Here is a 286,325-nt window from a genome sequence, read left to right as displayed (position 1 = left end):
TTTTTTGTTCATTTTATTAGTTCTAATTATAACTAACTTATTATTAAATGAAATAAACCATTAAATGTATTTATTGTTTTAATTTAGAAAAATACATTAACCACTTAACTCACTCACTCCCAGCCATTTTCACTGAAGCAACTCCCTTCACTCCCAGCTGTTTTACTGGATTTTGACTGATTTTGCAAGGTCCACAAAATATTGTGTTATATTGCTATAAAAACATGGAACCTACCAATAGAAAGATTAGAGTCTCTTATTTATCAGGTAAAAAAATAAATATTTCTATCTGTTTCCGTTTTGCAGCAATTAGCATTAAAATATAGCCAAGTTTCATCATTATTCACAAATCTGTTTAAAACAGTGGGGAAAAGAGCTTGTTTTCAACATGGCCCTGGTTGATCTCTTATATTCTGCTGCCACCTGCTGACCGTTTTTGTGATAACTACCATTGCTTCAAGCATTCTCTTTAGTTCAGAGGCTGCATCAAAGCCTTCAGTATGCTCTAGCATAAAATAACATAAACAAACGTATAAATACCATGAAAATATTTAAAATATAACTTATTTATACGTTTTGGGGAGTAAAAGAGTTAATGAGATAAACTGCACCCAAGAATGCACAAAAGCAATTAATAAATTTTAATAAAAAAAAAAAGATTTAAATACAGCAAAATTAATCCTCGTTTTGACTAGAGCTGGCACATAAAATATATTTTCAAAATAAACTATTTGGCTTCAGTTCCCTGTTAAGCATTGGACGCATATGCTTCTCAAGTAGACGTTTTTTTTATAAGAAGCAGACGTACTATTTGGTGGAGTCCGAGAGCTGGTACTCTCTCCTGCGGTCATAGGCCTCCTGGATGCCAGGATCAGCCCACAGCATCTTGATGGCGCCGATGTACGGCTGATCAAACGTCGTTACCATCTCCACGTCTACCTCGCGCACCAGCTGCGCATTGTTCTGAGAGGTAAAAATGGACAAATCTATTCATGCAGGTATTTCTAATAGAACACTCAGATAGATTGGACGACCTTTGGTGTTGGTCCACCATCAACATCACATTAAATAACAAAGGTTGGTTTAAACTAAGTAACCGTAGACTCAATGCAAACTAAATTAAAATGTAAATATTTGATTTGACACTTTTTTTTAACATAGTGTTAACAAAATGGTAAGTATATACATAGAATTTAGAGTATTCTTGTACACCTATTTTCACTTGGGGAAAAAAAAATTTGCCCCTAAAAAAATAAGACAGAAAACAAACCTCGTGAGATTCTGACTTAAATCTCATAATGTAGTTCTATTTATCTAAGGTTGTAATTGGCCAGCACCAATTTCAAACGAGTAAACGTGAGAATTTTCAGCAGTACGTACTTTGTTCTGGTCGAACTTGTATGGAATCTTGAGGGTTTCGGTGGCACGGATCATGGACTGCATGGACGTGAAGATGTTCTGGTAGACGAGTTTGGTGAAGCCCTTCTTGTCCTCATCGGTGTAGCCTGACCCGTGGATGATTCGCATTTGCTTGATAAACGTGCTCTTGCCGCTCTCGCCAGTACCTGATGAAGACGAAAACCAGTGAAACAAGACCCATGAGGGAGGCTACGTATGTGAAACATTTTGACAAGACTGTTCCTGCTGTGAAGCATGAGTGAAAATAACACACCAACACATGAAAATCTATGATGATATTTCTGTCGAGAAGCAAACTGAAGTATGTATGTATATATATATATATATATATTTTATATTTTATTTTATTTCTTAAAAGGGAGTCAAAAAAGATCTGTGAGAAGTAAGCCGACCCTGCGAGTCAGACAGCTGCTCTCTTTTTGATGCCATGTGAATTTGTGCGGTTAAAACGCCGCCATACTTGGCGACAGGCTGACCTCGGCGGCCCACCTCCATCCTGGCGCGGGTACACACACCACTGTGAAGGAATTTGCACCATCACGCCCTCAGGCAGTGGTCCAAGCCCTCTATGCCAAACCGTCTGTGTAACACAGTCTTAAAAAAATAAAACTGGAGTTTACACTGCTAGTTTGTGGGTGGAGAGCTGCTGAAGCAACGTATCTATAAAACATTACAGCTGTTTTAGATACCGTATCCAGCAAAGTAAAACGACATGCTTCCTTAAAGGACTGTATTGACATTTAAATAGTGAAACCTACTGGAATGGGTCATTTAGACACCACAGACATTGGCTCAAAAGCACACAAAAATAAAAAATAAAACAGTAGTCTAAGTCTTGCTTCATTAAAACTAGGGCTGCTGCTATGAAATATTTTTAGAATCACCCTACGCCTACGTAATAAACCAATGAATAATTGGATAACAATTGATTTTGTAATATTTAGCACAATAGCATGTGATATAATGTGTAGGTATTATTTTTGTCTACTTGGGGTCTCTCTCATGTTCATGTGTGTGCGCGTGTAAAAGACCTCCAAACAAAGGCTCCATACATACATAGTGCATTAATAATCAGGCTTCAGTCCAATTTACCACAGAAAAGTGCAGATAAGTAGGCCAGCCAAAGTGGTGATGCCTGTAAGAGCATGTGTGCAGATAATAACGATGACAGTAACAATCAATATTTGTTTGGCCTCTCACATGGTCTTCAACGAAAGTGAGATCACCTATGTTTGCAGCTTTGCGTACATGTGTGCTACTATTTTGAGACTACTTTTGATGACCCCGTTGAACCAAACCAGTAGGCGGGAGACGAATAACACACATAATCATCTATCCACAGAAGAGCCTTTAGGTATATGCTGACAATCTACAGTACAGTCGTTGTGCGGTAAGGGGCCACAGGGGCGCATGAAATTGCAGGGAAAAAAAGAAAAAGACTCAAGCGTGGCTTTTGTTGAATGGGGTGCACAAATGACTGCACATTGACATAATGGTCCGAGCCGTGGCAATTTTGCAGGTGACAAATCATCCATTTATTTGTAAAAAAAAACCTACCAATTAATATGATTGCTGGAATAGTGTTATAACCATTGTTTTACTGCGATTATTTATTATGAAGCACTTACAGGAAAGACAAGAAAATATATTCATAGTAGTACAGTGGAACCTGAAGGGTCAAACACAACGTTGTCCCATAATGTAAATATAAAACAACATCCAACTACAAAACATATAACTGAACTTTTTCCTTTCGTCCCAGTAGGGGTCGCTTTAGCGCGCCATCCTTTTCCATCTTCTGCTTCCTCCTCTCTAAAAGCCAACCACCCTCATGTCTTCCCTCACAACATCTATCAACCTTCTCTTAGTTGCTCTTCTCGCTTGCTTGCCTGGCAGCTCCATCCCCAAATGCGTAAAAGCAGAATCTCTTGCAGGCATGACGAGCTCGGCTCAACAGATCCCATTGTTCCTGTGCGCGAGTGGAAAAGCCAGCAAAATCATTTCTCGCGGTCAAGCTACTGTACAGTCGCTGGAGCTACTCCTTAGGGTTCATGCTAGTTCCCATGGCAACCCCAGCTCCGGACTCATAAATACAACACTGGATGATGGGCTTCGTCATGTCTCCATGGAGTCAAGGCAAACATGCAAGGCTTTTTTTCTTTCTCTCCATACTTTACTTACACAGAGGTCAAAAAGTGTAATGCACATGACAACAGAGTACAGACTCATTCATGAATTCATTATGTCACCAAGTGTACAATGTACTGTACTGCATGCATGCCTTTCATTGATCTTGGTGGGCTGCCATTTTGACATTATACCGCCCTCTGGTGTCGACTGGAATTTATGTCAAAGTGCCCTCGGGCTCGCATTGCCAACATCATGTGACCAAACCCAGAAAACAGGTGAGCCGTAATGTTCGCAATGCGCGCCCGAGGGCACTTTGACATCAATTTCAGTCAACACCAGAGAGCGGTATAATGTCAAAATGGCAGCCCACTGAGAATGATGAAATTTGTAGATTAATCTGCTTAATTCTTATTCTGCCAACACAATAGTAATGAGAATATCGTGTTTTTAGACTACTTATTCTACAGCGCCTGTGAACAGTGTTAGTAAATGTAAAGGTTATATGATTGTGACAGTTTTAGTACAAACAAGCAAGCCAATTGTGTTTGAGCCTAAAAGGTTACACTGTACAAAAACACAACCTGATTGCCATGCAATTAAATAAGATCAAAAGGCAAAAATGTGGCTCTGTCTCTATGTCACTGTGAAAATCAAGCACAAAACTACTGTAGATAACATGAATAAGGTGCAACACAATTACATTTGAAATATCCAGCAGAGTAAATCCCCATTGGCATCTTAAAATTCCCACCAACTGTTATATTATTCATTCAGCCAAGGAAATAAGCATTAGCTCGCAGGAAACGAAAACCTTGAAACGGATCCCATTCATTGGGCAGGGCTTGCTGGAGGGCAAAACCGACATTTTAGTTACAATTTACATAAAGACCAATAACCAGGAGCACCGCGTGAGGGATCCATGTTGAAAAGTAAAGAGAGTGGTGAGGGAGGAGGTGCAAAATGTGACAAAAATGCTGCCCTGAGTAAATGATTCCCTAACACTCCCCCCCGTCAAGCGCATCTAACAGGAAGTGATATCCACTCCAGCGCAGCGCTAGCAAGCCTGGCTGGGGGCTTTTCTCACTATACAGGAACTAAATGGCTGTCAAGTGGCCCTTTCTGCCCGCGGGAACTTTTCCAGAGACACTTTTAGGAAGTGAACCTGCTTTCTGCCTGAAGGAATCCAGGACTAGTCACCATAAAAAAAAATAAAAAAAAGAACATTCAGGATTAGAAAGTGCTTTTCAGGCAGGTTTGTGTGCAGCCTGTAGGCCAGGCACAAGTATGCAAGGATCATCCAGAAACTCATTAACTTTGTTGTAACAAAAATTGCCTTTGGTTATTCAATGTTTACATGAAGCATGGCCATTTGCCCCAGTCCCTGTTGACAAGAATGAAAACAAATCCTACTTTTGGGGCACTTCAGCAAATAAAGTCATACATTATGACCGGTCGTGACATAATCCTTTCAACTTTGAATTAAAGTCTGCAGTATGGAGTCCATCGTGTTACTACATCTACAATGAAAGATGTTATCTACAAAAAAACGTTTGAAAGAAACAATGTCCAGAGCAAAAAGCACTTCAACTTTTGACTATAGAATATAACACCAAAAAAAAAAAGACTATAAAACTATGTAAATTTACTGATTCACACTTGCTTAGGAAGGGGGCGTGAGTGAACAAATTCATTTTCCAAGTTACCGTGACCAAGAACAAGAGAGAAGCTTTTCCACCCCCAAAATCTCTTCCCACCATGCAGGGCGGTAAGACAGCAGAGACAAAACCTTAAGGGACAGATGCAATAAGAGGAAATAAAGAACTGTGGCCATCATTAATTAAGAGTGGAAAAAGAATGATTAAGGATGACACAATATACAGAAAAAAAAGAAAGGAATTACTTGCCTGTATTAGAGGTGAAAGGATTAATTGCTGAATTGACAACTAATCAATCATCAAATAAATTGATAATTCTTTCTGATAATTGATTGCTTGTTTAGAGACCATGTTCAACTTCAAATAGTCCAAATCCATTGGATTTCTGCCTCTCAACAGTAAATATTCTCAAATTTCGGTAGCCCTCATTAAAGAAGAGTGATCTAATTACGTCAGTTTTTCCTAAAAAAAGAAGACACTTGCAACATTACTTTTAGAAAACAATCAACATTTGCCACGCTTGGAACGGAATCATGACTAAATGTTTTCTGACACGCACGCCGCACGAGATTCTGACTTTGTCATCTGTCTAATTATCAGATTGCAGGATTCTGAATTTCTGTGTCAACGTGCCACTTCGCAGGCTTCTGTGTGAAAGGCAAATTTGGTGAAAAGCCCTCCGCTGCGACTGACGTGGCAATTTTGTGCGATCTCTGTGTAAAAGAGGCTACAGAGCGTGTGAATTGCGAGAGCACAGCACAGGATGCAGTTTTCACAAAAAATTCCTTGCATACTTTTCCTTCTTGAGAACTTACAATTAAATTACTTATCCCATTTTGGTTGCAGTTTAATCCAAATGCCACTCGAGTTTCCCTATGGACATTTCCAACATCTCTCAAACAAGCAACCACTTCAATGAAGTGCAAGTTTGAAGGTGCAAAAAGGTACACTTGCAAGGTATCCTAACATGTCATCAGCCATGCCCACAGTGATAAACTGAGGTTTGGATGAACCACAGTGGACATAAAAAATAAAAAAAAATCTACACACCCCTGTTCAAATGCCAGTTTTTTTGTGATACAACAAAATAAACCAATATAAATGTATTTCCCCCACAATTAGTGTGATCTATAACCTGTCACAAAATAAAGAAGTTAATGTGGTTGCAAAAGTGTGTGCCCCTCTTGTAACTGGGATGTGAATGAGTTCAGCATGAATTTATCACCTTCAAACCCATGTTAAATGAGTCAGCAAAGTGCCCCTGATTGTTGCCATATAAATCTTAGATGCTGTAGTATGATTTTTCTTGATTTTTTTAAAAAGCTGGAATGAACAATTATTTTCATAATTGATTAATCTGTCGACTATTTTGTCAATTATTTAATGAATAATTTGAATTTCCATCCATTAAAAAAATAAATAAATAAAAAACAGGAGTGCAGTGCAGAAATGTGAATTCATTATGATTATGAGTTTTCCAACGTAGAAGCAGGTGTTGCAAAAATGCCTTGCTGCTGCTGCTGCTGCTGCTCACCGCTCCATCAGGGGATGGGTCAAATGCGGAGAACGAATTTCACCCCACTTAGGTGGGTGTGACAATCAGTGATACTTTAACTTTAACATGATCAGCCTGCTTTAATGGGAGACTACAGAAATCTGAGAATCTTTATTGTTGAGAGGCTGATGTTACGGGGATTCAGACAATTTTAAATTTATCAAGGGCTCTAAAAAAATCACTCAATTATCAAAAATAATTAGCAATTAATTTGATAATCGATTAGCTGTCGATTTATAGTTTTGGTCTTGTTTGTTTTAATCACAAAGTGGCATTTGAAGAGAGGTTTGTAAAGTTGTTGTTTTTTTTATATCCACTGTACATAAACAATTAAAAGCAATAGCCAGCGAGGCTAGCGGTCTCTCAGTCTGACACATATCTGCCGAAAGTCAGGGTGTGTCAATAAGAGTTTGCTCAACCAACAGAGCTGCCAGACAAACAGTGCACGACTACAAACGTACCCTATTACCATGCTGTGAAAACAACATTTTTGACCGACTGGCTCAGCAGACTTTTGGGAATGCAAATAGAGCACGTGGCACCAAATAGCCCAAACATGAAACCTAACGTTTACAAATTTTGGGATGTTCGTTAGATCCACTAAACAAATGCTCTGCGCCTCAGAGGTTTGTGTTGATTTCGGCAGCTGCTAATATTACACGCCATCAAGTAAATATGGCATACGTCCTCTCCTGGGTTGACTGGAAGACTTAAGACCATAATGGGCACAGGTTGGCTCCATTCATGCAACATGCTTGGGTGTTGCCTAAAAACAAACACTCATTAACCTACTTCTACCAACCTGTTTGAGCGACACGATGTGCATGAAAGATGAATGATACATGTGCTCAGACTTAGCCTCAGAGCGCATGTGAGCATACTGTGTGAAATGCCTTTTAGTTGCTGACGACACTTAATAAGGTATTTTATGCCAGTTCGCTGTTGGTCTGATCTACAGTGACATCACCATTTTGGCTGCAACAGGTAGACAATTTTAGCCCAAGTCTAAAACGGTAACAGAAAAGATTATTCATTCATGGGCTACAATTATAAAACACTAGAATGATCGAGACACCCTCAAACCTCATTTATTTTGGACCCATTCACTTTAGAGATCAGGATCTGAATAATTCCTTATGGACCAATCTGTAAATCAGAGCTTTGTCCAGGTAACATTAACAATTGGAATTTAACTTCTTTCGAAATTATGCCAAGTCTACCATAACACCTTGAAGCAGTACAGGGGCTTTTCCATTAATGACAAGAGCTCCGTTGCCATGGCGGCGACGAAACTCGAATTTGTGCGCAAGTCGGAAGGTGCCCTAGTCTATTACTAACCTATGCTAAAGTCATAATTACAGAAAATATTTGTACGAAAAAAACTTTTAGGCCATGAATGTAAAACAACCATATGAAAATCAGTAACTGACTACGTCTTGATCGAATAAAGTAAAATGTCAGCGCTTCTTAAATTTTGACACCGATGCAGAAATGTCGCTGCGTGCGAGAGGCCTGTTGCATCCTCTGCGTGACCACATGTTCGCAACAAAGCCCGTCTTTAGTCCTCCAACTTTAACGAGACAAAGTGACAGCTAATTGAAGGCTATGATGCGTGTCTTGTTTCATTAGCGTCTGCACATATTGATGCATTTACAGTTCAAAGAAGACAGAAGGACACTGGACGAATAGTTTTATCATTTTTTTCCATCCAGCCAATTTGTGCAGATTTTACAACTAAGATGGACTTTATATTCAGTGTTGAATATAATTAAATACCAAGGAGAGTACAGGAAGGTTGTTAAACTGGTTAGTGTTACTGTCTTATTATCATTAGGACACTCAAGTGTTTCTTTTTAATCTTAAAATGGTTTACCTGAACCAGAAACCAATAACAAAAGTCACAAATGATCACAAATGAAAATCTGTGGTAGTTATTCCACAATAACCGAACCGTGAAGTAGCAAGGGACCACTGTAGTCTTTTGCGGGCAGTCAGTTCAGTCAAGTCACCTTCTGGTTAAAAAAAAAAAAAAAAAAGTCACCTTCTACAACGGTTGTTCATAAACTACTATGTGATGGGCCGCGAGGGTCAATGTCAAAATAAAATCTGAACCACCCCTGCACCCCTGTTTATTTATTTGCCTTTATTTAAGCATAACCTATAAGACCATACAATTAATGTATAATAATGTTGTCATTGTAATAGTACAGATCAATGTATTGCTTGTGTTGGGAAAAAAAACACACACGTGGGAAGAGAATGTTGAAAAATATTAATCTCATATTGAGGGGTGAAAAAAGCTATTTAATTTTTTTCCCAAATTCATTCAACTTCAGCCCTAGTATTTTTGAAATGTGACAACCAAAGGCTTTGCTAGTAAAATCTGTATATATGTCTATTATGACAGGACTACTTTTTTTTTGGCACAGAACCTATGCTGCGAAATCTACAGGTAATCATTTTCCCATTTTGATTATGCCATTTTTCCAGAACACAGCCCATTTCCAGGTATTAAACCTGAAAAAGGAGTTGTTTCAGAGTAACAGATCATACTCAGCTAGGTCTGAACGATCCTGGCCTGAATGTTCCTTTATTGCATATGTCTGATTATAAGCAACTATGGTACTTATTCAAACTGTCAATTTTCTAGCAATCATGATTGTACACAACACACTCTGGAGACCAACCATAAAATGTCCGATCAAACTGTATGAACTAGTAGACCATAATGTGGGGTCAAGCAGCTGTAATATCTCCTGTTGTGAGTGTCACCACAGCATTCCACAACTTTGCATATTTAACAAGCCAGTCAAAAGCATGTAAATTTGACAAGCGGGTACAATGTTTTGCATACCACAAGGTGCACTGACACAACATGATGAAACCTCACCATTTTGGATCTGTCTGTTACTCGGTGTGAAGATGATTATGCTTACCCAGCAGAAGCAGCTTGAGCTCCCTCCTGGCGTCCCGTTTGTCCCGCCGCAGTTGCTTCTCGATTTCAGAGTTGATCCGTTTGGACTCCTTCGCCTCTTCACTCAGGCAACAAGCCATCATGGAGTCAAGAGTCATCACCGCATGAGCCAGAAAAGCCCTGCCTGACGGACGAAGGGGGGGGGGGGGGGGGGTCGCGCCGGCCAACCGCAAGTCAATGGAATCTCGTTCAGTCGCTACTTTCTCTGCTCGTTGCCAGTGACAAATATTTGACAGCTTAAGACTTAAGTCGTATGCAAATTCGCAGTTTGCAAGAAGAAGAAAAAAAAAGACTTGCCAGAAAATTACACGGGGGGGAAACGACGTGTTAGAAGGTGTAAAAGAACATTGTCTTAGTAGCAAAAAAAAAAAAATAGAAGCATCTAGCTAACGCGGAGGTGTTAAAAAAAATGAGATTCCCAGTGTGCCAACACCTTTTTAATCATTCCGCGCGCCGCTGCTCAGTCGTGAAAGCTTAACCACACACACGCTAATTAAAGCCAATTTTTATTAAACACTCGTGTCCCGGAGACAGCGGGACACTGCTGGCCCCCCCTGCCACATTTGTCGGAGCCCTCCCGCAAGCTTAGCCGCCCCGACGCCGACACTTTACGCCCGCGCAGTGGTAGCAAACGCCGCCCGTCAACCCGTCCATCTACCGCACGTACACGTCGACGAGCTCCCTACGGCAAACACTCGACTTGCACATAAAAAATAAAAAATAAAACACTTAAATGATAACGGGTTAAGTTATGGAGGAGTAGGGATGGCTAAATTGATGAGCTAACCAGTTAGCGAGCTACGTTAGCTTGAGCTAGCCATCCCTGGAATTGCAGCGGAAAAGAAGCCCAGACTGCCGAGAGGAACTTCATCACTCGGAAGCGCGCTATGTCCAAACGCTTTCTCCTGGGGCCAAAAAGCCCTCAAAGTGTTGAATACTGACAGTCAAATTGGGAAATTCATCGTTCCTGGTGGTGTTTTTTTTTTCCTGGTTGGAATAGCGCCCCTCCTCGTCATCCACTCCTCTCCCCGTGACGTCACAAGTCATTTAAATGATTGACAGACCCTTGCGCCAATGGAGAAAAGAGCATACGGGAGTGAGAAGGCCGGACTTTATTAAAGGTTGAAGGTCACTTTGCAAGGTTGTGTGAGAAGACGCCTTTTCCTCTCCTTCCTTATTGGAGGTGTGTGCCACACTGCACTCACTTGCTTCTTCTTCTGGATGATTACACTTAAGCCTGACAACATCGCCTTAATTGAAAAAAAGTTTTTAATACATTGTAAGCACGTTTGTCTGAGGTTGCGCGTTCGAAACTCGCCTGTGGAGTTTGCATGTTATTCCCGTGCTTGTGTGTGTGTGTGTGTGTGTGTGTGTTTTTTTTTAAACTAGGATACGTCCTCCAATTTCCAATATCCTAAAAACAAAACATGCATCTCAGGTTAATTGAAAACTCTAAATTTAACGGATTGTGCTTTAGGCCATGTTGTTGATAGTTTGATCCTTAGATGAGTTTAATTTACTGTACATGATTACAGTATATACTTTGGGGGGGGGGGGCGGATAAACTGACATTAGAACAACTTGCAATGATTGTGTTCAACTTTGAAATGCTCCACTGAAAACTGCACACTTGGTAACATGACAGCTAGTGTCAATATTTGAAGAAGCTTTTCTTTATTTTAGTGACAAATGACAAGACTGGGGCAAGGTGTCTCACCTTTCCAGTAAAGGTGACGTTGCAATAAATAAATACAAAAAAAGGTGCTATGTTTACTATTCTAATGTAGCAGGTGAGAATCCAGATGACACAATACTGAGTAAACTGACATTCGTGCAACTTCAGTTCAGTTGAACTGGTTTTGGGTTAAGCTTTAAAAATGCGCTGAGGCATGACAGTGAATAAGTTTAAAAATCGATGTAAAGTAAGTAAAAGTCCTTTCTGACACTTGTTCGGGACACGCAAATATTTACATGTTACTCTGTTATGTTAATATGTTAAAATAGGAATGCTTCAAAAAGACATAATTGCAAAAAAAGAGCAGAATATATTTGGTGCTTGTGAAAAAATATGTATACCGGTATATAAAAAGGCCATTTATCTCCACATCGAGAGGAGATAAATGCTCAATTGTGCAAAGAAAGCTTTGATCTCAGACTGTCCCTGAAGGCAACACCTGAATTCCAGCCATCAATTTTTTAAAACAGAACAGATAGACCGACAGCGATTCTTTTGTTGAGCCCAAGTGACACCTTGTGGACATTTGTTAAAAATACAATTAGGACACACACTCTCCATGACGTCACACACTCAAACGATCGCCTTCAAGTCATTTTTCAGACTCCTACGCACTGTCTGCAGCAAGTTGCAATACGTCGTCATGAATCAAGATACTATCATGACGCATTACTACAATGGTATCATGATGATACATACCACTTAGCTTCACAGTTATAAACGTGTTGAAGATGATATAAAGGCAGAAATACACAATCAATTTAAATGGTTGTGTTTCCCAACTTTGATTGAGCACATATTTTTCGATAGAAAAATATCATGCTACACCACCAAACAAAAATGACCCAAAAATAACAAACCCTGAAATAATGAACATCTCTCGATTTACTGTACTAAAAATGCACTTACTCCTGCATCCTGGGTTTGTTTAGTTGAACACAAAATTATTATTCTGTAGTGTGAATGGCAACAGGTGGATACACAGGTTAGGGGTGTGGCTCTTGTCCTACTTAATGTATTACGTGGCTTGAGATAAATAAATACAATCGTAAATTGGCAAAACATAAGTAACATTTACTTGACTTGATAAAAAAAATGACATTAAAGGTAGCGGTGTGGGATTGGGGGGGATACAAATTTGGTACAGATTTTCTACAAAAATGAAAGGAACAATTCCATTTAGCAAGAAACATGAAGTGGACTTTATATGACAGTTTCCGGATCTGGCCCCAGACCTTGAGTGTGGCACCTGTGGTGTAATTCCTACCAAATTTTAACATGTATTCCAGATGATGGTTGGTCTCACTTTGTAACAATGTGTCCCCAAAATATCCTTACAATAGCCTTTTTTGACCATTTATGACTGAATTTTTTTTTAATTAGTAGATTAAAACTAGCCGTTCATAATGCGAATGCGGTCAATAGATTTCAGACATAATTCGGGTTCAAATTTCCCGCCCTCTGTCTGAGGATGTGACGACATGTGCATGCATTGTGTATGTGATGTGAAGAAGAAAAAAAATGCAGTTTCATTTTTTGGCCACAGGTGGCAGTAGTGATTCAAAATTCTATTTTCTTCGCTGAGTAGCTTTAAATCAAAATATGCTAGCTAGCCAAACAAGTAAAATGATGATGATGATGATGATGATTATTATTATTATTATTATTATTATTATATTTGCTGGGGCGGGAAATCATATTTAAAAAAAAAATTCAGGTCATAATGTCCAAATGTGGCCACTACAATCAATTGCTAAAAAGGGTAACTTTTATACATAGTTGTGAGACTGTAATGTGTTCTTGACTGTCTTGTGGATGATACAAACTCAAACTAAAAGTCCTAAATTGGTTATTTGTTTTTGGTTGCACCACGTGGTATTTATTATTTATATTTATTTGTTTTTGGTTGCACCACGTGGTATTTATTATTTATATTTATTTATTTTTAAAGGCCATCATCGGACAAACGTATCCGTCAATGACTCCTGTAAAGTATTGGTATGCAAGGTAATGTATCGGTCTCAATATAGCTTGAACCCAATGGAAAAAGTTATAAATTGCAATAAATCAGTTCGACGTTGATATCAATTTGTTTGAATTGAATTCATTTAATTGAACGGAATTGAACCAATGCAGCAGTATTCGTCTCTTATGTATTGTATTGACATATGTATCGAATCATTTTTTATTGGAGCGATGCGAACTGTCTGAGTCGTCACAACTTCAACTGAGTCATGTCAAAAAGATGTGATTTTAAAAATAATTAGATCTGAGCGGTCCATTCAGTTTAATCATTGATCGTTGCCTGTTTCCCACAGCAGCCAGCCCACAGGGGACAAAGTCTCCTCTCTTATTACTGCCGGCCACTGTGGCACGGCTGTAAATATTCATCAGGGAACGATAAGGGCGGAGAGCCTCCTGAATCAAAGTCAGCTCATTCACATCGCAGGTGGAACTCGAGACACCTTCCACCCCGATGCATGCTGGGAGAATGAGCCGGATCATTTCCTCCTATAGTGGAGCTCACACCCTCTCTCACTATGTTGTAATCCCCCATTGCATTTTTCCTTCCCTTTTTACTCTTTACTTTCTTTTCTCGGTGCCATGAAAGCCGCACCCTCGTATTCCGGGATGTGTACTTCATTTCAAGCATCAATTGTCTTCATATTAAGGAATATAGCCATCTGATTTAATACTGGAAAGATGAGTTGTGTGCCAGAATGGATCCCTTAGCCCTTGGTGAGTCTGTCACAGTTTTGTGAAGAAATTCAATCTGTTGTGTGTTGCAGCCGTATGCACTTGACCCCCCTTTTACTAACTTTTCTCGCACGGTTACCTCACCTCGTATCCATGGCAACCGAGAGCTCAGGTGTTCTCCGTATACGTGCGTCTACGAAGGCCCGGACAGACTGGTCTTGCAGGCACAAAGACGACAAAAGATTGACATCTAAACAAGGAGACCGGCATTGTGAGGAGGGAGGAGTTACAAAATGCCTGCTCTGCTCTCAAAACATTGTGCCAGATGACTCACGAAATGAACACAGATTTCATCATGATTTCTGCATGGGCGCTTGAGTTTAGAGGGTTTCCTCACATTTTTTTTTTTTAACTCAAATGAGACATTTGAAATAACGGACTAAAAATAAGTAACGGGCTAACATTACGGCGAATGACCCAACTTTCAATTTGTTTGCAAAAATCTGCCGGGTTTTCGACTTAGCTCACTTCACAATATGCAGCACTTTGGCAAATTGTGAACGATTCTCCCAAAAAGTGGCTTCAAACTGTTAACTGATATCCCAAATTAAATATAAAACAAAAGACAATAACAACAAAAAACAACAACTCATATCTTAGCATTTTAGTCTGCTAGCTTACTACTACTACTACTATGTTGCAATGCTATAACCGTTCGTCCTCACAAATTAACATACAAGTATCCAGTCCAATGCTTTTCAATGAGCGTAGAGCGTCATTTCACCGAGTTAGACCGCCATTTTGACATGTGATGTAAGCTCAGACTTGTTAACACTCGTATATTTCTACTTTTGTGAAGAACGACTAAATCTGGTGACCCATTCAGGCCCTGACTGACTGCGTTTTTCCTCATACTTTATTTTGAAGCTGGAGCCAAAGAAGATTCTAGACTTCCCGGCAGGTAGTGAAACCTTATCCAAAAGACAGATTATGAAAATATTGATGACAAAAGACACGTGATAGATTTCTGCTCTGTGACATTGAAAATAATACTTGGCTGCCTATGTTCTTCCTATCAAGTACGGCCATGCTTGATAGTTAAATTGATAGTTTAAATTATTTATCTTTGTTTATCTATCTAATAATAATTTGTATTCAACTAAACAGGCTCCGACTTCCCACTGAGTAAATACATTGGTGAGTAAACTAAAATCATAATTATTTCAGTATAAACACGTTTTGTAATTTTTTTGTTTGGTGGTGTTTAGGAAACATGCACTGTTCTAGGCCATCCATGGAAACTATCAAAAATGTAATTACTGGCAACCATCTCGTAGGTCAACAGGAAAACGTTGATGCAGAACAAATGGGGTCCCTTAAATCACTTTTGTTTACATCCTGTCAACCAGTGCTGAGAGTAGATATTTCAGGCATTTGTAATCAAGTATTTTTTTCTGTTCATTTTTTATGCCAAAAACCACAAGCTTCTGAGTTCTGACAAAACTTGTTTTTCAGTCTAATCTGAAAAAAGGACCTACCAGTAAAGTGTATTTCTTCCGTTGTTATATTGTTATCGTTAGCCAAAGAACACATTTTGTAAGAATTTTTATATTTTGTATATTTATTTAGTTCTGCCAAGTTATCAAAAACAAATATTGTGTATATAAGGGTCACAAAAAAATAGTTTTGATTTACTTGCAGTAAGTAGGCATTTAATCTGTATCTATTAAAATTTAATTAAGGATGTTTTTTTTCCTCAGGAATCCCACGCATTGCCACACTTGACCTTTAATCACGGAATTGGGACGGGACAGGAGAAAAAGTTCATAAGAGCAGTCTCATTTCTGTAGCGTTTGAACAAGACTATTATTTTGAAGTCTTCCCCTCTCCCTCTCGTGTCTTCCGGTGCCGCTGCGGTCGCCTTGCCGCGTTCCTGTCGCGTCCTTGCCGCGCCGTCGCCTGGAGCGCATTCCGGTCGCGTCGCGGAGCGTGGACGCGGAACATTCCTGCGTAGGCGAGGTGCAAGGTGGACTTATTATCCGAGCAGCAGGTTATAGTGCGTGACAAAATAAATGACACCGTTCGGAAGGCTTCAGCTGCACTTTGTCCGCAGGTGCATCGCACCGGGCATCTGCCGGGAAATGGACCGAGTGAAGGAGGCGTCAGAACTCGAACAGTGCACGGACTGAGCTCACTTTAAGGTATCGGATTGGTTCTCGTTTCGTTCGTTCTGGTGACGATTGCGCTGTAACTTTTACCGATAACAAACGTACTCGTTTATCCTAATAACAGATATGTTACACACACTGGTGGCAAAAAAGTACTCACATAAGCTAGATTGCGTTAAAATAAAAGAAAGTCTCTGGTGAAAGTAGGCCTTCAAGTACTGATTCAATAATAAGTACATTTCATTTATTTCAGAGTCTTAGTATAACTAGCTGGCAACCAGTTCGGGGTCTACCCCGCCGAACAGCCCGAAGCCAGCTGGGATAGGCTCCAGCACCCGCCGCGACCCGAGTGAGGAAGCGGTTAAGAAAATGAATGGATGGAGTACGAAAGTAAAAACTTTTTGGGGTTTTATACACAATACCAGAGGCGGCAAAAAATGCTCACTGTCTTGAAGTGATATATTTGTTTAAAAAAGAAAAAAAGCGAGAGCCTCAGATAAAGGTATAGACTGAGTTAAAAGTAGATGTATTGGTTTAACTCCTATGTAGTTTAGTACGAAATTAAAATGATATATAACTGTCATTTATACACAACACCAGGGGTGGCAAAAGTAGGCTACTCGTACTCTGTACTGTACTTATGTAGAGTTGCTACAGCTACTTAAACAATTACAATTTCCGTTTTGATAACTTGGCACAATAGGAAAAAAAAAACCTATACATAATAGTTTAATTTCCCTCTATAGTTCTCATACTGGAAATAAGGTGCATGTTGTATATTTAACAACATTTTAAATAAAGAGTTAGCTGTCATTGGCTCGGTTTTGAAGCTATCAAAACGACATATTTTTGTGCTCATTGTGAACAACAGAGTAAGAAAAAAATGCTAAATTGGCTAATGAAAACAACTGAATTCAATGCATACATGCAGGCCTACAGATTTTTTCTTTTCAGATTAGCCGGAGACTAATTAAACACCACACCTTCACCACAAATCATTATTGTAACATTGCTTCAGTGTTTTATGTCTGCTGTATGTTGTGTTATTGATTTACTGATATTTATTTTATTTACTATAAACTTCTTATGCTATTCTGTCTTTATTGCATGACTGGTTTTTACTCCACGCTCAGCACTTTGCTTGCAGTAATGCTTGTTTTAAGTGCTTTACAAATAAAATGGAGTTGAGTTGAGTAGCTGGCGTATCAAACTATTCTCTGGATGAAAAATAATTAGCTTCTCCAAATCAGTATGCTAGCGCTCCCTGGTTAGCGTTCCTCCATGTTAATGCTGTCCCCAGGGACGGACTGGGAACAAAATCTGGCCCGGGAAAATTTCGTCGAGGTGGGGGTGGGTTGGGGTGGGGTTTCAGGACCAGTCCGCCCCAGTCGGTCCTTTGAATAAATAGCTTATAGGTGATTATAATTTCATGTGCAGTACATGCGGCAAAGGCTTTTGATCATTTCAACACAGGCTAAGTATAGCTCTACAAATATCGAAAGCCGAGATGTGCAGTATCACTTCAACATACTTCCTTGACACCAATTTTTACGCCTTTAATTAAAATATGAGGGGGATTACAGTCAATAAAGGTTTTATAGAATTTGCTTTCAATCCTATGGAAAAATAAAAATAGAAAATATATATATAATGAGTGTGTGCGAATAATTCTGCGATGTGGTTGGTTTGATATCAGGTGTGTTGGGGCCATGGCGGGCGACGGGGGGTTTTGGCGGCGCACCTGCATGTGCTGCCTCTCAGACGAGGAGCAGAGGGACGCCAACATAAACAAAGAGATCATGCGTCAACTCAAGAAGCAGAAGCACATGGAGCGGCGGCAGGTCAAAATCCTCCTGTTGGGTGAGTGATGCCAACTCTTTCTGTCACAGGTGTCAAATGATGACTTTGCACGTTATTTTATGCACGCAGGTTGTTTTCCTATACGCTAATTGCTGGTTGAAGTAAGATGAAGTAAATTGAATTTAACATGAGGACATGTTGTCGGTCAAAATGGCCGCCAAGTGAGAGGAGAGGGATAAAAACCCTGATGGATTTTGCTGCTTAATTTATGAATCAGAATGCCGTGTTTAGACAAGCGGAGGCGCATTGAACATGTTGGCAAGAAAAAAATGTGACTTAAAGCACAACTTTCCCACTCAACTTCTTCAGCAGGCCACGAAGCGACAGCTTGCAATTATAACGCCTCGCAGATAGCATTACTCACTTAATAGCCAAAGTGATGCAGCCATTCAACACTGGTGAGAAACCCACGTTGGCCGACTTCCCATCGACAGTACAGCCATTCCGGTGATTGTGTGACTGTTTATTTAGGTGTAATTTTTATTCTATTTATTTATTGTTCTACATTTATATGGCTGTGTTCTTGTGAGTTAATAGTTGATTGCGAGTGAAAGTTATTTAATAGACTTCGTATGAACATGGACATGGATCTTCAAATTGTTACGTAATGATACGCTTTGTGATTAAAACCCTTAGCAATGATCCATTTATGCGGTTGCCCCCGTTTTCTTACCGGCATCCATGTTGCCTGTGATGAAAACGAGTTTTATCACCCAATGCGTCATGTCGTGTAGCCTGGCCTGTTTGGCGGCCCAGCAGGAGAAGGAAGTATGCCAAGCATGTCGTCCACGTGCGAGTATGTCAGGAATGGTGCAGATTGCGATCGCTTTTTGGAGCAAAAGTCACCAGACTGGAGAGGAGAGTCCTACAAACCTACAGGCCTCCTTTCCAGATTGATTGCCGGCTTTATAGCGGCAGATAAGGCACAAATTAACAGCCGCATCTTTGCCCGTATTGGCCATAAATGTCCCTCTTTACGACAGTCCAGGTCACCTTCTGTGCATTCGACGCGTCTGCCCTTGAACATTATTATAGAATCAACTGTATAGTTGATTAGATCCTTGCATGATTAATGAGTTTTATTGTTATAATCGCACAAAACAAGTGGGCACTTCCGTGGATGATTAACAGCTTCAGACGAGCTAATTAATCTGTTCACCATCATAAAACATATGATTTGTACAGGCATTGTTTTTAAGTAAGGCTCGAGCAATGCAGGATTTTTTATTTTTTTTATTTATTTGTAACAATTTTTCGATTTTCAATTTTAACAGATTTTTTCAATTTTGCTCATAGAAAAAAGACATGCCCTTTAAAAAAATATATATTTTTAAAATCTTTAACTCATTCACTGGACGTTTATGAAGGTGAACTGAAAGGCAACCATTTACTTCCGCCAACAAATATTTTTGCTCAACTACGTTTTTACGCATACGTGGAGGACGATCTCGCCCAACTTGTCTGTGAAATTTAGTCCTGTTAATGAAGTCAATGACAAGCAGATTCCTGCAGATGGCGCTCGTGAGGGAGAGAAATTTCCACATGTTGAAAATAGGACACGTTTGAACACTAGCCTTTGATAAAGGTTAACTTTGAATGATGTCATACCGACTTGTACAACTTGTTCATCCGCAAAAATGTTTTACACTGAAGAGATTTAAGTTGATCCACAACTTAGTTATGCTTGTAATGTGTGCACAACAAAGATAGTGATGTCGTGTTTGGAGAGATGTGTTGTTAAATAGTGACACATCACACTAACATGGTGTTTTTGGGAAATTTGACACACCCTGGCACAAGTGCGACAACATATTCCAGGGTTGGTCGGCTGGCGGCAACCTGAAGTTACTTTTGGTTATTTTATCTTTACAGTATCTGTTCAGATATATTAAAGGGGAACATTTTCTTTACAATAATAACTGTTTTTATCCATTTTATGGGTTGGCCCTTTTGCCACTTGCTGTCTACTAAAAATGACATCACATTGCCTAACATCACATGACCAAAGCCAGAAAACAGGTGAACCGTGACTATCATTACCTGAGCCCTTAGGCAATTGATGTCATTTTCAGGCGATGAAAAAGGTAAAAATTTAAATTTTATGAGAATACAGTTGTGTTTTTGATCTTTCTTTGTTTTGTTTTTTGCAAATTTTTTTAAAATATTTTTTATATTTATATATATTTTTTGAAGCAACTAGCCACAATATCATGCAAATAATCTTTTTTTATTATCATGAAAATAATCTTTTGTTTATGCTAAAACAAAAATTTAATTTTGAGAAAATTTGGCAAAATATAACAACAATAAAAATGTATTGTTGCTCAAAAACTAATATATATATATATTTTTTTTTAAATAAAATTGTTTATTACTGGAATAGTCATACTAGAACGCTCATACTTTTATAACAAAATATATATGCTATAAAGTAATTTTTTTAAGTTATATGACAATAAAGTTGTATTTTTTTAGTTAAAAAAGTTGTAATTTTAGAATAATCTAAAAAGTAGTATTTTCTTGAAAAATAGTACTAATATGATAAAAATATTTTCAGATTTTTGTTGTAAAAAACAGTCTCACAGGAATGTTTTTTTTTAATGATCATTAATTCATGTCGTTTAATTTTGTTTTATGTCAAGTCAACCCCCCCCAAAAACTGCTTTACAATAATATGTTCTATGTAACCCCACAAATCTAAACACGTTATTCAAATTAATATTGTGTTTGTGGAATAGTGGAATACATTCAAGGTGGCGGCCATTTTGCTTGCTGACATCACTATTGCTCAGGGCACAGGCAACGACCAATTATGGCTCAGCTTGCCAAAGTCACATTGAGCAAACTCAGAAAACAAGTGAGCTCTCATTGGTTGTTACCTGAGCAACTGTGATGTCATCATCAGTCGGCAACAAGTGAAAAAATGGCCGGGTAAAAACGGTTGGATTTTGCTCATGATTTAACCAGAATGCTGTGTTTAGACTCGTGGGTTGACTTCCCCTTTAAATCTAAGAGTTTTAATCAAAGATTGAATCTGAGATGAGGCACAATGTACATTAGTACACATTTGTTGCTTCCTCAGGAACTGGCGAGAGTGGCAAAACCACTTTCATCCGCCAGATGAGGATCATCCACGGACGGGGCTTCTCAGAGGAGGACAGGAAAGAATTTGCTCAATGCATCTTCCAGAACATCTTCACGGCCATCAAGGCCATGACAGCAGCCATGACCACGCTCAGAATTCCCTACTCCAACCCAGATAACGAGGTACGCTCGTGTTTTTGAGTTACGAGCATGACCATGGAACAAATTGAGCTCATATCTCAAGGGCATCAATCTGCTGCTTTGCCGCTATCTGTTTTGGCGGGGATTTTCACTGTTTGCCGCATTTGTGCTCGCTTCTCAATGACACTATCCCGCAGTTCTACGCCAATAAGATCCAGAATGTCGACACGGTGCAAATCACCAAGCTGGATCGAGACTACGTGGACGCCATCCGCCGCCTCTGGGCCGACTCCGGCATGCGGGTCTGCTACAGCCGACGCTGCGAGTACCAGCTCCTGGATTCCACAGAGTAGTGAGTGCAATGTTTGCTTATAATTGTCTTTTCTTTTTTTTTTTTTTTTTTTATAGTCACTAAGGCATTGCAAAAGTCACTATCAGATATATTGTAACTGTGGGTTGTGGTTGTCACGTCGATTATGAGGAAGAAATTCCAACACTGCAATTTGGATACGTTTAGTCACTTCTCAGTCAAACAGAATGTTACATATGCACACACACACACACACACACACACACACACACACACACACACACACACACACACACACACACACACACACACACACACACACACACACACACACACACACACATACACACACATATATATATATATATATAAAAGACTGATTTAGTTGTGTTGAATGAAAATAAAACATTTGCAAACATTTCTAAAAGTTGTATTTTCTCAAAAAATTGTCCTAGTATAATAATAAATAAATACAATTGTTGTAAAAAACAGTCTCACAGGAATGTTTTTTTTAATAGTTATTATTTATGGAGTTTAATTTTATTTTTTATGTTATATAGCTTCTTCTTCTTCTTTTTAAAGAGTTTAGAGAGATTAGTGTAACATTCTTGAAAATGTAATCCAATATTTTTTATTTTATTTTATTTCATGTCTTTTATTAAATGTAACTTTTGTTTTTTTCCTTTCCTGACAGTGTATTTTTTCACCGTCAATGTGAAATAATGTCCTGTTTTTAAAGGGTTTAATTATAAGTTTTTTTAATCTGATTATAAATTAATTGGCAGAATAATCAATTATTAAAATAATTGTTAGCTGCAGCCCTAATAATAATCATCATCATCACGATGGTCATCATCATCATCATTATCGTCACAACAAAAAGCAATAATCAAAGTAATTTTTAACACAGAAATTAAATTGGAATTGCGCTTCTGAAGAGTATTTTAAAGAGTCGATACAAATTTCACTATTTCAGCACTAAAATAAACTTACTGTACCTATTCTAAATGACTGGAATGCAACTGTGTATCCTCTGCTTACACAATTTTTTTAATTGAAAGGAAATTCCAGTATGTCTCATTTTATTATCTTATCGAAACATTTTGTTGACTCATCACATGATAAAATAAATATACACACACTGGAGCAGTTTTCTGTTTGTCCATATTTTGGAATCCGGCCAGTAGAGGGAAGTAGTTTCCTTTCAGACTCATTTCACCGCCTACATTCAGTCTCTAATGAAAATAAAAAATATAAATATGAAAAGATGACGTAACTTTGGGGGTTTTCCAATGGAAATTTTGATCAAACACGAAGTCACAACGAGCCTCCCGTGTCCCTCTGTTTGCCGAGCACTGTGTGTGTGTGTATATATGTGTGTGTGCCACAACAGTGGTCATAAAAAGGCACCGTCTGTACACAGTGGCTCGGCTCGTTTTTTTAATCACGGCTGATTCATCACACATCCTCCGTCACTTGTGTTTGTTTTGCACACACAGGAAATAGGCCATATCGTAGCCGCAGTTTCCTGGTTTTACTGACATGTTGGTTTTTTTTCATCTGTGTGCTTTCAGCTACATGAGCCAACTGGACCGCATCGCAGAACCAGACTACATCCCCACAGAACAGGACGTGCTCAGGGTCCGATTCCCCACCACGGGCATCCACGACTATTCCTTCACCATCAACAAGATCACACTCAGGTGGTTTGCAGTCGCAGTTCTCCCACTGACTATTACAGGGTTGCCTTGAGATACGAGTTTAATTCGTTCCCTGACAGCGCTCGTAATGCAAAACGTTCATATCTAAAACCGTGTTTCTCTTTTGAAATGAATGGGAATGTCATTAATACGTTCAAGCCACCTATTTAAAAAGTGTCATGTGTTTTTTATATTAACAAACACTAATTAGATCAAATGTAAAGATCCATCTGGTATGCGAGCCTTGGCCACCTGGGGGCAGTATAATAAATAGAGACATTCACATAGAGACATACAAGAAGAAGAGTTTCACAACTAACTCAATAAGCCGCAGTTATATTAGTCTATATTTATCGCAAAGGATTTTTTAATGAATTAATCCCAACTACAACGTAGACATTGTCATAATGGTTTAAAAAAAAAAAAAAAAAAAAAAACAGTGCCCTGAACATTGATTTTTTGTGTGTGTGTCGTCTAAGGAACTATGTTTAAGTGAGTTGAGGAGAAATTTGTAGTGTTTTACCACCATGGGGGAAGGCACTTACCTGTGGATTTTCACTATTCAAATAGCAATTCAGTCGGGATAATCAGTTGTCATCTCGTAAGCTTTTCCTAATTTTTTTGTCTCTTCCTCTTGTGCCTCACCCGCAGGATCGTGGACGTGGGCGGTCAGAAGTCGGAGCGTCGGAAATGGATCCACTGCTTCGAGAACGTCACCTCGCTCATCTTCCTGGCCTCCCTCAGCGAGTACGACCAGGTCCTGGAGGAGAGGGACACCATTGTAAGTGCGGGCGACGAATAAAGTAGCAGAACAAGCAGACAAATTTTTAACAGCCTCACCAATTTTGCACTGGAGATGACCAAAACAGCCGAGCAGCAGATTTAGCATTAGCATAGTTATACTGTAATAGTTAGCATTTGTATTGTATTTGTGTGTGTTTTTTAATTCTGTTTTTTGTAATCTGTAATTTTTTTGGAGCAGATTTGTTGTTTTTATTTAAAAGATAATTTGCATAATGCTCAGTTTTTGTTTTTTATTAGTTTTAGTTTATGTATATAAGTATACTTATATGCTGGCTGTTGAGTGCAAAAATAAATATAAAAAAATAAATAAATAAGTAAAAGTCACAATTAAAATAAACCCTGCAAGTTCATGTATGAAATTAGTTGACAAACAAGACATTTTCGCTTTGATTATAGTTTTGGTTAGTTTTATGATCCTAAAATTTCAATTAGTTTATGTTTTGTTAAAAACACTCGTTTTTATTTGATTCCATTACAATTTTAATTGGAGTTATTTTGTTTCTATTACTATACGAATCTTGCAATATCTCCAACCACTAAAGTAATTCTACTCTCCAAATCAGTTCCCCGTCCAATACGCAGCCCGCTCATCACTTTTTTTCTCTCCACTAAGTACTCTTCTGAGCATCACTTCTCTTATCTGCCAGCAGGTGTCACTGTTTCATTGACAAACTTACTACATACTTACATATCTTTTTATTTTATTTTCACCCTAACCCTAACACTTTCCCTGTCGCAAACTACCCCATGTACACTGTTGGCATTTAAAAAAATAGGGTCATCTACTGTAGATTATAATTATTTTTGTCAAAACTGATCAAATTTGAAGTGGCTTATTAATCCACGTGCCATATTCCCTCCATAAACTCCCTCTCATCTGCGTATGTGTGTGTGTGTGCGTGTGTGTGTGCCTCAGAACCGCATGGAGGAGAGCCTGGCTTTGTTCAAAACCACCATCCATTCGCCCTGGTTCCACAGCACCTCCATCATACTCTTCCTCAATAAAACTGACATCCTGGCTGACAAAATATTAACCTCTGACCTGAAGAAATACTTCCCCGGTTTCATGGGTAAGCACCTCAGGTCGACAATTTAATGCCAATTTGCTTAATAGACCAAATGTTTTGCTACATTGAGATTCACTTTTGGAAGATTTTTTAAATGTAACATATTTAGGTGTAACGGTCATTTGGTGTACTTTCAATGGCTTCATTGAATAAACGGTAACAGTATACACACATAAAAAGTAGGCCAGGCCCTGCCGCTTAAAGCAGCACACATTCAAAGTCACAGATACTACAGTGTCCAGCGTGACGATAGCAACGGCAAGGGGACAAAAGTCATATCTGCACATCACTTGGATATTTCGTATTGATACCATGCATAGGTAATACAATTTAAAAATAAGAAATTATTATATTTATTATAATTAGGGATTGAGATGTGGCCTTATTTCAAGGTATACTCAGGACTCAGCCGCCCTCTTGTGGCTCTTTTACAAACAGCTATAAATGAGAAATTATAAGAATAGAAAATTGCTACTAATTTCATGGGGGGGGGTTATGTATCAAAAGTGGTATTGGTGCTGGTACTCGCACTGGTATTGGTCTGAAAAAGGTGATATTGAAAATCACTAATGAACTATTTTTACTTTACATATTTTATCTATGAATAAGTTGGCCCATGTGGCCATTTTTAAAAACTACATGAGGCCCGTTGAGTAAAAGTGTCCCTACGAGGACATTTTGTTGAGCAGAACTTCACTTTTTAATGGCGAGCCCCCGATCTTACGTCCTTCCATTTCAGTTTGTGTTCATGACAAATGCCGCCATATTACAGGTTGTCATGTTGATTTCCTCTCATCCATTTTTTTCTCTCTCTCTCCTCATTGTGTGACTCATACATCCAGTCACAAAAGTCATTTTCAAAGTGCCACGCTCCAATTCCCTTTTCTTCAACACCAAAGTGAACCATAATTAGGAGATCTTTTGTCCATTCTATAATTTGCCTTCAAATGACTCACTTCCTGCAGGTGTTTTTTTTTTTTTGGGGGGGGGGGGGGGGCATACGTATATGTCACATGTGGCCTCTGTTGCTGGTGCCAACGTCTGCATGCAGAGCACTGCCTTGACACTTTCCACGTTCAGCACCAAACCCTCTTCCTCCTGTAGCCCATGGCAACCGCTGACAGATACCCCCCCCCCCCCCCCCCAAATCCCCTAATGTGTGTTCTGTGTGCAGGGAGGGGTTACGACAGTTGTACTATATGTCCAACACGCACACAAAAGGATCGATTCATTGTTTGTTTGTTTTTTAAAGATAGTACGAGAGAACCTCTGCTTCATATGATCAGATGATAATGTCTTTGTTTTGACTCAGTGAAGCAGCATGGGGCTCATTATCCACGCGATGGAGCCAAAGCAGTAATAATTGTCATTATTCAGTTTTGTTTTTAGAACATAGGTCACTGTTGAACTGTTACTGTCGCACTTCACCTCCAAAAGGGGAAAAGAGAATGAAAGTGAAAAAGAAAGGAAGAGAAAAAGACGAGTAGAAAGAGAAAAAACTTGCAACAACGTCACAAGTTAGACCTTCTTTTACCGAGTCTGAGGCGTAGTGTGTGTGCCATGTTCACAAACAGGCAGACATGCCCCGGCGCAACAATTACAATGTGCGTAGTTTCATTTTGCTTTAGATTTTTTGATTCATCTGGAAATGTCACTTGAAAGTCCAGTTTTAATACAAATTCTAGGGGTGTACCAAAAAAAATCGATTCTCATTTAGTACGATTCAAAATAAATTTTAAATGTCCCAAAATCCATTTTATTTAAATTATTTTATATTGTCTTGCCTTTGTCTGTGTGTGCCTTTATTTGGAGCGCTGTTCATGTTGTACCCGGTTTGGCCACTGAGGGGCGGTGTGGTTCCACGCGTTCTAATACACTGTTAAGTTGTAGCCACATTAGAGAGTAGAAGGAAAAAGTCACAATCAAGTTATTCCAATCAAAGTTTTTTTTTTAATCGTTCTTTTGAGTGATAAAAGTGCAGCGAGTAGCGCGCTAATTAGCATTAGCGAGTCAGACTGGAGTAGATCATTACGATTCCTTGCACATCTATCGATTGCAGCAAAAATCATTGTCAATCAAATCATTTTGAATCAAAAATGGTTCCTAATCGAAAATCTATTCTGAATCGAATCGCAGGCCCCAAAATCGGAGTCGAATCGTGAAACATTCAAAGATTCGCACCCCTAAAAAATACCCTTTTTCTGAGTATGCTGTATTCAATTCTCAGTCTCTTCCATCCAGGTAGGAGACAAGATCCGGAGGATGCCAAAAAATACATCCAGAAGCTGTACCAGCAGCAGAACAGCAAACCGGAAAACAAGGAGGACGTGAAAAGCTTGTACCCGCACCACACCTGCGCCACAGACACGGACAACATCCGCAGGGTGTTCAGCGACGTGAAGGACACGGTGCTGCTCAGGTCTCTGCGGGAGTACGGCATCTTTTGAACTTTTCCACAGCCTCGTGGACGACGGTTCGCAAGACTATCTGAAGAAGGACGGTGAGAATGAAGGCCAGTTTTTTTTTTGTATTCCACACGTCTCCAGTATGTGTCCTCGTTAGGGTTGAGGGTGAGCTGGAGCCATTCCCAGCTGACACCTCGGATTGGCCCGCAGCCAATCAGAGGGCACGTATAGACGAACAACCATCTGTATCCTCATTTGTCTGTGTTGCGGTCAGGGTTGGGTCACACGGATTTCATTGGAAAGTTCCATCAGGTAGCTCAAATTGTCATTTTTGTACAAAAGCCTAAAGTCAATTGAGGATTATTCAACGCTTCAACGGTGTTTAAGTACTCTAACCGCTCCACTGTATGTCGTGATGTCGTCCTGTTCATCTCCAGCACATTCAGCGTGAAAATTAACACTCAGGTATCAGCGCTTTTTGATGTTAAAAAGGACTTCCAAGCATTCCAGAGTTTTTAACGTTACGGGACATTTTTGTTATTGTGTGTGAAAAGATGTTCAAGTGATAAAATACTATCTTAACTTGGATGGCAACATTTTTTTTTAGAAATGTAAATTGCCCTGTTCTAAATATTTGTAAACAATTGTTGGTTTGTGATTACAAGGCGGCTAAGTGTTATCAGTGAGTTGCCTGAAGATTGGGGATATGGAAACAGATTGATTTTAAGGACAGGCAATTGGTTGACTCTTTTTTTTTTTTTTGCAAACCCTTAAAATATGCGAAAACCTACTGATAAGGATTCAGCATATGTTTTCCACAAAGAACGTGAAATATAAAATATAATATTTATTTAAATTAATTAAATAAGAAATATCCTAGGAAATCGGGAAGAAAAAAATTGGGAAAAGGGGCAAAATATCAGAATTTTGCGAAACGGCAGGTGACGAATCACAAATGTACAGGGGTCGACTGAAGTTTTCAGTTGTAATATCACCATACACCACTAGATGGCAGAAATGGCTTAGTTGCAATTACATCAGGTCTTATAGTATCCTATACAACAACATGCGTAGGCTTGGACTTGGAATGATATGCAGGACAAACATAGTACCTCACGCAATAATATTCCAATTTGGAGTGAGTTGATTTTTGTGTGGGGGGGGGGGGGAAGTAAAGTCCTTGCACTTAACTTTTTTATTGCTTGTTTGAGACGAATAAAAAAAAAAAGTCAAAATGTTGGTTTGCTGTTCAGCCTTGAATGGTAAATTTTATGCATGAGATTTCTTTGCACTGTGGGGTGGAAAAAATATCACAGTACGTGGTTATTTTGTGGTTTGCTTCAAACCCTTTGTTGTTGGGTTAGGAACTTAGGATGGTGGATCTTTTTTTTTTTTTATTACATGCATTGAGAAATGTATTATAAGCAATTAAATATATTAAAAGCAGACATTTTGCACTTAAGCACCTATTTTGTCCGTATCTAAAAAATGTTAGACCGTTTTTGTTTAACATCTGGTTAGGAAGTGCATACTTCGGTGACACAAATTACTACTTTCCTATTAGCCAAGACTTTGAGCTTTCAGTAATGCTCTAAGATGCCACAAGATGGCGATCTTGTGGCATCTTAGAGCATAACTGAGAGAACACCAAATGCAGGAATAGGTGAGATTCTCAGCAAATAGCGGAGGATAGGTTCACTAAGCAAACGTGCAACTGTTTACAATTACTGGAAAACGGGCATACACATCTAACAATTGGCACTGAGCCACATGCTTCTTCACCTAGACATTCTTGGACGACATGTCAGCCTGCTCTGGCAAACTTCTGTTAACTTCTACAAAAGGGGAAGAAGAAAAAAAGAAGTTGACCACTGTTATTAGTAAAAGCTAAAAGGAAGTGATGACACATTCAGGGTGAGTAATGTTAAAATAATATCGGAGTGCTCTTAAGTATGTCCTATTTATGATATTATGTGTGAGAAGGGGAATATTTAATGAGTGTGAGCGCCTCATAAGCTTCACAAATGTCTGTTTTGTTTATTGATTTAATGTTTGTAAGTGTTTTACTCTCCTTATCACTGCATTTTGCTTTTTAGATGTCGAATGATGTTGATGATGAAATTTAACCACATGTGCATCGATTATGACGCAGGACTCATTTGTGGGCAGACTTTCGGTGAAAGGAAGGGGGGGACTAATATAAAAAAAATAATAATAATCATGAACACATGAAGTTTGCTGTTATTGGTCTATTTGGAAGTTTTGCCTTGTCATTGTGACGTCATGTTACAAAGCATACAAGTGGATTTATAGCAGCGGTGAGACTTGATTACAAATAAATCTCCCTCAAGGCTTTGTAAGTTATGTTTATGAATTCAAATATCTTTAGACTAGAGGAAGTCTAGAGCCTTTGGAATTTCCTGGATTTCCGCAGAAATTGGTCATAAAATGTGATCTGATCTTATCTAAAGCCAATTGCACCAAGGAACATATTTTACATTGGGAAAATCTCACAGCACGCCACCCATCAAAACCGCATCCCAATTGCGAAGTATGATAAGGTGACATCGTGGACCGCCCGGACTGACAAATAAGGTTTCGTCACGGCCCAAGACAATAAGAGCAGACAGCGGGTGAGAGTCTGCCCCTTTGCTGATAATGAGGTGCTTGGTTTGAGGGAATCTGACGACTTCCCCGACGAATGCTCATGCTGCAGCTGCTCTGATAAACGCCGTGCCTCTGTTAAAGGCCAGCTTGTGTGATCCCTGGCACGGAAGCCGAGTTGACGTGTGGGAAGAAAGTGAGCCGGCCCACAAAAAAACAAACAACTGGGCTGCCAGTTTTATTGCCTTGTCTGTCGATGGTAAGAGCTTTTCAGTCCCTTTAATGTTCCTCCAGAGCAGATAGTGGCCATTTTGGACTGTGGCAAATCAACTTATGCTGGATTCAAGTGTGTATTTGTTTGGTGTGTGTTTTTTCTCCAACGTAACGTTCTTCAGTGTTCATAGCAAGAGCAATTGACCCCCCCCCCAAAAAAAGACAATATTCTCAAAAGGTTTTGCTCTTTTTTTCCCCCTACTTGGATTTGATTTATTTTTCTCTCTCTCTCTCTCTCTCTCTCTCTCTCTCTCTCTCTCTCTCTCTCTCTCTCTCTCTCTCTCTCTCTCTATATATATATATATATATATATATATATATATATATATATTAGGTGTGTGCCCAAAAATTTATTCTCTTAAGAATCGCGAGCCTTTGTCTGTGTGTGCCTTTATTTGGAGCGCTGTTCATGTTGTACCCGGTTTGGCCACTGAGGGGCGGTGTGGTTCCACGCGTTCTAATACACTGTTAAGTTGTAGCCACATTAGAGAGTAGAAGGAAAAAGTCACGATCAAGTTATTCCAATCAAAGTTTTTTTTTTTATCGTTCTTTTGAGTGATAAAAGTGCAGCGAGTAGCGCGTTAATTAGCATTAGCGTGTCAGACTGGAGTAGATCATCACAATTCCTTGCACATCTATAGATTGGAGCAAAAACCTTTGTCAATCAAATCATTTTGAAGCAAAAACTGATTCAGAATCGAATCGCAGGCCCAAAAATCGGAATCGAATCGAATCGTGAGACATTCAAAGATTTCCACCCCTAATATTATATATATATATATCATTATTTTCAGAGGGTAATTTTGTCATAATTAAAACCAAAGATATATTATATTGATATTAATAAGACAACTGATATCAGATACAAAAAGCCAAGACCCTATAGATGATGGATAAAAAGAGGAAGTAATTCATCTCCACTATACTATGATGTGGTATTGTTCCTGCTGGCTTTACACCTGCAAGCCTCATACTGCATTAATGAGTTTCTGAAAAATGGCTCCTGGGCCTTTGATATATTAACGTAGGGGGGGGGGGGGGTAGAGAGAGAGAGAGAGAGAGGGAGAAAGAGCAACACAAAATACTTCCAATTAAAATGAAGATGAATTGCGGGAGCCGGGTTCCCCCGTCGCGGCAGCGGAGCTTTCTCATGTTTCTAAAAAATTGCCGCTTCGTCAGAGACTGGTCATTAAGCGGCGACGGCGGCTCTCTGAGAGAGCTTATTTCGCCAAGCCGTGTTTACCAGAAGCGCAAAGCAAGCCAAGAGGGAGCAGAACATTTGCAACAAAGCACACTTACGAGGCACCGCTGGACATGCATAATGCCAGTCATCATATTTAAAGCTGTGTTTCTCAAACTGAAGTCTATGAGCTGCAACTTGGGGGTCTTTTCTTAATTTGTCATATCATTTTTGAAAGTGCATGATACAAACATGCTAAACCAACCCGATAATGCAATTTCCGTTAAAATTTATGTAAATGCTAAAGAGCTAACGCTAAACCGAAACGCTGTGGAATCAACTGTGAACTTGAAGTTGACAGCCAGTGTATGGACCATGACCTCCAGTAGGCGTGGCTTCTTTAGAGTGCCTCGTTGTTCACCGTGAGTGTGTGCATGTCACAGAGAGGAGGAAGATCGAGGTAAAAAAAAAGTCCAATTTGACAGCCAGCATGTGGACTTTGAGCTGACGTGGCCACTTTAGAGTGCCTCGTTGCACAGCATGGAAAAGCTCTGCGGCAGCCTGATGGGATATGTTCCGGCCATTGAGGATTTCATTTTTTGCAGCTCAAAAATGTAATTATGTCTAGAAATAAGAAATAAAAAAGATAAAAAGAAAAAGAAAATAATAAGAAATAAGAAAGTTGCTAGTTAGAAACCTCATTTGCAATTTTATTTTATTCATGTTTTTAAAAATTCACATTTGGCTTCACTAGAGTTTAGAAATGTTACAAGACATTCGGCGAACTCCGCGCTGTTTACGCAATTATCGCCCCCCCTGACCACTGAAGTCCAAATCAAACAGCAAAGTAAGAGTGTTGACTGCGTTTGTGAGATACAAACCTCACATTGGACCAACAACTGCCCCCCCCCCCCTATTCATCTTAGCAGCTCACTTAAAAGAGAAAAAAGATAAGAGAGAATCTGACTTTCTTCATCCGCTGCTGCGTTGTCTGCATGAGTGCGCGGCTTGTGACGGAACAAAACTAAAGCGTTATCCTCTTGCGACGCCAAATCAACACTTGAACAAGTGTCGACCTGCTGTGCTTAGTAATGGTTGCTATGCAGTTTTTAATCGGGCCATTTTGGTTGGGTTTGCGGAAACGCAATCAATGAGGCGATCGCACACAATTTCCACCATTACGTGAGCTGTAACAAATATTTTCCTTTTACTCTCTAAATTTGAAAACAGATCTTTGTTCCATGGTTTTTGCGGTGTATGCGGGGTTTTTTTTTTGGGTGGTTTTATGCTCTATGTCATCATGACAGGTGGTTTTGCCTTCTGTTATTTCTAATGTTACATTTAAAAAATAAATTACACTTCAATAAAACCAATACAGTAATCTGAAACACACAAAGAAGCCACAAGATGCCTAAGCTCTATCTAAATAGGTAGGAAAGTAGTACAATAACTGGTGCCAAGGAAGTACGGTATGTTGAAATGATGAGAGATGAGAGAAGGAGTTCATTTTAGTCTGGATATATATATATATATATATATATATATATATGTGAAAGCTAAATGCTAACATATAATTGAAAACGCCATAGGATCTATGTGACCTACTTTTTGGACAAACATTTAAAGGGATACTTGAGTCATTTAGCCATTTTCAGCAGGAAGGAGTTCATTAACTTTGACAGCACTAATTTATTTATATTTTTTGAATCTCGTTATTTATTTATGTATTTATTTATTGTATTTATTTATTTATTTTAATTTGGGCAGTTTTGGTCCTCCATACATTTTTAGTTGGCAGCAAAATGCGATTTTAAAGGTATTATTTGTACAAAATTAATTCTATAATTTTATTTTTTTAAACTTTTTCTTGCTGAAAATGGCTAAATGAGTCAAGTATCCTTTGAAAGTTGAAAATAGCCCACGAACAGCGAAAAAATTAAAATATTCAAAAAATGCTGATAAACATTAAATATAACATGTGATGTCTGATTCCGTGGAGCAATGACGTCATTGATCGATCGGGCTGATTAAGACTTTTGATTTTGCATAAAATGCTCATTATCGTCCGGTCCCGATCCAGCCAATCAGATCTGCGTAAAGTCTAGTATTTAGAGTGATGTTTTCTGAGTGCTAAAACATCACAAAAAGTTATTTGATGTTAGCCGGACATATATATGCACATACATTGCGCCTGACTTCAGAGCTTCCACTGTACACTCAATTCTCCTTTGACATTTGCGTGTGTCTTGTGTGTAAGTGACTGAAAAGGAAAATCCGTGGAGAAGTGAAAGCTCTCCATGTCTGAGTGGCGCACAGGCTTGTGATAAAAGTAATTACAGCATTCAGCCGAGCATGTAGGAAACGCAGATAGCGCTGCCTCTCTGACACAATTATCCTTCGGCAACGACTTTGTCCCCGCGTCGCCAAGTGAGCTCCTCCAATGTAAATACGCCACTTGTGCTACTGTAGGATGTCGGGCCCATTTTGGACCAAATGACGTTCAGGCCGCGAGTGAGTGACATTTCCTCTCGTTAAATAGCCGGGTAATGTTCATATCTTGCTATTACTCATCCTTTCATTCAGACACACTGTGTGCCATCATATTCATTAGAGGTAATTAGCCCAATTAAGCCATTGTCACTTAGCTTCTAGCTGATGAAGCTGGAAATTGCTTGATTTTCACCATCAGAAGCACTTCAACTCCTAAGAGACAGGCTGCTGCTTTTTTTTGTGCTGTAAAAGACACACGTTTGCACTAGTTTTATTACTGCTTCTGCACTGAATAGCGGGGGGGGGGGGGGGGGGGCAAGTATATGACACTCACCAAAAAAAAGGCGGTAATGTATTTTTTACGTTGACTTTTTTCATATATTCAATATGTGAGGGTCTGTTGTATTGTGAAATACTCCAGTATGCTTCACGACTTGAGGTGATTAATCGTAATTGACTTAAATGACTTCAATAACTCACGATTAATCGCAAATTTTATATTTGTTCTAAATGTACAATAAAATGCCCAATATATATATATATATATATATATATATATATATATATATATATATATATATATATTTCAAATTTTTCATATTCTTAACATAAAAGTGGAAAAAAATGTAAACTAATAAAAAATGGCTGCATCTTTTAGTCATTGATACAGTAATTTCATAATAATTCATGAAATTGAGTTAAAATGTAAAAATTTGATTTGTGTTGCCACTAGATGGCATCATTGCATTTGCAAGACATTGGTGACAGTTTAGTGCGTTTTTCTTGTCATATTAAGAGCTATCTAATCTTTAACGTGAAGTAACTTGTGAAATTGTGCACATTTTCAAAAGTTGCTTTTAATGATTTGGGATAAAAGCAAATTACTCATTAACTGTTTTAAATTCTGGGGGGGGCATGTAATATGTCTCCTTCAAGCCATCTAAAGATGTCTTCTTGGGAACAAGGTTATGTTGACATTTTCTCTCCAGTACACGACGCTGATCCATTGACATGTTTGCTCCAATAAAAATCAAACTATTATATTGTACCTACAAAAAAATATCCCCCCCGGTTTTCTGCAAAGCTTTTGATAAGAACAAATAAAAGAAGGGCAGTTGCAAAAGAACTCATCTATTATTTTGTCCATTATTGAAGCCAGCCCCCAGTGAGTGAATGCTCATTCAGCCTCAGTGCTTGCTGGGAGGATTCCGAATGAATGTTTCCTTCCAGAAGGACATAATGACAATGATAGCCGACCCAGATGGCGTCTGCGCGCTTGCTTATGTTTTCCAGCACAAAACATTTCACCACCTGCGAGCCGCAGAGGGACACGTGCAAACTTAATTATTCTTATTATTACACTGTGCTGAGTTCAAGTACTGACTGGAAATAAAAGACCGTTCAAGTTAGCGAAACATGTTGCGACAACCTCAAACACCCAATTTAACTTTGCACATTGTTTTGTCGTTTTTAGCATTAGCAGGATTTGTTTTTTTTTTCATTCGTTTTGACAGTCAGTAACAGTCTGAGCAACACTACCAATTAAAAGACAGCTTATCATTTAATTGCATTCATAGAGTCCCACCACTACTTTTAGTCGAATGATATTGGTGATTATGGGTTTAACTCATTATTGTGAGGACTAACAGTTTACATGAGTTGAGAAGAAGGAACTTGTTTGTATACATATAAAGTGAACTCTTGCAATTATTGAGAGTTAGGGACAGAGTCCTGACGCAAATAGCCAAATTTAGCAAAAAAGTAGACATTTTTTTTACAACTGCATATAATAATTCTTTAAAGCCCCAAAGCAGTGATTCCCAAACACTGCTGTGCTGTATAAAATTGTGTCATTTTATTGCCGCTACTAACAAATAATATATCTTTGTTCCTCTATCTATACCAGCAATAAATATTGAGTGGCAGAACAAATAATTGCATTTCCAGTAGATGACAGAAGGTACAATTACCCCGTGTTTCCAATCACATAACAGAATAATAGCTTTGCGTTCAACTAAACAGGCCCAGATTTCACACTGGGTTTGTACATTTCCAGTAAATTGAGCTAACCCATATTCCGGTGTATGTACTTTTTGTGACATTTTTGATTAGTGGTGTGCCGTCTAAATTGTATGCGGCCTTGCTTAATAAGGGAAACACTGGCCCAAAACAAGATCCCTAAACAGTTTAGCATACTTTGATTAAAACTCGCCTTAAAATAAATTGCTTACCATTTTTTTCATTTTTAAGTATATTATATTATTACTATTTTCCTCTTAGCAATTTTTGACTCAGTATAGATAATGCCTTCTTAAATAATACATATACATGTCACAACAAATGACTTTTTATCTTTAGATGGGCACTTAACTGTACCCTTACGTTGAGCTACTAGCCGTTAGCAACCGATAACCGCTGTCTGCAAATAGTGAACTTTTCCTCCGTATTATCTTGAAAAGTTTACCTTCCAGCATTCCCTGGCATCAACTCCACAAGTTGCCTCACCTGCCTGTAGAAAGTCTACTGGAATCTTTCATCACGCTTGCTGTCAGTCGATCGCTGTTGCTAGCTACTCCTCCGCTAACATGGACCTGGGTGCTTGCGTGACATCTCGGGGCTTTAGAGAAAGAGCACAAAATATAGGCAGATACGCGTCACTGTGAATAGTTTTAGTTATGTTAGATATGAGTGACCCGCCTTAGTGAAGTCAGTGAACTTAAATGAACTCACTTTTAAGCAGCATTTATTTAAAAAAAAAAAAAAAAGTGACTTCAAGCTGTTAAATGCGATATTAGAAGTTTACTGTCAAGCTAAACATAAAGCTAGTAGAAATACAAGTTGTGTATTTAGAACAAACATATAGCTTTGTTCGCTTTTGTCCCATAGCTTAATGATAACGCTAACACACTGTGGGAAACGCATTGGGTTTACTGCATCTTTCTTTTCTCTGAATAGATTGCATAAGTCACACGGGCAGGAAGATCAGAAAGCGTTCATGAGATAAAGTATACTTATCAGTGTCTGTGTTTTTTTTCCCCACTCTTTCCGGTATTCCTCACCTCCACCTCCGCCTCCAGCGAAATAAGTTTTACCGACGCGGTCTTTGTTCTTTTTCCCTTTTGTCTGACGGTACAGTGAAGCGGGAAAGGCGTTATGGATTAATGGCATGGCGGCTGTGTACAAAATCACCAACGTGAGCCGCGGTACAGCATGTTAAATGATGAGCCATTATGGCAATTTTATAATGGAGCTCTAATTGGGCCTCAGCGGTACAGCTGCACCATTTTTGCAGCAATTATTTGTCTTTCTGGCAGGCCGCTTTTATCTGGACTTCTTTTATTCTGGTTTTGTTTCTTCTTGCTTGTCCATCTTCTCAAAGCATCTTCGTCTTCTTACTGTCATGGATGTGTTGGGTCCAATAAATTATCAATAAAAATCAAAAGGCTGACCATTAACATATTGTGAAATAAAAACTAGTTGAAGGACCATAGTTGGCAGGCCTACTTAAGTTTACAACGCATTCAACTCTTTATTATAAGTTTTCTGATAATAATAATAATAATAATAATAATAATAATAAAAAAACATAAATTTGCAAATTCTTGGTTAATAATGAACGTAACAACGTGTGATTAGCTAATCAGTGGTTGTCCACTCGGTGGTACGTCACAGGCCGGATGCTGAGTGTATAATCACACAACTAGATGACTATCAGGTGTGTGTGGCTGTGGCTGTAACCCGAGTGCAAAGGTGGCCTATATTGGCGCAAGGTGACTGAATAATGGATGTTTGATTGCACTGAGGTGGATTAGTGTGACCTTTTCTATGTATGTATGAGGGTATATGTAAGGCAACAAACTCAAAACATATTTATGACCTTTTTGTGGCAAAATACAAACTGGTTTCACCTTACGCATGAAAACATGTAAAAACAATTCAATTAAAGTACTAGCTTAAATTTGAACAGACACTTCACTTTATAATGTGGAGGCTAGCATGTTTAGCATGTAGCACTAGCACTAGCCTCAGTTTAACAAATAGCTAACAATTGTACTGTAGTAAAAGAGTTGAATCAGTACTTCTACTTTTAGACAAGTGTCAGTTAGTGACTACTTTGCAAGAGAAACATGTGGGGATGATGCTGTGAAATTTCCGGATAAGTCGTGAGCAGACCTTTTAAAATGTTACGGAGCACTTACTTGTACCAAACTACCGCACTCATCGCATTGTGTGGGCTCTGGCTGGAATATCCACGTGAGCTTCTGGCAGAAGCGTTGTCGATATTCACTTAGGCAGTATAATAACATTACTGCGTATAAAAACACCGGCAGAAGTGTCCTGCGCTACGGCATAACACAATTTCCATAAACCATGTTGTGTGTTTACTTGTGAGCTCGGAGACATATTTAATTGCTCATTTCAATATCACGATAATAACAAACTAATGCCACCTCGGCCTTGGTGGCCCAAGCTGCCAACTGTATAATTTAATTGACGAGAGAGGGTAGGTAAGGTCCCGAGGTGATAAATAATGACACAGCCCAACCTTTCTGAGTTTGCAAATGTTAAATAACGAGCTCCGGGGTCATGCTTTGGCTGCATATAGAGAGAAACAAAACAAAACGGTATTTGTACGCGGATAGGGAAGGAGTCCTGCCTGCCGCGAAGAAAAGAAAAGTACCTTTTAAATATATATATATATATATATATATAGAAGTCAACCTATTGAAGAAGAAGTACTACTAGTAGTAGTAGAAGAAGAAGAAGAAGAAGAAGAAAAGGAGGAAGGAGAAGGGGAAAATTTAGATTTTGAAAAATGACATTTATTTACAGCTCTTATTTACATTATTTTCATAACACAAAGCTCGGCAAGAGCAATTAAATAAATAGATAAAAAAAAATAATGCTTTTACATCAGAACATCACTAAATCTAAATCTCCTGCTCTCTTGTAAGAACTAAAATCAATAAAGAGTCTGGACTTTATCAACTTTTTGCATAGAACCGTGGGATCGACTTCTGCCCCATCGTCAACTTTCCTTTTACGGGACAACCACACACCCATCTTGGCCTGGCTCAAAACAAAGTTTAAAACCCGTCTTTCTCTCTTGATCTGGCCCTTGTGGTTAAAACCACAAGAAGAAGAAGAAGAGGAAGAAGAAAAAAGTAGTAGAAGTAGAAGGCCATTTTATACTAAAAACAAAAACTTTGGCACAGTTAGAAGCAGAAGTTTTAGATATATTTCTTGACAGCATTTACTACTTTCCTATTAGCCAGAGTTTTGTTGCCATCTACTTACATCTTAGAGGTGTTTGGAAAGTCTTTCAGCTGAAAAGCCGAGGATGAGAAATAAAATAAAATAGGTGTGGGTTCACTGTATTGTATTTTCGGAGGTCGTTCCAGATAAATGGAAAGCTCCAGCCTGAGGCGGTGTGTGAAAAATCCAGCCAAGGAGACAGAAAAACTCAAGCCTGAAGAGAGTTTAGAGCGGTCCAACCATTAAATATCGATGTGACCCCCCCCCCCCCCCCCCCCTCCACTGTAACCCCTCCAACAGTGACGCTGGCTAAAAGCATGCTGGGTCTGCTTTGCCTGTAAGATCATCACATATTCCGCTGTGTGTGATGTCTAACCATCACAATCGCAGCTATAACTTCTAAGGGCCAATTACGCCACATGTAACGTCTGATGTCCAACGATCGGTATCGTGGAACTGAAGCATGTTGTGGTTCTGTGGTTTTACAATAAAGGATATGGCATACAAACATAGTTGTGATATCTTACTGCGGCATGCCTTAACTGCTTTTGTTTCATGTTCATTTTCTGTCCTGACAGTCTCTTTTTTCACAATATTGAGGGGATTTAGAAGCAGTTTATCATAATGAAAAAGGCCTTTACAGCAGCAGTAAAAAAATAATAAAAAAATAATCCATGGACAAAACGAGAAAGTAAGGCTTTTGCTTTTCATCAAAACAACTTCGACCTCAGATTATTGGGCTTTGTGAGTCAGTCAGTTAAAGCAGACTTGCTCGGTGAGACAGAATTTGTGACTTTCTGTGACTCTCAATCAGGAGGAAGACAGAAACACGATGCTACTGTTTTTGTCCATTTCCGTCAGACAGCCTCGAAGTCGTTTTTAGGGACGTAACAAGAAAATGATGTATAGATGTCGGTGTGCCGATAGTGTACATCTGTAAGACTCGTAAAAATGCTATGACAGGATAGGAGGCATGTCTGCCTTGTAGAATGGGGAAAAAAGCGGTATCAGTATGACTTTTTTAGGTGCCAGGAAAATAATCAATTTGATTGACTAATTTCAGTTTGCCAGGACAGGGTTTTGAAAATTATTTTTATTTTTTTTTACTATTTTTGTAGTTCAAAGCATGCCTGCAAATTTGCACTGCTTTCACTAACAATATGGCTGCAAACAGAAGAGTTAGTTTAGTGGTGCCATTTTAGCAATTTGGCTTGACTTTCAGCGCCGATTTAAAAAAAAAAAAAAAAAAGCGACTAGCAGCTATAAATTTCCAAAAAGAAACATGAGTTGAATGTTTGTTTGTTTTTACATTGTTTTCCATATGACAAGAAAAGAGCCCACTGGAAGACAAACACAGTCAGTCATGCTTAACATTGCCAAAAACAAGCAAATTTACATGTTGCTGAAGTAATTTTTTATCCATATCCAATGCAAAACGAAAAAATGGCCCACAATGGCTTGTAACTTCAAAAACTTGTAAGCTGAGTCACTCATATCTCAAGGCAACAATATAATGTCCTGGGGGCTACTAGTACGAAATACTTCTTGTATGTAGGGCCCAACTGATTAATCGGCCGGTCTATTTAATTGGTCAAAAATTAACTACTTTAAAGTCAGCAAAAATCGTTTTAATAATGTTCAAACATGGTTAAAAAAAAAGAAAAAAATCCATATCGGTCGACTCCTACTTGAAAGACATGTCAGTTCTCGTGCGCCCTTAGCATATTGTGCTGAATTTGTCTTACAAGCGAGGACAAAAAGCATACTAGACCTTAAGATGGATCCGTCTATGCTCTAGGTATAGCAAACAAATGCTAAAATTGGCAATGAGGGACTTCTAAACCTCTCTGAATGCCGCCTCTCAGGCTGAGCCATTTTTTTCATTTGCCTCCATCTACCCCTTCCTGCAGTCTAGCCACCCCCACCACCCCCACCCCTCTCTCTCTCTCTCTCTCTCTCTCTCTCTCTCTCTCTCTCTCTCTCTGTCTCTTATCAGACGGCCAGTGAAGCATAAAGAAGATGTCTGCGCTGAAGACAAGAGCGAGGGAGCAAAGGCTGTGAAATGCAGGGAGAGCAGTGAAGTGACGCCATGGGGCTCAATTTAATGCTGTAAAAAAAAAAAAAAAAAGATTATTTGGTGCCTTGGGCCTGATATTAGACATTAGGAAAAACTGAGCACCTCCTCGGGCGCATTGCAGTTGTAATGGCGGTAAAACTATTCTCTCTCGCAATGTCATAATGGAAGCTGTAATGGAGCTATATGATGTCATTTTGCAACATATTAAAACTGTTTCCATTTTTAAAGCGTCTGTGATATGCTCGGGGGCGTGCCAAAGTGGGGGGGGGGGGGGGGGGGGGGGCATCTAAACCACCAACCCACGAGACCCCGTCGACCAAAACAATTTAGCCCAAACGCTTTTGGCCGTGCTGGACACGAGACGGGTGTATCAACTAGCAACAAGCAAAATCTCTAGTCAACAGAAGCCAACGCCATTAACGCTAATAGCTAACCCAAATTTCCCACATTTGGCTAGAAGTATGCACACAGCGGACATGTAAAGTTGCTCCAATCTGGTTAGTCAAAATAAACAAACTACGCTGTCCCAAAAGAAAAGAATCGCAAGTATAACATAAAAAAGATGAATTACTTCAGTGAACCTCCCATGCCCGGAGCTTCATATTTTATTAAAATAGACTCCGCGCTTGCAAATATTCATTTTGTGCCATATGCTCAGCAATAAGTTTAGCCTATCGTCGGCATGGCAACAGCCGACAATGAGCAAATGAAAGCAATGATGTCGTTTTCAACACCATGAGATACCATCCAGATGTGACCAGTGGAGAAATTGGAGATAAGGTATATAGAGTGGATACAAAAGTCTACACACCCCTGTTCAAATGCCACATTTGACTGATCTAGAAAATATGTGGCCAAGATGAATTTTTAAAAAACTTTTTTAAACATTAATCAAGTGAACACATTTTTTTTTGAGAGAGGACAATTGCAATCATGTGGTTGCACAAGTGCAAACACCCTCTAATAACTGGAAATGTTTAGATTGAACCAACCAACTCATTCACTGCCATAAATTCATTTGAACTATTTCTATTAGTTTAACGTTTTTTTCTACTTTTGTTAACAAGAGTAAGAGAGCCTAGATTTTTTTTATTGTTCATTTAAAACAGATAAAAAATTTGTGATTAATCGAGAGTTAACTAGTGAAGTCATGTGATTAATTACAATAACAAACATGTAATCACCTGACGCCCCTAATTTTTAATAAACTTTTATTCTTAAAAAAAAAGATTAAAAAATTAAGGGCGTCAGGCAATTAATATTAGTAATCGTAATTAATCGCATGACTTCACTAGTTAACTCACGATTAATCACAAATTTTACATCTGTTCAAAATGTACAATCTTTTTTTTTCTAGGTTTTCATACTCTTGTTAACAAAAGTAAAAAAAAAAAAAAAGTTAAACTAATAGAAATAGTTACAATTATTTTTTGACGTCTATGGCCGTCAATGGCAGTGAATGAGTTAATATATTATTTGTAGTGGTGCAACGGATCATCATTGATCCCTGATCGGTTCGGACCAAACCCTACGTTTCGGATCACGCCCAGTCCGCGGATTGATTGGTGGAGAAAAAAAAACAAAAAACAAAGTGCGCATTCACAGCCGATACCATTCTGACATGTCAAGGAAGCGGAAACATATTCAACGTAACACACTAAGCCTAACTTCAAAATAAAGTTGACCAAATACAGTAATACATTGACGGCAATGCAAATAGCCTTAGTACACTTTTACTTTGAAATTTGATGGCTTGCTTGACTTCCCTTTTAGACGTTACTTAGGACGTAGTTGATTGACATTGTAGTGACCAACATCAACACAACGCTATCCCGAACCCATGGAACCACCACCGTGCTTCACTGCCGGTATCGTGCTCGAGTCCTGACTAGAATCAGGAAATACGACCATTTTAGAACTGAGCTCGGGTCATCTTCTTTAGAAGTAATAAATGATAATAATGAAATAATTTCAAAATGGTTACCAGTGGTTGAAAGAAAACAAAGCTAGCTGATTAGCCAAATGTGATCTTAAAGACTGACAGAAGTGTTTGTCCCTGATTACTTCTTTAATCTCACTCAATTGCTTTTCTCTGTCACCAAAATTGTTTGTTAGAGGTCCGGTTAGCGGGTGAGACGCCTCTTGATTGCAGAGCTAAAGTAAGTGGGCGCACTTATTCTCATTAAGTCCTCGCTTTGCTTTCTGTGTCATTGAGGATACGAGCCCCCATGCCGACTCACTGGAGCGCTCTCGAATGCGGTGACAAGGACGAGCTGGATTCTTTCACGAGGTCAGGACATATTCGCCAAAAAACGAGCTGGCTCAGCGAAGGAATTGAACAACAGAGCCTGTGGCTTTTTCTTGCGCGAGCGAGCTAGAGGTCAAAGTCGGGAGTCATCCAATTATCTAACAGAGCGGAAACTTTATTAGAAAATAACCTGAGTAACTTTTGACGTTTCCTGGGAGAAGCTGTCAAGGGGTGCTAGTTGGCAAAACTAAAACTACAGTACTTAAGACGCAAACTTTAGTGCCGTTTTTAGTGCTATTATAGGACTTCCAGTACTTCTTCTATCTCTGCTCACTGTATTGGAGCAAACAATCGACTCATTGTTGCCTCTGGAGGAAAACAATGGAACTACTACCATCGCATAAGTCAAGTTCAAGAGTTCTCAAATTGTCCCCCATTTCTCATTTAAAATGTCGCCGCTCGTCAAATGAATATTAATTAAATGACTGCACTAAAGGCTCGTTTATCCAAGGGGGCATTGATCTCAAACTCGCAGACATTTTGCCACTTCATTTCGGATGACTTTAATTAGCTTCCAAGGGCGTCCACGAAAGGTGACCTTTCGCAGATGATATTGTGAGCACCTGATAATGAGCTTCTTTGTTTCATTTGTTTGCCGTTTGGTAAGAAGCAGCTCTGTTGTCATTTTATAAGTAGCTAGCTTTGTTGTCTTTTGGGAAATAGCAGCTTTGTTGTCATGTATTGCCCAGCTCGGTAGCTGAGGCAGACTTAAACCGGCAGATTTATTAAGCCCTCAAGCCAACGGAGTGTATATGCTAGCTTGTTTGTCTGCTCGATGGAGCCGCACGGCTCTCAGGCACTGCTGACAAAAACCAAAACAAAAAAAAACTAATCTGAAGCTAATCCTCCTGTCACTCTGCTAAATCTTCCGCGGGATACCATCTGATCCCAACAGGCTTGAGGCTGAAGCTAAAAAAAACAACGATACAACTGAAAATCAGTGTGTAAATGTGACGTTTGGCACACTTTAACCCCCCCCCCCCCCACCCCCGAGGTACCCAATCAGGTTCGAACGTGTATTGCCACATTCCCTAACCAGCTTTCAACAAGTTTCGTTGTTGTTGTTACTACTCTTTGCGCTAACTTTTCTTGTTGTTTATCCCCAGATTTCCCTAGCAGGCGTTGTCATTGTCGCTGTCACTTTTATTTTCTCTTTTCTCATTGCTTTCCCCAGTTTCATCAAATAGGTAGCAACAGGTGTTGTTGTTGTTGTTGCCGCCGCCTGCCGCTCTTTCTTTCTCCTCGTTTAAAATTGTCGCAAGATTCCCCAAACAAGTTCAAGGTCAAGCGTTGTCGTTGTGACATTCTGTTTTGTGGCGTTAGTTTAACTCGGGCATTTGCAATAAGAAATAAGTTTGTCTGGATAATAGGGAGTTGTGGTCCAGACAACAGGAAGTAAAATAAGATGAAAAGAAAAGAAAAAAGCAGGAGCGCTAATGATATTTTCCTTACTCCATGGCCAAAATTGTTTGTCTGTGAATGTCATTTTATGTCCAAGTACACTGTGTATTACACAATGCTTGTTACAGAAAAGATTACAATTATATATATATATATATATATATATATATATATATATACATATTGCTAAGCTAACATTCTAGCTAGCATTCTCATTCAAGTTAACATGCTTAGATGTTAGCATTATATATATATTTTTTTATTTTTTTATTTATTTATTTATTTTTGCTACGCTAACATTCTAGCTAGCATTCTCACTCAAGTTAACAGGCTTAGATATTAACATTAAGCTAGTGGAGCTTTTAAATCATTTTGAATAGGCTAAATTTAGGAACGCATGTGTTTAGTTGTTAAGTTATAGCATACATTTCTATGTTGTAGTTTTACAGCGAGGAAAACTTCAGCTTCTTCTTTGGAACTTAGTTACTGTTAGCGGTGCAGCATTTACACATGCAGGTACCAATCTGTGATTCTTTTTTTTCCCATGAGCAAAATATATACATATATAATGTTGTACATTGTAAAAAATATATTGTATGACATACCTGAATAAAATTATAAATAATTCAACCTTTTTGTTCACTTCAATGCACATTGTTCTGCTCATATAGTGTTGACCTTAACCACCTGGGCCAAGACAGACATGCTGTACTGGATGCTCAGCTCCTCTCTTGGATTCTTATTACAGCAGTGATATTAGTCGTTCATTGTAGAGGATAAAGTATATATGCCTGTGAGTAATGTTATATGTGTTGCTTCACTGTGTTCAAATATCCAATTAGCCGTTCGATGTATCTCGAAAAAGGCCCACTGTAATTTGTCAGTCTCCTAGAAAAACGAGCATATATCTATGATACGTGTTAAGCAATTTTCAAGCTGCTGCTCATCAAACTACCAAAATAAATGATGAGTTAAATGTTTCAAAGCAGAAAATTTGAAATATAAGAAGGCTTTTTCAACGCTACTTGAAGTTTCTGGATTATTTTCTTATTGCAGCGAGTGTATGAGGCCCGTTCCCAATAACAAACCAAAAGACGCTCTCACACATTCCGAGCCCGATTTCTCATTTCTCGCTGCAAATGCGAATTTAAAATGAGGGAGCGCTTTGGGGATTTCAAATGACGAGATAAGCGTTTTTCCGAGCGTGCACTGCACCGCCTTCTAAACATATCTCAGAGGAATCCATTACCGTCCAAGACACGCATCGCATCAACTTTGATGAATGTCTTGATAGGGGGCTTATAATTGAGTGTAAAGTGCGCAAGTGAATTAGGAGGAGGCGATATCGGCACCTTGTTTACTCTCCGTCTCATCACGGCCCGGCTGAAACCCCGAGCGAGAGTGAGGGACCTCTGATTCGTTACTTTGCAACCGCGGATCAATAAGGAGCCGTCCACCGCGAGCTCGTCTCCGACGAAACTAATTGTCTCTCACCGCGTGCCGCTCGCACCCGCTGAAAGCACAATGAGTAGACGGAGGGCCTTCTCACCGTTTTTTGACGGCAACCTGTTGTGCGACTGTAAAAAGCAGCTTAACATTCCTCGGGGAGTTGAACGATTCTAATCGCGGTCACGTTTTCTCCCGCAGCATGACCTGCGTGTGTAACCCTCATTTTGAAAGCTAACCCTACCGTCTTGAAAAGCCTCATTTCAAGTGATGCGTTGCTTTAGCTATTGTACCCAATCTCTCACTGATTTCACAGGTAGCTCTGTAAGTCTAACTAATATTTGTCTCACAGTTTTGCACAATCATCGCTCAAGGAGCTTGGCTTGCGGGTCCATGCGGAAATGTCCCTGTAGTCTTTATTTCGAGGCAATCAAAAAAACCAAAACAATGCACTGGCTTTATGACTCAATGTGCGTGTGTGTTTTCTTTATTCACCGTTTCCGTCGCTCGTCTTTGTTGTGGTAATCACTCCACTCAGGTCCAGGCCCGCTATTATCATCATCATCACCGGCCCACATTTGGTCGGTTCATCAGGTGTTGTTCTTTTCAGCCCCGGCCCCCGACAATAGAGGGTCTTTCTGTATAAATATTGATGTCTACACTAGGGCCCGAGCAATATGGAGTTTTTGAGGCAGGTGCCGATTACGATATTTGGCAGAATAAAATTCCGATAACTGATTAAACAGATCTTTTTTTTTGTCCCTTAACACTTAGAACAGTAAAAATATCAAATATAGGCAGAACAAAAATACTTTGTGCTTTAGTATTTAGTATAATTATTATTTTTTTGCCTATTGTGAACCTTTAGTCTTCAGCTAGAAAAAAAAAAAGAAGCCTACTAAAACATCTGAAATGTATTCTGGATTAGTCATAGGTACTTTGGAATTGAGTGAATTATGAACAGTTTCATATTGCTGTCAGTGTTTGCACAAAAACCTCAGGGTTCTGCTCAAAGGAGAGAGAAAAAGTAAATAAAAAAAAGCCTACTAAAACATCAGAGATTTATTTGGGTTTAATCAGAGCCATTTTGGAGTGGTGTGAATTATGAACTGTTCCATGTAGCACTCACAAAACCTTCAGGTTTCTGCTCAATGGCAAAAATAAATAAATAAATAGAGTCAGAAAAAGCCTACTAGAACTTCTTGGGGCACTTTAAATGGCGGCAGTTGTGTGGTGACTCCCATTTAACATGAGCAGTGGGTTGGAGGTTAATTCTGAGCACAGCTGCATCCCCAATTAGAAGAGGGTGTGCACATTTGTGCAACCTCAATACCTTAAGTTTTGGAGTTTTTACTACCAATCTAAATGTCTTTTTTTCATTTGATGTGTCCAAATTATTGGTTACGTTTATGGTGGAAATAGTTTTGAAACCGTTTATCTTGCCGTCATTCTGCTCGACTTGAAAAGGGGTGTGCTGACTTTTCATAAGCGCTGTATTATTTCCGGCGTTATTTTTGGACCCTCACTTTTGAAAATACTGATTTTCTCCGCATAAAGTGTTACAGGTGAGTGTGTTCTTTTCACAAATGATTCGAACCCTTTTAGCGGAGCATAAAGGAAATCCATTTAAGTGGCTGGGATCAATCAAGGCATTCAGCAGGACTGCCAGCTGAAAGAAAACGCGACCCACAATACAGCAGGCGTTCATTTTGAACAGAAAGGGAGAAGAAGAAAAAAAAGATAGAAAATAGCGCGGTCTTGTTTCATCCTGAGGCGAAGAATCTAAATGAGGCTTTTTTTTTTTCAACAACTTTACTTTCTGAAATAATCTCGAAATAGAAAATGACGATAAAAGGAAAGCAGGTTGAGATGATGTCATATCAGTTTAATCTAAGGCAAGCGCAGCTCACTTGAGACGCATGAATGAACAAATATGATTGGAAAGGAATGAGGAAAGATCACTTTTGGGATCTCGGAGATATTCGCACGCTGTGTCTGAATTTCAAATCGTATCTGGATTAGCGGCAGGTGCTAAAAAAAAATATCAAATATCAATTCGAGTATCAGTGTCACTGAACAGTGGATTGAATTTAGGAAAATTTACAAGCTCCTGCGCCTCTCCAACTCGGAGCGCGTCAGACAGACGGTCAGCTGTCCTTTTGAACGCCAACTCTTTGATTTCATGCCTTGAATGGCCGCCCGTTCCCGCGCTCTTCTAATTAAGACCCCCGTTGCCGCGGAGCTGATGTTAATTCACAGGTGTCTGCGCCCCTGCCAGTCACCATGGCAACCTGAAGGTATGGCGTTTAATCCATAACACACACACACACACACAAATACACACATTTCGGCCCCCATTTTATCGGGACTGGTTAATCTGAGCAAACATTGCTCGCTGTGCCGTGGGCTACGTGAAGGGGGGGGGGGGGGGTAGTTCCTCATACACTGACTGTAAATGCTTTTTAATGAAAGGTGGCCTCAAAATGGCTCAATCAATTCTCAGTATTGTAAGAAATAAAGCCAACAACAAGAAATAATGCACAGATACGTCATACAATTATTGTAGTGCGATATTTCAAATTAGACCTAGCTTGCATACCAGAAATAAACAATGAATATAAATTTATTAAAGACACTTCATTTAGTATACCAGAGTTTAATCCAATCTTTTTGAATGGTTTTCAAAATTTTATTTAGGGGCACTTATTATTATTAGTAGTAGTAGTATTATTATACTCAAGTTAGCATCCAAAGGGGCGTGAAATTATGCTAACTATACAAGTTAGCACAAAAAAAAGGGGGCAGAGTAACATGAACTGACGGACTAATAAACAAATTAGGAAAGAAATGACAGAGTGAAATGAAAAGAAAAATTACACAAGTTAGCAAATGTTAAGTTATTAACATTGTTTTTCAGTTTCAATTTATATTTTAGCCGTTTTGGATTTAGTTAACTCAGTATGGCTCAAGGGAGCATTCTTATGTGTCTCACACTCTTTAGATAATAAGGGAGTATATGTGTCTGGTATCTGTCTCTTTCGAAAGAGACAGGCTGATGTATGATTGTTTTTCTCTAATCTGATTTATAGCTATGGGAACTTGCTGAACTTGCTGATGGGAGGAGAAGGGGGATTCTCTTGTTTATATTGAGTTGTGGCCGGGTGTGTTGTGGGCTGATGGGAGGAGACTTCTAGTCTCCCACTTTTCTGAATAAGTATTGATGCACCACGTTGGAGAGACAGACAACCTGATAGAACACGGCTTCAGTGTCATCAGCCTTTTGTCCTCAGAAGCTTCTGATAATTAATAAATACCTTTGCAAAGGGACTTCTTCACCAGAATCTCACCATTCAGTTAATTGAACACGCAAAGAGTACAATACTTAATATTGTCTACTCTAACACAAACAGACATGAGAAGTCGCTAAGTTAGCAAACAAATAGAGTGAAATGTAAAGACGCTAACTACTCAAGTTAGCATATAAATAGAGTGAACAAAAAAGACGCTAATTAGACAAGTTAGAGAAAAAAGAACAGAGAGAAATGTAAAGACGCTAACTACACAAGTTAGCAAACAAACAGAGTGACATGAGAAGTTGCTAAGTTAGCAAACAAATAGAGTGAAATGTAAAGACGCTAACTACACACGTTATCATATAAATAGAGTGAACAAAAAAGACGCTAATTAGACAAGTTAGTGAAAAAAGAACAGAGAAATGGAAAGATGCTCATTACACGTGTTAGCAAACAAGACAAAAAATACAGTAATACACACAACTGACACGATAGAAAAGGAAGACTGGTAATACTCGCATGGCGAGATACAAACACAAGGCTTGCTTTGTGTTCGTATCTGTGTCGAGTAATATCCCAGCGTCTGTCCCGTTTCTCCTTCTTTACTCTGTGAATACTTTTCTATTGCACTGTACACAAAGAGCCTCCACACGATCATCCCAGCTTGTGGAAGTGAAAAAAAAAGAAGTTATGTTTCTGATGTAAAAGAAAACATATTTAGACGGGTTTGTCAGGATGTTTTTGTTCCCCTCGCTAGACGTGAATAATTTGACAACAACCTAGCACTCTAATAAGTTGAGAGGCCACGGAAGGTAAAACAGTCCGCATGATGTTGATCAACCTGCTTTCATTTCCCGGTAGCCACTTCATTGTTTGTTTGTTTTTGAGTAAAAAAAAAAAAACATTAAAAAAATCTGCAATATAAAGGATGTTGCAGAGATGGGCAAATAAAAATCGGAGATAAAGCCACACAGTCTGGTAGAAAAACCCGGCTTGGAAATTGCAAACAATTAGCATCTCATTAGTTTCATGTTCCATCAATCACTTTTTCAGTCTGTATTTAAGGCTTCCCCTTCCTTTTGCCTGAGTTAAAGGTTCACCACCCCTGTGTTGCCACGGCAACCCACGCAGAATACTTACCTGCGGCCGTCACAGCGAGCTCTCACTCCGCGCTCCTTTATCAGGCTTGCTTGTCAAGCTTACTTTTTCAGGCTTTTTTTGTGCAGCACTTTTGTCAAAGTTGGTCACGCGCTCACGCTGCGCTTAACTAACCTGACCAGGGAGGTTGCAAAGTAGAGAAAAGTAACATTAAATTAGCTGCAGAAACTGCTGGCAAGTAATGCCTGTGCCAACAATCTCCCCTATACATGCCATGTAATTGACAGGTGACCGGTCCAGGGTGAATTTTAAAGGGATTCCTGAATCGTGTTATAACTGGAAGCAGTCACAGTAAAGTGTCGCAGGCTAAATGCTCGGAAGGAGAAAATGAAACACTTTTGTGCAATTATACTGGCTGGCAATTTAATATAATAATATAATACGAAACCCCCCCCTCCAACACATACGCACACACTTATTTCATTCCTTCACTCAGATGACACTCTGCTCCCCGGTTGCCATAGCGATCCCAAAGCCAATAACAGCCATGAACCTTTCCTCCTCGTTGCCAAGAAAATATCCGGGGATATAAATTGCCCCAATCAAATTTGCCCTCCGGTGTATAGCTTTTCATTCCGCCACATCTCAGATGGCCGCTCTGCCGACTCGCCAGATGACAAAATTACAAATCAATTTGCAAGCTAGAGAAGGGAGGACGGAAATGAACAATGGTGCCTGTTGGGGAAACCCGTCTTTGTTTTCGGTAACTCCGTGTCAAGTAACTTTTTTTCCAGTATATGTGGCCCGGGCGAGCAGGACTTGTGTGATGTACGTGCCTTTGCTTGAGCTCGCTGGTTTGATGACTCACGATGAATCACATTCAGTCATTGAACTGAAACTTAAATATTTTTCGCGCACGCTTCTTGATCTGCCACACCTGCGAGGTGCACGGAGTATCTCGGCAAAGGAGAAGACGGATTGGTAAAACAATATTTAAGGGAAACAGAGCTTCGTGTACGAGTTTAACGCATGCAAAATGACATTTTTGTTTAGTGTATGTAAAGGAGAAATACGACAAAAGTTTACAAGCATAACAATGAGAAGAAAGTTGGAATATTAGCTTGCGAGCGTCACATGACCAAACCCAGAAAACAGGTAAACTGTGATTGGTCGTCGGCACTGTGATGTCATTCTTAGTTGACAGCAAGTGGCAAAATGGCCGCCCCTTGAGCTCACAGACTTTACATATGAATGGACTGTCAACGCTGCTTACTCGCCATTGGGAGAAGTGAAGCCACTGGCGGCCATCTTACGTTGCCATTCACTCAGGCCACCTAACTTGAATACGATGACTTCTTTGTGGTGTTTTCCCGTTATTTTCTGCCTCTATGGTGAAAATTCCACCGTGCATGACACGTGGTTGTATTTATAAGTCTGGGAGAAGCAATACATGTATATTTCATTGCTAAGAAACAGAGTTAATTGTTTTCTTATCTCTGGTTGCTACTCAAAGATTCATCTGCATTGTGTTGTCAGAGCCAACAACCAAGTGACAGTAAAGCCCATCAGGAAAAAAATTGCTGAGAAATGTAAACTCAGTGTGTCACAATTCACAATATTGAGATAATATTATTAGGATCCTAGCATAAAACAAGCACCGATAAGTGTTTTCAGCCCAAAAAAATAACGGTAGTTGTCAAAAGTGGCAACGTAAGATGGCTGCCCTCTGGCTTCAGCTGTGACAGTCTTTTCATGTCTGTGCCTGAAATGCATAAATGAAAAAAAAAAAGGTGAATTTTGCTACTTAATTCACATTCCACAAATGCAATATTAATCAGAATACCATGTTTAGAGAAGTCGGGGCACACAGAAGTAACATATTGTAAATACGTTTTTTTTTGACTTGACTTATTGTGGCTTTCAGAGAACCTCCCCACAATACAGTAGACAACTAGTCCACTTCAGGTTGGTCAAGTGTTTTTTTTTATTCATCAAATTGCTCATTTCTTTTGCTACATGACAACAATACACCAATCACTTGTCAAACAGAAGTCCACTTAAAAATCACACAAGTGGCGTGAACCCGAGATTGGCGGCAAACCTACACATCAGAGTGAGCGGCAGCCGACACCTACGCCGCCATAAACTACCGGACTGGCATTCTGTCTGGCCGACACGTCTGATTTTGAAGCCTTTGTACGCAAGACATCATCATATACATCAGCTGTTTATAATGTATACAGAGCAGATGAGTTCTATTGAATTTCTTCTTCTTTTTTGTTGCTGTTTGTAGTCCAAAAACACTCGACGGACGTCGCCATGCCGGTGCATCACTAGCACAATTTGATAAAAACAGTACGCACATGATTATTTTTTAAAAAACATGCATACATTAGCCTACACATAGAAAATGAACAACTTTTGACTGAATATCATGCTCATCTCACGCACGCACTCAGTGGCCAAAACATTAGGCACACCCGCAGTAGCAACTTTAGCACGTCTGTATCTCATTTCTGAGGTTCCGGGTTCGCCAAAGTCATCTGAGACTAAAATCACAAACACAAGAAGTAGCTAACTGTTGCTACAGGCGTACCTAATGTAGTGTCCGCTACACAGTCAGTAAGGCTTTAGAGCTTTGCGCAATTTTATGAGCACGCGTTCACGCCATGCAACACGCTGCACTTGCATTGTCGTTCTATTTTTATTTTTATTTGATTTATTTTTTTGCTCGTTTGTTCCTCTACCCCGGGATCAAAGCATCATTTGCACATCAGGACGTGAAGTTGCATCAAAGCAGGGGGGGGAGGGGCGGGGACTGGGATGGGGAGGGCTTCACAAAAGCGTCTTTGTGCGCGGACGCATGCGGCTTGTGGCCAAGGCGTCACCTTACAATCATAACCACAGCATGCGACACATGTGGTGATGTGCATGGGGGGGGGGGGGGGGGGTTGAGTGGTGGGGGTAAGCCCAAACCTGGCAAACTCGTGGTTGGTAAAATTGGCTACAGGGGTTTTAAGAAGGAGATTTTAGGAGCTGCTACTGATAAGGATGGGGGTACAATTTCTCCCTTTTATGGCGTGTCTGGACCAGGCTTGGAGAATCCAGGTCCGGAAAGCAAAAACCCTGCCCCTGATTGGCTTCAGCCACAGGTGCTTCTACTCAACTGGCAGGCAAACGAGCTCGTCTCCACGCAGAATTTACTGTGCACCTGTTGAGTAGAAACACCTTTCGTTTTTCAGGGTTTTTACATTCTGGACCTGGATTCTTTCAGAAACCCTGGTCTAGACGCAAAAAGATTGAGAACTGCGGCATTGCAAAGCTGAGGTTTTAACCGTTCCAAAGCATCTTGGGATGAAGCGTAGGGCCCAGTGGAAACGAGTCCTAATACGGCGAGAAGTTGCGTAACAGTGCAAAGACCAGAGGTGGCTGATCCAGGTTCAGAAAGTAAAAACCATTAAGCAGTTTGGCTTTTGCCACTGTGGCTAAATCCAAACTGTGGCAGGGTTCTTACTTTCTGGACCTGGATTAGCCACCTCTGGCAAAGAACTCGCACAGGTCCACGAGTGGCCTTGGTTTCTCTGCTTCCTCTTCGGTAGTCTAGACCCCCGAGAGCAGCTTGCTCAGCAGGACCTCCCGCTCCCCCAGCAGAGTGTTCCTTTTGAGGCTCGTTCCCTTGTTGACCACCTTAAGCTTCAGCGACAGGTTCTTGACCTGGGGCGGTCCGACGGCATCGAAGAAGAAGTCCTCGTTGAAGACGGGGTTGCGGCTGTTCTTGATGATGTTGCTGCGTTGCTTCTGCATCTTGCCGGGGTTCAGGTAGACGGACACGCAGCAGTTGATGCTCTTGATGTCAAAGTGTTTGTCGTAGAGACTCTCGGCCGCCAGGACGCGGACCCGCAGGCGGGAGGTGCCGGCGTCGTAGTGGGCGCTGATGCGGACGCTGCCGCCCTTGTGCAGGTTGACCGTGTGCTCCCGCTGGGAGCCCTGGTCCGGGGCCGGCGGCGCGCTTCCGCAGTGGAAGGACGGGATGTGCAGCCGGCGCTGGAGGCTGGGACTGGGCTCGGCCGAGCTGCACTCGTCGGTGGAGAGCGAGCTGTGGCGGGCGAAGGAGCGCTTGGCTTTCACCACCTTGGCCTGCGTCTCGTGCGTGAAGATCTTGAGCAGCGAGGCGGAGCGAGACAGGAGCGGCGAGCTGAAGGGGGACGACTCGGCCGAGGAGCAGGTGTCGCTCTCGCCGCCGCTGAAGTAGCGGTACGGGTTCATGTGAGAGGTGTTTAAGTCGGCCGGGTTCAGGTGGTTGCCGCCTCCGCCTCCCTCGCCCTTGCCCGGGGTCTTCCTCTGGCTGTTGGGGGAGGTCATGGGACTGGTGATGTCACAGTGGAAGAGCGACTCCTTGCGACGAGTGTGGGGGCTTTCCTTCAAGGTGGTGAAGCCGTAAGAGGTTTGAGTCTTGGGGACGTAGGGGAGAGACATGGCGGTCTGCGACTGGGGGTCAGCGTTGGTGTCCCCGGCGATGACGTCGTCGGCGCTCTCGATCTGAATGATGTGACGGTTGGCGGCCTTGAGAAGGTTCTTGGTGTCTCCCGCCAGCTTGGCCACCAGACGGGGGCTTTTAGGGCCGCTGATCTTCCTCCCGCCGATGGTTTGCTCCGACGTCGAAGGCTGCAAACCCTCGCTGGGCTTCACCGACTCGGGTTCAGGAGGGCAGCTGACTAACTTGGGTGGGATGAAGAAGTCCGGGATCTTGTCTGGCGTGAGGACGTTGGAGTAGGGCGTCGTCGCTCCTTTCTTGTCGCCGTTCTCGCCGTGCCGCAGCACGCCCGTCTCCACCGAGCCGCGGATCTTATCCAAAACCCACATGGTGCCCCGCCCCCAGACGGCGAGCCGCGTGGGCGTGAGGGCGGCGGTGCAGTCAGGTGGAGCTGCAGCTAATAACACACAAGGGGGGCCGAGGGGGTGTAAATCGTGAGTCCACTGGGAGCATAGACAGAAATAACACCCGTTTGGGTTTTAGCTTTAGCAGCACTTTAAAAGGAACCCCGACTGTAATGTTACGTTTGCTCCATATGATTTATTTGGTTACTAACATAACTTTCCAGTTTAACTCATTCACTGCCATTGACGGCTATAGACGTCAAAAATTCATTTGAACTATTTCTATTAGTTTCACAATGTTTTCCACTTTTGTTAACAAGAGTATGAAAACCGAGAAAAAAATGTATTGTACATTTAGAACAGATATAAAATGTGTGATTACTCTTGAGTTAACTAGTGAAATCATGTGATTAATTACAATTAAAAAATTTAAATCGCCTGATGCCCCTAATTAAAAAGAAAAAGAAAACAAATATTAAAAAATTAGGGGCGTCAGACGATTAATTTTCTTAATTATAATTAATCGCATGACTTCAATAGATAACTGACGATTAATCACAAATTTTATATCTGTTCTAAACGTACAATATTTTTTTCTAGGTTTTCATACTCTTGTTAACAAAAGTGGAAAACATTGTGAAACTAATAGTAATAGTTAAAATTAATTTTTGACATCTATAGCCGTCAATGCCAGTTAATGAGTTAACTTAACTGCCATTGAATTTTGTGAAAACTTTATTTATGCATACACTGCCATTGTTGTTGACATCGCAACTCATTCATACATACAAATAAAGTTTCTACAAAATGTATTAAACTGGAAATGATTTTTTTGAAAAATGAATCTCATAGTTATGTTAGTAACAGCCAAATAAATAACATAGAGCAAACATCTCATTACAGTTGGGGTTCCTTTTGGCAACAGATCACTTTTAGAGGTGTTAGCTTAGCAGTGACGGAAAGTAGCAAAGGACTTGATGTCAAAATAGGCGACTTGCTTTCTTGAGGACTTGTCATAAAAATATACATTGTGAACCGCGGTTGATATCGTGATTGATTCCGATTTTGGAGATTTGGAAAGTGGATTGTGAACCACCAACCCCTTAAGAGAATTAGCTAATTTAACATTTTTGGCTAGTCAAGCTATGGGAACACGGGGGTGGGTCCTCCCAGTTCAAGGCAAGCACTGTAAATTTGAAAATAAATAAATAAATACAATAGTTATATTTCATTCACTTTTATACATTTCTGAGTCTTTACTCTTTTATTTATACTAAAGTAGTTTAATCAGTATTTATCTTTTTTTTCTTTTCATTTTTTTACACAGCTATACTTCCAAATACACGTCACATTTTTGTCATAACTGGTATTGTATAATTGACAGTAAAATAAAAATAAATAATTAAAATAAAGTGTTAAAGTGCATTCTTAGAATGTGTACTTTTATACTTCGGGTTTAGGATTAGGCTCATGCAACACCCTCTTCACATCGGTAGCCTCGGAAACTAGCTTCTCTTAGCAACACGACAGGCGGATGGTAACTGTTCCCATTAGCTGTTGATTCGCTGTGGACAGAATTTTATTATTTTTTTCCTGTTGGCACACGTGTCTGCTCTATTGACTGCCGAAGTAATTTTGCTGTCCATCAAAATTATTGGTTGGGGGGGTGGGAGGGTGGTGTGGCAACAAAGGCTCTCTCTACTGGTATAAAATGTACATGCAAGAAGTCTACTTCTAGTCCTCAATTCTGCGCGTTGGGACTTGGTTGCACGTACTTTCACATTGGGTGAAAGTATGCTAAATAAAGTCAAGCGACACAATATTAGGTACACTTGCACAGTCAATACAAGGCCTGGGTAAATTTTTTTTTAAAAGTCTGCCTTTACAAACTGATAATGCTGTTTTGATCTGCATCCTACTAAATACTTTTAATCATTTTAAAACGTGTTAAAATATTGTATCTAATTAAAATAAGTTTAAAAAAGTGATAAAAAAAAAATTATTAACCACGACGAATAATTTTTTTCTATATAAATCATTTTGATTTTTTTTTCTAATACAGTCCAACTGTATTTCAGTTCTTAGCATATTCGTTTAACAAATACAAAAACAACTATGAAAATGTACACCTGTATAGCATTTTCTGGTCTCTAAATCTTAAGAGAACGATCTCCATAGAAAATCCAAGCGTCCACTCGTCTTGTTCGTGACATAAGTAAACAACAATGAAGCGTGAGCTATTGCGTCACACTTTTGTGAAATAATTCAGAGGGTAAAGGACATTTTTTTGCGCACTGAAGTGAAAAGTGAAGTTTGGCATAAATTAAAGTCAGGTGTGCAAAGACAATGAAAGGCTAAGTAAAACTGTCTGAAGGGAGCTTTTTCTGCAGAAAAAAAAAAAAAAAGCTGATATACTCACAGTATTGGGGTGGAAAAAATAGAAGAGCTGCTTGCCGCTCCGGTATGTCTCGCTTCTCGCAGCCACAGGTGTTTCCTCGTAGCGTGAATGAGCGTTTCTCATGTTGCGGTGCGGCGCTCGGGGTGCGAGCTTTATATATGCAACACGACAGTCGGAGTGACCAATCAGCTTGAGCCATGTCTGTTTGTGGCACACGCACGCATTACAATCACTATTGTTAAGAGCATGGCAACTATTTGCTTTCTGCACATAACAATGACAGCACTGATGATTGTAATAAAAATAAGAATGATAAAAAAAACCATCCCTTTGAATTCATACAGTAATAAAAAAAATAACAAAGAAATATTTTCCTATCCATCTCATCATATTCCTACTTTTCTAAGTAGCCAAGGGACGCTTATGACTGCCGGGGACATCATTTAGGATTACCTCTCACACATACATTACACTAAATTATTTCAGTATGTGTACATGCAAATGACTTTGTTGATCCCTATAAAGTACAAATCCCCCAGTCACAATTCATCAATGAAAACAACAATGCAACCTCTGCCCCTTTAAAAAGGGGGGCACAGTATGAACCTGGGAAAAAAACTCATCACATAAATCTATACAATTAGTAAATAAATTCCAGAATAGCATATCAACACATAAGAGCAGTTGAGCAGTGTGCACGAGAGCATTTTAGTAGTGTGTACAAGTAGGCCTATTTCTGTAGTGTCAGGGTGAGAGAGCATTTTATGTGCAAACGTTTCAGTGGTGGGTACGAGCGTGTGAGAGAACATCCCCGAAAGTTGTGTTTCATTTGTGTGTGCAAGAGTGTTTAAGTAGTATACAGTATATACATGATTGTTTCAGTGGTGTGTGTGTGTGTGAGAGCATTCCAGTATGTGTGAGATCATTTCAGTAGTGTTGTCAGTGTTTCAGTATTTGTGTAAGTGGATTCCGGTAATGTGTGAGAACGATTCCAGTGTGTGTGTGTGAGAAAGAGATTTTCAGTAGTGTGTGAGATAGAAAACTAGTATGGGAATATTTCAGTATATTATGAGTGCATTTCAGTAACTGTTTGACAGCATTTCAGTCGGGAGGGAATACAAGTGTTTCAGTAGTGTGTGTGTGTGTGCATTTCAGTAGTCAGCGTAAACTCCAAGCAGAATAATAAACGTATTGTGAAATGAATACCTCGCTGACAAGGTCACTGAAAACAATTGCAGCGCTTGCATGGAATCTTGTTAGATCATATGAAGCGCCTTTGAGAGCGTATCATTGGAATAAGCGCACATGCACCTGCTGTCTAATTTCAATTTGACCAACTTTCCCCCCCACCCCCTCCTCCCTTGCCTCCTTTCTCCCGCTTCTCTTATTTGGCGTGTCCATACTCGGATTTAAAGTGCTGTTTCCCTGGAGACTTTGCTATGGCAACACGTACATCTGTGGTGGCTAAAAAAGAAAAAAAAGAAAAAAGGGGGGTGGGGAAACTTCCCGACTTCAATGCCGGGCCAGCAGGAAACGTTTTGTTCGGGATCACCTGTGGAATTACAAAAGGCCAGTTAATCAATTGTGTAGCAACTGACATGTGAAAAGGTCTCGGGCCTCTACGAGCTAGCTCTGTTGTTGAAGCAGACACAGTACGGGATTTTAAACTTTTTTTTTTTTTCTTTTCATAGCACGGATAAAACTTGTTAAGGTACCAAAGTGTGGCTGAAAGCCAGATGCTGCGCGACTGGAAGCTGCTGGTCGAGAGCGAACCAGGTCATCTGGGTCAGAGCGCAGCGACACAAGAAAGAATAGAAGAGGTCGGACACGGATGTCTGGAAAGGAGACGTCGCCACGGCAACACAAGCGCAAGCGGCAGGCTGGGTGGAAGCCGGGTCGACGACGACGCGGAAATGAACGAGAGCGAGCGCAATATGATGTAGCCGGGCTATAAATGGCTTCTGAGAGATGTCAATCATTCCACAAGAAACCACTTTACCTCCTACTGCGTGTACTTTCTCTACAGAAATTGACTTTAATCTGTGGCCACAACCACTTCCTTTCTGCCACCCGACAGGTTTACCGTCAAGTAGTACAGCGAAAATGCTTTTTCTTTACTTTTAACCTACTGGCTTGTTTTGTGCTCAGGCAAAAATCATGTCTAATATGAAAATATTGCTTTGGCGCCCTCTTGTGGCATTTTGGTGCCAAGCAACCACGTTGAAGCGAGGGAAGGAGTGCCAATAAAAGGGAGGAGCTTCATTTAGTCAGGCCAGACCCTTGCTTTTTTTTGGCATATACATTTACACTTTAAAAATCACTAATGATATATTTCATGATAAATGCATGTTTAAGAATGTGCGTCCATGTGTGTGAAGATCTGAGTAAAAGTCCCAAACAAATTGTGTGGAAAAAAAACAAAACAAAACTCAAGTCACCCTCATATTTGTTGTTTTTGCAATGCTGTAATGAGTATAACTAGAACAAAACTGCTTGTGGTTCAATAAAAATGTATAGTGCATAAAATTCGAATTGTACCAAAAGAGAAATTAGAAAACAAACAGCTCTTTGAGATTAAATACATGTTTCATACTAAAAAAGTTAAATACAATTTAGTTAGTAGTAGTACTTGACATGTGATTCTTTAACAGAGGGTGAAAACATGAAAATAATAAAATAAAACTAGTTCAATCTAGATATGCAAACTAGCTTTTATGTAGCAGTTAACTGCTACTCAAACATTGCCTGTGGTCATACTAGGTTAAAAATGTGACCCTCGCCCTCCCAAAAACAAGTAATGTGCATTACCAACAAGTATAAAAAGACAAAAGGAAAATATCTACCACCTGCCAGTCCAGTTGACTGAAGAGCACTCGACCTGTGACATTCCAAGGTGAATAAAGACAAGAAATAACATTTCCAAATTCTAGAATCCCAAAAACAAGTTGATGCTGCCCCCTGGCGGCAATATGAGGTCATACACTTTACGTATGTGTTCAGGGAGAAACACTGTCTACCATTAGTAGACCCACATAAAGTCTTGAGAACCCATTCAAGCATCCGTTTGGCTATTCTCAGGTGTTCTTCAAAAACAAACTTGGCCTCCAGATTTGGTCAATTTTTAGGACTCCTTACACGGGCACCCACAAATTGACATGGATAGTCCCACTGAAGTCTCAAGGCAGCCATTTTAGAATCATTTTCAAGGTTCCTTCAAAGACAACGGGTCCCGGAGATTTGTTTTGCTACCAAATTGGAACCATGTACACAAGACCGATACGCAGCAGCTAAGTTTGAAGGCAAAACTGTCATTCTATAATTTCACCAAAAAGCCCAATATCTTTATCAACTTACATTTTTAAGGTCTTCTTGGCTGACAATGCGGTTACTGTCTCCATGAAGTCGACAATGTGCAGCAGGAAGAACTCAAACCTGGACAATCACATAGGCAGCATGTAAGAGAATGAACAACCAAAACAAAGTGGATCACTTTATTGCTTATGGATTCGACCCAATACCGGAAAAACATGAATCTTACCTTCCTGCAACTTCTCACAGCAACTCCTTCAAACAATGAACTGAAATCTAATAAAGATCTTTATTTCACTTTTTAAAATATACAAACTATAAGAAAAAACTGAAATCAAGTGATCATCAAAAATATCCATGTGCATATTATCAAGGTAGATTGTAAACAGTCCACTAAGTCAGAAAGTGAGCCAGAGGGACTGTTTTGTGTGTTTTTTTTCTTCTCCTGAGGTGTTCTATGCAAAAATTGCAGCTAGTTTAGGTTAAGAGTTAATCAAATGACTTTTGTTCAAACTCTTGTAGTGGATCGCTGGTGTCCGTTTTAAAACAGTGGGCTCAACGTGACATGGAAAAGGAAAACAGTCCAAATACCAAACCGGAAAGGAAAATATTGAACACTGAAACATGACCGCCCCCAAAGTAGTAAGCTTGGGAAACCCTGGCAAGTTTAGAAAAACAACACTATAGAATAACAAGTCACGGGAAGAACATGCCAGAAAAGCTTGTGACGTTTACTACAACTACGACTTCTAAGGAGGACGGGGACGGCGTCCTCCATCTTGTGGAAGGAACGAGGGAGGGCTTTTGCACTTCTGACACACAATTGCACATTTGGCTCAACCTCATCAGACTTCATATTCCCCCCCCCCCGATGACGATGTGCAGATTTAAGAAAACAAAAAAAATGGGGAAACGACTGGAACTCCATTGACGCGTTGCCAAGAAGCCAAGACGCAAGGCGGAGAATGCAACGTTGGCGAGCGCCACCTTAAATGAGATCAATCGTAGTAGTCGTTGTCTGAGAAGTTGTCGTGCGAGTCGAAGCAATTGTCCTGATAGTAGTCGCTCTTGTACTCCATGCCGTTTTCGTCATAGCCAAAGTCGTCGTCGTCGTCGTCGTCGTCGTAAAGCAGGTTGGAGCCGTCGTCCGTGGGCGGCACTTTGGTGCGGATGCAGTACTCCTCCAGCGTGGTGGGAACCTTGACGCCGTCGAGGTCCGCTTCGCTTTTGGTGGCTAGCACCTGCTTCCTGTGAAGAAAAGATGGCGGTAGGGCTGAACCATTTTAGGAAAAGATGAAATTTTCTGACAGAAATTGCAATGGGTGGATACACAGGTTAATTGGAACTTCTGCCATCTAGTGGAAGAACGTTTCTATGACGGCGTAGTAGGGCCGCGTATAAATATATCTTTTTAGAGGGCATTATTCAGAGAAAAAACTTGCAAATATGCCACTTTATAAAGTTTATGAGGTCAGTTTACTGATCAAACCCAGAAAACACTTCTTCAGCACAGGCGATGTCATCTTCAGTCGACACTAAGTGGAAAATTCGTTTTTAAAGATATTAATTGTCCATGTTATCAAATAATTTTTTCACATTTCACTGCTGAAAATGGCCCAATGAGTGAAGTATCCCTTTAAGTTTATTTGTTAAAATGTATATTTACTTGTACATTTATGTTTCCAAAATTATTATTTACACATTCATACATTTTGGTTGTTTTTTTTTTACAAGTTGATGTGTCGAATCTGCTGCTCTACGTCATTCACTTGCATTTACCTGAAGTATGCTAGCTTCTGATTGGTTAGTGTTAGTCAGCTGATAGGGGACCAGGAAGTTTTGTCGCTCTAGCTGCCGTGTATGACGAGTAAAGTAAAAATACGTATTAATACGTTCTATTTTAAATGTTTTAAGTGTCTCAGAGACGCATTTTATATGTGTTTTGCGTTTTGTTTATGCTAGAGCATACAGAAGGCTTTGATGCAACTTCTCAACTGCACTAAACATGTTGAAGCAATGGTAGTTATTACAAAAAACGGCCAGCAGGTGGCAGCAGACTACAAGAGATCAACCAGGGCCTTTTTTAAAACAAGCTGATTTACTCACAGTTCTAAGCAGATTTGTGAATAATGATGAAACTTAGCTATATTCTGATGCTAATTGCTGCAAAGAAATATGCTTTTTTTTTTCCTGATGAAAGAAGATACTCTAATCTTCCTTTTAGTAGGTGACATGTTTTTATAGCAATAGAACACAAATCAGTCAAAAAGAGTAAATGAGCTAAGAATTAATCCGTCTCCATCCTGCCTTTTCATTTTATAAAGTGTCGTACTGACCACCAACGAATCCTCACATTCGACTATAGCTATGCTACGTGTATTTGTCGTGACTTTCTGAGTTTTTTTATCTAGCAAATTTGACACTTTATTAAGTTTTCTTTGGAATATTACCCCCTCCTGGGAAAAAAATTTATATACACGTAACATCGCCCTAATACACCGTCGTACGTTTAATTGTTCTTCCTGTCACCCCAAAAAATTAAAAATCTGAGGTGGACCAAATGTGTAAAACTTTTCAACTATAATACCTGATTATTTCAATGTACTCCTGGTCTTCACCCTTGCTCTCCCTCCACCTGCGGTACATGACGGAGGCATCCACGTTGGCTGGGGAGAAGGTGTTGGGCTCGTTGAGCAGGGAGATGACGCTGAGCAGGATGGTCCTGCATGTGTGACGAGAGAGAAATCAGAAAAGGATGAGCGGGAAAGGTCATACTCACTTTAAATGGAATCAAATGACTATAAAGAAATGGAATTTGGGTTGAAAATGTCAGTACGGAGTCGCCTAGGTTTCATTTATTGGCTAATTACATACTGTCTATGATGTCATTCCATTACTCATCATCTGGCCCTCGAAATGCAAGCACGATTAGCTCATTCGCTGCCAATGACGGCTATAGACGTCAAAAATTCATTTGAACTCTTTCTATTAGTTAAACTTTTTTTCCCCGCAGGTATTAACAAGTGTGAAAACCTCAATTTTTTTTATTGTACATTTATTACAGATATACAATTTGTGATTAATCGTGAGTTAACTAGTGAAGTCATGCGATTAATTAAAATTAAAAAAATTAATCGCCTTTTTTTATTAATCACATGACTTCAATAATTAACTCACGATTAATCGCAAATTTTATATCTGTTCTGAATGTACAATATATATATATATTAAAAAAAAAATAGGTTTTCATACTCTTAATAAAAGTGGAAAACTAAGAGAAATTGTTCAAATTAATATTTTACGTCTATAGCCGTCAATGGCAGTGAATGAGTTAGGGTGTGCCAAACTCATCTTACCTGACATTCTGCGTGGGGTTCCACCGCTCTGACGGCAGCTCGCCACTATGGGGGTCGTCCACCGGCGGGTGCAAGATTGAAATGCACACTTCTCCATTCTAGCCAAAGGAACAAAGACGACAAATATTTATTTACGATACAGATTCGTTGGCATAACCCGGATCAATAGCTACCTCATAAATGTTAGGGTGCCACATTTTGGTGAGGAAGCGGAAAGAAGGCGGTGAGTATGGGTAGTCCACCGGGAACTTGAGCAGGGCCTGCGATAAATCAAATTGGGCATTTAAGACATGCAATGCAAGTACACACTTGGACAAATGAATACATCAACATACTAGCATCAGTTTTATCCATCCAAATGATCTTACTCATCACAATGGTTCTTTTAGCGACTTTTCCTACCCCTCGAGTGACTTGAAGTAAAAAAAAAAAAGAAAAGAAGCTGCTCTGTTGTATGGATTCCATAAGGCACGCAAGATAAACATGCAACTCGTTCACAAGATGAAACCAAGCTGTGCTGAGCTCCCACAGATTCAGCGAGGTCAGCTGGCCGTCGCCACAGCTCGCAGGTAGGAGTGGGTGGGAGCTACAAAAGAGGTGGCAGTGGGAGCCTTGGTGGGGGGGGCGAATAAAGCTGGTCGTTATATTAAGACTCGTGCATAAAGCTCTTAAGCTTTTCATTCTGGACTGCGGTGACCACAACCAAGTTGCTGTGTCTGAGATAAAGTGAGTGTGAGAATTCCCGCACACAACTTTTTCCGCAATCTACACAGGGGCTCTTTTAAAAAAAAAATTTTTTTTTTAAGGGTACAAATTCTTTCAGACCAACCATCCAAGCTGACTTTTTACCGGGTGGTGTCAAGTGTGGGGGTTAATGTCGACCCGGGAATTTTCCAGCGTCACATAGGCAGAACACTGTCATCTGCAACCAGAATATAAAGTTTTATCTCACAGTCATACCCAATGGCTTATTAACAGGGTAAGAAAATTGGCAAGGGAAAACTTCTGATTGGAATTTTGTGTTTCTTACACTTGTGGCTTGCGCAAAGATGAGGCAATGAGCCCGCATCCTTTATTCAGAGCTATCAATGAAACCGGAGCACGAATCTGCTACACAGCTGCAGCCCCACAAGGCATCCGGCAAGCAGCTTTTTCGAAAAACTGATCCAAGGATGAGGTGACCTGATGCCGTTCACCACATGCTCAAGTTGGATGTGATGTGCGCGAAAAATGCAAGAAAAATTAAAATGTTCTTGTTAAGCAAAACCCGGTTACGGCAAACTCCATCTCACTTGTGGTCACTTCTGCCTTGAAAGTCAAGTCTATCTAAATGATCCCCCATTAGTCTAATCCCGGCTTTCCTTGAGTCATCGATAGGATAATCGATGGTGAGGATTAATCTTGTGACAGCCCATGGTGAAGATGAACAAAACAAAGACAAACATGTGGAAGAGGAAGACGACAAACAAAAATAGACAACGGCAAACGAAATTAAGACAATGAACAAAAAGCGGACGATGACGACCAAGATGAAGAAAATTATCACAGCTAAGAAAAAGGAAAAACCCTAACAAGGCAGAAACGGATAAAACAAACAGCAAGACAACAAAACCAAAAGACTATAAGGTTAAGACGAAGAAGTTGAACAAGACGGTGATAACGACAAAGAAAGGCAAAAATGACGACCAACAAGGACTAAGACAACAAAGAAACTTTTTTTTGAAACATGTTCATCAGAAGGCTACAATTTAACAGGATCATTTCGACAATTAAGATAAACAATCGCTGTAAACAAAAGTATTTGTCGACTGGTCGATTATTGACAACTGTAAACCTAAAACAAACTAACCAAAAAAAGCAGAGTTTTGGTGCTATTATTAAAGAAGGCCAACAGTCAGTCTCAGGGGATCCAAAAGAGAGCCATTTCTTCACAAAAAGGTCAGTTGAACCTTATTAAGCCTGAGGGAACAAAATCAGCGGGACGAACCAGCAAGACAAAAAGTCTGACAACGCTGACCCTCCCGTTTGAGAAGTAGGACAACTTTTGACTTTTACAAGTAACATGAGACAAAGTTGAGAAAGCAGAAGCATAATTATTATTTTTTTTAATTTGAGTGACGTCACTCAAAACAAAACAGCTGAGTCAGACGGGAAGGTTTCACTTGTTCAATTAAGGGCGTTATGTTCTGTTCAACTCAGCTTCCCCTCAACAGAAGAATTGGACAAACAGGTTGGATGGAAACCCGGAGCAATTGAGTCACCACAACTACAAGGTGGATTTCACAGCCAGGCTAACAAACAGGAGGGGGAAAAATACAAGTTTTTCCAAACTAACAAAACTTATCTCACAATATAAATCAGCAATGTACGGTTTCTGTAGGCATAAAACGCAGGATGGGAGAGGATTGAGACATTCAATAATCTCTTAACTCAAAATATGCAAAAATGAGGTCGAGCTTGAAATTCGTCCCGTTTTCTTTTTTCTTCTTTCCAGTGCTCAACATAATAGTGTGCCTCCATTTAGTAGCCAATAGTAGAATTACATAGAAAATAAGCAACAGAATTTGAGTTTTAACTGGACATGGGACAAACTAAAAACCTGTGGAAGAGCAGGACCATAAACCCGCGATTGAGGGGATTTACTGTAACGCGGAACCCCAAAAAGGTGAACCACAACATGGTGAGGAACGGACAACTGTATTCTTTATCCTCTTCAAAAAACAATCAGTAATATTGGAGTTTCCAACAATTCCACATTTTCCCATACACACATAAAATAACCAGCCATTCCCAATGACACATTAGCCATCACTGATCATTCCCATTCAAAATTCACAATGCTCATCTTATTCAATTCACATTGGGAACGCTTTTCAACAGTTCAAAAATTCTCACTTAACAAAATGCAACTTTTTTTCAAACCAACATGCTGTACATTTTTTCATCAATATCATTTCATGTTTCCACTTTCCACATTATAAATTTTCAGTCAACATTTAAGCATTCACACGCAATTTCGAATTTCATTGTTATTAATTAAGTACAATATTACAGCGTGCTATTTTCCTCGCAAAAAAAATACATTTTGTTGAGAGGTTAGAACGGATTAATGACACGTACATTCCCTTCAATTAGTAAAGATGATTTGGGATATGCGGCCACAGGACGAAGTCAACTGGTCTCTCAATGAACCGTTTAAGACGTTAACGACTTCAACAGTCTTGAAAACAAGCACAGAAAAAGTCAAGTTCCTTTAAACGCCGGTAAAGGAACAATAGTAGCCGTAATGCTAGGTACAGTTAGCCACTCACCTTAAAATAACCACCCTCGTAGTGCGTGTTCGGCGGACCGAATATCGCCACTTCCCAGTTGTACATGTCCGACTCGTTGACCAGAGTGATTCTGAAGCCCTCCACCGGCTCGTCCTGGAGACTTTTCATCTCCAGCATGAGTGCTTTCTGGGAACTGGTTACAGGATTTCCATGCTGAGCCATATTCCAAACAAACAAGACAAAACGACTTGGACAAGTCGCGTGAAGCCGCCGCAGCGCAACGACAAAAACTAGCAGAGAACCAACCCAAAAAGTAGAAAAAGCACTCGCGGGCAAGAGAATGGTTTCACTTCTGTGGTGTTGTGAGGAGTGGCGGACTTGAAGCGGCTTTATTGGAGAAAAGCCGTCTTGAGTTTTGTCAAACAAGAGTCAGGTCAAGCTCCACGCTCCAAACTACCTCCACGAGCTTTTATATCTTCGCACACTTCCGCTAGGGAGTTTTCGAATTAAAACCTATATCAGAGGATAGTGTTGGAAAACTTATTAAATATGAAACCAGTTTACACACGTGACTATTGTGAGCTGTAAAGTGCGCAAGAGAGCTTCGTTTGGCGTGACGCCTTTGTTCAAAGCACGCGTCACGGCCTTATGCCCAAACGAAGGGCAACTCGTATCGCGATGTAAAATGCGTGCTAAGTGCTAAATTTGAATTTCTGTTCTCTTCCGAGTCCATGCGATGTGATGTATTTATCCGTCAAATACAATCCGAAATGGGTAGGTTGAACGACCCCCCTCACGCAACGATACTAATAGCCTCTTATTTTGGAAGTCTGTAAAATATGTTATGTTTGCGCACTTTACATGCACTGAACATGTTAGCAATCACACAACAGTAACAAGAAAATGCAAACCTGTATAAAAAAGTGAAATTACTTTCTTTTTTTTTAACAGTCATTCAGATTAAGTTTATGTCACTTCTACTCGGGCAAGGTATCATGAGAACTGGATTTTGTGTAGCTAAATTTGGAAACATTTATCTTTAATTTTTTGTTTTTTTTAAGAGAATGTGCAGTTTTGATCCTTGAATGACTTAAAATCTCATGCAAGGCTTCACATTTTTGCGTAGCTAAAGGAAGCCACAGTAGGTTGCAAACAAAAATGAACACTCACTGCTAAGTGCTTAGACAAATGAAAGGCATACACAGAGCATCTTATAGCTTTTATTTTCACTTTTAAGTAGGGTAAACTTTACAGGGAATGAAGATCATTCACATCCCCCTTTTGAAACATATGACATTGTACAGCTGGAGAGTATGGGGCAAACAAGAAGACGGTACCTCTGGAAATCTGTGGTGTGGCGAGTATACTCTAAATGTCACAAGCCAAAAAACGTTATAAAAAGAACACTACGGCTGAACCGAAAGCGATTTAAGACTGGTAGTCCCTCAGTGACCGGTTCTCAACTGGGAGCATCCTGATTTCTATTACACACACACCCGTCCTCCCTACCTGCATTTTAATAATTTAAATCAGTCAACTAGATCGGCTTTTCCCCAACAAAAACTTTAAAAACCATAATGGTCCAAGAATACTTCATTAAAAAAACTCTTATAAAGAAAACAGGACACAAAATGGAATGATAATTCATGTGAAAATGTCCATGGAAGAAAGGTTAATTAAAAAAGTGTACATTCCTAAATCATGCAATATACAAATTGTAATGCAATAATGATCAGAAAGAGGTGACAATCAATAAGGGAGAAATTCCACTGATAAGTCATTGTCAGGAACAGGTAAACATTTACTTCCTATGGACATACCTGCAATTTACAGCTGACCGCACGTAGTCAGACTCGTCGTGAGGGAGCGTTTTCACGTAATGGCGGACAAACAAACAAACGAACGTCAGAACAGACGGTTAACAGTTAGTCTTGAGCTTGCTACTTCATAGATTTAGGCCGACAGCGGTTTGCCGTGATGCAAATGAAATGCTGTGGTGCCTAATACTGCCAAGTGTGTTGTGATACATTTGCAAAATAGTATTTGTAATAATGAATCATCTTTTCGGACACAAAGGCCACCATAGGGACCTCAAACGCGTCTACGACATTCCCTTGCCTATTTGCGGGTTTCTACTCGCAAATTTGACTTTGAACCAGTTCTTTGCCGAAAAGCAATAAAAATACGTTTTTTTGAATAGTCAAGGAACGATGGTGAAGTAAAATTTCGACAAGGGCCAAGTTCTTATGTCTTATGGGTTGTTAATGGTGGAAGATTGTGCACTTCTTGTGCTAATTAATGTAAGATGCGTTTGAAAACTACTATACATAGACCACGCTAAAGAAATCAGGGGCACATCAGTTACTCACATTTGCGGCAGGGTTTGGGTCCTGATTAGTGTGCCTAAAATATATGTGGTACAAAAAGTCCGGAAAACTTTAATTGGTCTCAATTGAAACTGGACTTCCAAACTCAATTATGGAGACGCAAGTGGGATGGCACGCAGCTTTTAGAGCAACCCGTGCCAAGAATGCAGTTTGATCCATACAGGACAGTTGACGTGCTTCTGTTTTGGTTAGCAATGGCTCTTCAATGGCTCAATTTCCTAAATCCAAGCCGTGATTTTCCCGACCTTGGTATGGTTATCGAATGGTCGACAAGTGAATTTGTTGGCTTCTGACGTCAGAGGCAGAACAGCCAGAATCAAATCTGAAGTCTCACCATTCACCCTACTTTTGTGTAAATTGTCGCTTTTTCCTTGCCACGTATCTAATTATCTGAATCCGTGAATCCGCAGCGGCTGCAAGAAACATCCCACTTATGTGAGTTCTGTCTAAAAGGCACAGGAGAATAAATGCCTACTGTGATGCTAAAAACGTAATCTCCACAAAAATTCCAGCTAAGAGCTCATGTGTTGCTATTTTGGTTAGCAAAAGAGTTCAAATAGTGTGTCAACAATAGCGTCTATAAAGTGAGACAATTCCAGTGACTGCCCGTTTTTTTTTTTTTTCCCTTAACTGGACGACACACGGTGACTATTTGAGGGAGTAGGGTAATCCATTGTAACAGTGATGCAACTGAACAATTTTGTGGGTCTGATCGGTGTTGAATGTTGGTGCTCGTGTTCAAGTGTTTCCATTTTGGTCCATTGGGGAAAAGCAGGCAGGGTGGGAGGGATTGGACATTCCAAGCCTGGTAGCTTGTGCCTTATGCACCACTCAAAGAGTTTAGTTTAGTCAAATTAAGTTCACGAGTAGTGTGTTTTAGGTTCATCCAGAAACGTAAAGCCGAACATCTTGAATTTTTTGTGAGTATTACAAGTTGCTTTGGTGTCTGATCTACTGCAGGCCTCAGGATCAGAAGAGACCAGATAGGGAGTACGAGCCCCTCTTTTTTCATTTTGAGAAAAGAGACAATCACTTGGTTCCAAAGCTGAAACAGCAGTCGGATGTTTAGACACACACACACACAAACACATAGAAGGCGCAAACAGGCGTTCCAAAAAACAAAAACAAAAAAACACCAATGACAAAACAGTTCATAAACAGTAAAAACGCGATTTAACCATCAACAGCAAAAGTCCAGTTGTCAACAGTACGCCACATGACTGTAGGGGAAGCCGAGGAAGAAGGGACATCCAAGCTCAGTAGAGCGGAAATTGAAAAGTGCGTTGCAGGAGAAGACGGAGCGAGTACATGGCGCGTCTGTAAAACATCACGTGAGTGTGCTCAAGACTGTAGCGGACAGAAAAGCAAAGGCGAGGAAGAGGAGGAGGGCGGATAAATAAATAGGGCGACGGCGGAAGTGCCGGCCGCAGTGTTTTTAACGTGATCGTGTTGTGTTTTAGTGATGAGGGAGGAGGTCGGGCTACCCTGGACACAATCAGCACTGAGAGAAGGTCTGTTTGATCTCATCCAGCAGGTTCCCAAGCAGCGCGGGTTCGTCACATTTAGCGTCGATGGACACCGTCAGGTCGGACTGTGAGAAAAGGAGGGTCAAAGTGTCACTACCTGATTGTGTTAACTCGGAAAATATCAAATCCTTGGGTGGGACTTTCTTTCATTTAGTTTTTTATTTTTAAGCCATTTTAAGTTGTGTTGAAATACACGAAATCTGCCGTTGGATATTAATCTATGTTCCTTAAATTGGCAATAAAATGGCAAAACTCGACAAAAATTTGTTCCTGTGGATGACAAATGTGCCATTGATCGCACTTTTACCTTCAATATTAAAAACCCATTCAAACCCAAAATAGTGTAAATACGTTTAATACTTTGTCCTTCACTCCCAAAAACGTATTTATTTGCTTTGATGCAGCTTTTGACATGAAGAGGTGGCTTAAAGCAATGGCCGTTATTACAAAAAACGGCCAGGAGGTGGCAGCAGAGTATAAGAGCTCAACCAGGGCCACGTTCCCCACAGCTTTAAACAGACTTGTGAGTAATGATGAAACTTAGCTATATTCTAATGCTAATTGCTGCAAAACGTAATCAGATACAAATATACTTTTTTCCCCCTGATAAAAGAAGAGACTAGTCTTGCTTTGGGTAGGTTCCATGTTTTTATAGCAATAGAGCACAATATTCTGTTGGCCTTGTAAAATCAGTCAAAATCCAGTAAAACAGCCGGGAGCAAAGGGGGTTGCTTCAGTGATAATAGCTGGGAGTGAATGAGTTAAAGAACATTTTTGTTAAAATTGAATATTTTTTTTTTTTTACACTTGATGGTTTTAAGCAGGAAAATGTTTGATTCACTCACGGTTTTGACTAGCAGACAGACATGGTGACCCTGGATAGACCTGCTATACATGGAGGCACAGGAGTCGACCCTCTCCACAACTAGTTGAAAACAACAACAAAACATTACTACGGTGAAAAGTAATCATCGCGTATTAGTATATGATAATCATGAATGCTTACAATTAAGCACAAGATTCCAAGTTCACAAATTCCAACAATTGTACTCAAGTTTGTGACACAGAAATAGTGTATTCATATTTTTTTTTTACTGTAACCATATGAAATGTATAAAGTTGAGTCTGTATGTACCGGAGAAGTGGTGATGGAAGCAGATCCTGGCCAGGAGGTGGTGGAAAGGCATGTTGATGTCTTCCAGTTTGACAGAGCTGCCCTTCAGGTCCCCAGATTCCAACAGCTTTGCAAATGCGTCGCTAGTCAAATAAACCACACACACACACAAATAAATTCAAACTATAACACAATGTTAAAGACAACTGAGATACAAATATTTGTATTTTTTTTAGCCACTTCATTTTAAAAAGTCACAATGATCGGCTACACAGACAGCAGCATGTCCTTACCTGTAGCATGGAGTGGTGATTAGGTATGAGGTACAAGTAAAGTGCAGTTTGAAGTCCAGTTTCTCATGAGTTGAGGAGTCTTCGTTCTGATCCAGGGAAACAAAAACTTACTGTATGATGAATGTCCCGTTCAGGGTGCTTAAATGAGTTGGGTCATGTTTTGTTATCTAACCTTAACAATGAAAGTGAGCGTTCCCTTCAGTTTCTGTGGCATCACGATGCTCTGCACGGTGAACACAAAGCGCGCTTCATTGGACACCCCTGCAATACGGGAGATCAGTTTGTTAGTTTCAGTAAAATATACCAGAAATTCAAACCTTTGCATGATTACAACAGGGCTGGGGATTTGTGCTTGGGACTGTTTGATTTTTTAAACGCGTGCCGGGGCATTTAGAGGTGGTTAAAAAAAAAGAGCAACCAAATACTGTTAAAATGTGTACGTAAAATAATAGTTGTTTTAATAAGGGGGAAAAAAAGTCACTCTATAAATCAAAAGTGTTACTTTGTGAAAATTGCGACCCTGGGATGGAATCATTACATTTCCAAAACTTTCACTTTTCAGAGAGCGACTGACCAGGCGGGAGCTGAAAGGGGACGATGAGGCTGTCGTGTGCACCAGCCCCCTCCGGCCTCTGCAGCTTGGAGTTGAGGGAGTCCAGCACGTTGAACTCCATGGATTTCAGGAAGCTATCGCATTTGTTCTCGAAGATGACCGACACCACCACCTGGCTGCCATCTTGCAGGTTCCCCTGGATGTCATACACCTGCGTACAATGGGAAATTGAACATGCGAAAGTCTGGTTGACTTATTGGTGAAAAAAAAAACAGTTACACAGTTTAACCTCCAAAATCAAACCACCAAAGGCGAACAAGTTAGAGTCAAACCTGGACATGTCTCAGAATCTTATCACCATTTTCGTGGAAAATAAATCTCCTATTTGTGATTTTTTTTTGGTGGCAAAAAAAATCTGAAAATATTTGTTTTTATTTTTGTGGCAAAATACAGTCCATGCTGCCACGTGCAGGATTAGGATCATTGTTGTTAGTCTTTTAAAAAATATATATTTTGTTTTTATTTTTAGAAAAATTGTTGCTTGAGGGGTCAGAAAAGTTACTAGATATTGCGAAATGTCTACGTTGGTAACACTGCAGACAAGCCACAGCTCTTACTTGCTACCTAGCCTATACTGTACTAGCATCAACTTGTGTGCACATAAAATAAGATTACAACTTTTAAAATAAAAGCATCGCATAGCTATTAATAAACTACGGGCAAGTTGAATGTGGCTCCCGGGCCTTACTTTGTCCAGATCTGGTCTACGGTATATTTATTGTAGTGTAGCATTGTCTTTAATTGAGACTGTGAAACTAGTTTTTGGCTCAACCAACCTTGGAATGATCTGATATCATATATATGATATATATAAAAAATAAAAATAAATCGCAGCGACATTATTTTCCAAAATCATCCAGCCCTACCTAAAATGGAGGTTAACCATAACAGACTGTGATCAACCTTGGAGGTTCCACTGTTTGATTTGTCACACACACAACATCAACCACAAACGACTCTTTCCGTGAAAGAAATATGAGAAGAAGGCAGCAAGCACAGAAATAATTTGAGAAATGTAAGCAGCTCTGTGGCACGAGGAGGCCAAATGATGCAGGTACAAAACACAAAAACACAGCAGTTAGTAATAAGGTTCTGCCTGTCACACAAATTTAACCAGTACCTGATCGGCATCTTCCATCATCTTAAAAGAGAGGGAGATTTAACAATGAGACTTCTTTAAAGAGCTGCAGCTGCTCATATGATTTGGACATTGATCACTCATTGAATCCTACATGACAACATTTAACCCCCCCTTTCAGAAGTACCCCGATTACTGATTACTCACCATCTTGATGTAAGCGTTCTCTGCGAGGAGGCAGTAATTCGACATGGGCTGGAAGTAAAAAGACAAATTCAGGTTAGGATTAGACATTCTCTCTTCATCACTGTAAAATAACCCGAACCGCAGTTGATCCATAAGTTTTGAAGGTTGCAGTTAATAATATTCCACTGTGGCTTTAAGATCAGACAATAGTTAATATTATTACACCAGAACAGTTTATCGCAAGAGGATAACGTTTCAGATCAACCTGCATTAGATAAAAATAAGTGGTAGAGACCACATGAACACTTTTGTACACCTAAACCGATCAGAAGCTGTGTGTGTTTTGATCTTGAGCCCAAAAAGCAGTGACTGTGAATACGTTGGTAATGATGTGAATTTCTTACCGTAATGCCATTACACGTATGAACCAACAAAAGGCCATAATCCAACCCGTCAAGGTGTAAACAAAACATCTGTTGCTAGGCTAATGCTGAAAGGCCACTTCTGATTGGTCAGAATTACTTCTCGCATGTCCAGTTTACGATTGATGCAGCACATTATCATCCGGGGGCAAAACATATTCAGAAATAATATTTATACAGCAATACTAATTATATAAAAATCAGTTTTAGGGCAAGTGAGGATCTCACTTACCGGTAGAGGTTCTTCCTCCTCCACTGTACCGTTCTGCACAGTCCCTTCACTACCTCCATCACTGTGATGGTGATGATGATGGTGCTTCTTTTTCTTTTTTTTGTCCTTCTCTTCCTTCTCCTTTTTCTGCTTCTTTTTCTTGTGTTTGGATGACTTCTTAACATTGGAAGGACACGAGCCAGTGAAAGAGTAATTAATCTCTCTTTTTTTCTCTCCAAGAAACAATGTCATCATAGATGGTGACTCACAGACTCCTCCGTCTCAACGTCCTTGGGCTCGTCGGGATCAGAGTTGGGCGTTGTGCCAGAAGCCGCCTCGGGCACGGGGGCTGCTTCTGCTGCTACCGTTACTGCTTCCTGTAAACACACACATAAATTAATTAGCAAGAGGCACACAACATACTCCGTTGCTTGCCGATACTGTGTCAACAGAAGTAAACTTAGTGAGTTAATTCATGGCAAAGAAAGCGATCAGCCACAATGAGTTCTGAGACAAAACTACAACAAGAAAAGCCAAAATGAGTCAACAAGAAAGAGCAGAAGTCAAGTGTGTAATTGTGCAAACGTGCGCTGGTTGGGAATTCTTCATCAGGAAAGACCGATTGGAAGGAGTTTAGTTGTCATTGTCGCGAGATGAAGACAAAGAAAAATCTGAAAGCAAACACTGCTCTCATGACTAAAGGTACTTATAATAAAATGCATATTTGCTTCTGATAGTCTATTGGTGTGGCTGCTCTAGAGGGCCTCGCTGTCTGCCCTGAGTGTGTGCACATAACAAATATAAAGGTAGAAAAGCGAGGGGAGAAGTCTGACGTGACAGCCAGCGGGTGGGCCAGGGGCTTCATGCGGGCGTGGCCATTTTAAAAGGGAGTGATCGTCGCAGAAGAGAAAAGCCCTCGACGACCCGGTCAGATACATTCAAGCTACAGAAGGCTTTAAAGCGGACATTTCCTCCTCAATTCAATTACAGTAGTGGCCCAGCAAAGAGTTGAAAAATAACACAGTGGCGTCAGGAAGCAAAGGAACTGACTCCAGATTCCTGTTGAACTTTAAAAGACGACATCCGCGCTTTTACCGACGTCACTAAGCAACAATGACAACATCCACAAACGTGTGAAGAACCACTTTCGCGGAGCATAAGGAAAAAGAGGAAGAGGAACACTACAACATACTGTACAGTCACTCATGCTCACAAACAGGAAGGCTGCTGAATGAGAGGAGAATGTGTTGTGCGACCTGTGAGAGGAAGCCGACGTATAGATGATGAGAGAAAAAAGACAAATAAGGTGGCGTTATGAGAAGGGTGGATGAGTACAACAAAGCGTCAAGGGGGAGGGCAGAAGGACAGGGGTGCGACTCAACCTGGGCGTGAGAGGGCACTGGAGCATTTGAGAGCCAGAAATCCAGATCTGAAACCTAGAAGAGCAAGGGAGGGAAAGGAAGGGGGAGGAGGTGAGAGGGGGAGGGCCAAACGCACCCTGTTGCTTACAATGACTGATAAACACAAGGGATACATAAAAGATAAATTATTCTATTTCTTTTATCAAACAATGATTTGTCTAAGCTAACTAAAATTTGCTTAGATTGATAGTAAAAAAAACCACCCAATTTCTACATTGAAAGTAACCTCTTGTTTCCCAAAATGGCATACCTCAGCAGTCGTGGAAGTGGGAGGAGCCACCACCTCACTTGGTCCTTCCGATTGGACAACAGGCTCATCTGACTGATTCCCAAGAAGATCCACCCCCTTTTCCTCATGCTTGTGTTTTTTCTTCTTCTTCTCTTCTTTGCTCTTCTGCCAAATGGAAACGAAAGATATGGATCATTGACCAAATTTAATACGTGATGTCATTATCATGCTTGAGGAGTAGTGTGAGCTTATCTTGTTAGAAAGAATGTGACATTTGATTAAAGTGAACCTCACCTTCCTATCCCTGTCTTTATCTTTCTTCTTCTCTTTCTTCTCTTTGCTGCTCCTCTTTTTGGCTTCCTGCGAGGTGCTTTCGACATCTACGTCTGGACTTTTCAGAACTTCTGTCAGACGGTGAGACCTGACTGGTAGCTTCTCGCTGTCAGCAAGAGGCCTGGAAATATTAATCGTCCGTTAGTAGACCTAACGTGAATGATTTTTCTGGCCTGAGCCTGAAGGTGACTTTAGTTTATACAGCCCCCTGGTGACTATTGGGGGAAAAAAAGATAAAGCATTACAAGGGGTCCTCGGCTTATGACGGTCCAGCGCTGGATTTGTACATAAATTGGAACAAGCTATAGTCTATGGCTAACCTCCACTAAAAGAGTAGCGAGGTCATAATTACATTAACTCCTGCATATTTGTGGTTCACTATTACTGATTTACTGTACAGTATTTTTTTTTCTTCTGTGGAACCAATCTTCAGCTGTCATTTTTTGCTTTTCATGGCAGGACTCAGTTCCTATGGGGAAAAAAAACCTAGACCATAGATATAAAACAATCAAATGCAAATCACATACAACAGACAGTGTATACTATGAGTTTGTATCCTCAAAAAAACATGTTGGGACCGTCATAAAGAGAGAACCCTCTGTACTTTTAATGTAAGACTTTGTTTAAATAATTTCATATGTATCAAAATGAGATTTTTCTTTAACCTCAAATACCAAATAAGAAGGTCCAGTTAAAACTTGAGCTATCACTATTGAAAATGTGCATGCTCTTTTTATCTCCACCAAAGCAAAGCTCACTCATGGCCAGATGAGTGAGAGTTTGGTGGAGTTCACAATTTATTGAGAGGCATCTGAGAAACTAAAACTAGGGCATTTTCCTATAGGCACAATCAGGCAGATTATTTTAGATGCCATTAAACCAGAACCAAAGCCTGAGAACTTCAGCAGCATCCAGTTAGTGAGTTTATGTGCAGTTATCCACTATTAAAAGGGGAGATTTCTTGGAAATCTCTAAGGCGAGAAGGTCACACAAGTCATTCAGGGAATAATGCTGATTTTAACAGGCTTGAGAAGGGCACTCTGAATAGCATACCAGGTCAAATGTTACATTGAAAAAAAAAATGCTGAGCACTACAAATTAGTAAGAAAAGCTATGCTAGCAAGCCAGCTAATTGCCAAGTCAGAGAAATTGAGAAAGGATGCATTCGGAGCGGCAGGTCACATGGCTGAGGTGCTACTCACCTGCGCCCAGCCATTTCCACCAAACTGCCCGCACAAAGTGGGCAGTAATGGGGTGTGTGTATGCATAGAAGAGAGGAAGCAAAAAGCCGTGAGAGTCAGTGAGAGGAGGGGACGAAAAGGCCACGTCACATCAGCCGTGACGCTGTGGCCAGGTAGCCCCAAGACACGCTCAAATTGATTTATTCAAAGACATTCATATTCAATTGAATAAATCAATTAAGTTACGCTATCTTTGGCCGGAGCAAGGCCGCAGATAGTGTTGACTCACTTGTCCAAGTCGATATCCAGGGCTTTGTGAGGATCATTAGGATCTTTGTCATCCTCATCACTGGGTAAGGCATTCTGGAGGCAGATCAATCAATACAAGGATGATTAACTTGATTGATAATTTTCTACTCTTTGTCCTATAATGATGAATGTTGTAGACAACATAAGAAAAGACAATAACAGCATTTTAATGACGTTAAATTGTTGAACAGCCAAAATCTTGACTGTTCAATGATTTAATACGTGTTAAAATATAGTCAAATTTCATTTTTCCCAAGAGGAAACTTAAAAAACCAAACTATTATTACAATATCAATAAAGAATGCTCAATTACTCGCTGTACTTTGTGCATTTATGTTTATGTCCTAAATGAAGATTTTCTTACAGTGGCTTTTTTGTTGTGGTACTAGAAATGCTCAAGTACAGGAGACAAATTCCTTGTATTTTAACATACTTAACCAATAAAGATAGTTCTGATAGGGGGGGAAAAAAATTAAAATGAGAAAATCTGATTTTTGTGAAAAAGCCCCACATCGCCACCCTGGGACCGAATCCAGCGCAAGATCAAATCTCGGCGTCCTCACCTCTGGCATCTCTTCGGTCACAATGTCAACCATGTGAGCCGGCGTAATGTCCTCCTCGCTCTCCGGACCAGAGTCGTGTCTCTTCCCCCGTCCACTGCGCTTCTCTTTCTTTTTCTTTTTCTCCTTCTTTTTCTTGTCAGCTCTCTCCTTCTGCCGACGCTCTTCCTCCAGCTTCACGTACTGGTCGGACATAGGCAGGCCTAAGGGAGAGGAAAAGGATGTAAAATACATGATTTAATTCACAAATACAAGCGCGTGTGCGTGTTGGGGGGAAATTCATATTCATATTTAGCTTCTGATTATCAGCGGAAACTAGTGCTGGGCTATCAATCATTTATCGATAACCAGTTTCCCCCCCCCCCCGCCAATTCAAAACATGTCCCCACTGACATGCCCTACGGACACGAAAAACATGGCTGCAACCTAGGATAATCAGTTGAAAAATCTATTCAATCTATTATCATTATCCCATCGATTAATCGAGCAATTGGATAAAAATTGATTGTCATTACGATGTGAGGTAAGTGTGGCTTTAAAAGGTGGGGCCTGGCCTGGCCTGGTGAGTGATGTGGGAGTCAGCAAATCAGAGTGTAGCAAAGTCCACTGAGCTTAATGCTAAGCTTGTATTTCAAGGTATTTAAGTGTTTATTTTGATGAAGCAGTGGATACACTACCTGGTACTTTAAGAGGCACACTCAGATCAATCTGAACGACTGGGATGTGCTCTACTCCCAAGGTGTCCTGGTACACCTGTAAGGAAAAAAGATAATTTTGTGACACCTACCAATCTGTCTATCTACTTGTAGACATACAGATATCTAATAAGTCAAATGGCACAACGAGCTATTGAAGCAACAATGTGATAAAAACATATATTTTTTAAAAACCTTCTGAGAAGATGGCGACGCCTTGATGTAAAAGGGGTTGTTGGCTTGCTCTTGTTTTCTGGCTTCTCTTCTCTAGTTAAAAAAAAACACATGTACTTTGGTTACTTTACAAGCAAGATGTGAAACCCACTTAAGTGGAAAACACATTTTACACAATGCTGGTAAAAGGTCTATAAAATGGAGGGGCTTATTGAATAGTCAATAGTCATACCCTCGCCAACTCCTTTTCATCCACCTCTGTGTGTCTGGGTCGGGAATGTTTGGGCTCCTCTTTTGTAAAAATAGCCTTGGGCTGCTCATCCTCAGACTCACTCTCAGATGGAGGCTCGTTGATCCAGGCATCCAAGTCCAGACTAAACACACCCACATTAAAACAAAAAGAAAGAACGCTATTGTAACAGTCAAATAAATATATGGTTGTACGTATAAGCCCTTTATGTTGTTGATATCTTTTGTTGTCAACCACTGCAGTACTATAATTACATTTGGAATACACAACCAGGCACTCACATGTACTGGATATTAGGTGTTGGCTTAAGCACGGTTCGAATGGCAGTCATTGTACGAATATGCCCTGATACTCACCCCTCAGGGACAGGCACTTTCTTCTGTGCCTTGGGGGCTACAGGGTTGAGTTCTCCGGCAAAAAGTGCAATCACTTCCTCCGCTACCTCAATTTCCTTCTGCTGCAGTTTCTGAATGTATTTCACCAGCTGCAGGATGCAAGACGCCTGTCGAGTATAGTTGGCATGAGAGAATCATTTTTTAATCAAAATTGTCATCAACAGCATTTGTGATTTGAGAGACGTTTCTAGCAACATCTTACCCTCTCCTGCACTTCCAGGTTGGCGCTCTGGACAAAAAGCGGCAGGCGGTCTATCATTAGCTGACTGGTGTCTTGCGTAGTTGTGCCGTCTGTCTTGTCCTTTTGGCTCTGGAGCACAGTGGCGAACAGCTTGGCAGCATTCTGCACGTACACGGCCTGGATGTGGCCCGGCAAGGTGGCCACCTTTGGCCGCAGCATAGCTTCCAGCGTCTGCAACGGGTTCTCCAGATGTCTAAAGATGACAACTCATGTTATTGTTTGCATAATGAATTTGAATGTTTAGGTTGGAAAGCAAAATCGTTAATTTATGACAAAAGGGTAAGTGACATACTCTGAGAACTCGCCGCAGATCCAGGCTGCCGCGTACAAAACTTCACAGATGCCATTTCTCTGCATGTTCCCAGTCAAAAAGTGAGCGTTGTCTAGCAGGGTGGCCATCTGGGCCACGGCAAATACCCGAATGGCCTTAACCCGGATGGCAACATCCAGCATCTGCGAGGCGATGAGGTGACCGTGCCTCGTGCCCTCTAATCGCGTCAGCTCTACAAGGATACTGATGTACCTGTAAAGCGCACATGGAAAAAAAAATACAGCTGAAAATCATGCCAAAAATAGAAAGTGTAGGCGACTGCGTGGAGGCAAACTGACCACTCAAAGTTGGTGATGTACTGATAGTTGCTCTGGCTGCAGATGTCAATGATCTTGGTGAGTAGTTCATCCCTGTAGGTGGTTCCCTCCGCTTTGTCCACATGTAGCATCAGTTTCTTCACAATTTCCATCAAGTTCTTTTTGGAGACCTGCATAGGAATACAGCTTAGTGTTAGAGGAGGGCGAAAAAAATCCATCTATCCATTTGACAATGAAAATTAAAAGTCTCCAATAGCCTAAAATGTATTGTACTTCAGCAGATTTAAACGTCTTCAGGTACATCCCTAGGACACACAAGAGGGAGCGAAACACGGGGCTGGAACGGATAACTTGCATTGTCATTTGTTTCAATGGTTGAAGATGATTTTTGGCGTTTTGAGTTACAGGCGTGGTCACGGAAAGTAAGTGTACATTTGTTTGGTGCTGTGCCATGACATTTTCTAACGTAAACAGTATGCACCTGATCTTAATAAAGGCTGGGAAACCCTGCACAGGAACGGGAACAACGCAAGACTGAAAAGGAGCACATACCATGCCGTAGAGTAGGTCCAAAGCTCTGAGACGGATGGACTCATCCTTGTCATCCAGACACTGCAGGATGAGGTCCTTGTGGCTCTGCACTGACTTAGGATGGGTCTTCAGGATTTTGGACATGGCCAAAAGGCCCAGATACTTCACTGAAGGAACATATTCACACACATACTTGCTGAGTATACATATAGACAAAATACTATCATGCCATGTTCAGAAATGTACCACCATCAATGCCTGACTTATTAAAATGCTCATATTGCATTCATATAAACTACTGTTAATACAATTAGCTGTAGCTACGTTCACCCATTTGATAGGTCTACGAAAATATCACAAAGGAAAAGCTCATTAAAACACAAAGTACAATGGAAAAGACGCACAAACACGTATACACAGGACAAAACACACATTGGTCATGTGAAACCTGCTGAGTCACAAAATTGGGGTGCTCTCGCTATCAGAGATAAAAGCCTCTCACATTCTAATCAATAAGTGTGGTGGCGACATTGGCTGCAGTGAATACATTACAGCCATGATGGGCGGGGCCTCCATGCGGCCCCATGACAACCTCAAAAGTACGGCCAGAGACGACGACAGAAAGCCCCGTGTTCAGCCCATATCTCACTGAGGGGCGAGCATTTACCAAGCTAGGAAATGTTGATTTCTCGTTAGGGTTTGTTCAAGGTCGCAATGTCCTCTAAATGTTTGCGTTCCGTGTATTTTGTCGCAAGGACATTTTGAACATGAGTCTACTTTGCCAACATATATCGTTGTGTTTAAATGCTAGAAGGCGAGTTTAATTAAATACTAACACAATTTGGTGATAGGGCACATACTTGTTTGCTCGCGTGTTATGTCACGTCTGTTTGCTAGCGTGTTGTTTAGGCTAGCATGCTAGCTTATACTATTGATGAGTCTCAGTGGTTTGTGTTCAATAATTGCACTATTGGATACGCTCGTTTATACAACATGGGTTCATTATCGTGTACATGCTAAATTCAAGCTGTTGATGCCTTGCTAATTATTCTTTTTAAATACTTTAATCTAGACAGAAGACCAGTCTCCATTTGTAGTGCTCTGTCACTAGGCAAGTGTTACTTATTCACAGATTTTCATATGTGGCAGTTCTCTGGCCACTTTAAACATTTTCTGACAATTTCGTTGTTAGTATGCGGTAAGATGTTTCAAATACAATTATTGGGAAACTACATGACACTGTATTTCCATCTCAAAGACTGATCACTAGAGCCTTTTTAGGGATTATTATCATTCACCGCATTCTCTAATAATAAAAATAGGTCAGTCATCATCTAGTTTTTAGCTTTGATTTTTCAGCTGTAATTGAGAGGCAACACCTTCAAGCTCAGGTTCACAATCTGCTCTTTTCACACCACCGGTTTCAGGCTGGACTGATTGGATATTTGGGCCCAGTAGTTACACCCTCTTAGATGAGATTTCTTAAATACCGTATTGCGCAAATAATGGACACGGTAGACCAATGTTAAGACTGGTGGGTGCCGCAAATGACACAACTGAGTGGTTATAAACAACCGGTGCAGCCCAAATCATCAATTTACAATCTACTCTAGACACAACTATCTATTAGTGGGGGTCAGTCCAGATAACTCGAATAGTCAATGTGAGGAAAGGAGCACATATAATCCTATGACAAATGTCAACAACCCCATTTTCTCTGGGGTTTATGTGATCCAATTCAATAAAGGCCTACAGGTACAAAGGTTATGCAGTTCGAGTTATCAAGATTCTGTTGGGGGGGTTTCTGGAATCCTCTAAAGAGGGAGCTGGACTTGTCGTCCAGAGTGAGAAACACGCAGACAATGAGAAAATGACACACTGCAGGCATTGACAGAGGGCTCACAGTTCTGGTCAGAGTCTTCAATCAGGATTCTCAGTTTCTGGACACAGAGCTGGAAGACAGAGAGACAAAGTATGATGCCAAAATAGAGACGCAATGATATGCTTACACCTTCCAAGTAAATATTAACGGGTAAAACTGAAGAGTGAAGAGATGAATGTGAAGAAACTTGACTTGTGATTGAGGAAGAAGAAAAGGGCGGAAAAAAACACTGAAAGCATGCACTGTGAGTGGAAAGCGACCAGATGACCAGTGCGCAGGCAGGCATGGACCGAAGAAGCATACCTGGATACTAGCACTGTGGTTGGGCATTCCAGATGACAAGGAAATTAACACTGCAAAACAGGACAAAGTGGCAATTGGATTTTTACATTAGACTGTTAAAATAAAACAATATTTGTGCTGTGTTTTATTTTATTTAAAAACAACTGCATTTAGGAGAGGTAATATGTAAATGTTATTTTATAAACAGTACCGATCGATTTATAGTATTTAGTCACAGTACACGGGTTCCTCTGTTTAGAGCGGACTATTTGTAACCATGACAACAGCGTAACCCAAATTTGTATGTGGGTAAACTATCACTAACGCAGTGGTAAAATCATAATTTGTTTAAATTTTTATTTTTTTATTTTTAAAGCACTCAAATACTATTGTAAAGCAATCAAATGAAAAACTTGAGACATGTATTACACCACTGCGCAAACTAATTCATTGTGCACCGTTCATAACCTTGAAACCTCATATGTCACAACCGTCATAAAACTGACGCTATGTATTATAAATACTGACCTGCTATAACCGTGTTCACACACTCGTACAGCAAGGACATGGCAGATGTACTGCAAATTGGAAAGAGAGCAGATTATAAATGTGTTGATTGACCATCTTGGGCTACCTTACAATAGATAGATTTTTGCCCATCTCACCTGTGAATTAGGTTTGTGAGAGGTTCTATCAGCTTTTTCCCCAAACGGGGCTCCAGTGGAGTAAGTGCACCAAACTGTAAAAGCAGAGCCAAAGTCACATTATACAGGCATTGTTCACGCGACAAGCTCTTAAGAGCAACAGCAGTCGGTTATACTCGTCAAAAAAATGTGTTGGCCCTTGTGTTATGTAGCTGAGGTTTCAGGGCAGTGAGTGGGTTAAGTGTGTGCGAATGTCTATGTCGTGTTGACTCACCAATTTAATAATCTTAATAAGAACCCAGTTGTTAGTGGAGGAAGTCATAAGCTTGAAGAAGAGTGGTGCCAAAGACAGGTAGTTTTTGGGATTCCTGCGGGCTAGCTCACAGATGACATTGACCGCGGCTGACTGCACGCCTACAGGGAGAGAAGCGCACATTAGGCTTAAAGCAATCACTGATAGACTCTCCTTTAAGCAGCATTATGGATGTCACACACAAAAAAAACATTAACACCATGTAATGACTTCCCCCCCCCCTCTACGTTCTTCACGACAACAGGGGAACCTAGAACAAGGTGGTACCTGGATCTGGGTCTTCAAGCTTCTCCTTAAGCCTGGGGAAAGCAGGACGGAGGGACTCTGGGTACTTGAGAAACACCTTGTACATGATCAACACTGCTTTCTTCCTGATGTAGGGTTTAGTGTGAGACATCTAGAGCAGAGGAAAGGATGTCAAAACGGGAAAAAAATAAGTCACACTTGCACTGTGGGTGTGTTGGCGGATGGTGGTAAGACACGTCAACGATGGAAATGGTATATCAAGATATGACATTTACACAAGCAAGACACAGAAAAAAGAACATACAGCATGATTGGTCCCTGCCAGTTACTTATGATAACTGGCACCTTCATAATAAAAACAAACAACTATGAGTAATGGCGCGGTAATTTGCAACAATACTGTAAAGCATCAATCGCAACATGCAAGTGAATATTCTGCTGACCACGAAATGAAAGAGTGCAACATTACAGGATGGAAAAAAATGGTGGCTTTGTGGCTCACCAGTGTCATGATGTCGTTGGCCAGGTCCCGAGCCAGGTCGGGGGTGACGAAGCAAGACAGGCCTGTGAGGGCAACGCCTGTGTCGTACTGGTTAGGACTGCTGAGATCCTGCATGGGCGAGAACCAGGACCCAAAAAGTTCAACAACCCCTGCTGCAGATCCATGCCAATGAGCAGTAACGAGGACCAGGAGTCAATCACGGAAGCAGCACAGCTGCTTACCTTTCGGATCTGATTAGTGGTCAGCATGATGACATCAGTGCTCTCGTGAAAGCACTGCGAGGCTGCCAAGTAGCCGATCCTCTGTGAGGGAGCAGAAGCGCAATTAGAAATGTTCTAGAGTGCGATCATCGCAACAAACATGCTGCACGCTTTACCTTGTAAGTGAACTTAGAGGAGCTCATGACTTCAACGATGTTGAATGCGGCCCAGCTGACGTCATAGCCCAGCATCTGAAGCTGTTTCACAAAGAAAGGTCGGTTCACTGGTCATTTATAATATTGCAGGTGAACAACCCGCCTTGCTGTAATATAACAGAATCAATACAGCAAAGGTGAGCTATTGATAAGCATACAAGTTATTAACAACACGCCATCCACAGTCATGGTTTATGAAATAGAACTCAAACATACCAACCTTGCCCAACATACTTGTTATAAAAATAGGAACACAAATTTAGGTAAATAAATATTTAGCTGAGCTTGATTTACGAGATAATGCCTGTTTCTTTGATGTTTGTGTTTGTCACTTCCCAGTTCCCACCACTGGTCGTGTTCATCCAGGTGTACTTACATAGGTGAGCTTGCACACGGCATTGGCTTTGACGGCGATGTTGTCCTGCTTGAGCTCTTGTTTGATCTCGTCGATGCAAGTGGAGATGTACTTGGCCTGAGGGCAGACATAAAGGGCAGGCAGACATCAGATCAGATTAGAGGCAATGATACAGTATATGCCACAGGGCAACAAGAGCAAAGCAGCCCACAAATGCAAAAGCCGCATTTAACATTTAAAATCAGGTATATTTTTTCAGGCATTTGAGCTACATTTTGAGCATTTTTTGCACCTGATCAACATATGGCTCGATTATCCTGAGCGATTATCTCACGATGTGGCGTGTGTTAACAGTGATTCTTCCTTCCCGATCTGCTCGTGAAATGGTCAGGGCCGACAATTGGAAATGTTAACCCTATACAATATTTGCAATAGTAAATGCAACTGCAGAGTACCGAATGTTTTTTTAAGATAGGGCATTTTTTTTAAGAGATGGCTTTATTTCTATGTTTGTTTGGTCCATTTACCAGTGCCACCTATCAAAGCTTGAAATTCAGCTAACGTCTTGAAATAAAGGTTGACAACCAGCTATGATAGTTAGCATGGCCACGAGTGCTGACATAAATACTGACTCATTAACGCGTCACTAGCTAACTAGCTTACGAGTATCAGTTTGTTACTTGGCACGTTACTAATGCTCTGACGTTGCCTCACAAAGTGGAGAAGAGCAAATAAGAAGTAGCTACCATTTGTATTTCATTTTATGTTTATTGCCGTTACATGCCTACGGAGCATGTTGAATGACGACAGAAGATAATTAGCTCAACATTTACAATTTTTAGATACAATTAGGTGAAACCACAATATTTTTTCCAAACCGTCAGAAACAAATCAATGCCCAATATAAACCATGAATTTCCATAACAGCATTGTTTTTTCTCTCTAATAAGAACAAAACCAAGTAAAAAAAAATGTTTTATTCAAACAAGGAGCTGAATGGCTAAATTGCTTGAGATCCATGAATCGACCAATAAATTCCCAAGGATATCCATCTCTATGCCTTTCTGTGACTCTTCTGGTCTCTCTGTGACGCTCTAAGCTTAAGTGGTTACTTCCATCTGACAGCATCTTTGAACCTTCGCAGGAGCTACTATTTTAAATCCTAAAATCCCAAAGTTCTTGTGAGTGTGGTTTGGAGTGTCACTTAGACAACATTAAATCAGAAATACAGTCAAAGGCATTGTTGTTAATTGCAGCTAATTGGCTATTCCGGGCCCGTGAAGCCTCACAACTAAAAAGTGACACCAAAAGGCCCAACATTTCATGTCCGGTTGGAGGGAGAAACCCAAGCGAGAGAGAGCAACCAATAACAAAACACTTAACGCTCCGAAGAGAGCGAGTGTGGGTGCTGGTCATGTGTGTGCAGTCATGAGACAGCACGGTGACAGGGGGAGGTGTGTATGTGGGTGGGTGTGGTTTCAGCACACAGACACACACACACACACACACACACAAAATCATCAGCAGACCCACACCATGCTTCCACACAACCATAATGGTCGATTCAGGACCAATTAAAATAAGTGAAATAGCTGACGTGGAAATTGTGGTTGTCCAAGTCACACTGGAATGACTTTTTCCCACGTTCTTCAAATTGTTAGAGGGGCATGAATGAACAAAGCAAAAAGTTGAAGAAATGCATTCCTTACATTCATTTTAAATGTCGTGACTACTTGTGATTTTTTTTTATACATCACATGTACTCATTTTTTCTCCTTTACTGCATCCCACTATTTCTATCTCTTTGTTTATTGGTCCCAGAGGTGTTGTCAGCAAGTGTCAAGCCTGTCCAACTTTTTTCCGTGCTTAAAATGCTTTACCGCAGTACCGAGTATCTAGCAGATATGGAGCAGGACAAGACATGGCGCTAAAGTGACGTCAAATAAAGTGAAAGAGGTGCCAAAGTCAGATAAGACATATGAGCTTTTATTTCCATTTATCATTATGAACAAAAAATTGGGCCAATTAACAAACTAACAATTGTTAGAAGAACTGCAGTTGTTCGTTTACATTCAACCTTCAGTTTCTGCAGCCAACATTAGTCAGGCTGGCTGTGATTGTGAGATTATAAATTAAGCATCGTGTGCATTCATACTTGTCAGTGGAGATTTCAATCATGTTCTTCACTCATCTAACTAGAGGAAATGAAACTCGCAAATGTAAAAGGGAGCATAAGGCTCTGACCATCACGTCACAGGCCGTCGCTGGTTTTATGTTTTTCTTCAGAGATTTATTGACATGTTGCAAACTTTTGACCGGAGGTATGTGCTTCCTTGGCAGTAAAATATTTTTCACAAGTGGCCTTGACTCACCTCTACAACTATCTGAGAAGAGAGAGAGAGAGAACTGGAGAGGGTGGAGCTGTTTGACAACTGACATATGAACCATCCCAGCCATGAAGGCCCATTTTACGATGATAAATTGTTGAACATATTAAGGATTGCGTTTATATCATATTGTGTTTTGATTAGAGGGCCATTTTCCTCAGAGGAAACCCTTATGTTTGTAAAGATATTTTTGTTTAATTTCTATCGTGTATGTGATAGTTGAGGCAAGTTAATGCTAGTAAAAAACAGTTTCAAAGCTTGTTTGGTATCAAGATAAATCAAGCAAAAACAAACAAAAAACAGAGCTAATCTATTGGTTTTTTTAAATATAAATGATTTTTGGTTAAAAAAAAAAAAGAAAGAAAAAATGAGCTTTCTGTCCAAGGCCATATAGCCAAGCAGTGCATCAAATATGTTTTTTGTTTTTACATGTAGAATAGTTTGTCAGACTGCTACATTTGATTTTTTTCCCACAGAAAAGGGTTGGACAAGTGAGTTTCAGGTATTAAAGAACCCTGTCCCCCTATCCTGCTTTTTATTCCTCAAAATGTGGAATATCGCCACATTGTGTGCATGCAGCCCCTTTGTCGCTGTTCCAGACACTGACGTTGTGTAATTATAAGTGTGAGACGCCGCAAGAACTGCGCGAACGTGCACTACGGACACGGGAACGTCCCATGTTTTCGCAACATCCGTAGACAAAACTGTTCCAAGGAAATGTATTTAAATGCAATTCAAAGTATAAACAGAGTTTATATCTTAATGTTAACGGTTTCCATGAGAATTGACAATAACAAATATACAAAACAAGTGTCCTCGCATGGACTATGTTGACTTTGGAGGTTCCCCTACTATATGAGGAACTGCGAACTGCCTTCACACGTACACAAACATTAATAATTTAACAATCTGTTCCATGTTGACTGGGCAACCATCACTTTATCTGGGCTTGCAAGATTGGGTTACCATTGACAAAAAAAACTGAAGACGAGCACCTGCCGGATCACAACGTCAAGCGCCGGTGAGCAGACACAACACAGCAGCGATACTTGCTATTTTCAATCTGCTTGTGCAAAAAAAAAAAGAAAAAAAAGTGAGATTCTGAAAACATTCAGAATTTCACACAGCTGGATGAGTGTGTACACAGCCTTGGATGCCAGCTTCTCGGGAATTGAAGTTGACAAGGTCAAACGCAGCATGAATGGCGGGCAAACATGAGATAGTCTTTTTAAAGCCACTCCAGCATTAGCTTCTGATAAGAGTGTTCATATTATTGTTCAGCTAGGTTGTCGAGATATTCGTGCTTGGCGGCATCATTCGCCGCACCACTACATTCATTGAAATGTGTAAGTAACCATAGTAAGGATGAAAACGACAAGAAATTTTGCGATTCCCATATCGATACTCCGATTGATTTTTATTGGGTGAAGAAATAAAATAACACTGCTTCAGTCATTTTTTTATTTGCTTTCATAATATTAATATATCAATGTGCTAACTAAAAATTTGTTTCATACACTAAAACAAGGAACCAAATACACAATATAATATATTACTTAACAATTAATATTAATGCTTTTGGAACTAAGGATGTAGGGAATTTTAGCAGAGCTGGCCAACATTCCGAGAAAAGGCAAAACAAAAATAATTTAAGTTAAAAATAAAAAATAAAAACATTACTGTAGCAACTTAAAAAAAATACATATATTTTATTGGGTGATGTGCTCCTTAATGTAAACTATGTGCCTTGACACAAAGATTGTAAAATACTGACTTTGTGTCCTTTTCGTCCACGGACCCATACATTTAAACGACCCTTGTGCTACATACACATACTGCAAATTACGTACAGCCAGAGGCAAAATTACGCAGTGTTAGTCCAAAACAAAACAGTATCCGAATGCAAAATCAAGAGTAGTTCAGAGTCAGACCCATTGATTCACCATAATCATCCTTCCTCGAGCTAGCTGTCAATTAGCGAGCTAACTTTACAGCTAGCTATATACATTAAGCCTTTTAATGAATTTAAAATAAACGCCCTGGTGGTAAAAGTTAGCTAAAGATTAATACAATTCATATTCTTATGCGGCAATTATTTAGCCAGAAGTAGAAATTGTCTGGAGGACGGAGGCGAGCTAAGCGGCTAATATGACAGTTAGCGGTGCCGCTAGCATTTTTAGCCAGGCTAACTTAATGTTAATTCACGAGTCGCCAAACATAACGGTTATTTACGTAGGGGAGGAGGAATGACGTATGCGATGTAACACTGGAAAACGTTTTTGTTGTATTTTGGTTACCTCATCTTCCTTGTGGTTCCTGATGCCACGTACTAAATCCTGAAGGTTTTTATCGAACATCCGATCGATGCTCCCTTTGACAATCTTCAAAGCCATGCTCGGTGGTTGGCGGCGGTGTCACTGGTACCGGTGGGTGTCGACCGAGCCCTGAGACGCTGTCTCATCCACCCGAGGGTTGCTGCTCCTGCTACCGGGGTTGTTGCCGTGAGGAGCCCCGGGGTGGAGAGGGGCCGAGGAAGTTGCTTGAAGGCCGGAGAGAGACGGAGCGTCCTGGGCTTCTGTGTGCGCACAGACGCCTGGCTGGCAGTGGCTCAATGGAGGAAATGGCTGACAAAATGGCGTCCACAAGTCAGCTGACTGGAGCATTATGCGAGATGTGGGAATTAAAGGTCCACGCGCACACACACACACACACACCTATCTATCTATTTATCTATCTATCTATCTATCTATCTATCTATCTATCTATCTATCTATCTATCTATCTATCTATCTATCTATCTATCTATCTATCTATCTATCTATCTATCTATCTATTAATTATTATTATTATTATTATTATTATTATTATATCTATCTATCTATCTATCTATTAATTATTATTATTATTATTATTATTATTATTATTATTATTATTATTATTATTATTATTATTAATTTGGTACAGGGGGTGGCAAACTTGTGTTCAAGGGGTCCACGTTAACATGACAGATGGGACAGGCCATTTGTAAGGAAAACTAAAAGAAAAAAAAAGTTGGTCATCATTATTTTATTTAATAAATTATTCCCATTCTAAAAATAATTCTAAATTATGCCATTAATTATCCAATTATTTCATGAAATGTAAAATGTGTTTTTTTCATATTTTGTGTTTAAACAATTAAAAAATGATTGTAGTTTATTAGTCATTTGTTTTTACAGTATATGTATGTTATTGTTTATGTATTAATAATTGTTTTCCAGTATTCAAATCAATTTGCAAATTATTAACGAAAATAAAAATATACTAATTTGACTAATGAATTTGTATTTTATGTGAAAAGCCTAATTATAACAGAAATCATGCTCATTTGATGTATTTTATGGTTAAATAATTGTATTAACCAATCCAGTAGTTTTAATGATAACATGTTTTATTTGTAAAGCATTTAACTATTAATTATTTAACCAATTATTTCTAACTTTCTAAAATTATTTCACTAATACACATTTTCTTTCTATTTAACATACTTTTTAAAATAATTTAATTAGAACCAATTCAAAAAAATTTTTTATTGCATTTATAATACCCTTGTGAGGACAAGCGGTTAAGAAAATGGATGGATGGATGCATTTATAATTTTACAGTTTTATTTTATTTTTTAATTATTCATACATTTAGAATTAACCAATTAGAAAATGATGAATGTACATGTAGTCATCTTTTATTATTATATTATGAAACAGAACATCCTCGCATCCCTGTCGTGAACACAGGTGAGATGCAAATTCACACAAATGATGATAGTTCGTAAGATCAAAACCATGCATAGGCTTTTTTTTATTAGTCTCAATTAAGGGAAGGGTAGAAATGCTAACATACAGCACCTGCCGTTTGTACTGTTTATTATTGAGGGATTTCATTTAAGTCTGTAGCTACATGAAATCTCCACATTTTGGAGGGCAATTATGACAACACACAGGCTTATTATAAGCAAAAATTACAGCGAGACAATGCGTGTGCAAGTGTGTAATGCCATTGATGTTTTTTTTGTTTCTTGTTTTTTAATTTTTTTTTAGCAAATATGTGAAAACAAAGCTATAAAAAGTCAGTGGACCTGTTAACTCATTTAATTGCCTTACACATAAAAAAACCACACAAACTTAAGACAAATTCACCACTCTCAAAATGTCAAATACAAACAAGAGGTGCTCTTTGTGATGTTTTGTAGCATTTATATATATTATTAAAAAAATAACAATAATACGGAAGGAAGCTGATAGATATCCGGGATCTAAGTGAAAAATTTACCAATATTCAAATTTTTTAAAGCATACCTTCATCAGGCCAAATTGAGTTCTCAAGTGCACGTATGAAACCTATGTGTGTACAGTATGACAGAGGTAAAAAAAACAAAAAACAAAAACCAAGTCATGTAAGAAGACATTTGTGCAACTTAAGATGTGACATCCAGCAAAAACTATCACAATTGTAATAATTCATTTCTGCGCTGACAAAATGGCCAAAAAACAACAACAAATCTACTCATAGTGTGAACAGTTGAAAATGTCCGTAGCATGGACAATGACGGCATAGCAGGTGGTGGTGATTGTGGCGCAGTGTTGATGGCTCCTTCCTGTCAGTCTTCCATCTTAAGCACTTGGTCCACTGCAGTGGTTGTTTGGAGGGCGTCTTTTGTTTAACTTTCAGCAGGGGATGATGCCTCCATCTCTGCAGAAATGTTATTGTTGTTTGCTCGGGTGCATTCATCGGTATCCTCCGGGCTGTCTGGGCAATGCCTGTCCCGAGAGTATAAATAATCATTATGGCAATTTTTCTGTTTTGTTTCAGTGATTAAGCCACATTTTCCCCTCCAAATTTGATCTCCCATAATTTCTCGGCTGCATGAGTGCAACTTTACTTAACGTTAAAGTAGGAATCATATTTTTTTTGTATATTATTTACATGAAAAGGTAGTAATCATGCGAAAATATTCATATTTTTCCAAGATGAAAAAATTCATAATCTTGGAAGAACAAAGTAGTGTTTTTTAGTAGTAGTCATATTTGTTGCATTTTTTTTCTTAGAATTTTTTTTTACCAAAAAGTAGCACTTTTGCAGGAAAAACCAATTTGAGGTGAAAATAAAGTGCTATTTTCCTCAATTAATAATAAAAAAATAGTAATCCTAAACGTTATGTCGTATTTTGTCAGAAAAGTGTAATCTTACAAGAATAGTTGCATTTTTCAAAGAAAAAAGTAGTAATCTTATGACAATGAAGTTGTATTCTTACCCAAAAAGTATTTTACAAGAATAACATCAATTTTTCCAAGTAAAAAAAAGTAACAATCTTACAAGTATAATCATGTTGTTTTGTGTGTGAGAAAAATGTACTGTAGTAATCTTATAACAGTAAATGTAATTTTTCTAAGTAAATAAGTACTAATCGAACAAGAAAGTAGTATTTCTACAAGAGAAAAAAAAAATATTATTTTACAAAAATTAAGTAGTATTTTCCAATAAATTAGTAGTACTCCTACGGGTGTAAAAACCTTTTTAACTCATTCACTGCCATTGACGGATATAGACGTAAAATATTTATTTAAACTAATTCTATTAGTTTAACATTTTTTTCCACTTTTGTTAACAAGAGTATGAAAACCAATTTTTTTAATTGTACATTTAGAACAGATATCAAATGTGTGATTAATCGTGAGTTAACTCGTTAAGTCATGCAATTAATTATGATTTTAATTGCCCGATGCTCCAAATTTTTAATTGTAATTAATCGCATGACTTCAATAGTTAACTCACGATTAATCATACATTTGATATTTGTTCTAAATGTATAATAAAAAAAATTCTAGGTTTTCACGCTCTTGTTAACAAAAGTGGGAAAAAAATGTTAAACTAAAAGAAATAGTTCAAATTAATTTTTGACGTCTATAGCCGTCACTGGCAGTGAATGAGTTAAAAAATGAAAAGAAAACAGTCATCATTCAGGATTAGAGTTGTATTATTGTATTAATATATATATTATATAAGGTAAGCTAAAGTAAAAAAAGTCCTATTTATTTCCAAGGAACATTTATATTTCCACTAAAATATATATAACATATGACATTTTTGCCTTTTTGACTCAAGCCTTTCCAAGAATTCCTAACACCTGCTGCTTCCTACGCCCTCATCTGGATTACAAGAGAATTTACCGTCATAGTAATGAATCACTGTCAAATAAAAAAAGAAGCAAGCAAGCACATGACATTCACCTAATTGGACTTGAATTATCGTGGTCGTTGCTCTGAGCTTCGGCCGTTTTTTCTTCTCCGTCTTCGTCTTTTTTCTCTTGCGATTCTCCGTTCACAGCGGTGGCGTCTGGCGATACACATTTAAAGCTTTTTTGATCACGTACTCCCGCCGTCATGCTCTAAAATGTAATGTATTTATTTTGTACCCATGTCTTGTGTCTCCTTCGCAATGTCCTCTCCTCCTTCCTTGTCCGTTTTCGGTTTAGCTGCCGTTTCTGCTTTGCCCACAAAGCGAAGTTTTAACTTGTTGTACACCTCACTGGCCTTCTCCATGACGGCAGAGCTGGCCTTATACCGCCGAATCTGCACGGGCGGCATGAAGACAGCGGAGAACACTTGAGCCCCTGCCGCTGAATTTCTGAATTATGAGGGTCAAGTTGGAGGAGGGGGGGGGGGGGGCACCTTTTTAAGCGTGGCGATGACGTCGGCGTTCTTGTGGAGGATCTGGCTGGTGACGGGCACCGCTTCCAGCTCTTCCAAGGCTTGTAGACACCGCTCGATGTCCTGCGTGGTTACACAATGACACGCTCATTCGCGTTGGGCTCGGCTACATGAATAGGAATCAATAAATGAATACTGCAATAACGGATCGGGATGCGTTACCGCGAGGCCACTTACGGGGTTGTCCACTTTGAGCGCAAACTTAATGTCTGTGTGGAGTTTCTGAAGTTTTTCCTCTGGTGATGGTTCTGAAACGGGATGCACAGAACAAACATTTACAGTATATTCCTTTCCAATTCCGATGTGAAACTAAAGCTTCCGGAAACGTCCTCAACCATGTTCTGCCTCATTGTAACTCGGTGAGAAACTTCCTAACCCTTTTTCTTTTCTATTTTCTTCTGTGGATGCCTCTCTGGTTTGTGTCGAGGTTTTTCCGGCTTGGATCTATAAAAGAGAAAACGCATTCATTCATTCATTCTTGTTACCAGAGTGCATGCGAGTTGTCATGTCAAATGTGGGCTCGCCTGGCTCTGGACTTCTCCTCAGACCGTTTGGCTTTCTTCTCTTTCAGCTCCTTCTCTTTTCTCTCCTTTGCCTTCTTTAGTCGGCCTTTGTTTTGGTTGTCCGACTTCTTGGCTGTTTTTTTCACCTTTTGACACATACAATTTTTTCTAAACAATTTTTGAAAATTCATGATTTTTTATTTTTTTTTTAAGGGTGACTGTGGATTATTTCTAGCATTTCTGAAATATTTATTTAGGTAAGGGAATTTAGAACAGATTCTGAGAAGAGTAAATAAAGGCAAATAGAAAAATAAAAGGTTCATTGCACGGCAAAAAAAAAAAGTCTCCCAGACTAACTTTTTTAAACAATTTGATTAGTGGACGGGACAAGTGCGCTCTAAGAATCACGCGCATGTTACCTCAGCAGACGGTGAAGAGTCTGAATCAGATGGCGCCGGGATCGGGGGCGGAGGGGGTTTCTTGGACCTCTTGAGCGGGTGATCGTCGACGCCTTCGTCTGAGCTGCTGCTGCTGTCGCTGTCCTTTTTCACCTCCTTCTCTCTTTTCCGCTTCTCATCCTCCTCCTTTTCGCGCTCCCGAAGCCGCCGTAGCTCCTCCGCCTCCTCCTTTTTCCGCCGCTCCTCCAGCTCCCGCCGCCGCTCCTCGTCTCGTTTCTTCCACTCGCTGATACGGTCCGGCTCGCTGTCGCTGTCGACACAGGGCCCGACGTTGGTTAGAACGAGGTCAGGTGTATAAAGGCTAGGGGTGTGCCCCAAAAAAAATCGATTCTCACAAGAATCGCGATTCTCATTTAGTACGATTCAGAATCGATTTTAAATGTGCCAAAATCAATTTCATTTAAATTATTTTATACTGTCTTCCCTTTGTTTGTGTGTGCCTTTAGTGGGAGCGCTGTTCATGTTGTACCCAATTTGGCCACTTAGTGGCAGTGTGGTTCCACGCGGTCTGATACACTGTTAAGTTGTAGCCACATTAGAGAGTAGAAGGAAATAGTCCCGATCAAGTTATTCCAATAAAAGTTGTTTTTTTGCAGCGTGGAGCCGTTCTTTTGAGTGTTAAAAGTGCCGCGAGTAGAGCACTAATTAGCATTAGCGAGTCAGACTAGAGTAGATCATTACGATTCCTTGAACATGTTTAAATTGAAGCAAAAATCTTTGTCAATCAAATCATTTTTAATCAAAAATCGTCCCTAATCGAAAATCGATTCTAAATCGAATCGCACACTCAAAAATCGGAATCGAATCGTGAGACAGTCAAAGATTCCCACCCCTAATAAAGACGCTATCCTATTTACGGACATCGAAGTTCTGAATGTTCAGGCATATGAACGGACTGCCGTGTTTCAGGGTTTTTCCTGCATATCCAATTTGGAATCGGCAAAAAAATAATAATAATTTAAGAGGTTTGCAATCAAGCAAGATGCCAATCAAGATACAAACAACCTTCTGGAATGTAACTTGTTTGTGTACATTCGGGGAAGCAGTCTGACCTGTCGCTGTCTGATGACGACGATGCTGCTCGCTTTGGAGGCGGAGCTTTGGGTTTCCGTGCACGAGGCTTTGGCGCAGGTTTATCTGAAGATGAGAACACAGGAAATAAGCATTGAACACATAAAAAAATTTTTTTTAATTAATCTTTCAAACTTGCCCGCAGCTTTTTTGCGTGCCGGTGGAGCCTTCCGTGGAGGCGGGTCTGATTCCGAGTCTGACTTGGAGCCGGACTGAGACTCGGAACCGGACACAGCCGGTCGAGGCTTCTCATCCTCCGAGTCGCTGTCTGCCGCTTTCTTCTCGGATGCGGATTCTGAGTCTGAATCCGAGTTGGATGAATCTTTCTGCACGGGCCCAGAGAAAGGTATTTAATTTGGCTCTGGGTTTATAATTATAGAAAAAAAGTGACTGGTTAAAAAACCAAACAAAAACATTCTAGATGGTTTATATCTATGATTGATAAATGAAAAGTGCTGTCGAAAAAAAAACGGAAGTAGAAAAAAAGTCATGTACCTTTTTCTTCCCTCTACCTGCTGTTGCTGCTGCTTTCTTTCCACCTCGCCCAACTGCTTTCTTCTCTGGAGTAAAATCCTATCAAACATGAAACATGACATGACGCCATGTTGTTGTTTTTTTTTTTTGGGGGGTGTGTTTTTTTTCTACTGACCTGGTCGCTGTTCTTGCCAGACTCCGACTCGGAAGGGGTGGCTTCTGACTCTGATGGGGATCCGCTTTCCACATCTCTATCACTGGATGAGCGGCGAGTCTTTTTCGGGGGAGGCGGACGCTAAGAGAGGACGCCAACACAATGGATAATCGCAAATCAATGGATTGAATGTATTTAAAGTAGGGAAAACACAGAAATCTTGAAAAACAAGTGTACCTTAGATGCCGGCGGCTTCCTCTTCACACCGCCTCCTCGTCCCTTTCCTCGGTCTTCACTGGCGGAATCAGAATCCGCCTCGCTTGCCGACTCCGCCTTCCTGGGCGCGGGTGCTTCTTCATCGTCGTCCTCGTCTTCATTGCTTCCTCCGCCGGCATTGTTGCCCTCGCTGTCGGACGAGCTGGCGGGCTAAGGTCAAAAACACAAGTCAGCAATGCTATAAAACCTCAAATTCAATCCTAATAAACCCGGCCGTATTTCAGCGCTCACCACTTCGCATTTTTCTTGTGGAACCTATCCTCAGAATATTTAAATGATAAATCTCGATTGCCTAACTGAATTGAATTGCACTTTCAGATCAATGAAGTATCTGTCAGCTAACATGTTGTTTGCCATTCACTGCAGGGTGTACCCTCTGCAGAGAGGGTAGTAGGGGCAACTTACCACAGGTGGAGCACTGTAGGAGGCATGTGGATTGTTCTGGATCTCCCATAAGCCTTCATTGAAGCCTTTCCTTTTGTTGGGCTTTCCATAACGATCGCTGTACTTTTCATAGGCAAAAAGGTCCTTGGCGGCCAGAAACGCACTGCAAAACAAGAATGTAGAACAATACAAAAACTAATTAAAAGCAATTCACTAATATAAAAATTAAGAGGATTTCTTGTTCCTCAGCGTGTAAGCATTAATTAACTCATTCACTGCCATTAGACGTCAAAAATTAATTTGAACTATTTCTATTAGTTTAACATTTGTTTTCACTTTTGTTAACAAGAGTATGAAAACCTAGAATTTGTAATCGCCTGACGGCCCTAATTTTTAGTAATCTTTTTTTTTTAAATCACGTCAGGCGATTAAAAGTTTTAATTTTAGTTAATCGCATGACTTCAATAGTTAACTCACGATTAATCACAAATTTTATATTTGCAATAAATGTAAAAAAAAAAAAATCCCTAGGTTTTCATACTCTTGTTAGCAAAAGTGATAATTTTTTTTAAACTAATTTCAATAGTTAAAATGCATTTTTGACATAGATAGCCGTCAATGGCAGTGAATGAGTTAATTGCAATTATACGAATACAGTAAACCCAAGTGGCATTGCAGGTCACCGACTTTTCCTTATTTTTTTCTCATTATTTTATTGTTAATGTTACTTAAAAACATGCATCCATTCATTCATATATTTATTTATTTAAGGCGCACAGTAATGAAGGATATTTGAATAATATCAATACAATACACCACAAAAGGAATGTATCATATCGGACAGTGACAATTTCGGTACTTTATCTACTACTATGAGTATTTTCTGCAAAACAGTGGTGTACTTACGTTTCATGAGTCCCAAAGAAGAAAATTGGAATTTTATTAGGTGGAGGCTTCACTGCACCATCAGCCACATCTTCAATCTTAAGGAATACAATAAAAATGTCAGCATCAATCATCCCAATATCGACACCGTGTGACTGTGGAGATGTTCGTCTCGTTCACTGCAGCCGATGTCAATCATTTTGACGTTGAGGTGACGAGGAGTTTAATAGAAAAGTTGTGTCGTTTGTGCAAGATACGTCGCAAGCCAGTCCGAAAGAAAATAACGTTAGCTTCGCTCGTAATGTATGAAGATGAGGCCGACATCAACGCATGCAAAACGGGCTTCTTCCATCAGCCGTGCATGCCCAACAAAGAAGCCAAATGCAAAACGTAAAGCCACATAATGGTGATATTTTATGTGTCCATGTCGCACGGTTGCAAGGATGTCTTCGCTTGCTTCCCCTCCTCCTCCGTCTCCTCCTCCTGCAGCCGCTGTTAGCTTGCTTACCCTGGCTGGCCAATGGGGGTAGCCCTTCATTTTAGCGAAGACCAGGTCTCCGGGCTGGAAGTTGTGCGGCATGGTCCCACTCCCTTCGGCGGCCTGGTAACAAAAGTAGGAATACAAGCCGCTCGGCCCTCGGCGTGTCTCTCACGGTTCGCGGTGGCCAGGTCGACACGTAAAGCTGAAACAACAGCGTTAGCTAAAGGGAAGCTAATGGTGAACGAAGCTAAACGTTACCGCGAGAACATACAAGCCCAGACAACCGCCGCGACTTCCGTTCGAGATTCTGCTCCCGCCTCCAGAATAAAAAAAATTCTTGTTAGGAAAGTAAATGTATATTTTTCATTTCAAAAATGTATTTTTGAGGAAAAAGCTTTGAGAAAGACACATGTGAAAACGAAGTATATATTTATTCAAGTAAAAAAAAAAAAAGGATGCTTGAAGTTGTGAAGGACAAAAGTTTAACATTTTCCAGAAAAAAAAGTTATTTGTGAAAAAGAGCACTGTACATTTTACTAGTTGTGATAGAAAGGGATACGGATATACTGCTTTATCATAGATAGCTAAAAAACGATCTCATCATGCTTGTGGCTTGACTTAAACTTATTTAATTATGTTTTATTGTAATAAAAATTTGTGCGTAGAATTATTATGGACAAATTATTGTGTAGCGTGGGGGGGACAGGGAGGCAGGGCTGGACTGACCATCTGGCAGGATGCCCGGTAGGCCGGTCTCTTTTTGGGGCCGATGCAGTGCTTTTAGATGATTATTTTCCCACATTTTACCCTAAGAGACTGGCCCACAATTTAGAGGGACCAGTCCATTCATCTATTATGAATATAGATAGCAAACTGAAACATCATCAGCAGAACTACATGTTAGGCAAGAGTTGGGCTGGGACCGGCCCGGTCCGGGTTGAGCCGGCGGGCCTAAGTCAAATTGCCAGGGCCGATTTTTTGTGCCAGTCCAGCCCTGCAGGGAGGCAAGCATCAAGGCCAAGGGCAGGCTGTTTTGAACTTGATGTACTAAAGGCTCATTGATAAACAATGAAGCACTTGTGCAGAAATGGCAAGCGAACAGAGGAAGCGTCTGACATTATCAACTGGAATTCACCCACCTGCATGGTAACGGACCAATTATTAGAAAAAGACAACGCCTCACTTCTGCTTTGAAAAAGTGCATAAGAGGGGTCCAGGAATAGATAACCTGTCAATCTACATCGTATTGGCTAGAGACTAGATAGGCGTAGCTATTGACCCAGAGTTCTGAAATGTATAGACTCATCTGTCTGGAAATAAATTGACTTGCTTTTAATTTGTTGTTGTAATAGGAGTTCTTTCACAAAAACGTCCTTCAATTGATGGATGGATGGATGGATGGATGGATGGATAGATCGATAGATAGATAGATAGAATATCTAAATATCTTTTTTTTTAACTGTTTATTTGAACGAAGTAGTACAATATACAAAAGGCGTTTAAAATGTCCGAACAATGGTGACGTTTATTGTTTAAATGATGTTTCGCTTTCGCGTTGAACCGGACATAATCGTTCCGTATCACAAACAGCTTCACGGCGTTTTTCCGATCTCATCATCTGATTGGCCACCAATGCCGGAAACGGCGACCTCGCTGATTCCCGATTGGCTGTCGCTGTCTCGGCGTTCCCATTTGCCCAATGACAGTGCCCCATGCAAAAGACAGGGTCGCGAGCGTGACCTCCTCCGTGTTCACCTCTAATGTGCAGCCATGTTTCGCTCTTTTCGACGTGTCCAGCAGCTAAAGTGCAACTTGCGGACGTTGCCGAGTGTCCGCACCGACTGTAACCTCCTCATAAACCCGTGCAGGATGGCCAGCTCGGACTTCAGGATCGAGCGGGACACGTTCGGTGAGCTCAAGGTCCCGGCGGACAAGTACTACGGCGCCCAGACTGTCAGATCCACCATGAACTTCAAGATCGGGGGACCATCCGAGCGAATGCCGCTGCAGCTCATCCACGCCTTCGGAATCTTGAAGAAAGCGGCGGCGCAGGTCAATAAGGACTACGGTTTAGACCCTAAAATCGCAGACGCCATTTGCCAGGCGGCGGACGAGGTGGCGGCTGGGAAGCTGGACGATCATTTCCCTCTGGTGGTGTGGCAGACCGGCTCCGGAACCCAAACCAACATGAACGTCAACGAGGTGATCAGCAACCGAGCCATCGAGATCATGGGAGGGCAACTGGGCTCCAAGGATCCGGTCCACCCCAACGATCACGTCAACAAGAGCCAAAGCTCCAACGATACCTTCCCCACGGCCATGCACATCGCCGCAGCCACGGAGGTCCACCAGGTTCTTATCCCGGGCCTGCAGACTTTGCACGACGCACTGGCAGCCAAGGCACGTATTTAAACACATATATTATTTTGACATTAAAAAAAGTAAGTTGTATATACTGTTGCCTTGACTTTCGGGGACCAGGCAGGTGAACAAAGCAAAAAAAAATATTGAAAATCAGAGAGCAGTTGACATAAACTACCAATGCCATACAAACAAACAGTGTGATCCTCTGTAAATTGTATAACAAAAAGAGCGCTGCTTAAGTCTACATTTGAGTCACTTTACAAACAAAACTGGTGATGGCGACCTAGAAATGCAAAACAAAAAAAGAGTAAACACTCAAACCAATCCCGTTTGACAACACGTACGACACAGACAATAAGAATACTGTACTGTATATTTATCTAGTCCGAAGTTGGATAACGATGCCAGCAGCAGAATAGAACTGTGTAAAACCAGAAAAAGTTCAGTATCCTGTTATAATGTGATACATTTCACATTTTAACTATCAATTACATTGTTTGCATTCGTTTCAGGTCATTGGCGGAGCCCTATGTAGTACATGTAGTACATGTCTCTTCTTTTTAAATCTTAAATGATTGACCTTATTATTTTTACAGTATTAGTGTTACGTAGGCTAGTAACTTGGATTTAGAAGATACAAAAATAAGATACACACACCCAAATAGGGCTCTGCCATTGACCTGAACCAGAAGGTTTTTTTTGTGTGCGGAAGTAAAAATGATCACATAACTTTTCAAAATAAAAACTCCAATATATATATTTTCAGAAAAATGTAGTGCATTTTGAGAGATAAAAAAACTGGTATTTTTGAGGGAGTGAGTCAGTATTTTTCAGAAAAAGTCATGGGGGAAAATAATTCTAAAAATATGTCAGGACTTCTTCTTTATTTTATATAAATGAAAAAATCATAATTTTTTTGCCATTTGAATATAGTCTCTCAAAAGACATTTTGTCTGTTTTTTCACAAAAAAAAAAAAAATATATATATATATATATATACATAAATAAAAGTATTTTCCTCCCAACTATGCCCCAAACAACTTTATCTTTGTAAAACTCTTCCATGTTTTTTTTTGTTCCCCTTCCAAAGGTGGAGGAGTTCAAGGACATCATCAAGATCGGCCGTACGCACACGCAGGACGCGGTTCCGCTGTCGCTGGGCCAGGAGTTCAGCGCGTACGTGCAGCAGGTCAAGTACAGCTTGGTGCGGGTAAAGGCGGCCATGCCGCGCGTGTACGAGCTGGCGGTCGGCGGCACGGCCGTGGGCACGGGCCTCAACACGCGCGTGGGCTTCGCCGAGAAGGTGGCGTCCACGGTGTCATCCCTCACCGGGCTGCCCTTCGTGACGGCGCCCAACAAGTTTGAAGCGCTGGCGGCGCACGACGCTCTGGTGGAGCTGAGCGGCGCCCTCAACACGATAGCGGTGAGCATGATGAAGATCGCCAACGACATTCGCTTCCTGGGCTCGGGCCCGCGCTCGGGCCTGGGCGAACTCATCCTGCCCGAGAACGAGCCGGGCAGCAGCATCATGCCCGGCAAGGTCAACCCCACGCAGTGCGAGGCCATGACCATGGTGGCCGCCCAGGTGATGGGCAACCACGTGGCGGTGACGGTGGGCGGCAGCAACGGCCACTTTGAGCTCAACGTCTTCAAGCCCATGATGGTCAAGAACGTGCTCAACTCGGCGCGCCTGCTGGGCGACGCGGCGGTCTCCTTCAGCGCCAACTGCGTGTCGGGCATCCAGGCCAACACGGAGAGGATCGAAAAGCTGATGAACGAGTCGCTCATGCTGGTGACGGCGCTCAACCCGCACATCGGCTACGACAAGGCGGCTACCATCGCCAAGACGGCGCACAAGAAGGGCTCCACGCTCAAAGCGGTGGCCGTTGAGCTGGGATACCTCACCGAAGAGGAGTTCGACCGCTGGGTCAAGCCCAGTGAAATGCTGGGACCCAAGTGAAACAGGTCAAAGTTCATCGCGGACGCTTCATTTAATACGGAATCACGGGAGCACCATCGTGGCTGTTGCTGAAGGGGAATTGAATGTTGCGGCACAGCGTATTGGTTGTGTCGGTCCAGTTGGATTGGATTTTTACATCATGTGCGATGCTAATAGTTTCCAAATGGGCTGTGGTTGACACTATGTATGATATGAATGAATTAAAAAGCAACACCGAAGCACACGTTTCGCATTTTTATTTAACACACCAGAAATGACTGAAACAGTTGTTTCAGAGTAAAAAAAAAAAAAATCCACAGTTTTATTTTGAGAAATGTGTTCTTCTCGAAAAAGTTATGTTATTAAAAAGCTTTATTTTTCCCACAAATTTTTTTTAAAAGTGGGGTTTTACGGTTAGATTTTGGGAATTTTTTTTTTTAATAGTAGAGTGTTTTTTCTTAATCAATTTTATATTTTTGTGAGGAAAATAATTTCTCAAGAAAGCTTTATTTATGCGAAATGTGTTTTTGGAGAAAAATATGCGAGGAGAAAACAGTTTTTTTTTCAAAGAATGATTTATATTTGGAGAGGTTAAATCACATTTGGGGGGAAAAAAATCTGTTGTCTCCGAGGTCAGACTTTTAAAGAAAATAGTGTATTTTACACACAAAAAAACCCTTTCTTTGTTAAATACATGGAAGGAAAATATGTTATCCTAATTAGTTTCCACTAAGACGTGTATGAAATTCCAGACCAATCAAGACCATCACATGTTTCTCACTACGCTTTAAGCACGAGTGGCTTGTACAGGAAATAAGATCATGTGATCAGAGTAAGCAACTTTAATTGTAAATACACAAAACTGCCATAACATAACCTTCCAAAAAACAAATATGGAAAATGTCTGTCCATTTATTTGGTCCAGCTGACTTTAGGAATATCGTAATGTTCTGTCAGGTTGTCCAGGTGGCGATTGAAGTCCTGGAAATAAATAAAATAAAAATATTTTTTTCTACTCTGATGGATTATCATCAAAATAAATGCAATCCAAAAATGTGTGTGTGTGTGCTGAAGAACGTACCTCCACTCGATGTTTGTGTGTCTTGGAGGCTTTGTTCAAAATTCTTTCCATTTGCTATTGGAAAATAATTCAAATCAGTTGAGAGGGACAATTTTAATATTTTACAGGTAAAGCTTTTTTTCAAACAAAACGTTTTAGAAAAAGTAATTTTAAATTATTTTGTATTCTAAAAAGAAGGCATTCTTTCTAAAAAGTAATTTTAAAATAATAATTTTTTTCCCCAAGGACAAACAAAGTAGATTAAAAAAAAATTCTTATTATTAATTTGTAATGTTTTTTCCAAGAAAAAAGAGAGACTATGAATCCCACCAGAACAAATAAATTTTGGGGGAAAAAAAAGGCATAATTGTATGAAAATAAGGTTGTAATTAGACATCAGAAGACTAGTTGCCCACATAAAAATCAGCAATGCTACTGTACAAAAAAGAAAAAAAGATGCAACTCATCCGTCTAGCTCATGAGGGTCTTGCTTGAAAAAAGCAAGACATTTAATCTTGAAATATACAATTTGATGCCACTTTGAGAGTGAGACTTTTTTCCTACCTCACCTAAACAGAAAAAAACGTCTCTCTCAAAACGCCACAAAATACACATACCCTCTTTTCTTGCATCTTGTCAAAGGCGATTTGCGCCGGCGTCCTTTTTTCTATGTACGCCCGTTTGGCTTCCACCTCCTCCTCGTTCTGGCTGGTGGCCATCTGCTCCATGAGACGCTTGCTCTCCTTGTCCTTCTTCTTCTTCCTGGAACAAATGACATCAGTGCTTGGTTCTGATTGAGACTGTACAAGATGGTATTTATTTAGCACAGGATGCATCACGGTAAAAACTCCTTTATTGTGGGAATACGTTCCGTTGGGGGAAATGTGCGATAAGGACACAGGTTTAGAATAATTATCTCTCTCACGTGTTAATTTGATACACACCCTAAAGGTAATCAAATACTGTATAGAACTGCACTATATAAGGTATAATAAATATTGTACAAACTGTAGTGACCTCTACAGACAGTTCTTCGTAGGAATCAGCGCAGTTCTTCACTACTGATTCACATTACATTAAACCTTAGTGATAATCACTGTGTTGTGTAATATGCTAATAGGCTAAAACTGGCGTTGTTATGGTGCAGCGAAGACATTGTTAAAGGTCCCCATGTTTTTTCGTTCAAATAGTATCCCAAGCCAAGTTGTGGTGTTATTAATGTGCAGTTTTGAGTGAACACACAACAAGCAAAATATGCCAACAAATGGAATTATTGTTAGCACGAAAGCTAACGTTCGAACGACAGCGACGTGAACTAAAAGCCAGTAAATTCACAAGCTCTACCAGGAATACGTTAAAATGCTGGTTAAGTAAATAATCTGTGTGCTTTACTTACTTTTTCCCAGAAGAAAAGCTTCCAGCACCCTTAATTTTTAGGGCACTTTTCTGGACCTGTTCATACTCCGACATGTTCTCCTTAAACAAAAATGTTTATGCTTCTTCTTCTTTTGTATTAATGGATGGTGGTAAAGCAGTGTTATAGCTCTGTAGCGCCACCAACACACGGAGGATAGAACGTGCAGTCTGTCGTATCTGATTTTGCATTTAATTAAACCAACAATTTAAAAACACACATGCTTGGACGCACTTCTGTTAATACATTATTGCTTTGATACAGATATAACGAAGACGCGTAATCTTGAAATGAAGGCAGTTAGTTTTATGAAACACAGAAGTTAAAAACGCATGTACTGCGCCTTTTCATCCACAGGCGGCAGTGTAGTTTTAGAAGTGCCATAACTGCATAACTGGGTGGCCGGAAGGAAGTAGAAGACTGAATGTCAAATTGTAGCATGGTTCGCTAATGTCGCCTGTCGTAAGCAACTTATTGTAAAAATGTCAGGCCACAGTTTATTTAGCATCGCATTGTTAACGAAACACATCACAAACAATGCGTCATTTATAATTCTCCGCAGGAATAACCCGCTAAACAAGTTACAAGCGTGTGGTTATGCAAAAAAAGTGGGTGAGTAAAGTAGCTTTTCTGTAAAGGTGTATTTTCGTTCCTTCAATGGCGATGCATTTTCATTAACATTGACGCTCCTCCAGTCGCTAAAGCTAAAGGAAAGGGGATGGTTAAAGAGCAGTTCAAAGGACCAGAGGTGTGTAAAGATCCAGTCAGACTGACTACTTATGCAGTGGGGGCAAACATCTACAAAGAAGGCGATGACCCCCAACTCAAACCAGTGGCGGAATATCCAGAATGGTGAGAACGTTTTTATATCCCATCCATTTTGGTGCTAATTAGTATTATCGTTATATTTGGGCAATGATAAAAAATAAAGATGCAAATAACGGACATGCGTTGTTAGATTTTTGTTTCCATCCATCAAAATTGCACTGGCTCGTTGTTTTTACAATTAAAGTAATTTTGTCAGATGCATCTGGCCACAACGAACATATTTTGGTGAAGCAGCATGTGTCTCATTGCTTTTCAGGCTCTTTGAGTTAAATTTGGGGGCGCCGTACAAACTTCACGAGGTGGAAGAGGAAAGCTGGGAGTACTGGAGGCGTCTCCGAAAGGAAAATATTTGGCGTCACAACAGATTGCAGAAAGGGAACAAGTTTTAGACCAGAACAACTGGACAGGACCGGGTTGTTTCAATTATGGCCTCTGCATTGAATGACTGTAGTGTACATGTGTTCATATTTCTTTTTTAAATCTCCATCCCTCATTAAAAATATACTTTCACTGTTTGTTGTTATTCTGTTTTGTGGCACAGTCTAAATTTAGTAGCATTGTTATATTTTCCAGTCCATTGTCTTGCTTTCTCAAGAGTAAATCTGAAAGACAACACTCTTGTCTCATTTCTAGTTTACCCTTGTTGGAATGACCCTTGTTGAAAAAACTGAAATGGACACATTTTTAGATTTTTTTTTGTGTGTTAATATTTTTAATTTTACGATAGTGGCAGACAAAACAACAAATCATCAAACAAAATGAGTGTGTGTCTTTTTAATGGGAACAATCGAGTGACATGGGAGGGGGTGAAAAAAAAAAGGCGTCCATCGCCCAGCAGAGACCAGCTCTGACTGAGAGACTGGACAGTTCATTAGGTACACACAGCCAGACCAATGGCATCCAATGCAACAGGTAAAGGTAATAATTAGTTTTGATGAGATTATTAATTTAACTATCAAACTGCGTTAAAAGCCAAAAAGAACCCCTCCCGTTTCAATTGTATTCATTTGAAATTTTCCAAATAATTTCTTATATTTTTTGTCCCTTCAATTAGTAATAAAGACCCACTTCTACTGTTTAAAGTGAGTAATTCTTTTTCATTATGTTCTCTTCACTTGTATTTTAGTAATCAATTTTATTTATAATTATTTTCTTTATTTTACAACGTAACGTAATAAAAAAAACGTAATAAATATTTCCATGTCAAAAGTATCACTTGTTTTTATTTCTATTCCTTTGTTAATTATAGTCCTTTTCAATTATTATTGACCAATTATGTAATCATTTTGTAGTTAATTTTTGTTTACTATAGTAAGATTTGTTTTTCAAATGTTATTTTTTCCACTTTTAATATTTTATATATATATATATATATATTTTTTTTTTTTAACTGAAATAATTTTTAATTTGTGTTATTCAAGAGTATTTAGTTACATTTATTTTGTTTTGTTGCTTAAATTGTTACCTTTTCAATTGGATTTATTGATTCACTGATTTGTAAATATTTGTAATTTCCAATTGTTCATTTTAGTAACTTATTTTTCAATTAGATTTATTTTTTAGGTTTTTGTAATTATTTTATTTTTTGCTATGCTTTTTTTACCAGGATCTTTGATTCAATTACTTTTAATGTATTTGTTAATTATTATATATAGCTTGTTAAAATACCCCTTTTCAGTTGTATTCATCAGTGTAGTTGTAATCAAATGTTCTTGTTCAATCCGTTTTAATTATTTATAATTATTAGTTTTTCATATCATTCTTTTGTTGGATGCTATTAACTTGTGCATGTGTACCTAATAAAGTGTCCACTAAGTGCATAGCTATCTCTGCCATCCCTCACACACGTGCGACTGCCTCGACATCCCTCCATCTTCTCGGTTGTGCAAGTACGTCTCGGCCTCCGGTTCTGGGGGGCTATGGCGGGCTGAGCCGGGCCTGCTCGCGGGCGATTGGTCTCGTCCGAGGCCATGTAGTGGCGAGGAGGCGGGAGATGCCACGTGTTGCTCAGGAGAGCTGCGCTCAGATTTGATGTGCACGCCGAGGAAGGGAGGATGTGCCAAGGTGGAAGAGAAAGACGGAGATTGGAAAGAGCAGACCCCGGTGGACATCCTGGGAACAACAATAAGTGTTACCAGGTTATTGTCATAACAGTCAACTCGCATTTACATAAAAGTACAAAAAACAACTAAATTAGCTTCCTGTATTATAAATAAAAATTAAAAAGTTTAACAATATTACACACTCATAATTACCCACCACAATAATAATAAACATTACTTTTGTATTTACTAGTGATGGGGAAATGAAGCTTCATGAAGCACTTGTGATATTTTTTGACTCCCCTAGATGGTGCTCTTGGTTTAAATAGTGCAAAGGAAATTGATTACATTTCCACTGCATCTTTCAACCAAGAGTGGCATCTAGGAGTAAAAAAATATTACAAGTGCTTTATGAAGCGTCATTTTCCCATCACTAGTATTTACTAGAGTGTGTAGGTGTACCTAATGTTGTGGCCAGTGAACGTACCTCCACTCTAATGTATTAAAATGCATCCTTACCCTTGACTTATATGAGGCCCATGAAGTTGGTGCGAAGGCTGCGTTGTTTGCCAGGAGTTCGCTGCTCCTCGCTGCAGACTCACAGAGTGATACAAACTTGGTTGGCCGAACTCTTGACAAAGAAAAATATAATAATATGTAAGTTATAAATGCCGAAATAACAAGTGGAGGAACCAAAGTGTAAGCTACCAGAAGCTCCAGCGGAGGCCAGGCCGTAACCAGTCAGAGTGTGGCCCAGCAGCCCGGCTTTGCCCATGGCGCCGTGCAAGCCAGACTGGTACAGGACCGCCCGGCTGACGGCGGGGTTCGAGCAGGCGCGGGAGCCCTGATTGGCCGCATCTCCCGGCAGGGTCAGAGGGGATGGGGGAGGGGGGGTCTTCGGGTCGAGTCCTCTGCTCACGTGGGAGAAAACGGAGTAGTTGATACCTGCGGAGGGAAGTGAAAAAGATGTGAGCAAATGTGATACCTTCATACTTCTTCTTTCTCTGCCACATTTTTGTGTGGAAATGAACATTGCATGATCAGTTAAAACCGAAATTTGACTTAAACTGATTTTTTTTTAGGAGGGCTGGGCAATTAATCTAAATTTAATTGTGATTTTGTTTTGGGCTTTTCATAATCATAAAAACATAAATAAAAAATACAATCAAAAGAATTATAAAAACAAATTAAAAACAAAAAAATAAATAAATAAGAAGATTTAATGTGCCGTTGTGTGTTTGCAAGATCCAACGTTTTGAACGCACCCTGCTATATATTTTAATAACAATTGATTTATGTAGCATTTTTTTCAACACTCAAAGGCGCTTTAAACACACATATCAGTAATCTGTTCTAGCCAGGACAAAATTATTATTTTTTGTCAGGTTGGTAATAAAGTACAATAGCACTGTATTTTATAAAATAAACAAAACAAATTAAAAGTAAATAATTAAATTGGTTTCATAAAGTCTACTGTATGTACTGTAATATTTGTGTGTTGGACATTTGTCTTAAAGGGGGTGTGGCCTAATATTTGAAAAAACTAATGCTAAAACAAAAAAATTAAAAAGGCTTTTTTAAAAAATGAAAACTAACAAAACGGCTCTAAAAACAATCACCTAAATTTGAAAAACAAGTCAAAACAAAATAAAAACTAACTACAGAAAAATCCCTTACTATTATAACCCCATTCCTTTACTGTAAACTGTGTCACAGTGGAATCACTTGTGATGACATCATCACAAAGACAGGTGCGACAGCAACGAGAAAGAAACCAAAGATGGCTACCGTGGGTGAAAAAGTCAAGTTTCATAAAATACACACATGCACCGCAAACTTCCTGTGAGCTGCACACTCATATTTCAAGACCATGTGGGAACAACGTCTATGTGTGGATGTTTTCCTTTATACCCGAGTGTGGCGGCATGAAGGTGGCGTGAGCTGCTGGTGGAGCCGGGCTGGCGCATTTAAAGGCTGGGGGTCTGTGGGGGGCCCCGCCATGTCCAGATGAGACGGGGAAGCTGCTCTCCGACACCAGGAACTGCGCTTCCGGGGGGCGCAGGGACGGAGCCTGGAGAGTGACATGATCATATACTGTACACTCACCAGTCACTTACTAAATATAATCAAAGTCCAGGCACTTGAAAATAAAGAATTCATACTTTGTTACTTCGCACCTGTGACTTAGTGTGTGTGTGTGTGTGTACTGACATAGAGCCGCTGACGGCCCGTAGACACATCCACCCCGTCGCCATAGTGATATTTATGGCCGGTCACCTGCATGCTCTCCTCACCGTCAAGCTCCGAGGGGTCCAGATCAAGGCCTTTCCTCCTCAAAGTCTGACGGCAAATACAAAATAAGAACCGAGAGCGGAAAACCCCCCAAAACCGACAAAATTCATCTAAAGTCGGTGAAATGTCTGCACCTCCAGTATGTCGGTGTTGGTGCGACTCTCGTGCGGTTCGCTGTACTCTGTGTACTTGAGCAGAACCTTGTCCATGTCGGTGCTGGCATACTGGAAGAGTCGGTTGGTGCTGTTGAAGATGATGAGGGCGATCTCGCAGTCGCACAGCACGCTCAGCTCGTACGCCTTCTTCATCAGGCCGAACTTGCGCTTGGTGAATGTCACCTGCAATGTATTTTTTTATTATTATTATTTTTAATCTGACAGCACATCACCACCAGACAAAAAAAATTAATAATTATTCTGCCTCTCACTATATTGGCTATCATTGTCATAGATCAGGGGTCAGCAACCTTTAGTGTGAAAAGAGCCATTTTAGGCCAAATAAATAACAAAAAATCTGTACATTTGAACATTGTGATGAGCGAAACAGTATTTTAGTGTTAGCCACCATAACAAAAAATAAATAAATGCAGCATCCAATACTTTGAGATCCATTTTCGTCTATCTCCCGCCATTTTTTCAATTAATTTTCTGATTTTTTGTGTGTGGCATTTTTATGGACATTTTATGGTAATTTTTATGATTTCTTCTTTTATTTTTGGACATTTTATAGTTACACTATAAACATTTTCTTTTCTGCCTTTTTAAAAAATTAAATTCTCTGATATTTTAGGCAATTTTGTGGAATTTTATGGTTATTTTCTGCTTTTGCTCTTATTTTTTGGTCACTTTTTGGACATTTTAGGTCATTTTTAAAACCTTTTTCATCAATCTATCTTTTTATAACAAAAAAATGGACTCTCGTAATAGTTTATTATTATTATTATTATTACCCATTAATTTATTTAAATAATATTTATTTAAAAAATACAAATAAATATGTAAGAAAATATTAATTTCTACTATTTTTTTTAAAGATCCACAGGGAGCCACAGGAGCAGGACTAAAGAGCCACATGTGGCTCCAGAGCCGCAGGTTGCAGACCTCTGGCATAGATAGACATAATAACAATTTTTTGCATTTAATTTGTAATCAATTTTAAGGCCAATTCAGTGAAATTAGAAAATTTCCCGTGGACAACTTAGTGACCGTTCTGTCACACTAAAGTGACATTAAATCATTTGTGGTCGGCTCACCTGCCGGTTTCTCTGGTCCAGAATGCGAGAAATTTGTATTTTCTTTCGTCCCATATTTCCTGTGATCAGAAGCCAAAGTGAAAACAACAAAGTGAAAACAGGTTAGCATGTGAGAGAAGAATAAAATGACCCAAGTGTAATAATAAAAAATAAAAAGTTTCATTCATGTTTTTATTTGGTGTTGGTGGTGTGCCCCCCTCTTTTTACGAACACATTTTTTATTTAATACAGAGCAATATTTCAGTTGCAAAACTTGTGTAAATAAATTTCTCAGAATCTTCACAGTTCTATCTGGTCTATGGGGTAAACATTGACCCTACGAACACTGCCCGGCAACAAGTGACTCAGCCAAAAAATGATAAGAAATGTATAAATGTAGGAATTTATTACAATCAGAAATTTAAGGCCATATTAATATGCATGGTGTCAAGTTGTATGCGTCTTCTGAGATTTTCTAGCCACAAAAAAAATAATTAATTAATAAAAGAAAACACATCTGCGACTTCTACTAATGGACGTCATCATGCCACCACATATGCTGCCCCTCTTCAGTTCTCATCAGGGCTTCTCAAGACCACGCATGAGAGAAGAGTGGGCGGCTCATACAGGTTTCACAACATGCTGACCAAACACGCTGTTTTCCTTCAATTGCTAGCCTCTCGCTATTTACCAAACAACCCTTAAAAAAAAAAAGAAGTCATCAGTTATATATTTTTAACCGGGTCTCTTGGGGACGAGCAGCGCGGTGGGGCACTGCTGCCGGCCCGACCCGACCCGACCCGGCCCGGTAAGCCAGACGGCGTGGGTGTCAGACTGTGTGGACTTCAGGGGCCACGCTAACTTTAGACTGCATCGCCTCATGGGGGTAAAAATATACAATGCTCTTAACTGAGGGGACTTGAGACGCTTTCAATGAATTAACATTGTTTTCCCATCAAAAATCCATTTACTATAAAGTATATAATGCATGTAGATGTGCTACAGAACTCTGTCAATAAAGCACATATGAATTAGCTGATATGAGCTATTTCCCAACTTATTATTAATTAATTTATTTTTACACATTACAGCATAAAATAATGATCTTATAACATCCCTTGGGGAAAAAAATGCTATTTTTCTCTCTTTTGTAAAACAAAGTCATATATTTATTGTTGTAAGTGTTACAGGACCCCCAAAAAATTATCAATTTATTAGTTATTATAAATTAATCGGCCATTTGATCAGTTATCGGAATTGTATTGTGCCAAATATCAGAATCTGCAATTGGTCTAAATAATTGGTCTGGCCTTAATAGACTGGAATTGATTGTCAATTAATTGAATAAATTGAAGCAAAACTAGTTTGCCGTCTAACGAAAATGCTAACTTTTCTAAGTTGAGCTACATTCGCAAAGAACTGAGACAGCAGAAATTTAATTAAACACACATTATGAGTTTTGTTTTATTGTTTTTTTGTTTGTTTATGTGTTTGTTTTGAAGGTTTCTTTTTACCCTTGTGTGACAAAAAAAAGTAAAATGCCCATCCATCATTTTAAGTCACAGGTAAGCTGGAACTTATCCCAGCTGACTTTTGGCAAGAGGTGGGGTCACCCATCAATTGTAGGACGATTATGTCTTCAATTAAGATAATGCATGTTTTTTTAAATGTGGGAGGAGCTCCAAGTGCCTGGAGAAAACCCACACAGGAATGCCAAAGCCAAGATTCGAACCCAGAACCTCAGAACTGTGCAGAGCCTTGCACGTCATCGAGTTCCACGCGCCTGAACCCTTGACCTGTCTAGTCTGGAGGAGTTTCCACTGGTTTTCCCCCCTCAAATAATGCACATGTATTTCTATATTTAGTAACATGTCCCCACTACTGATGATGTCTTGGCGGATATGGCGGTAGCGTTTTCCCACGACCCCTGACGTGTGCTGTGTACACAGGCATCTTGGGCATTTAGGGAGGAAATACCCACCGCATTACCTTATTAAGTGCTGAGATAATCATATTCGTATCAAGTCTTATCGATGGCCAGGGTAGATGTTACTCATTTAACTAACGTGATTGCGACTAATTGGAATAATATAGCCCTTATTAAAAAGAGGGATCATTTGATTCGTTTTGGAAAAAATGTGGCTTAAAAGTCAAACTTGTAGTTGAAATCATAATTATCAGCAGCAGCTGTGATGCCAGAAATTCTCATCAGACTGTATTGGAGCATTTAAAAAAGTCGTTCTGAAATGTTTTACACCAAGTACCACCCAAAAAAACAATTGCTCGCCAATACGACCATCATGATAATTAATACTTTATTTATTTTCCGGGAAATTGTTTTGTATTCCACTTTGTAGGTTCCTTGCGTATTATTGCTGAGGCCGTAAGTTGTATGCATGAATGGGAGAGGGAACAAATGAAGGCATGGATGTTGGGTCCGCGTCAGTGCGGCTAAATAAGAAATGATGAGTCTTTTGTTTTTTTGTAGGTCACATAGCAGCAGAATATTTCTGGCAAATTCAATGAAGTTTGAGGAGTTTTGGAAATAGCTGGATATGGGAATAAATGAATGAAGACAGATATAGTACGCCGTTTTGTATTTTAGATTTTTGCTTTTATTAATGTATCAAGTTTTTATATGATTAAATGTTCTATATATGTACATAATATCTATATACATGCGCCGTATAAAATGTAAATAGGGTTTGCCACAATTAATGACTCACTTGTTACCGTAGTCACATTTTTATTGATTTGATTTATGTTTGCTATTCATATGCGCAGAAGCTCATTTAATTCAACTTAAATGTATATTTTGAAACAGAATTTGATGACCACTGGCACATGTTTTACTGAGCTTGTTTTTTGGGCGTAAGAGAAGTTTGCAGAGTAATTGGTGCATTTCTGTGCTTAGAGTATTTGATGAATTTAGGCCTACTTATTGTATAAGACTCATATATTGTTGTATTAGATTTTTGTTTTTATGAGATTGGGATTTAATAAATGTGTAGACAATATTCAGTGGATTAAAAAAAAAAAAGTCTACACACCCCGGTCCAAATGTTTATTGTGATATAAGAATTACAAAAATATTTGCACAACATTTCAGTTACCTCCAAATTGCTTTTGTATTTAGTTTATTTCTGTTCATTCCTGTAAATTCCCATCTATTGCTCTATATGTTTAGAATCCTTGCATCCCTTGTTGAAAGGCACTGTTATAAGGTGACTTTGAAACTTCCTGCAGTTCGAAAAGAAAACGCTGCCAAATTGACCGGCAAACATTATGACAAGACAATCAACACGCTTATCTTAAACATTAGAATAGATGACCCACTCGAATAGATGAACAACTCTTAAATAAATACTGATGAATATGTTTGTTATTGTGGTTTTATTTTTGCCGTAGGACAAGCCTAATAATAAGCACGCTGAATGATGAATCCCTTTCTTAGACTGAGCATTATTCGGGCAGATGTAAAGATAGAAACATATGCTGGATTACTTCATCGTTGCACATGGGAGTGGGGTCAAGCAGTTCAACAACGCCGCCTTTGCCAAGTGCGGTAACGCGCAGGAAATATTTGTCTAATTTTAACAGGAGATAATTGAATTGCCTTTGATATTTTCGATGGAGTCAGCGTGGCAACAGAACTGAAACCACCTAATTTGCACAGCCACCCTCCCGAACACGTTTTAAAAAAAGATTTCCGCGCACAATTTAACCTGTTGAAACTGCTGACGTCGATTTAAGAATAGCCTGGAGTTGCCGAGCATCTCTTTTTTATTAATAAAGATTCTGCCTCTTGCACAGCAACAAGTTATTTGGACACAGAAATGAACTATGCCGAAATCTCACCTCTCTCTGCTCACACTCGTTGAAGGCGCTTGCACATCAGTGAAGGCGCGGGAGACGTCCGATCCAGAGGATGAAGTGTGTGTGACGGCGCGAGTGCGACAACGGAGAAGATAACCTGATGTAGAAGGAGAGCACTGCCCTCACACAGCTGGCCGACTCAACCCGCCCTCCTCTTCTTGTCACCATGCATGCAAGCCAATCCAATAGAGACTTCTTTTTCGACATTTTTGCATCAAGAGACCACCTGGAAGACACACAGTGAAGACAAGCTACAGTTAATATATATATATATATTTTTTTTTTAAGTGCGGTTTCGGTCCGGGGTCGGAAAACTTTTGTGCTCAAATAATAACAACAATAATAATAATTAATACTAGGGCCACATTGGATTTTTTTTTTTTTAACTGACATATAGGTCAAGTCGCAAAAAAAAAAGAAGAGTAAAATGTGGATATAAAATAGTGTATTTGAAACTAATAATAATAATAATAATTACAGTCATACAAGGGCCACGTTTGATTTTTTTAAACTGACATATAGGCCAAGTTGATATAAAAAACTAAAATGTGGATGTAAAATTGTTTATTTGAAACAAATAATAATGAATACATATGATAGAAATGAATAATTAGAGTAATTGACACTTCCACTGTATTTGCAGGCAATGTGGTACTGTAGCTTCAACATCACTTCACTTTAATTATTAAATTATGATTTATTTAATTAATTTTATTATTGTCTTATTCCGTAAATGAAATTTAAGGACCATGTTTTGACTAGGGATGGCACATTACTTTAAAGATTTGTTCTCCTTGAAAGGAGAAGTGAACCTTAAACATTTCTTGACAATAATATATTATATGTGACCTCACTAGTCTAAACATGACATTCGGATTCATATTACATTTGTGGAATATGAGTTATGAAACAAAATCTAGCCGTTTTTATCCATCTCAGGGGGCGGCCACTTTGCCACTTGGTGTCGACTGAAGATGACATCACAGTTGCTTAGCTGTGATTGGTTGCCACCTGAGATCTGAGCAACTATGATGTCATTTTCACTCAGCAAGTTGCAAAATGGCCGCCTTCTGATATTGATATTGGATATTGGATTTTACTGCTTAACTAATTTTCCACTAACACAATATTAACCAGAATACCGTATTTAGACTAGTGGTGCTGCATAGAACATATTATTGTCAATATATTTTTTTTGGGGGGGGGGGGGTGACTTCCCTTTTAAAAATAATCATCTGCTAAGCATATGCTGACATATAGCAGAAACAATACCATACATCTGTAGTGAACCAGAACTTATTAACTGGCAGGATGTCGCCATGAAAGATCTGCGCCATTAATTCGATTTTGAGGTCTGTCATGTATTCCGGGTCAATTTGACCCATTGTCAGTGACAGCCTTTACGAAGAAAATACACAACAAAAGCTCCGGATAGAAAGTCAACAAAATACATATTCACGGAGTCACTGTCGGAGCCGGATGATTGACTATTTTCAGGACGTGACAATACAACGCACTAAAAATAAGAAGCGTATGCAGTCGGAGTCAGACAACACACATTCTTACGTTAGAAGCCACTCACACTCATCATCCCCGGAGGTATAAAAAAAAAAAAGAAAAAAAAAAGAAGTCTACGCTGATGCAATAGTTAGCAACAAATAACCTCCAGGAGATGATGCACTTGATTGGCAGAGAGCTAGGGGACGTTGTTGTTCCTCACTGGTGTGTCTGCCATGAGTGCTTCAGTTGAGCATATTCACTTGATTAGACTCGTGGAAAAATACTCGCAAGGTCTTTCTGCCACTTTCCTGAAACCTCTCACTTCTGCTTTCTGCAAGTTACATACAGCATGTGCCCGAGCCAAGCTGCATCATTCAGAAATTCCGCCTTTCTGTGACTCTTCCAGTCCCCTTGTTGCAACCTGCTGATGACACTCGTAATTTATAGTTAGGTGGCCACTACCACTTCTAGTTGAACTAGAAAAATGAGAAAATGTATTTGTCCAGTTGCATATCAATCGCCTGTTGTGAATCTTGTTTTTTTTTTCAAAGTTTATCTTATTGTTAGAACAAGTCGTGCAAAAAGTAGGTACATTTGGTAAACTGCAGTGCATTTTAGATTCATTTTGAACTTTCACCATTCCATTTCACATCACTAAGTTTTTGTCAGCTGTTGTCCCCTTTAAATAGTATTCATAAAAGTTTTTGTATCCAGATTTGTCATCAAGATTTAATTGCAGGTATGCGTGTGCTGTGTTTGGTGTTCCTAAAGAAGACAAAAATCCATTGTGACTGGGAAATTTGTAATCTGCGGATTGGACGAACATCACATGGGCAGACGGATTTTGAGAGAAGGAGGGGGGACGTTCACGCACCCTCGGAAACGCCACACTTGTCATTTAGGCGCACTTTTTTATGGACTACTTCAACATAAAACAACTTTTTGAGCTTTTAAATCCGATCAGGAGAAGATGACACACTCTTACAGTCAACGGTCCGTCGTTGTCTTGTCTCTACTGGGGATTCTATCGGCCGTTATGTCCGTTTTGTCGGTCATTCTGATCTTCCAGCTGCAGCCACAACACACGGCCGTGAAGGAGTACACCCCCTCTGTCGTACCCGCTCACGTTCGGGCCTTCCTGCCGCCGGTGTCCACGGTGCTCTCGGCTCTATCGCTTACCCTTAATTTGAGCTCGGTGGTGGTCTGTCTCCTTCATGGCTACTTTTCCACAGAGTTGTGTCGAGGAGAACTGGACACCGAAAGGTAATGGTTCTAGAAAACCACCTGTTAATAAAATCAAAATCCTGCCATTTTGGATGGACCTCGCGGCCGTTTACAATTGTTACAAAAAGTAGTTCCGGTCAGTTTTAAGTTTTTAACAAGTGGCGTCACGTTTGATTGACCGCATGATAGTCAATTACTATACTGTATTCGTACGCGCGTTTATTTATTTGGGGGCCCATGCAAATATGTTTTTATTGTTTATCAACCAAAAAGTGTGAAATGGAGAAAAAGTTTTTATTTCCTTCTTGAGATTATCTAGCGCAACTAGGGATGAACAATTCAAATGCTAGAGGGTGCTAAAAATTTTCATTAGTGCTACTCAGGGGCCACATCTAGGGCCACACACTTCCTAACCAGATGAAAGGCAAAAATGACATTTTAGATATGGACATAATACGAGCATATGTTAAAAAAATGTCTGTATGTACTGGGGCCAATTTAACCTAAATGTCTGGATGGTTTTGCACAACACCTTTAAAAAAACAAAATAACAAAAACTAAATAACCTAAAGTTAGGCAAAATAGAAACAAGTACCTTTGCGTTTGTTTGTTTTTGACATAGCAGTTTTAAATGGAGGACAGTGCATGTATAAAAGATCTACTCTCCGAAACCAACAGCGAAATGACCACATAGTGACCCCCCCCCAAAACTGCTGAACAGTAAACCAACATTAAGTCCAATAACAAATTTTGTGCACATTTTATCCCCACAAACATCACTCAAAACTGCCATATTATTTAACTACCGTTTGTCTTGCTCATCACTCCAAATCCACCCAAAAAGTAGGCCTACTCATGTAGTCCAGGGTAGTATACCCGGTGTAAATGCAACCAAATTATGTCTGCCATCTATTGGTAAATGGTGATAATACAACTTAAAACTACAATCTATATTTGCCATTCAGCACCTGCCACTTTTTTTTCCCAGGGACAACCCCCCCTCCCCTATTTAATTTTAACCCCGATTTAATTTTGACATCCTCCTGATGAAAAGTGTTGTTGCTTTACATCAGTCTTTTTTTGGTGTGTGTAGCTATATGTACAAATGGCAACAGGTGGCATTAAAGGTTAGGGTTCATATTTCTAGTTCAAACCCGGGACAGCCTTTTAAACAAGGTCAACATTCATAAATTGAAGTATTGTAGTGGAGTCAAATTTGAATAAAAGTATACCATGAATAAATATTGACAGTATCCCACACGGGATACTTTACTTTACTTACTTGTCTCCTATGTTCCTGCCTCTCAATTCCAATAAGCCCGTCGAAACAATAACCTTTTCATTCCATAGTCGGCGCACGGCCTCGAGCTCGCCCTTTCCCACGTCGGCTTACAAATCCAGCGAGCCCCCCTCCCTCTGGAACGCGTGAAACAGTCTGAATAGTAATGGGCCTCTAAATTTGTTGACAAATACTGTACGCGCGCAATGATGAAGAAGCTGGTTTGTAAGCACAGGAAAAAAGTAAGTCACTATATTACATCTCCACAGAGCAGACTGGTTCCTATTGGACAGCAGGGCCGTTCGACATGTGGCCATCGGATTGTTCTGCCTGGGAGTTTCAGTCTATTTGGCAGGTATAAACAAAGGGTGGGACACACGCACACACAATAGTGTCACCATTTGGTTCCATTCAATTGCTGTAATGTGATTCATGACTCACTGATTTATGTAGATGCCACACTTGTTTGATAGAATTTTGTGAAGTTGTCAGTGAACTCTTAAAGGACCCCCAAGTCAAAGTGTTTCGTAAGTTAATTCAAATTGAAGTAGATGAATAAGCCGTCTTTCATATTGATTCATGTTTTATTTGCCTTTATTTTAGCATAAGCCTAACCGATAAAAACAAAATATGTATGTATAATAAACCTATTGTTTATTGTAATAGATTAATGTATTGCTGGTGTTTAAAAAAAGAAAAGACAGAGTGAAAGGACTTTGAACAAATAATCACAATAAATCACAATATTGGCGGATTTCTAATGATATTTTTCAAAATTATTCAGCCCTAGTATTGATAAATTGCATTGTGTCAATGCTGTACCTTATGACACATTGCTGTAATTGATATTTGATGCGGTTTTGACCAATAACGACAAGTCACAATATCGATATTTCTTCCCACCGCCACTGCCGTGTGCAACAAGTTCTGATTAAAACCAAAACAACACCATGGGATGTCCTTTACAGCTAATGTCCAAAATGTCTGCAGGGAAGTCTTCAGCAGAGAGGAAAGAAAAGAGCAGCGCTGTTCTTGTCCAGCGAACTGAAGAGAACAATGCGCCCTTTGAGCGGCGTCCATGACTTAAGTGGGGGTTTTCTTTTTTTAAGCCGAACCTGGCAGCGCTGGGCCGCTCTGTTCCATTGAGCAGGGAAGCTGGGCTAAAGGGGTGTAGGGGATTTAGGACCTTTACCAGCGCATTTCAATCAAGGAGCACAAAATGACTGAAGCCCAGGAAGACTTGTCACATTCCAGAGTTGTGCTTCTCTCCAGCTTCCCTTGGCATACTCGGATCCATTGTCCTTTTTCTGCGCACAAAAAAAATAAGAAGAAACAGCTTTTTTTGGGGGGGTCATATATATGAAATTTGACCTCACAGAAAACACTCCAGGTGGCAGGTGACAATCTTAATCAGAGCTGACACTTCAATTTTGCCCTTTTTGTGTCGCGTGCAACCGTCCAACCAAAATAAACATATGAACATTTTGTGTCACATAAGACAATCATATTAAGTTGTTTTTGGATCTTAGTTTGGAGTATATTCACGGTTTCAACTATTAATATAGGAAATTACTAACATTTTTGTGGGGGGCTTGAATTACTCATGTTTTATCGCTATTAACCACATAAAGTGATTTCAAGGGGAAGTCAACCCCCCTAAATATGATCTATGCAGCCCCACTAATCTAAATACATTATTGCGTTAGTGGAATTCGAGTTAAGCAGCAAAATCAAGCCATTTTGATCAATATCAGAAGGCGGCCATTTTGTCACTTGCTGTCGAGTGAAAATGACATCACAGTCACTCAGGTAAGAGACAATCACAGCTCAGCTTCGGAAAACTGGTGAGCTATGATTGGTTGTTGCCTGAGCAACTGCGATGTCATCTTCAGTTGACAGCAAGTGGCAAAATGGCCGCCCTCTGAGATGGATCAAAACGGCTAGATTTGACTGCATAACTCAAATTCCATAAATGTAATATTAATCAGAATGTCATGTTTAGACTAGAAACGTCATATATAACATATTATTGCCAATACATGTTTATGGTTGACTTCCCTTTTAAGTACTTTCCCTCATCTCTTTCAGCCATGTCCATTTTTATGCTGCTCATATTTGAGGCGGAGACGGGAATTGCCAGCGCTTGCGTCCTGGCCTCCGGCATCTTGATCCTGCTCGTGGTGCTGATCCACTCTCTTGTCAAGGTTTCCCAAGTGGCTAAACGCAGCCAAGCAGACCACCTCGAAACTCTCTTTCGCAACGAGCACAGAAGCAGCAACAACAGCCCCGTGTCTTGGCCCTGCGAGCTAAAAATCGGCGTGGACAAACTGCGAGTGCCCCACAGACAGTCGCATCTCCAAGATCACATGTCGCTCACACCTTCCAGCAGCCCCAGACACCAGCAGCAGCACCACCACCCGCAGGAGGAGTACTTCCCTGTCGGAGAAGAGCCGCAAGGCCACTTGAGCAACATGGACGACGGCTACAGGGGAGGCGGCAGCGGTCCTCGCTCACACAGGAGCTTGTCTTCGGATTCGGTTTTACTAAAGGCTAAACCCTGGAATGGCGTCAACAACGAGATGAGGAGCGTCCTGGCGCGCAAGTCCGGGTTTTCGGCAAAAGACTCGACCCTTGTGTGACAATATGCTGATAAAGAAAAGGATATAAATAAGTGACCATGGATATACCGTACAACTGACAAGTCATAGCTTTAGTGATTCCCGAGCACCTGGAAATTGAGCTAAAAATCCACAATTATGAATAAATAAAACATTTTTAATCAATAGATTAATTCAATTGTGAGATTGACTATATTATTTGGATTATACTCTAATGCAATGATTGCCAACCTAGTGTGCTGTGAGAAATTGTGAATGTGTGAGCGCACGAATAATGCAACCACTGTGGAGCGCTATATAAATCCAATGCAAGAAGAAGAAGAAATGATCAGATGTGCTACAGGAAATTATTCAATTTCATTTCATTTGTCTGAAAATTATTTATTTACTATAAATAAGGTATTTTTGATGTCTACACCAGCAACATATAGTGACAGACAATTAAATCCTCTTTCACTAAATGGCATAAGGCACAATTGTCCCGTGTGCCCCCCGTTGCCATTTCATACAACAGAAAAAAAGCTTTGTGTTCAACTAAACAGGCCAATATTTTACATTGAGAAGTACGTTTATGAGTAAATTGAGATGAGATCATCGTTATTTCAGTAGGTCGCTGGTCTCGGACGGAAGGGTTGTACCTCCAAAATAACAATGTGTAAAAATAACACCCACAAGTGTAGAATGACCAATACTATAAATTAACGAACCAACCAGCGATATATACTTGTTGTGACATTTTGGTTTAGTGATGTGCTGTGAGATTTATGTAAAGTAAAATATGTGCCTTGACTCAATAAATATTGGGAAATATACCAAGTTTTAAGCCCATGGTTCGGTTCATATTTGCCATATTAAGGGAAAAAAATACAAAGCATAAAACTTGTGTAAACATGAGTCAGGAACACAATTTTAATGCCTTTTTGACACACTTTTTCTCATTAGTGTTTTGGGTGAGCTGGACTTTATCCCAGGGGGGGGGGAAGGACAAAACAGAAAATAGGAAGGCCAGAGTCAAGATTGGAACTGTAAGGTAGTGTGCTGACCCATAGTCAGCCATGCTAACCACTGGTCCACTGTTCTGCTGACATTTAAAATCATTTTTGTTTATCATACTGGCGAGGATAGAGGAAGGAGCAAGATAGTTTGACGTACTGTACTGTGAAAAGCAAATGGCGTCCCATGACGTCCACTAGCTAGAGGCTGAGCTACACTGAACTTGTTTACAGAGTAGATGTGCTTGGAGCACAAGGCACTTAGAGACCTCATGTCCATTTCAAAACTCTTAACTTTTTCATGTTCCACTCGCGTATCATAGCAATAATTCCAGGATTTCCTACTGGATTTTATTGACCATCAAGATGGCACATTTTGTTTTTTGGGATAAATCTTTCTTTGAACCATGTTTGTTGTAATACATGTATATCGTCTGTGTTCTTTACTGTTTATGTACAATGTATTTTACAGCTAAAGATGATTTATTTTGGATCCCGGGGAGGAACCACAGTTTTGTGTATTTTGGAAATCTCTGCTTTATTCCGTGGATATATTTGCTACATATTTTTTTTTGTTCTTGATGTTGTCCCAAATGATTTAACATCAATGTGAATTAAATGAATCAATGAAAAAAATACACTTCTGTTGTGCTTGTGCGCCATTCAGAGCAACTACTGACCTTGGACATAGCTCTGTCATGATGAGGACAAAGTGGATGAAGCACCAACAGCAACAAGTGGACTGGGAGATGGGTTGGCATCATGCAAACTTAATGAAGGCGGATGGGGGGGAAATAAAAACAAACCAAAAAAACTCATAAAAATTTAGTAAAAACAACAACAAATGATTGGGTGATAATAAAAAATGCTCTGAATACATCACTGCTGCTTTCTTACCTGCGTCCTTGAGAGCTGCTGATCTGCTCCTTCATGCTGATGGCTTGTCGTAGGAGGCTGTCAATGTTTTTGAAATACACGCTGCTGTTGGCCATGCTTCTTACAGCACTGCAGAAACAACAAAAAATCAATAGAGGGATTAAAAAAAACATGGAGTTGAGCCAGTAAAATTCAGAAATGTCTATGCGTCATCATGGCAAACCTGCATGCATATTCGACTGAGTAGATGGCTCCTTGACTCTGTTCTTCCCAGCTTTGCATGTCTGTCTATGGGAGAAATGATGGCAAGTAAGACAAATATGGATCAATGGCACTAGCCAAGACGCGGGGCCCCATCTTGTCACCAGGTGCATCATCCATTTACGATAACAGACATCTCCGACAATAAGTGGAGTGGACATTGGACAGTGGAAAATTAAAACCTGTAATACAGATAATGCTAACAAATAAATACAGCTTTTGTATGGGACCTTGTGGGTTTGCGGTCTAAGGTGCGTTTGTCATTAAGTATGTGTCGTGTGGCTTTATACCTTATGCTGCACCAGCTCTGGCAGGGACCTCCTGACATGCTCCTGTAGTCTGTACAGAGCCACGGATGGCTCATTAGCCAGGACGTACATGCTCTCCGTGAACTTGTCACTCACTGTTGATTTGAAAAAGAAAGCATAAAGTATTATGACTAGTAACTACAAAATGATGGCGCGTCACAAAAATATCAAATCAGACTGACTTACTGGCTAACTCAAGCTAGCTAGCTAAGTTAACTTCCATGAAAACCGAGTAAATTAGTACAGTCAAATGTGTGACACTTGCCTCGTCTGACTTTAAGCTGCATCTCTTGGTCTTCCATGATGAAAGACGAAATTTACATCCACAAATTAACAAATAATCACTGCTAAAGCACGACTCTTAGCACTTCGTTTGGCACTACTTCCGCGTTTTGAATGGTGGTGTGCAACGTCAAACCCTCCGGAAAGAAAATTGCTACAAGTACAAGACCACACAGGTTCCGCCTTCCCCAAAAGCAGTCGAACACTGGATTTATTCACCCTAACGTGGTTTAGTGTTTTGCTTGATAACATATTTTGCTTCTCGCTGACTGTCGTGACAGATAAAATAACCTACTTTCACGTTTGCCACAAGGATGTAGGTGCAAATTAGGCAGCAAAAGCTGGATGTGGTGAGTCGACGACGTCGTGACTGAATTTCTACTTTTGACACTTTTATGCACTTCACTTATTTACTTTTTCCTCACAGCTGGGATAATGGATGCAGAAGGAGAGGGGGGCCAAAATAATCACACATCAAGTGTAAAATCGTTTGAGGACATAGGTGAGAGGAACAGAGCATGGTCCTCACTATAGGATATGAGTAAAACAAACTCTTTAGTTTCACTTTCAGATTACATACAGTACTTGTTTGCAATTAATTGGGCACACCTGCAGAAGTACAAATAATGCTTTACAAAGTAAATTTTTAGAGTTCATTATCTAAGAAAATGTTAATATTGTGATTGTAGTTAATAATGAATGGTGTTACTGACAGCTCTCAAAAGAAAGATCTTTGGTTGAGATATACCATGGACTGGTCGCCGTTCGGTTGCAGGGCAAATGTATAGTATGCAGCCATTCACACACACATTCTAACCACGTCAAGCACAGGAAAAACAGACAGCGTCACTGGCATGGAAACAGAAATTCAGAACATTTAAATGAATACTCACATCACCTTAAAAACATTTCGATTGTTAATTTTCAATGTCAGCATAGTCATTAACATTTAAGTCAAATCTCCATCCTTAATAGTAGGATTGTCATTTTTTTTTTTTTTTTTTTAAAGCTTCATGTATGTGTTTCACATGAATGGCCTTGTATCTTAGAGATTGCTGAAGGGGACGACGAGGGTCTCTTCAATCATTCGGACACGCTCACAAACAGGCAGCGTGGCAATGAAGTTAATGTGCGCCCGGCGAAGTTAGATTGTGAGTTTACATGATCATTTAATTAATTTCTTTTGCAGTGCTTGACTGTATTAATGTATTTATTTATTTATCTTTGCCATTATAAGCTCTGTCCATACATCAGCTGGCTGCCCAAGGTGAGGTTTTACAAGTGGCGGTGCAACTAAGTAAAGGTGAGGCATCAATATCTTGCAGTATCATGCTTTGTGGCTGTTTTTCTTCGGCTGGAACTGGGGCCTTAGCCAAGGTGGATATGAGAAATTATAATTAATAATAATAACAATAATAATAATAATAATACATTTAATTTGTAATGCACTTTACATTTCAAAATAAAATCTCAAAGTGCTAGAATAGAGTCAAATATCAGTTAGTGTTAGCTCAAAACTTTCATTCTTCTCCTAAAAAACAACCAAAATAAATAAGTAATAATCAGTGAAAAGCCTTATTTAAAACAGCTGAACTTTATTTGGCGTTAATCAGAGGCACTCTAAAGGGGGGCTCCATTTAACAAGAGTTTGAATAGGATTGATTTATTATTTATTTTTACTTTCTATCTTGAAAAAATACGCCCCCCCCAATTAAGTTGGACCAAGTTATAGATCACATTAATGGTGGAAAACGTTTTGAAATGATTTATCTTGATCTCATTTATTATATCATGAAAAACTGGTCATTGATCAGGGGTGTGTAGACTTTTTTAGAAAGCCATTATCACATAAATTTGACATCCGTGCATGAATCGTGTTTTTTTTAATTTATTGATTTTAATTTATTTTTTAACAAAATGCTTGCTATTACAGAAATGGTCATAGTTTTTTCATGTACAAAATCATTTTTTTGGGGATCATGCATCCAGACGGCCTAACATTATGAAAATAAGTATTTTTGAAATGTATTTGTTAAAATATGGCTTTAATATCATATAACAACTTTACCTTTTAAAATATATATATTTTTTAATTTCTGTAAGATTATGCCTTTTTCAAATATAAATGCTATCACAACATTTCAATTTTTAATTGGAATGGTATGTGTATATGGGAATTATTTTTAATTGGCATTATGATTATAAAGGACTTCTTACAAAACATGTCTGCCACGTAAGGAGCCCCTGGAGTCGCCAAGTTTAAGTTTGTTACCCCTAGATTCTAACATAGGCCTGTTTTGCAGACATGTCACTGCTGAGCAAACAGGATGAACGAGGCTTCACTCCTCTTATGTGGGCGGCGGCGTTTGGAGAGAAAACAGTGGTGGACTTGCTCTTGGAAAAGGTTAGAGGGCAAGATCAAGTAGTCTTATCGGGACAATCACTCACTGATTCTGCTATGATTCATGTGCCAGGGCGCAGACCCTAAAATACTGGCAAGTGACCGTGAAAGTGCGCTGACCCTGGCCAGTTCCGGAGGCTACGAGGACATCATCGAGGCTCTCCTCAGACGTGGCGTTGATGTCAACGCCTATGACTGGGTACAGTTGTTTAGGAGCTGCAATTTTTTTGCTGTTGGTCAGAAACCTCTTATGTCCAAATATGGTCATATTTTTTTCACAAATCAATACAATTGGCCTATCTTTTGAATGCTTGAACTGTCTGAGAAGTGTAAAACTCCGCTTCTTCCTTCACTCTGCGGGAGCCATGCAAGCATTATGTCGCCTCAAGATTGAAATTATGAACATTTTATAGATGATGTTTGCTTCGGTGCAGAGGAAAGCGATTATACGTATACGCGCTGAGTTTGGGAAGATGATGTAACCACCGTTTTGTTAAATTAGCAACAGGTGTACAAATGATAGCCATATAAGGTATGATACGAACTTGGAACAATGCGGTATTTGTCACTTAAGCAAAATTTCAGTTAAATACTGAGGAAAAAAAAATTGTGATTGCTTGTGGATTGAAAACTGATGTTTTGATTGCAGAATGGAGGCACTCCGCTTTTGTATGCTGTTCGAGGAAACCACGTTAAATGTGTTGAGACGCTCTTGGGTACATTAATTTACGTCTTATTCATATGTGACAGGTATTGGATTGCTATATAGTACTAATTGTTTATTGTGTTCTTTTGTAGACAAAGGGGCTGACATGACCAGAGAGTCCGATTCTGGGTACTGCGCAATGGCCTTGGCTGTTGCCCTTGGATACAAAAAAAGTCATTGTAACCTTTCAACTAAACAACTTAACACTATTACTTTATTATTTCAATACAATAATTCTCTTTTTTCCCCCTGTGTTTTGTAGTTCAGAAGGTGTTGGAGGACCATATTCTAAGATTCTACAAGCCAGCATGCTGATGAATTTTTTGTACTTTTTGTTTTATTAATTTTTGATAGGCATTATAACAAAAAAATTACCAATATTTGCCAAATGTACAGCAGTTGTTTAGTTTGGCGACCAGCAACATTGAATGTAAACAAGTTGTAATTAAAGTATTTTTTAATGGTGTTTTCTGCCAGAATAATGATCATTTGTTCATATCGGGGGGCATTTCACTAAAATTCCACTGATGTAACTCAGGAGCAGCTAAGTTTTGGGGTTTTAGGTGAGTCTTGATCACATGTATATATTTTTCCCCAAATCAAATGATCTGTAACCATTTATTTTTTAGGACAGGGCTCCAGAGTAAGTTTTACTTTTTTAGATTATGAGCACAGTGGCATACATTGTAAATCGACTTGCAAAGTAAATATTCACATTTCTACTCCTTTTCACTACATTACTTATAAATGGACAAAAGTGTGCAGCAGACGTTTGTCAGCAACAAAATATACAGTATAATAATCAGGGCTTCAACTAAGAATTATTTTATTGTTTACTCTGTTTAATAATCAGATTCAAAATCATGTTTTAATGTCCAACCTTTATTCAAAAACAGGACATTATTTCAAATTGACGCTGTAGAACTTAATCATGATTCAGTTACTGATTTGTTCCGTAATCTGTATATAAAAAAAAAAAAGTAAAAATGTTCATGCTTTCCAAAGCACAAGCAAAAGTTTGATTTTGGATTCAACATGTTTGCAAGTGTTGTTCATGGCTGTACACCTCAACTGTTATCATGGCCTTCTGAGAGTGAATCATCAGCACCTTTGCTGTTTGCAATCCATTCTCCGTACGAAAAAAAAAAGCAGCATTCCAATCCATTCACGTGGTGGCAGCACATACATCCAGTATCGTAGATGTCCTGCATATTTTCCTCATATTCAGAGAATGGGTCATGTTTCTTTCTCCCCCAGGAGGTCCAAAGTATAAACAATAATTCTCCCGAAAAAGTCGGCGCTGTTCTCAAATGTTATTTTTACTCTGTCCACGGCGGTCACCTCCTGTATGGGAAAGCAGTGGGTGTGCAGTTAAGGCAAGATAATCTGTGAATCATCAGTCACAATGACAAACACACTCAGTAACAATATTATTGAGAGCTTATAATAACCCTGCGTGATTGGCTGGCAACCGGTTCACCGGTGTGTGTGACAAGTTACTCCCAGTATGTAAAAATAAATAAAATAAAATTCCCAAAAAGGCTAAGTTGATGCTGACATAAATAATGAAGGATATCTGAAGAGAGTTGTTGTCCTCAGGGTAAAAATGACTGATCACTGTGAAATCTCCATCTACTGAACAACCTGCAGAGAACAAGAGGAAAGATAAACTCAATGCATGCTGGGCCAAACGATGGTACTGTATAAAGCAGATATATAAATAATAATAATCATAATAATAAAACAGGCGTGAAAGAAGGAAATAATGCAGAAACGGAGGTAATGAAGGAAAATATGCTAGGAAAAAACATGTAGACTAGACGTAAGAAAATACAAAATTAAGTGCATATATATAGTACGTGTTATGCATAAAAACATAGTTGTAAGTGTAAATTGTGTATATTTTACCTTCCAGCCTGCATGTTTTGGCTGAAAAGCCTCCTTGGAATTGAACTTTTAACTCGGACACTCTAACCGACTGGGGGAAATCCAAAATCAACCACTGACAGTCACCCTAGAGCAAAAATATAAGCATTATTCAACAAGCCTCAATTGACCGATAAATACACGAGGACCGACACTGATCAGCGGGTAGACTTGCCTGGTCTGAGTTCCAGCATGTTTCCTCGTTGGTGTCAAACATGAACTTCTTCCCATACTGTTTCACATCTCTGTTTAGAACTGAACTCACCCTGTAAATTAGCCCAATTTCACATTACTTTGTCATCCTCCTCAAGCTTCAGATAAGAACGCGGTTTTCAGATCCTACCTGTATTGTGTATCACCGCATATCAAAGAACTGGCCATGATGGTTGTGGCACATTCTGCCGTCAAACGATTTGGTGTCGCACTTTTTCATTTTTACGACAATCACCATTGCTTGCCGTTACAATTAGCTTCCGCTAGATGGGTGTCAGGTGCTGCCATATGAAAAATGCTGAAAAAGCTTCTTCTTTTTTTCTTTTTTTTAATAATGTGAACGAAATGTGGGAATGAAGCACATGTAAGTACCACCAGTAGTGGGAATTGTAAGTAACCAAGTACAAATACTTGGTTACTGTAGATTTTGTAGTATGAGTACTTGATTATTTAATTGTCTGACGACTTTTTACTTTTGCCCCCTAGATTTGAAAACTATATCTGTACATTCTACTAAAAAACAGGCTCATTGGATGGATGGGGTTCAGGGGCTGCGGTGAGTGTGTTTATTTTTATAAAAAATTGTGTAGCATTTCATTTTGTTTTTTAATAGAAATGTGCTTTATAAAGAAAATATTTATCGACTGAAAAGGCTAATCAAAATGGAATCACTTTTTGCATTTTGTCTCCAGTGAAAGTGAACCACTTTTTCTTGACAAAAATACCGTATTCTTAGCTATGGTGGATTAAAAAAAAACTCAGGTTTATGTAGTCGGTTTTACATATACTTTCTCACAAAGCTACTTTTTGACATAATTAAAATTGCACCCTCATTGAAATAAGCCGTGAAGTTGAAATATACAATACAGTCAGTGAATTCTTGTGAATAATACATAACACATATGTATTTATAAACAGTTTAACCCCCAAATATGCCCTAAATTATCATCTCAAAACACTTCAATATATTTTCGAACTCATGGAACTTAATTTATATAGCGCTTTTTTTTTTTTTTACCTTACAAGGTTGTCATTGTCTACTTGAACTTGCTGTGAATTTCCTGGTTTTCCCAGATACCAATATGGCAGCTCATACATGGCTATATTGCAGGTTCTTATGTCAAATAGCCGGGCGTTCAGTTTGATTTAGAGCAGCACTAATGTCTTTAGTGCTATGTGTGCAATAGTGTGTGGGAGGCTGCCAGCTTACTTATTAATTGAGTGTTGCCTCGTGATGAGCTTGCATTCCATTGGCTCTGCTGGCTAAGGTCTGCGTGTGTGTTTACGGCGAGGACCATTGATGGTTCCAAGATGAGCTTGCATTTGAACTCCTCTCAATAAAATAATTTATTATTTTTTGGCCCATAAAAAGGAAAATTGTGACCTGGTAGGTTGCTAGGCAACTGTTTAAACTTAAAAATAAAAATAAAAAAAGCTTTATGCCGTTATTGTGTGAAAGAAGGTATATTATGTCAGCAACAATCATACAGGTGCCGGAGGTGTTTTATTTATTTATTTTTTGTCAAATTTAAAGTGAAAATAGCAGATGTGATTATTTTTGACAACATAAACGGTCTGTGGCTTTTTTTCCCAGATAATTGGATCTCCTCCTACTGTGAAATTTACTGTTCTTCCCATTATATTCCCCTTTTTAATTGACACATTGGTGTGATTTCCAACAAATGCTTATGCAATTTCTCAACTCAACTCTTTTACATAGCTTATAAAGCATTTTTGTGTCATTGTGCTATATAAACGGTACAAACAAATGCTGAACAGCAGCGTAAATGTCTACCTAGCAATTTTGAGAAAGAAGTAACAGAAGTCCATTTTACGCAGACTGTAGTAGCCTTTAGGTACGAATTTAATTCGTTCCGTGACCACGCTCATAACTCAAAACGCTTTGTACCTCAAATAAATAAATAAATAAAAAGTGTCTATTTTCCATGTTTTTCAGTTTTCCTTTTGTTTTTTGTACTGATACAGATTAGGAGACAACATTGACTCAGCAATTAATTTTGCCCACGTAATTGTGATATGAGAAGCCTCCCTTACATTACTTGTCAAAGCCACATTTTCTCGCTGTTTACCGCGTGACTGTTCTATCGAAATGGCACAGCCATAAAGTAGGGGGACAATTACGACACGGTAATTTTCCATCTTCAGAGGTAGTTCAGAAGCCCTTTTTTTTTTTTACACTACCTGTCTTTGTTTCCCACCTTTTTTCCCCATGTTGCGCTTCTGTATAAATGGCAATGTCAGAACAACTGCTGTGAAGATGGTCACTATAAATGAATAAAGTGGTGATCTTGTATACAGTACTGTATGTCAAAAAGCTGCACTCAAATAAGGGTGACTTTCCTTAGCAGGCATGATTAGCAGGCATCAAAATGCTCTACGAGATGACTAAGCTTTCTGTTAATGGCTGCTGGAAAAATCATTCAATATTTGAAAGATTCATATCTGTTTAGATTAAAACGATAACAGACAATTAAATCAATGCTATTGTTCTGTTTAAATGGATTTCTGTTACAAGATTCAGTGACTATTTACGTATATTTGCTTGCATTGTGTGTCGGGAAATTAATTTGACTCTCATGGTCAAGGTTTCTAACGTTCTACAATAAGCCTTGTCTGGCTTTTTTTTTCACTTCCATCATAGGTTCTTTGAGTTTTTTTCACGGCCAAAATCCTCTTTGTCGCTCCTTCTCTATTGAGGCGCAAAGAAAATTTAATTACACTGTACTTGGCTAGGTAGCGAAGTGAAAAGCATCCGAGTGTTCCACAGTCAAATTGAAACCTTGCAGCGCAACATTTAGCGTACTGATTACTGGACATAATTAGATTATAGCTTTGTCCGGATGACCTTTCTGCTGCTGTATCGTGAACAAAAGTGTTTGAGGGGGTACGACAACTAATTACAGTGGAACCTCCATTGTGGAATGGCCCAAAAGTGGTAAGGCATGGCGTTTGACCAATTTTTTTTTGGGCACAGTATAATTATAACTCTATTTTGCTGTTGACAGTGTTTATTTTGGGAGTTACTTTGTTGGCAATGAGGCACATACCCTTTTTTTGTATATATATATATATATATATATATATATATATATATATATATATATATATATATACCCGATGTAAATTTGAAAGAAGACTGGCTACTTCCTGTACGCCAACTGTGGCCGTTTTACAAAATCAGTTGTCTAAGAACATACTCGAGAACATACTAAGAATGCTAGTCTCATTTTATAAATTGGAACAAATACAGTCGTGCCCATAAGTTTACAAACTCAAGAGCAGGCGTCAATGCCCTTTACTGTCAAAAGAGCCATTTTAGAACAAAAAAACAAAACAGTGAACAAATGAACAAAACAGTGTGTTATGTTAGTGTGAGTCTAATTTACCAAGGATATCTAATATCTAATAGCTATCTTATATCTAATTAGAGCTGCACGAGAACACCTTTTTTGGAAATGTTCATACTTCTTTCTTTATACAATTTGAGACTTTTCTGCCTTTCTGTAAAATTTCTGACATTTTTGGCAATTTTATGGACAAATACAAATTTTCTGACGCTCTTTTTCCATTCTTTGGACATTTTATGGCTATTTTTTCTGCCTTTTTTCCTGTCAAATTTCTGACATTTTTGGCAATTTTGTTGACATTTCCTCTTTGGACATTTTATGGTCACTTTTTAGAAATGTTTAGGCAATTTTCAAAACCTTTTCATCTACCTTTGGTCTCTGGCATGGTTATTATTTTGTATTTAATCATTAATTCATATAAAGAATATTTTATCTGACAAATAAAAATAAATATGTACAAAAAAAATTAATTACTAATATATATATATTTTTAAAGAGATCCACAGGGAGCCACTGGAGAGGGATTAAAAAGTCACATGTGGCTCCAGAGCCGCAGGTTGCAGACCCCTGCCCGAGGGGTAATGAGCACAATTGTACATGGGTACATTTACATCTTGCTATAAAGCCACTGCTGTCTTAAGTAGCATGCAGCTCGCCCACAGACACACAACACTACTGATTCTAGCAATATTGTTTGTAAAAAGTAGTATAATGGACTAAAAAAAAGAAGATGTTAAACTTCAGGATTGCTGTTTGGAACACAACTACACATATTTAAATTGGATTTAGGCAATCTGTCTAATGATTAAACACAAGCTCATCGGCCTAAAGACACAGATGGCATATGCTCTAAAGTGTATGTGGGAGAATTAGAGAGACATCATGCATCCCGGTGGTTGTAAATGAGCCAATTGTTGAGCGGGAAAAGCAGGAAATGGAGAGAAAAAAAAAGTGAAGCACATCTGCCAAACCGAAGCAGAAATTAACACGGGATTGTTTTCCTCTCTCTCTCTCTCTCTCTCTCTCTCTCTCTCTCTCTCTCTCTCTCTCTCTCTCTCTCTTGCTCAGCTCCGTGTTGAAATTTTCCGCTCCAGTTTGAGCGAGGTTCTTTAATTAAATCATTAAAAAGCAGCGCGTTTGCACAATATGCACCGCTGCCTTCATTACAAAGCACAATCACTTGTAATTTATTCACTCACCGTGAGGGAGGGATGTGATTCTCTGTCAGCGAGCTCACGTTCTTCTCGCCTTGTAAAAGGTGGCGAGGCGTCCCGCTGTGGTGTTAAACCACCGACACTCACACATTTTTTTTTTTAAATTTTATCTTCATCATACCAAGATTATTTGATTTTGTTGTTGTTGTAGGATCCTTTCCTGTCCCAACATGACTGAAAGGTCCATGAAGGCATGAGCCTGTATATTATGTTCTCCTAGTTACGATGAAGAAAAATCCAGTGAAAGACAAATGACAATAATCTTTATGGTGAAACAAAAGTATGACATTAACAACCTTATTATATTATTCATTGTCATTATCCATGAGCAGCTGCAACAGGCAGATGTTGAGTATATTAGCGACTAACTGGTGAACATTTAGCAGCTAAAGAGGCAGATGTTTCCCTCCAGAGTTTGTGGCATTGAGACACATGCAAAGCAACTTGCTCTGGACTCTGGCGCTTTCACTTTAAGGCGCACGTGCGCTCAAAAAACTGGCGCATCTTTAGTACATCACCTGACAATTTTGTGGTTGAAATTGACTAAACTTGGTCTAAGTTGTGGCTAAGGCCGTGTAATGTGATTTTGGTGTTTCTAGATGTGCGCATCTGGAAAAATATCAAAATAAAGAAAAATTCACCTATGCGCACAGTTAGACCGCACTTTGTGCTAGACTTGCGCCAAAATAGGGCCCCTAACTGTTTATAATGAGGCTAAACAGACACCTTATAAGAAAAATCCACCAATCAGTCAAAAGTTAATTATTTTGGCAAATTATACCATCAATCATATTATGTTGTTATTATGTCCATATTCTTTTCCAGAAAATGAAATTGAAATGTCACTAATACACCCAACATCCACAAACAAAACATTCAACCATGTAATTGCATTTAAATGAGTCCAGTAGTTTTGGCATCATATTTCAAACAAATTAAGTTTTCAAACACAAACGTCGAGGGTGAACATTTCCATCTACTACTATCATCTGATCGCAAATTTAGACATAAATGCGTTCGATTCATTTTCATGCCGCGTAATCTGACAGACACCGACTGCGCTTTCACTCTGCTGCAATTAAAAAGAGAATAGAGCTTTTTTTTTGCATCAATGGCTTTTATTTTCGCTCGCCCCTCGCGCTGACAGACAGCGTGCCCGGGGGGCTGATAGGGTCAAGTGATGCTGACAGATGTACTTGTGTGTCAGGTTGGTTGTTTTCTGTACGGGCATTCTTGAAGGGGCGAGATGTACCGCACACCGGTGTGTTGAGTTGCTGTCAGATGGGCTGCCTCTTTAATCTGTGTCGACAGCTTTGTAATTGGACCGCGTCTTGAAGGGTGGGAGCTGTACCTGATAGCACAGCCAGGAGAAATAAGGGAGGTGGGGGATGCAGCTGGAGAAGCAGTCGAGCCCTTTAATTACAGTTCTTCGCCTATAAAAACCTGAACTTTTTTTTTTCTTTGCTTTATTGCCTTTCTGTATGTACGAAACGGAAATATTGTTTATCCTAGCTCTAATAGGTACATTTTGTTCTTTCTCTGATCTTTTGTATTTGAATTGTCATTGTCCAACAACTATTTTCTACAACACATCAGATGTTTGCAACAATTGTAAAATTCCAGGTCTTCTACCAAGGTCACGTTCTTTTGTGAAGTCTGTGGGTGTATGTGATCGAAGCTGAAAAGGTTGACCCTATGCCACATATGGAGTGGCTGTTTGAATGACAGTCCTAAGAACTTCCTGGATTTTCCATTTCAATCTTATTTCCCTTTCATTTCGTTCTCATAGTGCAGCCCACCACTGTCATGTGGTTTTCTGATGCAGACCATATCCCCCCCCCCTTTTTTTTTTAGAACACCGCACAGGTGATGAACTCCAGCAGACAGGTACCGTGCCGCTCGGAATGACAATTTGCCTTTTGGAAATCAGCCTGGGGCTCCATTGTGTTCTCTGGGATTGAGTTAGCCCAACAGCAGACACTGGACAAACCCCCACATGCACCCTGAGCCTGCCTCCTGTCAACCTTTTCATGTTAAAGCTAGCGCTTCAAACAAAGAAGCAGGTTCAAGAGTCCTGAGAGCACAAATGATTTCATATGAGCGCTGCATCCTGATCAGCCAAATGATAGACAGAAAACAATATGCTATACTATACTATGAGCTACAATATGTTGTATTATACCTTACCATAGTATAAAAAATTATACTATACTATAGGGCTGGGTTTAAAAAAATCGAATAATCGATATCGAATCGATTTTCCTTTTTCAGCCCAATATCGATTAATAAAACCATGAATCAATTATTTTAATATTTCATTTTGCCATAAATTTTTAAGAAAATAGAAAATAATTTTAAAGACAAAAAATATTTTGCATCTCACTGTCTTCTTGAAATTTACTGTTCACATGAATTTAAAAGTATGTTCTTACATTTATGAAAGACTTGACTTATTACACTTTAAGACAGTTCAGAATATTTTTATAAATGCGTCCACAACATTTAATTGTGATTATTTGTGGCGTTTTTATCATGTCTTTGACATTTAAAGGTGCATTGTGCAGTTTAAAAAGGTCATATTAAAACTTTTTCTACATCATGCATGCTTCCACCAATGCCCAGATGAGTACAAAGAGCCCTGACTGTTTGACTCTGACTGCACCTATCAGCTTTTATCTTCCCTTTATAGTAGAGTCATCCAATCATTTTTATTGGAGAGATATACTTTATCTTTAAAGGAAATGCCACATTTACAATACTGCCAACATCATTCATTATAACCCCACTGAATCAAACCGAACCATAACCAGGAATGGCTGATTTATATTGAAATGATTTCATGCAAATATGTTTTGTAATCATAACCAAACATTTTTCACTAGTTCCCCAAAATGGAGGGCTGACACTGTACCAAAAGAAAAGAAACATTTCAATTGTTGTTGCATCTTATGGACCTAACCGCACCCTTTAATCTTGGATAACAATGGAATCCAACATAAGGAGACAGAAAAGATAAGAAGATGAGACAAAGCCTGGGGAAGGCTGACAGGCCAGAAAAAGAAAAGAAAAAAAGGAGTAGGTCACAAGGGAATTAGTTTGGGGAAGAAGAGGGAAATGTGAAAGGCAAAGACTGACGAACTTGGCAGAGACAAATCCATAATTCACGTGGGACCACTACTGTTCTTTGTAGTCCGGTACAGTGGGGGGATGTCCATGTGCGTGCACACGTCTGCCGCCTTGTTAACTCCAGACAACCTCCCGGCACTTTGTGTCAAATCAACATTGTTTTAATCGCATATGCACACGAGGGCTCTCTTCACAGTGTGTTTCACCCCATTTAGCACATTTTTTTTTTCACATAATGGCCTGGCGTGAGGTGTTTGCCCCGACGAATTAAAATGAGCCAAACAATATGTTGTTTATGCCCCAATGCTTTTTATCCTTGCCGCCTCATTTAAGTACATGAATGCTACATTTGTAGCTTTGAGGAGCATGGAATATAATACATTCAGCTCTTGGCAATAAATAAATAAATAAAAAATCCATGCTGTGAGTCGGCTTAAAAATGGAAACCTTGTTTCTAGCTAGCTTTCATGAGGGGATTTTAAGTGGAGACTAAAAAATCACTTCAAGGTTGGAAGTTCTTCACTTTAAAGAAGTCTATCACTATGAATAGACTGTGGATTGTCAGGTGCCTTTTTCCTGGGAGCCAATTAATCAGCGAAAGGTGGCACAAGGTGGGGATAAAGGCTCATTAGAGTGGTCCCGCTTGCTGTCATTACCATACATTTACACAACCTGGCAGCCGCCACGCTGTAAAGTTTGCCAGAAGTCCATTAGTCTTACAGCTCAGCGAGAATAACCCCCTTTTCTGGCAGGAAAACGTGTCCGCAGGCATTACCCCTTGTCTCATTTGTTACTTTCGAGAGGTGGTCAGGCAGCTGGTTGGTAACGCTCAGCATTAGCTGCTTCGATTTGACAAAAGACAGCAGCAATGTGGAGCTTTTTATGTGGCAGAAAGGCCAGCTAAATCAGGGGTGGGAACTGACAGCCTGCGGGGTCATTCACAGCATTGAATCCAATGGTCATGTCTTTGACTTGAGACATGGTGAAGCAGCATGTGGCTCATTTATGTAGCATATGTTACAAGTACAGTAACTGTAAACAATTGTATGTCAATCAATCCAATCCTTTATTGAACGAGGTGGTTATAAATTAGGGGTGGGAATCTTTGACTGTCTCACGATTCGATTTCTATTTTTGGGTATGTGATTCGTGTCAGAATCGATTTTTAATTCAAAATGATTTTATTTGACGATGATTTCTGCTTCAATTTATAGATATGCAAAGAATTGTCATTAACTCATTCACTGCCATTGATGGCTATAGACATCAAAAATTAATTAGAACTATTTCTATTAGTTTAACTTTTTTTTTTTGATTTATTTAGAACAGATATACAATTTGTGATTAATCGTGAGTTAACTAGTGAAGTCATGCGATTAAATACAATTACAAACTTTAATCGCCTGACACCCCTAATTTTTAAAATCTTTTCTTCTTCTTTTTTTAGGAGATTAATTTTTTCAATTGTAATTAATTGCATGACTTCAATAGTTCATTAATCACAATTAATCACAAATTTTCTATCTGTTCTAAATGTACAATAAAAAAAATTCTAGGTTTCCATACTCTTGTTAACAAAAGTGGAAAAAATGTTAAGCTAATAGAAATGGTTCAAATACATTTTTGACATCAATAGCCATCAATCGCAGTGAATGAGTTAAATGACCTTTTTCCTAATTGTGGTTCTAATTTGCAGTTTGGAATCGAAATAGAGCTTTTGCCATGCCAGTCCTGGAACTTTCCGTATGCACCTCCTATGTTATCACAACACCCATCAAATGTATTTGTGGATGTTTTTCATAAAATTAATATGGCCTTCAGAGGACTTTATAAAAAAAATGAGCTGCAAAATGAAATAAACAAATCACATTGTTTGCTCTCTGTACTTCTTAAATATAAAATATGACACATTCATCAACTGTGTTTTGAGCAAGGTAAAAAAGCCAAATGGAGTAATTAAGGAAGAAAAAAACAATCCACACTTGTTATAGACAAATGTAATCGCCGCACGTAAAAAAAAAAAAACACTCTTGCGGTGACATTTTTAATTTGCTCCACAGCAGGGGACAGTTCAACTCTGTCAGTACTTTTTCTTTGAACAACTAGTTTCTATTGGGAGCGTCTTAAGTCACACACAGTAGGGCTGGATATTGAGACAGCTGTTCCAGTAAGTTCTGGCTTTTATTTGATCTCACTATTGGCATGACTTACAATTGTTTATTTATTTATTTAAATAATGGAGTAAGTAGTTTCTTTCACCCAGCTCCTCCATAGGTCATCGGCTGCTGCTTTTAGTGAATGTTTTAGAATAAGACAATTTATAATAAATGAGGGATGCCACTCACTAATAGCTCGAAGCTGAAGGACAATTGATCAAATTATGTCTGTATCTTGATTGGAAAAGTCTAACAACAACAGCACTGCTTATACAGTTGCGTTCAGAATAATCACCGTACTAATATTTAGTGGTGCAACTAGGAGTTGACTAATTTCAGGTCCCATTGAGTTTCTACGATAGCCTAGGATGACTTGACTAACAGTCTACAACCCCTCTGTTTTCACTACATAAGTGTCGGTGAATGATTTTGCTGTGGCTTTGCAACTACACAGATATAACAGCCAATCAAAACCGTACGTTAAGCTTTCACAAATTTTGGGGGTTCTAAGCCGAGGGTAAGCGGAAACAAGACAAGCTAAAAAAATGTGTTGTTATGTACAAAATAACCAAGCAAGTTTGGTCAAGTAGCAGCCATTTTGACCCAAATTAGGTTATGTCTCACGATTTGATTCCAATTTTGGGGTGTGCGATTCGATTAAGAATCGATTTTTGATTATGAACGATTTTTGATTCAAAATGATTTGATTGACAATTATTTTTGCTTCAATTTATAGATGTTCAAGGAATCGTAATGATCTACTCCAGTCTGACTCACTAATGCTAACTAGTGCGCTACTCGCGGCACTTTTATCACTCAAAAGAACGGCTCCATGCTGCAAAAAAACAACTTTGATTGGAATAACTTGATCGTCACTTTTTCCTTCTACTAACGTGGCTACAACTTAACAGTGCATCAGACCGTGTGGAACCACACTGCCCCTAAGTGGCCAAATCAGGTACAACATGAACAGCGCTCCCAATAAAGGCACACACAAACAAAGGGAAGACAGTATAAAATAATTTAAATAAAATCAATTTTGGGTCAATTTTGGGTCATTTCGAATCGTACTAAATGAGAATCGATTTTTTTTGGCACACCCCTAGTAGTGCTCTTAAATGAATACAGTATGTTACATGGGCAACTCGATATGCTTTGATCTGTATAACCCTAACATGAACTCAGGCGGACTGACGATGATTGATGGAAATCACACTCCAAAATATTGAATTCGAGAAGAAGCCCAGGCTGTGGGTATCATTGGTGTTGCCATGCAACAATAAGCAGCAAACAAGAGACAAACACAAATTAACCTCGGGGATGATTAGTTTTGTTACAGGCAGATACTATTGACACATCATTCTCCTAATTTTCAAGAGCTTATAAATACATGGGAAGAATTATAAATACTTACTTGTCTCTCGAATGGGATTTCATCTACCCTGTATGGCATACTTCAATTCCCGAACAGTAAAGGTTTAGTGTGAGTTTGAATAATCTCTAAGTGCCCGGTGATTGACTGGTGACCAGTCCAGGGTGGAAATCCACTTTTTGCCCAAACTCAGCTGGTATAGCCTTCAGTTTCCTGTAACCCTAAACAGGATAAGCCATATAGATAATGTATGAATGCATGTTTAGCATACTACAGAGAAAGCACTTTTTCTTCTACTATTTTCCCAGTTGAGCATTACATCACCTTACTTTTTGCTCTTCTTTTTTTTTTCAATCAGTGTTCCCATTCAGCACCTGTTAAATGGGCCGTGGCTGGCAGAAATAGCAGTTTGTTTTCATTTTACCTGTTTGGGAGCGTATTTGACGAGAACATGAGAAAATCATATTCCACCAGTAGATATGGCCGCCGCGCGACATTGATGTATTACTTGGGCGGCGAACACTCCTGCGCAACTTTGGCGGTAATTGAGTTTGGAGGCGAGCACCTGCACACTGGAAGAAACGTCTTGAGAGGGCAAGAGAGCCAGGTGGATTTGAAAGAATATGGCTTATTCTGTATAATTCTGTTCCAGGTAACAGTGTTTTGACTTGAGGAGCGAGGCAAGAGGTTCCTCCGAGTTTTAGACATTTGATGAAAACAAGCCTGGTGTTTTTATTTGAGCGGTAAACTTTCCAATCTTGTATATGAGTGCCAGAAAAAGATCTGAATGTCCTTTAAGTATTCAGTATAAAGTTTAACAAACAGAAGAGTGGCCTCTTTTGTTGTCAAATCCTCTTTTAAGCGCAAAATGCATGCTATTTAATGAGTGGTGCAGAGTCCCATTTAGGTTAAAAGCATCTCCACTCATAAAGGCGGCTGCAGAACGTGTGTGTGTGTGCATTTTAAGGTGTTTCAATGCTTGCAGCTGAGAATGATACTTTAATCTCAGGATCACAGCGTCCCTTGCTTCAGGGGCTGGAGTTTGGATGTAAACAAACCACTGCAGTTTTCTAGCAGCCATTAGTGACACAGTATAATTTCCATAAAAAAACATGCATGGACGATGTTTGTGATACATTGAGTTAAAATGAGGCGTCAGATGTCTTCATCTCTGCGAATGGATGTGCCCTATTAGGAATTGCGACTTGGGTGGCTTTCGAATGTACTTGCTCGGATTCTGAGGTTGGAATTTTCCCGCTTCCCAATTGTCTGGATTTTGAATAATTCTCCTCATTTGTAATGCATAAAATAAGTAGCTTCCCTTCATGCTTTGTTACATTTAGCACAAGTTTATTGATGATGTTGGGTGAATCTGGGGAAGAAAAAAAAAAAACCTCCCCAAAGAAAGCACAAAGCTCCATGAGATTCTTCCCTCCCCTGCGAGTCCTGACATTTATTCTCCAATGACATCATTAGAGTGGGAAAAGCTGGAGGCGACCATATGGATGCCACGGCTGCTTGGCTCCGTCCATAATTTAAATAAACCACTATGTGTGCTGACAGAGTTTGTGTGTGTACCATACACACCATGAAACATGACCAATGCATTGACTTATTGAATAACTGTGTCTATAAGACATGTCAAGGCCCAAACAACACTGGATGGTCCCGTCATTATATTCTGTATAAAACATCCTTTTCTCGAAGATGTTCAACATCCGACAACCAATTCGCTCCGGTTGCCCATCAGCAGCTCATTTGAGCAGCTCATTTCACCAACGCAAGAGGCATAAATGAGATTTATCTCTCTCCTTGTGAAAATGTCATGTCACGTGGATACAAAGATACAATTTTAAAAAATTGTTAATACAATGAATGGATTGTTCATTCATGGACTGCCAAAGTTACTGAAGGAGAAGAACAGTCCAAACTTAGGGTCCAGTCCAAATGCATGTTGCAAAGTATCAAATAAATGAAGGTGAAAAAGAAAGTGTCAGGTTATTGATACCTTGACACCATCTGTTTATGTTTTAGAGCGCATGTGTGTGATTACATTTCATGAAAAATGTTAAGGTCATGTGATGCACAAGGTCAATTTTAAGGTCAGTTAAAACAAAAGGTTACTAAACATATGCATCAATCTTATGAATGATTGCAGTCGTAATCTTTGCTGAATTCTGTTCCGACAGTGTGAAGATGAAAATGTCCAAAGTTGGCGGGCCGTAGCTCTCAAACCCCTGCTCTGATTGACCTAAAATTTGAGATTTAGTGTCGTACCATCACTGTCAACAAGTAAACCAAGTTTCATTCAAGTCAAGATATGCTTGGTTGAAATTTTCAGATTTTGTGGGGGAATTTGGCTAATATTAATGATTGAACATTTTTCTTCACCTCAAAAGTGATTTTGGATGTTAAGGATTCCGCCTGGTGCCAGCGATTTGAGAACAGCGAGACAGTGGTGAGGTGTGCTACTGTGCTACTGGAGTGACAGAAGACAAGGTGGAGGTGAGACTGCATGAAAGATGGGCTCTGAGCCCCTTCTTCTTTGCTACGATGATGGACAGATTGACAGATGAGGTCAGACAGGAGTCTCCGCGAACTGTGATGTCTGCAGATGACGTTGTTATGTGCTGTGCGAATAGGGGCTTAGGTGGAAAAGAACCGAGAGAGTTAGAGGGATGCACTGAAGAGATGTGGAATGAAAGTCAGTCGTCGCAAGACATACAGAGGAGGGAGTGGATATACAGTATCAGTAGAAGGATGCTGGATATGGAGGCACTCGGTGGAAGGCAAAAGGGAAGACAGATAAGATTTATGGATGTGCCAAGGGAAGACTTGCAGATAAAGTAGCTGGAAAAGGAGAAATGGAAGAGGATAATTTGCTATGGCGACTCATGAATAGGGTTAAGCTAAAAACAAAAGAAGACATAAATATGACATCCCTGCCTAAATACAGCACGACCGTCTTTTGTCATATAAAGCACAGGTAGAGACGAACCTGGAAAATATTTGCGGCTTCTCAGCACATACTTCAGAAGTTTTTGCAACAAATAAATGTCTCTGGCAATATTCAGATTGCCTTCCACTGAGCTCTTTTTATAGTTTCTGTTTCTTAATGGTACAAATATATATATATATATATATATATAAATATAGCCACCAAAACAATATAATTGGCAACAATGACTGTGCTTTGTAAACCAACTTTAAAATAACTCAAATGTAATTGTTTTACTACCTATGGCATTTAGCCGTAAACATGGTAGTCATGTTTGACTGGCATTATGGTTATGAGGAGGATCCTTGAAAAACTTCCTCTTTTAAGGGATCCCTGAACCCAAAAAGCTTTAGAACAGATGCCATACAGAAAATACGATGATGAGAGTGAAGGATGCACACTGGGTCGCTACAAATTCTAACATCAATCCCAACGCTTGCGGGCTCCCAACGCTGGCATCCGCTTGTGTAAACTGTTTGTCTTTGTGATAAAGCCCAGACTTGAAATGACGTGCCACGTTCTTTTTGTGGGGTATTCGCTTTTCCATGTGGCAGACTGAGCGAGGTGTCAGACAGATCACTGGGGAGGGGGGGGGGGGGTTTGGGGGGTGCTCCTGTGCGCAAGTGCGTGTGTGTCATCCAGCTAGGCTGCCATCACTGACAGAACCAGAACTAGAATGGACTGAGCTCATTTTCAGGAGAGAAAGAGGAGAAAGATGCTGGAATTGGATTGAATGTAACAGAGGAATTCTGTTCTGTTCCATCGGCGGCATCCATCAAAGTCCATGTCTGACTCTCGCGGCGCATTAAGTGCATTAACGCCCGCTGTGGACATCCATAATGCCTCCTTGTGTCATCACTTTGCTGCCCTCGTCTTGGCACTAGCGCCGTTCGTACTGTAAGTCACACAGCACGCTGATTGCCAATAGATGGAGAGTGGGTGTGGAGAGACACAGTCATGATTGTTGGCGGTATGTTGACAGCATAACTAATCCCTTTTACCTGCTCGGCCCATCATACTGTAGCTCCTCTCAGAATGGCTGCTTTTACAAAGGGGAAAAGTGGGACACAGTCAGTTAAGTGATGCTGGTTGACTTCCCCTTTGTTCTATTTTCAAATCATTCGTTTTTCTATTTTCCGTGCAAAAGGGCTCAAACTGTTGCAAAACATAAAACCGTCACAATTCACACATTCATCTATTCAGGTATTTTCTCTGTGGAATCCAACTAAATACTACAAGATGCCACCAAAAAGGAGCTTTGTTTATGCTCCATATAGATTTTGCTTATATTGTCATGTTTGATGCTGGCCCATAAAATCCCTGCCTTTGCCAGAATGATGATTTTGACTTAAAGGCTATGTCTTATTCTCATTAACTCTAAAAGCATGTATAAGTCACATTACCGCTGGCCATCTTCCAAACCATAACATCTCATTCCCTAATTTCCCCATCATCTGTCACTCCCCCGTCATTTGTGTGCACTTTCTTAATGAGATGCTTGCTCAACACAGTGCCGTTAATCCACCAGTTGCTAATTAGTTATCACTTTTTTTCTTTGGAGGTGGGCGTAGGAGCATGACACATGACGATAAGACAATATTTGCCCAAAATACATTCCGTTCCGTTCCGTTCCGTTCCGTTCCGTCTTCAATTCCGCTTATCCGGGGTCGGGTCGCGGGGGCAGCAGCTTTAGCAGGGAAGCCCAGACTTCCCTCTCCCTAGCCACTTCAGCCAGCTCCTCCGATGGGATCCCAAGGCGTTCCCAGGCCAGCCGTGAGACGTAGTCTCTCCAGCGTGTCCTGGGTCGTCCCCGGGGCCTCCTACCGGTAGGACATGCCCGGAACACCTCCCCAGGGAGGCGCCCAGGAGGCATCCGAACCAGATGCCCCAGCCACCTCAACTGGTTCCTCTCAACGTGGAGGAGTAGCGGCTCGACGCTGAGTCCCTCCCGAATGACCGAGCTTCTCACCCTATCTCTAAGGGAGAGCCCGGCTACCCTGCGGAGGAAACTCATTTCGGCCGCTTGTATCTGGGATCTCGTTCTTTCGGTCACGACCCACAGCTCGTGACCATAGGTGAGGACAGGAACGTAGATCGACCGGTAAATCGAGAGCTTTGCCTTTCGGCTCAGCTCCTTCTTCACCACAACGGACCGATAAAGCGTCCGCATCACTGCAAACGCTGCACCGATCCGTCTGTCGATCTCCTGCTCTAACCTACCCTCACTCGTGAACAAGACCCCAAGATACTTGAACTCCTCCACTTGGGGCAGGACCTCATCCCCGACCCGCAGAGAGCACTCCACCCTTTTCCGACTGAGGACCATGGTCTCGGATTTGGAGGTGCTGATCCTCATCCCAACCGCTTCACACTCGGCTGCAAACCGCTCCAGCGAGAGCTGGAGATCACGGCTTGAAGAAGCCAGCAGCACCACATCATCTGCAAAAAGCAGAGATGCAATGTTGAGGCCACCTAACCGTACCCCCTCGACACTCCGGCTGCGCCTAGAAATTCTGTCCATAAAAATTACGAACAGAATCGGTGACAAAGGGCAACCTTGGCGGAGTCCGACCCTCACAGGAAACGAATTTGACTTACTGCCGGCAATGCGGACCAAACTCTGACATCGGTCGTACAGGGACCGAATAGCCCGTATCAGGGGGCCCGGTACCCCATACTCCCGAAGCACCCCCCACAGGATTCCCCGAGGGACACGGTCAAACGCCTTCTCCAAGTCCACAAAACACATGTGGACTGGTTGGGCGAACTCCCACGCACCCTCAAGGATCCTGCTGAGGGTGTAGAGCTGGTCCACTGTTCCACGGCCGGGACGAAAACCACACTGCTCCTCCTGAATCCGAGATTCAACTTCCCGACGGATCCTCCTCTGCAGCACCCCCGAATAGACCTTACCTGGGAGGCTGAGGAGTGTGATCCCTCTAAAGTTGGAACACACCCTCCGGTCCCCCTTCTTAAAAAGAGGAACCACCACCCCGGTCTGCCAATCCAGAGGCACTGTCCCTGAAGTCCACGCGATGTTGTAGAGACGTGTCAACCACGACAGCCCCACTACATCCAGAGCCTTTAGGAACTCCGGCCGAACCTCATCCACCCCCGAGGCCCTGCCACCGAGAAGCTTTCCAACCACTTCAGTGACTTCGACCCCAGAGATAGGGGGGCCCACCTCAGAGTCCCCAGACCCTGCTTCCTCAAAGGAAGGCGTGTTGGTGGAATTGAGGAGGTCTTCGAAGTATTCTCCCCACCGATTCACGACGTCCCAAGTCGAGGTCAACAGCACCCCATCTCCACTATACACAGTGTTAATGGCGCACTGCTTTCCCCTCCCGAGACGCCGGATGGTGGACCAGAATTTCCTCGAAGCCGTCCGGAAGTCGTTCTCCATGGCCTCACCGAACTCCTCCCATGTCCGAGTTTTTGCCTCAGCGACCACCGAAGCCGCATTCCGCTTGGCCAGCCGGTACCTGTCAGCAGCCTCCGGAGTCCCACAGGCCAAAAAGGCCCAATAGGACTCCTTCTTCAGCTTGACGGCATCCCTTACCGTTGGTGTCCACCAGCGGGTTCGAGGATTGCCGCCCCGACAGGCACCAACCACCTTACGGCCACAGCTCCGATCGGCCGCTTCAACAATGGAAGCACGGAACATGGTCCATTCGGACTCAACGTCCCCCGCCTCCCCCGGGACAACGGAGAAGCTTTGCCGGAGGTGGGCGTTGAAACTCTTTCTGACAGGGGATTCTGCCAGACGTTCCCAGCAGACCCTCACAATACGTTTGGGCCTGCCTGGTCGGACCAGCATCTTACCCCGCCATCGGAGCCAACATACCACCAGGTGGTGATCAGTTGACAGCTCCGCCCCTCTCTTAACCCGAGTGTCCAACACATACGGCCGCAAATCCGATGACACGACTAGTCGATCATCGAACTGCGGCCTAGGGTGTCCTGCTGCCAAGTGCACATGTGGACACCCTTGTGCTTGAACATGGTGTTCGTTATGGTCAGTCCGTGACGAGCACAGAAGTCCAACAACAAAACACCGCTCGGGTTTCGATCGGGGGGGCCGTTCCTCCCAATCACGCCCCTCCAGGTCTCACTGTCATTACCCACGTGAGCGTTGAAGCCCAAAATACATGTGCCTTTTAAATTATGGTGAGAAATTAGCATCAAATAAGTAAGTCAGATACAAAGACACATTTTTGGCATCTGATCCCTGTTACCGGTACTCGCCCATCCCTACTAATTGCTGTTAAGCCTCATGAACATTTTAGCAGACAACTTTGCCCACAGAGAGTTAACATGCTATAAGCTTTGGGGACAACGCTGCTAAATGTGTTGAAGTTATTGGTGCACCGGGTGGGATTTTATTTGATCACACTGCTTGGTTGGTATCCAAGACAGACGGGAAAGGAACAGAGATGACATTTGGGCTGACAGTAAAAATACTTTGCGGTGAAGCCAATGTTGGCTAAATAACCGGTTGGGAAACACTGTGCAGTAATTCCCCCAGATGCTTGTGGTTCACTATTCACTAATTCACCTATTTGCTTTTTTTCTGTAGAACCTTTTTTTTTGTCAGTGATTGATAGTTGATTTTGAATGCAGTCTAAGGCGGACAGCTCAAGTCAGTCCATTTCAACAGTTGTATTGTATCTTTAATTAGAATCAGATTATGTTCATCATATCTCATCTGTATAAGATTTGACGCTACAACTCCCCTTTTGTCCTCTCTGTTTGGTAGCATTGTGTCTATTATTTTATTTGGAGAGAGCGAGAGTAGAAAAAAAAAATAAAAACGACGCAACGATCCTTTGCTGCGATCCTTTTGTCCACAGTTCTGCTCTTATTGTGCTTGTACTCCAGTTGGAAACATCAATAAACATAAAGCCTATGCTCCCTGCCTGTATTAGAGAGCCTTAAACTGGGGTCCTGTGTTTAGTGGAGATACAGGAAAAGCTCCTCTCCATCTACACCCCCACAGCCCAGCTTCATTCATTATTGATCGTTTGCTCCCACCTGCACACTATCATTAAACCCTTATTTTCGGAGTCTATTGTTGGGACTGGACCCCCTCAGGGCCACAACTCCTCCTCCTGGCCATACACATTTTATGACAAAATAGATTTGAACAAATGTTTATTATTATTTATTAGGAACAATTTGTGGGTTCGATGTGTTTATAACAGTTCCTCTGAGATTGTTCTTGTCCTCGTAGACTCCTGGCATGCCAGATATGACGCAGTATTCCTAGCAAGTTTACATCACATTTTTATGTTGACAAATCAAGCGCTGTGTTCATCCTAATGAAAATGTCCTTTTGATAGTGGTCTCGATAGATTTTTTCCCCCTCATCTATTCATCTATCTTTTTTTCATCAATTCATCTCCCATAGTTTTAATTAGCAACATGACATTTGGAAGTACTGCCTCTCAGGAGTAAACTTACAAAAATGTCTCAAGAACGCATGCTTTAAAAGGAACAAGGAGTCAACCATTTTGATTTGAAGTGACCATTTGAAGGTCTTTTTCCACCCTAAGTTCCATGCAGCAGAAACTGGTTTTGATTTGAAATATTTAATAACCTCAGCTCCACATGGCCTGATCTTGACAATCATCGTTTGGTTTGAAGCTGCCATTTTAGTGTCATTTTGACCATTTAAAGATGAACTCACCCTGAAGATTTTGTTCTGACTGCTACCGCATTTGAATTGTGTATATTACAGACATTCGGGGGTGCTAAATTGTGAAAAAAAAAAAAACTATTTTATGACAAACCATAAGACACAAAACTCTAATAACTTGGTCAGATCTTCATAACCACCCTTAAGAGATTTTAGAGATTCACTATTTTCAGAACTGTATCAATGCATTAAATCTCCTCCTGATGTCTCCAATTTCCTTCAATTCTATATTCTCATTGAGTACGCCATCTGACGCAGCTTTAAAAATTTTCATGACCTTGATCAATCGCTGCACTCTAAAAACAATTGGGTAAAAAAATAACCCAACTATGGGTCAAAAATGGACCAATCCTCTTCCTGGGTCGATTTGACCCAACTTTGAGTCAAGAAATGGGTCTTTCAGCGTAAAACAACTCATGAATATTGGTCAGATCCTTTACTTGAGTAAAAAAAATGGGGTCATTTTGTATTGAACAACCCAGAAAGTTGGGTCGAATTGACCCAGGAAGAGGATTGGTCCATTTTTGATCCATAATTGGTTTACTTTTGACTCAACTGTTTTTAGAGTGATGTCGTGGGCCATCGCTTCCCCTCCCCAGTTGAAACTTCTGAGTGCTACAGTCTTAGTGCCCTGTTGCCATTGTTCCTTCCCTCCCACTCTCCTTCTTGCACCCCCCCCCCCCCCCCATCCTCTACCATCAGGTAATTTAGGCCTTCAATCAGGCGGGTGGATAACAAACGAGCGAAGTGTGTTAGCTGATTGCCTTTTACTGCTCGTGTCTGCAGTGTGCAGGTCACTCCGCCGCGGAGTCCACATCAGCGCTTCTAACCTCGAAAACCTCTAACCACATTATTTTTACTTAACCACCTCCCTCGCGCACACATACCCGTTTGCGGTTGCTTAGCTGTGCTTCTTGCCACAAGCCAATTTAATAAAATATGCCTGCAATTATCCAAAAGAACATCCTTTTTCTGCCCTTTTGCCCAATTAGCCCTCACATCCCGCACCTCGCGGGTACAGTGTTGCAATGACAATTACATTGTTATTGACCTGTAATCCAGTATAATTGATTCGAATCACATGTCTTAGCAAACCAGGTTTTATCGCTCGCCTCGTTCAAGGTTGACTTGATTTTACTGCTCTTAAATTGACCTTGTTGGTGCTCGGCAGACAAACCACGTGGCTATGATCGCGCAGTCAACGCAATCTCATCTCTCATCTCTTTCGGATGGTTTCCATCGTGGCCTTTCAATGGATAAGCAAGTTCTTATATGCAGAGGTTGAAAAGGATTCTGTCGAATGATTTATTTCGTGACTATCCTCCGGCTTATGAATGGCATATTAAGGTTCGTCTAGCTCCAGTACAGGTGGATTTGCCACTAAAATATCACAGTGTTGAGCCTACTGACTAAAATTGCCTAGAAACTTATTTTTTATTTTTTTTTACTTCTATTGTGTGTTTGAGGTTGTGGTGAAAATTGGTGACACGATAATTAGCGAGTACTGGAGCCATTTGCTTAACTTTGTCACTGTATAGTACATTGCGTAACAACCCAGCTAATAAAGATGATTCTGATTTAATTGCAAATCCTAACTCCGCCAAATCTATGACCCGCTAACCTCACTGAACGGATGTCCTCTGTTTGGAATCTAATTAAGAAATGGCAGTGATCAGGAAATGTGGAAGTTAAAGCTATAAAACATCATCTTTGTCCTCATCACAAAAATTGTGTTTGAATTCACAAATTGACATACAGACAGGCCTGATGCATTTTGGGAACAAGTTCTGTGGACTTTATTCCTTGGCTTGTTTATACGCAATAAAACCACTTTATACCTGAGGTGCCCAAACTTTTCAATACACACTGTAGTTAGTTTAATTTAGAACTATATATGATAATTATTCTACTAATGTTCAAGTAATCAGATAAAAATAGATTTTGCATACTAAACAAAATAATGTACAGGTGAGATGCAGTCTCAATCTTAACATTTTACTGTGGCATATGTGACTTTCGGTGTGTATGGCTTTAAAAGGCACAGCCTAGCCTGGTGTGTGATGTGGGCATCAGTGAATGAGAGTGGAGAGTTGTCTGTCTGTTAATCCGCTAATCACAGTGAATAAGCTATATTTAAGTGTTTTATACACTGTGGAATTGGCTTTTGTGCATCTTTACAATAAGATTAGTCATTGATTACAATGATTTTCATGCATCTGTCTTTCTTATCTGCAATTCTGCACTGCATTCATTGAAAGATGATACATGTGTTGTTGTTTTATTGTTCATTCAAAATATTTCCGGGGTGTTTACTAGGAATACAACTGGGTGATGCCTGATGTTGTCTTGCCTATAAGCTGTTTTCTTTCGCCTGCAGGATGTTGTCTCTGCACAAACAAAGCCGCCATCTCAGACGGGTGTAACTCCGAGTAAACCTCTCCTCCAAAAATAAAACCTCGCAGGGACAAACATGATTAATTATTCCAGTGGGATTCAGGGGTGGCTGGACAGTATTTTTAATAAGCCATTTTTCCATGGGATTAACTCCCCTCAGTATTTTCCTAATTAACGCATTCAGAAAATTTAACAAACTCAAGCCAAAGGATGCTTCCAAGAGATGTTTTGGGTTTGAATCTCCAGTCGCCACATCAACTATGCGTTTAATCCGAGTGTGATGTACTGACTACACAAAATAAACACCAAGCGCTAGGACACCACGGGAGCAATATAGATGCATTTTGAAAATGTGTTTATTTGTATTTTTTGGCGGTTCAGCTCATTTCAGTGAGAGCAAATGAAACAGCTGCAGTTTTATGGTCTTAACCTTTAACATTAAATTAACACTTTTTAAGCGACAAATTCCTGGGCTCGCTCAGTCAGCACCACGGCCAGCTCCCGTTGCTTAACTAACCGCCACAATGTTAAAGCAAGTGTTAGCAAGTAACATCCCCATCGAGAGAGTTGTTACCAAAAGATATATTGCAACAAAAAGAGCAAAATCTCCTTGAACAGAGACGAACAAAGGCACCGCCTGCCTGCCTGCATGCAAGCATGCACGCGGGCCCTCCTGGGGGATCATTATACTTTCAATGCTACAAAGCGCCGCCTTGTTTTGTACGTATGACAACAGCGCTTTTGCCAGATCTTTTAATTGTAGAGCTCATCCTACTCTATCTGTTTTAACAAGAAACACAAGGACACATTTTTAGTGAGGGACTGTATGTTCACTGGAAATAAACAGTGCTAAACTACGAATGTCCTTAATAATTGTGTGTGAATGTTAAGAAATAGCTGCATGGTGTACTACTACGACTACTACTACTACTACTGTGTTTGTAATAATACTGCCTCTTGGTGTCCAAGGAGTGCACATGAAGAGGAACAAAATCTCAATTGGCATTGAAGCATCAAATCATGACGTATCACATGTTTAATTATTTTATATTCTGTTTAATTATGACGTTAATATATGTTTTATAAGTACATTAATGTTGAATGAAAATCTAAAATATTGTTGGTGCCTATTGTGCTGCTGGAACAGATTAATGGAATTTCAAGTCATTTTAAGGTGATTTGAGTTATGAGCATGAACAAATTAAACTCATACAGCAGGCAGACCAATTGCATTAATACAAGACATTACAAAGAAGAAATTAAACAAATTGTATGACTCAAGCTTTCATGAGCAACTTGTGATCTAAAACCCCCTCCTCCTCTTTTTTTGTAAGAACTCTTACACCACCCCATCTCCTCTTCCTCCTCCTCTTCCTGCTGCCGCTAACGCTCATTAGAATACTGCAGCGCGCTCTTTTGTTCAGTAGCGCTCAGCTGCTGGAGAGGTGAGCACCGCTCCGGAGCTCCTCATCACCAACATCCTCTTACTCTTCTCCTCCTCCTTCTCCGCCTTCTCCAGGAGTCACGCACAGACGCTGTTCCTCTCTACGGATAAAGACCATCAGCGAGTGTGCCCTTGTTTTTTTTTTCTTCCCACACACGCTTTTACCGACTTTTTTTTTGGATGCCCTGTGGCTCGCTCCGACTTGCATCGCATCCTAAGGCACCAGGAAGGCTGCGAGCATCGCGCTGCATTCCTCTGGATCGGACCTCACCTCTGCCGGAAGGTGAGTTTGCCTCTAACGCTGAGAGAGTTTTAATCATGCTGACTTTGAGCTGCAATTGGAGATGTATAGAAAGAAAAAGAGTTTCTGCCCAAATTCCATATTTATATACTTATTTAATTATTCAAACCAACTTCAACTGTTCAGCTAATCCATGACAGATTGGAAAGTCCGGCTCCCCCAAATTTACACATTTTCAATATTCTTGAATTAATGCTGATTTAAAAATTTATTTTTAACAATTAATGTGCCGAATCCTTCCACATTTCTCTAATTAAAACCATTCTAATGTCAATATCCAGCACATTCAGGACATCTAGGCCACTATTTATTTATTTACTTACTTACTGATTTTTACATTTGCCCTATTTATTTTTTTAAACATAAAAAAATCCCACTAAAATCAATGTAGGTATTTTCCGAATTTAACTCCTTCTCCCATATTTCTCTTGTTATTCAATGATTCAAACAATAGTCAGGTTTTCATCCAATAGTTTCGAATTTAGCGAATTAACTGAAAATGTGCAAAACGGACATGCGACTTATGCCCGTTTCCATTTGTTCTTCTTTTACGAACATTGAGAGGGGACTCCACCGCTGTAGGTGGCGGTATACACCATAGAGATGGGATCCACCAGTAATTTAAAAGAAGAAGAACAGGAAGCGCCAAAAATGTCTAAATATGTTCTATTTAAAATATTACAATGCTCTCAAAGACGTATTAATAAGTTTTTTATGCTAGCGCATACAGAAGGGTTTGATACAGCCTCTGAACTGAAGAGAATGCATGAAGCAATGGTAGTTTACAAAAACAGCCAGCATGTGGCAGCAGAGTATAAGAGATCAAGTCAAGGAAAATATAAACAAACCGCTTGGTGGATACGATAAAGTAGAACTACTTACTCACCCTTTGAAAGAGCATGAAAGACACTTTCTGACAAAATAGACAGTTGCAATTGTTGTAAGCAACATTGGTTAGATGTTACCAAATGTACTAAGTGAAGCAATTTGTGCTTGCGCTTAGCATGTCTGCCTCGCAGTTGCGAGCTTTAGTGTTCAGTTCGTATCTCATCCTCAGGCCCCTCCTGCGTGGAGTTGAGTTTGGATATGTACGTGGATGGCTTCGTTGAGGTGTGAATGTGAGTGTAAATGACTGTTTGTCTAAATGTGCCCTCTGTTTGGCTGACGAACAGTCTGGGATGCATCGCGCTTCTCACCCAAAGTCAGCTGGGATAGGCTCCATCTTAACCACAACCATAAAGAGGACAAGAGCTATAAAAATGGATGGATGAATGGATTTTTCTTGCCCTGTGGTTTTTGTCGTACTTTTCCATAACCGGAGTAACATTTTGTTTCCCGTAACATCACAAACCCATAAAAAAAATCATACAGCTATTTCATTTCTCTTTGGCTGGGTCATTATCACTATGAAGTGCTTCTGGTTCCTCAACTGAACCACTCAGTCATCATTAAAATGTAGAAGTATAAATGTAACTCTGAGCACTTATTGTAACTGGCCAGTGATTTGCATACATATAATGTATAATGATACGTCCCATAAAATGTTTTCTTCAATCAATCAAACAAACTTTATTTACCTAGCATTTTTCATACAAAAAAATGCAACTCATAGTGCTTTACATGAGTTTTTCTAGTACAAATATGTACATTTTTGCATGTGTCCCTGAAACGGCTGTCCACCCTGTCATTATGTGGTATCTGCCCCATTAAGAAACCCTAAGTATGACTTGCTTTTAGTGACATCATTGTCTTTCTTCAATGAAGGCTTAAATAATAAATATTTGTTTTTGTTTTTCATCATATTGCTTGTGTAAGTGGATGCTGCCAAGAAACATGTCCAGACTTGTCCACTATGTAAAATAAAATTATTTATTTTTTTAAATAAAAATATGTTTGTTAAACAGTACAGTCAGATCCACCATGTACTCATAAAATGCTAACATTAGCCACAAATGTCCACCCTGTCCCAAGCTTACATACAGTATTTAGGTTTGTTTGAAGTTTAATTTAGGCATATATTCCCAGAACATAATGGTTAAACTCTACTGTGCCACTTGTTACATTTATGCATTCTACATGGCTGAATAATAATTCCTCCAATTTAAGTGACTTAAGTAGGGGTAATGTATTTTTTGGAGTAATATAAAAGTGAAAGGAACTCAACCTAATACTTCCTTCTTCCTGGGCTGTGATGTTTACATGCACTTACCTTGTGCCTGTGTCTCCAGATTGGCTGGCTCATTGATCAGGACTCATTTGAATTGTGCCTGCATGAGCAGCCATGTGCGGGCCTTTGTGTGTTAGTGACCCATCGGTATCATTGCACACTATTTCTTCAATCCTCATGCATATTGTAGAAGGTCCTGCATTTATTTGCCTTTGTCCAGCTTTTGTTCATGCTGCGGATCACAAGCTCTGCTCTTTATGTCATTGTTTTCCCAAGATATGTTCTTTTGTGCCATACTACATTTTCCGGATGAGTAATCGCTTGATTTTGGTCTTGTCGTGACACCTCAAGAGGACTTGTTCTTCCTCCCTTCCCGTCCTCTTCTTGAGTCTTTATAGCATTGTTATCTACTCTTCTCACGAGGTTGCGGCTGTCACCTTTATTTCAATGATGCCACGTTCTGCGCCGCTGAGCTAAGCGCAGTCCGGACACAGAGAGGGGGATTCAATTTTACACTTGAGTCACGCCCAAGCACGTGTGCGGAAATCGAAGAGATTTTTTTTTTCTGCTAAGGGAAAGTGTTATAATATCACAATCTTCACTAAAGCCTAAGCTAAGGTATGCTTAAATCAAACAAAGGAGGCTGCGCTGTGTCATTGTGGAGGTGTTTAAATCGTGGAAGGCCTCCAGCTGGATATCTTGAGGTATTACAATGCCTTTTGTGGGTACTAAATGGCAAATGTCCTGATAAATCAACTGGAGCGAGAGCAACAACAAGTTTCCCTTGCAAACGACAAAATGATCCAGTCACGCTGACCTGCACCAACGACTAAAAATGCTGTAATATGCATGCCGGGCCTGTAGTTGGTGATGTCACTTTTTGATGAAACATTCCTACCGTACAGGCTCCAAGTCCCAGATTTCATGTTCACTTACCATTATTCTAGTTAAATGGGCAGCCTGAGGCTGCAGAACTAAACCAAGCCTGAAACAGTTGTCACTTCTAAAATCTTGTCTGCACCTAAAATTATTTCCATACAAATACTGTAGAACAAAAGCTTCCCATAATTAACTTATTCTCTCCCAAAAATTTATAAAAACCTTCTATTCTAAATATTGCCATGATCCCAAAAACATATTTATAAGTTTTTTTAAACGTTTTTTTTTTTCAAATGTTAGAGCAGACAGAAGGCTTTGATGCAGCCTCTGATCTGAAGAGGTCACTTAAAGCAATGGTAGTTATTACAAAAAAACGGCCAGTAGGTGGCAGCAGAGTATAAGAGATCAACCAGGGCCTTGTTGCAAAACAGATTTGTGATTAATGATGAAACGTAGCTATATTCTAATGCTAATTTGTGAAAAACGGAAACAGATACAAACATACTTTATTTTTCCTGATGAAAGACGAGACTAATCTTTCTTTAGGGCAGGTTTCATGTTTTTATAGCAATAGAACACAATATTCCATGGGCCTTGCAGCTGGGAGTGAAGGGGGTTGCTTCAGTGGAAATGGCTGCAAGTGAATGAGTTAAAAATACAAAATCCTAACCAAATTGCAACCCGAAGATGTTCATGTTCAATTTGAATTGCTAATGAGTCTGTGTCATTATCACGGCGTGGAATGCCATACTAATGTGCACCACTGGTCTTGTGGTCATCTCATTGGCTTAATAAAGACGACGCTGGCTATCCATTCGCTTGATTGACAGCTCAGTGTCCGTCCCCTTCCCAGCAGAGGGAGACGAGCCTAACTGGCTCGGAGCAGCTTTGGCTCGTCTAATCGCACACACACATGGCTCGAGCCATATTGATCCCGCCGTCGCCACCAGATCTGAGCGGTGCAGCTGAGCCAAAAATGCCCCCCCCACCACCCCCTCCATCCTTAACAGCATGTTAATATTCATCAAGAGAGCCCCCTCCCCACACACACACACCTGAAAGCCACCCCAAATGTATTATTCAAAGGAAGCATTTTGCCTATTAAATACTCTAAATAAATAATGACATCTGGTAACTGTTTTGTGTGCTGAATTAATGAAAGTCAAGCAGTGATTTGAGGGGGCTGACAATGGACGGAGGTTTGGTGGTGTAGTTTGTATTCCCATTCAGCTGCGCGGTATCCTCCTGCTGGTCTTTTTCTTTGTTGAGTGCGCCATGCTCGTCTGCTTGCACTACCAAACATGTCTTAAAGTAACCCCCGCAGGAGATGCAAACACTACAGAGAGCTCTTTATTTTATTTTATGTTTATTATGACTGCCATTTTTTTGTCTCCCATGTGAGGTAATTTTCAGGACAAAGGTGCTTTTTTTAATGGTATTTTACACAGCAAAAATCAAGTACATTGGAGGAACTGTATTTTTTAAGCCAATGTTCAAAATGAATCACCATTTTTCATACAAACTGAAATGTTGATGAGCTATTTGAGTGTTGAAATGTGTGCAGATGGTCGTTGCTTCCCCACTCTTGTCCGCTAACCCCCAAGAGGATGAGCGCATTTGTTGTTGTGCGCATGTGTGAGCAACTACTCGATTTGTAGAGACACAAAGGAATTCATGAATTGAATGTTGTCCATTCTATTGCGTAAAGAAGCGAGAAGGTAGGATTACAAAAAGGAAGAAGAAAACAGACACTGTAATCTGGGTTAGGGTTTTATTATGGTTCGGGGTTTATGTTAATAAGGCAGTGATTCCCAACTCCTGAGCTGCAGCAAATTATACTTATTCACTTTATTGATCCAAAAAAAAACCCATTTACTACAAATAAGGCATCTTTCTTTATCTATCTATAACAGGCAAAGAATTTTAATGTTGAAATGTTGAAAATATCTTTGGAGCAGAACCATTAACTTTCTTGGACACTTGAATTGTCTTAGAAGTGTCATAAAACTTCGCCTCCTCATTCTGTGAGAAAAGTGCTGCATTATGTTACATTAAGATTGAAAGTCTGCTTCATCTATCCTTCCTTCCTTTCCTCAGTCTCTCCTTTGGTCTCTTGAGTTCTCCCTAATTTGTTGGAATTTAGATGTTTCTGGGGTTGGTGAAAGACTTTGGTTGGTAACCCGGTAGGTAGTAGGTAATGTCTGGTCGGTGCTGGATTTCACTTTCCTTTCTATTCTTTGATCCTTCCTCGGGTCTCCTGACAACCTCACGACTCTAGCTGGATTCTGAAGTATTCGGTTTAGGTGAACGGTATGGGATTTTTAATAGGTTTTAGGTGAACTAATGAGTACACACACACATGCACGCACACACGCACACACATACAAAAAATACAATAAAAAAATAAAAAAGGGGGAGCAATGATGATGACATGTCAAATCGGTAAAATTACCGAATGAACAATACTGAGCTCTAAAGAAAATTAAAAAAAATAAAATAAAGATTGAAAGTCTGGATGTTTTTTTTTTAAACAAGTGAAATAGGTTAGATACATTTGAGTTGACTTGTGTTGTTAAAAATGGATTGCCGTAATGCTTTTGTGTAGAAAGATTTGGTCAAACATGAAGTGAAGATTCTTTTTATTCATTGCATCACTCTTGACTAAGACATTTAAAATAATTTGATTCCTCCTTGTCTAAGTTTATTTGGACAGGTATGAACAAAGCAAACCAACTCTGTTGCGGATCGACTTAACTGGTCCGAGACCTTCAGTTCCTAAACGCATTTTCAGTATCTCACAAAAGTGAGTGAGTAGTTGGTTGACGTAACGGATGTCTTAGGTTTAGCATGTTAGCAATTAGCACCCTCATAGATGCTCAGCATTTGTTGCCATGTTTTGTTTTGTCTAAAGTTGGGTTTAGATCCATGCATTTTATTTGAAATGCGAAAGTAAGAACTAAATGAAAACGCTAGAAGAAAAAAAAGGCCCAAAATTTTTTTTTACGCTACGATTTTGAAGCGTATCGAAAAAAGGAAATCGCAAAATGCTATTTTAGACGGAAAACAGCAAAGAAACGCTACGGTTTATCACGAATTACAAAAGAAAACTCACATGACGTCATTGTACGGCGCAGTCGCTTCCTGGTCTTCTTCTTTTTCTTTTAAATTACTGGTGGATCACATCTCTATGGTGTATGAGTCCCCTCTCAATATTCGCAAAAGAAGAACAGATGTCATAAGTCGCATGTCCATTTTGCGCATTTTCATTAAATTTGCTTAAAAAATGTAAAACAATTGGATGGAAACCTGACTTAAGTTGTTCTGTGTGAGCCATCTGGTGTTTATGTGTGCTGATTTATTCACTTGTCACTCCTTATTCCACTTTGTATTCCTGGAACGAATAAGAGCAGTGAATGAAGGCACCTGGTTTGTTGTGCATTTTGGTATGCTTGAAATTTTTACGACGTGATCATGACCTGAACGAGGGAGGCACATGGACATTGTTTACAAACCGTAAACTGATTTGGACCAGAGAGAGCCAGTGACTTGCCAAACAGATCTGAAAGTACCCTTGGTGCCAAAAGCAATAACATTCAGGGAGGAAAAGAAGGTCATCATATAATTTGTATTCAAATCTCTTCATCCTGGTCAAGCTTTACCGCACATCCCGTTGAATTTGCTTGCTTTATTTTTAACTGATTTCTGCTTTGTTTGACTTTCTGACTAATGAAAGCAGTATTTCCATTCTAGGATCAGAGGTTGAAACACAGTTATATAAATGTAAATCCAAAGCTGTCAAACCGGGCCTTTTATAAACCGCAACGGCGTACATCAACCTTAAATGCCCCTGGAATGATTACAGATTTTAAAAAAAATGTTGGTCTTTGTGTCTCCCACTGGCACCGAGAGGCAGTCAAACGAATTCGCCCATTTAGTCAATTAACATGTCTGTCCAAGTCAGAAGCGCTGACTCACTAAATCAGGCACATTCAATACAACGTGGACGGCGACTTTGGATTGGCCATAAATCTTGATGTCTCGTAGCTAAAGGCTACAACCTTAGCCTCTGCTACCCTTTTATGGACATTACACAGGCTTTGCTTTTTGAATTTTAACAACAGCAATGCCCTTTACCCACTGAGTTTGTAGAATGGCCGATGAAAAGCAGCAATGCACTCAACGAGTCATGACTGGCTCTGGTAGATCCACCACAGACATGCTACGCTGAATATTATTATTAATTTTCCATTGAAAAACGATTTGGGATGCAATTAGGCTTAAGGTTAGTGGGTTCGCTTGAGGGCATATTATGAATATGAACGATACGTTTAGTGCCTTTTCACACAACTTTGCCTTGTTGAGGCTTCAAGTAGAATACACAAAATATGCTAGCTAGTTTTGTGTGACTTGATATTTTCCTGAAGATTTGAGAGGATGATACGCGGGTCATGTAATGGAGGAATGGAGGAATGGAGGAATGGACTTCCATGCCCCTTTTATGATAAACAGCATGAAAATATGTTTTACAGCAAGTTTGATTGCTTGTTGGTATAGCCCTCATCCAATATGCCAAACGCATCTCAAGATGGAGATTTGTAAGGATGGAGGCCAGTCAAGTGTCCTGCCAATAGAGCCAACTACACTGCCAAGTCTTCAGCCAAGCAGTACTCAAGTGCGAAGACTTCCAACTTTTTTTGCTCAAGGACTGCACCCGGTCTTAGTTTATTGAGGGTCCAGTCATTCCAGCTGAGTTGGTTTTGCCTTCCATGGCATTCGCAAGAAAAAAGCATTTTCAAAAACCCATTCCCATTCAAATAGCCTTTACGAATTTTGTCAATGTCAGGAAAGAGGTGGACAGTGGCCAGTCTGAACATGAAGATCACCCATTATCGAAATCCCCAAAAGAACAATCAGCATTGTTTTGGTGGAAAATTCCCTTTTGTTCTTCTCCAGCAATTTCAAAATGAATTGCAGGAACCGTTAACCACTTGGATAATTAACTGTCACAATGAAATCAAAGGAAATTCAAAGGATTCAAAACAATTTGTCAAAAGCATCTGTTTATTTTGTTCTGGAGCGTTTTTTTTTGTAACTCCTTATAGAGTTGAAGCACACGGACGGCGCAGTTGTAATTAACTTCCTGATAATAAGTCTCAATTAGTGGTTTCTGGAATCCACAACAAACTCCTGGGCCTCTTCAGTAATATTTGTCTCACAATGCTATAAGGGGATCATTGGTGTCTGAATAGGGTGACCACTGACCAGGCGTCACGGTTGTATTTGGCCAGCCCCATTGTTTTGTCTCACTTACACACATCCCGTCCCGGTATGCCGCTTATGTTTTTTTTTTTGTCCCGTCACTAAGCCAATTGTTTGGACCACATGTATGTCAATCACACAGTCGTCATAGCGATTTATACGATAAACCAATACAAAAATAATGTAACTGTTAAATTCCTTCCTATTTACGTTCACATTCACGCTTGCGTTCTCATTCTAGCAGTTTTCATCAGACTGGAGCTAGAACTACTTCCTGATTCAGAGTTTAAAATTATGGGATATGCGAGCTGAGCTTTTCTGGCGGAATAGTCTCAATGTTATAATGTAGGAACGGCGCAAGGTAAACGGAATAACCAGTTTCCAACAGCTGCCAGGACTGAGAAAAAAAATGGTTGGATAATGGTGAGTGCATTTAACTAGTTTAGCGCTGTTCAACTGTTTAGCTAAAATAATAACACAAACCAAATTGACTAGCGTTTAAATTTGGTACTGGTGAGAATTTATTGTGTACTTGATTTTCAGCAAAACTGGACTATCTCAGTTTTTAGTTTTGAAAAACTGGTCATCATATGTATGACTCGAGTTCCGGTCCCACAACACCAACATACCCAAATTTATAAACAAGTTGGAACACACGTACGACGCACAAACCTCATCCCTCATTCATCACTTCAACATACTTCCTTCCTTGACACTAATTCCTCCAGAGACAGAGCTTTGGCTGTATCTAAGGGCGCTTCAGAGCGCGCACAGAAAACCTGAGTAGGTGAAATTGTGAATAGCAAACCATGAATATGCATGGGATTACTGTATTCTCGCTGATTAATGCACACAGCTAAAACCTTCCACCCTTTGCTGGAAGAATCACTGTTCACCCCGACCAAATTCCCACACTCACATTGCTTTGGGATCGAGTATGATAGATTGATCCGAGCCCCTGAAAGTGTACCCTGATGTGTGCGTCACTCCCCTTATGTGGCGTCTACAATAACGTCCCATCAGCTCGAAGAAATGAGGTCTGCTGTTCAGCGATGTGCTCCGCTGTCATGGTAGGGCTGGGACGTCTGTCGCCCGCCCCCATGCGCTCGGTTCCTTGATACTGTCGAGTACAAAGCTTGCAAAAGCATTCACTCATGCCCCACATACACAAACACACGCGCAACAAGGGGAAATACAAGGCTGCAGGCAGAACATTTGAGACCCCGTCTTAATTGGGTTCCATCTTAGCGTGACCTTCATCGTTTTGACAGAGCGGCGGGAATTAGAGCGAGACGCCAAAAAGATGAGCTGCTTCTTGTTTGTCCCTGGCTCGCATCAATGCTGTATGCTACGCGGGCAATATGCTGGAGCTAGCTAGTGCTAAAGCTAAAGTGCTAGTAGACATGTGAACTTAAGTCTATTTGTCTACCCCAAGGTCTGGGGTTCAAACTTCTGTTTTTTTTTTTTTTTTGCTGGTACTTCCTTAACTAAAATTCAGCTACAGCAGCAGTGCAGTCTTTGCCAACCTTTTCTGAGCTAAGGAACATATAAAAGATTTTTTTTGGACTTGTGACTTGATTGGCTAAAACTAATGAAAAACTGGACTTGACTTTGACTTGGTATTCATGAGACTCAAATTGACTTTGACATGAATGACATAATTTGACATGTCATATTCCTTGCATTGAAAATCTGTCTTTTCAATATACAGTAGGTGGCTTTTGTTTTTTCAAAGAAAAATTGATGTCAATTATTTGCCTAACATTTGGCAGCCCTGCGTTTTGCCACATTCGCAGTTTTGTCTCTCAACGTGTTTGTTTGAGGCTCAAAATGCAATGCGAAACCGCCTATTTCGAGCCTAGTACGTATTTGCAGATGTTTTATCTTATCAGATGGCTTGTAATTTGTTGTGATGATTATTGTATAAGATGTATTCTAATGGGCCATGTTGAGTTTTAAAAATGGACACATTAGCGAGTCATTCATAAATGAGGTTAAAAAAAGATCAAATGCAGATGTAAATTTGTTAAATTATTTATTTGGCTAACAAGATGATAATTAAGGAACAAATTCACATTTAAAATTAATTAATTTACATTTAATTGACCATTTATGTAATGCATTGAAAATCTTAAATGTCTATGTAAAATTTTGTATTTTTACCAACATTAGTTATTTACAGTATGTTAACCAATTGTTTAATAAACAAAAATAAAATAATAATAATAATAATAAGTCAATTTTGATTAACAATTTTTGAAAAAATTGCAACAAATATTACCAGGCTCAATGCTTTCAGAATCTCTTTGTTGCTTTTTATGCCTTGGCTGCTGTAGTGCAAAACGATTGGTCGAGAACGTAAAGAATACCTCCGCTGTACATTGCGCGTGTGTGATATACAGTCATTTACTGCACTCTGCTGTAAGGTCTCGTTACTGTATGTTAGCAGTCATGCCATGTACACGTCAAGTGCTCCCAGTGGAAGCTGAGAAAGGGATGCTCCACGCTGTACTGAACTTCACTCTGGTTTTTAAAAGCTCCCTGGCGGTTTATTAGAGGGGTTGGAAGGGGGTGGGGTAGAGGCAAGGATCTCCTAACCACCTACCTTTTAGTCCACTGCTTTAGAAAGTATAGATTTAAAGCTTTACACACACTTATGGTGCTGAGGCAGCAGCACTGCAGCTGAAAGTGGATTGCATGTGCCTAGTGGAGATTCTCAGTGGATCATTGATAGACTCAACTTCATTATACCTACTCTATAAGCCAAGGAATGCATTTATTAAGTGTTCTGATTGGGGGGGGGGGGGTGTTACCATGGCAAGAGCAAAAAGGTTTATAACAAACCAATCAATCAAATACATAATTTTCTGTGGTTGTTGGACCCCATAAGCAAGAATTGTTACCCCTTACTGAGGTGTTCCTCAAGGGTCAATCCTTTTTCCATTCTACATTCTCTTACTCAGAGATGTCAACAGAAGATTTGTAGATATGAAATCCATATTTATTTTTCTAGATGAGATAAGTGAACTTCATGCTTGTTTGATTGCAATTAAGGGTTGGATGGCTCACAACTCGTTTCAGTTTCGTTCATCATCCGTCATCATGCCAGTCAGATGTCAGCAGATCTTGAGAGACGGGCATCTAAAGGATTTGACTGTTGTTGTTTTTTTGCTTTTTCTTTGGCTTTTTTTGTGTTTTCAGACAGACAAATATGCAAGGATTTATTATTTTTGGCAAACACCTCCTGGTGACAGTATTGTTCCGAACGCAAACTAGAGCGAAAACGTGACACGTGTTTGCAAAAGTACCTTATTAATTTCACTTTAATTTTGGTATATAGAATGTTAAAATCAAATGTTGCTAAAAATATTTTCTCGAGATAATATTTTAAATTTCCAGCCATTTCAGCAAGTGTTTGATCATTTACTGTCATGTGCCAGTGCGGAGAATCAAGGTGCCAAATGATAACGTGCTGCACTTTTTAAGAGGACATTTTTGCTATCGCTCTGCTCTGATTGCGCTTTTTTTTCTTGCTCATTGTTTTCGATATCACCCCACCACAATCCACCACTGGACTTTTTTTTTGCAATCAGTGCACTGCAAAAATCCTTAATTGGCTGCTCTTTTCCCTCTGATTGCACTCTCCAATGCAGAGGTTCTATAATTTTTTGGGGTCCGGGAACACCTTCCGGAGGAGAATGTTTTTCTAAGGAAACTCTTATAATCTTAATGCCAATTAAACAAAACTCCCATCTGTACCCCAGATGCCAAAGGAATTTAAAAGTTGACGATTTTTGGGACAAAAAATTGTTATGTTGATGAATTCAAATTTTTTGAGAGAAAAATATTTGTAATGTCATCATCATCGTTATAAGCGTAAAGATGTATGTAGATATAGACTTTTATAAAATGATCTGACATAATTCTGTGGACCCCCAAGTTGATCCCAGTTTGAGAACCGCTGCTTTGACAAATGCCCAAATTGCCATGTAGAAATGTGTGCTGTGCCGCCGCGATTTGCATTGGATGCTTTGTCTTGTTAGCCGTTTGACCCTCCCCCCAGCCAGGATAGATTCATGTGTGGGCTTTGTGTTTAAAGCGACCCACCTGCGTGCGCCGCCCATGCCGCCACGTCCAAGCGCGAAACCAGCAGCCTGATGTCGGAGGCCTCCCGCCAGCTCGCGTCGCCCCCCCGCCCGCGTCTGCTCTTTGTGCTGATGGTCGGATAAATGAGTTGTTTGCTTTTCTTTGGCACCTTTCAGAAGGTCACTCCGGCTGTCTCGATCTCAGAAGGGGGTTGGGGTGGTTGGGGGTGCACGTATAGCGCCTCACTCAGCCCTTTAAAGGTCCATTAGTTTGAGATGTATTAGCCCATTAGACAAAACTCATCCGCGCTTCGTCCAACTGCAAAGCAATTCCTCCTTGTTTAAAATGAACCTTTTCTCATCATTTGTACTGGCTGCTTCTATCTTCATTGAGGAGATGCAATTACGTTTTGATGTGAATTGTGACGTTTTACTTAAACTAACTTGAATAAAGGCGATACAATTTTAGAATCCGGATTAAAATAATATTAACGCCAGCTATTGGCGATGATTAAGGACTAAGACCTGGCATTAAGATAAAACATTTGCAGTAGATGTCCCTAAGCAAAAATTTGCAGTCGTAGTTAGTTCTTTGATTCATAATGCAACCGTGCATGTGGTTCTCGTGGCGTGCCAGGTTTTTGCTTCCCCCCTTTTAACAAACACTATTTCTACTAGACTAAGTGCAATTTCTACAGAAATTGCGGGGGAATGCTGGAAGCTGAATGCTAATAGATGAATGCTAAGATGAATGCTTATGAAGTAAATTGAAAGATAAATTATGTGAAAATTACAAAGTATTAATTGTAGTTGAAAGATAAATTAATAAAAAGAACACTTGAACCCAGGAGACGGGAATTTTTGAAGCAAGTCGAAATGTATATGGAGAAGTGTTATTTGAAAGTACCATCCATTCATTTAGATAGAAAAGTGGAACAAATGATAGCAATTGAAAAAATACACACACAAAAAAAAAACATCACTCACCAGCGCCACCTAGGCATGCAGTACCCTCCATTCAGTTAGATGGAAAAGTGGAACAAATGATAGTCAGTTGGTATACATTTATATCCCTTAGCATAATTGCCATGGATATATGGAGGTGGAATTCGAACCTGGGACCTCCTGGTTAGTGGACAAGGCAATTTACCAAATGCGCCAATGAGCAGTATAAGACAGCTGGTAATGATGGTCAGTTGTATGTACGGAAGTGGGCATGGAAAGTAGGACTCAGTCCCAATGAAAATGAATGGGGAAAAATTTATATTTAACGTTAAATTGTGCCAATACTGTAAGTAATGTGGAATCAGACGATAAATACCCCAGAAGGCGTGAATTTTTGAAGCAAGTATATTTGAACAGTGTAAATTGGATGTATTATGTGGGAGTTATTGCACGGCAAAAAAAAAGAGGAGAATAAAATGCTATAATAAGTAAGCATCCACACAATGAGTTACATTTCCATGGGTAACATCCCTTCCTTAGAACAAAGTGCGTGGATGTCAATGTATCAGATTGAGAAAACAGCCACACTCCCAGCTCATTCGTCTTAGTCTCACGGCCTGCTCTGTCTGCATCTGTGGTGAGTCACGGCGTGGGAGCAGCCTGCGCTTTCATGTTGCTCGTCATTAATTATCAATGCCGTATGTAACTAAGAGGCTGGCTCATTCATTAACGCGGGAACCTTCTTAAGCACGGCGCCTCCACGTTCTGGTTGTACTGCGCAAGCTTCAGGCAAAATATTCGACACAGGTCTTGCACTGGATCTCATTGTGCTGGTTGGTGTACCTAATGAATTGAATAGAAGTGTCATTAGTGGAAGTAAACCTTAAACATTTCTTGACAATATTATGTTATATGTGACCTCACTAGTCTAAACATGACATTCTGATTAATATTACATTTGTGGAGTTTTGCAGCAAAATCCAGCCGTTTTTATCCATCTCAGGGGGCGGCCATTTTGTCACTTGCTGTCGACTTAAGATGACATCACAGTTGCTCAGGGCTCAGGCAACGAACATTCACAGCTCACCTTTTTTTTAAGCTGAGCTGTAATTGATTGTTACCTGAGCAACTGTGATGTCATTGATTTTCACTTGACAGCAAGTGGCAAAATTGCTGGATTTTGCTGCTTAACTCATATTTCACTAACGCACTATTAACCAAAATAATGTATTTAGCCTCCCAAACAGAACGTTGCAATGTCCTTTTTAATGAGAAAAAACAAAAACACTCAATAATATTATACTATATAAAAACAGAGAGCAGTCCAATGACAACTTACATTGATAACTTGAGAATTCAAAACAATAAAAAAAAAAAAATGTTGCCACACTTTCTCCAACAATGCAAATTGTGCTGCTCATTTTGGTATGCGTGCATTGGCCACCTGAGGTATGACGCTTAGCTTTTAGTACTGTTTGTAAGCACACACAAAAAAGCAGTAATGTCTAAAAGACAATATCAATGTTCAATATATATGCAACTGAATATTATCATACAGAATTATTTGTCTCCATGTGTTTCTTAGAGTGTAACAACACTGCCGCATAGATACTAATTGCTAGCCCTTGGATGATTTATCTCCTCTTTACAGCGCCCATACAGAACAGCAAAATGAAAAATGTGCGAATTGTTTTTCCTTTATCTTCTCAAGACATTTTAAACAATTGCCCTGTATGTTTCCAATGTCCTAGGGAGATTATTTCTAGCACTAAACACTTTGGAATTAACCAAATGAAGACCCAACATAGAAGCAGCCAAGCCGGAGGACTGAGCAGAGCGCTACACATTTTTGAGTTAACGCGATGAAAGCGATAAGCACCTGCAGGCCTGGAGCTTGACCGGGGGAAAATTACAGCCTGCCGTGCAGGTGCTTATTCATTTCCACCTCGGTCTACCATCATGGAAAGCCATATTAAGGCACTCCGTCCTTGAGTATGGAGTAATAAAGTGATTTAGCCGCTTAATTGGAAGCAAATTAGCCGCGCTTTACAGCAGCGGGAGATGGGCTGCGAATGTACATTTCTACAATTAGTATTTCGCATTGCTGTGGAATGAAGAGCCTCAACATGGAAAATTAAATGGAAGGCTGTTGTTGTTACTTACGGTCAGTCGCATGTAATCCATTCAGTTGCTCTTCTAATCTTGGAGGTTAATGGTTTTTATTGTTGGTGTGCAGTGCTATTAAGCTGTCATACATCCCGGTCTTCTGTGTCAATGCTAATGACTCGCTGTTTTGAACCAATTAACACATAGCGGACTGACTCATTGTTAAGGCTAGGCATGATTAATGACAGATTCAGCCACAAGGTTAAATGTCCCATTGTGGAGACTGGAGAGGGTTGGACATACATATATTGCTTAACACGATGTGTTAAACACAGCATATAGTGTAAGGTTTATGTCACAGCTGCCCTAAATTCTTCCTTCCTTCCTTCCTTCCTTCCTTCCTTCCTTCCTTTCTTCCTTCCTTCCTTCCTTCCATCATGCCTTAAATTTAAATTTGATTCCAAGATCTCCTTTAAAAAAATTTTTTTAATCTAGCTGGACCCCTCAAAAAATCTTTCACACTTTAGTTTTGTTTTTTACAAGGACAAGCCACAAGGACAATCTTTGAAACACTAACGCTAAATTGCATGTTTGCTCAGTCTAATAGATTGTGTGCTCTGTTTTCAACAGGTGTAAAAGTAGCGGAGTTACACCATCTTTAAAATATGTTTTTTTTTTCTTCCTTTAGGGTTGCCTTCATGGTTTTCAACTTTTCACCATGGAATATTTGGGCGAACTCCACAAGACCAAAATGAAGTTTGAAGTAATAGAATTGGAAGTGATAGTGGAAGAGGCAAACAAAAATTACGGAGTTACAGAAAATTAATCTATTGTTGTGATTATTTTTGGGGCAACCATATAAAAGCCATAAAAGAGCATGTGGCACTTGCATGCACATATGTGCCCATCCAGCATAACTTTGTGTTTCAATCTTGGTATAGCACACCCATTAAACTGCTCTGGGAATTTCCACAGTGTGCTGAAAAAAGCCCAGACAGAAGAAAATGTAGCGTTGTCATAGGTGATATAGCATGACTCCTTCTTGTGACTGTCCCCAAGTAAGCCTTGAAACCATTTAGATGCTCCAAAGTTGCATTGCTGTCGATATGTTGTGATCATTTTTGTTGGCATTTCAAAAATGTTTACAAGAGTGGAATGAAGTTTGCGCCCGTTTTTCTACTCAAACCTTTAGTAAACCAGGCCCTCTGTGACCGTGACTGTGTATGTGCCGCACTAGACGCATCAGGGATTGGAGCGCTGTCAATTACGGAGAGATGATCAAAGTGCAGCCTGATGTTGTCTGGCCTCTTGTCTTCCGTCATTCCTCCGGGGGCTGGCAGCATCAGGAGGGAGGGGGTGTGAGACAGTAGCTGGGGGGGGTTTGACGCTCTGCGACGTCTGCGTCAAACTTGACTAAGGCCCTTCTTATCACACACATGCATATGAGAAAACAACTTTAATCTGCCACACACATTTGTTTGCGCTCTTTTGATGTCCTCAATATCATTTTGTTAAAAAAATAAAACCAAAAGACTCATTAGACCATAATGAAGCCTAAAGAAATCTACAATTATGCCAAGGCATAATTGAACAGTTTGCAGCAGAGGCCAAAGCACAATTTGATCCCTTTAAAAGCAGGCTGCTTGGTTCTTAACTCATTCACTCCCAGCCATTTTCACTGAAGCAGTCCCCTTTACTCCCGGCTGTTTTACTGGATTTTGACTGATTTTGCAAGGCCCACAGAATATTGTGTTCTATTGCTATAAAAAAAAAGAAACCTACCAAAATAAAGATTAGAGTCTCTTCTTTAATCAGGAAAAAAGTATATTTCTACCTGTTTCCGTTTTGCTGCAATTAGTATTAGAATATAGTTAAGTTTCATCATTATTCACAAAACTATTTAGAATTGTGAGTCATTGAGTTTTTTTTCCAACATGGCCCTGGTTGATCTCCTTTGCTCTGCTGCCACCTGCTGGCCGTTTGTGTAATAACTACCATTTCTTCAATTGTTCTTAGCAGTTGAGAGGCTGCATCAAAGCCTTGTGTATGTTCTAGCATAAAAAAAAAAACACCCATTAATAAAACGTATAAATACGTCTTTGGGTCACTTAAAACATTTAAAATAGAACGTATTTATACATTTTTGGGAGCAAATAAGTTAATGGCAATTCAAACACTATCTGGAATGTTTCGAGATATAAAAAGTCATTTGAGGTAATAAACGTCAACAAAGTTTTTGGGAGCCACATCAACATTTATTGGGTTCTTGCTTAGGCCATGCGGCACAATAATTTGTTATCTTATTTCAGTATTTTTTGTGTAATCCTGCTGGCAACCATGGTGATAAAAAAAAAGTAAAAAAGCTAAAGTTTGTCCTGAATCAGAATATTTTTTGAGATCTTGCTTGAAATGTACCACCAATCATTCATGAAAATGGTTTGTGTAGTTTTGTATTAAAAGCAAACAAGCCAACAAACAGCAGATGTAGCGATGGCCCTCAGACAGCACCAACCTCTGTGAAAATCAATGAGTGAAGTACTATGATCACAACTCTTAAGCCATTAAGAGAAGGTACTCACCCATCCATAAATTTAATCAAGAGACAGAATTTCAGTAAACATATACACATCAAATTACAAGCCGAGCCCGATGAGATTTGCCGATGATAAGTTTCCCGACATGTGCGACGAATCAGATCTGATTGAAAAATGATTCGGAGAACAGCTTTAAATCTTGCATACACCATTTTTTTAAATAGCCATTAGCCGTCAGAATTTTTTATATATATTTTCATAATGGTGTCTTCTTCAGGTCTAGTCCCACCTCTGTTCACTTTGTCCACCCATTCCATGTCACTGCTACTCGCGAATAAAAGCAGTAAAATGCACACCGTTTGAAAGGGGCTTCAAAAGGAGAAGATGCCTCTGGAATGCTCCATTGTCACTTAAGAGCTCAAATGATGTTAGGGTGCAATTTAATGCCCATCTACTTTGCAGCAGGGGGTAAAGCACAAATCAAACCCTGTGTGGTAGCTCGCTGACGGCTTCTTCAAGACAACCCAAACGCAAAGACGAACAAACACAACGATTTTAGGCCCCTCTGGTGAGTATCAATTTACCCTCTGAATGAAGGTCACGTATACTTACACACCCTTAAATAATGGCCCTACTTGGATGTGGCTAGCTCATAAAGGCGCCAGAGCAGGCACTGGGTAAATAAGTAAATAAAGCTGGAGTCTGGCAGGTCTCATAAATTGTGTTTCTCCCAAATGAGAGCGCTTGAGAATCGATACACTCGGGGGGGATCCCGGTGTGTCTCAGAGCAAGGACGTGTGTTTGGGTTGCACTGTAGAAATAAAAAAAAAGGTTGGAAAGAAGAGCTATGCTGTAGTGTTGACTGTAACGTGAAATCAACCGCGATTGTAATATAAAAGGTTAAAACATAATCACATATGTATAACACATTGCCTTTTTGGACCCACATAACAAGCGCATGGCAGCTAGCTTGGTAGCTAAGCTAACGCAGCAGTCTACTTGTGCACTAAGTGTGTGTGAAAATCATTCTTATCACTGATAATCATTCATAATAGTCAATATCAGAGACATCTGATCATTGTGCCTTTTGTGACTTTGATCAGAAGGGGAAGAACAATTTTTCAAATTCACCCTTATTATCGTTGTGTGCATACACCACTCAAGTGGGAATATTTAATCAGCACAAAGCCCAAGAAAGCTGGTGCTGGTGTCTCGATGCTGCTTTCTATACCCCCCTCCCTGCTTTACCCGCCTTGGGCATTTCTTTTCTTGGCGGTTTCTCTGTTTGATTTCTTTCCTCGTCATTCATCCTCTCATCCCATCGGGTGTTTTGTCACCACGTCTGACTTCCCACCCACCTTGATACACTTTATGTCCTCTTTCAAAGACCCTTTAAAAGGAATTCAACGATTTGTTGCTAATATATTATTCATATTTGAAGATAATATGCTGTAGCCTACACAAGACGCCCACTTATCGGCAACTCCCAATCTGAGGAAAATTTCCATATCAAATGAAGGAGAGGAGTAGAGTTATCTACATATTTAAATGGCAAGTTAACACAAAAAATATATTTCTACTGTAATATGTTCTATGCAGCCCTACTAGTCTAAACACGGCATTCTGGTTAATATTTAATTTGTGGAATATGAATAAAGCAGCAAAATCCACTTGTTTTTTATCCGTCTTAGGGGGCGGCCATTTTGTCACTCATGGCGGTTGACTGAAAATGACATCAAAGTTGCTTCAAAGGAACCCCGATTGTAATGACAAGTTTGCTCTATATTATTTATTTGGTTGGTACTAACGTAAGTATCAGATACAATTTTCAAAAATCATTTCCAGTTTAATACATTTTGTAAAAACTTAATTTGGATGTACGCCGCCATTGTTATTTACGCCGCAACGCTTTCAGTGCGTAATGACGCAGAATGGCGGCTGGCTCTCTGCCGAGCAATGTGAAACGCCGATAAAGAAAGCAAGGTAAGCCTCGTAGCGTTCCGAAAGAAACAACATGCGGTCACATGACCAAACTCAGAAAAGAAGTGAGGTGTGATTGGCTGTTACCTAAGCCATGAGCAACTATGATGTCATTTTCAGTCGACCGCCGGTGGCAAAATGGCCGCCCTCTGAGATGGATACAAATGTGTGGATTTTGCTGCTTAATTCATAGTCCACAAGTTTAATATTAATTATAATTAATTAGGCAAATTTCAACCCAAATTATCGTGCAAACCCGATAAAGTGACATCAAAGATGATCGGAAAAAAAGAATAAATAAGTAAATAAAAACAAAAAACCCTGGGACCTTTAAAATTCGCGACTGTCCCAATCCTGGTTAAATGTTTTGTGAGCTTTTTCCAACAGTTCTTCTGAGGTTTTAATTGCTTTTCTTCCTACATTATGAGCCTGTTCAAATGCCCCTGCAGGTGGTACATTGCCCGCCCCTGATGTCAAACGATATTTCGTCAACAACCCCCCCCCCCCCCCCCACCACCATTTATTTTTTATTTTACTTTTATTTTTTTTCAAATACACAAGTGCATTTTCATCCCGCTTGTGATTTTTGGTTTCTCTTTTGATTGTGATGAGATGCAGATTGATTTAACAGCACAAAGTGGTAGATTACGCCGCCGCTGGGCTTTACTGAAGCCTAACACACACTCATGCTACCCAAAGATTATTTAATGAGTAACATAAAATATCATTGGGCAGAGACTCGTAAGTACCAGAAAGAGGCAAAAGACACACACACACTCAACTGGACACTCCAGCAGTGTTATTTCCAATTATATGTGTACATGCCATCCATTCGTCTCAGTCCCCTTCAGCCTGTCACTCGTCCTCCTCCAAGGTACTTCTCAAACTCCATGAGGAAACACACAAGGGGATGTCATTACATATCAAAATGGCTCTCATCCCTCCATTCAAATACTTGTCTCCCGTATTAATGCGTGCTTTTTTCACGCCATTATGAAGATTGATGGATAAAGAAGGTCGTGGATGTCTTCTGTGATGCGCATTTATTTGCATTGATTGTCATGCAGCATTGGCACCTGTCTAATGGCGAAATATCTCTCGCAGTGAAAATATGGAAAATACTTTGTATCAATATGAAAAATATTTTTTATGTTATTTTAGATGGTAGAAAATACAAAGGATATACTGCCCATGAGAAAAACTGTGCATTGCATTACAGAAATAAAATGTAAAAATGAAGAAAATGTAATAACTGTCTCGCTTCTCTAAAATTTGCCCTTATGTTAAAAACAACAACAACAACACTGAACTTGTGTGAGAATGTGAGTGAGAATGTTAGCTTTTGCCCAAAGTTAGCTTGCGTTTTTTCGCTATTTGCGACAAGGCTCTGTCCCAATACCAGGGGATTACTGTACCACTTTTTGGCAACAAGTTCCCTTTTTAGTTCTGCCATGATTCCTCTTCAGCTTTGTCTTAACTGCATGACTAGCTGACAAACTGCCCAGTTGGAATGTGATATAGCTTCGTACGACTTCCTACTGAATTCATATTCCGTGGCTCCCGGTCAAGACATCTGTTATTCTTCTGATCCGGAGAAAGCCTGTTGGTTTGATGCCGCGGGTTTATCGACTGCTTCTGAGACCTTTTAACCCCAGGGTGATGTGACGCCCCCCTCACACCGCAAAATTGGATTAGCTCTTCAGTCTTTACGACCTGCCGTCAACACGGAGGATTTATTACATGTCTCTGGATGCCGTCCACACTGGCAGAATAGAAACTAGAGACAGAGAGAGGGGATAATAGTAGAAAAAGCTGACGGAAATTTACATCCCTCTCCCTCTTGAAATACTCACCTGCGCGCGAGACCGATTGTGGATGCGATAATGGCTGCTCTGTTTATGCCTTGCTCTCGCACTTGTGAAACATATCGAGCGAAGCCAACCGTGTCGGAGACAGCGGTGCTATGTCTTGTCGTCGTCACGCCTACATCAAGAATGGCGAGTGTGCTGTCGGTTATTGATATTTAATCACAGTCGCTGTTCTGTGGCTTTTTAATTTTTTTTATTTCAATTAGCTGATCAGTAAACTCCGGGTACTCTTAAATGCCTCCCCAATTGTGACTGTCATATTGCCAATGCATATCATTATCTGAATGTGTGAAGCCGCAACAGCTCTCTGAGAATGGACGACGGTTACAGCAATGCTCTACTTGGGCAAGTTTTTATGGACAACCAAAACTGCCAAAATTAAAAATAAATAAATGACTAAATAAATAAACAGATAAAAACGGGTATAAAAAATATAATTCAAAAATTAAATACAAAAATAAATAGAAATAAAAACACACAAAATATAAACATATCCCTAAATAAATAAATAAAAGTAAAAATAAATACAAAAATAAAAAACTTGATTCAAAAAATAAAAATAAACATAAATGTCGAAATAAATACAAAAATAAATATATAAATATAATTAAATATCAATCAATAAATAAAAACGCTCTCACATTTATTTATTTCACCCAACCCACGACACACGTAGGTCCGCCCCCTTATTTGAATAACATTTCAACCTGACAGAGAGTCTGCAGAATGAAATTGTATTTATTGATTTATATTTAATTATATTTATATATTTAAGTTTGTATTTATTTTTATATTTATTTTTTTAATCTCATTTATTTTATTTTTTATTTTATTTTAAACTTCTTCTTTTTTTTACTGTATTCTTTGAAATTATATCTGTTTTTATTTTCACTTTTATTTATTTATTTATTCATTTATTTATGTTCTATTTTGACAGTTTTGGTCCTACATAAGTTTTGTCTGGAAGGCACAGTCGAATACATCCCAACTATATCGTCACGCCTCTGCAGGTGACAGGTTTTTTCCTACTCTTGACCCGTGACGCGCAGCCACATTTGTATTCCTCCCCTGCGGGAAGACGAGCAGCTGGCCGAGGCGACCTTGGCGCGCCCCCGAACAAGTTTAACATTTGCCACCGTGTAAAAGAGAAGTCTCGGACATTTTTGAAAATTGCCCCGGCCACACGCCTCGACGTGTAGAAAGCTTTCCACCTTCCTCTCATTTTTCACGAGCCTCCTCTTTCGCCGCCCAACCTTTCATCAATTCACCTCCACCTTATACTTCCTGTCTCATGTGGGGTGAGCTCGCCTCTCCTGGACACAAGAGCGAGGTAATATGTTTTACAGAAAGTAATGGCAGATCCTACTTTAATAGCATTGGCCCCTGGCTGGCTCGGGGGTGGGGGTGGGGATGTGTGGGGCGGGGGGGTTCTTCTGTGAATGAATAAAGGAGACCTGTGTGGTATTCAACTGTAAGTAATAGCTTTCTCCATAGTTCCGCACAGCCCTTCAACTTATCCTTGGCAAAGTCGCTTTTGTCGGAAGCAGCCCGCTCGGCATCGTGCGGTGCTCTTTCAACACATTATTTTCTGTTTCACATTTGGCTGAGAAGCAACTCATTGCAACAAACAGCAGCTTTCCACTTCTATTCAAATCCCGTAAACATCATCTTCTAAAGCGATACAATGCCGTAACGCTGATGGGAAACATCCACAAAAGCCATCTTAACGCCTGCGCCGTTGGCTTCTTTAAAACGGACTCCATGCAAAAATGCCGCATCAGAGCTGTGAGATCCTGCATTTATCTGCTGGGCCTTTTACAGAAACTAAGCGAAAGCAGCAATTACCGCAATATTACATTACCGTCACATCAAATATTGGTTGGACTGCAATAGTGCTTTCAACACAACAAGATGGGATGAGTTCCAAAGCCAAAGAAAATGGATTTCATCTGGTCCTGGGGTGACTATTTTACTATAGTGTCAGATGTTAAACTGGTGTCGATGAGCTCTGTTACAGCTCTAAAATTGCCATAGAAGGCAGGAGCTGCCACTTTGACTTCTTCCTGGTGCGCCGTTTAAAATTCTCATCTGGACAATGATGATTACATTCACACTACAAGACGACTGAGAATCAGACGTTAAACTTTACACAAGTACCGGAACTATGGAATAGTCTTTGACACTGACATTGTCCTGCCTCTGTTATGGATCTAAAAGTTTCTCAGAAGGCGAAAAATCTTCTTTTTTTGTTTCTGTTCAAATGCCAGGTTTTGAGACTACTATAAATCATTACAATGACAAAAAAAAAATCCACCATAATATTACCTGTACAACTCTTACAACTGGGAAATTGGTTGTTCATTTTGAACCGATAACATTCAAATTAGAGCCATCGCAATTACAAGATGAATCAACAACTTATCGATTATCAAATGAATCAAATTGTCCAGTTTGAGCTTCAGTAATTATTCTTTGATTTCTGTAGTCCTTGATGAAAGTAGACTGATTATCTTTTGTGTTTTATCAAAACAAGACATTTGCAAACATTTGCCTTTACTTTGGAAAACGATGACCGAACCAATGAACTGAATCCGTTTTCAAAAAGGGTGGTGAGTACATTATTCCCTCTCGTGTCATATTGCTTAACCATTGTTTAGCTGTTTCTATCACCAAACAATAATAAATAAACAATAAGAACCGGTTAATAAACTGTAATTGGGAAACCCGAGTCCAAATCATTTTCAGATGTTCTAGTCGGTTTTTCCAGTTTTTTGTTTTTGTTGCTTTCCAACAGAAACCTGACATTTTTTGGATAACACGATCCTGCCGGCCGCCACAATGCTTCACTCTAGTTGTGACATTCTTTTGATGTTGTGGTACAAACACAGCAGTGCTGCTTTTCACACTAACGTTGTCCTGCCTACTCACGGTGCTGAAAGTTCCTCCACAGAGGGAAAAATAACTTTGGTGCCGTTGCCCTGGTGTGGCGTATAGTTGTTGAATGTTAAATAGTTATAGTAAATAGAGCTTTTCATTTTCCACTCTTGGCGCAAAAAATATGCTTTTCCTCATCTATTTCATACATGGCATATTGAAATCTTCTTAAATGTCAGGCTTCATTATGAGTTAGTGCACATATGGCAAAATGTGAATCTCATGCCCAACCAACGATTTCCCATCCAAGTGCACACACGCGCGACAAAACATTGTCAAGGAAGAAAAAAAAAAAAACGACATTTAAGAGTTGCCGCGTGAGTTGAGCTGAAATTGGCTTCGCTCCTGTTGCCGTTGTCGTAAACAACACATTCTTGTGCCTCTTAATGATATGACCTCCTGTGAATCTTTTGACATTTTCACATCGTAGATATCAGAGCAGCATAAAATACTAATAGTGCCCGCCTGCGTGGAATGCATTGTCCTGAAAATGACCTTCTGCTGTTCAAACAAAGGTTTCGTCCTCCAGGAGCTTGCGGCGTAAAGTTTTAAATCCACTTCAAATCTTTATTTTGTCCAGCCAAGTTCACAATACTCACAGACTCGTTAGACTCCCGCCCAGTGGTGATCTGCGCTGGCCCAAAAATGTTGATTCGCTCGCCTCATGCAAACTGTGCTAACACTGTTTGCAATGTTAAACTCTTAAGGGAAGCCAAACGCCTGAGGTTGGAATTGTTGTCCATTTACGCCTTTGCGATGTAAACAAACGTCCGTCCATCTTCACGCACAGGTAGACACCCACACATAATGGTGATATCTGTCTGTGCACTATATGCATGATATAAACAAATGCCCGTCCATTCACACAGAAACAGGCACACACACACACACACACTCCAGAGATGACCACATGCGTCATTTTGCATGTGGGCGTTGTGTGAAGGCGGCTGCACTTGGCCTCTGTCTGGAGGTGTAAAACAACGGTAGTAATATCAATACTTTAACTTGTGAGGTACAAATAAAATGTTGTATTTTTTGTAAACTGATGCTTTAGCTCAAGGGACCCAAAAAAACCGTAATATAGCAAGAGAATAACAGATTGCTATTATGGACCCACACAGATAAGAGGCGGTTTTGTTTTTTTGTTTTTTGTTTAAGTGCGGCAGTCCTATCCGCGAGGCATAATAGTTTTGATTATCCTGTGGGGCTTTAAGTAATCATTAAGTGGCAGTGGAGTGCGGGTTCATTTGTTGCAGCTCATTTGTTTCGGAGGGATTCAAGGGCTTGCGGCGAGGCGGCAAAACATGTCATCAGCGTGCAAACTCAATGATCAAGCGTGGTAAAAACAACAATCCAAAGTAGTGGTAGTAAAGTTGCTTTAGTTATTTCTCTACAAAGAAAACTTTAAGGGTAATTACATAATTAGCTTTTCGAACATTGGGAAGAGCAGTTTACCCTGCTCCCTGAGTATTCTCCTAAAGTGCTTGTATTTTAGTTTTCAAGAGTTGAAGCAGCAATTTGTAGTCATTTAACCGTAAGACAGCAGCTTGAATGTCATTTGGGCGGTTCACTGGATTGTAATGAGGAATACAGTGGGTCTATTGTTGGCATGGCGACTGTGGATCACCGACTCTTAAGTATTGGTGAGCCAGGCATAGAAAATCGTGTACAGGTAAAATCGTCTCCATCCAAAATCTTACGCTGAAGGAAAGTGTCAGTTTAACATTTAAGGTTTGTCAAAAGCGCTTCTGCGTTCGGCGTAACAAAAAAAAAAAAAAACGGGCACATGATGATTTTCGTTAGTTTAGCGTGTTTGGGAATTTGGCAGACCACTCTGTGCCATGCTGGGAATTCCGTATTATTTATTTTATACTTGACAATAGGGCTGTGCAACTCATCGAAATTCAATTCACAATTTCAATTACTACACTCCACAATTACAAAATTGGCATAATTGTAAACAAAAAAATAAAAGATTATTAAAACACATTTTGAGTTAAATGTATATATTTGCACATTTCATTTTATTTTAAAATAACAAATGTAACAATTCTTGTTTGGTCCAAACTTGCATAATTATAGTGTTTCATTTAAAAAAAAATTGTCTTAATATTTTTTACGTTTTTTTAAACATTTTCTTGTTTTGCGCCCAAAAACAAATGATCGCCCTAATCGTGATTTCAATTATTACCAAATTAGCGTGATTAATATTTTCTTCATAATCGAGCAGCCTTACTTGACAATTCAATGACTGAAAGTAGACTAAACTTTGGACTCGTTTGGAGGAGGTCTAAGTTGTGGCATAGGTGATTGTAAGACGAGTTTGGTGAGTTTGATTGAGGCACAGGAAGACAAATGTGTCTTGGATGCCATCATATACCAATCAAAATGATAACAATCTGCATCGATCCCTCTCAATAATTGTAGTAATTAATTTATTGCAGTTGGAATGCACCATTATTAAAATATGTATTTATTTATTTTGATGAATCCTGGTTTCATGGGCTCAGCCATCTTGGAAATAGGAGATAGCCCAGTTGTTGCATTTATGAATTAGGAATAATGGACTGCCCGCTAAACGTCAAAATATGAATTAAAACTTGATTAGTAAGAATGACAAAAGTGCAGACATTCACGTTACTGAAATTCTTAGTGGCTCGTTTAAATGTTTAGTATTTTCTTTCAACATTCTTACTTCAAACAAGTGTAAATTGGGCTGTGGCATTATGTTCTGTATACCGTCAATGCCCAGTGAAGAAAAAACATGCACTTCTGAAGTGAGTGCGCTTTGGAAAAAAGAACAAAAAAACTGCCTCAGTACTCACATTTTCCATCCTGCAAACATGGCGATGGAGTTGATGCCAAATAGCTCAACTCGGGTTTCATCTGAACACAGCACTTTCTCACAAGCTTTCTCAGAGCCATCTCGATATTGACTGGAATCTGTACTTTGATTTGAGTCCATTATGGCGCAGTGTTCTACCAACTGTTTTCTTTGTGACTCATTTAAGAAATTCCTGCTGTGTACTTTTTTTTTCTCCCTTAACTTTCTCATCATCCACACTTAACGTGGCGAGATCTTGGCAATCGATGGCCATTTTGGATTGTCCACTTTGTAATAATGGCGACAATAGTCGTAACCTTCCCACCTAGCCTTTCGCTGATGGTTTTGTGAACCGTAAAAAAATCTTAACCAATTGAGATAAGGATGACTGGATATTGGTTGCTTGTGCCACATGGCCACCAAGCCAACCTTGGACCAAACTTGTAGCTGAGTAGAAGGGGATCAAGCCAGCCTACTTATTTAACGTAGACTTACAAATTCAGCTGGGGAATCAGATACTAATGGCCCCGCCACAGATAGACAGTGCTTTTTGCGATGAAGTCAGCGTTTGCCTCCTTACATGCACCCGAGTGGACCTACACAGCTGTAACTGACACGGGCTATCGGTGTCCAGCATCGCCGCCATCCCACACACCAAATCCTCCCTCTCTCTCTCTCTCCTGCCGCCCTCAGGCCCGCCACGTCTCACCTCGAGAGCCCACATTCATTATTTACTCTCAGAGCCCCCTCGGCCGTCCAGGCCTGACTTCATTTCACCTCATTTGGTCGCCGTCCTGTGGCTGCGGGGACACATATATCATCTTATATACACAATAGACACCCGGGCTGCTGGAGCCTCTTCATATCTATTTTATATTCCCATGTGTGCCTTGATATGATTTGATTATGTGGATGATATCGTTATGAAAAAGGAAGGGGAAAAAATGGAGTTGGTTCTCAGTAGTTCCACTCTCTTTGCATGATTTTCGACACCATTTTTCACTGATGCAACAGGAAGAACACGAGGTTTTTTTTTCACACCAAAATCATCCAAGCATGGCTTGGTAGCACACAAAAGCTGGTCCAAAGCAAATCATAAGATTAGAAGTGTCCAAAATGTAAGATTAGAGGGGAAGTGAACCCTAAACATTTCTTGACAATAATGTGTTATAAATGACCTCACTAGTCTATATATATATATATATATATATATATATATATATATATATATATATATATATATATGAGTTATGCAGCAAAATCCAGCTGTTTTTTTCCATCTCAGGGGGCAGCCATTTTGCCACTTGCTGTCGACCGAAGATGACATCACAGTTACTCAGGTCTCAGGCAACAGCCAATCACAGCTCACCTGTTTTCTGACGCTGAGACTTGAGCAACTGTGATGTCATTTTCACTCGACAGCGAGTGGCAAAATGGCCGCCTTCTGATATTGATAAAAACTGCTGGATTTTGCTGCTTAGCTCATATTCCACTAATGCATTATTAACCAGAATATCGTATTTAGACTTGTGAGGCTGCATAGAACATATTATTGGCAAGAATTTTGGGGTGGGTTGACTTCCCCTTTAAAGGGAGAGCAAGGGTTCTAATTTGAACAATATACAAAGTACAATATTATATTGTGCTCCATTTCTTATTAAAACACATTGCAAATTTTGTTGTTGTTTTTTGATAACATTGCCATTTATTTGAAAGGAGAAAGATGATTTGTTTTTTTGAGTTACAAGCTTTTTAACATTGTATCTCAAGGCACCACAGTATGCCGAAATAATGATGATTCGGTCTCGGTTTCATCAAAAATGTACTTAGAGTGAAATCTGGGCCTGCTTCGCCGCCTGAATGGCAGAAACATGATAGATAGATGAACAAAGATACGATGTTGGGAATAAATAAATAATAATTTCTGCATAATTTAGCTGAAAGTGATCATTTGCCGTGCTAAATTATACATTTTCACCTAACTGGTTGCGAGTCAGTGGCCGAACTGACAGTTTAATTAGCAACCAGACACTTTCCTGTATTACAATAAGTTCCATTCCCCTTCCATCACGTCTCCTCTTCGCCTTCGCCAGTGATCTTCCCTGGTGCCATCGCCCTAAAAAAAACAAAAAGAAAAGAAAAACACATCCTTAGAAGCGCACTGAGCTTAAGTCGTGCATACAGACTTCCACATCGTTCGGGGGCGTTGAGCATATTTTTATGCTCCATATACCGTAAAACCATTCATGCCCTTTTAAGTATTACAACATACCAAGCCAGCGTGTGTGCGCGCATGTGTATCGGACCCGAACACAATTTGACAGTTACTTAACTTCTTCGAACCTTCACCACAGCCTGCTCCTGTCAGCCTGGCAGACAAATAGCTACTGTGGCCATGTAGTCATACTGTATAATGTGACAGTATATACCCTGGCTGCTCCGTACACACTTTTCCACACACACGCGCTCGCATCATGTTGGATTTGCCTCCCGCCCCCTTATCTGCTTGTTACTCTTGTTGATTCGAGCCTCGCGGCTGGGTAAACCATGTTTTTGTTAAGAAATGCGATGGTTTTATCTTGTTCATTTTGATGGAATGGTCTGGACACCAAACCAAATGAAGTAGTCAGACCTTTGTCAATGTTTGCTCATTGCTCAACAAATGCACGTTCCTGTGGAGAGTACCTTTCATATTTCAATACCGGGCAACAAAACAATAAGATAAACATTCAAATTGACAGAAGTGCCACTCACCGGGCAAGAGTCATTCTATATGACAGAATAAAGGTGACAAAATAAGAGTGACTAATACAGGACTATAACAACACAATGACCCCATGACGCAAACCGTAACAACCCCCCCCCAACCGCCCCACCCCCCACTAAAAATGGTTGTAATTTCCTTAAGGCATATAAATGTAAGAACTATTTATTAGCCTAATAATAATAATTTATTGGATTTCTGAAAAGGCACAACTATACATACAAAATGTGTACAAAACTCAACTAAATTCTTCTGAACTTCCTTCTGAACTTTCTTAAAAATTATTCCTCCCCCACTCACAGAATTTACACTCACAAAGCATGTTTTTGAAAGAATTCTCCAAATATGGCAACTTACATAAATTCATACATGTAAAAACATTAAAGTAGTCCAACGAATATGTTCATGTTCTATCAATTACTGTGACGTTTTTTTTGTGCTACAAAATCCTCCTAAATTATTTTGAAAAAAGAATATATATATATATTACATTTGAGTAAATTCCAGAAATATGTCAATTGTCTACTAATTACAAAATGGGTAGTCAATACTTGTTAGCCTATTAGGGAGTATCATTTATATATTACTTTATTAATTAGTCATTAAACAAAAAAATAAATGTAGCCCCTAAAATATGTTTTCAACAAATCACCGTGCTTTAAAAACACATTGAAACGAAACCACGCTAACTTGATTTTTGTAGGATTATTCCCCCTTCTCAAAGTATTTTTTTTTTTTTGCATATCATTTATTCAATTAAAATCCCTGTTGTCTTTTTTCTACCAATAAGATAAAACAAAAAGCCAAACTTGAATATGTAACCAATTTTAACACATTGTTCAACCAATCCTGTCATCAAAGTGAGCTTGTGCACGCTGGAGTCGGTTGAATCCACCCAATGGTTCCGATTAGGAATACGTACATGGGAAAAGACAAAAGCAATACGAGGCTTTAAAAGTCATTAAGAGTGAGCTGTCAGTGTCCAAATGGGAGCTACTTGTCCTCTGAAGTATAAAGATAATGGCCTATAGTTTAAATGACACCCGGGAGAGATGAAACATGACAGTAGCAGCCAGTTGAGTCTGTTCTCACTGCCCCCTCCTTTTAAAGCCTTATAATAACCAATGGAGCCTTGAAAAGATCTTCGGAGTGCGCCAGAACAAGGGGCCGTAGATCCCAATGACGAATGAAGTGACAGCTGCCAATCCGAAGACATTTGGCCACCGCTTTCAAAGATTGTTGATTTCATACATTTTTCTTTTCCGCCTTCAGGTCCGGCAGGATGCGCGACGTGATGCCTTCGTGTGGACTGCAGAACCTGCTGGCACTCCTGCTGCTGCTTCATGCTGTCAGCCAGGGTGAGCCCAAACCCGACTTCACGCAACCTCTGAATTCTTTGAACCAAATGAAATGATCGCAATTATTTTTTTCATATCCTCCAATCTCTATTATTAGCACAATTTTGATTTACATTGTTTTTGTAATTACCACACATCTGTACTGAAAAGTCACATTTGAATATATGTGAAGTATTTTTGCAAAACAAAATGAAAAAGATTTTACTCAACAGTACAATAAATATAATACAAAATACAGGGAACTCCTTTCCAATATTTGAGTTTTAGCATGCATGCATAAGCCAAGAGAAACAGATTGCCCCCTCTCTGGAATAATGTAAAAGTCAAAAAATGTAAACATTCTCATTTTTAAGTGATGATGCTACATACGGCGTTAACATCATGCTACTTGAAAATGTGCATGATTAAAAGATAAAACATGTTTCATTGCTGCTTTGCTCCGACGCCTAAGTGGTATTGCTAATGCTAAAATTGCTAATGCTACGTGTGCTAGCACCCGAGGCAGTGCGGTCTTCGCTTACATTTTCGTGCTTTTAAAATCGCTTGGGCGGTCGTACTTCTTCAAATTATTTAAAAGCTACTGTATGTTGTGTTTTTGAGGTCCGACATACCGCATCGGCTTCATTTTCTCCATGTTTCTTTGGGGATACCGCAGTACACTCAATTGATCAAGCAAGAAAACAAAAAAGTACAGGAAAGCAGACTGGCAAAAAAGCAATAAAACTACATGCAAAAAAAAGTCTTCAGGACATCCAACAATCATTCAACTTCTACAGCATTCTAATCCTTCATTTATTTTCCCAAACAAGTCAGTGCAATGTTTATGAGTCATGTTCGTGTCGGAACAAGGAATTAGCCGCCTTCAATGAACGCGCAAACCAACATAAGTCAGAGCCGTCAGTCGTAATCGCTCGCTTGCCGTCGTTGGCTTTGCAATTAGCATCACGGAAACAACTCCAGTTAATCTTGGCATTTCTGTCTTTTGGTCCATTTCGCTCCAATACTAAAAACCCATGGCGGCTCTAACGCCACTGCGACGTCTATTCCGCGAGTTTAGACAGCTTAGAGCTTCAAAGAGAGAACCACCATGCTCTCATCCATCTTTTTAATCTTTGATTTTTATTTTTTTACATGCACAATCTTAATCCGCTCATTTTGTCAGCAACTCAAGAAAGAGTTATTTTTTGCACTTCAGTGGCACACTGTTTTACTCTTGATAAAGCCAGAGTTAAGACAGGGAGCTGCAATGCTTATCTTAGCTGTCGGATCATTTTTCCTGCCTGTCAACTTGTTTGTCTGTTTGTAAATTTTATCCGTTTACTTTTCACAGCGGGGATTACAAAACTTTTTCGGCTCACCACTTTAACTTGAAATGTACAAACTGACAAACTTCACCAATGTATACAGTGGTAACTCAAAGTGTGCATATCTAAAATCAAATTTCCTTATTGAGATGAATAGAAATGCTATCAATCCGTTCAGGAGACCCAAAAAAACACTCCCAAAAATGTTGTAACATGTTTTTTTTTTAATTAGAAATAAAACACTGCACAGTATTGCATTATATAAAAACATTAGGGGTGTAAAAAATTGTGCGTTAATTTTGAGTTAATTTAAAGTTCCTTAAACGCCACCATTTTTTTTAACGTGCGATTAATGACAGCCCCTTACTTGGAAAGCCTGTAGTGGGGGAATTCCAGTCGCAACACAGCAGACATGTCCGCGTCAAAATTTAGCACTAATAAATTCAAAAAATATTTGTGGAGACTGGGGTCAAGTTGTATTTTACAATTTTAGAAATGTGCAGAATTTCACATTTTACTTCGTTTTAAAGATTAATTAGCTCTTAATATGAAAACAAATGCACTGAGCTGTCACCAATGTCTTACAAATCCAATTATGCCATCTAGTGGCAGAAAAATGACCTCAACACAAATCAATATCTCACTCTTAATTTTAACTCAATTTTATTAATTATTTTGAGATTACTATTAGTTAAACATTTTTTTCCACTTTTATGTTAACAAAAGCATGAAAACTTTAGATATTTTATTGTACATTTAGAGCAGATATAAAAGTTGTGATTAATCGTGAGTTAACTATGGAAGTCATGTGATTAATTAGGATTAAAAAAAAATAATCGCCTGACACCCCTAATAAACCCACATTAACAACCTCATTAAAATAGAATGTAAAGATTTAAACAGTGTGTGTATCGTGGCTCAGGGTGTAGAAACGGTCGCTCAGTAACTAGAAGGATGGCTGTTCGATCCCCGCTCTCCCCAAGTCGCGTGTCGTTGTGTACTTGGGCAAGGCACTTCACACACATTGCCTTCACTGCTACTCACACTGGTGTTTGGAAGGTGCAAATGTTTGGGGTCAGAGGGGCCGTAGGCGCACACTGGCAGCCGCGCTTTCGTCAGCCTGCCCCAGGGCAGCTGTGGCTACTTAAGTAGCTCACCGCCACCACAGTGTGAATGTGTGAGTGCAGGAATAATGTATCCATTCCTCTGTAAAGCATCTTTGAGTGTCTAAAAAAGCACTATTTAAATCCAATGCCTTATTATTATTAATGCCCATTGTTATTGTGCTCCTTCCGGTGTACGTGACTCAGCCACCAGGGGCAGTATGACGCAGACATACATAATAAATTAAGAAGAGTTTCACAACTAAGTGACTCAGTAAGCTGCAGTAATAGTTTTTTTTTTTTTAAGCCTCTGAGTGTTGTTACATTGTCTGTCTAGAAACGCTCCCAAAATGGCTCCTCCCTGTGTTTTGTAAAGCCTGCCTCAGAGCCGTGCTATAAAATACATGCCTTCCTGTAAGTCTCCTTGCACTACCTGCTTTGGGCATGTGCTCTCCGCGGCTTCCGAGGTGTTTGTTTCCTCGCTCGTATTGTTTATGCTTTTGGTGGAACGAAGAAAAAGAAACAGACTTGTTGGCACTCTGATTCGAGACTCCGAGTCCCAGGCAGAGGGGTGATGAGAACAGAACTCTTGGAAAGCCTGCGGTTACATGTGCCAGGTGGTTCGGTTTATGCCACCGCAGACACTGTGTAACACAAACAGAGGAGACGTATGTGCCAAGTGAAGCATTCTCTGTTCGTTTTGGGCTGAGGAACTCTGGAACTATATGGAGATACTGCGGCACACAAATATGTAATCAGGGATGTGTAAGAAAAGTTCTCGTCCTAAATAAAAAAAAAATTTAAATTAAAAACTTTTTTTTTTTTTTAAAGTAAAGTTCATTAATATTTTCTTGCTTAATGTACTGTATTTTTGTTGGGTTATTTAGCCCTCATACAATAAGAGCATGTTAATCAAGAAAATAGATTCATTGTAAAAAACTAAACAGATTGACATGGGTTAGGTTAAGTGTTATAGGGTTAAAGGTCAAAAACTTTCAAAATCATGATGTAATTTTTTTTATTCGTTTAAAATCATTATAATTAAATTATGTATATGTATCACAACTATTATTTTGAAAGTAATGTAGCGATGTAACTGCTAAAGGAAAACTGAAGGAAAATCCTAGCTATTTTTGTAGTTATTTTTCTGTTTTGTTTAGCTGCAGCTCCTCGCGGACTTACTACACGCCTTCGTCTTTCATCAACAGTTAAAAAAAATGAAGTGTGCATTTCTGGATTACTGCCTTATGTCGCTACGCGCTTATCAAAATAAGAGTCGAGGCATATAGTTTATTAATTTTATACGAATATAAAACATCAGGAACATCATGAATTTGCACGTTTTCAACCTTTTAACATGCTTTTAAACCATGTTGATGTGTTTAATTTTTACAATGAAGGTAGTTTTTTTCTTAACTCCTTCACTCCCAGCCATTTTCACTGAAGCAACCCCCTTCGCTCCCGGGCGGTTTTAATGGATTCTGACTGATTTTGCAAGGCCCACAGAATATTGTGCTCTATTTTTATTATCTATTTTGTTGCCATTACACCTAAAATATCATTGCAAACTGTGCTGCTTGGAGAAAATGTGACATCCCCCATTTGCGATGAGGCTGCAAGTGCATGTTCGGAATGTTTACGCGTGTTTGTGATTTTTGAAGTGTGAACTTTAGCGTCTCGCCTCAGACGGAGCAAACGGTGGCAGCAACCTCCCTTTGAGTCGCTGCGATGCACCAACACAGGAGTAGATCTGCAGACAGACCTTTTAATCAGTCAGTCGCTGGCACATGAAAAGCTCCCAAAGATGCTCAGAGAACGTGTGCTACTTGGCAGGTTTCGCGAGAGGTGAACTGAAAGTTTATTTTCTTTCATTCTTTTTTTTTCTTTTTTTTTACACGAGACAATGTCAGCACGACTGCATCCTCTTTGAACCCACCCGGCAGAGCGTGTCAATGCAAATGTGCACTCGCGCAGGGTCACCGGCGGACTTGATGTTGGCGTGCCTTGTGTTCATGTTCAATGTGTGCATGCGGCGTAAGCATCTGCACCATAGCGAGACACGAAGCGCTGATCAAACGCCTCCTCTCATTCAACATACATTATACGGGGAGTTGCCTGCTTTTTGAACAGGCCTCACTCCTGAGACCGTGTGTTTAAGCCGATGTGTGGGTGGCTTGGTGATATTTCTTCTGCTTTGTGTGAAGCTCCAAGTTCGCCGAAGTAAAATCGTAAAAGGATTTGAAATAATGTCTGAAAGGACATTTGGATGTTTTTTTTTTATCTGAAAAATTATTGGCAGATTAATCAATCATTAAAATAATCATTAGTAAGAAGTTCTCCACGCTCATTGATAATAGTATCGGAATTGGCAACATAAAGTCCTGACATGAACATCACAGTAAAAATACATTAGAATAATTTTTCCTTTTTTTGGGGGGGGGGGATTAATGACATTTTCATTCAAGAGGAAGTCAACCCCATTTTTGACAATAATATGTTCTATGCAGTCCCACTAGTCTAAATATGGCATTCTGGTTATTATTGTGTTAGTGGAATATGAGTTAGGCAGCAAAATCCAGCCGTTTTTATCCGTTTCAGGGAGCGGCCATTTTGCCACTTGCTGTCGACTGAAGATGACATCAATGTTGCTCAGGTCTCAGGTAGCCAATTACAGCTCAGCTTCAGAAAACAGGTGAGCTGTGATTGGTCGTTGCATGTGCCCTGAGCAACCGTGATGCCATCTTCAGTCAACAGCAAGTGGCAAAATGGCCGCCCCCGAAGAAAAACGGCTGGATTTTGCTTCAGAACTCATATTCCACAAATGGAATGGGGAAAGATGAGTTGTGGTGGGAGTGTATGAGTGTGAACAAATTTAACTCGTATCTCAAGGCATCACTCTATAGGGACGTTCACAAATTTCCACCTCTCAACATGAAGCATGTTTTCATAAAAAAACAAAAAACACTTACATTTCACCATAATGTCAATTTTGTACTGATTACATTCAATCATTTTTTTGGTATAAAAGTCTCTTTAATTCGCGTTAGAACAGGCTTCTAAGATTCCACAATTAGAAAGCCACAATATGCTCTAGTGCAATTGTACACAACAACATCCACCATAATTAACATATTACTGAATGAATCCCTATCAATCTATTATTACAGGTTATTATGAATACGGTGCGTTCAAGCACATAATAAATTACACCGCAATTACGAGCGACATAATGTGCCCACGGTCCGAGTTTCTTTGTATCCTATTGGCTGTCATTTCCTGACAATCCACCAATCGCAGCGAGGCAGCTATAAATGTGCACAATTAATGACATGTAAACAGCTTCAGGCCTGGGGTAGAGCGGAAACAACAGGAGAGGATGCACTTGACTGGTCTTGGGCGAAAATCACAGACAGGGGAAAAAAACAAGACGTCGGGTGTAATTGCACTCCCGCGGCTGTTAAAATGCCATTTGTACGCACCTTGTGTCAGCGCGAGACACCTAAGGGCTCCCACCTGTCGCTTAATAATTCCAAAGACCTCGTACGGCGAGACAGAGGAGCCACCGGTGACGTCTCGCCCACGCACACGCGCCACGCCGAGTCGCACTTTGACCCCAGTGCACTTGGAGGGCCGCGAATAATCTCCCGTTAACATTTAAAGTGCAACGTAGAGAAGGAGTTTTTGTCTGGCTTTTGTCACCGAGGCAACACGTCAATCTCTCGAGGCAAGGCTCGTGATAACTTTTCCATCTAAATGCAGATTTATAACACTAGCAATAAGCACCCCCGCTAGTTTATGTTAATCACAGCTGAGGAAGAGCGCTGCGTTGTTTTTTTTTCTTCCCCCCCCCTCACCCGCCATGTAATTTACTGATTTCTGGGGGGAATTTGCAAATTAATTTCATTGGATTTTGGCTGTGCAGCTCACAGCTTGCCAGGCTGGAGATAAACATCCGTATGGCGCGCACAAGCGGAATGTGAGTGACATTGTAAAGTTTGTTTGGCTTGTCACAAAGTTAGTTGTGTGAGTATAAGGTTGAGGGCTGACACGAATCTGGCAGAGGGATTAAAGATTATTGATGGAGCTCAGCTGGAAAAGGAATACACCTGCCTTGGCTCCAAACCTGCGGTCTTCCAGGACGGCTCTTTTATTGCGCATTTGTCGATGGCTGTGTTTAAGAGGAAGGGTTACAAATGTTAGTGTGCGGTAAACAAAGATCAGTGCCTCATCCTCAAGGGGCTCCAAGCAAATAGAGAGACAGCAGCCAGGGTGTTATATACTCCTAAAGATGTGCTTTCTGTTTGTGTTCATGTGTGCATGCGTGGTGTGCGGAAGTTTGCCGCAAAGTCACTTTTATCACACCGTCTGCCATTTCATAAGAGCAATTCTTGTGCTTTTGCCATCTTCCTGTTCAAGTTATTTTCTCATCATTTCAGTAGTTTCTACTAGCTTGGTAAGTAGTAGGAAGGAAGGTAGAAAGGGTCAGGTAGGTACGCTGAATAAAAAAAAAAGTACTTCCTTATCAGCTGTGCATGATTAAAATGTGGTAAAATCATGTTCCCATCTTCTCACGCTTAAGAGTTGTTAACTTGAATGTACATGTTCCAATTGTTTTTGTTTTCAGTCTAAGTATGAGTGTAGAAAAAAAACAGGAGGTTCAGTATCCATAGGCGGGTACTTGGTGTCCCCCAGGGATCCATTCTAGACCCATTGTTTATTTGTTTTTTGCCTTTATTTGCTCTCCTTAGACAATATCGTAAGAAAAATAGACAAAGTGCAATTTCTGCAAAAATTGAGTAGGAATGATGAAAAGCTGAATGCTAAGATTTGAATGCATGTGCTTATGAAGTAAATTGAAAAAAATATTAAAAATTAAAAAGATTGTTGTTGTTTTTTAAAATAAAAAGTTATTAAAAATTAGGGGCATTAGGTGATTAAAATTTGTAATCGTTATTAATCGCATGACTTCACTAGTTAACTCACGATTAATCACAAATTTTATATCTGTTCTAAATAAATTTAAAAAACTAGGTTTTCATACTCTTGTTAACAAAAATGGAAGAAAAAAAAAGTTAAACTAATAAAAATAGTTTAAATGATTTTTTGACGTCTATAGCTGTCAATGGCAGTGAATGAGTTAAATTGTGCAAATACTGTAAGTAATGTGGAATCAGACGATATATACCCCGGGAGACGTAATAGGTGAAAATCGGATTTATTATGTGGGAGTTCTTTAACGGCAAAAAAGTGTGGAGAATAAAAATCACAATAACATATGTGGAAACGCTTCAGTATTCCCACAATCAACACTTTTGGTTCAGTGTGAGCTGTGTTTAAATGTGCTCTATAAATAAACTTACAGTACTTGGATGTAGGAAAGTTACAGTGGCAGGTAGGAATAGGTTGGATGGTAGAAAATGTAGACCGTACGTAGAAAAGGTACTGAAGGAAAAATTTTGGGATTTTTCTCCGTAAAAAGAGATCCAATACAGTACAATAGTAATGAAGATAATAATGGAAATTATTGAGTGTATTTTTTTCATTTTCATCCTTCCATTGAGCTTCAAAGATGACCGTGTTGTTCAAGAATAAGAAGTCACTCTAAACACAAATCCTCTTTGATGCTTCATAAGTGGGAGTCAAGGTCGGAGGTTTGAGGCTTGAGGAGGAAGTGTTGTCAGGAAATGGGCGACAACGCCACGGTTTTGCCCTTTAAACCACCCCCTTGTGACATGTCATTACAGACAGCAGCGGCCATTGTGCTCGCATGTAACTTGGATCCCATCGCACTGAGAGTGCAGCGGGCCCATTTTCTTCTCCTTCTGTGCAACCTTTTCTCCTGTTTTTTACCCTATTGATGTTTTTTTCCCCCTCCATTCCTTTTTTCTTCATTCATTAGTCAGAGCTTTAGATAAGCTCTCATGTTGCTCTGTACGCCCTCCCTCCCTTCCTCCCTCTAGCATTGTGAGACAAACAACCTTAGAGCTTTACAATGATGCTTGTCCTTACAGGCGAAGGACGTTTATAATAAAATCCGGACGCAGGTATTTCCGAGGCTCCAATCATTCCTGGTGTTTCCATTAATATTAAACATGAAATACAGCAAAATGTCAAGCTCTACTTCAAATTCACCTATATATTTTGAAATTTACAACTACTTCTACTGTTTCAAATTGTTATAAAGGTAACCCTAAATTTGTGGAATTGTAGACACGTATCTCTCCTCTCGTACTCAGGCTTAAGTGACACCGACTCGGTGGTGCGAATGCATAAGGTGACCCATCAGGGCATCAGCGAGGAGTTGTCCAAGACGGTGCTCCTGCCTTGCCTCTTCACCTTGCGCCCCGGTGCCACCGCGCCCCACGAGCCGCCCCGCGTCAAGTGGACCAAGGTGTGGGGTCAGCGAGGCCCGGACGGCTCACAGAAGGAACAGTCGGTCCTGGTGGCCAAAGACAACGTGGTCAAGGTACGGTTAACACAGAAGAACCGATCGAGTTCTTGGTGTTTGATTCATCCGTGTTCTCTCCTCTGCCAGGTGAAGAAAGCTTTCCAGGGTCGGGTGTCGCTGCCTGGCTACAGCGACAACCGATACAACGCCAGTCTGGCTCTGACAGGCTTGCGATCCAGCGACGCCGGCCTGTACCGCTGTGAAGTTGTTGTGGGCATTAACGACGAGCGAGACACTGTCCCGCTGGAGGTCACAGGTCAGTGCGGGGGAAAAACAAAAATGTGTGATACAACTAGTGCTGTCACGATCGAATATTTTTAGAATCGATTAATCTATCGACTATCCAATCGATTAATCGACTAATCAGATTTATTAAAATTTTGCATTAAAGTGTATTAAAAAAGCATTTTCACCCTGATTACACTCTAAAAACAGTTGGGTCAAAAGTAACCCAAATATGGATCAAAAATGGACCAATCCGCTTTATGGGTCAATTTGACCCAACTTTTTGGGTTGTTTTATACAAAATTACCTAATTTATTTACCCAAGTATATGATCTGACCAATATTTATGAGTTGTTTTATTTTGCAATAAAAGACTAATTTCTTGACTCAAAGTTGGGCCAAATTGACCCAAGTAGAAGATGGGTAAATTTTTTTACCCATAATTGGGTTATTTTTGATCCAACTGTTTTTAGAGTGTACTGTTTATTAACCAGTGATTGGTGTTTATTTCGTACTTCGTATTTGTATAGAGATTAAAAATAAGGGGGATTGATGTTGTACTATGTTACCGGTTTGGTCACTGTTTTCTAGAGTAAAAACAGATGTTTGCAAATGTCTAATTTTGATTCAACACAAAAGATAATCAGTCTTCTTTCATGAAGGACTACAGAAATCAGTGAACAATTACTGTGGATATGCTGAAATAAGAGGATTTGGACAATTTTAAATGAAAAAAAAAATGGCTCCAAACGATTACTCGATTATTAAAATAAATAAAATTTGATAATCGATTGCTTGTCGATTAATCGATTACTTTTGACAGCTCTAGATACAACCATTGAACATGAAATAGAACTTAAAAAGGAAGTAAAGTCAAAAATGTTCTTTACAACACATGACCCCAAAAAAACAAAAAAACAAAAATGGCCGCCCCCTGAGATGGATAAAAGCGGGCGGGTTTTGCTGCTAATTTATATTCCACAAATGAAAATATGAATCAGAATGCTACGTTAGACAAGTGGGAGCACATTGAACATATTATTATAAAGATTGTTTTTGTTTACTTGACTCCCCTAATTGTGATGTCATAATTCGCCTGACCGCTCAGTACTACAGCGTTTGTCGTCATTATGGTGTTGGATGAGCGGGAGCCTTTGGGCGAGAGGCAGGGTACACCCTGGACTGGTCGCGAGCCAATCTCATGTCATTGTGTCCTGTTTAAGTAATTCATACTGAATTACTCAACATACAATGTTTGCTGGCAAGCTTCTCTGGCTACGGGATATTTACGATAGCATCTGTTTGGTAGAATTTGTCTATGTAATTAATACTGCATTGCTCATATTATACTGACTGGTAGAAACTCCAGCTCAGCCATGACCCTATTTAGAACAAGTGTTGTAAAAAAAAAATGGATGAATTGATGTGGTAAATCTCAGTATAATGTTAACTACACATAGCATTCGCTATATTCAGCAGACAGTTGCTAGGCAGAATCCGTGGAGTGCCATACCCCTGAACGGAAAAGTTGATTTACTCAACATAAATTTTACAATTGCTCTGTCTTAAATATAACACATAGTGGAACGGTTTTAAAACCGAGCCCGCCGCACTGACTTGTTTTTATGTTCTTCTATCGTGTTTGATGTCGTTATGATATGATGAGCGGTGACGTCCACAGTAATTACACCATTTAACCGTCATTCAAGCGCACCTCTTTTCGGCCTCCACTAATTATTATTGCAAATTAACACTCTGCTCTTTGGTTGTGTGCGGCTGCCCCTTTTGCACCCGAGGTCTGCCTTTATGAATAATAATGACATGTCGGGCTAATGCGACCATTACACTCGGGCTTGTTTACGGTCCACAAAACACAACAATGAAGGGAAATAAAGGTGAGGGAACTCAAACCCATTAAAAATCATTCCCTTGAGCCGGCCATGTTCATGCATGAAATGAAAGCGAAAGCCAACAGAGACTAGGCTATCGTCAAAAAGTGTACACTGAGCGAGGTGGCTCTTAATGGGAGGAAAACATTGCATCATTTCACATTTGTGCAATGGCTAACACAATTACAGCCATCTCTATTTTAGATAATGATAAGCTATTATCATAGCGTCTGCAGGATAGACCAGACAAAAACGAGACAACGTTCACCGCCGCATCCCGGTTCACTTACGGCGACAACGCTACGAAACTTGTCTGTCACGGAAATCTACTACTACAGTGTATCACTGAAATCCGTGGTTTATAGCTATCATATTTTATACTTACTTAATACTTACTGACTGATGAAAATTTTCTCCCGAGCACCAGGAGAACAGCACGACTGTATTTCGGGTATCTTTATTTTTCACTGTAAATTAGCCCTCAAAATGGCTCCCAAGAAAGTTCAAGTGATTGTGCTATCAAGAAGCTGAATTACATGGAACATAACCTCCGCTCAAGAAAGACAGACAGCCAAAGCACGACTGCTGCAGCAGAACATGCTGTGCACGGTGGGGAAGTAGAATGGAGTGAGCGTCAAGGCGAGATAGCCGGCACTCACTTGGCAACGCCATTTCGAAAGCACAGCACACGACTGTACAGTACTCCAGTTTGTGCCTGTTTGCTGATTACAAGTCATAAAAGCAGGAAATCTTGTTTTTTTTGTTTGTAGGTGTAAATTCTCAGTCGTCAAAAAAGTCTGGCAATGATGGTATTTGTCTAAATTATATTTGTGTTTTACAATAGGTTACAGTTGTATTTCTCTTTATTCGAAATTGGAACGGATTAGTGGCATTTCCATTCATATCGATGGGGAGAGTAGATTTGAGGTACGAGGGACTTCAATTATGAGTGTAGTAAGGAGTGAACAATTTACTGATCCGAGACGATGCAATTTTCATCATCATCATCAAAGCAGCGTTTTTATCTTTATAAAACACTGTAATCCGAAATAACATGAAATGCGGAGTCGTGAAAGACCAAACTAAGTGCTTGGTTGTACAGTTTGTACACTTTTTATACAAGTCCATAATGTAGTAGGTAATGTATGTAATGTATGTAAGGTAATGGCACCCTTTTCTTTGGCTGCTATGTACGTTGCTAAGCAAATATGAATGCGTTCCGTTTTACATCCCACCTCTGTCGAACAGCTGATTAGTGAGCTGCGAGCGCCAATGATTCAGACGGAAGCCAATTACATAGCTAGCAAGGAGTTGCCGTCTCCAGGGTCCGGTCTTAATTGGCCGTCACGCTACTTCTCCTCCACTCCAAAGCTTGTTTTTAAACGTATCCACTAGGCGTTGTTGATACCACTTGGCTATATCAATAACTTATTAACGCACGTGGATCTTATTCCATTTTCCATTCAAAGTGATGTAACGCTCCTCCTTTTGATATTCCGTCTTTAATTTCAAACGCGACGCCCCATTCACAGTGGCCTGCTTAGCTTCTCAGCACACGTATTTCGGAGTCAATTGTATGTCTCTTAGACATGGCGCTATTGATTGTTTGAGTCCCTCGTGGTGATGCGGGGGAACTGGTTTAACCGGAGAACCGGCAGCCTTGGCTGGAAAGAGTGTTCTAATTGACAAGAGCATTGTTTCCCAACCTTTATCGAGCCAAGGCTCATCTTTTGTACTCTCACGGCACCAGACCAAACAAAAACAGCACAGAAAGCGTACACTGCAATGATACTAATCTCGTCTAAATGAAGTCACAAAGCTCATCAAGTGTGTGGATCTAGGTGGAAATGTATGTCTTTTAGGGGTCGCAATATTTATTTAGTATCAACCCTTGGAAAGTTACATGAATTTATCCACAGTTAGCAGCTTTATCGATCAACACAAAATGGAGTCTCAAGGGCACCCGTGCCTGAAAATGTAAGTACTGTAAGGGCAGCATTTTGTGGCAAAATTATACCGTTTTTGATTGCAACATTAGGAGCAGTCCTCAAGTATTTTTTACAGCATCTTCTGCCGCATTCTTCTAGCTTCTGAAGCTAACATAGCCTTACAATTAGAGGTTGCGTTGCTACGGAAAGTACTTTACAGGCTATGGATCCACATTTTTGTCAGGAAGATATTCCATTATGCTGGAGAAATAGCTAGAAAATATAATTGTGTACGCTGGGACATAAGTTACATACCCGATGAGAGCTGCCGTATGTAGAATGGATTCTATTACTCTGGAGGGCCGAGAAGTGTTCATACTGTATATTCATAGTGCACCGTGGGTCCACCCTGGAATGAATACGATGATGTGCGAGAACACAATCTTCCTCGCTCAAGCACACAGTTGGATTGCATACCTGTTTGGACAGCCTCGATATTTCTGCAAAAAGGACAGCCCTTAAGGATATAGACTGCCTTTAGCCTGGAGTGCTAATGGGCACACAGCCACCTAGCTTTCCATTTCACATGGATCTGTGTCACTCTGCCTGATAAAGTAAACGTGTCAGTAGCCGGACACCCACTGGTTTCATGTCGATCGTCACGGGAGCGGAGCTGGGCTGGGCTGGGTGAGTGGCGAGCAAATATGGCAGGTGGAGATGGAAAGCTATTTCTTTCTCATTTAAATGGAATATACAGCTTGCTTCTGCTTTTCACAGCTCTGGGAATTGAGGCTTACTGTGTTCCTAATTGCAATGAGCAACCACCATCTGCACTTTAGAGTCGCTGTATAAGATCTATGAAGCCAACTCAAAGAATTGTAACTCAATGCACTTACCGTTAACGGCAGCCCTGAGGAGTGAGGGATTGTCCTGCGCATTTATAAGGTATATTACGTGGAGTCAAGTGTAATGCTCACTTTCAAATTGGAGTTTTGCCCGAGACAACTACATTCATATTAGTTCACTTTTGTTAAGCAACATGAAAACCAAACAGCAGTCCGTAGGTGAAAAACAAGACATTGTGATGATGGATGGATGAATATCCTAATTAGCAGTGGTGGGCGCATCAGTAAATATTCATCATTCGCCAGCGGACGACCCGCCAGTCCGTCATCATCAGTCCGCCATTATTTCAGGCAGGCCTGGTCCATCAGTCTGTCACTCATTTTAACCACACTTCCGCCATCACTATCTGTCAGTAAAAAAAAAAAGTTTATAAAAGGTAACAGCACACAATTGTATTTAATTCCTTTAGAATCAGTTTAGACCAGTTTACACACACACACAAAATAGGGGTGTCAGGCGATTAAAATGTGTATTCCTAATTAATTGCATGACGTAAATAGTTAACTCACGATTAATCACAAATGTTATATCTGGTCTTAATGTACAATAAAATATTTGTTCTAAGTTGTCATACTCTTGTTAACATAACTAATAGAAATATGGCTGCATCTTTTAGCCCTTGATACAGCCATTTCATAATAATTCATAAAATTACGAGTGTGATAATGATTTGTGTTGCCAATTTTTCTGCCACTAGATTGCATAATTGCATTTGTAAGACATTGGTGACAGCTTAGTGCATTTTTCTTTTCATATTAGGAGCTATCTGAACTTTAACATGAAGTAACAGTCTTCACAAATATATGCATTATTATTAAATTTATTACTACTAAATTTTGACATGGACGTGTCTGCTGCGTTGTGACTGGAATTCCCCCAGTACAGGTTTTCCAAGTAAGAGGTGGTCATTAATCGTGCATGAAAAAAATTTGTGGCGTTAAAGGAACTTTAATTTAACTCAAAACTAACGCACTAATTTTGACACCCCTAAAAAAAAAAATACATTCTTATACTATCACTGCTCCTCCTGCTACTTCTTGCTCCCCAAACTGTCTCTCGTCTTTGCTTTCAGGTTAGTGACGGCCGCAAATCGCTACCCTTCCATCCGTGTTTTTTCGGGTCGGAAACAGAAAGTAGGTGAGAGGCAATAAGGAAAGGTCAAGCACAACCAAGGTCGTAACCGGGTAGTCAATCCGGAAGCCAACACTGTAAAGTCAGACATGACACAAAGACGATATGGCGGATAAGGTGGCTGGATAACGAGCCTCGTCTGGGTCCTGCAGGTGTGGGTGGTTGGCTAACGAGCTGAAGGGGCACCAGGTGGCAGAGTGGAAAATTCCACCACAGCCGGAGAGCAGCCAGCCAGGAAGGATTGTGACAGGCACGAAACACGTTGCCAAATCAACAGGGCAGTTCATCATGGTCAAGTCAGTCTCCTGACTTAAACCCTAAAGAGCATGCATTTTACCTTACAAAGATGAGACTGAAGGTTTTATCACCACGAAAAAAAACATCTGATGTAAAAATGCAACAGTTCAGTAATTTCAGTATAAACTCTGACGACTAATAGGGACAAATAAAAAGTCGTATCCACTTTAATCTAGTTATGGCTGTTCCAAACACAGAGTTTAGAGCAAAAATAAAGCTATTCTTTTTTCCTTTTTTTTTTTTTTTTTAAACAAAAGCGAGTGGAGCCATGCAGGAAGGTGACATTTGTTGTTTGTTTTTAAAGCCGCTGTCTGATGCAAATATTCTCCAGTGGCTGCACAGATGGACGTGTCAGTGCGCGACGACGACGTCCATGTGGCTTTATGTTTACGATGCTCATGTTTCAATGCTCCGAAGCTGACATCTCTCGTCTCTCCCCGCTCCAGGCGTGCTCTTTCATTACCGCGCTCCCCCCGACCGTTACGCCCTGTCCTTTGCCGACGCCAAGAGGGTGTGCGCTGAGAACTCTGCGGTCATCGCCACGCTGGGTCAGCTGCAGGCGGCCTTTGCTGACGGCTATGAGAACTGTGACGCCGGGTGGCTGTCGGACCAGACTGTGCGGTGAGGCTCTTTTGGTTTTGTTACCACAGTGATTCAAAAGTGTGGGAAATTGTCCACATTCACTTGATTGGTCTGCAAATGATCATTTACTACAAATAAAATAAAATAAAATTGAATTCAAAATCAAATTAATTGAGTTATATAAAACAAAAAACAAAACAAAAAACAAATAAAATAAATAATAAATAATAAATAATAAATAATAAATAATAAATAATAAATAATAAATAATAAATAATAAATAATAAATAATAATATACAATAAAATTTAGGATGAACCTACAATGCACTACAACGTTTTAGGTTACCTTACATTTCTTGACTCGGTTAGGATTGAGCTTAGCGTGTCATCAGCAAGTTGACACAGAGATGCAGAGAGACTGGATGAGTCACAGAAAGGCGTGCAAGTGGACCGTTTCGCTCCTCGTTAGAGAACAGCAAGCAGTGAACTGTACTGTAACTGATCATAATGGCTACGACGTCAAAGCTAATGGTGGCCAAAGATTTTGCACAGTATTGTGTATTTTCCAAGTATGTACGCGCTCCATGATTGCTCCTAATTGCATGTTTGCGCACACATTTGAACAACGCTCCCCACTGTCAGTCATTCCAGGCCCGTCGGCATTAGTCGCCTCCGAGCTCAACTGAGCTCATATTTACATTTGAATTACACTTTACTGCGGTCGTCAAGGAGACTGAATGACTGTTGTCTCGCTGGCAGGTTGTTGTTGTTTTCCTTCCGTCGCCCTCCCTCGTACTCCCCTTGTTTCCACTGGGGACACGGCTAATTGGTCCGCATTGAGGAGGCTCAAAGTGAACATCAGCCAAGTGTCCAATTAATAGCAAGGCTGCCATTGATTCATGAGCTGGATGGGGGTTGGGAGGAGAGTCCACTACCATGAAATAGTGTGTGTAAAAAGCCTGTATGTAGTGTGTGCTTTGCCAGGTGAAACAACAGCTAAAGCTGGCGCCTAAAATACGGCTCACCAAAGCGCTGGAGGGATTCTGAATGCTTTTAACCTCTCACTGACTTCCCACCTTCATCTCCCTTGAGTATGAAATGTGTTTGGAAACAATCACCAAGCAAGATGGATGTATAATTATTTAACACTAAAGGGAACGACTTGTTGTTTCTTAATTGCCTTGAGCGTGTTGTGACATGTTATGAATGGCGTGCTTGCACTTTATGACACCATTGGGAGATGTTTTTTTACAAAGAGTTTTCATTTTCTTTCTAAGGGTAATTTTTTTAATAAAATAAAGCCGAGATGATAATGAAAGGAATTTATCGAGGAAGGAGACAATCATTCCTAACATTGGAACCTCAATAAAGTGGTTGGAGAAATATGCCTCAAGTCAAGCAAATATTCATCGGCGAGTCTTGAGAGTAGGTTACTAGCAATGGCAAAGGAAGGTGCCGAATGACTCAAAACACCATCAAAACAACAAAGTTTTTGACTGGCCAAGTAAATCCCCAGACTCAAACCCCAATGAGCATGCATTTTAGCTATTAAAGCGTACAAACTCCCTAAATAAAAAATCTATTTAAAAAAAGGCTGTGGTGAACGCCTGGGAAAAAATTGCAAAAGTTTGTTTTGTTTTGCCACTATTGCTAGTACTAATTAAATACTTAATTTTACTTACTTTATCACCGTCATGTCCAAATGAAAATATTTCCAGTTGATTGGCAAAATTGAGGAAATTGCTTCACTGTCTGTTTTGTTCAACCACCTCTGGCTGTGCTCTGCAGCTATCCCATTCAGTCGCCTCGGCCTGGTTGCTATGGCGATCGTGACGACTCACCGGGCATCCGTAACTATGGCAATAGGTTCCCGGACGAGCTGTTTGATGTCTACTGCTTCGCCAAGCGGCTACAAGGTAGGCGCCCGGAGGAGACAAGGTCCTTCCTTTGGGCTTTAGTCCGCCTGCCACCAGGATTGAATGTTCTGTTGGCTCAATCTGACTGTGTGGATTATTTTGAGTGGTTCTGTTTTTGTTTAGTTTTTTGGTATTGTGCACTATAGTGGTGACGTCAACATTGCGTACACGCATGTGCCCTTGAGTGCTGCAGACTTTTTTGCCAGCTTTTGTGAATCCTGTCTGTTGCTCCCTCCCAGGTGAAGTTTTTCACTCCACAGTGGAAGAGAAACTGAATCTGGCCACAGCCTCCACCCACTGCCACGCGCTAGGAGCCCAACTGGCGACCGTGGGCCAGCTGTACCTGGCCTGGCAGGCCGGCCTGGACCAGTGCGACCCGGGCTGGTTGGCCGACGGCAGCGTGCGTTACCCCATCAACGTCCCGCGGAAGAACTGCGGCGGGGACCAGCCCGGCGTGCGGACGGTCTACAGCAACCCCAATAGGACCGGCTTCCCAGACACCACGGCCATGTTTGACGCTTACTGCTACCGAGGTACTGTGTCACAGGTCCTATCCAATGGTTGGGCATTTTTTTAAATGGACAGATGGGCAAGGGCTGTTGTAAATGAGGTAATAAATAAAATATGTCAAAAGGTTCACTTGAATAATAAATTACAGAGCATTTTATTTTAAATTAATTCGACTATAATTAATTTACCAAATATTTAATCATATATAAAAAAATATATAATAATTTTCAGTATTCACCTTGGTTACCGTGTATGTGTTTCTTTCAGAAGTGTTTAATATTTATATTTGTCATCTTGCTCAACTTTTCCGCTGTTCGCAGCGCATTCTTACCAATGCACATTCCTATGAGGATATTTTTAATTCCACAACCATGTAGGAATGATTGACATTTTCTATTCCAAGGTGTCACGTCATAAAGCTTGTGAATAACAATTCATTTTAAGTCAACAAAACAACAGCAGCAGCTGGGGAATATAGCTGCAGTGCATTTGTCACAAACAAGCTCGTAGATCATCATCTTTACGACATGAAGGACTGAAGCAAATTATGTTCTCCAAAAGCTGAAAGGAGATGAAAATGTCAATATTGGCTTTAATAAAAGACCGTTTTTTTTAGGGGGACAGGCCAAGCTACATGACTATCTGTCTTGATGGCGACTTATCCAAAACAATGCAGTGTATGCAAAACGGTGTGCGACAAGCAAGAGGAAGGGAATTAAAATAGACACAAGAAATTAATTTTGAGAATACAGAATAAAATACTTTTACTAAATTAACTAATAATTCCCCTTAATTTTATATTTATTGTCAGGCATATAAATGGCATCAAATTGACATTGGCTAAGAAGTAGGGTAGTAGAGTGTTAAAATTAGGGATGGGCAAATACAAATATAATATAAAATAATATGATTATATAAAAACATTGTCCATTTTAGTTGTATGGTCTTTGCTTTATATTGATTTTCGTTTTGCATATATCCTAAATGAATGAAACACAAAGGTCAGCAGCAAGTAGCCTCGTCTCACTTTAGATTGCGCAATCCCTCACTAATTGGTTGAGGAGGCTTGTAGTGGCACTGGCAATTTCCTGTTTCTGTCTTTCTTCAAGTTTTCAATGTGTTTTTTCAGTCACTTGTAACATACACTCTACATTTCCATAGTCAGGCTAATGTATGTAAGTATTATTAATTTATTAGTTATTAATGTTTGTGTTACATATTTAGTCTTGCTGATTGCATAATAATGCTTTTTTTTTTTTTAAAGAAGAAAAAAACATCAGATGAGGCATACAGTACTCTGCCTCACTAACCGACCACTGCATACAAATAAAAGATGAAAATCTTTGTACTTTTTGAGTAAAAATGTCCTCTCGTGTGTTTTTTAGCCTACCAAGCCTCCGATGCGCAAGCCACACAGGCCCTCGCTTTACTCCACGCCGCCATCCCAGCTGCACAGGCCGACTCCCCACTCAGCCCATTTCCCAAGAGCTCTCCTCAGACGGACCCGAACGAAGCGGCCACGGATAACTCCTCTGACATCTCCGACGAGCACGTAGTCATCCACTTGAGGCCCGAGCAGGGTTGGGATAGCAAACAAGATGGCAACCCAGACGACCCGAAAAGCAGCAATGCTCCGTTGGAGCTGGAGATCCACGGCGGTTCGGCCCAAGAGGAAGAAGATGCTTCTTTTGACACTTTCCCATCAGCGGCATCCACCACCTCCCAGCCTCACACCGCTAAAAGCATGCTGGCTGACTTTGTCAACACGCTAATGAAGCCTTTCAAGTACTGGGCTGGTACTGGGATGGGGGAAGCTTCCAACAGGAACCAAACTTTGAGCTCACATGCCAGTGAAAACAAGGGCGAAAGGGACAACGCCATCCTGGAGCACGGGAACGACGCTTATCCCTCCAGGCTTCTCCATGCGAGTGGATTACAGAGTGCTGAGGATGGTCTGTCTGAGCAGGAGAAAGAGGAGGTGCCACTGTTTCCATTACTGCCTGCAGTCCAAAAAGCAGGGGAAATTGAGGCCACCACACAGCAGGAGGGCAAATTTGCCGATAATGGTAAGACTGTTTTTATTTATTTGCCTCTATTTAATGTCTTGCTGTTCTTCTGCTGGAATAAAATAGATCAACTGAACTTCTTTATTATAAACTTGGCTTGTGAGAAATCAGTGCATGACTCTGTCCCATTTATTTGTTACAAAATGATATCATGCTGTTTCTGTCCTGATTTATTTTGCCTCGCTTTTTCTGTATTTTTTCCAACACTAATTTAGTGTTCGGAATCCAGACGCAAATGGCGCAGATACACTTCCATATTATGGTGTTGTTGTGCTATCTGAGTTCGTAGGGCACTGTTTATGTACCCAGCAAAAGTCCAGTACAAAGCGCAGTCCAACTGTGCGCCTTATGTGTGGAGTTTTCTTTCTTTTGGTATATTGCTTGAGCAGCGCAAATAGTCGAGGGCATTTTGTGCCATTTTTAAGATGGAACGCAGAGGACTCCCGGCCAATCGAAGCAGCTCCCTCATTCCCATGAAAATCAGGACGAGCGAAATGCACACAGTCCTTGACATTGTGCAAGCATTGACTAGCTAAGGCCCGTGCTCGAGATTGGCGCGTGCAAAGTCTGTTTATACAAGGCACAACATGGTGCCAAAGGGCAATTCGATTTTGCCCCAGCACGAAAATATGTTGAAAATAAGACCCTCAAAGTTGATTTTTTTTTTACACAGATTTAAAAAATATATATTTATATTACATTTATTTTGTACAGTAGAACAGTAATTCGGGACATTTGTTCATTCTGAATTATTTTTAACATTGAAAACAGAAATGTAAGTTTGATTTTGATGCTCACAATTCAAATTCATATTCAGTAGGCACTGAATTATGACATTAAAAGGTGCATACCACAAATTTAGCGAACTGTTTAACCCATAATAAATTAATAAAAATGTCCTGGTTAATCCATAAAAGAAAATTCTCATTTAAATTGCTAAAATGCTAAATATAAATGCGGGCTATGCATAAGCACTGACTTTTTTCATGCGCCTACTGGACAACATCGGATTTAAAGACTTAAGATGCAATGTACAAATAAAAAAGTAAGTAAAGTAAAGTAAAATTGAACTCAGTGGAGTGCTGTGCGTCCATCACAGAAACACATGCCTCCTCCACAATGTTTCCAGCTACACCTCGGTCGGACCAAATTGATGTGACAGAAGAGCTGACAGGCAGCGTAGATGCTCCTGACATGATTCACACAGCCTTGCAATAACTTCTCCTCCAACCCCCTTTTCTTTTTTTTTCATTAAATGTCATACCTGCAGATGGGTGGCGGTGGTGTTCATCGCACATCTCTCTTCCCCGTCTGTCTCTCGCATTGTCACCCTCCGCCGGCAGTTTAATATTACCTCTGCCCGACTCCGCGGGGATTCTTAGGGTAGTGAAGCGGAGTCACTGGGGGGTTTGTGTTGCAACATTTGCCGATTATTTTGTGCTTTGCCAAGTAGATCAACAGCTTTTTGTAGTTTAGTTTACACGATTTTGGATATTTTGTTTATGTCTAACAGTCTCATTGAATGAACAACATGGGCCATTACTGCATGATTAAATCCAGATTAACATATTTTTTGTGCATCAGTGGGCATAGTAAACGTATTAGCAGCAATTAGGTTTGCCTGCCTCCTATGGAAATGATTCCCACGCTTGCGGACCTCGCTTAAACGTCAGGCAATAGCTTTTGAATAAAACATTTTTTTTCCTTTTAATATTTCATGCCAACAGTATTTGTGTATGTTCTCCCTCTGGTGGTAATCTGTTCTATATACATTTACACACTCGATAAGCGGTGATGTCGGGTTAGCCTAGCCCGGGTCCACTCAATAACACCACTGGCCAAAATAAACACAAAGCAGTCATGAGTCTTAAACGCTGACAGGATGAATTATTGATGACTTGAGACGGTGTCTGCTTTTAAGGCCAGGAGCAGATAATCTACTAGGGTAACACTTGGTCTAAATAAACATGCGGGAGCCAAGTCGTTTCGCTTATCGCTTCTGCAAAAGCGCAAGAAGTTGTTCCAGTAAAACAATCCGGAGGAGAGGAACCGAGAAGTGTGAAATGACTTTGAATACATCCTCCCCTGTCCCCTTTTTTCATGTTTTTGTCTTCCATCTTTGTGTGGCGCTCAAACGGCTCAATTAATTACGCCATGATGTTCCGCTAGTTTAGGAACGAAAGGCCCCAAAATTGATAGTAAAATGTCTCCAGCAGGGCCTGCCCGCCGCTTGTGAATTAGGATCAAATATACAAGAAAAATGCCTCCCGGTTGCATGCTAATGTTTTTTTACTGCTCCAGCGCAGCCACGTTTAAAGACTACAAAGAGCATTTGGGAGGCAGCTCAGTACATTAGAAGCTCTTTTATTACTGAGGGAAACCTGAGCCTTCCCACTCATACTGTCGTCTAAGCCTGTACAGTTGCATGTCTTGTCATTAGGGCTGAGTTGTCCACATGTTTTACATGTTAAACTTTGTTTTTGTTATATACACTACTATTGTTCTGTTAGCGGCTAAAGAAAGCAGAAGGGATTCGGACAAAATGGGGGCAGGAGGGTTGTGATTCCTCTTCTACACAAATACAATATTTATATTTATGTACTTTATAAGAACATATAGTAGTGATGACATAATTAAGTTGAATGCAAACCATTAAACATTTTTTTGCATTTTTAGCATTACGCTAAACTGACATTATTATTATTATTATTATTTTTTAAATACAGTACACAATATGTGATACTGTACTTAACGTAACTAAATGTTTCGTTTGTCATTAAACTTCAACTAGGAGTGACAATTAACAGCTTGAAGCTGTAACTATCATTCTGGTTTATATTGCGGAAAAGTGGCGAGTAAAGGGTGACCAGATTTTCACAATTAAAAACCAGGGCGCTACAATTTCACTGAAAATCAAATATACAATAAATTCTCACCAGGAACTTTTAACAAATTTAATCACTGGTCATTCTCGTGACTGGTGGTTGTGTTATTACTTTAGCCAATGCTAAATGCTATCTTGAATGACTCTAAACAAGCTCTAAACAAGTCAATGTGTCATTTACCTCGCAGTCCAACATTGTAACATTGGAAACGCGTCACCAGAAACGCTCAGCTCACATTTGTAAGTTCATAAGTAACTGCAGCATTTGACTACATTTTCCATGGTTCTTAGACCAGGAAGTAGTTCGAGTGCCGGTATGGCAATGTAGATGAGAGTAACAACGCAATTGTGAATGTGAAAGTAAATAGGAAGGAACTTAACAGTTAAATTCCTTTTTAATTGGTTTATCGTTTAAATCACTGCGATAACTGTCATCGACAAACACATGGCCCAAACAACTGGCTTGCTGACTTGAGTAATAAAATAAAGAAACGGGACGACGGGCCGGGTCCTGCATAAATGTGAGCCAAAAAACAACGGGGTTGGTGAAATCCGCCAGAACTCGAGACACAGGTCTCAAAACGGGACTTTTTCATTACTATACCTGAGTTATGCGCTGTTTTATTGTAAGACATTTTTTCGGCTGTACCTATAAGTATTTTTTCAAGAGGAAAACAGCCAGGATCAGGACAGCATGGAGGCAAGGGAGTTGCTAGAGATCACATTTCTCAGTTCTTAGATCTGTTTTATATGAGAGTCACTAATTATGCATTGGTACAGTTGCCACTCAGTGACGGTGTGAGAGTGAAAGGTTGTCTCTCCCCACATATGTGCCCTGCGACTGGCTGGCAGAAACTGTGTTTTGCCCAAAGTCAACTGGGATAGGCTCCAGCTGCTTGCATCCCTGTACAGGATAAGCGGTAAAGAAATTGGACGGACGGTTTATGTGATTAAAATATGCTTCAAAAGCCTCTGTGTGTATTCTGGGGTATACAGATGTGGCTACTTTTAGCATCGCTTAGCGCCTAGCAGCAAACACTGTAAGCTCCCAAATAAAATGTGTTGTAGGAGGAACAGCTCGGGGTTTTCCTTGACAGCTGCTTGCCAGTCAAAGGCAGGAGCTGAATCCTCTGCTTAGCCACTAGCAAGTCCCCTGCCTCAGCCAGTGTGCTTTGTATGCTTTCCTCAGTCTGTCTTGTGCTGCTTTTTGTAACCATGACTATTATTCTCGTCCAACATTAGACCGATCGAGGAAAGTGGACAGGGGTAGGACAACGCAAAGGTAGTAGGGTGGCTAGCAGTTAGCAAACATGGCAATCATTTTTCCTCTAGTCGTTATCAAGATATTCTGTGCTACTGCCAGCTGTACACGATTAAAATATCCTTCAACCAGAAGCCAGTCGATCTCTTAAATTGGCTACTGGGCACTAGCAATTCTCCTGCCTCAGCTGGTGTCTTTTCCAGGTTTTAACGCGTTTCTCTGTTTGTCTTGTGCTGCTTTTATCTCCATTTGATATGCTGTGATCAGTCAGATTTTTCAGGTTTTGAGAGATGGCCTGAAGTCTATTGATTGCGCAAACATTTGGAAAGACAAAATAGTCAAATCTTTGAAGCCTTGTAGTACTTCCCAAAAGGGTTGATTTTTGTGCATCTGTATAAAAATATGCTTCAGATCGTTATTGCATCACATGTTCACAAAGCCGTGCTTCCTGAACTGTTCATGGAGCTCATGTAATCCGGTTTTAATGTTTAATTGCTAATTTCACATCCATGAAATTAAAAGCAGCCCACACCTGCCCACCCACTGTTAATGCAATTCAATTAAATACTTTTGACTTTGTGTTCCCCGTAGGGATAACTGCAGTGGGCCCGGAAGGCAAATCAAGCCCTAGTGAACGGGTCAAGTTTCAAAAAGGAGGTCCGGCGTGGGCCATCAAGTCATTACGGCGTTTCAGAGTAGGTTTTCCCAGGAACGTTGACAGAAGCCGCACTTGGGAGCCTCTGGAAGCCAAATCGGGGCCCCTTGAGATGATAACTCTGCCCGACTCCTTTCACCAGGACACAGTGGAAAACTATTCTGGTGAGGGGAGGGACCAGAATGGAGATGAGGTACAAACAACCGCCGCAACTGGGACAGATCAGAAAGAGGAGGTGGAGGGGAGCAGTGAGGGAGCTTATCATGTGGACTTTGCGAATACCGTTCCAAGCAGTGAAGTCGAGCTCAGTCCAGAAACTGAATCTTCTCTCCGTCAAAGCCAAAGTGAACTTGTGACTGTGGCTGAACTCAGTACTTCGTCACGGTGGCAGCTCGTGGCACAACCAACCACCACCACCTTGCCTCAAACAGCCAAGGAGGCCAGGGGTGAGATCATCTACGTTCACCGGCCTGATGACAACCTCTCTTCTTCATCGTCACAAAGAGGAGAAAGTGGCTCTAGTGGTGGCTTCCATCCCGCTCCTAAGAAACAAAGGAAAGGAGCGAAAAGAAAGCCAGGGCGCGGTGCAGCCAAGGTGGTCACTTCCACACCAGAGTCCTTGATGGATGTACTGACCACCACGGAGATCACCACGGCGCAGCTTCTGACAACCAGAGACACTCCGAGCACAGATCCTGCAACAACAGCAGTCGCCAATGAACTTTCCTCCAAAAGCTTCCTCGCACAGGAACCATCTATTTCTATCTCATGGATGGAGAACACCTCGAGCAACATGGAGGGCAACTTCTCAATGGAATCATCATCGACAACAAGCGCCAGTCAGTTGACGAGCGCTGGGTCGAACTCGAAGGACGCTGTTACGGAAATGGAGTCGAGGTTGGCAGTGTCAGAATCATTTGTGTTTGGAAGTCGCTGGATCCCTTCCAAGGGCTCCACTCCGAAGTCAGAGGAACACAAGACTCCGGCGGTGACGGACAACAAAGGCGCAAGAAACCCTTTTGGTATCCTGGTACCCAGCTGGGCCTATGGGTTCATCCCACCAGGTTTGTTCACGCTCGTTATTGTCATTATATCTACAAGCGATTATCTAATTATCTGGTCATGAGTAGTTTGATTGTTCAGCTCAATGGGAGTCACAAACGGTTGCTTTTCTCAGGCAACATGCAGGTGTCCTGGTGCCAGTTTGTAATTGATTCTTGCGTACAAGGTTTTAGAATATGGGAGGAAGTTGGGAGTATTTGGATAAAAACCACGAAAGGTAGTAAAGCCAATGCCACGAGTCCAACATGCTGCCCCTAACTTGAATGATGCATGCTAAATATATTTCTTTCGTTCCCAACTTGGTGTAGAAATCAGTCCAGGCAGCAGTGAGGTGAGAGCATCCAGGTCTTAGTAGCTTAATTAGAGGGTCGGCGTGAGTGCAATTAGGTGGACTGTGTGGGAGACAAAGATCCTCGCCCACCCCCAACAAATCAATGGAGACACAATCTTACAAGATGGGCCTCATAATTGACTGCACTCTCGCCTCCCTTTCTAATTGTTTTTCATTCATTCCCTCGCTTTTGTTGAACCCCCGCCAAACAAACATCGGCCGCCTCTCTCTTTCGCCGCACTGGCGGTTGCGCTTGTTTGTCACAGCATGTTGCCATTGATTTCGCTGATAGCTGATGGCCGCGCCACCGTGGCGGAAGAGCACAGAGAAAATTAAATTCATTTCTCACGGCGCCGTCTGTGTAATATTCAGCTCGCAATGTGTTTTTAATTGAAAATTTCTTGGAGCACAGACTTCTACCCACTGTTTTGTGAGTTCAATCTATTACATGGCATTCTGGAACTGTTTCTTTGGGGTTCTTTGCTCACTGGCTGGGCAAAATCACATGTGGCACGCATACGACATAACAATAAAAGCATTACTTGTTCATGGGAAGCAACACTGTAAAAAAATAAGTAATATATAATTCTAACTAAGTTTTACAAGGAGAGTTTTATAAGCACATTTTACCAGTTAATTTATGTTTTTTTCTTTTCTTTAAAACTACTTAAAGTTTGAGGAACAAACTCAGACAGCCACTTTACCACCTCAGCCATGCCACCCTTGCTGTGTGTTAGTATAGTGGTGTCAGGCGGAATCCTTGTAACCCCTAGACCCGTTTTAGGTCTCATTTTGGACACACCAGCAATGCAGTATAGTGGCAAATGGCAAGAGTGGCATGGCTCCGGTGGTAGAGTGAAGGTCATGAGTTTGTTCCTAAATGGCTTGAGGAACCAATTGTTTTTTTTTTTTTGTTGTTTTTTTTACTTTTTTTATAAACTGGTCAGATGCACTCAAAACTGTTCTTGTAAAATTTGCTTTGAATTTCGGAGTGGAAAAAACTTTACTATGTTAAGTAAATATTACTCTTTTTTTTTAACAGTGAACCGGAATATTCCTGCTATACAGAAAATATTGGAAAAAAATACCCAGTTTTTTAAACAGTTTCTTTGAACTCCAAGTTTTGTATAAATTTTGACACATACCTATGGCTCCAAAAAAATATCGGTCAGATTCCAAATTGTTCCACTACGTTTGTGACAGTTGTATACATTTTTCTACGAGTGCATTACCTCGCATAATCAGCGTCTCTTATAGGATGACATTTGAATGGGCGGCTCATGTCGGACGATTACAAGAATAAAGCCCCCGCGTCGGGGTAACCTTTTGTAGTTGTCAGGTGTACTGCAGAGGAAATTACAACAGGGAGGGAAAGGGCAGCGGGGGTGGACAGCTCGAGATGGAAGAAAAGAGAATAAGAGCGAGGTTAGTGTGTCCTCTAAGGTGTTATACTGTAGGTGGGAGTATATAAACTTCACAGTGATCAATAAGAGCCTTGTCTTATGTCTGTTTACACCAAGGGCCACTTCATTTTTTACATCTTTCTTTCTTTGACATTGTTACGTTCTCAGACCTTTGCGTTTGCCCTGTCATAACTTTGGAAAACTTTCTCATCGCTTGTCAGACTGGCCTCAAACACGCACGTGTAAAAACTAAACGTATTGAGTCACGACTATCTTCATAGGAATTTATTTAGGATTTCTTGTCCTCGCTGTCTAATGAAAAATATCTACCGTATGTCTTTCACATTTAAAAAAAATCTGATGTTTAAAAAAAATCATTTGTATCACACTTCAGTGAAAGCCTTTCTGACTTCAGTTTTTTTCCAAGAGGGACTAGACGACCAGCAACATCAATAGTCCTCTATCCGGCCCTCAAAAAAAATTGGAGAGTTAAAATTCAGAAGCTGAGAAAGGTTGAAGTGTGCGAGTGTTTGGCATGAAGGGGTGACGATAAATGGAATCAGGGGCAAGCCAGAGTGGCATATTACCAGTGTTTCTGCGGATGGATGTTTCAGGTTGTCCGCCAGCTCAGAGAAGCCAATTGATTTGTCTGCCCCGTCCTATTCCTGACGCTCATATTTTTCTCTTTTCCGGCTGCTTCTGTCGGCCACGACCCTGTGTCTTTTGTTGCTCTTTGGTCTTTGATGTGGATCGGGTTTTGATCTGCCTCTTGAACCCAGCACAGTCGGATTCAAAGCAGTCAATCCCTATTGGCTATATTCTCCCGCTTAAGTCCTTTTTTTTTTTTTTTTACCATACCTGGTCTTGAAGCACTTTTTCTCTAAATCTATCTATATTCTTCCATCCACACTTCTGACACACCTATCATGCGTGACTTGGGAATGAATCCACTTGCACCGTGATTCATTTAATTGTGAGGCCGGTGTTGTCCTGAAACTTGTGAATGTCAATGAAATCCAGAAGGGGACAGGTTTTGTTTTGAATTTTCTCAATTATGTATGGCATAAATCCATGCACGACATCTTTTAACTAGCACATTGGTATTCTTCATTTATATTGTGACAGTGAGTTAAAAATGACAGTTATGCTATTAGGCTAACAATGTCAAACACTATTACTGCTTATTTAAGGGACTCGGTTGCCAGAGGGCATAAAGCATGTGCGTAAACTCTTCCGCGGGCATTGACTCTTTGTATGCACAAAGTTGTGAATTAATGAGGCAAGACAAACTGTCGAGAACAAGCTTAAGTGCATAGGGGAGAACTCACTCTTGTGGGCCTCTAAACTGCATCACTGGGCTGTTCATATCTCACTGCCACGCACATACATAAATTTTACTTCATATCAAACGTGGCTCTTGAGCATAAAACTGCTGCCCTGACTTCCGTATCGAAGTATTGAATTTAGTCACGATATTTATACACAATATATTAGAATTGTTGACGCTTATCACATGCTAGCGCGGATCACGTTTTTAGCTAACGCTTCAGCTTTGCTAACACTGAACCTCTGCTTACCCTTTCTTCTCTCAAAGATGCATTTTCAGAAATAGGCAGTTTACAAAAGATGTATGTGGTTGTTTAAATTGACTCCTGAGACGCGATTTTTTGTCTACAAGCAACAAAAAGTCAATTTTCCAGAATATACTGTATATCTTTTAATTTGAAACCGTCAGCAATCCTGCTGGGCTTTTATGCTACTTAAGCAAAAGGTAATCTGTGGAGGAAATTAAAGCTCCTCTGCTTAAACAAACTCACCAGGATATGTTACAAGGCAAACATTTGCAAAAGTGCGATAAAAGGATGAAAGAAAAGCCACATGACTACTAAATAATTCAATAAGGGATTTTCTACAGTGTAAATAAGTGTAAATAAGTGTAATCAGCGGCATGGTTGACATCCCAGTTAAAGAAAATGTTCATTTATTCTTGAATAGTCGCTAAAAACTCAACAGCCATGTTTTAGGGAACGCTAAATCAGCTTGTAAAAGTGAATTTATCAACGCAAATGCAGCCTATAGGAAAAGCTGTCTGAAGCGAGTATGTTTATGATGTCATAAAGGTGGCTTATTATCTCTGCTGTCACAACACAACTTGATTATTGGTCCTCTGGAGGCCCGTCACAAGCTGTTGTGTTTTACTTTGCGCACTGAACCACCCAGATGTCCTATTAAGGCAGACTAATGACTGACTCTCCTGATCCTTACTGTTCCCGCATCTCTCCGTCGCTTGAAACAGAAAGCACTTTTTTCTTGTTTTGTTTTATGAACACTTTTTCATCTCACGCAGCACTTCGGGATCTTTCGGGAGCACACGCACACACAAAAGCAGAGTTTAATTCAGTAACAGATGCTGCATGCTGTTTCCCCCTCGCACAACATACTATTTAATTATGTATTTCTCTTGTTGGAAATGTGTGCCTCATGCTCACATATTGTTAAACATTGCAGTAAAATCATTTGCATTTCTTTTTTTTTTTGCCCCCCGACTTGGCACAATAGCCCCTTCCTCCGAGGGCCATGCATTTAATGAAAAAAAAAAGTATGATGTAACCATCAAAGTAATTTATAAGTTGATTATTACATGTGATGATAATTTATGGGTTAGCTTTGCCTGTTAGTGCCTCCCCCCAGATATCCTACCGAGGACGAGAAAGACACATTTGCAGAAATCAGACGATCTCGTTGACGTCATTTTCTGGAGACTTCTAGTTTCTAATTTGAAGTTCCTGATCGTAAAAGGGTTACAAGATAAGAGTACCGGACGCCGTCGCGAGTACCAGTATCTTGAAACAAGGCCGGCTATCAGCCCAATACCAATACCTGGTAACGGTACTTGCCCATCCTTAATAAATATGTATAAAGTGTTGATCATGAATCATTTTTCTTTTCTTTATGTGGCTAAAGAAAACGGGGGAGGGGGGCTTGGGGGTGGTGGTACCGCCCTTCAAGATAGTATAAGAAGGTTGTAAGTGTCAGCAATCGGTGCACTTGTGATGAGAAGCAGCCATTTGTCTGTCATTCATAAGTGACCAGAATATTCTGTAAAATAAAACCTTCGAAGGAACTGTTCACCGATCTCCAGTCTGTATTCAGAAAATCAGCATTCTCTCTACCCGAAAAACAACGAACACGCGGAACAAAAAGATGTTCTTCTAACACTAAATGCATTTGAGAAAATAGCATCCGAATTACTATAAACCAAACAGGCGGCTGGTTTGGTGTTTCAAATACTGCCCCAAATAGAACACATTCAACTAAATATGTACGTTCAAATTAAAATAATAAAGGAAAGACATAAATGGAGGATTATCTATATAATTTAATGTGCATAAAATGATCCAGGGGAGGATTTTTTTAATCTTTTTTTTTTCCAGGTACCGTATAGGTATTTTGGTTTTCGGCATTGATTTCCTAATTTTCCGCCAATAATTTTTATTTTGGTGCATCCCTACTAATGTAACATTATATTACTTTTAAATTGAGTTACGTTGTTGAGTTACATTGAGTTAAGTTACATCAAATTGTGTCACATTGAGTTATACTGAGTTACGTTACACTGAGCTTCATTCCATTGAGTTACATTATGCCGAGTCAGGTTACGCCAAGTCACGTTACGCTGAGTTACATTATGGCGATTTTATTTACATTACGCTAAGTTATTCTATGTCTGTCAGTTACGTGGTGTTACATTACGCCAAGTCATATTACGTCAAGTTGGGTTACGGTGAGTTAGGTTATGTAGAGTCACGTTACTCTGAGTTACATCACACCGAGTTATCTCAGATTGAGTTACTTTAGTCCTAGGTCATCTGCGTGGAGTTACATTATGTTGAGTCATGTTATGGCAATTGAGGCTACGTTGTGTCGAGTCACATTACGCTGAGTTAGGTTACGTTGAGTCACGTTACGCTAAGTTTGGCTACGTTGAGTTAGGTTACGTCGAGTCACGTTATGATGAGTTACATTATGCTGAGTTACGTTACATTGAGTTACCATACCTTGTGATACGTTACGCCAAGTTACGTTGTGTCAAGTTTACGTCATAACGGGATATATTATGCTGAGTTCTGTTACGCTGATAACTTAGCAGAGTTAAGTTGCGTTGTGTTTCATTGCTTTGTGTTGCAAGGTGCATGAAGTTATGATGAGTTACATTAAGAGTTACGTGACCTTCCATTGTGTTACATTGATTTACAGTATGTTACTTAGCTTTATGTTGTGTCCATTGTGTTGATCAGTCTATAATGTGTGGTCCACGTTTATGTTTCGGGTAGCTACTCAATTACTCCAGTTTTGCTTGACATGAATTGTCTTTAAAAAAAAAAAAGAGTCTGTACACAAATCCTGCCCTCATCTGTGGTTGCGTAAACAAATTAGCTTATTGCTGTCACACACACTTTGGTCACACTTTAAGGCACAAACTACTCAAACTAGAGTCCCCCATGCCTTGGAGGTTAGCAGCAAAGATTTCCGAGGGATGAGCTCACACGCCCTGCTGTGCTATCCCACTGAGCCCCAAAGCAGCAGCATTGGCGGCGCCGTTCGGCTCCGAGCGTCCGTCACAGCGCATCACGCGGCACGGGTGAGCGCCCTCCTCATGCGGGTCGCGTGGGACACACACCCACATGATCAGTCTCTAGCGGGAGGTGACGTCTCGAGGGGTGTGTGCCGCGCAGGTGTAAATTACATCCTGGTGAGAAAAGAGGCATGTTTGCAAATTGCAGCAGCGTCCTCAAGGGATGTTCCAGAAGCGGGTTGTTTCTACTAGCGGGGGGTTCTGAGAGGTCGCACGAAGTTCTTTGTGGAGTTTTAAAGCGGGTCTCCAAGCAAACACCCACGAGCTTGTTCTTCTTATTAATGCCGCTTGCCTGTCAGAGAAAAAGATAGATTTTTACCCACAGTGGGGGAAATATGCAGGCAGGCGAGGGACTGTGAAATCCCCAATCTGTGCTTTCTTATTCAGATGTAGGGCTCTATTTTTTTTTTTTTATAATACATCAGGGGAAAACATGCATTTGCACAAGTTCAGGGAGTCCGTGTGTTCTTGTTTGGGAGATATAAAATGAACAAAAAGAACTTTGGTGATGAATTTATGCCTCCATATGATGTCATCCCTTTAAGCAGCTTTGTTAATCCCATTTATGAAAGTGGAGGCTGCAAATAAACAGCGCAAAAGCGTCGAAAAGCCGGATAAGATGTTTTGTATTTGTGGTAAAAAAAATCATTTTCTTTTCCAAAATAAGTACTTACATTTATAAAACGTGATAATCCAAACACTGCTGGACCATATTATTGCATGCCTTAGTTAATTGAATTGTTGTTATTTATTCCAAAATTTTGCTGCTATGCTTTTTGGACGCAAGGCAGAAAGAAACAGGTCTGGTACTAGCAACATTTGTATTTCCCGGTTCTCAAAAGTGTAAAGACTCGAAACAGATCCCTGTTGTACGCCACTGTCACTCAGATTGTACATGAAATGAACATATCACACAGCACCTCTTCTATTTTGAATAATACGCTTGACATGCAACAATGCATTCTCCCTGATATACACAGTAAGTCCCTGCATGAATAGTTGATGATCCATGGTGGACTTTTACACACACATATCTTTTTTTCCTACCTTCTTCCTGAAGTGTGTGCTGAAAATGGTCAGATTATTAAAAATACAACAGCCTGGAAATGAGTGCAAAGGCACATGGAAAGAAGAGGCAGAAGAAATTGGACAGCTTGCGAGTGATGAGGAGCCAAGATGGATTATATCCTTGGCGGTGTGAAAGGCGAGATAACACCGTTGATTTAGGACAACCTGGGAATTGTCAGGTGTAACGATAGTCCTCTTCATCCTGCTGTCAGAAACCTTTTTTTTCCCCCAGCTTGCTGTTCTGTTTGTCGATTTTACTAATGTACTCTTGCCAGGTTATGCTAACAGTTACAACAACAAAAATGACAAAAGGGATTTCCCCTTTTTAAAGGGCCACAAATATTTTTGGCTTTGTCTTTCATTCAAATCAATAACAAAATATTGTCATTGACGTACCCAACAAACTCCCTTTTTGACTCATCGTCATAACATTTTGCATTTTTTTTTATTCCATCACACAGCTGCCTAAATGGATCACCAGGCAGTACTTTAGTGTGCCTCGAGGCTGAGGATTCTGAGAGCGGGATTTGCTTAAAGTTCTCGTAAAATGCAAATAAATGTCTTCTAAAGTTCTTAACAACCATAACAAAATTGAATGATTACGGGGAAAAAATGACCAAAATGCAGATTGATATGAGTTATTTTGTTGTTCTTATCTTTGTATTTCGAGGAAATTGCTCTTTAAAATTTCTATACGTTAGTCTTCATCACTGCCTCGTCATTAAGGACGTGGATGGACCTCTTGCTGGTTGGATGGCGAATGCAACTTTTTTGAATTACCGATTTTCACTGCCCATTTTCTTTCTTTGTAGCAGCGTACTTGAAACAGGTCGTTCCTGTGCAATCGAGGCACCAACAGCTGGCAAAGTGTCAGCATTAGTTCAATATTCCACTCGCACTACTGAACTCAGTGACACGGTAACAGTCTGGCTGTGTATCGTTGGCATGAAGTTCAAGTTCTTCAGGAGCTGACCACTCAAATACGTGCAGAGTGGCGCCGCCAGCTTCACATTCACAACAAATGGGTTGGTCGACGGTGCACTGAACCACGCAAAGTGCAGTGCTGTTTACGGCCTTATTCTGAGAATGTCATCTGATCTGGGGGGGGGGGGGGGGGGAGTCACAAATTGGTGGGGGCCTCTGCCTCAGATCAGTTTGACTTTTGAGAGGAAAACATGTTTTTTATTAGGGATGGGCGAGTAACCATATCAGGTCTCGGTATCGGCTGATACCTGGCCTTATTTCAAAGTATTGGTACTCCTGACGGCGGCCGATACGGGTACCACCTCTTGTGGCCATTTTCTGATTAAGAACTAGAATTTTTTTTTAATGGAAAATTATTTATTGGGATATATAGGTCTTTCTTTAAAATTACTTCTTTTTTTTATAGGTATCAAAAGTACTTGTGGTATCGGTACTTGATATCGGTATCTGTGACTAAACTGATACTGGTCTGGAAAAAAAGTGTGTCAAACATCCCTAGTTTTCAATAAGGAAATGGCCCTCTGTAATACACACGTGGACAAAATTGTTACCCTCAGTTAATGAAAAAATTATTATAATAGCAAATGCAAATTCAATGCAAATGAAAATCATGACTTTTGAATTGTGGTTAAACAGTACTATTTTTTAAATAATAAAAAAAAAAAGTTGTAATCTTTGTAAAACCAAAGATAAAGTTACAGTACAATACAAAACTCCAACTGGATATTTCAATGGAGATTCGAACCCGGATCTCTTAACACTCTTTCAATGGGCATATCACCTTTACTGCTAATGCCAAATATGTAATATCATATGAACGTCAAATTCCAAACTGTACACTGCGAGACAATCTGGGTTCGAACCTCAGCTCAGGTCCTCTTATTTGGCATTTTCCTGTTGGCACATTTGACAAATATTAATGTCATGAGGACAAGCACTATCAAAAAATGGGTGGATGGTAGTGTGCAAGTGTAATGTTTTTTTTTAAGGTATCACCACCTACTGGTCTGGCATGCACATTACAGTGTTTTCAGTTGTTTATTTAAGGTCAGTGTGACAATTATGTCCAATGAAACTTTTTCATACACGCAAAGAAAAAATAACTCCAGTTTTTACATTCAAGCATGCAAGTAATGTTTGTTTTATGTTTATTATTCCCGTCTGTCAAGATGAGTCAAGCATTCAGCTGTGAATGTAAACTGTGATGAGCGCCGTCAACAGCGATTGCAGCATTCCTTTCCCCTTTTTCCAGCGTTTGCCTTGAAATGCTTTTCTACGAGATCGTGGATGTTGCATGCAGTGTTGCTGTTTCATGCCTGAACAAACACGCGCAGGTGTGTGTGTTTGCAGTCACACACACACACACACACACACACACACACACACACACACACACACACACACACACACACACAGAAATAGAAGCTGTCTCCCCCCTGCAGCGCTCATCAATCCCAGCCTGTCAGAGACATCTCTTCGCGGACAACAACAATATTTGTAGACTATACTGTGTGGCCAAGCCTGCTGGAACACTGTGTTCTCATCGCAATTTTAGTCAGAAATCCAAAAAGAGTTTTGGATGAAAAAAAATGTTATTTTGGTATTTATCCCCATAATAATGATAATACACTGGTTCTGTAAAATATGAGTGACTGGACATATGTTGTTGTTTTTTTTGTTTTGAAAAATAATAGTATGGGGAAAAAATCGCATTTAGTATGTTTTCTAAAATTGCTCAATCCTAATCTCAAGGCACCACTATAGTCATTTTCCCACATCATGTCACTGATGTGTTACTTGGCCTCACCCTTCTATCTTTTTTTTGTGTCATCATGACTGCACAAACACGTGTTGGCCATGCATGTTACAACAGCAATATTTCACCCACTGAGCCTTGGCCGCCATGACGATGGCCATGAGGGCTCTATTAAAGCGGCGGCAGCTGGGCAGTGTTCCCGTGCGCTCCGCCGCATCGCGCTGCAGGATTAGCTTCTCAATGCCGGACTCAGGTTATCAGGCTCTGACCTCTAAGAGGAGGCGGGCGGGGGGGCTCTTGAATGGGCCGAGGCATGATCGCAGTCTCTGCAAAGCTATTACAAGGATCACTGGGTACGAGTACAGCCACAATATGGACTGATAAGCATGAGTGCAAAAAAATATTGCTGCGAAAATGACAAAAAAAATTATGTATGGTCACTTAATGACCTCGTTTTGACTTTTTAACTCTTTCACTGCCATTGACGGCTATAGATGTCAAAAAAAATTTGAACTATTTCTTTTAGTTGAAATTTTTTTCCACTTTTGTTAACAAGAGTATGAAATCCTAGAAAAAAAATGTATTGTACATTTAGAACATATATAAAATTTGTGATTAATTGTGAATTAACTATTGTAGTCATGCAATAATTACAATAAAAAATTGTAATCGCCTAACGCCCCTAATTTTTTATAATCTTTTCTTTTTTTTCCAAAAATTCTAGGTTTTCATACTCTAGTTAAGAAAAGTGGGGGGAAAAATGTTTTTGACGTTTATAGGCATCAATGGCAGTGAATGAGTTATTAATGTGACGGAAATGTCCTATGAAGTCTGATAGAGTTGTTCAAGATGATTTTTTGATGTCCTGAAGATGGTCTGATCCATGAATTCATCAGCAAAATCCACCTTTTTTTCCCATCTCAGGGGGCGGCCATCTTGGCACTTACTGTCGGCTGAAAATGACATCACAGTTGCTCAGGGATCAGGTAACGACCAATCCCGGCTCACCTGTTTTCTGAGTTTGGTTATGTGACGTTCACAAGCTGAGCCATGATTGGTCGTTACGTGAGCCCTTGAGCATGTGATGTCATTTTCAGTAGTGGCAAAATGGCCGCCCCCTGAGATGGGTAAAAACGGGTGGATTTTGCTGCTTCATTCCAAATTGTTCAAGTTCTAGATTGTTCCACTTATGTGACATCTGCATGCTTTTCGGCAAGATGTTTCCGTTGCTCGACATTCCTTCTGCGGCAATCCAGTTTCACGGTGGGTTCTAAATCCTGATTGTGTGCATTAGCTTCCACGCCGACTCGTCGCTAATCTCCCTGCTGTACGGCTTAGAAGGAACTTGGGATGGTGACCCCTTTAGAGCTGTAGCTCACATTGCTTTGCTAGGCTGTGGGAATATCAGTTTGGTGACAGACTTTACACTTTGTATATCAGCTACCAGCGTTAAAGCCCACTATTCTTGCTCTCTGCACAGAGAAATAGTAAAAAAAAAAAAGAAGAAGGGGCCCTAGTGGAAATGAACTGGCCGTCCTATTTTAAGAGCAGTGTGTAATTAATCATAAGATACAGGCTTTATAAGAGAGGCAGAAATGTACGATGGCGCGGCTCCCTCGGCGACTTCACTGTCCCTCGCTTGGCCGGCATCTCTCTCTTCCGATTCCCTCACTTAATTCGGTCCACAAACATCAAAGTCTGCTGCAGAATACAGAACACTGCCCTTGATAATGTACGCATGACTGTGGACAAATGGTGCATAAGGCGCGACTGGTTCCCTACAGATCACTTTTGTTTCACATGGTGTGGACAATTGATATTGAATTCATTGTTTTGCTCACATAGTACTGATCATCCACATGCTTTTGTAATTCATTTAGTACTATTTCCGGTTCGATTGTTCTCAGCAGCACGGTGGTCAGATGGTGGTTAAAATCTCTGCCTCACAGTTTTAAGGTTTTGGGTTTGAATCTCGGCGCAGGCCTTCCTTTGTGAAATTTGCTCGCAAGCTTGCATGTATCTTCTCCGGGTACACCGAAAGGCCAGTTCCTTCAAAGAAAAATTTAGATTTAATATTTAACTGCTATTGATGAGTATTGATTTTTTCAATGGGAATGGGAGGGGGAGGGTCTGATGTTGCTCCACTGTAATTTTCAAGCTTGGAAACAACTTTACTGACGCACAACGACCAGTAGATGGCAACGATGGCCCATTTTAGGTGAGATCAGCGCACTTTGTAAGAAATGGCTGAATTTATCTAACTTTCTTCTACTGCTGATTATAAAACAGTGGAAACAGGCAGAATCAAAATCTACTGGTGAAAGGAGAGAGTATATTATGTCATTTGGTAGCTTCAGCATCTAATGTATATAATTATTGAAAACAATATCCTGCGGGTCTGAAAAAGTCAAAATACTCTAAAATAGCTATAAGTAAATTTCATTAGTAATATGTGGTATTGAGATTGCCAAATTTCTGAATCTTTGCAATTGTTTTTTTTTTTTATGCTCTTCAGTATCTGCTTTAGTGTGTAAAATGCATGTTCAATAGGGGTTAAGTCTGGGGATGTACATCCACATGGAAACAGTGCAGATTTGTTTTTAATTTTTAAAAAGATTCCCGTAAAATTTATTTAAAAATTTGTCAGGTTTCCATCCAATTGTTTTGAATTGTTTAAGCAAATGTACTGAAAATGCACAAAACGGACGTGCGACTTATGCCCGTGTCCATCTGTTCTTCTTTTGCAAATATTGAGAGGAGACTCTGCCGCTGTAGGTGGCGCTATACACCATAGAGATGTGATCCACCAGTAATTTAAAAGAACAAGACCAGGAAGCGACTGCGCCGTGCGATGACGTCATATGAGTTTGCTTTTGTAATTCTGTTTTGCATCAACATTTTTAATGAATTCCAAAAAGATTTCTGTTTCGTTGTCCCCCCAAAATGTACTTACTTTATCGTCCAACATTATGCTTTGGGACTACAAACGTACACAGGACGTAATATCCGGTCAAAACGTGCGACGTGTATCCGGTCTTGCCAGCGGTTATTCACAAAACCTGTTTCCATCACCAAAATTCGCATTTTCCTTTTTTTGATACGCTTCAAAATCCACCCCCTATAAGCGTAAAAACTTTTTTTTAAATGAATTTTAGGCCCTTTTCCGAATTTCTAGCGTTTCCATTCAGTTTTATTTGAATAAAAACGGGTGGATGGAATCCCAACTATTGTGTGCGTGCACATTAAGATGCTCAAATGCTGTCGTTCATATGTTAGGCATGAAGTGGAGCTGTCACAACTGTGACTGGAAGTGAATTAAAAAAGAGAATAAAAGTAAATGCAATATAAATATTCGATGCTGTACTCCCAACTCGAGGTCCAATGATTAATCAACAACTGACGGCACACACCTGCCAATTTCTTCCTCGTCATATGCTTTAACTCATTCACTGCCGTTGACGGCTATAAACGTAAAAAATTAGAACTATTTCTATTTGTTTAACTTTTCCCCCCACTTTTGTTAACAAGAGTATGAAAAGCTAGAGAGAGAAAAATATTGTACATTTAGAACAGATATAAAATTTGTGATTAATCGTGAGTAAACTAGTGAAGTCATGCGATTAATTACAATTAAAAAATTTAATCGCCTGAGATGATTATTAAAAATTAGTTAACTCACTATTAATCACAAATTTTATATCTGTTAGAAATGTACAATAAAATAAATTCTAGGTTTTCATACTCTTGTTGACAAAAGTTGAAAAAAAAGGTTAGGCTAATAAAAATTGTTACAATTATTTTTTGACGTTTATAACCGTCAATGGCAGTGAATGAGTTTAATGGCTTCAAATGTAATTAAGTCAGATCTACAGTATGTGCAGGATGAATGCAGATAAATACCATGTCCACTTGATGATTAAAACGTTTTGTGGAGCTTTTCCTGCGCAAGCATGCCGAGATAGACCACTTATCTTTAACAGCACTGCAGTGCAGATAACTGTGCCAGGAAGTGCTTGGAAAACTTGCAGGTCGGTTTAAAGATGCTCACAACTTAAATGAAGTTTTTTATGTGTTTTTATTTTTTTTTGTATGAGGCAGAGTGCAGTTTAGTTGTACTTTAAGAGAAAAACGGTTGAATTCAGCTAGCTCCCATTCCCTTTTTTTTTTTTTTTTTTTACTTATTCGCACACATGCAATTTTAATCTCCTCTGCAAAAGCTCACAGCTCCACCGGAATTGGAGAGAAAGCAAGCACCTGCATTAAAAGCATTTTGATGTCACTAAGCCTTCCCCGACAATGAAACATTTTCCGCATGTCCTCCCCGAGGCTCGCGGGCGTGAGTCGATTCTGTGATTTGTAAGCGTCCTTTGCTCCCGTTCGCTAATTTGAGGGATGAAGGGGCCCCTCCAATGTTCCGGGCTGCAGAAACATTTGAGGCCCGAGCTCCACGGCCTGACATTTACGCCCCTCGGAGGAAGATCACGTCGTCTTCTCCCGACATATGTCATTAACCTTCCAGTGATGGATGATGCTCTCTGCCATTCAGCATGCGACGTTGCGCTCTAGTATGTGCTAGAATGGGTTGCTGGCAGCCTGTCATGGGAGTCTCGCATGTCGTCTTGCAGGAAATTGAACATAATCTGCTGTAATATCTGTGTGTGTGTGCACGCATGCACTCGTGTGTGTGAGTCGACTCACTTTCATGGCAGCTAAGCTTTCAGGGGAAATGCAATCCTTGTTGTTTCCAGCAAGTGCTCCTATTGGTAACTCTTCCATACGGTTTGGGTCAAATTTAACACGTTCATTCTATTTTTGTTTAAAAATATATATATTTAAAACATGAGTTTATTTATCCAAATATTTTTTTAAAAGTTGATTTTAGAGCGTTAATTTTTGATACCATTATAAAACCATATTTTTGCTCACTAATATCATGCCATCAAAATCTTATTTACCAGTCTTTGTTACTCTTTTGGCTACTAAAAATAAAATCTGAAGCGTTTTTTTTAGTTGACGTAACAAAACAAAAAAAAGGGAACTGGATTTGGTGTGTGTGGATGGGTCGCTGCTATCAATCAAGAAGCCTGTTAATAAACATATTTGGCACGAGTGCCTCTGCCGCCTCACTTTACGTTCACGTGTATGCAGTATTTTCCTTTCTACTATTACACTACGCATTTGCGTGTGGACCGGTGCTATTTAGGCATGCGGTTAATGAAATGGCCAGGCTAACGTGCTAGCTAACGTCGCTCATTAGCTTTTTTATTTATTTTTATTTTTTGGAGAGAGAGAGCTCAGTATTGTTCATTCGGTAATTTTTTTTACCGATTCGACATGTCATCATCATTGCTCCCATACCGCTCACCTAAATACTTCAGAATCCAGCTCAAGTCGTGAGGTTGTCAGGAGACCCGAGGAAGGATCAAAGAAAAGAAAGGAAAGTGAAATCCAACACCGACCAGACATCACCTACTACCTACCCACTGGGTTACCAACCAGAGTCTTTCACCAACCCCAGAAACATCTAAATTTCAACAAATTAGGGAGACATCATTCATTAGCTAACAGGTATTTAACTACACCACTGAAGTAAATAAAGTAAACAAAATAAAATAAAAATGGATACAACTATAGTTAAAGATTCTCATTCACTTTTCTAAAATACTTTTACTTCCACTACTACATTTAATGTCAGACACTTTAAGACTTTCAGTCAAATAATATTCAACAAGGTGACTTTACATTCTATAATGTTATTTTCTAAGGTACTTTTACTCAAGCATCACTTTATAAAACTTTATAAAACTGATTAGGGATGGATTTTATTTTTTGTTAACATTGCAATTGCATAACCTGAGAGACATTTCAGCTTTAGCGTTTCCAGCATAATCAATATCAGTGTATACAAAAAAATGAAGTGCAATAATTGCAATGTCATCTTCCATTAAAAGGCTTTTTCCCCAAACGGAGGCCTGGACTTCTCTCCATAAATGATGTTTATTGCCTTGCCCGCACGGCAGTAATGTGTCATAAAAAATATATATCCCGTATATACGAACGTGTGATGATCAGTTCTTTTTACGAGGACCTCGGCACATTTGTCAGACGTGACCTCACTTCGGAAGTTGATGAGTATCCGTCTGCCATAAAAAGTAGCGTGACGCGCCAAACATCTGGCGGAGCGTCAGAAAAGAGACGAGCTTTCGCCTCATTTGCCGTCGTAGTTTGTCAACATTCCCGGGCGCTCTCGTAATGCTTTTTCTCTGTCAAGGAATAAATTATGCACTCTCTTCGTTGGCAGTGGAGAGCAACCCGTGCCAGACCAGCCCGTGCCTTCACGGAGGGAGCTGCCTGCAGGAGGGTGACGGCTATAGTTGCTACTGCCCGCAGGGATTCTCCGGAGAGAGCTGCGAAATCGGTGAGTCGACGTTCTGGGTCAACAGATGGAGGCATGGGCGGGCATACGTTGGCCAAACATTTAGCAGCTGTAAGCCACTGTACGCTTCATTGCACAGAGTGGCCCCAGGGTTTGTTTTTTTTATTTGCCAGCGGCATATTCTAAAAATAAAATTAAACATGACCCACATCAAAATGTTATGAAGAGTTAGGGTCATACGCTATGCATGCATTTTGCATCATCATGTAATAAAAAAATAATACATGTAACAATTCACACCTGAATGCTGACTGTCAGTAAATAACTGAAAATGCTGTCATGTCCATGCCTTCAAAAGCATTGTTTGTGCATACTATCGGCTTGTCCTTATCCAAAACCATCCATCATTCCATCTATTTCCTATAGCGCTTGTCATTAATGAGCTGGAGACTATCCCAGCTGATTTGGGGCGAGAGGCAGGGTTCACGCAGGGCTAGTTGCCAGACAATTGCAGGAGCAGAGGTGGCAAATCCAGGTCCAGAAAGTAAAAACCCTGCCACAGTTTGGCTTGAGCACCTGATGTTAGCTAGCTCCCTAGCAGGTAATCGAGCACCATTGGAGCTAGGTACAGAGCTAGCTAGCACCTGAAAGCAAAAACCCTGCCAGTTTAGCCCCTGATACTAGCTAGCTAGCTAGCTCCCTAGCAGGTAAACAAGCACCATGGGAGCTAGCTAGCTAGCTCGGTGGCAAAAACAAGTCCAGAAAGTAAAAAACCCTGCCACAGTTAAGCTTTATCCCTTGGTGCTAGCTAGCTAGCTCCCTAGCTGGTAAACAAGCTGCATGGGAGCTAGCTAGGGAGCTCGTACTGAGGCTCTTCTCGCTTTGCTTTTTAACCACAAGCCCATATTATGAAATCATCAAGTGGACGACTAATTAATCAGCCAGCCGATTTAATCGGCCAATATTAGCTATTTTAAAATTGTAAAAATAATAATAATAATAATCAAGTGAGTTTTATTTATTTATTTATTTATCTGTTGTAAAGTTAAACTAATACTAAGGGACAACGTATTGTAAAACAGTGACTAAAAAGAAGTTATTTAATTCATTAAATATTTTTCTAGATAATCAGATGATTAATTTTATTCTGCCAAATATCGAAATCAGCATCAGCTTAAAAAAAAATCCTTAGAATAGTTTTTTTTTGTACTCAAAAATACAGTTAATAAAGGTTTTACATTGGAGCAAATTACTTGGCGAACCCCTTGAAAGTCCACCAGCGTCTCACTGCCATCATTTGCTTCATCAAATCAAAAAAATTTTTAATGAACAAAAATCAATAAGTGATCATCTCCAAGCACCGATGGGGGTTATCCACATGCCAGCAGTCGAACCCCTGTGATCTCCATGTACGCCACCACATGTGTCCATGCTTATGATCTTCATCGCTCCCCTCAGCTGTGTGATAGGAGAATATGTCCGTCATTGTGCACTCGTCTTGGCGTACGAGTGCGTTACGCGCGCGTGTGTGCGGCAGAGACTTGCCAAGGACACAGCGATCACAGGGGAGCTTGGAGCTCAGTGAGGGGTGGAGATGCTGATGAAAGCACTGGAGCAGCAGCAGCAGCACACGCTGGCTGTTGTGGATGAGGGGCTGCGAGTGAATCATGAGAGGAGGCAGGCTGTGTGGGTGCTGCCTGCGCAAATATCAAAAGGGACTCCTCATCCAGCTCCCGCTGTGAAAGGAGGACAACGGAAACAGGCCGTCGCCTCGTCACGCTGGCTTATATGAGCATAGTCGTCCCGTCCGTCGCATTTCTCGCGATCGTGTTTCGCCCGTTTCAGTGGATGTTTGGACACCCTGGATTGTGGTCACGTGACACCCACAGTCAATTTAGAGTTTTTGATCAATCTTAACATGTAACAGGAAGGCTCAATCTTAAATTTAAACCCAGAAATTAGAAAGCAAATACAAATCATAAAGGGTCACAAATTAGTTTTTCAATAAATAAAAGGGCTATTCATTGATTCATACACACACACACACACAATAATATTGTAATATTCCAAACAAATAAAAATGTAATTTTCATTTCAAACGACAAAAATACGAACTGGAATAAAATGTCATTCCATGTCCATTTTAGCATAACATCACTGCTATGTGGAAAAACACGTATGTCCACTTTTGTCATTTTTATACATTGATGAAACTGAATGCAGACATCCCAAAAATGTCAAAAAGTATAAAAAAAAAAAAAAAAAGAAGACAAAAATGCACATACGTGTTTTTCACATAGCATAGCTTGTGAAAAACACGTATGTCAATTTTTGTCAATTTTTGTAAATTTTTATGCTTTGGGCATGAAACTGAATGCAGACAATCCCAAAAACGATTTAAAAAAGTAAAACGATGACAAAAATTGACATAAGTGTTTTTCACATAGCAGCGGAGATAAATTGATATAAACAGTTCAATCAAACAAAACATGAAACCTGGCATGAATCCATGAATTCAATGAGGACGAACACTATAGAAAATTTGGTTACATACACTGTAATATCAGTGATTGAGCGCATATGGCTTTTGAAGGCGGGGCCTGGTCTGGTGAGTGACATGGGTGTCAGTGTATGAGAGTCAAGTTGGCTCATGTTACATGTTTACTTCGTGGAAGAGATTTGGTGGTGACCGTTAAAAAAAAAAAAAAAGGAATTATTGGAGTTATTTCATTAATCGGTACAGCTCCCTCCAGAACATCATTAAGTATTATTATGTTACCATTCTCATCCATTTTTAGACTTTCCCACGTTTAAGCGCAGTGTTAATCATGGACAGCGTGATTGATGGGATTTGGTCATTGTCTTCACTGATTGGCTGTGACAAACCAATACTACTTCATGTCTAATTTCTTCTCATATACGCTTCCTTGCCATCACTCTGCCATAAAGCTTTACAATGAATGCTGCGACCCACACACACACACGCTCACATTAACCGCGACACAGCAAATCATCACTGGCACTGTGTGTGTGTGTGTGTGTGTGTGTGTGTAATTCATGTAGTTAATGCACATTTGTCACGGGTTATTGATGCACCGCACCAGTGTTGATTGATCTCCCTCGCCGTTAATGCGCAAGCACACCCATACGTCCGCATAATTCGCTCCTTGTGTCTGTACATGCATTAAAGCTTATTGATGATGGGACCCAAGACTGTTCACGTTTGAGCGTTAAACAATACCGCTTGGGCTATTGTATGCGTGAATGTCACCCACAAGAGGGCCCCGTTAACGTGCTTGTTTATAAATGTCTATATTAATGAAGCGCCGGTTGAAATGATTAAAGGTTGACTGGTGGGTTGAAGTTTCACAAACATGTAAAAGAGCCAGAAAATAAAACAAACTTGACGCCATTATTCATACATTTTCATGTTAAGCAGTTGAGGTGCGATTCATTCTAATCACAAACATAGATCTAAGCATAATTGTTTACCTTTTTCAATTGGGATAAGCATCTTTAAACACTTGAATTTGTCGCCTGCGAATCTGTTTTACTTTTTCTAAATTGTCTTGTTATGCGCTATTTGTGTCTTATGTCAATTCACCGTCTAATCCGCCGCTATTCTTTTCCGTATCCCTTCAAAATAAATGGCAAATAATCATGTTGTCCTTTACAATTAATATGTTAAATCATAAATACAAGATCCAAAGCGCTGGATCATAATTTCAAGATGCCCTTAAAAATAAATTGTTTACAGATTATTAGATTTTCTTAAAAGATCAAATACAATTGCTCTCGTTTTCTCAAGCTATAAAAAAAAAAAACAATAAACATTTGTTTTCTTGAGCTTTTTAATATCCTTTCAGCTAACAAAAATATACACATGCGGCAAACAAAGTGAAGCCGCTGGCGGCCATCTTACGTTGCCGTTGAATACATTGATTTCTCCACAGGGTTTTCACATGTCACCAAGTATGACATACAGTTGTACCAATAAGTCTGGGAGAAGCGTTGCATGCCTGTTGCAAACAAGCTCTTTCCCCACTGTTTTAAACAGATTTCTGAATAATTATGAAATTTAGCTATATTCTAATGCTAATTGCTGCAAAATGGAAACAGATAGAAATACACGTTTTTTCCTGTTGAAAGAAGAGATTCTAAACTTTATTTTGGTAGGTTCCATGTTTTTATAGCAATAGAACACAATATTCTGTGGGCCTTGCAAAATCAGTCAAAATCCAGTAAAACAGCTTGGAGCGAAGGGGGCTGCTTCAGTAAAAATGGCTGGGCGTGAATGAGTTAAAACTCAATACTCAAGATTGCTTGATCAAATAAGATAATTAAGTAATAAGTATCTTAAAATAAGCAACGTGATCTTGTCCGACAATTTTATTTTAAGTATAAATTGTCAAAGCGAAATAAGCAAATTTAGGTCAAATTTAAGAAATTACATCTTCAGTTTTTGCAGGGCAAAAATAATAGAAGTCGTCAGTAAAAGTGGCAAGATGGCTGCCCTCTGGCAACCAACCGACATATATTATGGCCTCCTGGGTGCAGGTATCCGACTTGCCGTCCTATCTAGCGTCCTGCACATGTCCTCCATTGCTCGACAGGAAGCAAACTGATTTGATTTCATCCCCTCTCCGCTCACTCTGGCTACTTTTTCAATCATGACGATTAAGATCTGAGCTTCTCCCCACCGTGCTGCTGCTCTATCATTTCGCCACCTCCCGCTCCCACCCCCCCCCTTTTTTTTCCTAGCTTCTTTCATGATTCTCCCATTTGTCCTTTCACTCTAATTGTCCCGCATCAGTCATTCGGGCTCTTCTCTTATCGGCTCGCGTCCTGCGTGTTGCTCTTTACTTGCTGCCGACCGACACCCTTCAGCGCTTCTCTCCGACACGTCTCATTTCCTGACACTGCCCGCTACACCTACATTCACATACGCAAGCACACACAAACATGCACATCATGCTGTGTATTTTCCCGTCAGAGGCCAATACAATTATTCCCACTCCAATGCCTGACTTTCTTCATGCATAAAATGAATCCAATTGAAGTTCACATGCTCGCTCAACTGCAATGCTCAGGTTGCCACTTTTGCCCCAAAAATTGTTCTGCGCCAAATGGATTTCTGCCTTGACATTTTCATGTTTTATATGAACCCAATATGTACACAAGATCGTTACAAGAAGAAGTCACTTTTTTCCCTACACTGTAAGTCCAGTCTTAATAAGGACGATAAATTAATTATTTAAATAATTAATTAATTTGCGATTAATCGTGAGTTAATTATTGAAGTCGTGCGATTAATTACGATTTAAAAAAATATTGTTTCTTCTCATTTTAATTTAAAGTCAGCGTTCTACTCGGAGAAAAACAACAACGCGGACATTGCGTCGACAAACAAGTCAGCTCGCCACCTCGCGTGAACCCAGTGTGGATGAGGCTGAGACGTAAAGGGAGATGCGCGCGCGTGGCAAAGAGCATTTTTGCCGTGATTGATGAGCGGCGTTTTGTCACAGTTTGTCGCCAGCTGAGGAGGCCCTTAAGAAGCCCTTCTGATTGGCCGCCTCTTGCCACCTCCGCCTCCTTCCTCCCCATGCCTCATTAATTCATCGTGGCTGCTGCGCTCCTCAATCAGCGTATGATTGAGTGCACCAGCAGCCAGACCCTCGCCAAAAATCAACTCCGCCGGGACCACCTGAGCCCTTCACTATCGCTACACGTGCACGAAAACATGCCTCTGCGTTTGTGTGTGTGTCATTATCTCTTTGCAAAAAAGCCAGCTTGCAGATTGAGTTCACCTTTCTTTGTCGTCCTTTTAAGGCAAAAGCCACAGAAAGCAGCACGCTGACTCATGGTTCGCACATCTGCCTCGTGGTTCTGAAGTTCATAGTTCAAATTTCAAACCAGATTCTTTGCCTTTTGACAATGTTCCAAAAATATGCATGTTCAGTTGACTGAAGTCTCTAAATTGTCCATAGATGAGAATATGAGTGTGAATCGTTGTTAGTCTTATACAGAATGTGCCCGCCGGGTTGGCTGGCGACCAGTCCAAGATATTTTCAAGTGTGTGCATGTGTGCGTGCCGTGTACACTCTTATCTAGGTTGATGGGCAAAGCTCAAAATGAAGCTTCTAAAAGCTGAGCACGTAGAAAGTGACTTCAATTGATTCTCCGGTGGAAACTCAGAAATGGATGAGGGGGGGGGGGGGGGGGGGTCTTATCAGCTGTCCACAAGGGGTCTCACACACACGCGCACACACATCAAGTATGAATATGGTTAGCATATGACGTGCAGTGGAACCTTCGAAGAAAACGAGCTAAAGCTATGGCTCTAAAGTTGCCCAAATGCTGAGACTAAGACTAGAGCTTAGCTCACAGTTTTTATTTATTTATTCATGTATTTATTTATTTATTTATTCATGGTAGCGCTTACTCCAAACACCTCCAAAAGCAACCTCTGCCAGAGGTGTTGAGCATGTTAGCTGCTAGCGATACCGCCAAGCTTGTTAGTTCCCCCACCAATAATAATCAATTCATAGTTTTGAGACCTTATTTAATTGGAAATTGGCCAAATCCTCGAAAAACGGAAATTGGGGAAAAAAAATGTTTAGTCTGATTCATTGATAAAATAATCATCAGATGAATTGATTATTTAAAAATAATAATAGTAATTGTTAGCTGCAGCCGTAGTTGACTTCGACAAAACAATGAGGCAGAAATTGAGGGAAAACATGCAGATGGAAGGAGAGGAGACAATTTAAAAAGTGAATCATTTGTATTTCTGAAGATTCGTTTGTCTCCAAAAATAGATGCGAGAATACAACATCACGGTGGTCTGCGTTGCCATTAATTGATTGTGGCGCAGCGAAGGCGGGCAAAGCTGTAAGCTCTTAAAGTACGTCGACAATAGTGACAGGTGGCCTGTCGCTCAACCCTCCGGGGAAGCGTTCCACTTCAAGCCATCGGAAGGAGCCGTTGTACTTTTAAGTGTACAACTGTCTTCGGAGAAGAAGATAGAGGAGAAAAAAAAGGCAATAAACAGCAAAAAAAAAAAAAAAATGGGATGGAGAGCGAAGGGATAAAAATAGAGATGAAAAGCATCCCTGAAAGCTGTGGATGATCAACTTGTGTGATAAACTTTTCAAAGAGTTGGGTACGGTCGGCGTGTGAGGTTGGGAGGGGCCCTCAAAGACGCCCAGGGGCCCTCAAAGGTGAGTACGGCCTGGCTGGATGTTGGCAGATAAGGATGCTATTCAGAGAGGAAAGTGCAAAAAGCATATAGACATACTGTAGAGAGGGGATGATGCCTCGAGAAGCCATGCGGGGGGAAATGGCGAGAAGGGAAAAAAATGGAAGGCAAAGTTGACAACCAGCATAAGATACTTCAGAAAAACGTTTTAACAAGAGGGTGGACAGGGATGGGCCGACAAATAGTCCTTTCATAGTTGTTAATGGCGCATTTGTTCTCAGAGCATCATCTGGCCTGGCCCTCAAGCATCTCATTCGGATTTGTGGATTGGGTAATATCAGTGAGGAAACATTTTTCTCGTCCAAGTTCATCTTTCAAGGCTCGAGACATTTGCTTCTATTTTCACCAGACACACCAATGCATCAAAGATTTTATTTATTTTTTTCACGTTGATTGATCGACATTGCACCGAGCCCTCACGAGAGTATCTTAAAGCCCGTGGCTGCTTCTTTGTCTTCTTCTTCCTGGTGCATCCTCATTCTTTTGTAATTCACCTGCACCCTGACACAGCTGGAGGCATGGGGCACGACAGTGCACACAAAAGACACGCAGACACCGCCTAATTCAAAAGCAGCTTGTAAGGGAACAGAGTGCAACTCCTTTGTTGCTGTACTTGAGTAGAATTTTCACGTATTTGTAAATTCAGTTACAGATATCAAACAGTTGAAAATTACGATGTTCTATAGTTTTTAATTCATCTGGAGAGGCATGTAACGGGTGTAATACTGCCATCTATTGGCCAAATTTAGATTTGCAGCATTCTGTTTACCTTTTATGTCACCATAACAAAGACATGTCGGTAAACATCGTTAATTTAATTTCATCATGTGCTACTTGGTTTCATGCATTTAGAATTACGAATAGAAATAAAATTAAACTACATAAAACAATCAACATTCTCTTTCTAACCACCATTTTAAAAAATACTGTTACTTCCAATACTCCATCAGAAAATGGAAATTAACTCATTCACTGCCATTGACGGCTATAAACGTCAAAAATTCATTTGAACTATTTCTATTAGTTTAACATTTTTTCCATTTTTGTTAACAAGAGTATGAAAGTCTATAATTTTTTTATTGTACATTTAGAACAGATATGAAATTTGTGATTAATCTCGAGTTAACTAGTGAAGTCATGCGATTAATTACGATTAAAAACTTTAATCGCCTGACGCCCCGAATTTTTTATCTTTTCTTCTTCTTTTGTTTTTTTAACTCATTCACTGCCATTGATGGCTATAAACGTCAAAAATTCATTTTAACTATTTCTATTAGTTTAACATTTTTTTCCCACTTTTTTTTAACAAGAGTATGAAAACCTAGAATGTTTTTATTGTACATTAAGAACCGATATAAAATTTGTGATTAATCATGAGTTAACTAGTAAAGTCATGCGATTAATTACAATTTTTAAAAAAAATAATCGCCTCTTGCCCCTAATTTTTAATAATCGTTTTTTTTAATTTATGAATTTATGGCAGTGAATGAGTTAATATGTTGATACTTATGCTTACAGCAAATGTCAGGTACTTTAAGATTTTTACTCAAATTATATTATTTAAGGTGACTCTTACTTGTACCAAACGTATTTACTGTTAAGATATTTGTCATTTTAGTCAATTGATGCACTATTTTCTCTTTACAACAACATAGCAGGGGTCCTGAATTTAAAGCCTGGCCTTGATGGGAAAGGGACTCCACAGAACCAAATACTTGTATACAATATATTAAAAAGTCTGTTTTCAATCATGTGTCCCCTTTAAAACAGAAACAAATATCTGGTATGCAAGTACATTTTTGCAGGCCAAACTTTTTAAACTCGAGCTGAATATGACATTAACAAACTACACTGACTACTTAATCAACACAATTATAATGCGCCATGACACAGAAAGACACCATAATGAGCTAGTATTAACATATATCCCTTTGTCCTTGTCGGCAAATGTGTGCCCTCCCTAAACGTCCGCATTTTCCTCATTAATGTCCGTCTTTATCTCCTTTTCCACTCGCTCCTTTAATGCTCCTCATCCTAATGAAGTGGGTTTTTTTTTTTTTGTACTTCTTTGTGACGGCTATTCACTATTTGCCGAAGCACTTACACTTGGGACAGAAATAGACTTCCTTTAGAAGTCTCCTTCAAAAACTCAAAAGACGCTAGTCAGAAGTTTCTTTGAAGTGCTCCTTTTCTTTTACCAGGCATTCGGAATATCAGATTTCATATTTAAATGTTCGAGAGGGGGGGTTCGGGGTCCAATGGGATGTCAAGTTGACACTTTCGCTTTTATGAAATCGCTGGTGAGCTGTCAAACGTTAAGTGCTGTCAATTAGCTGTCACCTCAATGCTGGTGATTTGCCGCCCGTCTTCGTCCACTCAAACGTCCACAATCTATATACCTGTGGAGGTGCGGAAGTGTCTCGGAGAGGTCGCAGTAGAATTTCTGACTGGCTCGTTCGACAGGATCTTAGATGGTGAGAAGGTGCCTGAGGGATGGAGGAGAAGTGTGCTGGTGCCCATTTTTTTTTAAGAACAAGGGAGACGTGCACAGTTGTGGCAACTACAGAGGAATAAAGCTGATGAGCCATTATATACATATTGAAGCGATGGGAAAGAGTAGTCGATGCTCGACTGAGGGCAGAGGTGAACATTTGTGAGCGGCAGTATGCTTTCATGCCAAAAAAAGGAGTAGCACAGATGCGGTATTTGCTTTGATGATGTTGATAGAGAAGTACAGAGAAGGTCAGAAGTGTCTTTGTAGATCTGGCTAACTACGATATCTAGCTGTCGAGCTTACAGACACATTTTCAGACATAAAAGTTTTTCACTCGGTTGTTTAATTTCACCGTGTGTGGGCAGGCACTCCAGAGACTCGTTTTGCAATTAAAAATACAAATGTAGTAATGACTATGGTGTGATATAACAGGTTTTCATTAGGCACTCTATTAAAGCGTTTTAAAGGAGAGGGACAGACAGAGGCTAATGTTGCTAATGTCCCATGTCGAATAACGTGTAATCATGAAATTATGAAATGGGAGCCCAAGTGTCTCTGCCGCTGACAGGCAAATGGCTGCAGGTTTCCTATGATGTTCCATACCATGTTTTGACGTTTAAAATAGGCACAAACATCACTTAGGAATGAACCTCTTATGACTCACACTGTGGAAATTGCAGCCATTTTCGTGTCAAACCAGACCAAAAATTACATTTTTGTTAGAGTGAATATTTATAGCAAAAGAATAGGACATTTGTTCAACAGCCACCCCTTTCTAGAAATGCTTGTTTTTTTCGTATTCATATACAGGTTTGTATTTAAAAAAAAATAACTATTACTGCCAAAATAAAGTACCGTGATGCACAGCAGTACTCGGCCGAAGCATCGATTGCTTGTCTTGAACGTTTACTGCGCTTGTACCTGGACCGTGAAAGTGCTGGCTAAAGCCACCAGGAGCCATAGCCGTGAAATTGCTGATTAAGGTCGAGGTCTCACTTATGAAGGCAAGGGAAAAAGGCTGTTTACCTTTTTATTTTATACGCTCTTTTTTTAACAAGCTTGTTGGCTGGAGGTGAGGCTGTTAAGCATTGCTTTTAAGCTGGAATGGTGGAAGGAATGGAAGAGCCGTCTATTTCTTTTTTTTTTCGTTTTTAAATAAAAGTGATGTTATTTGTAAAATGCATTTATTTGTATTAAAATATTCTGAAGTTAAGATGTGTTGTGGGACAAATGGCCTCAAGGACACCGTTGACATTTATTTATCTGCTTGCTGAATGACTGCATTTATTAACACAATTTGTAAACATTTATAAACACAGTATTTCACTAAAATGGTCCTCAACTATCATCAGTTTCATCTCATCAGACTCTAATGGAGGTCCTGACAACAACAACAACAACAAAACACTCATTGTTAAAAGCTGTTCTAATCTATCATTATGTTAAGCTTCATATTTTTCTTTTCACATTGTCCTCTTCATCAGCTTTATTAGTGAGGCAGTGCGGGTGATCCGCACATCTTATTATGCCAACAGATTGGCGTAATTGCTTTATGACAGTCTCAGTCTGGCATACTTATACTCTGGCATAAGAACTTGATTGGGCGAACAGCGAATGGCAAAGGGCAACAACAGCAACAACACAGTATGAGGAGACAAGGAGAGACAAAAATCGACAACAAAACAGCAAAAACAAAAGACAACAATAGTACCTGCTAGTAAGGATGCACCGAAACTGTACATCTGTGTATTTGTGCTCAGACTCCTACAAATACTTCAATACTACATACCAAGTGGTTTTGTTTGTGGGAGTTAAAAGAAACATGTCATTTTACAATGATGAATTGATAGACAACCCTTATTGTTGAACCGTGTTGAGATGACAGTTATGGTTTAAGATAGCCACTAGGTGGCAGTGTATGCATTATACATCTCAGTAAACACGGCAATTTGGATGTTGCATGCTGGGATTATTTATTACACCGCAACAAAACCGCGACGCTAATCAGACCACAATTTATAGTGGAAATAGAAAATGATGGCTAATGATAGTTTTTGGTGATTAAAAAACGTTTTGTTTTTTTAAATGAGTCCATACGTGCGTGAATCTGTTGGCAAAAAGTTCGAGACCGCTCTGACTGACTGTCGACTCCGGTAAGTTTACTTTTAGCATGCTACTTGCTAGCCATATAGAGGAAGTTTTCCCCCCCTGTACAGCTATGATAACGAAATATTTAAATATTTTGCTGTGCCATTTAAAACCAATCGTAATAAGCCATGAATGGACATAGATGTTGTGATTCTTGAATATAGTGAGTTTTGCACAATATTGTCAATTTGTCTTAGGAGAGGTGGTAATTTTGACTGCGTCATTTCGGGACGACTTGTACAATGGCGGCAAGTTAGTAACGTAACATGCTATATATATGTGTGATGCTGGAGATTCGTACACATTATTCTTGCACGTTTGCATTATTATACGTATGTGCGCGAAATTTCTAAGATTAACTCATGTACAAGAAACCCGCTTTAATAGTTCATTTAAAAACGATTCCAGTGGCACACGTGTCGGGTACAAATATTAGAAAAGTTAAGACCATTTCAAGCCAGTGATTTAAATGGATGGCCAATGTCTTATAACAAAGTCAGTGCTGGTCGAAATTTTAGCTGTTCATATCATAATTATTGCAATGACGGTAAATATTTCCAATTAATTAGCAAATTTAGCAATTCTAGTTACTACGAAAAACAGGTAACTCAGCATATCAGAAAAGTACAAGAATATTAAATTAACCTGACATTTTTAGCAGGGGAAAATTTTTTTTTTTTTTTATCAGGAAATTGACTGCCTCTGCATCCAAGCCATCCTTTGATATCAGTCATATCTCCAACAATGATGCCGTCACGCTGCTTTACACAAACACACTCATGCAAACCTGCCCTCTAATTTGGGCCGGAAACGTGCCATCTTCCCAGAATTCATAGCGTCACCTCACCATTGCAATGTCATTTTTTTCTGGCATATTTTGGAGCACTCTTTTACCTCCTCTTCCCCCTCTTTGTGACCTCTTGCCAAAGTTGCGGGGGATTGGGGGTGGGAGGGGGTGATATGCTCTGTTGTTGGACTTTTGTGGATGGCAGCTGCACTTTTAGTGATTATTGCCTGCAGCCCTCTGATCAACCGAATCGAAAACGTTTTTTTTTGTTTGTTTTTTTAAGAAAAACACAACTCTCATACTTGCTTCTTCCAAGTGTGCATATTTGGGGCTAATGGCAGGGTATACCCTAAACTGGGCACCAACCATTCGCTGCAAAAGTAGGTAAAATAATTCACTCTCAGTTATAAATTGTACTGGTGCCTTGACTTATGATATTAATTCATTCAGAAATCATGCTTGCTACTCACAAAACCGAAATAATGAATTGGATCCACATTATGCGTCTTTGATATGCACGTCTTGGCCACTAGGGGCAATGCAATAGACATGTCTACCCTGAATAAAGAGGTAGTATGCTGCAGTCTGCCCCAGTCTGACTATTCCTTGCAAGAAAAAACAAAGACAGCATTGAGCAGGACAGCACCACATGCTCCTTCTCATGCACCACTAAGCAGTATTATAATAGAGAAACATGAAGAAATGTTTCACAGATGACTCGGTGACCTGAAATGAAGCAAAAGTTGTGATTGCATTGGCCGGGAATCGAACCCGGGCCTCCCGCGTGGCAGGCAAGAATTCTACCACTGAACCACCAATGCTTGTATGCAGCACATTCCTACATTGAGGTCCTTCTGGTGCATGTGGGACTACAAAGCCACATGAAGAGGCTTTCAACAGCCTGAAATGAAGCAAAAACTCTGGTTGCATTGGCCGGGAATCGAACCCGGGCCTCCCGCGTGGCAGGCGAGAATTCTACCACTGAACCACCAATGCTTACATATCTTCCATAATGCGTATGCATATGCAGCAGTCTGTCCCTGCAAGAGTAGCAAGCGTTTGAGCTCCTTGAGGTAGGCAACCCTGGTCCTCGAGAGCCGCAGTCCTGCGTGTCAGCTGTGTCGGAGGTGGGAGACATTTAAAACACGCAGGATCGCGGCTCTCGAGGAGCAGAGCTGCTTACCTCTGTTCTCATGCACTATGGAGCTGTATATCGAGACAACAGTCTCACAACCGACTCAGCAACCTGAAATGAAGTAAAAGGTAGGAATGCTTTAGCCGGGAATCGAACCCGCGCCTCCCGCGTGGCAGGTGAGAATTCTACCACTGAACGACCAATGCTTACATTATTCATTTCTCGTGTAATGACGTGGTAGTATGCAGCAGCCTTCCCCAGTGCAAGACGAGCATTGAGCAAAACAGCCCCACATCGAGGTTCTAGTGCACTAGGGAGCAATATAATACATTGAGACACAAGTTTCATAGCCGACTCAGCAACCTAAAATGAAGCAAAAGTTAGGATTGCATTGGCCAGGAATCGAGCCCAGGCCTCTCGCGCGCCAGGTGGGAACTCTATCACTGAACCATCTACGCATGCATTTGGGCCTACTGCAGTGCATGGTATGCATCAGACTGCTCCAGTTGCTAGTTTCTTGCAAGAAAAAAAATGAAAGGAATTGAGTAAGACAGTCCCACATTGAGCTCCTGGTAAACCAGGGAGCAGTAAAATATATACAGACACGTGAAGCTAAAGATGTGTATGCATTGGCCGGGAATCGAACCCGGGCCTCCCGCGTGGCAGGCGAGAATTCTACCACTGAACCACCAATGCTTGCATGTATGATTACACGGTTGCATGCAGTAGCGCGTCTCAGTGCAAGAGACATTTTAGAGCAGGACGGCCCTCCATTGAGATCCTTCTGGCGCATAAGGGAGCGGTACAATACAAAGTCACACAAACGTTGTGCATGCATTGGCCATGAATCAAACATGGGTCTCTCACGTGGCAGGCAAGAATTCTACCACTGAACCACCAATGCTTGCATTTTCCTTCGACTGTACTTACATGGAAGTATGCAGCAGACTGTTTCAGTTGGTGCGAGTTTATTCCTTGCAAGAAAAGAAAAAATCCATTGAGTAAAACAGCCCCTCTTTGAGCTCCTTCTGGTGCTCCAGGGAGCGTTATATTACAAAAAGACACATGAAGAGGCTTTCAGCAAACTGAAATGAAACAAAAACTCTTGTTGCATTGGCCGGGAATCGAACCCGGGCCTCCCGCGTGGCAGGCGAGAATTCTACCACTGAACCACCAATGCTTGCATCCTTGCATAATGATGTGGTGATATGGAACTGCATCTCGGGACAAGAGTCACAGCCGACACCTGAAATGAATTAAAAGGAAGGAATACCTGGCCGGGAATCACATTGAGGCTCTAGAGCACTAGGGAGCAGTATAATACATTGAGACAGAAGTTTCACAGCCGACTCAGCGACATAAATAAAGCAAAAGTTAGGAATGCATTGGCCGGGAATCAAACCCCGCGTGACAGGCGAGCGTTCTACCACTTAACCACCAATGGTTGCATCGATTCTTACTTGTGTAATGACGTGGTAGTATGCAGCAGCCTTTCCCAGTGAGAGACGAGCATTGAGCAGAACAGGCCCACATTGAGGTTCTAGTGCACTAGGGAGCAGTATAATACATTGAGACACAATTTTCGCAGCCTACTCAGCAACCTAAAATTAAGCAAAACCTGGGAGTGCATTGACCGGGAATCGAACCCACATGGCAGGCAAGAATTCTACCACTGAACCACCAATGCTTGCATTGGCAAGATATACCTATTACCGTAGCCACACAGTGAACTGTGTGAAAATGGCGGACTTTCTATTAGATTAGGGTTTTGAACCTTGGGTTGAGTCATTTTATTTTACCATCGTACAATAACCCTTTAAAATATTTGTTGTTGTTTTTTGCCTGACCTGATGAATGTGAAAAATTTCACATTTTCATGCATGTTTACACCATAAAATGTTCAATAATCTTTCATGGCAAACAGCTTGTCGCCACAGTATCAATGTTTGATGTAATGAAAACGGATCTAAACCTCAATTGTCATAGCCCGAGCCCCCCCAAGGTCATACGTACCAAGGGCTCCTTTAAACCTCATTCGGTGTTACCGAGCCATTTTGTAATCGTTTATGACAACTTTAAAATATCAAATACTGTCCAGACTGTCCACTGTCCTGTGATGAGCAGGTCAATGAATTATCAATTACATTGGTACCATTAAGTTTTTCTTTTTCTTTGACCTTTTCTGTACAATGCCGCCCCAGAATATAACGAGCATTTTGGGACGAATGGCGTTCCACTCTGGAGGTTTCGTTTGTACTTCTTCCTCACATTGTGCACGCTTCCCTTTGCTCTTGCAATTATCATGACACGCTTGAGTGCATTCCTGATGACGTGCAATCAATTGGCTTTAATTAGAAGTTGTTTTTTTCCGGACACTCGAGCTAATCTTTTGCACACTTTATCTCAAGGTTTGTTTATTTATTTATTTCCCCACTCTTGTCGGCAGGTCGTTTGAAAAGTCAGTGCCGCGATTGTGCTGGTGTGTTAGTATGCATCTTGTTACTTCACCTTAACTTGACCTCCTTCTCTCATGTTCTCTCTCTCTGTCCTCCAGACATTGACGACTGCCAGTCGAACCCCTGCCGCAATGGAGGAACCTGCATCGACGAGATCAACTCTTTTGTGTGTCTGTGTCTGCCCAGCTACAGCGGTGCCACATGCGAGAAGGGTAACAATGGCAAAGGAGCAAATTGTTGCTTTATTTTTGTTAATTCATTTTGAGGTTTACTGTTGTTGCCCCAAAACAAAGATTTGGGGGAATCCAAATTTAAGTTGATGGCTTACAAAGCGTTCAAATCAACCGTGAAGATTAGCGAGTCAAGTTAGCCACACCATCTCATTCCACAAGATAACTTTAAAATGAAAGTGGTGTGTTAATGCATTTGGAAAGATGTTATTTTGAAACAAGGATAGCATGAACAATTGTTGCTACAGCTAGCTAGACTTTTCTTCCCAACAGTGCACACCAATTAAACGGATACCTGAAGCATAAAAAAAATAATTGAACATCTTTTGAATCAAGCTAATCAAATAATTCTAAGACTCGTTTTGCCCCTAGTTAATAAAAAAAAAAAGACGCGTTAAAAAGTAGGGGTGTCAATATTAGTGTGTTAATTCTGAGTTCATTTAAAGTTCCTGAATGAGAGAATTCCAGTCGCAACTCAACAAACACGTCCAAGTCCAAATTTAGCAGTGATAAAATTAATAACTAGAGCTGCGAGCAGCTATAAAGGCCCTCGCAACCCGAGCCACTTTGGGGTACTGGAACGTTGGCGTACTAACACATTCGAAGCAGGATTTTTTTGGAATTATTCAACATTTCGTCCTTTGTGGCGAAGCAAATATGAAACGCAAAGTTTGAGGCCCCGCCTCCGTCATATAGTATTTTGAAAACTAAAGATTTTTTCCCCAGTTGTTGTCCCAGGTGTTGAGATGATACAGGCCAAGTTTGAACTCAAATGGCTGAATCGTCTAAGAAAAGGCGGCAAATGTATGACCCCAGTGAATGTGCAAAAATGGGCCGAAATTGGACATTCAAAAATGTATGGCTCACTTCCTGTACATTTTAGGAAATGGCCATCACGGACATTTTTGTACGTCTCGGGGTGCTACACATGCCTGCTCATTTCCGTAGCTCTTAGTCAAACATGCCAGGATTCTATTTTGTTTTGCTACTGCAGTGGGCGCTACAGAGCCTTTTTTTTTCTTTTTTTTTCCGCACGTAGACTTTAAAATATAAAAATTTGGGTCAGGCTCGCCTCACACCCCTATTAAAATAGATTTGTCTCTCATTAATCCTGAGGTGTGAAATTAGTGCATTGTACAATTTGATGTTGCTGCTCCTTGCCCAGTCTCTGTATGTGAAGTCCACACTCCATATTTTCTACTATTTGAGGCTTATTTCTTCTTTTTAACTGTAGCCTGAAGCGAGCATGCTGATGCGTTGGCGAAGTTGGCAGTGAAGCCATCAAGTTTGCCGTCACACCGACTTAATAAAGCAGGAATTATGCGGCGTGGGTTGGTCTCCCCCAATATGATAATCCTGTGTGACATTGTTCCTTAAAAGTCTTAAATGCATTCCATTCCTCAAATTGACATTAGTCTAAAATGTATTAACATTGCATAGATGTGAATTCAGTAGATTTGTTTATTTTTTGTCACTTTTCCCACCAGTCAGCATATTGAAGTGGTCGCCTACACAGCTAGTGTTTAATCTTCGGCTGTATTTACAATACATGTGACCCAATTTCCATATTTTTCTCCCATATGGCCCACTTTGGCAGAGGTGGAAAGAGTATTATAATATTCGACTTGAGTCAAAGTACAATTTACATCGTTTGATGAAGTTGTAGTTGCAGTTTTTCCTGATAATTGAACCACAGCGTCTGTCCCAAAAACTTGCGCTAGGCTGGACGCATGCAGCTAGCTTGCAACAAGCTTCGGCTGGCTACTAGTGCGGCTAAACATGTTGCTAAGTCACCCCTAAGTCTGTAATCGCCTCCATGACGGAATAAATTAATAAATCGCACTTCTTACAAGTGTTGTTCTTGCGTGGTGCTGTTAGGTAGCTAGCTATACCTTCACATAATCCTGGCGTGGGCATTTTAAAGCGCCTCTGAAGACACACGAGGAGGGGAAAGAAAAATAGTCCAACCTGGACTGGGATTGTGCTGGCGTGCCTGCTTTAGATACTGCATTCAAGCCACCGGAACAAACTGAAATCCCGCTCAACTTTCCAAATCATTCCCACACTACATCCCACACAAGTTTGGAATGTTCCCCTGAACGTCAGCTTTCTTTGCATGTTTGCCCCTCGCTAACAAGGCCGCGTTTGTTTTAGTCGCGAGAGCCCGGACTACAAAACCAAACGCAAACAGCCGGATTAACATTTAACGCCAAGTAATTGACACTGCGCAGAATTCATTCCAAGAGGCATCAAAATGTCTTAGAGGCAAGAAAATCAGTTTGAATGAAAAGGTGGTGGGCGGGAAGAGAGTAACTGCAGATGATGGCATGTTGCTGACACACTAATGAGGAAAGGAAGACTTTGCGCTGTCATTGCGTACTGCTTTCATATGGCTAACTTTTTATCCTGAGGCAGCCTTGTAAACGGCCCTCACAATGCCCACTTGGAATGATGCAATCCCAGGTTACAAAAAGTGCCTGACCACCCTTCAAGTGTGGAATGTAACATTGTAATTTCTGAAAATGTTAATGAGCGAGCCCCTCTGAATTTTGTCGAACTGTATCATCAAAATAACCGTAGTCCAGCTGCTGGACTACATGGAACCAGTGTGATGTCAAAGCCAAATAGTAAGCGAAGCTGGACTGTTAGCACATTAGCATTAGCTAATGATTGCTTCTCACACTGGGTTTGGCAGTGCCATGCGCCACACCACTAAGTCTGAACTCACCAAACTGCTCTGTAATTGGCTGAATCCATGCCACATGGTTAATGTACGCCATGTTGTCAACCAGAGCGCACAATTTGGTTTTTCTAGCCTTTATAAGTAAGAATTTTGGCTACATTACCCGAAAACGGTATGTGATTGTATGCTGTTCCACTCATACTGGACAAGGCGTGTGGATGAGTAATTTACTATGTCAATGTCTATGGGATGTATTGTTCCTTCATTCGCCGTCTTGGACATTCATGTTCATCAACTGGAATCCAACCATTTACTTCCACTGACCTACTGTACATCTTGATGGTCTCATACATTATGCGTGAGAGGATACTGATTAGTTAGTCAGTGGTGGCTTTGCACAAGCACCATTCATTTGCACTGGATATGGAGGCATGAACATCCAATTGTCTCAAGGGACTTTCATCGTTTACCACCTCAGTGGCTTAGTGTTAGAGTGCCTGCCCTGAGATTGAGAGGTTGTGGGTTCAATCCCCAGCCTGGTCATACCAAAGACTATAAAATATTTGCCTCCTGCTTGGCACTCAGCATTAAGGGTTGGAATTGGGGGGGTTATATGACCAAATGATTCCCAAGCGCAGCTCCTGCTGCTGCTCACCACTCCCTCAGGGGTTGGGTCAAAGGTCGGTGTGACAATCAGGGGTACCGTAAGTTTCCAATCTGTTATAATACCACAAAAAGTTGAAGGATTTGTTGCTAGTAGTGACTTATTTTTTTGAGAATTGTCGCTAGATGGATCGAAAAAGTCTATGTGGCCACCTGGGATCTGTTAAATTGTGAAATAAATGCATAAGTTGTCTTGGTTAAGTAAAATGAATTAAACTACTAATATTTTTGTTTTTTTAAATAACACAAAGCACATATATTTTGGTCATTAGAGAGGTCTCCTTGCTACTACACGCATACTGCTTCTTCTACATAAAAAAATTAATAAAATGAAAAATAATACAAGTGATGTGGATAAATGAGCCCATCAGTCTTTTTTAAATTCTGTGTGAATATTAATGATGAAGGCTTCCCTTCACAGCATGACAGAGAAGACAGAAGAGGGTTTAAAAAAGAAAAGAAAAAAGAAGACAAGTTGAATAATGTCTAAATATTTGAAGAGGTTGATGTGATGTGGAGCTCTGAGGCTGCCTCTTGTCAGCGAGCGCGAGAAGAAATCAGCAGAGACTAAGCCGCAGATCTGAGGGGGAAGGAAATATGCGGCTTGATCTTCTTTTTCCTCTTTTCTTCACTTTTTTCCCCTTTTTCTGTCTTCTCGCTATATTTGCTTGCTTTCACAACCATTTGGTCATGTGGCGAAACGTGTGAAGCATTGATTCTTCAGGCCTGTCTAGTTTGCTGGCTAAACAGGCCACCAAAGGAATAAAGTATTATAAATGGAAGCCTATGTTGAAAAGACAAAACAGCATACACACATCACATCTGGTCGGCAGAACTGTGAAACTGAGGACTGCACCGCTGTGGGAGTGGTCACAGCCCACTTCAATTATGGCCAATTAAAATAGCTCTGTTCATTCCTTTTAAAATGCAGTGTTCGTCGTACGCTAGTTTTGGCCAGTCCCTTCGTGATCATTGGTGCATGTTTACTGCTGTGAAGTCATTATGACTGTTGTAACTAGTATGACAAAAAGTTTTTTTTTTTTTATTGCAAACATCCCCTTTAAAATTGTGACTGGTGCGTGATGACTACTATTTAACATTATTTTTATTGTGTGCACACTTATCGCAATTGTTCATTTTTACCTCCCCTTTTAGTATTTCAATGGTTGTACACTCACTGTACAGGTTACATTAGGTCACTTTAATGATGAAAAATGTTTTATAATGAATTGTTTTTGTCAAAAAATTTTAATATAACAAAAACCTGGCATTTGAAATAGGGGTGTTTTTATATCACTGCCTGCTCATGCATAATGATGAGTGTTTAAAATGCATAAGGTTTGTTCGGCATTCAGATTCCCTTTTGTTGACAGTAGAGAACAGAAGCTTATATACACAGCTGTAATGTCCCGGTAAATGTTTTTGATATACTTTGCGTGGCCTTGAAAAAATCTCGCAAAATGGACCACCTGCATTTGAAAGTCTGAAAACCAGGCACAGAAGGTCTCAATTCTGCATGAACTCTGCAAGGAATTGAATACTGTTCTGGTATTCTGTCCTTCCCTCAACCAAACTGCATATCTATGCATACTGAGCAGGGCCCCATACGGACCCCATTTGCAATTCCCAATTTACTGGTGTCGCTTCGGATTTGTCGGGCCAAAAGCGGAGGCCTTCTGCGGGTGCAAAAATTTGACACATGGCGCCCATGCATCAGATTTGGAGAGAGAGCTAAGCACACGCATGCATTTCATCCAAGGGGGGGTGGAAGTCCAAGCGCTGTGACAGGTCTTAATTACCGAGCCGGGGTTGCACATGCAAGCAGAGTTGTCATTTGAATGGATGAAAGGCCTTTCGCTGGACCAGGCTGTCTCACGGCAGGTTGCTTCCACACTGGACTGGAAAGTCAAAGAATGACAAAAGCACAAAGACCTCCTGTGGCAGCTCTAATCGATAGTCTTGTATAATGTGTGACACCAGATAGAAAAACATTTAGGCTGTCATAGCGTGTTGGATGATACCATAGAATCTCTGCAAGCAGTGGAAATTAATTACAGTACTATATATTTGCCATGCATGCCTTTTTCTACAGTTACCATTCTTTGTGCAGTATATTTAATTTTGTTTTTGTTTTTTGGTTTAAATATATTGTATTTTTTCTATATATTTTCATCATATTATTTTTTATTATTGCTGTTTTTTAAATTTATATCATAAATTATTTTATGTATTTTAATTGTATGATAATTCTTAATGTTGTATTTCTGTTTATTTTTCCTATTTTATTTAATTTTTTTATTAATATACTTTACATTAATTTATAGTCTTGTTTTATTGTTTTCACTAATAAATTGTCTTAGGTTGATGTATTCCAGGGTTTCCCCCAGTGCTATTAAGATGTGGCGGCCCGCCAGGCTTTTATTGACTTGTCTTTGTGTATGTTTTGCTTTATTTTTATTCATTCATTACAATATTTCATTTAATTTCTTGTATACTGTTTGGTTTTATATTTATTCATGTATTTTGTGTATATTGTTGTTTTATTTATACCTATTAATGTATATGTGTGTGTATTGTTTTTATTCATGTTATTAGTTTGTATTTATTTTTGTGAATATGAACTTGTATTCCTTCGTTTCTATTTCCTTTAACATATAGATACATGGTTCAATCATACCACGCTTACAGCGGCAGAGACAACGTTTAGTGCAACATAACAGAAACAAAGACACTTAATTGGTTATTAGGATCTGACGATAGCATCTGATGCGTGATTATTGATTTTTGATACGCCTTAGAACCTTGTTGAAGGTGGTTGGTGGTAGTTTTTCAACCATTTCTCCTGTTGTGTGTCCCCATGTGCCCCCGGCAGACACGGAGGGCTGCGAGCACGCGTGGCGGAAGTTCCACGGCCACTGCTACCGCTACTTCAGCCGCCGGCACACATGGGAGGATGCCGAGAAAGACTGCAGGGAGCACAGCGGCCACCTGGCCAGCATCCACAGCGCGGCCGAGCAGAACTTCATCGGAGGTGAGCGAGCAAGTCGAAATGAGGCGGATGAGTTTGGCGAACGCTGCTTTGCATTCCCGGGTAGTTGGGCCGCTTTCAAGTGCCCTCTGAATGTCACTGATTGGAGTCATCAGGATGAGACTAGTGAGCGGAATCTAATGTGGCCAGTTGGCACCGCACTCTTCCACACGCCACAGCAAAACGGCAACCAGCAATCAAATCATTAGCAGAAGTCAACATATAAAATACTTTTATGACAGTGACAATTGCTTCTTTTTTTTTTTGGACAATTGCTTTTAACACAAGAGGGCACAAGTTCATCATTCTGCTGGAGCCTCGCTGTCAAAGAAAAATGTCAACCCTTTGATAATAATGAGAGGTACAATAAAAATGAAACCAAATCTTGCATGCAGAATACAACATGATGGCTCTAAGAAATGCCCATTTCTCAGCGTACGCAGCAACAAAGCATCTTGCAATCACATCATTAGATAGCATACATTATCTTCCATGTGTTCGCGGCCCCTTTTACGCTGATGTAAGCGTCTATGACACAGCGTTAAATCTGCTGCCATGTTCTGTGTCAATGGGATTTGTCTGGAAACAGGTGAACTGATTTCCTTTGTGCAAGCAAATCGATAATGTGTCCACATTGGCTACGATACAAGCGAAGCCATCACATTTTCCGCTCCATTTTCAAACAAGAAAAAAGTCCCATGTGCATCGTAGCCCAAGCTCCCTCGCTATGACTTCCGCACACAAACACATTTAATCGCCTCAAGAGTAGACGTCTCCACCCCTGCAATAAGGAGATCAGCGTCATTAGGAAGATTAATGTGCTCGCTGATGATGTTAATCAGATGCAGCGTAATGTGGAGACGACACACAATGGGATTAACCCTCCTCCCGCCTGGAACGTCACCACTGACATTTTTGCTTTCACGCGTAAACAAAAACAGTCATCACATTGGGGGGGATTATGAATAGAGAAGGAACGTGTGAGCACTATGCTATGCTGTCTGATGGCTTCTTAGCCTTCAAGCTCATGCAAATGTCAAACTCAAGGCCTGTGGGCTGAATTGGGCCCTTAAAGGGTGGGTTTGCTGTGTTCAAGTTTGCTGTGTTTATTCATAATGGAATGCTCTTATGAACTCATTTGCTCCCAAAAACGTTTTTATATGTTTTTAATTTTTTATTTATTTATGCTAGAGCATACAGAAAGCATTGATGCAGCCTCTGAACTGAAGAGAATGGTTGAAAAAAAAAATGTAGTTATTACAAAAACGGCCAGCAGGTGGCAGCAGAGTATAAGAGATCAACCAGGGCCACGTTCCCCACAGTTTTAAACAGATTTGTGAATAATGATGAAACTTGGCTATATTCTAATGCTAATTGCTACGGAAACGGATAGAAATATACTTTTTTTTCCTGATGAAAGAAAACTCTTTTATAGCAATAGAACACAATATTCTGTGGACCTTGCAAAATCTAGTAAAACCGCCGGAAAGCGAAGGGGGTTGTTAGTGAAAATGGCTGGGAGTGAATGAGTTAAAGTGGGTAGTCATGGTAAATTGTCTCAGAGAATGCCAGCTTCAACAAAATAGCAGCATTAGCAATGCTAATCTACTATTAGAACTCTAAACAAGCCAAGGCTGTGACATTAGTAGCAGGACTTAATCATAATAGAGTGTTACTGTTACACTAAATGTTATACAGTAGTTTTAAGTAGAAATGTTCTCGTTTTACATTTAAAAAAAATCAATTTAGTGTGTAGTGCAGTAAAATACATGCACGTTAGCAGCCTTTGTACGTATGGAATGCCTGAACTTGCCTTGAAAAAATAAAATAGCAATTAATACCAAAATATAAAGTGTTTAGCTAGCAACATATGATAAGAAAACTAATGTCAATGTTGACTTTTGTTGAGATCAAGTTGTAACTGCAAGCTGCATATAATGTTAAATAAGGAATCAGATGTTTTGTTTTTTATTGCACCTTTCACAGTTAAAGGCCAAAAAGTGCTTTAGGGACAGATGCCAAGATGAAAAGGGTACTTAATAAAAAAAAATAAAAGGGACATAAAATAAATAGGCTACATAGAATTCTGAATCGTAAATTTGTGGAAAGTGGCCTTATATATTCCAAATACATATTAGACTCTAAATTCCCATAGGTTTGAATGTAAGTAGAGCTACTGGCTTGTCTATGTGTCCTGTGATTGGCTGGCATCCTGATGTGCCAAAGTTAGCCGGGATAGGCCCAACTCACGTGCGATCATAATGAGGACAAGCGCTGCAGAAGAAGAATGGATAAATAAGACGTATGGTCCATGTTTATGCTTTTCCTGCTCAGGTATCAGTCACGACAACACGTGGATCGGCTTGAATGATCGCACAGTGGAGGATGACTTTCAGTGGACTGACAAAATGGACCTGGTAAGCTCTTTGAAAACAATTCCTTCAGGATTACAGTGAGTGGACTCCACTTAATTGCGGTTTGTTGATTTCAGTATTTTTTCTGCTATTTTATAATATTTTTAAAGATTTTTATTTATTTATTTATTTTTATTTTTATTTTTTTACCCCCATTCTGGGGGGAAAGCTGGAAACTTAAAATTGGAGGTTTATCAGCATTTTTTGAAGACACTGATTGAGAATCACTGCTGCGAAATCAGATAAATTTCCTTCATGTGTCTCACGTCTGTCTACATTTATGTGCAGCAATACGAGAATTGGCGCTCAAACCAGCCAGACAACTTCTTTGCGGGCGGCGAGGACTGCGTGGTGATGATCGCTCACGAGAACGGCAAATGGAACGACGTGCCGTGCAACTACAACCTGCCCTACGTCTGCAAAAAGGGAACAGGTGAGAATGGGCTGGCGGCCAATGGCTAAAGTCAGCTGGGATAGGCTACAGATGAGATAGAAAATGGATGGATGGAAATGTGATGCATCTCCTTCAAAAGAGACAACTCATTTACCACCATTTACCTCACTTAAACTAACACATTATTAACAAAAAAGAGAGCTATTTCCTTTGCAGGCAAGCTGTTGCGTCCCTTCACCAGTCCTCATCGTCCTGTTCACCCCCAACCTTAATCAGTCTCTTACAATCACAGCAACCTTTTCATCTTGCCGCAAAACTTGTCTTCGCTCCCACTAAGCTGCTGCAACATGTTGAATTAACGGGGGCGCTCGCCGGCTCCATGCTGAGCATCCTCTAGTTAAGCGCTCCAAGGACACATTCTCCGTCGGTCACTAGGAAACAGAAGCATGAGTTTTATAGTTGTTTTTTTTTAAAAAGAAAGTGTAAGAGGTCCATAGCTGTTTGTGGTTAAGAACATACCATTGTTGACAGTTACTTGCAACATGGAATGTAAACATAACCTTGGGTAATGAGCAACATGCTGCTTGACCAATTCTAAAGACAAGTGGTTATCTAAATGTAATTTGACATTTTCATTACAGTACTTCCACTTAAGAATTAGGAAAAATAGGTTTGTAATTTTAACTCAATTCACCCCCAGCCATTTTGACTAAAGCAATCCCCATTCACTCCCAGCTGTTTTACTAAAGAAAGATTAGTCTCTTCTTTCATCAGGAAAAATAAGTGTATTTCTATTTATTTCCGTTTTGCAGCAATTGGCATTAGAATATAGCTAAGTTTCATCAATATTCACAAATCTTATTTAGAAATATGAATATAAAAGAGCTTTTTTTTCAACATGGCCCTGGTTTATCTCTTATGCTCTGCTGCCACCTGCTGGCCGTTTGTGTAATAACTACCATTTCTTCAACCATTCTTTGCAGTTGAGAGGCTGCATCAAAGCCTTCTGTATGCTCTAGCATAAAAAAAACAACAACATAAAAACGTATAATTACGTCTTTGGGACACTTAAGACATTTAAAATAGAAAGTATTCATATGTTTTTGGGGAGCAAATGAGTTAATAATTACCCTGCTATTGACTTCATTGTGCAATATTTTTAATTTCTATGATTAACTCATCTACTGAAAAATGTGGAGGTATTTTCATGTCTGCGATTGGCTGACAACCAGTCCAATGTGAAACCCGCATCTCGACAGCTGGGATACCATCTAGTTGTCCACAAAGCGAATCAGGCCAAGCAGAAAATGGGAAATTAATGGATGGAAATGTACTCTTTGACGCATTTGTTCACGCAGGGAAGTAGCGTTAAATGTGGAGCTGTTTTGAACCATGCGGCTAACCAAAACAGCAGCACATACCAAAGCGCGTAAACACTGTCAGACGAAATCAGGTTTTTACTGTAAATGAGTCAATCTTACTGTATGTTATGTGGAGAATGGAGATGACCTTAAACACCATTGCACATGTTCCAATAAACTTTTACCTGTGAAAACAAAATTTCTGCTAATCGTAATTATAACCAACAGGAAAACCAAATAGCTGTCTATGAGCGAAAAACTAAGCGATGATGCAAAATCAATCGGCCATTGCACAAAAATCAACCATAAAAGCAAGCGATGCAAAAAAGACCCAAAGAACATCTTTGAACTGTTTGCATAATAAATCATGTCAAGGATTTCCATCTGATATTGTCTAGGTTACATTGAAAGTATAAGCACACAACATGACAGCTGAGTCAACTCTCACGAGGGAAGATAAGAAAAATAATCTGATATTTCATGAAAAATGCAGCCACCTCTCATGAGCTGCGGTTGTATCATAGCAACAAGATGCAGATAAGACGACTGATGATATCATTCCTGTTTTGTTGTACACGGGGAAGAGGTGTTTGTTGTCACTGTCAGAATTGTGATATTATCATGGTCACCAGAGCACCATTCACATTCTGTGTAAAAGCAAAAACCCTTAAGGAACCCGAAAGTATCTCAAATGTGCTATTAAGTGTTCCTCTTATTTAGCATACATTCCACTACTGCACAGTTTAAACAAGCGAGCCCGTCTAGAGAGCGTCTGGAACGCCTGATAAGATCAAGCGTAGCCCTCTTGAGTATTTTAGAAAATAAATTGTTATGATCCTTCTGTAAGAAATCAAGTTACACTCAAGCGCTCTTCCCCCTTCGGGCCATATTCTCTATTACACAAGTACCGTCATAAGTCATTTTAATGACATTTTCCCTTATCCTCACCTCAATACTTTTCTCCTTCCCCGCGCTGTTAGAAATCTTTCAGCAGTGCACCAAGGTGAGGTTTATAGAAAACCAACCCTTCAGCCTTTTATTTGTGTCTCAAGTGAGGGAGAGCCATTTTGCCTTTTCTCTCTGCAACACGTTCAAACTGTAAACGTGGAGCTATGCTTTTAATCAAACTTATTGTTTTCCCCTCGCAACGCCTCTTAATGAGGTTGTCAGACGAGGAGAGATGTTGCCACAATGTTGACAATAGATAAACTTGTGAATCCAAACCAAGCGTAGCGGCTGAAGTGGCCGTGATAGTCGAACACCAGAACGAAATTCTCAATTCACGTCAGTTCCCGTCTTTGTTTTTGCTTCGCCAGTGCTCTGCGGAGCCCCCCCTCAAGTGGAGAATGCCTTCGCGGTGGGCCGAAAGCGCTCTCACTACGACATCCACTCCACCGTGCGCTACCAGTGCGCCGACGGCTTCCAGCAGCGCCACGTCCCGACGGTAAAGTGCCGCGCCAACGGCAAGTGGGACGAACCAAAAATAATCTGCACAAAATGTGAGTAATGTCCCCCAATTCAAGCAACCAACTATTTCTTGGGATGTTTCTTCATAATTTTTAGTACTTCAACTTTCAATTTGCTTGAGTATGCTTGCACATAAAGCAGAACTTCAGCCTCCCTGCAATTTTTGATATTATTAATAATTGCAAGCAAAAAAAAGATGTGGTCGGACTTCCTACAGCTTTACTGAGAAGTAGAAAAGTCTTCCTTGAAGCACTTCATGCTGAAAATCTGTACTGTTTTTAGACTAACTCCATCTCTATCGTGATCAGGCTAATATAAATGTTTCAAAGACGTCATGCTGTAAAAAAAAGAAGTCTGGCGTTCTGGTTTGAAGCGGCCATTTAGGGTCATTGTGTGGTCCTTCAAAGACAAACTACTCCTGGCACTTTTTTGTTATTGCTACCAAACGTAAATGAGCCGTGGACTGTATAATAGACAGCGAGACAACACTAAGTTGCGTAAAACTTGAGTTGTCTTGTGGATGGAGCATGGCGGCAAAGTTTGCTGACTCGCCATAAAACGCCAAACTCTTAACTTCACAAGGTCAGAGCAGCACTAAGCATCTTTTTTGTTAAAAAAACTCATATTTATTTAGTGGTTGTCTTTATCCCATAGAAATGGTCATCAAATGATATTCCTATGATGCATATTTCATGCACCTTTTTTTTTATTTTTCAAATAAACAATGTTGTCCCAAATACATTTCTAAACTTTCTGACAGTCTTCACTTCATAACCTTTCAGCATAATAATGATTGCTCTTCAGAGGAGAGAGAGAGAAAGGCTTGATACATGCTTAACTATTCCGCCCGAATGTCATTTCACTGATGAAAAAACACGGAATAATGGCGCCTCTGTCTAAAAGTGAATAAGATTGCTTTTCCTGAGGCACTTTATCCTTTCGTATTTTTTTTTTTTTTTTTTAATTCTATGGCCCAGAGTTATAATGTTCTTATCGTGGACAGCAGACAGCTTTTCTTTGTTAGCAACATCCAGGAAGGGACAGGAAAGAAGCTAATGAGTTGGTTAGCCATGATGAGCACCAACAAATGAAATGTTCCCTCAGTGTGGTGAAAAAAAAAGTATGTTTTTTTCTACGTGCGATTAATGACCGCCCCTTACTTGGTTAGCCTGTAATGGGGGAATTCCAGAATTTAGCAGTAATACATTTAATAGTAATGCATATATTTGTGGAGACTGGGGTCAAGTTGTATTTTACAATTTTAAAAATGTGCAGAATTTCACGTTAGTTCATGTTCAAGTTTAGATAGCTCTTAATATAAAAAGAAAAATGCACTGAGCTGTCACCAATGCAATTATGCCATCTAGTGGCAGAAAAATTACCTGAACACAAATCAATAACACACTTTTTTACAGTTAAGTACTCCTTTTTCATTTTAACTAAATCTTATGAATTATTATGAAATTATTGTATCAATGACTAAAAGATACAGCCATATTTATATTAGTTTTTACTATTTCAACTTTTTTTTTTTCATTTTTGTTCACAAGAGTATGAAAACTTAAAACAAATATTATTGTACATTTCATTGTACATTTAGAACAGATATAAAATTTGAGTTAACTATTGAAGTCATGCGATTAATTACAATGAACAATTTTAATCGCCTGACACCCCTAATTTTTATATATTTTGTTTTCATGAAAAAATGTGTGTATAACACATACCTTAATTTTTTTTTCTTTGTTAATGTTTTGTATTTATTTTTTTACACGTTGTTTTTAGTTTGTTTTCATGAACACAGTACTGTATATCAACAAAGGACATTATGTATACCGTTGTTTAATTAAATATCAAATTTTGTTGTAATTTATTAAAAAAAATAAGTTATGATGTATTACTTGTCATCACCGCATTCATTTCCTTGTAAAAGTTTTTCCTGCCTTCTGCGTCTGTTTTCCCCCAGCAACCCATCGGGCCCACCGGTACCGGCGCCACCCCCACAACCACCACCACAAGGGCAGACGGGAGCGCAGGAAGCACAAGCGACACGGCCACCGAAACGGCGGCCACCACGGCGCCGACCAGGGCCTTAAGCAAGGCCACTTCTGAACCAAAAGGAGCCCAAAAAAAAACCATCCCTTCTTCTCTTCTCCTCCTCCTCTCATTCTTTCATTCCTCTTTGTATTTCTTACTCCCCCTATTCCCTCAACCCATTCCTCCACTGGACTCCTCCTGTATCATAGGAAATTCCGGGACAATAGCCGGGACGATAGCCGATCCCTTCGTATCCCTTTTTACGTTCCTCTTGTCACTCACACTCGCTTGAGTACAAATTGTAAATAGAATCTTTTTTGCATTTTGTTTTCTTGGCTTTCTAGTTTTATTGTTTGATGTTTTCTTGTGTGTGATTCAGGTCCATCGTGTGTCCACCATTCTTCAAGTGTCCGAAGCGGGAAAATTGCCGGAAAATGTGGGACAAGAGATCACAAATTGATTGTAAAACTGTTGAGTACAACATTTCAAATGCATCTTCCAATGTTCCACTTCAAAGTAAATGGCAGACAGATGATTTGCTTGTTTCTGTTAGGACCATGACGCAGCGATTTCGCAAGTTCTCTGTAGCCCCTTTCACATTTGCTGTAAAAGCCGGAATTTTTCCCACCCTTTGTACTTTGTGTTAAAAGCAATTGTCGCCATCCCGATACGTATTTTACACGTTACCCCAGACAGTGGCTCTGACGTCATCTTAATTGTCTTTTTGCAGGACGTGTCTCCGTGTGAAAGCTCTGCCGTGGCAATTTTTTCAGAGGGGTGTGTTGTGTGCGTGCGTGCGTGCGTAGATGTCGGAGATAAACGCTCACTCGGTTGACTCTAAAGGCAAGATACAAGAAGCATTTTGCTCCCTCTTTCCTGACAGTTTGCTGCCCCCCCCCCCCTCTTTCCTTTCTCTAAATCCACAGTTAAAGCTTGAGCTTGTGGGATTAAGTCCACATCACTGACTGCAGTATTTCTTATCCTCTTCTGATTGTTTTTTTTGTTTTTTTACCCACCTTTTACTTATTTTTAATCTCTGGTGCTCAGCAGACACAAGAATACACTCGAGCAGGCTCTCACTTAGCTTCGAGTTTGTTTCCACTAAATGCTCCACGCTACGGTTTGGATGCTAAAAGGTGTAACAAAAGGTAGGTTTCCGACACGGAGTTTTGATGTCAGACACAAAGGTACCAAAACAATCAAAAGGTTGCTGAAAAGAATCCATCTCTCCTCACCTTGACAATGAGAACGTGCAGCGAGAGTCCGAGCTGCTCCCCCCTTACACCTCCTATCAATTTAATTAATCTCTGCGTGTTTAATTAACAAAGCGGATTATCTGCAGCACCGCGAGGTGCGTGCCTCACTTTGACGGACACGCAGCGGAAAAAAGGTCCGCCGAAGTCAACCCAGACACTCGTCGTCGTCAGGGTTACGGCAAACATGCGCAAGCATTTTCTATTCAAGTTTATCTCCGAGCAGAAAGCAAGCAAAGACAAGATGACTCAAAATAAATGCAGAGCTAATTGTGAAGCAGAAAAAAGGAATGATTAGATCACAATTACGGTGAAATCGCATATCTTTTCACATCTTTTTTTTTGCCCAGGCGCAGACATGCTAATTGTAATTAGTGACAAATTAGGATGGCGTATTAAAGCATAACTGCAAAAAAAATCATCTGTAATTTCTAGGGAAAAAAGTCCTAAATTTTAGTTACTGAAGTGACCTTGTCGAGGAAAAAAGTCAATATGAGAATTTACAAGGAATTGTTTTTCAATAACTTAATATTTTAGAGCATATATAGCCACAACTTGACAAGAATTGATTCTCATTGTTATTTATTTTTTTTAAATAAGAATTTTTTTTTTCTTAGAAGAAATTTGAAATATTTTAAAGGAAAAAAAATCTTGAAACAATCTTGTAATCTTATGAGAGCAAATTTGTTAAAATTACGATTTTGTTCTTGTTATGACAAGTATAAATAATGGTGGATTTAAGCAAAATTTAAAACGTTTTTTCTCATAAGTATGATTTTTGTTTTCTGGCATTCTCAAATAAGTAGTACTTTTTTCCTCAATTCTCATATTTTGATCAAATTCTCAGATTATAATTTCATTTTTATCAAATTCTTGGTTTTCTTAATTTCCAAATTATCATGACGTTTTTGTGTCAAATTACATTTTTCTTGTAATAATTGAACATTTTTCTTGTTATACCGCGTCTTTGATTGGTCACAAAGAATTCGGACTTTATTCTTGAGGGAGAAAAATCTAAATATTGTAACTCAAAATGACACATTTTCCGTGCAAATGACAATTCTATACACATTTGAAAAATGAATTAATTGAATTAGCTTTTTGTAGTATTACACCTAAAGTGTAAGAAAAAAAAAAGTGGAGGTTTTCAAGAAAAACTACATATTCTTTCTCGGAATATTAACGAATACTGTGATAAAATGATGGCATGGAATAAATTTGAGTGTAGGCTGGAAATCTTTGCCATATACATACACTTGTTTTTTGCTGGTTGTGGCTCATCATCATACAGCCTTTTTTAACAAGCTGAAATGAAAATACGAGCCCTTAAGTGTGCGTGCGTGTGTGTGTGTATTTATTCATATTTATTGACGTGTCCTCATATGAATTCTAGTCCTACCATTGTATTCGATTTTTTTCCAGCCAAACGATCATTAAAGCAAACCCTTGTTTGTATCTGTTACTTGGCTCTGTCAGAGTTTTTGTTTTGTTTACACTTCACAAAATTTTAATACGCTCAACTTTTGAAGCCCGAGGCCACTTGAAATAAGAATGTTTGCAATCTTGTAAACTAACGCGCAGAAAAGTGTCTGTATCCATGCCCGGTCAGTAGTGGATGATACAGTGCAACCAAAGTTTAATGGCTCAAAATGTGTTTTTTCTTTATTTATTTGTCTTTAAAAAAAAATAGATGGAAAATATGGAGATAGGAAAGGGAAAGAAGCTGGCTTCTCAATATACAATATTTTTTAACAAGCGGATGCTAGCATAAATAGCACGTAACCCAAAGGCTAACGGAGAATGAATAGTGTCAACTGTCAACAATGTTGACTATGAATTTCTTAAATTGTGTACATTAATTCCAGCATTCTCAGGTTGGACTATTTCCCCCACTTCTTCTTTTTTACAGGGCGAGTGATTTTACTTAATTTTAGTCTCGCTAAACATCTAAAGAGGTCGGAAGATGTTCTTGTCGAATGGCTAACGACTAGCATGGTAACAAGCGAGAGAAACCTGCCAACAAACCACATTTTCATCGTCCGCAACTCCACCATTAGGTCTGTCAGGTATCCTCAAAAGGTGAGTAATACTTCATTTTGGGTTTTAAGGAACCTATGAAAGCAATACAATTAATAACCTGTCAATTTAAACAAAAACTGACTGGCGATGCTAACACAGTTAGCATGTAGCCAAAAGCGTCCTGCTCCCGGCCATTAGGGAAATAAGAAATTTAACACACACAAAAAACTGTTCATCAGGTGAGTAGTTTTACTTTATCTGGCTGCTCACAATGATATCAATATCAAGGTTTTCAAGAGCTACCAAATACAATAAATGTCTCATGTTCAGCCATACAGTATCATAATTTTTGTGTAGCCTACATTCATTTTGTTTGCCAGAAGTTGTTCATAGGCATCATATTATTAAACCTGCACATTAGTACAGTATTTGTAGTTTAATCATTTGTTTGTTCCTGAGAAAGGTCAGTTAAGGTGAAGAAAGGTATATTAGTTCATCCTTGTGTTTGATTAGATTTTCCCACTAAATCATGTTTTGTTAGTTGTTTTTGGTTTGGGATGATGGTAAAACTCTAATTGTAAATATTGTAAATCAATCACACACAAATAAGTTTTTTTTTTTTTTTTGTGGCTGTTTGGGACGTGGGGGATTGGTGGCCCGGCTTTCATGTTACATCAGGTTGGGAGTCAAAATTTTGAGGAAAAGTTTAATTGAATCCATTTCAAAATAAGACTGTAACGTAAAATGCGGAAAAGTGAAGCACCACAAATACTTTTCAGGTGCGCTGTATCAATCCCAAGCTCGTTTTGACCTGTATGTGCTGGATTTGGTAAAAATGTTCGCAGCTAGCCAGATATAAATAATACAAACAATTTTCTTTCAGTTGGTTGTGGCTTCAGGCTTAGAGAGGTTACAGGGGGACTGGGATAGATCCCTGGTTGCTACACGTGATGGAGGAGTAGCGGGGTCATAAGGTGAGAGCAAGGAGTACACAAATGATGGTTTTGGGAGTATACGCCCACGGTTGCAACCTCTGCAGCCTTCACTTCATCAGCATGAGTTTTGTATATAGACGTAAAAAAAATAAAAATAAAATCTCATTCCATATTCCTTTCATCGCCTTTCAAAAACATCTTTACTATTCACAATTCTGCTCACATGCAAAGGTTTAACTCTGCAGGTGTTGTGTTTTTTCTTTGAAGTGTATAGTTGCTAGCAAGAACATCCATTTGTGAGCCAAAGTATGGCAAGAAAGCCAGACAGGCACACATCAGCGCTAGGAACATTATCTATTCATTTTCAAAGTTAATTTCTTAATTAAATCAGCAAGTAATAAAAAGATGAGTTGATGAGAACGAGCAGATCATTTCAGTGCCTCCTTGTTTGTAACCTTGTTCTCCAGTCGATAGCAGACTCCTTTGACAGCCTCTGCAAATCAATGGGGATCTCCTGCATTATTCTGCATTATCTGTTAATGGCACCGTCAAAGTTCAACTAGATTAGAAAAAGAAACACGGGATTTGGCGTCCTAAGTGAGGCAATGTGGTGGCCATTTTGGCAGAAGCGACTTTTCATCAAAACAATTATGTTTGTACCAGTTATGTGTTTTTTGTTTTTTTTTACATTAAATGTTATGAGGTCGTCTTCCAAAAAAATTTGCCACTGCACACTCTCATCCTCCTCTTTTTTTTTCTAATCAGTTGATGACTTGCATAAAAAAAAATGGCCCCAATAGTTTGACATGAACAAATAATCTGAATGTCATAACCGAACATGTATTAAATGCTTTACTTTAATGCATGTAGTTATGTTTATTGCTCAAACACAACCTTTAACATAACCGTCCGCTGTCAGCTAAAGGATAATCTGCGGTCAAAATTAATAGTGTTTAATCTGCGTTAATACATGATTAATAGGCGTGGGAATCTTTGAGTGTCTCACTATTCGATTCGATTCCGATTTTTGGGTCTGCGATTCGATTCAGAATCGATTCCCGATTAAGAACTATTTTTTATTCAAAATTATTTGATTGACAATGATTTTTGCTTCAATCTATAGATGTGCAAGGAATTGTAATTATCTGCTCCAGTCTGACTCACGAATGCTAATTAAAAATCTACTCGCAGCACTTTTATCACTCAAAAGAGCGGCTCCATGCTGCACAAAAACAACTTTGATTGGAATAACTTGATCGTGACTTTTTCCTTCTACTCTCTAATGTGGCTACAACTTAACAATGTACTAGACCGCGTGGAACCACACTGCCCCTCAGTGGCCAAACCGGGTACAACATGAACAGAGCTCCAAATAAAGGCACACACAGACAAAGGCAAGACAGTATAAAATCATTTAAATAAAATCGATTTGGGACATTTAAAATCGATTCTGAATCGTACTAAATGAGAATCGCGATTCTTACGACAATCGATTTTTTGGCACACCGCTAATAATTAATGCGATAATTTTTTGTGATGAATTAATTAGTTGACGCTTTAACTTTGATATATATATATATATATGTATGTATTATTATTATTTTACAATAGTTTTGTACCACACCAGGCATTTTTAGGCTACAAGAAAGCACCCCAAAAAAAAAGTAGAAAAAGTACTAAAATGTAACATCCATTGTCCTAAATTCGTAACCATTCGTTCGTGTCCATTCACATACACATACAATGTGAACGTCTCCAGATAGGGTCATGCCCTTTCCCCTTCTGACTCTCCACACTCGTACTTTGGCGATCAAATAACACCTTTCACTTAAGTGTTGCATGCTTCTTGCACTTCTTCACCTCATCCTTACCAAACGCAACTGCATCCATTTTCATTAACCCCTCTTTTATTCTCTCTTGATCCTGTCTGGGATGGCTTGAACAGGTCTGGCGGACAGCGTGACGACCTCAGTGAGAGCAAACGTGACACAAAAGAAGTTAAGTTCTTGTGCCGCAAACGTCCTTGCTCCCCGCTGGGGGAAATGCTGGCAATTTAGCCAATTAGCGCTCTCCTCCAACCAACTGCTTCGCATGCATGAAATGTGTCACCAGCAGCAATCCCGGGCCAATTACACAACACATCAGACGGGATCATTCGGGGAAGATGGGGTAATTTCCAAAGCTATTTCCCGCCAGCTAATGTTGTATAGATATGGCATCTGTTTGTTTGCTCGGATGCGGTAATGGGTGGAGATCACATGCAATCAGTAAGTTGAATTTTCACATATTTATGCAAAGACTTTTATTCTTCTCAGATGATTTTGCTGATGTTTCAGCGATCGAGCAAAATGGCCGCATCAGAACAATAACAGAAAACCTGGCATTTTCCCACGTTGGCTTTTTTTTACGGTACCAAGTGAAGACAGGATATCGCTGCAACCGGAAGTAAGAACACACGGCAATTGTAACGGTTGGAAACGTTCCTATAAATGTCGTAAAAAGTTGTTTTAAAAAGAAATGTGCACATTGATGGCTGTAGCCTCCAGCGAGTGTGGTCAAACCGCACGCCTGAGTGCTTCTCAACTTGTACAACTTTGTTCACGTCCAAAGATGTGAGTGCTGCTTTCCTTTGTGCACCCGAGCGTGAAAGCCTCCAGGTGCTTCTGAGCTTCCGGTGCACCTCGGGCTCTTTTTTGCACTCAGGCCTTCACTCCCTTCAGGGGAATTTGCACCCCTTTTTGGAGTCTGTAGAAAACACGCTGGGTGGTGCTACATGCGCTAATGCACGTACGTGTAGGTTAAAATAATTGGAAGGTCAAACAAGCTCCAAGTAGTGACTTAAAACTATTGACAATGCTCTTACATAAGATGGGCTTTTGACGCCATGTTAAGTCAGCGACTCCCCCCCCCCACACCACCTCCTCCAAAAAAAATCACAATTACTTGAGCAACGAAGTGCACACGGCCTCCTTAAATTATGCACGACAGAATGCACCAAGAAGGACTTTGCTGACTCATTTAGTGGCAGTGAAACCAAGTTCACACAGTCAAGACAAATCATTAAAAAAAAACGACAACTTTGATCACTGAGGTCGTCCCGGGGTTTCTGTGACTCAGCCTGGCTTTTAGTTTTACCGAACATGTCAAATGAATTTAGAGCTTTGCTTACAATACCGTGTACATTTTTGAAGACAATTGCTGAAAAAGACCGAGAACTTTGTAGTACTGAATTGAGGAGATACACTGTAGCACTTTTATCACTTCTACATCTATTTCAGTTTTCCAGATTATTTATTTATTTAATTTGGGGGGGGGGGGGTTATGGCAATACTATATAAATATACTAGGGGTGTGAATTGCCTAGTACCTGGCGATTCGATTCGTATCACGATTCGATTCGATGCCGATTAATCCCGATGCGAATCTATACATTGATTATTGCGATTTTTAATAATTTTTTTACTCACATTTAGAAAATACTAATCAGTAAACTTGTACATGTACACTGTAAGATTTGTATGAAAATGTATTTATTTATCTGAAAATTCAGACTTATAACTGAGCCACTGCATTTAACGAACCGGTTGCAGTCTGTTTCATGTTTGAACAGCACTGAAATAAAATATGAAGGCTTAATGTTCCATTAATATAACATTCTTCCATGCTTAACGTCTGAATCTTAACCCTAAGTAAGACGTTTTGTTGAATATTCCCATAAAAATGGATATTTAAAAATCGATTCGGCCACATATCGAATCGATTCGAGAATTGCGCGCTGTAATATCGCGATATATTGCCGAATCGATTTTTTTCTAACACCCCTAAAATATACTATAGCTTATTTATTTATTTTTAAGTCTGATTTGACAGCCAGTGTGTGGAGCGGCGCTTCGGGCCTGGCGATAGAGTGCCTCATTGTTTCGCTGTTGAAAAGTCCCACAACAACCTGCTGGGATCAAAAATGGCATCAGAACGATGCTACAGGAAGTAGCATCCATTTTTTTCAGGTTGTTTTATTTGATTGACAGTTGTGTGGTTCCCGTGCATTCAGCAGACACTCACAGCGACTTGATTTTGAAGCCTCATATAATGACGTGGCACAAACCATACCCTTTAGTGATTTTTTTTTTTAATGGTTTTCAGAGAAGCAATTTGTGGACCTGTTTTTTTGTTTGTTTATTCTTTGCTTCATAGCTCACGACATCCACCTTGTTGGCAAATGTGTATTTGTTTTTGTTATTGTAAACACACACATTGTGTTAAATGTCACCGCATGACATTTTGTAGCGTAATCACCAGCCCAGCAATGTAGTTTGTGAGGGAAATAGTAATGACTGTCAAGTCCAAACTAAATTTCTTAATCTTACTGCTCACTTTCAATAAGTGCACCAATTTAAGTGCTGCTTCATCCTCATTAATAATATTACAGGTCTGTGTTCATTAGAGAAATGAGTCACGTCACAAATATTGCACAGGATGCTAACCAAGCATGGCAGCCGGATGCAGACAATACGTGTCGGGCATCTTAGATTTTTTTTTTCCCTCTCATATAGTCAGCCAGGCCGATCACTCCGCACAGAATCATTAACGCTTCCCTCCTGGTGCGTCAGAAGGGGAACACAAATGATCATGATGTATAATTCTTTTAATCAGGTTTTTTTGTGCATGACTGCACACCTAAAATTGTAATCAAACTTAAATTTCCCCAAATCTATCGGTATTTTTAGAATCTTTTTCAAACTTGCAATTTGTCGGAAACCACAAGGCAGCGTCTCCTCACGAATGGAACCTAATAAGGAGTAACAAAATCACATCTGCACGCCGATTGATTTTTAGCCTTGTTTATGGGACGGACGGCTATTACGGAGGCAGAGTATCGTCTCGTATTGGCTCATCCCCCCTCCCACCCCCAACCCCCCTTCCCCCCCGAGGACATTCGGTAAATACCTTCCAGCTGAGCCGACCTCCTGGCCACCCCACACCATCACGCAATAATGAACACACTGGGGAAGGTGCAGACAACCGATTGAAGGTTTAGCTCGTTTGAGGAAGGTTTTTTTTCTGTTGGAAAGAGATGCTAAAATGCAGGCGTAGGATGCCTGAATGACGTGCAGTCAGGGGAGGCAGAAGAGGCAGCGCCTCACCTGAATCAAAAACTGTCAAAACAAACAAATCATAAAAATGATATCAAATATTTTTGGATATTGATTTTCTTTTTGTATCTGATAATATCCCTAATTTCATAGTCAAAATTGTGGAATTTGCTTACTTCCTGTTTTATTGAAGCCCACCCTCCCCCCTCACTTTTTAAGCCATGCACCCTCTTCAACATTCCTTCAAAGTTGATTTTCTCCCTCATGCTGTGCCAAAATCAAATCTTTGCCAATTTTTGGAAGGATCTCTTTTACTGTTTTTTTCCCCCCTAACTTGCCTTCTACAACATCCAGCATCTTCCATGCCAAAGTGAAACAATGCCCTTTTTTTTTTTTTGCTTGGCTTTGAAGGATTCTTTTCATTTTAGACCAGCTTTTCAAGCCACTCACACCGTTCAATACACCAACAAGGGTTGGCGTACTACTACCCCCCCCCCCCCCTAGAATTCCCTCCTATCTTCCCCTTGCCAAAGTCAAAACAATGCCCATTTGTCCATGATTTTGATGGATTTCTTCTATTGTCGACCAGCCTTTTTAGGATGCAGTGTTGGCGCACCCCCTCTCTCCAGCATCCTTCACACCCAAGTCAAAACACTGCCCATCTTTTGCACGGCTGTTAAGGATTTATTTTACTGTATAGTATAAAACAGCCTTTCCTTAACATATTAACTTGAACACCCAATTATTCAGCGAAATATGCTTGCTTCCTTGCCACATAAAAGGGTTCAGTCAGTAAAAAGTTGGTATAAAGACATGAAGACTTTTTAGCAGCGGAAAGTACACACAAAACTTTTACAGTGGGGGGAAAAAAAAACCTGTGTCCCTGCGTCCCATATTTCACATTTGTTTGATCTGACTAGCCTGAGGGCGGCGGGCGGGAATAAAAATGAAAGAACCTGAGGATGAAAAAGCACACAGATGGGACGGCGGCCCACTCGGGGCGGAATAAACGCATCCTGATCTAAATCCAAATGTCCCCAAGGAATGTGACATCACAGAGTAGAGACATGGCCCTCACGCACACACGTTCACACAATATAACACTCATGATATATATATATCGATCCACTGTCTAGAAGTCAAGATCCATGATGACAGATGGCCGCAGTGTTGTTGTTGTTGTTTTTTTTAACAGAATTGTGATTCAATTGCATATTCGAAGTGTCAAGTTTTTTCGAGTGAATAATTTAGTACACTTCTACCACCTTGCCCTTGTCCTTTTATTTGCCTGGCGGGGCAGCAAGTAATCAAGGAAAGACTATAGAATGCCTTTTTTTTTTTTTATTCTGCCTAGCAACAAGTAACCATGTAAGATTCATCATCCCTGATTGAGACATTGTGTTTGATTTGTGGTTAAAAATAGTGGTTTCGTGTTTGTGATAATGTTAGGGGTTTGGATTGCGTGCTAATATTTAGGATTAGATCTTAATGGTTGAGGTTAGTTGTCACGGTAGCGGTTACGATTAGGTTAGTAGCAAGCATTTGGATTAGTGGACTACTAATAGTTAGTGGTTGGGGCTAGGATTTGGTTAGCTTTGCGTCATCTATTTTGGGGGGAATAAATACCCGGGAAGCCAGTTCACTCAGACGCCCGTTTATTTAATTCTGCCTAGCAATAAGTGACCATGCAAGGTTCATAATTAGACAAGGCAGCTTTATTATACAGCGCATTCCATACACAAGTTAACTCAATGTGCTTCACATAAAGTACAACATTTAAAATCAATTAAAAAGAAGAGTTAAAGATGTTAAAAATATTTTTTTTATTTAGTTTTTTTTTAATAAAGTAGTTCCTCGTTGTCTTATAGGGGAGATGCGCAACCAACATCCGCATTCTGCCCATGTCAAAGCACTCACATTACCCGTACTAGAAACGTATGCTAGTTAACACATTTTACCCAGAAAGTCGGCTAGAGTCACATCACATTCCACATGTAGCGGATTGTGCAACACGGAGCCAAATGATCCATCACTGTGTGTTTTAATGCTTATTTGTATTAAAAAATACCTCACTTTGCATCTCATGAAAATGATTATGACATAGTTTCCTCCAATAGATCTCCAATCAATAATAATCCGCGAGACACATATCACATTTTTGTACCATCGTGCATAAAAACGCAAATCAATACTCGACCCTCCCTGGAGATGAGTGCAGCTGCATGCGTTCACAATGGTGTTTACTTTATGACGGATGGCAGGGAAGATACGCCTCCAATGTAAATTGATGTATCACTTGACTCCGGGTCAGAATCCTCATAACAACAACATTCAGGGGCTAAGCGGGCTGTCGGAACGACCGTTGCGGCGGTGCACTGCTGGAGGTCCGCAGTGTTTATGCGGCCATTAGCGGCTGAATATAAAGACGGGCCCTTGAGGGAGCTGAGTTAACTAACACCAACTACTTGACATGCGCATCGCAGTCAATAAACAGGAGTGCTGCATCATTAAGGTAGTCCGGCGGTCTTCCCTGTGGTTCACATGCAACGTTGCCGCGCAGACGTCCACTTAGCGCCCGCTGCACTCACGACCGGATTAACGCAGGACGGAACTTGCCACTTAAATGGTGAGCTGGGGAGTTTTGCAGCTACTTCACCTGATATGAAGCCTCCGCTCATGTTTGTGTGCATCATTAAGATGTCATATTGTAAGGATTTGGACTCCAGGTTGGGTTTAGGGAGTGAAGTTGGCACATGGTTATGGGTGTAGCATTAGTGGGTTAGGTTAGACTGGGACAGGGATAAGGATTTTGTTCAGTTGTAAGAGTTAGGCAAGCATGGAATGTTTGGACTGTGTAAATTGTTTATTTTGGTTTCATTCCTTCTTCCTCTTCATCCTTGCCATGTTGCGTCCGCGTCCAACAAATGAGCTGCCTTCCAGCAATCATGCACCGCCACCTGTTCCGTCTTTTCATCTTAATGTGAAAGTCTAGGATGGATGTCTTTTAGAGTCAACCTGAATAAAAATTTTTTTTATCGCTTTTAAGAAGTGGGAACTTTAGGCACAGCATCATTCTTGAGAAAAGTTTGGTCAATCTCATTTCAGGTCGTGGCCATAATCTCTTTGGTCATTCTTTCATACCGAAAATCAGTAGTGCTCACAGTGTGAAATACTCAAACACACAAATGCAACATTTTCCTCTCCGCTTGCTGGTCAATTGAGCGTGTTTGTTTGCGCACACAAAGACATCCAGTGATCCGCTGTCGCTCGTTTGATGCATTTTTCAAAAGGCGATGATGAAATCATTAAGCAAGCCACCCACACAAAGAGTGTGGAGAGGAGAGGAAATGTAGAGGAAAGGATGAAACGTGCACAACACTGGATGAGACAAAAGGCACAGTAGGGGGGGAAATGGCATGGTTTTTGTTTTTGTTTTACCCAGACATTGGCTGCGATTGTAATGTGTATTAAGGCTTTTGCAAGTCATCGCTGGCCAACAAAACGACTCCACAGTTTGACATTTCCAATGTTTCTTTGTGTTTTGCATACATTTTTTTTTTTTACTTTGGAGAAAAAGGTTTTTTGTTGGACTGTGACAAAAGTGACAAAGGAGCTATTCATAGTTAGTTAGCTCACTAGAGTTGGAGCGTTAGTCGGCCATCTAGCTAGAAGTTTAATGAACCTTTCTAACGTTTTTTTTTTTTTCCTGGGCAGAGACGAATGGGGGTTGTGTAGCAGCCTAGATACGGCTAACCTACCTGCCTGCCAAGTTAGCTAGCTAGTGAATTAGTTGTGAACAGGGGGTAACCAACGAGGTTTTTTTCCATAAGTGCACAGAGTACCAAACTGGTTTGCCGATCACATTAATCAGTATCCAAGTAGTAGCTGTCAGTTTAAAAAAAGTTGATGACCCTTTCTAGAAAGGTAGTCAGCTAGCTAGCTAGATGCTAAGTTGCAACTTCTACGATCTACGTATGTGGCTAGCTAGCCAGCTAGAGAATAAAAAGTTCACATCTATCTATCTATCTATCTATCTATCTATCTATCTATCTATCTATCTATCTATCTATCTATCTATCTATCTATCTATCTATCTATCTATCTATCTATCTATCTATCTATCTATCTATCTCTCTATCTATCTATCTATCTATCTATCTATCTATCTATCTAATCATTCACCATTAGCAAAAATTTGTTGTTTGTTAATAGGGAAATAACAATAATTGCCTTCATGTGCCCCACTGAAGACTGAGTTCTGGGAAGCGGTCTGAATCTCTTTAGCTATTTGAATGTATTCATTTAGCTAGCTAAGTAATGAATTTGTTGTTAGGGAGTTAACCAGCTAACTAGCGAGATGCTTAAGTAGACATTCTTTGATTGTTGACATCAATATAAAATGAAATGTAAATGGTAAATGAGCATTTATTTTGGCATTCAAGTCAAGACATCCCATATTCAAACTATTTGTTTTTGTACTTGGTATCTTTCTCCTCGCTGTTTGGCAGGCCTGTTTGCCCAGGGAAGGGGGCGACCCTCAGAAAGAAATAGGGGTTACTGCGCACACGCAAAACCACCAGGAGCGGAGTGACGGCGTAGAGCAAATTGGCTGCCAGCACGGGCCAGAACACATCGCTCTGGATGCCAAATGGGGCCTTGGTGTGAGGGTGTAGGAACCCCCCAATGTGGACCCACTGGCACTGTGAAGAAAAAGCAGCAGAAGGTACAGTTCAGTTCACCTCATCAGAGTGACCTTATTGAACTTGTGGTAGTACCTGGATCATTGCTCCTGAAAAGAACACGGTCCAGTCAGGCATCCACGTGCAGCCTGGCTCGAGGAGACCGTAAACAAACGCTGCCAGCAGCGGTAGTCCGTAGAAGAACATGTGCAGCATCTATTAAAAGTACACAGGGGTACTGGCTAAGCCAGAGTGTTGAAACTGCAGCCCGGGGACCATTTGCGGCCCGCTGTCAATTTTTCCTAAGAAAAAATGACAGCCCACAATGCTTGGGTGGAAATGGGCAGCATGAAAAGTGGCCCTTGCATCCTTGGAAAAAGTTTGGAAAAAAAAATATCTGAACACAGAAAACAGATATGCTAATGAGTTGTATTATAAATACTGTGATTTTCTATTTATGGTAGTTAGTTATAATACATGTATTCAGTGAGTCATTTTTTTTTAGTTTTATTGCGCTATAATTAACGTTACTTTAGATTTGTATGACAGTTAAGACCTTTCGAGTTGTTAAAGGTTTTATGAGGTTTATAAGTCAAAGCACTTGTATCTCAAATCATCTGGCCCCATTGAAATGAATGGAAATGCCATTAATTTGCCCCCCAAAATCACTGACATAAATATATGTTTTTAAATGAAAAATATCAATCAGCAATACTGTACTTTATAAAACAGAGCCATTAAATACACTGTAAAAAATTACACAATTAGTGTGTCATAATTTCATACTGTTATTTTACTACTCCTTCTGGTCTGCATGTGATAGCCACTAGGGGGCAATATAACACAGAGACATACTTGATTCAATGTTTACAACTATCACAATATCAATGCTAGTTTTGTTCGTCTATCTGTTTTCGGTAAACACAAATGTAATTTTTTTTTTGTTTAGTTTGTCACAGAACAGCTTGTGTTTGACTCCTTGAGGGCTGCACGTGTGTGGGTTCATATGACGCACACACTCTTTACCTCACCCCACTGTTGGAGGGCGGGGGGAGTATTTGTGTGAAGGATTGGCTTATCAAGCTCTCAGCATGCGCATGCAGCATCTGATCAATGACTCGGAATTATGTGTGGACAACCTATTTGGATAACCTTTTGACACATACGCACACACAATCCATGAGCACAACGGGTTACTGGGAGCAAATCAAAAGGGGAGAGGGTCGCATAAATAACAGCTTATCTGTGTGAAACAAAGCAAAGACGCAGCGCATGCACAGATGTACGTATTGTGTCCGTAATGATAAAACTATCTCTGTAATCAGTGGAGCAGAAAACCGATAAGGGCGCTTATGTATTAAGAGGGGGGGGGGGCGGTTAATGAAAATGTGTTTTTTAATAGAAAAAATATGACCCTAATATTGTTCTTTAATAATACATAGAGTATTGACATACTTAAATAAAATGAGAAGAATCAACCGTTTTTGTTTCTATTTTGTGGATATTGTGCTGCTCCTTCTGGTGTACACACCAGACGCCACATGGGGGCAATATAATAGAGAGGTGGAGACGGTCTTCAGTGAGTTGCACTTCTATTAGTTGTTTTCAGAGAGGAAAAGGAACAAAGTGGACCCCCGCTGTTCGTGGGGGAAAGGGACTGAGCCAGTTCCGCACCCTAGTCTAGTCATGTAAGTTAGTTTAGTAATTAGAACTGACCATGACCCGGGGGTAGCCCACCGGATCCCGCAAGTAGGGCTCATAGTGCTTCACGTAGAAGGAACATGATCCTAGTGGGGAGTCCAGCGCCACCTACAGTGAAAGGGGGAGAGGAGTCACCAACCTTTTTAATACTAAGAGATAATGCTTGGCTATTTGTTGTTGTGAAATAAATATTTTTTACTTCTGTACCTAAGTAAATTTCAGAGTAAGTACATTTTACTTTTACTTAAGTATAGGAGTCAAATGAATGCTTTCTTTTAGTCTGTCCTGTACTGTACAAAGCCTGAACCATGAAATATATGATAGAAAATTCTTTGTAGAGTATTGGTCCTTTTGAACAAACTTTTTTTTTGTTTTGAAAATCAACTTCCACTTATGACTTTTGATTTGTGTCATATTTGATACATCCGGTCACAATGCTTTAAATTCATTCATTTAGAACTGTCAAAAATATTATAATAAAAAGACATATCCAACATATCAATTCCTATAATAATCCCCTGTAATTTTTCTGATTTTTTAGGAAACAAAAAAAATTGAACCATTTTCATTGTGAGGAGATGATTTAGGCAAAAAATTACTTAGGAAATTATTTTAAGAACGTGACAACATTAGTATTTCCAAAACAGAAAGAATATTTACCACTATTAATAAGTATAGGTGTCTCTCCTTTCTCAATTGGGGCGACCTTGCAAGGTCTCTGGAAAAGTCATCAGCTGGGTGATACTGCCCTCTAATGGATTATCCATGCAATGCATGTGTCAGATCATATACGTCAGGGTTTTAATGGAACAAAATATATAATATGATACGTTTGGCTTTATATTGTTAAGTTCAAAGTACTTTTGCCACATCTTACCAGGCCTCGCAGGATGGTGAAAGCCATGGCGGCCAGCAACAGTAGCACCAGCATCAGATCCAGTGGACGCCAGATGAGCTTCATGCTCTGAGCATGGTGAGCCTGCGGGTCGGGTGGCACAGCGTCACGACGGGTGACAGTTCTCAGCCACCATCGCTTCTCCTCACTCACATTATATCCACCAATCAACGGCCTGTCCTTGGGCCGAGCGAACAGTGTGACCGTTGCCCACGCGGGCATCACCAAGAAGAGGAAGTTGAGCCAGAAGGCCGGACGGATCTCGGCGCCGTATTTCCCTGCCGGGAGACAACAAAGACGCTGATGGCGATGTGGAGTCTGACCAGAGACGTGTTATTTGGGCTAAGGCTCACCTGCCACAATGCCGATGATGAACACGCTCATGTTGGCACAAAGGGAGCCGGCCCAGAACAGGCCCAGTGTGCGGTACCCTTTTCTGAGACCACACACACAAATGTGACGGCCAATCACAGAACACTTGCCTCTCCTGCGATTCATTTCAACTCACTGAACCTAACATGACTGATTTTAGAACGCCAGATTCAAACTCTGAAGCTTAGAACTGTAAATGCATACACAAGATATTTTTTTCAACAGGGGTTTCATGACAGAAGAAGCAATTTCCACTCCCAAGTGGCACCCACTTACCTGCCCATGATCTTGCCTATCATGACGAGGTACATGATAAAATGAGCTATTCCGTCCCAGTAGCACATCATGATAGCGTAGGACGTGCCGAGGTAAGGCTCCCCCTGAAACGCACGCATACACACGTGCATGCAATATTAACGAATTATATGTATTTGTTTGTGTCTGTTTGGTACAGAAGAAACCTACTGTCTTACGGTAGAACTCCATAAAACCGGAAATGGCACCGTCGTACTCCAAGGCGCTGGTCAGGTCAATAACGCACGTAAAGGAAAATTCCGCAAAAACTGAAAGGACACAAAGACGGGAAAGGTAAGAGCATGTCCTTATATCAAGCATTCAAACGCTGCATTGTGTCTCTCATTTTGTGGGGTCTTCCTCTTTTAGTCACTGTTTGTTTGAACTGTGTTGCTATTCTCTCTACTTAAAAAGAGCGCTTTGTGTTCATTAGTCTTATCTTTGTAAATTATTATTTTCCCCGACTCATCAGTAGCGCTTTGTTGTTTAGTCTTTTAGTTTTGTACTTTTCTTATTTGTTATTAGACTTAGTTTACTAAAAAAAAAATTGCAAACAAAACAAAGCACATCTGCTCATTTGTAGCAGCTTTGAATAAAAAGTTGTAATGTTATAAGAATAATATATTTTTTCCATGATAAAGTTGTAATATTATGATGCTGAAGTAAAAGGTTGTTTTTTTTTATTAATATTTTAGTTTTTGTTTTTTAATTATTTAATTATTTTAATTATTTTGTTAAACAAAGAAAAGGTCATATTTCAACATATGAATAACTCATAATTTATGCTTTTTATCCTGGAAAGCACATCTTTATTCTCAAAAAAAAAAACTAGACTAATTATAACTCACGACCTCCGACATTACTTGTAAAAGCTGTCATTTTTCTGTCCCCCCCCCCCTTTTTTTATTGAACATTACGCCTGCTGATGTCAGCAGTGGATTTTGACCTGACATGTACGATGTGTGCAGCAACGGATTGACACATGACGGTTATGTAAAACACGTATGCAACTACTACGGGAATGTTAACAATATTTAACAATACATTTTAAAAAAAACACAATCTTCAACACTATTTTACATCATACTGCTGGACATGCTGGGAATTGCAGCTTCAACTCTGTTGAGGAAGTTGACGTTGGACATCCCAGCATGCCGAGCGGGATTTGTAAATATTGTCACTAGGTTTTATCAGCAATGTTAGTTGTTGTTTGTATTTTCTCTTGGTGTAATAGTAGTTGTGTGTTCTACTTGCATTATTTTTCTTATACCCTCAGTTAAGTTGGCGTTCTAGTATCTAGTGACCAATCTGTTTGTTTTGCATTGAGTCAAACCTGGCAATTTGTCCGGTGCAAGATATGTTTGTTTCTCGCTTACCTTCATTTTAATTATTCGTTGCTGTTATTTTTTAAATGTAGTTATTATTATTTTATTTATTATTTTTGTTATATTCGAAAGAAAATTGGGGGAGGGGGGGGCGGCGAAGGCGCCATCTACAACAGCTGGCACTCACTTCTCTCCCGTTACGTTGACAGCAACCGTCTTGTGATTTTGAACCCATAGCTTCAAAACTGTGAGGAAGGCGTGCTAACCACTAGACCACCGTGTTGTCGTTCAGGCGTACTTTACAAGCTGAAAGATGTTTCATTGTGTTTTGGTGAATCCAATTTTGTAAGGGCTTGCGATCCTTGCTAGCTAGTTGGCTAATGATTGTGTTATACAAAAATGTTCATTATAAATAAAGCCTTGAGTGCTTGAGTGGGGTCGGAGGCGTGTTTGCTTCCTGAACACGGTACGGTAAACAAAACATTCTAAAGAGCTTGCCTCAACTGAAAGGCCACAGGCTTCTTCTTTAGTCTCTTATGGAGTGAGTTGAAAGAAACGCCATTAAATAATCTTTTATGAACAGATCCTTCTTTTTTTTTCAGAATAAGAGCAAACCGTCGCTTTCATCCGGTGGCTTAGAATAAGCGTAATGCCTCCTCCTACGTGAAAGCAATTTCCCAACATGTCACAACATGACAAATGGCTTGCACTTTCCCCACTTTACGTGTTACACAAAAAGTGTGCACCGCTACTCGTGAAAGAGAGAGGAACAAATCAGGAACGACTGGAAATGGATGAAATATTAATAAGCCCCGTGCTCGAAAAGTTTAAATACAGAACCAAGACGGGTGCTAGATAATGACGCGTTACTGTGAATATTACGGTGTCATCAGTCATCAGGTCGTGTACGGCGCATATGTCCGCAGCATCCAGGAAATATTCACCAGACTTATTTAATTGTGGCCCTGCTGGGTTTAGATACCACACAACAAAAGTGCTATAACACATCCTCTTCGGGGCACATGCAAGTTAAGATTGCAAGACAAAAAAAGCGCATATCATCGTTTGGGTGTACAAGCATCCCCGTAATCCTCCTGGCAAACCAGTTTATCTCTGGCAATCACACAGCTACGATATGGGGATTATGGATCCCTATCACTACAGAGAACCTTTCTCGGCTTTGCCTTCATTATTATTGGAACATTCCGTCCGACACAACACAAACATTGCTTTTGGGCCGTGTCTATTTCCAGAATGATCTACAATGGTCAATGAAGGCACAAGAGGAGTTTAGTGGGGAAGAACTTTGGGATGAACATCCTACAGTGCAATTGGAGATGGGGGGGGGGGGGGTTGGGTGTCCAAAAGTCTAGTACAATTTTTAACCTACCACTCGTACTGTTGACACATAAAATTTCCACCAAAAAAAAACAATTATTTTAAAGAAAGACATGTATCCCAATAAAGTATTTTTCCTTAAAATGGAAATTTTCTATTCTTCTAATTTTTCATTTCTAGTTCCTGATCATAAAACAGCCGCTATTGGCCGCTCTTCACAAATACCGTTACCCATACGCCCATCCCTAATTATTTTACTATTGAAAATCCATTTACATACACATTTTTAACTTCATTTATTATTATTTTTTTATTTCATCTATAAATAATCCGCCCCTTCTTGTCCTTGTCTTGTCTTTCAAGTGTTTGTTTGACCTTAGGTGTGTCCTTGGTCTATATGTACCCTGCTAGGACTGGGCAATAATCAATACCAGTATGTATCGTGAGAGACCCGTGATTAGACTTTACACCGATCTGATCGACTGGATCGGGATCGGACAATATTTTGCATTTTTATGCAAAATCTCCTGTAATATTCTAATTTGCCCGATCATTGATCGTCTCCGCAAAGTAAGACATTACATGTAATGTTTATCAGTGTTTTTTGAAAACAAATTCTCATTATTTTTTTCATGAATTTCATTTGAGGTCACTTATTCGGGGGGTTTTCCTATTTGTGGGCAAGGCTCGTCCCTAGACCCTGTGGATGGCGGCGGTCGACTGTAGAATACATCCTGGTCGTGTAAAGCCTACCTGTGATCAATATCAATACAAAATGTATTTGATCAAATGTTTGATAGAAAAGATACAGGAACAAAACCCCAACCCCGGCGGCATTGCACGTGTAGGTAGAGTGTAGAATTCGATTTGTGTCATAATTGCAAGAATAGGTGGCTTTAGTTGCACTTTTTGTTGTTGTTATTATTATCATCATTGTATACGGCTTGCGAATTCCCTGAGAGTTTGGGTCAGCCATGTCACAGAACAGTCGCGCTAAGCTGCCGGAGCCAGACGAGCGTAAGCAGCTTTCAGCGTATCAGGTGAAATCACACGGAATGCAATTAGTTGTTTCCACACAAAGTTGCGAAAGTTGGAAATCCTCTGCTTTTTCTTTCTTTCTTTTTTATTTTATTTGCAGGCGTCAGAGCTTGGGCCAAATTCCTCGCAGAGGATTTAATTAACTTCTACAGTCAAACACATTTGCAAGTAAAGCAAGAAATAATGTGGGAGAATTCATCAACAGTGAGATTACCAAAGAACAGGGCATCTTTGGGTGGGTTGCCGCGAGTGACGAGGAGGTAGAAAATAAAGATCAGAACCAGTACGGCAATGCCAATCACCAGGATCACATATGGCCTGTAAAAACAAAAAAAAAAACATTATTGGGGGGTTAGGCTGGCCTGCGAACAGTGAAAATCTATTAGAAATTCTGTTGTTGTTTTTTTTTCAACCTCAAAAAATTCTTGTCAAATCAACAATATGCATTTTACCCTTTGAGACCCATGAGACTTATTGCAATGTAGGAAAGCAGAATGCATGACTCCATTCTGGCTGCTCGAAACAAATAAGTCTATAATGAGCGTTGGAATGTTGAGTGAAAACAGGAGAAAGTTCAAGGAAACAGTCCAACTTTTACCGTTATATAAGCACTCTATCATCATAAAACCATCCGATTCACAGAGCTGACCCTTGTCGCGCTCTCGCTTCCACCGCGGCGTCTACCTCGTTAAATTCCTGCAACGTTCATCCTTTGATTCCTGCCTGCTATACAGTACAGTATGACTGTGTGTGCTGCTTGTTAAAGCACACTTTAGATTTATAAAGGGCTTAATCAATCAACTGAGCGGTTGTGGGAGAGGAAGCCGAGCGAGCAATGGCTAACTGCATCAGTGCCTAAAATGGCTTCCGGTACAATATTACAAATGTGGTGGGGAACATTGCATAGAGCAGGAAGAGCACAGCGCGTTTTTACGCTTGATGCCTTTAAACAACCTGAAGTCGCTCTGAAAGCTTCATCGCTCTCGGAAGCATCTGCTGAATCGAGCTTTCGTTGATGCTAAGTTCTAGAACAGCCCTACAGATACCTGCTCGTTTTTTTTCTTACGTTTTGCAGTAGCAAGCGTTCTGTCACTGGTTCGTCGAGTTGATCGTGTTTCGAGAAACCTGCCATATATAGCATAAGTCATGCTGCGCGTTGGGACAGCGTGAAGGCCATAAAGCTTCTCAAACCGGCGCTTCCCAATCTACCCGTTTTGTGTGTGTGTGTTTTTCGAAGAATTTTAGATATTTGCTCTATGTATTAAATAATGTAATTTTTTTTAATTATTAAAACTATTTTACATGTAAATTTACAGATTTTATAATATTTTTTCAGTTAAATGAATTACTTATGTAACATTTTTAAAATAATAAGAAATAATGGGAAATGTTGGTGGGAAAATGTATTAGACACTTTGAGATCGAAAACAAAACTTTTTTCTGTTTGAAAAATCAAATGTGGCCCCTGAGCACAAATGTTTGCCCCTCCGGCTGCAAAGCTGGTCCTCCAGAGCACAAAGCGCTCCAGTTTCGATCTCAAAGTGTCCTCTAGTGGAGGTAAAATATACTTGGCTCACAGAGTAGCACTATACCTGCATATGAATTATGTATAATACTGTAGAACAGCCAAAGTCCAACCCAATTTGATTCAGAGAATAGCCTTCTACAAAACAAATTCGCCCACAGTAAAGTAAAAGTGGATTAATTATTTCCAAGCTCAAGCTGTGTTCTCATAATATTTTTATTAAATGTACAGGCAATATTTGAAGTCACATTTTAATATTTGTTTCCCACTGTTTTGTGATATGATAAAGAAAAATGACCACTCCTTTTAAGTCAACGAACTGGCACATAACAAAGAGTCACTTGTCATTTGAATACTAATCTTTAGCAATTAGCGATATTCTTTCCGCTATATTTTATTTGCATTAACATCTTTAGCAATTAATGGCTTAAAAATTATTCAATAATAGTAAAATAAAAAGTAAAACTACTCACGCGTCGAACGCGGCCGACTGATACTGTTACACATAGTGTTGCTTTATGTCACAATACAATTCTGGTTTCACACTTTTATACCCTTTACACAAACACAAATCACATTAATATGGAGTTATTCCTTAACGTCACGATGACAGTTTGAACTTTTGAGGCCTGGAATCCAAGTTATACCACTTCGTGTGGCTTTGGACTGAAGATGTCAACTGTAAACATTGGCACGAACATTCCATAACAGTAACCTTTCGCGGTTCAACAATGAATAAAAACCGTGTGTCAATCACAGGCGGGAAATCAATGAAGGTCACGACTTACTCTTGGAACGCGGGAACGGCGTTCATGCAGTACAAAATGCCGAGGGCGGTAAAGGAAAACAAAAAGACAAACGTCTCCATTGCTTCGGGTTCAAAAAGCCGAGCGGCCCTGACTCCCAGGCAGAACCCGCAGCGGTGTGGAAATACACTGTGCAAGGTCGATAGAAAAACAAAAGAGTTTACCAATTTGACAACAACACCAAGCCATTCGTGGGTATTTATAGAACAAAGCAAACACAATGGCGAATACTAAAATGAGTTAAAGCCGTGTAGGCTCGTACCGCGTGGCTGCTTTCAGCAAGGATTAATGAAACTTCAGGCTGGCTTGGCCTTTGCTGGAGAAAAAAAATGACTAAAAAGAGGCTTTCGGGGAGAAAACTTGTGCAATTGTGATCAGGTCAGAGATTTGCATAAGTCGTATCAGCAAAAAGGTCGATGACGACTTTAGTTCTTACAGTGGAACGGTCAACCAAAATTGGAATCACTCTCAAGGTAATTAGAGTTTTCTTTGGCTTTTTTTTTAATGTGATGCCCCCTCAGGAGGGTAATGATGATAGCAAAGAAATGAAAATGAGAACCTTAAAATAGGATATTTACTGAATTTTTTAGAACAGCAGTAACTTTTTTTTTTGTAAATAAAAATAGCACTCTATAATATTTTACTTTCTAAAAACATACAATAAAGACATCATGGAATAGATGACAAGAATGAATATTTTTGTCACATTGCATCAATTAAATGGCCATTGTGATGCTACCCACTTTGGCCACCTGGGGGCAATATAAGACATACATGGGCATACAGTATAGACCTTTCAGCTCTTTACAGAGGATAAAGAATATCTGACTGAAT

The 286,325-nt window shown here is 40.1% G+C and overlaps 16 protein-coding genes, 2 long non-coding RNA genes and 5 other non-coding genes across 40 annotated transcripts in view; 8 read left to right on the top strand and 15 right to left on the bottom strand.

Moving 5' to 3' along the window:
- The window catches only part of LOC147166049 (guanine nucleotide-binding protein subunit alpha-11), a 23,221-nt gene extending 12,464 nt beyond the window's left edge, over positions 1-10,757 (bottom strand). For all 3 annotated transcript variants that reach the window (XM_086089884.1, XM_086089883.1, XM_086089882.1), the window contains exons 1-3: positions 9,696-10,757; positions 1,381-1,565; positions 809-963 (exon numbers count right to left, since the gene is read on the bottom strand). In XM_086089884.1, coding sequence (XP_085946010.1) covers positions 809-963; positions 1,381-1,565; positions 9,696-9,831 — 476 coding nt within the window. In that variant the 5' untranslated portion in view covers positions 9,832-10,757. The remainder of the gene's footprint in view (positions 1-808; positions 964-1,380; positions 1,566-9,695) is intronic.
- Positions 10,758-13,848: 3,091 nt separating this feature from the next.
- LOC147166048 (uncharacterized) lies at positions 13,849-15,991 on the top strand. Of its 2 annotated transcripts, none has more exons than XR_015096411.1 (3): positions 13,849-14,207; positions 15,333-15,362; positions 15,926-15,991. It is a non-coding gene; the product is annotated as an uncharacterized LOC147166048 (long non-coding RNA). The 2 variants fall into 2 exon arrangements; XR_015096410.1 differs by having other exon boundaries at positions 13,849-15,126; positions 15,926-15,985.
- A 53-nt stretch (positions 15,992-16,044) lies between these two features.
- On the top strand, positions 16,045-29,770 carry gna15.1 (guanine nucleotide binding protein (G protein), alpha 15 (Gq class), tandem duplicate 1). Of its 3 annotated transcripts, none has more exons than XM_086088287.1 (9): positions 16,045-16,191; positions 16,279-16,366; positions 18,030-18,193; positions 21,276-21,460; positions 21,616-21,770; positions 23,303-23,431; positions 24,080-24,209; positions 25,149-25,302; positions 27,541-29,770. In XM_086088287.1, the coding sequence occupies exons 3-9, from the start codon at positions 18,043-18,045 to the stop codon at positions 27,744-27,746; spliced, it is 1,110 nt and encodes a 369-aa protein (XP_085944413.1). In that variant the 5' UTR covers positions 16,045-16,191; positions 16,279-16,366; positions 18,030-18,042; the 3' UTR covers positions 27,747-29,770. The 3 variants fall into 3 exon arrangements, with proteins under 3 accessions (XP_085944413.1, XP_085944415.1, XP_085944414.1); XM_086088289.1 differs by having other exon boundaries at positions 16,067-16,184; XM_086088288.1 differs by having other exon boundaries at positions 16,075-16,215.
- Positions 29,771-53,090: 23,320 nt separating this feature from the next.
- Positions 53,091-58,709, bottom strand: LOC147166046 (C2 calcium-dependent domain-containing protein 4C). Of its 2 annotated transcripts, XM_086089340.1 has the most exons (3): positions 58,428-58,709; positions 54,689-56,061; positions 53,091-54,555 (listed from the first exon to the last, which is right to left on the bottom strand). In XM_086089340.1, the coding sequence occupies exons 1-2, from the start codon at positions 58,603-58,605 to the stop codon at positions 54,731-54,733; spliced, it is 1,509 nt and encodes a 502-aa protein (XP_085945466.1). In that variant the 5' UTR covers positions 58,606-58,709; the 3' UTR covers positions 53,091-54,555; positions 54,689-54,730. The 2 variants fall into 2 exon arrangements, with proteins under 2 accessions (XP_085945466.1, XP_085945465.1); XM_086089339.1 differs by having other exon boundaries at positions 53,091-56,061; positions 58,428-58,708.
- A 3,281-nt stretch (positions 58,710-61,990) lies between these two features.
- cdc34a (cell division cycle 34 homolog (S. cerevisiae) a) lies at positions 61,991-68,929 on the bottom strand. The gene is made up of 5 exons (XM_086088439.1): positions 68,383-68,929; positions 65,245-65,331; positions 65,072-65,169; positions 64,303-64,437; positions 61,991-62,963 (listed from the first exon to the last, which is right to left on the bottom strand). The coding sequence occupies exons 1-5, from the start codon at positions 68,563-68,565 to the stop codon at positions 62,714-62,716; spliced, it is 753 nt and encodes a 250-aa protein (XP_085944565.1). The 5' UTR covers positions 68,566-68,929; the 3' UTR covers positions 61,991-62,713.
- A 618-nt stretch (positions 68,930-69,547) lies between these two features.
- ap3d1 (adaptor related protein complex 3 subunit delta 1) lies at positions 69,548-92,754 on the bottom strand. Of its 5 annotated transcripts, XM_086088434.1 has the most exons (35): positions 92,404-92,754; positions 87,741-87,836; positions 87,326-87,406; positions 87,171-87,251; positions 86,950-87,057; positions 86,469-86,598; positions 86,163-86,302; positions 85,910-85,983; positions 85,773-85,822; positions 85,266-85,315; positions 84,984-85,032; positions 83,102-83,247; positions 82,571-82,719; positions 82,254-82,484; positions 81,923-82,154; positions 81,682-81,827; positions 81,308-81,449; positions 81,097-81,168; positions 80,884-80,959; positions 80,210-80,409; positions 79,627-79,700; positions 79,359-79,382; positions 78,118-78,277; positions 77,845-77,988; positions 77,556-77,609; positions 76,443-76,550; positions 76,195-76,350; positions 75,562-75,609; positions 75,397-75,417; positions 74,238-74,427; positions 73,836-73,924; positions 73,664-73,749; positions 73,392-73,513; positions 73,102-73,181; positions 69,548-72,321 (listed from the first exon to the last, which is right to left on the bottom strand). In XM_086088434.1, the coding sequence occupies exons 1-35, from the start codon at positions 92,497-92,499 to the stop codon at positions 72,226-72,228; spliced, it is 3,801 nt and encodes a 1,266-aa protein (XP_085944560.1). In that variant the 5' UTR covers positions 92,500-92,754; the 3' UTR covers positions 69,548-72,225. The 5 variants fall into 5 exon arrangements, with proteins under 5 accessions (XP_085944560.1, XP_085944561.1, XP_085944563.1 ...); XM_086088435.1 differs by lacking the exon at positions 75,397-75,417 and having other exon boundaries at positions 92,404-92,753; XM_086088437.1 differs by lacking the exon at positions 77,556-77,609 and having other exon boundaries at positions 92,404-92,753.
- A 1,160-nt stretch (positions 92,755-93,914) lies between these two features.
- Positions 93,915-101,822, bottom strand: hdgfl2 (HDGF like 2). Its single transcript, XM_086090164.1, has 16 exons — positions 101,566-101,822; positions 101,079-101,155; positions 100,194-100,335; positions 99,750-99,938; positions 99,534-99,653; positions 99,380-99,457; positions 99,024-99,210; positions 98,866-98,950; positions 97,775-98,063; positions 97,377-97,501; positions 97,229-97,296; positions 97,030-97,100; positions 96,814-96,915; positions 96,558-96,714; positions 96,373-96,478; positions 93,915-94,902 (listed from the first exon to the last, which is right to left on the bottom strand). Exons 1-16 carry the CDS (start codon positions 101,635-101,637, stop codon positions 94,803-94,805), a joined length of 1,968 nt encoding a protein of 655 aa, XP_085946290.1. The 5' UTR covers positions 101,638-101,822; the 3' UTR covers positions 93,915-94,802.
- Positions 101,823-103,241: 1,419 nt separating this feature from the next.
- Positions 103,242-106,085, top strand: fh (fumarate hydratase). Its single transcript, XM_086088584.1, has 2 exons — positions 103,242-103,938; positions 104,993-106,085. Exons 1-2 carry the CDS (start codon positions 103,309-103,311, stop codon positions 105,860-105,862), a joined length of 1,500 nt encoding a protein of 499 aa, XP_085944710.1. The 5' UTR covers positions 103,242-103,308; the 3' UTR covers positions 105,863-106,085.
- A 583-nt stretch (positions 106,086-106,668) lies between these two features.
- Positions 106,669-108,457, bottom strand: fam32a (family with sequence similarity 32 member A). The gene is made up of 4 exons (XM_086088591.1): positions 108,298-108,457; positions 107,519-107,663; positions 106,923-106,976; positions 106,669-106,822 (listed from the first exon to the last, which is right to left on the bottom strand). Exons 1-4 carry the CDS (start codon positions 108,369-108,371, stop codon positions 106,754-106,756), a joined length of 342 nt encoding a protein of 113 aa, XP_085944717.1. The 5' UTR covers positions 108,372-108,457; the 3' UTR covers positions 106,669-106,753.
- Positions 108,458-108,719: 262 nt separating this feature from the next.
- Positions 108,720-109,658, top strand: mrpl54 (mitochondrial ribosomal protein L54). Its single transcript, XM_086088590.1, has 3 exons — positions 108,720-108,927; positions 109,011-109,167; positions 109,400-109,658. The coding sequence occupies exons 1-3, from the start codon at positions 108,798-108,800 to the stop codon at positions 109,530-109,532; spliced, it is 420 nt and encodes a 139-aa protein (XP_085944716.1). The 5' UTR covers positions 108,720-108,797; the 3' UTR covers positions 109,533-109,658.
- A 177-nt stretch (positions 109,659-109,835) lies between these two features.
- Positions 109,836-122,910, bottom strand: mef2b (myocyte enhancer factor 2b). 3 transcript variants are annotated; one of them, XM_086088588.1, is made up of 9 exons: positions 122,591-122,910; positions 118,567-118,810; positions 114,730-114,788; positions 113,612-113,815; positions 113,397-113,525; positions 113,097-113,256; positions 111,894-112,130; positions 111,705-111,816; positions 109,836-111,255 (listed from the first exon to the last, which is right to left on the bottom strand). In XM_086088588.1, exons 3-9 carry the CDS (start codon positions 114,781-114,783, stop codon positions 110,967-110,969), a joined length of 1,185 nt encoding a protein of 394 aa, XP_085944714.1. In that variant the 5' UTR covers positions 114,784-114,788; positions 118,567-118,810; positions 122,591-122,910; the 3' UTR covers positions 109,836-110,966. The 3 variants fall into 3 exon arrangements, with proteins under 3 accessions (XP_085944714.1, XP_085944713.1, XP_085944712.1); XM_086088587.1 differs by lacking the exon at positions 122,591-122,910 and adding an exon at positions 121,070-121,442; XM_086088586.1 differs by lacking the exon at positions 122,591-122,910 and adding an exon at positions 121,264-121,442.
- Positions 120,961-126,021, top strand: tmem221 (transmembrane protein 221). The gene is made up of 3 exons (XM_086088589.1): positions 120,961-121,347; positions 122,857-122,942; positions 124,676-126,021. Exons 1-3 carry the CDS (start codon positions 121,055-121,057, stop codon positions 125,224-125,226), a joined length of 930 nt encoding a protein of 309 aa, XP_085944715.1. The 5' UTR covers positions 120,961-121,054; the 3' UTR covers positions 125,227-126,021.
- borcs8 (BLOC-1 related complex subunit 8) lies at positions 123,164-127,822 on the bottom strand. Of its 2 annotated transcripts, XM_086088592.1 has the most exons (5): positions 127,625-127,790; positions 127,297-127,361; positions 127,095-127,202; positions 126,878-126,966; positions 123,164-123,894 (listed from the first exon to the last, which is right to left on the bottom strand). In XM_086088592.1, the coding sequence occupies exons 1-4, from the start codon at positions 127,712-127,714 to the stop codon at positions 126,894-126,896; spliced, it is 336 nt and encodes a 111-aa protein (XP_085944718.1). In that variant the 5' UTR covers positions 127,715-127,790; the 3' UTR covers positions 123,164-123,894; positions 126,878-126,893. The 2 variants fall into 2 exon arrangements, with proteins under 2 accessions (XP_085944718.1, XP_085944720.1); XM_086088594.1 differs by lacking the exon at positions 126,878-126,966 and having other exon boundaries at positions 127,625-127,822.
- Positions 127,823-128,099: 277 nt separating this feature from the next.
- rfxank (regulatory factor X-associated ankyrin-containing protein) lies at positions 128,100-131,497 on the top strand. 3 transcript variants are annotated; one of them, XM_086088715.1, is made up of 9 exons: positions 128,100-128,274; positions 128,352-128,426; positions 128,974-129,075; positions 129,162-129,191; positions 130,228-130,328; positions 130,399-130,524; positions 130,975-131,041; positions 131,124-131,204; positions 131,299-131,497. In XM_086088715.1, exons 2-9 carry the CDS (start codon positions 128,360-128,362, stop codon positions 131,373-131,375), a joined length of 651 nt encoding a protein of 216 aa, XP_085944841.1. In that variant the 5' UTR covers positions 128,100-128,274; positions 128,352-128,359; the 3' UTR covers positions 131,376-131,497. The 3 variants fall into 3 exon arrangements, with proteins under 3 accessions (XP_085944841.1, XP_085944839.1, XP_085944840.1); XM_086088713.1 differs by having other exon boundaries at positions 129,162-129,227; XM_086088714.1 differs by having other exon boundaries at positions 129,162-129,227; positions 131,294-131,497.
- A 395-nt stretch (positions 131,498-131,892) lies between these two features.
- On the bottom strand, positions 131,893-133,398 carry nr2c2ap (nuclear receptor 2C2-associated protein). Its single transcript, XM_086088716.1, has 5 exons — positions 133,301-133,398; positions 133,133-133,223; positions 132,940-133,045; positions 132,608-132,675; positions 131,893-132,390 (listed from the first exon to the last, which is right to left on the bottom strand). The coding sequence occupies exons 1-5, from the start codon at positions 133,336-133,338 to the stop codon at positions 132,268-132,270; spliced, it is 426 nt and encodes a 141-aa protein (XP_085944842.1). The 5' UTR covers positions 133,339-133,398; the 3' UTR covers positions 131,893-132,267.
- Positions 133,399-133,421: 23 nt separating this feature from the next.
- ncanb (neurocan b) lies at positions 133,422-264,933 on the top strand. 2 transcript variants are annotated; one of them, XM_086088712.1, is made up of 19 exons: positions 133,422-133,534; positions 133,657-133,726; positions 146,806-146,911; positions 157,013-157,220; positions 188,856-188,941; positions 197,585-197,814; positions 197,884-198,052; positions 204,619-204,793; positions 206,544-206,671; positions 206,911-207,204; positions 208,567-209,247; positions 213,984-215,111; positions 231,589-231,705; positions 248,040-248,153; positions 254,390-254,548; positions 256,880-256,962; positions 257,248-257,392; positions 260,031-260,213; positions 262,148-264,933. In XM_086088712.1, the coding sequence occupies exons 5-19, from the start codon at positions 188,866-188,868 to the stop codon at positions 262,291-262,293; spliced, it is 3,828 nt and encodes a 1,275-aa protein (XP_085944838.1). In that variant the 5' UTR covers positions 133,422-133,534; positions 133,657-133,726; positions 146,806-146,911; positions 157,013-157,220; positions 188,856-188,865; the 3' UTR covers positions 262,294-264,933. The 2 variants fall into 2 exon arrangements, with proteins under 2 accessions (XP_085944838.1, XP_085944837.1); XM_086088711.1 differs by lacking the exon at positions 146,806-146,911.
- On the bottom strand, positions 245,101-245,171 carry trnag-gcc (transfer RNA glycine (anticodon GCC)). Its single transcript has one exon. It is a non-coding gene; the product is annotated as a tRNA-Gly (tRNA).
- trnag-gcc (transfer RNA glycine (anticodon GCC)) lies at positions 245,276-245,346 on the bottom strand. The gene has a single exon. It is a non-coding gene; the product is annotated as a tRNA-Gly (tRNA).
- On the bottom strand, positions 246,111-246,181 carry trnag-gcc (transfer RNA glycine (anticodon GCC)). Its single transcript has one exon. It is a non-coding gene; the product is annotated as a tRNA-Gly (tRNA).
- Positions 246,319-246,389, bottom strand: trnag-gcc (transfer RNA glycine (anticodon GCC)). Its single transcript has one exon. It is a non-coding gene; the product is annotated as a tRNA-Gly (tRNA).
- On the bottom strand, positions 246,595-246,665 carry trnag-gcc (transfer RNA glycine (anticodon GCC)). The gene has a single exon. It is a non-coding gene; the product is annotated as a tRNA-Gly (tRNA).
- A 320-nt stretch (positions 264,934-265,253) lies between the features above and the next one.
- LOC147166028 (uncharacterized) lies at positions 265,254-279,531 on the top strand. Its single transcript, XR_015096487.1, has 4 exons — positions 265,254-265,550; positions 276,027-276,241; positions 278,779-278,871; positions 279,391-279,531. It is a non-coding gene; the product is annotated as an uncharacterized LOC147166028 (long non-coding RNA).
- Positions 275,926-285,883, bottom strand: tm6sf2b (transmembrane 6 superfamily member 2b). 2 transcript variants are annotated; one of them, XM_086089330.1, is made up of 11 exons: positions 285,754-285,883; positions 285,474-285,620; positions 283,375-283,478; positions 279,631-279,728; positions 279,442-279,545; positions 279,147-279,229; positions 278,947-279,071; positions 278,776-278,877; positions 277,914-278,006; positions 276,294-276,413; positions 275,926-276,218 (listed from the first exon to the last, which is right to left on the bottom strand). In XM_086089330.1, the coding sequence occupies exons 2-11, from the start codon at positions 285,551-285,553 to the stop codon at positions 275,982-275,984; spliced, it is 1,146 nt and encodes a 381-aa protein (XP_085945456.1). In that variant the 5' UTR covers positions 285,554-285,620; positions 285,754-285,883; the 3' UTR covers positions 275,926-275,981. The 2 variants fall into 2 exon arrangements, with proteins under 2 accessions (XP_085945456.1, XP_085945455.1); XM_086089329.1 differs by lacking the exon at positions 285,754-285,883 and having other exon boundaries at positions 285,474-285,729.
- Between the last annotated feature and the right edge of the window lie 442 nt (positions 285,884-286,325).

Source organism: Leptonotus elevatus, chromosome 11, assembly GCF_054856555.1.
Source record: "Leptonotus elevatus isolate MCC_2025b chromosome 11, RoL_Lele_1.0, whole genome shotgun sequence".
Lineage (NCBI taxonomy): Eukaryota > Metazoa > Chordata > Actinopteri > Syngnathiformes > Syngnathidae > Leptonotus > Leptonotus elevatus.
The sequence above is the reverse complement of the archived record's forward strand: the minus strand, read 5'-3'. Positions and strand labels throughout refer to the sequence as shown.

Excerpts from the sequence above, each read along its gene's own strand:
- gna15.1 (XM_086088287.1), top strand. The coding sequence starts at position 18,043 with ATGGCGGGCGACGGGGGGTTTTGGCGGCGCACCTGCATGTGCTGCCTC. Across the intron at positions 18,194-21,275 it reads GGTCAAAATCCTCCTGTTGG|GAACTGGCGAGAGTGGCAAA; the intron begins GTGAGTGATGCC and ends TTGCTTCCTCAG. Across the intron at positions 23,432-24,079 it reads ATCAACAAGATCACACTCAG|GATCGTGGACGTGGGCGGTC; the intron begins GTGGTTTGCAGT and ends CCTCACCCGCAG.
- LOC147166046 (XM_086089340.1), bottom strand. The coding sequence starts at position 58,605 with ATGGCTCAAGCTGATTGGTCACTCCGACTGTCGTGTTGCATATATAAA. Across the intron at positions 56,062-58,427 it reads ATTTTTTCCACCCCAATACT|CTGCAGCTCCACCTGACTGC; the intron begins GTGAGTATATCA and ends GTGTGTTATTAG.
- cdc34a (XM_086088439.1), bottom strand. The coding sequence starts at position 68,565 with ATGGCTCAGCATGGAAATCCTGTAACCAGTTCCCAGAAAGCACTCATG. Across the intron at positions 65,170-65,244 it reads GGCACCCTAACATTTATGAG|AATGGAGAAGTGTGCATTTC; the intron begins GTAGCTATTGAT and ends TCCTTTGGCTAG. Across the intron at positions 62,964-64,302 it reads GAGTACATTGAAATAATCAG|GAAGCAGGTGCTAGCCACCA; the intron begins GTATTATAGTTG and ends TTTTCTTCACAG.
- ap3d1 (XM_086088434.1), bottom strand. The coding sequence starts at position 92,499 with ATGGCTTTGAAGATTGTCAAAGGGAGCATCGATCGGATGTTCGATAAA. Across the intron at positions 79,701-80,209 it reads TGACCGAAGAGATGCCAGAG|AATGCCTTACCCAGTGATGA; the intron begins GTGAGGACGCCG and ends ATCTGCCTCCAG. Across the intron at positions 73,925-74,237 it reads CCCCTTTCAGCTCCCGCCTG|GGGTGTCCAATGAAGCGCGC; the intron begins GTCAGTCGCTCT and ends CCCGTATTGCAG.
- hdgfl2 (XM_086090164.1), bottom strand. The coding sequence starts at position 101,637 with ATGCCGCACAACTTCCAGCCCGGAGACCTGGTCTTCGCTAAAATGAAG. Across the intron at positions 99,654-99,749 it reads GGAAGCCGCCGGCATCTAAG|CGTCCGCCTCCCCCGAAAAA; the intron begins GTACACTTGTTT and ends GTCCTCTCTTAG. Across the intron at positions 98,064-98,865 it reads TCGTCATCAGACAGCGACAG|CGACAGCGAGCCGGACCGTA; the intron begins GTCAGACTGCTT and ends CTGTGTCGACAG.
- fh (XM_086088584.1), top strand. The coding sequence starts at position 103,309 with ATGTTTCGCTCTTTTCGACGTGTCCAGCAGCTAAAGTGCAACTTGCGG. Across the intron at positions 103,939-104,992 it reads ACGACGCACTGGCAGCCAAG|GTGGAGGAGTTCAAGGACAT; the intron begins GCACGTATTTAA and ends CCCCTTCCAAAG.
- fam32a (XM_086088591.1), bottom strand. The coding sequence starts at position 108,371 with ATGTCGGAGTATGAACAGGTCCAGAAAAGTGCCCTAAAAATTAAGGGT. Across the intron at positions 107,664-108,297 it reads AGCTTTTCTTCTGGGAAAAA|GAAGAAGAAGAAGGACAAGG; the intron begins GTAAGTAAAGCA and ends CATTTGTTCCAG. Across the intron at positions 106,977-107,518 it reads ACAAGATGCAAGAAAAGAGG|CAAATGGAAAGAATTTTGAA; the intron begins GTATGTGTATTT and ends ATTTTCCAATAG.
- mrpl54 (XM_086088590.1), top strand. The coding sequence starts at position 108,798 with ATGTCAGGCCACAGTTTATTTAGCATCGCATTGTTAACGAAACACATC. Across the intron at positions 108,928-109,010 it reads TGGTTATGCAAAAAAAGTGG|TCGCTAAAGCTAAAGGAAAG; the intron begins GTGAGTAAAGTA and ends ACGCTCCTCCAG. Across the intron at positions 109,168-109,399 it reads GTGGCGGAATATCCAGAATG|GCTCTTTGAGTTAAATTTGG; the intron begins GTGAGAACGTTT and ends ATTGCTTTTCAG.
- mef2b (XM_086088588.1), bottom strand. The coding sequence starts at position 114,783 with ATGGGACGAAAGAAAATACAAATTTCTCGCATTCTGGACCAGAGAAAC. Across the intron at positions 113,526-113,611 it reads CCAACACCGACATACTGGAG|ACTTTGAGGAGGAAAGGCCT; the intron begins GTGCAGACATTT and ends ATTTGCCGTCAG. Across the intron at positions 111,817-111,893 it reads GGCCTCCGCTGGAGCTTCTG|AGTTCGGCCAACCAAGTTTG; the intron begins GTAGCTTACACT and ends TTCTTTGTCAAG.
- tmem221 (XM_086088589.1), top strand. The coding sequence starts at position 121,055 with ATGACACACTCTTACAGTCAACGGTCCGTCGTTGTCTTGTCTCTACTG. Across the intron at positions 121,348-122,856 it reads GGAGAACTGGACACCGAAAG|AGCAGACTGGTTCCTATTGG; the intron begins GTAATGGTTCTA and ends ACATCTCCACAG. Across the intron at positions 122,943-124,675 it reads AGTTTCAGTCTATTTGGCAG|CCATGTCCATTTTTATGCTG; the intron begins GTATAAACAAAG and ends CATCTCTTTCAG.
- borcs8 (XM_086088592.1), bottom strand. The coding sequence starts at position 127,714 with ATGTACGTCCTGGCTAATGAGCCATCCGTGGCTCTGTACAGACTACAG. Across the intron at positions 127,362-127,624 it reads CAGAGCTGGTGCAGCATAAG|ACAGACATGCAAAGCTGGGA; the intron begins GTATAAAGCCAC and ends TTTCTCCCATAG. Across the intron at positions 126,967-127,094 it reads AGCAGCTCTCAAGGACGCAG|TTTGCATGATGCCAACCCAT; the intron begins GTAAGAAAGCAG and ends GCCTTCATTAAG.
- rfxank (XM_086088713.1), top strand. The coding sequence starts at position 128,360 with ATGGATGCAGAAGGAGAGGGGGGCCAAAATAATCACACATCAAGTGTA. Across the intron at positions 128,427-128,973 it reads AAAATCGTTTGAGGACATAG|AGATTGCTGAAGGGGACGAC; the intron begins GTGAGAGGAACA and ends CTTGTATCTTAG. Across the intron at positions 129,076-129,161 it reads GCGCCCGGCGAAGTTAGATT|CTCTGTCCATACATCAGCTG; the intron begins GTGAGTTTACAT and ends TGCCATTATAAG.
- nr2c2ap (XM_086088716.1), bottom strand. The coding sequence starts at position 133,338 with ATGGCCAGTTCTTTGATATGCGGTGATACACAATACAG. Across the intron at positions 133,224-133,300 it reads TGCGGTGATACACAATACAG|GGTGAGTTCAGTTCTAAACA; the intron begins GTAGGATCTGAA and ends GCTAATTTACAG. Across the intron at positions 133,046-133,132 it reads CATGCTGGAACTCAGACCAG|GGTGACTGTCAGTGGTTGAT; the intron begins GCAAGTCTACCC and ends TTTTTGCTCTAG.
- ncanb (XM_086088711.1), top strand. The coding sequence starts at position 188,866 with ATGCGCGACGTGATGCCTTCGTGTGGACTGCAGAACCTGCTGGCACTC. Across the intron at positions 215,112-231,588 it reads CTATGGGTTCATCCCACCAG|TGGAGAGCAACCCGTGCCAG; the intron begins GTTTGTTCACGC and ends CTTCGTTGGCAG. Across the intron at positions 254,549-256,879 it reads CGAGCAGAACTTCATCGGAG|GTATCAGTCACGACAACACG; the intron begins GTGAGCGAGCAA and ends TTTCCTGCTCAG.
- tm6sf2b (XM_086089330.1), bottom strand. The coding sequence starts at position 285,553 with ATGGAGACGTTTGTCTTTTTGTTTTCCTTTACCGCCCTCGGCATTTTG. Across the intron at positions 276,414-277,913 it reads TGGGCTACCCCCGGGTCATG|ATGCTGCACATGTTCTTCTA; the intron begins GTCAGTTCTAAT and ends TACTTTTAATAG. Across the intron at positions 276,219-276,293 it reads TTTCAGGAGCAATGATCCAG|TGCCAGTGGGTCCACATTGG; the intron begins GTACTACCACAA and ends TTTTCTTCACAG.